The sequence below is a fragment of the Diabrotica virgifera genome, chromosome 5, assembly GCF_917563875.1.
Source record: "Diabrotica virgifera virgifera chromosome 5, PGI_DIABVI_V3a".
Taxonomy (NCBI): domain Eukaryota; kingdom Metazoa; phylum Arthropoda; class Insecta; order Coleoptera; family Chrysomelidae; genus Diabrotica; species Diabrotica virgifera.
In genome coordinates, this window is record NC_065447.1 from 195,595,804 (window position 1) to 195,884,161 (window position 288,358).

At 32.8% G+C, this 288,358-nt stretch overlaps 1 protein-coding gene across 1 annotated transcript; it reads left to right on the forward strand.

Moving 5' to 3' along the window:
- The first annotated feature begins 4,935 nt into the window (after positions 1-4,935).
- Positions 4,936-203,266, forward strand: LOC114324956 (potassium voltage-gated channel protein eag). The gene is made up of 9 exons (XM_028272911.2): positions 4,936-5,331; positions 91,179-91,336; positions 99,448-99,713; positions 110,930-111,129; positions 125,486-125,738; positions 149,204-149,704; positions 158,322-158,743; positions 200,399-200,662; positions 202,647-203,266. Exons 1-9 carry the CDS (start codon positions 4,936-4,938, stop codon positions 202,773-202,775), a joined length of 2,589 nt encoding a protein of 862 aa, XP_028128712.2. The 3' UTR covers positions 202,776-203,266.
- The last annotated feature ends 85,092 nt before the right edge of the window (positions 203,267-288,358 follow it).

A 288,358-nucleotide genomic window follows, 5' to 3' on the forward strand; every position in this document is an offset into this window, starting at 1 on the left:
TGAATGCCGAAAACCCTCGAAACTCTAGAAGATGACGTCCGTTGAAAGTCAAGGCCAAAGTAAAGGTCGCCATTGGATAGCCAGGAAAAAATTATAGACTACTAGTACTTTTCCTTGATCCAAACTTCTACATATTGCCAAATAACCAGTAACTCACGGAATTGGAATACCCCGTAAATCTTATAATTTTCCGAGTTTGGGCCTCTATATCTTGAAAACCCTTCGTACGATTGGGTTGTGCCCATGATAACTTTTTCTCATGATGCTTCAAAGTGTATTTTTCCAAAGTATGAACGAAATCCACTGGGACCTATTTTTCATAAGGTTTGTGCCGGGTCCTTTTTCCTTATGGATTTTATATAAGGTTTTTCCATTTTAAAGTAAAGAAAATATGCTTTATTTTTTATCGCACAATGTATATACCTAAATGAACAAGAAAAAAAGTTATAATAAGAAATTTTAAAAGTAATCGTAAAAATATCAAAAATCATTAAAAGTATAAAACTTTAAAAGACCGTAATTTGCTTAAAAGTAGTCGTAAAACCTTATACAATTAAGTAGCAGTAGACCATTTTAAAACGTTTTTATATACTTGGCTTGGTCGGTGTCACGGACTCCGCAAATTTTGTAATCCATTTTAAAAATACTTCTAGGCTAACTAGGTACTTGAAATTTTCAGAATGTCTCAGAGATGACTAACAATGCAATATTTAATTGCTAATTTATGGATAAATGGATTTTTTTAAATGTCAAACAACTATTTTAAAAATGTGACTAATGCTATAACATTTGAATTCCATTTTAACGTTAGTTAAGACATCAAGAGCTCGTAGCTCAGTGGTAGAGCGTTAGACCGGAGATCGAGAGGTCCTGATTCCGAAACCTTCCTGTCGCTTATCTTGCTTGAAATTTTCAGAATGTCTCAGAGATGACTAACAATGCAATATTTAATTGCTAATTTATGGATAAATGGATTTTTTTTAAATGTCAAACAACTATTTTAAAAATGTGACTAATGCTATAACATTTGAATTCCATTTTAACGTTAGTTAAGACATCAAGAGCTCGTAGCTCAGTGGTAGAGCGTTAGACCGGAGATCGAGAGGTCCTGATTCCGAAACCTTCCTGTCGCTTATCTTTTTTATTTTTTAATACATAATTAAAAGTTAAAAAACTTAAAATTCATATTTTATCAGTTAATTATTATATATGCCATTTTAAACAACCGTGATAATATAAAAAGTACTTTTTTATAATAGTGTAATTTTTGGAATTATAATCTGGACCTCGGAGGTAAACTACACTATGCTATTTCGAGTAAATGTGTTTAGCGTGTGTTTGCAATAAAGTTAAGAGCACTTAAGATGTTAATAATAATCTGATATATCCCACAATTGGTTGAAAGACCATTATCTGCTATTGTATGGATAAATGGATTTTTTTTTAATTTCAAACTAGGTATTTTAAAAATTTGACTAATGCTAGGTATGACATTTGAATTTCATTTTAACGTAAGTTATGATATCGAGAGATGGTAGCTCATTGGTAGAGCGTTAGACCGGAGATCGAGAGGTCCTGAGTTTGAAACCTGCCTGTCGTATACCTTTTTTTAATTTTTGTTAAACCTAATTAAAAGCCATCATTGTTACATTTTAAACAAGCGTGTTATTATAAAAAGTACTTTTTTATACTAGTGTAATTTTTGGAATTAAAATCTGGACCTCAGAGGTAAACTACACTAGTTATTTCGAGTAACTGTGTTTAGTGTGAGTTTGCAACTAATTTAAGAGCACTTATTATTTTAGTCTGAAAGTCTGAAGTCGATGAAGCCATACAACACCTTAAAAGAAATAAATCACCTGGTTGCGATGACATCACGGCAGAACTTTTACAGAACATGGGCGAACATGGTCTCCAATTAATGTGGAGACTGTGCAATCATGTATGGAGAATCGGCAAATGGCCCAGTGATTGGTGTACCGCACTATTTACTCCCATTCATAAGAAAGGCGTAACCACAAAATGTAGTAACTACCGAACCATTTCACTAATTTAACACTCAAGTAAAATTATGTTGAGAATCATCAAGTGTCGCATGTAGACATACCTGGATAGACAAATACCACAAGAACAGGCAGGCTTCGTGAAGGATAAAGGCACAAGGGAGCCAATTCTTAATATGCGACAACTCATTGAGAAAGCACGAGAATTCAAAATTCCGATGATCATCTGCTTTCTGGATTATCAAGACGCATTTGACTCTGTAAACTGGATAGTTTTGTGAAAAGTTCTACATGAGACGGGAGTTCCTGATCATCTGTCAGCTCTGGTGAAAAGCCTATATGAGAACAGTGAAACCAGAATAAGTATTGAAAACCATAAGTCCGATCCTTTTAAAATAGGTAGAGGAGTCCGACAAGGATGTATTCTATCTCCAAGTCTTTTTAATTTCTATGGGGAATATATAATGAGAAAAGCACTCGACAAATGGAATGGCGGTATTTCTATCGCAGGAAAGAAGATCTCAAATCTCAGATATGCAGATGATACAACATTAATAACTGCATCCGAAGAAGAAATGTCCAGCCTGCTGCAGCTAGTGGAAGCCGAAAGCAGTAGATGTGGTCTCAAGATCAATAAAAAAAAAACAAAAATTATGATAGTAGATTATTCAAATTCACTTCAGACAACAGGAGCCTTGGACCAGTTTGAAGTGGTTAACGAGTTCAATTATCTAGGATCCTACATCAGTAATACAGGATCTTGTGAAACAGAAATACGTAGGAGAATAGGCATGGCCAAAAACGCTATGAGTAGATTATCGAAAATCTGGAAAGATCGCTCCTTATCGAAGAACACCAAAATAAGATTAGTACGTGCCCTAATTTTTCCCATATTTAATTACGGATCCGAAACATGGACAATGAAATCGGACGACAGAAAAAGGATTGACGCCTTTGAAATGTGGTGCTGGATAAGAATACTTCGGATCTCATGGACGGAACACAGAACAAATCACTCAATCCTCCAAGAGCTTAATATTCAGACTCGACTTTCCTCTATTTGCGTCTCCACCGTCTTAAAATTTTTCGGCCATATTGCAAGAAGGAGTGATGATAATCTTGAGAGACTTATAATTTCGGGAAACGTTGAAAGGCGCAGAAGTAGAGGTCGCTCACCTACTCGATGGACGGATCAAGTACAGAAAGCCAGTGGAAAAACATTCCCTGAATCCATGAGGGAAGCTCAGGACAGAAGCAGATGGAAAGAGATAGTTGCTCGTATTATAGGGAATCACGACACTCAACAATGAGGAAACGACTGAGGAGGAGGATTATGTTAATAAAAATCTGATATATGCCATAATTGGTTGAAAGACCATAATATTACAACGACAGAAAACGCAGCCGGCTGCGTTAATAAAATAATGCAGAATTAACTATCGTTTCGAGATATCGTCGCAGCACACCAATGTGTTGGTTCTCGTTATATCGCCGTGGCTTTATACAAAAGATGACGCATTAGATGATCAGTGCATTAATAATTAATTTTTATTTACAAGGTACATACAATTGTTTACCCTTTAATAACATAACCTCAGTCTTAATTTTTCTTCTTATAACTTTTTTGGGCTGTGGTCTTGACAATTATCCAGCAACCACGACTAATGCAATTGGCCAATACAATTAAAAGTGCGAAAAAAGTTGCTGAGCTATGAAACCAGGTGTCGCTTTTGCGAACTTGCACGGTCCCAATATTTAAATTTTCATTGATGTTTGGTAACACCTCGTCTAAGATTTTCATGTAATTAGCTCTAGCAATTTTAGATATTAGCGCAGTGTTAATTTCTGTGGATTTTATGCTGTGACCTTTTTTGCGTTAAATATGCGCGTTCTGAGCTTTAATTTAATAAGGCAGTGGATCGGAGTTTTCTTTGATTTATATGAGTTTAAAGTCGATTACAAAATTCTTTATGTGACATAGAAATTGAAACAACAAAATAATTTTATATTGGGTCCCATAAATAAAAAAAAAACTTATTTATTATCAAAAGTTCTTTTTTAAAAAAGTGTAATTATTAATGGTAATTGACTTCTCCTCCTTCAAAATGTACCACAGCATATACCTAGATATGTGTAGAAAAAAGTTACAGAACAATGTTTGCGAAATATTTATGAGAATGGCCCAAAAATGCTGTGAGCGGTAAACTTTGAAAAATCATATTTGGAAAATTATAAATCCTAGACACTTCTATCAAACGTAATTTTAAATATACTTCGTCCAATTTACTTACCGTTGGTGTATTTCGTGTTGGTATCATGTTACAAGCTATGACGCGGATGACGTGCAACGGTAAGTAAATTGGACGAAGTATAGGAGACATGGAGGTTTTTTTCTGTAAAGCAATGCCTATATTTATCCCCGTGAAAATAAGTTAATGGGCAAAAACAAAATTGCTTTATATGTTGGTACCAAAAGTGCATAGCTCACCCTAATTCGCCCTGTGCCTAGGGACTAATTCACCCCTTTCTCAAAAACGCACCTCTTTAAATGATAGCACTCCACGGCTTTTTCATATTTAGAGGTCCATTGGCCATATGAAACAATAAAATGAACATAATCAATAGCCTATTAACTCACTACGCTATAATACGCCTGTTAGCAAAATGCTCAAAAAAGACGATTTATTTTGACAAGAGACAGACTAGTTTGACCTACGAGTCTACTGTATATGATTTTGGGGAGGAATACGCGACTCTTCTTTTATACGAAGAATATAATTATTTTAAAAATTTCTGGATTTTCAACAAGTTGCCGGGCATGTGTGTAATGACGTGTTAATCAACAGTTTTATATTATTTACTAATGACATAAATCTCAAAAGTCCGTTTATTTATTAACTTATTCAATGTAATTGAAATTTTTTTATTACAGATGATGAGTTTAAGTGCCGATATAATGCCCCAGTATCGTCAAGAAGCTCCCAAGACCCCTCCACACATTCTCCTTCACTACTGCGCTTTCAAGGCCATTTGGGATTGGATCATTCTTTGTTTAACTTTTTATACGGCCATTATGGTTCCTTACAACGTAGCCTTTAAGAACAAGACATCGGAAGATGTATCTCTTCTGGTTGTGGACTCAATTGTTGATGTGATATTCTTTATCGACATAGTATTAAATTTTCACACGACCTTCGTTGGACCAGGCGGTGAGGTTGTTTCTGATCCGAAGGTTATCAGAATGAATTATCTGAAGAGTTGGTTTATCATAGATTTATTAAGTTGTTTGCCGTACGACGTCTTCAACGCCTTCGATCATGACGAAGATGTAAGTAAACTATATTTTATTTTACTCAAATATACGCAAATCTAGATATTAAAGAAATAACCTACAGTAAAAAAAATTACCAAGCACAAAAATAAATACGAGTACCAAATTACGTAACCAGTTTCGAAATTGATATTCACGGGATTAGAAGGAATTTTTCGTGACGGGCCGAAGGCGACTCACATATCACATAAATAAAATTTTCAAAATTGATTTTAAACTTAATATAGTAATTTATGTATCAAGGACATTAAATAGATGTTGATACCCTAAGAACGACAAGCTTATAAACTCGAGGGCCACTGGCCCGAGAGTTTATATGTCGCCTGAGGGTATAAATATCAAATAATGCACGTGGTGCATAATAGTTATTTAACCAACAAATGTATTAATAAGGGCGATTAACAATTGAGATATTTTAACGCGTGAGCAGATCGAGCGCGTTAATGTTCGAGATTGTAAATCGCCATTTTAATTCACGAGTTCGTTACAAAACTTTTCCGTCGACCGTTCTTTTCAGAAATAAAGATATATCATCTTTTGATTTTTCAAATATACAGAATTTTAAACAATAAAGTAAATAATGGCATACAATGACAGATAGTACTGACAGCGGCTACTTGATTTAAAATTTTTTAGTGGGAATATAAAAAGGTATATGTTTGGTTGCCTACACCACAGGCCACTGCCAATCACAGAGCGTTTAATTAATTTATGCAACCAATGTATGTTGTGTTGCCTATAATGAAATCGTTCATTAATAGAATATCATTCATTAATAGGGGTCATTAATCAATGATTTTGAGGGTGTTAAAATTGATCATAAATGGACGGTCGACGGAAATAGTACATTATGCAACGAGCATTTAATGATGGTCATTATGAAGCGAGTATGAGGGATATGAAACGAGCCGCCTAGCGGCGACTTTCGTATAGAGTACGAGCTTCATAATGATAATTAAATGTAAGTTGTATACACGCTTTTTTCGATGATCATTCACAACAAAAAATATATTTAAATTTATTAATTCTGTAACGCAAACAAATTTAGTAATTTGTCAGTTTGTTTACATATTGAAAAATATCAAAGCGTATGTATATGACTCGCCATTGGTCACTGCGCATGTACCACCTTCATCGAGAATGTCATATCGCGATTCTATTGGTTAAAACTATGTATCAAACTGAAAATCTCTCTGATAATGAAGTTCATTATGATACAGGTAGTGAAATCATAATTGATATAATATTATAGTATAAAAATCGAAAAAAATTTGTCATACCGGTCCATTGCATCAATTAAAGTTTTAATTTTGGTTTTATATTAATTAGTAGTAATAGTGTATCGCAGCAGGTATTTAGTACCGTTGATAGGAAAGTGATGTTGGTAAGCAATTTGTTATTAATGTAAACAAAGTTTTCTATGTGATATTGTCAAAAAAATTCAGAATGCAAGATAAATTCGATATTTCTAAAGAAATAGTTAAAAAACCAAAAAAGCGGCTGAGAATCTGTTACCAAAAAATCCAAAGAAACGTACGACAAGGAATACGCTAAATTTCAATAATGGATGGCAGAAAATAATACTAAATGCGTAAATGTTTGATTTTTGTATTTTCCTATTGCAATACATAATTTCTTTTTGCCCGCGCGGGAATAAAGTATAGTACCACAGGCTGTGGGTGAAAAAACGTGATATAATTCAGGAATTTTTGAAACCTATCACGTGTTGTAAAGGACGATACCAGGAATAACTTCTACTAAAATGTAACCAAAAATATTGTGCGCTTTTTTTATATTGCGATTTTCATTTGTTAAATTTGCAATTTTTTAAGATTTTTAATTTTGCAGCTTAGGATATTGATTTTAGAGAAAAACTTTTTAATATAAAGTTGTAGTAAATTAAAAAACCTACAATTTGAGCTATGGTAAGTTTAATTTCGTTTATTAGTTATTGCAAAACAGCCTGCGAAAGGTCCAAACTGGCCGTTTTTTACAATTGCATTATTTATTGTACAAATCATTTTTTATATTTGTTAAAGCTTTAAAATAAAGATCTTTCAATTACAAACATAAAAAAAAGTTGTAAAGCCAGATTAACGAATTTGTTGCTTAGATATTATAAATTGTTTATCCCAAGAGGTCGACTGTCGAAGGCTATAACTTTTTGAAAAAAAATCGTAGAGAGTTGGTGAAACATCCAATCTCCTTCTAAAGAGTTATGTTTTTATATTCTGATGTAAATAAATGCGTAAAACATTCTTAAGCCTCTAATTTTTAGGTTTGAAAATAAGGGGGCAAATTTCGTTATAAACATTTAGAGCTGAAGCGACTCTGTACATCCTATGAGTTTTTAACTTACAGATTACTGTTGCTGAAGAAAAAACGAAGATTTATAAAAAAATTAAAAATTTCTACGACCAACTGAAGCCGAGATAATTTTTGGGTTTGAAAATAAGGGGGCAAATTTCGTTATAAACATTTAGAGCTGAAGCGACCCTGTGCATCCTATGAGTTTTTAACTTACAGATTAAAGTTGCTGAAAACGAAACGAAGATTTATAAAAAAATAAAAATTTTCTACAACCCACTGAAGCCGAGATAATTGTTTTTTTTTTTTCTTAAATCGTAGTGCCTTTATTTATAACAATTAAGAAATTATTTTACAGTCATTGACTAAAGAAAGACTTATGTTATCTGAAAATAAAAATTATTATAAAATATAATTACATTTAATCATTAAAAATTATTTTTAAAATCGGTGCTTTTGCGAGCGGCCGAATTTTGCAAATCATCCCAGCTCGCTTCGAATCCGCGGGCTCGGAAAATTTTTACGTAACTTTTATTAAATTTTGACAGAAAACAATTTATTAATATTACCATTATAATATACAGTCTGTTTACCACTGTATTTGTTTTTCTTGATAAACTTTTATATGTAAAATCTCATACATATACATATATGAAATATATAACTATAATTTTAATTTTCTCTAATTTTCTAATTTTTTAACGAAAAAGTAAAATATATACTTATATATTTTATATATTATTATATGTATCATTTTTGTAATAATATTTTTCAGAAATGAGATTTCATATATAAAAGTTTATCAAGAAAAACAAATACAGTGGTAAACAGACTGTATATTATAATGGTAATATTGTTAAATTGTTTTCTGTCAAAATTTAATACAAGTTACGTAAACATTTTCCGAGCGCGCGGATTTGAAGAGAGCCGGGCGATTTGCAAAATTCGGCCGCTCGCAAAAGCACCGATTTTAAAAATAATTTTTAATAATTAAAGGTTATTATATTTTATAATAATTTTTATTTTAAGATAATATAAGTCTTTCTTTAGTTAATGACTGTAAAATACTTTCTTAATTGTTATAAATAAAGGCACTACGATTTAAGAAAAAAAAAACAATTATCTCGGCTTCAGTTGGTTGTAATAAATTTTTATTTTTTTATAAATCTTCGTTTCGTCTTCAGCAACTTTAATCTATAAGTTAGAAACTCATAGGATGTACAGGACGCTTCAGCTCTAAATGTTTATAACGAAATTTGCCCCCTTATTTTCAAACCCAAAAATTATCTCGGCTTCAGTAGGTCGTAGAAATTTTTTATTTTTTTATAAATCTTAGTTTCGTCTTCAGCAACAATAATCTGTAAGTTAAAAACTTATAGGATGTACAGGGCCGCTTCAGCTCTAATGTTTATAACGAAATTTGCCCCCTTATTTTCAAACCCAAAAATGAGAGGTTTAAAATGTTTTACGCATTTATTTACATCAGAATATAAAAACATAACTCTTGAGAAGGAGATTGGATGTTTCACCAACTCTCTACGATTTTTTTTTCAAAAAGTTATAGCCTTCGACATTTGACCTCTTGGAATAAACAATTTATAATATATAAACAACAAATTCCTTAATCTGGCTTTACAACTTTTTTTTATGTTTCGAATTGAAAGATCTTTATTTTAAAGCTTTAAAAAATATAAAAAATGATTTGTACAATAAATAATGCAATTGTAAAAAACGGCCATTTTGGACCTTTCGCAGGCTGTTTTGCAATAACTAATAAACGAAATTAAACTTACCATAGCTCAAATTGTAGGTTTTTTAATTTACGACAACTTTATATTAAAAAGTTTTTCTCTAAAATCAATATCCTAAGCTGCAAAATTAAAAATCTTAAAAAATTGCAAATTTAACAAATGAAAATCGCAATATAAAAAAAAGCGCACAATATTTTTGGTTACATTTTAGTAGAAGTTATTCCTGGCATCGTCCTTTACAACACCTGATAGGTTTCAAAAATTCCTGAATTATATCCTGAAATCGACCTACTTTTCACCCACAGCCTGGGGTATAGGTACTATTATGTGGTTCGTAACTAAGTAATAAGCACACAATATTAAACCGCTCTGACATAAAAGTTTTGATTAGCTTTACACAATGTACCTGTTTATGGGCTTGTACATTTTAATCTAAAAATGCAGAAATAATATTAATTTTAATATTTCAATAATATGTAAATTTTAAATTTGTACTAGTACCTTTATTTTATTGTCCCACAACAGGGTAAGTTTTAATATTATCTTTGATAATTCATGTTGCAAATACAAAATAAAATAATGCTACAATATACATAGAAAATTGCTATACAATAATGAAAAATAATATGGTGGTCGCAATGAGGCAATATCTCACGTGAAGCGCACTGACTTAACAATCGGGCCATACTATGTAAGTCAACTGAACCACCATCTGAGCAGACGTGTATAGTGTATATTCGATTGTAGAGGATTTATAATTACGAGAATAGAAGGAACAACAGGATGTGTAATTTACCAGGGAAAAAGTTGTGTGCAATATTATAAAATTGCAAGAGGAAATCTAATATAGCGACCAATGCCAGGTTAAGTCACCTACGTAGATAATCAAATTGGTTCCAAAAGTAAAAAAATCGTTCCAAGAATAAAAAAAATAGCCCCAAAAATAAATGCTTTTGGTAAGATTTGTCTAAAGTGGTTATAGTAGTAGGTTATAGGTTATAGTAGGTGGTAGGTTATAGATCTCAGTAAAATTTTATTAGTTAAATATGTTTTTTTTTTATTTTTTTAAAATATTTTTTTCATATTGCTTGATTTTTAGTTGACATTCTGTATTCCGTCGTAATAGGGGTCTGTGTTTCCTTATTATTTTGGTTTATCCTCATAAATCTCATCGGTCATCCTAATTTAGGATGCATAAATTTTCTGTGGTTGTTGTATTTTCGATTATTCCATGTTTGGCATAAAACTTGTTGAGTCCCAATGTGGCTGCATATGGGTTGAGGCTCTTGAAAAATCCCATTATTAGGCTGGGATAGGTATTTGTGAGATGAGTGCTTTTAAGTTGGTTAATGCTACGAAAGTCTTTGGGGAAAGAAGTTACTTTTTTGATTCGAAAGAAATTACGTTTCGACTTCCAGGTCAAAAATAGTTTGCTTAATTTTTTTTTCTTAAAAGTTTATACAATGACAACGTTTAGGGTGGAATAAATTCATTTTCTCGAGAATGGGTGATTTTCAAGATAAATCCCGAAACAGGTCGATTTTTATTTTTAAATTACGATTTTTTGACTTACCTATATATTTTACTAGTGACGACATCCATCTGAGCGTCATGACTTAATTGATGATTTTTTTAAATAGGAATAGGGGTCGTGTGATAGCTCATTTAAAAGGTTATTTAAGTCTCTGTTCAGTAGTGTAAACATTAACACAATTATTTATAGAGGGTGTGCAAGAAAAATATTTTTGAATTAAATTAATTAATAAAAAAGAAGAATGTATGTAATTTATTAATTTATTAATTAAAAATACATTTTACTGCTGTCAGAAAACAAAAAAAAGTTTATTTGAAAAGTAAATATTGCCTGTTGTTAAATTAAATGTTCAAACTGCCAAGAGGCAGGTGACCAGCAGATTTAACTTGAATTTAAGCGAAAAAAATATTTTATTGTCCAATAAATATTTTTTTCTGTTTTGTGACAGCAGTAAAATGTATTTTGAATTAAATGGATTCTTTTTTTTGTGTCAGTTAATTTAATTCGAGAAAAAAAAATTTTTGAAACCCTGTAAAATTACTTATGATGATGTTTATATTAGTGAATGGAGAATTAAATAACCTTTCAAATGAGCAATTACACGACCCCTACTCTCATTTTAAAAAAATCACCGATTACCTCATCACGTTCAGATGTATTACGTCACTACAGAATGATATAGATGCCAAAAAATCGTAATTTAAAAATAAAAATCGACCTGTTTCGGGATTTACCTCCAAATTCTCCCATTCTCGAGAAAATTAATGTATTCCAACCTAAACGTCCTTACTGTATACATAACCTATAAAACGACATTTTTTGTCATTATTGGGTAAATAGTTAAAAAACAAACAACATGTTTTCTCGTGGTTTTTTCCTCAAACAAACAAATATATTTTTTTGTATTTGAGAATTTTATTTACCGGGTTAAACAGCTTTTGTGATAATACGGTACACCGTACAAGAGACAAAGGCACGAAATAATCATATATCTAGCTAAACTGCAAACTATATTTTATCAGAGGTTCGTTGTCGCCATATTCTTTGCATAGTCGATAGCATCGTTAACGATTTTCTACACTGTAGGTGTGCATATTTTGTTCTGTTTCATATTTTACAAAATAGTCCAGGGCGCATCTGTTTTGAGATGGATGTTGAGAGGTGACTCAAATTTTTTTGCAGAAATTGCTTGAAAATAACTCAAATAATAATATTGTAGTTATCCTCCCACTCAAAATGGTTCGGAACATTGTTTAAATAATCAAAATGTCAAAATATGAAGGAATTGGTTTTTTGATTATAACTTTAAAATTATTCATTTCTGAGAAAAGTTGTACTAACATAAAAGTTGCCTAATTCAATTTCCTACAATTTATGCTGCACTTAGGACCTTCATATTTTACCCAGAAAAACTTTATGATATAGTGAAACAACACTGTAAATTTTATTAAGATCGGTTTAATAGATTTTGCAAAATAAATTTTTCAATCCAGCTTTCGCAAAAAAATTCGTTTTTTAAAAATGTTGCAGGACTGAAAATAAAGCAGATAGCAAGTTGAATTTTTTTTGCTTATAGAAGTGTACTGTACCTTTCATTTGAAATTTGCAAAATTAAAATCGATTAATTACCACGGCGTCAGAAATTTTTTTAAATAAACATTAATTTTTGGTGCTACGCGCAGGACAGCGGTGTTCGATTCACACAAGTTGATTTCCACCAAAATTTCTTCCAATCTTTATCTAATACATATATTATTTTCTTACTCTATATTTTGTTGTATTTTAACATTTTAATTCCACAAAAATCAAACTAATTTTATTATTGTTTGTGAAATATTGTTTAAACAATTGCATATTATTAAAAATAATAAACTTTTTTTCTCTAAGTTAAAATATATGAACAAAGATAATTTTTGCTAAAAAAAGTGTTATTTCAAAGGAGAGAGTATGTGTTTTTATTTTGCAATTAACAAATTTATTTATATATATCGAAATGTAATAAAAATTAAAGTGTGTCAATCATTATCAAAGGTCATTGGAATGCCCAATCAGAGCAAACTGTCCGCTGTCCTGCACGTAGCACCAATGGTAATGTTTATTTAAAAAAATTCCTGACACCGTGGTAGTCAATCGATGCTAATTTTGCAAATTGAAAGGTACAGTCCACTTCTATACGCAAAAAATGTCAACTTGCTTTCTTCTTTATTTTCAGTCCTGTAACATTTTGAAAAAATGAATTTTTTTGCGAAAGCTGGATTACAAAATTTATTTTGCAAAATCTATTAAACCGATCTTAATGAAATTTACAATATTGTTTTACTGTATCATAATGTTTTTTTTTTTTGGTGAAATATGAAGGTCCCAAGTGTAGCATAAATGGTTTGAAAAACGTAAAATACGAATATTTGTTTTTGTATGGTTTCTTCGCAATTATTGCTATTTTGCAAATTTTGCAACAAGGGTGACTATTTTTTTAAATCTTTAACGAATTCTATATTGTAGAAAATTTAATTACGCAACCTTTATGTCAATAAAACTTTTCTCATAAATGAATACTTTTAAAGTTATAATCAAAAAACGAAGAAAAAAGTCGAATTTTTCCTTCATTTTTTGATATTTTGATTATTTAAACAATGTTCCGGGCCTTTTTGAGGAGGATAACTCAAATATTATTATTTGAGTCATTTTCAAGCAATTTCTGCAAAAAAATTTGAGTCACCTCTCAACGTCCAAATGTACTAATATTTTTACAGATGAGCCTTGGTCTAAAAGTCCTTGTGTGCTACTGTACAAGTTGCGAATGAAAAATAATTTTATAAATCTCTTTTGCCTTTTAATATTCTGTAATCTAAACACGCCCACTTTCACACGCGTTCAAAACAAAACTACACGTCCTATTCGGCTTAAATTTTGACATCGGCCGTCTATGATAATTGATAATGTTTTATACGTTAGTAGATTCCGTTTGCGAGATTGACGCCATCAAAAGGTAATAGTAATTGGGCCCACATATAAAATTATTATTTACGACCACACCGTCGAAACTTTTTGTACTTGTTATTTGGGTGGAGTCGGGCAAATTTGGAGCTTGGCGCATTATGGTAGTCGGGCGTTTGTCTGTCGAGCTGTCACGAAGTTGTTAATTTTATGTAAGAGAAAAATTTATAACCACATTGGTCATTTTATTTTAATCAATGGTTTTTATCATATAAACAGCGAAAAAAATTTTGTCGGACCACAATATTGGGCCATATGACGCGTCGGACACGCTAACTATGTCAAATTTATGAAAATAATAAATTTATTACCACATGGCTAATTTCAACAGAATCTACCATAAAACCTTACCATAAATAAAATCTACCATAATCTACCATAATCTACAATAATGTGGTAACCTTGTCAGACAATTTTCACGGGGCTTATGCGCAGTCGGATGCGCCGAAGATGTCTATTTCCTGGATTTTGTTTATTAACAACCATTTTTCCGACAAAAATAGGAGGTTATAAGTAATTATATTCTATATCAAAAATCGTAAGTGTCCGACAAAAATATTTGGGAAATCTAGAGTCAGACAAAAAATTTAATTTTTATTAGTAAACTATACTTTTAAACTATGCTGGGTTCGTGCATCCATTATCTTCCCAACAATTTTTCCGACAAACGTAGTAGGTTGCAAGTAATTATATTCTTAACCCGGCATCCGACAGGTGAATTTTTTTGCCACTAACAGACAGGTGGGGTGTGACAAACCCCAGCAATTGAAAGAGTTAAGGTAACTCAAAAAATATCTTTACGTTAAGTTTTCTGTGATATCTGGAAGGTCAACATCTTGAAGCTGGTCAGGATAGTCACTATTTACACTAACATTGTCTATTTCTTCACTTATTTCCAAATTACTCTTGTCAATACATTCGTCACTGCCTCCTTCATCCTATAAGGCCTGAAGGAATGCTTGTTCTGGTTCGGAATTCATTTTAGCTTAGACTAATAAAAAAGTAGGTTAAACTCTGTAATAAGTATTATTCACTCACCTATAGTTACTTGTTTGTAGGAGTAAAACAAAGTAAAAACAATTCTGCAGAAAGTTCAAAATCCGACTCGTGGAATGTGACCACTTTCAATCCAAATGTACTTGCTAAATCTAAACAGATGACTAAAAATTATGTGTCATCGCATAGATAAATATACAACGGAAAGCTATCTAGCTGCTGCGGCCACTACAGTTCACCAAATATAGCTGAAAGTGTGAAATTCCCATTGCCTGCGCTAACAATGAAGTGAGAACGCACACACAAACGGTCTGGACCGTCAGTGCGAGTGCGAGGTCCGTCGTTTGACGAATGCGCATCATGATCGTCACGCGTTTTCACACTTTCAGCTATATTTGGTGAACTGTACCTGCAAAATTTCCTTATGTTTTAAACGCTTCAGTATTGTTGGGGTGTACTACACACCACGTGTCTGATGCCGGGTTTAACAAAAAAATGCAATTTTCTGACAAAAATGTTGAGCAAACGAACAGAAACCTTAATTCTTTTGGGTTATAGACGTTCTTAAGAGGAGGCATTGTCAAAAAAAAATTTAAAACAGATTTTCTCGAATACTTTTGAATCGATTTAGCTGAAAATTGATACACACACTAAGTACAACATTTAAAAGGGCGGGACGTAGAGTTGTACCCAAAATGTACCCAAATCTTCTTCTTCTTAAGGTGCCTATCCGTTCCGGACGTTGGCGATCAGCATGGCTATCCTAACTTTGCTTGCTGCTATTCTGAATAGTCCGGTTGTCGATGTATTAAACCACATTCTTTTTCCAAATACCTTGCCTTGGAGAATGAGTTGCAACAAGCCATATCTCTGTTCATTCCTCATAACATGCCCAAGATATTCTAGTTTGAGCTCTTTGATTGTGTTAATAATCTCGCATTCCTTGCCTATTCTACGTAGAACCTCAGCATTAGACACACAATCCACCCACGAAATTCTCAAAATGCGCCTGTAACACCACATCTCGAATGCTTCGAGTTTTCTCAAAGAAGCCTCGGAAAGTGTCCAGGCCTCTACTCCGTATAATAACGTAGAAAATACATAGCATCTGATGATAGAGATTTTGGTAGCAAGAGGTAAATCGTGGCTTCTGAAAAGAGACTTCATCATTATGAACGCTGATCTCGATTTTCCTATGTGATGTTTTATTTCACTTAAGAGGAAACAGTAGCGATCAACAGGTAGCGAAAACGCGTTCCAAGATTGCGGCTGTAATTTTGAATATTTTTTCGAGATATTTGGCACACGTATTCGTAATATAATAAAGAATGGCGGTACAGAGCCCAATTTGAAAAATATATGAATATGTGGAAATTACTCTGTAATTAAATACAATATTTAAAAAACGAGCCTGTACCGCCATTAAGAAGAACAAAAAAATACACTTTCTTCAAATGAACTTTTTTATCCGATGCCTAGATTTTGTGTCATTTTGGAACTACTAAAATTTTGTATTTCATTAGTAGTTCCAAAATGACACAAAATCTAGGCATCGGATAAAAAGTTTATTTGAAGAAAGTGTATTTTTTTGTTCTTCTTAATGGCGGTACAGGCTCGTTTTTTTAATATTATATTTAATTACAGAGTAATTTCCACATATTAATATATTTTTCAAATTCGGCTCTGTACCGCCATTCTTTATTATATTACGAATACGTGTGCCAAATATCTCGAAAAAATATTCAAAATTACAGCCGCAATCTTGGAACGCGTTTTGGCTACCTGTTGATCGCTACTGTATCACCTTAAGTGGTCCCACTGGCTGGTTATGTTGGTACCAAGGTATGTGTAGCTGCCGACCCTGTCAATTAGTTCTTGGTTAACCAAAAGCTGTGTATTTAATATTTCGCGCTTACTGACTACCATGTACTTTGTTTTTTTCGTATTGAGATGAAGTCCAGATTCTCTACTTATATCTGATATGCGCGACATAATTCTTTGCTAACCATCTAGACTGTCTGCAAAAACTAGAGCGTCGTCGGCATATCTAATGTTGTTCAGACGCGCTCCGTTGACTAATACGCCTTCCTGTAGTTCTCCCAGCGCTTGCTCGAAGATACATTCAGAGTATATATTAAACAGCACCGGGGACAGGATGCACCCTTGCCTTACTCCTCTATCTATGGAGACTGCCTCTGTCAATTGGTCATCCACTTTAATATTGGCAGTTTGGTTGTAATACAAATTATATATTATGATTCTCAAGTCTCTATCATCTACTCCCGCTTCTTTCAAGATGTTTATGAGTTTATCATGTTTTACTCTATCAAACGCCTTTTTGTAGTCGATAAAACAAATATACACGTCACAGTCAACATCCCTGCATCTTTGCGTAAGCACTTGGACAGCGAATAGAGCCTCTCCGGTGCCTAAGGCATCGCGGAATCCAAACTGCGTCCATGATATCTGTTCTTCGCATTTTTTATATATTCTGCCGTGTATCACTTTCAGAAACGTTTTGAGTAAGTGGCTCATTAGGCTAATTGTTCTGTAGTCTTCACATGTTTTGGCATTTACTTTTTTGGGTAGAGTTACGAAGGTCGACTTTAACCAGCTTTGGGGTATTTTCCAGTTACGTATATTTTGTTGAATACAGTTGTTATCCATTTTATTCCTTGTTCATCCATAAGTTTTAGGAATTCTACATAAAACTGGCCAGGCCCTACAGCTTTACCATCTTTAGTTGTTTTAATAGCTGACGTGACTTCTTCAATGTTAATCGGGGTTCCTGTTTGGCATTCAGTGTCTTCAATGGTATTCTGCCTTTCATCTGCAAAAGTTACTTTCACATATTTCTTCCACGTGTCTAGTTTTTCTTCCACACTTAACAGTGGTTTGCCTTGGTTATGTGCCAAACACCCAACTCTTCTAGGTTTGTATAAGCCTGCAGCCTTCCCAAATAACACGTACAAAAAGTTTCGACGGTGTGGTCATAAATAATAACTTTATATGTGGGCCCAAGGACTATAAGGCTAAGTACTTATGGGACCACCCACGTACACAAGCTTGATATTTAGATCGCTTTATCGACTTACACAGCTGTAGTTATTTTAATTATGTCTGCGATTTCTCTTATTTTTATTTTTTCCTTTCCACGTTATCTCTTTACCATGAGTTTTGAGACCTGGGATTTGAATTTTAAACCAACTTGTATGAATACAAAGACCGTCTTTAATCCTTCGTGAAATGCTTCCCTAAAATTCTTGGCATAAAAGGAGCATTCCACAAATGGTAATTTTCAACGTCGCAGTAAGGGGTGATTCGTCTGTCTCGTAGAAACTTTTGAGCAAAATAACAGTTTTCTGCAAAGAGCGGGTGTTTACTTTTATTACAGTAATTTTAAATTGATCTATTGTACGTTGCAAGAATACATAGTAAAACTTCTATTTTATAATAATCTCGTTAGCCAGTTATATTACAAAATGGAACAGTTTTAGAATTTTTAAATAATGAAAAGGACGTATTTATAAAGCATAACACGGTAAGCTTTTTTTAATTTTGGTTAAAATCAGAACTTGAAAAAGAAAGAGAGATTAATCAGACTTGAAGAAGAAAAGAAGCATAGCACGTTCAATATGCACAAGAAAGTTCGTGAAGTGGCTGGCCTGTATAATAAGAAAACATGAATAGTCCAGTGGCAATACAGGAAGAGTTATTATAGACCAGGACTAATTTGTAAAAAAACGTGTATTTTTGTATGTGAGAGGTGGCATTCGGATTTTTACAGATAAAGGTAGGTGACACCTTCAGTAATATTAATTGACTTATGCTCCTTCTCCAATATGCCCGGAACATTAATAAAAAAAATTAAAGTATTTAAAAATGTCGAAAAACATCGGTTTTTTCTGCTTTCTTTGCTTATACCTTTAAAACTGTTCGTTTTGGAACAAAGTCGTAGAGGAATAAAATAAAGATAAGTGAATTTTGTAGGATATACGACTGGTTAAAAATGTCTTAAGGTATTAACTTTTCTGCAACATAGCAATAAATACAAAATAAGGGGGCAAAATACGCCTGTTGTTATTAAATGTTTCTTAACTACTTTGGTGGCACTTAGAACCTTAGTAATTCGCTTAGAAAATTTCTATAACTTACTTAAATGGTCTGCCAAATTTCATTAAAATCGACCTAATAGATTTTGCACAATAAATTTGCAATATAAATGTTTTTAAAAAAGATCAATTTTTTTAAAATCTTTCTGAACAAAAAGTAGACCATTTAGAAGTTGGCTAATTTTTTACATATAAAGAGGTGCTTTACCTATCTAATACACTTTAGAGCATTAAAATCGGATTATTTAAGGGGCCTCAGCAATGTTTTAAAATTATAAACGATTTTTTGGCTTATAAACAAATATCTTTGTTTAATAATAAAAAAAAAAATTTTAGGAATGCGAATAATTAAAACCGGTATAATTTAACTTAAGCTTTTAAATGCTGTCAGCAGAATTGCTATTTTATTTTTTATTCAAAAGTGATTCTCGTTCAAAAATTGCAATTTTTCGATTTTTTTAATGTTCCACCGCGTTTATCTCGAAAACTATGCATCCTACGAAAAAACTTGTAAGAACATTTTCTGCTTAGAATTTCCCAAAAAATAAAAAAAATGTTTTATTTTGTGAAAAATCGATGTTATGTAATTCCTCAAGTTCTTTGTTTATAACAATCTTATCGACATCCGAAAAAACTGTTACCCAAAAAATTCGTGTTCTACGGGTCAAAATACATAAAAAAACTTGGGTAAGTCCATCTAAATAAAGGAGCCCGTATCATCCCCTCCTGGACAAAGCACTAATTTGTTTATAAGCCAAAAAATTGTTTATAACTTTAAAACATTGCTGAGGCTGCTTAAATAATCCTATTTCAATTCTGACAAGTGCATTAGATAGGTGGAGTGCTTCTTTATATGCAAAAAAAATTGTCAAATCTTTGTAGGTTCTAGTTTTTCTTGTGCAAGATTTTAAAAAATTTTAATTTTTTAAAAAAAGTTTAGATTGCAAAATTATTATGCAAAATCTAGTAAGTCAATTTTAATGAAATTTAGTGCACCGTTTTAGCACATTACAAAAATTGTTTAAACGAATTAGGAAGGTTCCAAGTGTAACCTAAGTGATGGAAAAATATTGAATAAGGACAGGCTTGTTTTGCCCCCTTATTTTATATGTATTGCTATTTTGCAGCAAGGGTGTTAAATTAAGACATTTTTAACCAATCGTATCTGATAGAAAATTTAATTATCTTTGTTTTATTTCTTTACGACTTTGTCCCAAAATGAATCGTTTTAAAGTTATAAGCAAAGAAAGTGGAAAAAAACGAAATTTTTTGAAATTTTTAAATATTTTATTTTTTTATTAATGTTCCGAGCATATTTGAGAAGAAGCATAAGTCAATTATTATTAAAGAAGTTATCCCCTAACTTTATCCGCAGAAATCTGAATGCCAGCTCTCACATCCACCTAAAACCAGATCCTTCCTAGTCTATTATTCCTGTACGAAAAATAATTGAAAGAAGGAGTAATTATATAACTAAATTTTTTCAAGAAATCAGGCCGAATATACAAAGCAATGTGAATCAGGAAGAACCTATAATTTTAAAATCTGAAATTCTTAATACATCAAACATCATTCCAGCCGAACTCATAAAAATGATACATGAAGACTACATATAGGACATCTTTTTAGAGTGGTACAGAATCCTTTAGCTTATCATCAAAGGTAAAATAGAAGCCCGCAGATTAATAGGAAAGAAACAGATGACATGACTCAAGAATATTCGCAATTGGACAGTATACCCTATTCCACGAACATACGCCTGTTTTGGATTACTTCGACAACGAATATTTTACTGTGCAAAATAAGAAGAACGAAAGTAAATTGCAAATTACATTGTTGTTTATTGGAATAATTATTAGCGCCATTTACTTTCGTACTTCTTATGTTGCACAGTAAAATATTCGTTGTCGAAGTAATCCAAAACAGGCGTATGTTCGTGGAATGTCCCATACTACCATTGTTTATCTACACATAGTTAGACAATGCTGTCAGTGTTATTTGACTTTTATTTTGCCGTGAGTTGGCGGCCTCTAGGAATTAATTTCGAAAACTATCACCAGAAATTTAATTGTATACAGATTTCTACTCGGAGCAGATTTCTACTATGTAATTTTTGGTCTAGTTATACAATGGTAGTACGCTGCAGCATTAGTTGAAGACAGTGAACAACTCGTCAATAGGGGGACCTAATATGGCACCCAAAGAACAAAAAGATCAGAATTTTGAGTATGAGTTACTTCACTATGTCATCATCAACCCGTACGCATCCAATGCTGGACATAGGTCTCCGTCAGCTCTTTCCATCTGTCTGTTTTGTGCGGCTTGCATTCAATTACGGATAACATGCTTCAGATCGTCGGTCCTTTGCTCCGTAGTGTTTCTTCTCATGGCCTTCATTCGACAACACGTTTTGTCCATCGCTTTTCTAACATTCTGGCGACGTGTCCTGCCCAATTCCACTTAAGCGACGTGATTTTTTGGACAGCGTCTATTGTTTTTGTTCTACGTCCTATTTCTTCGTTTGGGATTCGGTCTCTCAGGGAGACACCCAACATTTTGGGCTCCATGGCCCTCTGAGTTACCTTATTATTATAGCGGAGTGAAATTCCAGTAGTTTACAAAAACTGAAAACTTGGTTTTTTTCTAGTTCTAAAAACTTAAGATTCTCATTAGAACTAGGGAAAAATTCCCATTTTGACTATCGTTTATTCATTATTTCCTTGCATAACTAATATATACTAACTTTAGATCTTCCCTGCTCTTTTTATTTATCGTACATTTTTCTTAATCTAATTTCCATATTATCTAAGCAATTTCTATGATTATCAGCATCTTGTTATTATTTTAATTTTCCTTCTATTATGTACAGCTTAAGGAATTTTCCTTCTATTATGTAAAGGAAGGATGAAAATTTGGCAATAGGTAGTTGAAATTGTCTATTATTATATAAGAAAAAGTTTTACAATTCTACATCCCCTTCATTTTACAAAATTGGAAAATACGGAGTGAAAAACTTTTTCACAGAAGTGAAAAAATATACGTTCAAAATAAGTCCGGAATTGGATAAAATGACTAATTGTAGGTAACTTTTGTTCTATACAGATTTTTTACTAAGTCAATACTTTTCGAGTTATATACGAGTGAATGTGTTCATTTTTAACCAAAAAAAATGTTTTTGGACGGTTTTTCGGAGATAACTCAAAAAGTAAGTATTTAAGCGAAAAAAATATTCTTAGTAAAAATATAGCTTATAAAAAGCTGAAAAAAATGGTGTATGCCTGACGTCTGCAGACCCAGTAGAAGCAGAGTTGCAGCTAATGAAATGTAGGTTTTTCTTCGTAGAATTCCAAATCGAACATTTCAATGTGAAATAACCAAAAAACGGAGCACTTTTCGGGGAAAATTCATTATAACTTTTTTAAAGCGTTTAAGAAAAGTTTTATTTTTGTTTTATAAAAAAACTTCTACTAAACTAACACTAAAAGTAAGTGAGTTACGCTTAAAATATTGTTGGTCTCTTTTATTTTTTGGTAAAAAAATGGCCAAATCACCCCTTAATTAGCTTCTCAAATAAAATTAATCGTTATCGCGTTACAAGTTATTTTCTTATGTATTGCTTATATTATCTATGAGTTTCATTGGTTCAAAGTGCTCAGTTTTGAAAAAAATTGGGTTTAAAATAAAACTTTTTTTTTATTTTGAGAAAAATCGTAAGTGTTTATGGAATTAACTTAAAAACAATTAGGAATACCAAAAATCTCAAAGAATAATAAAATGTACGTTTTACTTTTGGTGGATATTTTTGATTTTTTGTTTACTTGTTAGACAGAAATTGGTTACGCTATGGCTGTTCAAAATTTGCCTAAACTCGTGATTAGTTACTCGCTCAAGCCATTTTAACTACAGCTTTTTCAAAACGAAGCAATTTGAACCGATGAAACTTACGGATCATATAAATAATACATAGACAAAGTAACTTGTGAAGTGGTAATGTTAAAACGTATATGTGATGCTAATTAGAGGGTGATTTTCGAGATTTTTTTACCAAAAAATAAAAGGGACCAACAATATTTGGAGCGTAATTCACTTACTTTTAATAGTACAAGTTTTTTTTAAACAAAAATAAACCTTTTTTTAAACAGTTTAAAATTTTAATATAAATTTTCCCCTAAAATGCTCCGTTTTTGGGTTATTTCACATTGAAATATTCGATTTGGAATTTGACGAAGAAGAACCTAATTTTCATTAGCTTCAACTCTGCTTCTACTGGGCCTACAGACCTCATATATACTCCATTTTTTTTTCAATTTTTGATGGGCTATATTTTTGCTAAGAATATCTTTTTCGCTAAAATACTTACTTTTTGAGTTATCTCCAAAAAATCGTTCAAAAACATGTTTTATTTTGTTAAACATGAACATATTCACTCGCAAATAGCTCGAAAAGTATTGACTTAGTGACAAAACTCTGTAGAAGAAAAGTTGTTTAGAATTAGTCATTTTATCCAATTTCGGTCTTATTTTGAATGTATTTTTTTCATCTTCGAGAGTGGGGTATTCCCCTCCATTTTTGTAAAATGGAGGGGATGTAGAATTGTAAACTTTTTCTTATACAGTCCCTGCTCAATGCATTAGACTCACCCCAGAAATATCAGTTTTTTTAATTTGAAACACCTTAAAAGTATGTTCAAAGTCATACAGAACTTAAATAATAATTACTTAATAATCGTGCTAGCGAATTAAGTTAAAAATTGTGAAACTTTTGATTAAATTGAGAAAAATTGACAGATGGCAATAGAATTGGTTAAAAGTGTGCAATGACTCGACTTTTTTTAACTGAACTTTTAGTTAAATTAGTAATTGGTAATCAATCTTTAATAAAATAAGTCTGATGAGCCATTCTTTAAAAATATTCCTCAAAGTTCTTCACTACAGAATCTCCACAAAATGCGATAAGGTTATTGGTTGCTCACAATTTGGATTTCGAAAAGGCCTGGGTACCAGGGAAGCACTAGTTGCAACCCAAGTGCTAGCTCAGAACTGCTACGATCAAAGGAAAGATGTAATGATGTGCTTTATAGATTATGAAAAAGCCTTCGATCGAGTACAACATCATAAACTCGTACATATACTGAAACAACTCGACATAGATCAAAAAGACATTCGTTGCATAGAGGCTCTTTACTGGAATCAAACAGCTGTCGTCAAGGTGGACAATGAAACAACGCAAGCTCAAAAAATTCTCAGAGGGGTAAGACAGGGATGCATTCTCTCCCCACTACTGTTCAATCTATATTCAGAAAGTATCTTCCAGGAAGCTCTTGAGGAATGCGAAAGCGGCATCGAAGTGAATGGTACCTGGGTCAATAATATACGATATGCGGATGATTCGGTCTTAATAGCAGACAATATAGAAGACCTCCAAAACCTTCTTAATAAAATTGGAGAACATGGGACTTAGCATCAACATAAAAAAGACAAAGTTCCTTATAATCAGCCGTCAATTATGTCAACATCAAAATGCAAGGCTAGCATATAACAACCAAGATGTAGAGCGCGTAAGAAAGTTCAAGTACCTGGGAACCTGGCTATGTGAAGACTGGATGTCGGATATGGAAATTAAATGCCGGATAGAAAGAGCCAGAAGTGCATTCATGAAATTCAGAAACGTCTTTACGAACTCTGACTTTGACCTAAACCTAAGATTAAGATTCACAAAATGCTATATATGGTCGGTGCTCCTATATGGCATGGAAGGATGGACTTTAAAAATAAACACAATGAATAAGCTAGAGGCATTTGAGATGTGGATCTATCGACGAATCCTTAAAGTTCCCTGGACCGCAAGAATAACAAATGAAGAAATCCTGAGAAGAATTGGTACAGAACGACAACTGATGTGCACAATTAAACAGAGAAAAACGGCATACCTGGGACACATAATTATAAATGAAAGATATCAGTTTCTGCAAACCTTAATTAAAGGAAAGATCGAAGGAAGAAGGGGAGTGGGCAGGAAGAAAATGTCATGGCTCCGTAATGTCAAACAATGGACAGGACTAAAAAACATAGGAGACCTAATACATACTGCAAGGGATAGAGAAAAATGGTCAAACGTGATCGCGAACATCCATTAGTGGATTGCATAAGAAGAAGAAGAAGAATCAATCTTTTGTAAAATTTGCAGTGGTGAGTGTTAATAGTGCTCTATTTTAATGTTAGTTTTTAATTTGTTTTATTTATTTTAAGATATTAATAGAAATACGTTAATTTTTAAAAGATGAATATCTTCAATTAAAATTATCTCATATGGGTGATTGTAAAGATTTTTCTTTTGGGAAAATCTCTTCTGTTACTGCTCTATTAGAAAATATCCCATGTTGTCAAGGAGAAATAGCAAAAAAATGTGATGGATCTTACTGGTCAGTTCAAAGGTTGGATCAAAAACCTAGAGAAAAACAAGCTGTTACATCAATTTGAAATGGTCGATATGCCAGAAAGATTTCAGTCACCTCTAGAGGGCAATGAATTTTAAATAATTCAGTTGTAAAATACAAATGAGTCGTCCATAGCGATATAAGGAATAAATTAGAAGAAGCTGTGTGTTCAGTATCGGAGTCCACTGTACGTCGAAATTGTTACAGTATCGGATTAAAATGACATAGGCTAGAAGGAACCAAAACCATCACCACAAAAACGCTTAGTTTAGGCCAGTGTGCATAAATATATGACTAGAGAGTTTTTATGCAAATTTGCAAAACTAAGCGTTTTTTGAGCATTTATGGTGATCATCGACTGTTTAGTTGGTTCCTTAACTGGCCTCTGATGTTTGAATCCCATACTGTACAGATTTCGGAGTACAGTGGACTCCGATACTGAACACTCAGCTTCTTCCAATTTATTTCTTATATCGCTATGGGTAACTCTTTTGTATTTTACAACTGAATTCTTTAAAATTCGTTGCCCTCTGGAGGTGACTGAAATCTTTCTGCCATACCAACCCCTCCAAATCGATGTAACAGGATGTTTCTGTTTAGGTTTTTGACTCAACCTTCTAACTGATGATTAAGATATAACATATTTTTTGCTATTTCTCTTCAACAGCATGTGATATTGTCTTATAGAGCAGTTACAGAAGAGATTTGCTCAACAGAAAGATCTTTACAATCACCCATATGAAAAAATTCCAATCCAAGATATTGATCTTTTAGAAATTAACATATTTCTATTAATATCTTAAAATAAATAAACAAATTAAAAATTAAAATTAAAATAGAGCAATATTAACACTCACCACTGCAAATGTTACGAAAATTGATCACCAATCACTAATTTAGCTAAAAAAGCAAAGTTAAAAAAAGTCGAGTCATTGCACACTTTTACCCCATTCTATTGCCATCTGTCAATTTTTCACAATTCAGTCAAGAGTTTTACTATTTTTAACTTAATTCGGTAGCACGATTATTAAGTAATTGTTATTTAATCCATTCACCAGTTCTGTATGACTTTAAACATACTTTTAAGGTGTTTCAAATTAAAAAACTGATATTTCTGGGGTGAGTCTAATAAATTGAGCAGGGACTGTATAATAAGAGACAATTTCAACTACCTATCCCCAAATTTTCATCCTTCCTTTATTTTTTTGGGGTCAGATTGTTCTTTGATCGGGCTATATTGTCTGTTTATATTTAAATATTCTGCAATACATATATTGATGTGATCTTGATTATTGATATGAGATAATATTCTTATATGTTACTTAATTTAATCAATGTATTAATACTAATCCAATTAATTAACCAGATCACATATCAATATGTTTTCAATCTCAGGGCGAATTATAAATTAATTACTTACTTCCGTGGCTTCTAAATATTTCTTAATGGTTCCTAATCGGGATAGAAAAGAAAAGAGTAAAAAAAAATACACATATGGGTTACAATTATAATCAAAATATTTTTTATTTTATTTAAAAAGGCAACCAATGCTTAATATTTGCTATTTCTTATTATTCTTAAACATAACATTTACAAATGGGAATCTTATTTCCTTTTGGTTTTCAATTGAAAGTTTTTATTAACATTTAACTATTAGGAGTTATTAGGAACAACTCTATTTAAGTTTGATGAAGCTTTTCTGATATTATTGATTATGTTATTCAATTTTTTATGTGGAATTTAATACGAAAAACCCATACATTCATGTCCAAACAAATGAGACTGACCTTTTCCTGGTGAACTGAAAATGTCCTCACACAAAACCCTTTCCTGCTATCCTTGGCTGCGATCAAACCTCGTCCTGGCTTCCAGTGATGTTCTCCTTTGAAAAACTAGCTCGAATAGCTCTCGTTCCTGCTTTTGTCGTGATGCTGTGTTCTACCTTTTTCGAAACTGCTATCAGCTACCGGGACACTCTTGGCTCAAGGAGGTTCTTTTACTCTCGACCTGGCCTACTTCTCGTTCCACGATAGATACTCCACACTCACGGAACTACATCGGCTTTCTCACTCTCCGTACAACTACCGTCTACTACTCGACTTCACTTCTCGACAGCTCAAAACATTCTGATCTCTATTTGTCATTCATTCCCCTACTTTCTAAATATCCCTTCCAGATTCACAAATCAAACTTCCACCACCAACTCTCATTCGCAGTATTCCTCAAAACCAATTTTTAAACTTTCTAAATATGCTTAATGGATTTCAAAGAAAATAGTTAATTCCCATTCTAAAATTACTTTCTACTATATACAAATTTTAATGACCTATTCTCTATTTCCACTTAGTCTTATTTAGCATCGGCTAATGATCGATCCTTCCGCGAACAACGATAATGACCTATTAACGATTTCACTTGAGTCTTATTTAATCACTTCTTAAAATTAAATATAACAATTTGTTGTATACAGGTTGTTCTAAATTTATATGCCCGTGGTTGAGAAAATTGAAAATATTTTATATTAAATTGACTTCTGTTTATAATTATCAAATTTTAATTTTCATATCAAATAGAAATATAACAAATCCCCGCCTTGTATTCGATAAAATTTATCTGCATTTTTAAATAAATTTTCTCGAGGCAAAACCAACTCCCTGTATATTTCCTTACTTTAATCTACGTCTTATACCCCTTCTTCTTGTATTACTCTAATTAGTCCCACCTGTAGAGTAATTGTTTCCTTATTTTCAGTGTCCTCATCCTGTGTTAGAGTGTCGGCTATTATGTTGTCTTTCCCTTTTTCCCTTCTCCACATATCAATTTTCTGTCTTTTTTCTCAGATTCTTCACACAAGTTTACCGTGCATTCTGCATCCTCGTTTGCATATACCTCCACTTCAAATACCACTGTTTCAATCATATTCTTTTCACTTTCATTTTTTAGCTTTATTTCTTCTTCTCCTGAGCCCGTCTCTTCTTTTGAGGAATCCCAGGTTTCCTTTGTTTCTGATACTCTCAAATTTTCTTCTTCTGGGCTCAACTCTTCTTTTGAGGAGCCACAGGTTTCATTTTCTTTTATCTCTTTCTGACCTTTTCTCCTTTTTCTTCTTTGTCCTTGCTTCGCTGCCAAATTCATTTCCACTGTTTGTTCTTTACCTGATTCGTCCGTATTTTGTTTCTCCTGTTCCTTGTCCTGTTCTTCTTCTTTTTCTTCTGTTAGATTCATCGTATTATTTTTAAAATCTATCACTACATGTTTTTCTGCCAATTCGTCAACTCCTACTATCATGTCATGTGACATGTTTGGCATTATTACACATTGTAGTGCATACATCTTCTTACCCAGTCGTACCATTACTCGTATGCCTTCATTTATAGTTGCCAATGTCCGTTTGTTTGCGCCCACTAAATTTACCCTAGGTATTTTGTAAATTAAATTTGTTAAGTTAACTTCTTCTATTAGTTTTCTGTTGACCAATGTTATTTCAGATCCAGTGTCTATCATAATTTTAATTGGTTTCTCGTTGATAAATCCATCCACAAATTTTAAATTAACTCCATTTTTCTTTTCGTTGTTTCTTGCCAATTTAATAAACTCCTTGGGGTTACAAAAGATTCCAGTTTGATTTTTGGTTTTTAGTGAGCGCCGTCGTGAAAAAACGCCGGTTGCTCATCGTTGTTTATATTTTCGTCATAATGTCTCTCTCCGTCATATCCATCTGTCTGGGTATTATTTACTTCTCTTCTATTTTCTCTTGGTCTGTCGGATCTGTTTCGGTTTTCTTGATATCCCTGTTCATTTTGTCTACCATTATTTCTGTTTTCTTGATTTGAGCGTGTGGTGTTTCTATTCTGGTATTCTCGATTTCTGTCCTCATTCCATTGCCTATTTCTTTGTTCATAATTTCCTCTTCCGTTGTCTCTATTTTCGTTTTCCCTTCTGGGATTAAAATCTCGTCTTGTATAGTCCCTCCTATTTTGATTCCTATCTCTGTAATCCTGTGTTTCTCGGGGCCTGTAATCTTCTCGCGACCTTCTTGATTTTGTTTCTCTTACACGTAATTCTCTTATTTGTAGGAATTGGCATAAACTATCTATGTCTTTGTAGTTTTGCAATGTGATATGGTCTTCCAGCGTTTCTTCGAAATGTCTTGCAATCAGTTCGACTAATTGTTCCGATGAGTAATTATATTGTAAATGTTTTGCGTTATAGTAAATTTGTAATGCATATGTCCTTTCTGATATACCCATCCTATCATTGTATTTCCCATTTTGCAATTCCTTGTTAATTTCCAATTGTTGGACTTTTCCCCAGAAATAATTCAAAAATTTTTGTTCAAATTGTTGCCAACTGTCAAATTCTTCTTCTTTGCAATCGAACCATAGGCTTGCTTCATTTTTGAGATGGTTTCTGATAGTTTCTTTTGCTGTTTCGAAATTTCCGATGTGCTGTATTTTCTTTTTCAGACTATTTATGAACGGCACTGGGTGTAATCTTCTTACATCCCCGCCAAACCTTATCTTCACGTCATCTGTGCCATGTATAACCATTTCTCTTCTTTCTCCGACATTTTGTTGCGTCCGGTTTTCGGTGACTTGTTTTTCTATTTCTGTGATTCTTTTTTCCACTTCTTCTCTGTCTACTTGAATAGCATTTTCCAACTTATTTTCCAAATTTTCTAGTTCCTTTTTCTGGCCATTCGTTAACTCCTTTATTTTATCTTGAATTTTCATTTCATACTTTTCTATGCGTTCCTCCATTTTCTTGTTGTTCTCTTCTATGGCTTGTTTTGTTTCCTTCTGATTTTCTTGCATTATTCTTTTTGTTTCATCCATTTTTTGATCCAATTTTTGTTGTGTTTCATCCATTTTTCGTTGTGTTTCCTCCATTTTTTGATCCACTTTATCCATTTTCTTTGATGTTTCTTCCTGATTTTTCTCCATTGTTTGTTTTGTTTCTCTTTGATTGTCATCCAGTTTTTGTTGTGTTTCATCCATTTTCTGTTCCATTCTTTGTGACTGGAGTTGCATCATTTGTAATAATTTATCTATTCCTGATAATTCTTGCTGTTCTGATGCCATGATTGTCTTGTCTAAAATATCTTCTTGGTCTGAATTATTCTCTTGATTTGAATGTTCTTTTTGTTTTTTGTTGTCTTTGCTTTGGCTTCTTGTCACAGACATTTGTTTTCAAGAAGTACTGTCCCCGCCAAATATGAAATTTTACTAGTATGTTACCAAGACGACTTTTTCTCACCCAAATATTATAAATTGTCAATAAATATATCAAATGTAAATATCGTAAAATAAAATATTAAATCAGTTATGTAAAATTTGTACCTAAAGAGATCTAAAATTTTATGTTATCAAATGTAAGTATCTCACTTTTTACCACAGGCATATAAATTTTCAAATACCGGCTTTACTCTTTCTATCCTTCAAATTTTCCACTAGAAATACTTTACAATGCTTTCCACGTTGGACGACAGTTGATGTGATCTTGATTATTGATATGAGATAATATTCTTATATGTTACTTAATTTAATCAATGTATTAATACTAATCCAATTAATTAACCAGATCACATATCAATATGTTTTCAATCTCAGGGCGAATTATAAATTAATTACTTACTTCCGTGGCTTCTAAATATTTCTTAATGGTTCCTAATCGGGATAGAAAAGAAAAGAGTAAAAAAAAATACACATATGGGTTACAATTATAATCAAAATATTTTTTATTTTATTTAAAAAGGCAACCAATGCTTAATATTTGCTATTTCTTATTATTCTTAAACATAACATTTACAAATGGGAATCTTATTTCCTTTTGGTTTTCAATTGAAAGTTTTTATTAACATTTAACTATTAGGAGTTATTAGGAACAACTCTATTTAAGTTTGATGAAGCTTTTCTGATATTATTGATTATGTTATTCAATTTTTTATGTGGAATTTAATACGAAAAACCCATACATTCATGTCCAAACAAATGAGACTGACCTTTTCCTGGTGAACTGAAAATGTCCTCACACAAAACCCTTTCCTGCTATCCTTGGCTGCGATCAAACCTCGTCCTGGCTTCCAGTGATGTTCTCCTTTGAAAAACTAGCTCGAATAGCTCTCGTTCCTGCTTTTGTCGTGATGCTGTGTTCTACCTTTTTCGAAACTGCTATCAGCTACCGGGACACTCTTGGCTCAAGGAGGTTCTTTTACTCTCGACCTGGCCTACTTCTCGTTCCACGATAGATACTCCACACTCACGGAACTACATCGGCTTTCTCACTCTCCGTACAACTACCGTCTACTACTCGACTTCACTTCTCGACAGCTCAAAACATTCTGATCTCTATTTGTCATTCATTCCCCTACTTTCTAAATATCCCTTCCAGATTCACAAATCAAACTTCCACCACCAACTCTCATTCGCAGTATTCCTCAAAACCAATTTTTAAACTTTCTAAATATGCTTAATGGATTTCAAAGAAAATAGTTAATTCCCATTCTAAAATTACTTTCTACTATATACAAATTTTAATGACCTATTCTCTATTTCCACTTAGTCTTATTTAGCATCGGCTAATGATCGATCCTTCCGCGAACAACGATAATGACCTATTAACGATTTCACTTGAGTCTTATTTAATCACTTCTTAAAATTAAATATAACAATTTGTTGTATACAGGTTGTTCTAAATTTATATGCCCGTGGTTGAGAAAATTGAAAATATTTTATATTAAATTGACTTCTGTTTATAATTATCAAATTTTAATTTTCATATCAAATAGAAATATAACAATATTTATGATTTATTTTCATTATGCTTTCCATACCATGATTTTTATATACTCATTTTACACTCGGCTTTCTTCAGGAATGTAGTTAATTTTAATAATGTTAAGCTTTTTTTCTGTAAATGGGGCATTTTCTAGTTTTTGTATATTTCTATCATATCTTCTTTCTTTTATCCACATTAGGGGATATTATTAATTTTCATTTTTTTATTATTTACTGTCTAAGCCAGAGTTTAGTAATCTTGCGTTTTAGTTGTCTTAGATCTTTTCTCGTGAAACACGAAATCCAGGTCCATATTTTTCTTCTAGTACAACGGATGCTATAGTAGTCGACTGTTTTACGACTATGCATGCCTTTCTTCTATTGATATGGCCAGCCATCATATCAGTCTCGATATTTTAGCATTATTTGCTATTGCTGTTATCCATGCATTCCCAAAACGTCGTTTTTTTTTCCATTTTATCCTCTTCATCCTCAAGAAAAAAATTTTTATTATTTTAATATTTTCTATTTTCTCTTCTCATTTGTGAAAACAATAAACGAAAATCTATAAAAACTATAAAAAATTCTTTGACACATATAATATGACAGGTCCAGCATAATCCATATCAGGACTTAGCTTTCATAGTATAATTTAAGTATGAAACTGAAAAACATTCTGGTTCAGGAGAAATACACATATACATTTTGTATTTTGTACAAAAAAATCTCGTCTTCTTAGTGCATCCAATAGGTTTAGGCAACGCGATAAGAATTTCGATTGCAGACAGAGCATATTGGAGAATGGTCATTACTGGTTTTTCTTATATCTATAAGCGGTAACTGGAAAACTGTAGAATTTTTACATGAGTTATGGGCACTTCATTTTCAGATGTCTCTGGTTATCTTGAAATAGACGCACTAGCTTGTCTCCCACTTACAGGCTTACCACCTAGAGTTAATGACCTTCCAACATACATCTTAAATTCCTGTAAATCCATTTCCTTTGATCAATATCACTATCTTCATTGACTAAAAAAATCGATATCTGTCAAAATAGCCTCAAATTCACGTTCCGTCAATATCCTTTTACTATTTGTAACTAAACTTAAAAACTTGAGTATGGTAACATATTTTGCTAACTAAGTCCCTATGTCCAAAATGCTGGACAAAAAGTTTAGAGGACCCCTGACGTGTCCAGTTGTAATTATTTTCAAATATATATTTAGCTCAAATAGGTCCAATCATCAAGTAACATACATTAAAACAATTAATACTGTAAAGTACAGAAAAACACTATCACTTACTGTATTTTTGTGAAGCCACCATAATAACTTAAAATATTTCACCACATGTAACAACAAACTACCGAGGTAGACGCTGTTGCGAAATGTTTCAAACAAGTAAATTTGACTGATAAATAGAAGTCCAATATGCTGCAATATAGGACTCAGCGATGCCCAACCCGAATAGTCACCCGTGTAATAAATTAGTAAACATTGTCCAGCTGGCTGGACCTATGGACTTAGGAGGTTATACTTAAAAATTAATTTTTTAAGTATTTTTCGTTTCCATCAAACTTCGAATTAATCAAACTTCCAAATTTTTCGATTTCTAATTTTTTGTCAGCTAAACTCCATATTAATTTGTTACTCTGTTTAACTGTTCTTCTTCTTCTGGTTTGTATCCGTTTCAGATGTTGGAAATTATATTGGCAATCATAACCTTGCTCACTGCGACTGAGGTTTTCTTAAACTATGTTCTCAAATTCCGCAGCCATGATATTCCCCTTCTACCGAGTCCTCGCTTACCTTTGACTTTACCTGGCAATATGAACTGCAGCAGAGAGTAACGGTGCTGATTTCTCATAACGTGTCCCAGATAGTGCAGTTTTATGGGTTTGATGGTAAACACCATCTCCGGTTCCTTCTTCATGCTTTCTAGGACTTTCTTGTTAGTGATCCTTGCTGTTCATGATATTCTCAGCATTATTCTAAAAAGCCACATCCCAAATCCTTCAAGATTTTTAATAGCGGTGTCTGTAATCGTCCATACCTCCGCTCCGTACAACAATACAGAGAAAACCGAACATGTCAAATGTCTCATTATACCTATAGATATGTTGTGGCTTTTGAAGCTGGAGCTCATTTTTTTTAAGACCGTTCTTGCATCTCCTGTGTGGCATTTTATTTCCTGTACATTGCTCCATCGGTCATTTATAATAGTTCCCAGGTAGCAATACTAGACCAGGGCGCATCTGTAAAAATATTAGTACATTTGGACGTTGAGAGGTAAAAAAAAGGGTTGAAAAAAATTCGATTTTTTTCTTGGTTTCTTGATTATAATTTTAAAAGTATTCATTACCGAGAAAAGTTGTACTGACATAAAAGTTGCATAATTAAATTTCCTATAATATAGAATTTGTTAAAAATTTAAAAAATAGTCACCCTTGTTGCAAAATAGCAATAATTGCGAAAACACCATACAAAAAGAAGTATTTGCATTTTACGTTTTTCAACCATTTATGCTACACTTAGGACGTTCTTATTTTATGATGAAAAACTTTATGATACAGTAAAATAGTACTGTAAATTTCATTAAGATCGGTTAAATAGATTATACAAAATAAATTTTGCAATCCAGCTTTCGCAAAAAAAATTCATTTTTTCAAAATGTTACAGGACTGAAAATAGAGGAGATAGCAAGTTGAAATTTTTTTGCATATAGAAGTTTACTGTACCTTTTATTTGCAATTTGCAGAATTAAAATGGATTAACTACAACGGCGTCAGGATTTTTTTAAATAAACATTAATTATTGGTGCGACGCGCAGGACAGCGGATAGTTTGCTCTGATTGGTCATTCCCATGACCTTTGATAATGATTACATTTCGATAAAAATAAATAAATTTGTTTATTGCAAAATAAAAACTCATAGTCTATCCTTTGAACTAACACTTTTTTAGCAAAAATTTTTTTTTTCGTATATTTTAACTTAGAGAATAAAAGTTTATTATTTTTAAATATATGCAATTGTTTAAACAATATTTCATAAACAATAATAAAATTAGTTTTATTTTTGTGGAATTAATGGAATTAAAATATTAAAATACTACAAAATATAGAGTAAGAAAATAATATATCAGATAAAGATTGGAAAAAATTTTAGTGGAAATCAACTTGTGTGAATCGAACACCGCTGTCCTGCGCGTAACACCAAAAGAAATTCAACTTGCTATCTGCTTTATTTTCAGTCGTGCAACATTTAAAAAAAATGAATTTATTTTGCAAAATCTATTAAACCGATCTTAATGAAATTTACAGTGTTATTTTACTATATCATAAAGTTTTTCTGGGTAAAATATGAAGGTCCTAAGTGTAGCATAAATGGTTGAAAAACGTAAAATGCGAATACTTATTTTTGTATGTTTTTTTTTCGCAATTATTGCTATTTTGCAACAAGGGTGACGATTTTTTAAATTTTTAACCAATTCTATATTATAGCAAATTTAATTACGCAACTTTTATGTTAGTAAAACTTTTCTCGAAAATAAATAGTTTTAAAGTTATAATCAAAAAACCAATAAAAGAGTCGAATTTTTCCTTCATATTTTGACATTTTGATTATTTAGACAATGTTCCGGACCATTTTGATTGGGAGGATAACTCAAATATTAATATTTGAGTTATTTTCAAGCAATTTCTGCAAAAAAATTGAGCCACCTCTCAACGTCCATCTCAAAACAGATGCGCCCTGGACTATACGGTTTTACGCGCTCTATCTGCGTTCCATTAATGTATCTATAGATGAGCCCCGTTTTATATTCTCCTTGCTGATAATCATTTGTTTCATTTTCTGGATATTAATGTTTAGTCCGTCCTGTTGACTACTCGTTGATTCTATCCATCAGCCTCTGAAGTCCCTTTAAACTATTTGCTATCACCTTGGTGTCGTCGGCATATCTAATATTGTTTACTCTTTCTCCATTTAGAAGGATGCCGTCGTATACTCCGTATAGAGCCTCGTTAAAAATTCTCTCTGAATACATATTAAATATCAACGGTGATAGGATAGATCCCTGTCTAACTCAACGTAGTATTTTTATGTGATCTGTTCCTTCTCCGTTAATTTTCATATATGCGGTCTGATTCCAGTAGAGTTCTGGAATTATTGTGATATCTATATCATGCAAATCTGCTTCTTTTAAAATGCTAATCATCTTTTGGGGTTGAACTCTGTCAAATTAATTTTCATAGTTGATATTAAGAGAAAGCGTAATTAATTATTCTTGCCTAAAAGTTTTAGACGTGTTTGTTGAAGTATTCTAGTTTTCGTATCAACAGTATAATAATTTATTTTCATTCAAATATCTTTAATTTTAATATGAATTTTCTTTTAAATTGTCCTTTCCTATTTTTTGTTTACGACTTAAACTTGCCAGTTGCCATTACAGCTTTTGTATATACCTTTTTAAGTCCTTAAGAAGTTTAGAAGTTTATACAAGAGCTGTTCCGGGATGAAAGAATCGGCATTACGATAAATAATTCTAATGAAAGCTCGAGGTGGAGTGTTTCCAAAAGTCGAGGTGGAATATTTCTAAAAGTCGAGGTGGAATATTCCTTTACACAAGTAAAAACCAACAAGTTCCCTATCCCTAAAGAAGTTTACACAAAAATATTCAAATTGATAGAAGGATACTGGGAAAGTTCTAGAGAAAATTCTAGTCTAGAGAATTTCAAGTACGTATGATTATATGCTTCGGTGACTACCAAAAAGCATTTGATTGTGTAAGCTGGATAAATCTGTGGTCAATTTTAATAGAAATGGGCACACCAATGCACCTGGTGACATTTTCTAAAATAATAGCCTAATTCCAAATTTTTGTATAAATCGATGCTGGACGAAAAAAATGCGAGGTTTTGCCATTTTTTCAGCTTCAATTCCTCGACTATATTAATGATTTCTATTTTCACTGTTTTATTATTTAGGCCAGTAGTAAGCCGATTCATCACTGGCTATTGCAAGAAAACTTTTTTTTTCGGAAAAATGAGAAGATTTTCGCATTTTCAAAAACAGTCTACAATAAAAAAATGGGTGGAAATGCATCCAAAAGTGTATATACACGTGAAAATCAGCATATTAAGGGCCAGATTTTGTTACTCTGGAGTTTTTGGGGTCGCTGGACATGAATATGCCCCCAGAACCGACCCTCGAAGCACATGGTGACCAGGGTTAGATACTTCTTGGGCACGTCATCTGGAGTTTAGAGGGTTTTCAGCCCTAAATTGATACAAGGAGATGACTTGGAGCTTTCTAGTGTTGCCGAACAGGAACACGTCATCAGATATGACCCCCGGATTACCTGGTGCCCAGGGTCACTGCTGAGGCACGTCATCTTTTGGACTTTCGAACGTTTTCGGCACAAAATTGATGCAACTAGATTATTCGGAGGTTTTAGAGTTGATGAATATGCATATGACATCAGAATCGAACTTCGGAGTACCTAGTGTAAAGTGTGACTGCTATGCACATCCCGGGCATTTTATTTTGCATTATCTGTAGCATATTGAACATGGCCAGAACAAATTAGTATTTCATATTCTGTCATAATATTTTTAAATCGAAGGCAAAACAACGAGTAGAAGTGCTCGTTAAGATTTAGATTTAGATCTTTTAGAACTGCATAAGTCCTTATAGACCAAAAGGCAGGGCTGAAAAATCTATTTGAATTTACTAAAGCTAGATTTTTCACAGTTAATTACTGTGAGTGTGTAGAGAAACATACTGCGGTCGGTCAAGCGAAACGTATAACAGGGGTTACTGAGAGGGTATCAAAGTTGCTTTCCTACGAAGGTAATTATTTCCATTTACTAAGGCTGAAAATCGGTACACACATTCTAAATTAAATATAAATAAATGCTATTATAGTCGGTCAGCTGTATGACAGAGCCGGTCGGTCGGCCCCAATAGTCGATTGAGGAAATGAAGCATTTTGGCTCGCAATTTTTTCGTCCAGCATAGATTTACTTGAAATTTTCACAGAAGGTAGGGAATAGTCAAGGATAATTTTCCATATCATGCCGCTATCATACGCTAAAACCTTGGGGGTGGTTGCCACCCCATCTCGGGGGTGGGAATTTTTTATTACATTTTAACCATATAATTAGATGTATGAAGTGATTCTAAGAAAAAAGTGTTTTTCAAATTTTTTTCGTAAAACTAATATTTTTCGAGTTATTCGCGCTTGAAAATAACAGTTTTTCGACGAAAAAATCGACTTTTTTAGAGGGTTTTTTGAGAATACCTCGAAAAATATGCATTTAATCAAAAAACTGTAGATATTGAAATTGTATCGTTTAGTAACACAAACCAAATTTTTTTTCCTATAATATCTTTAAGACCAGTACAAACCGAGATACGGCATGTTAAAGGTTAGCTTTTTTCGTCAAATGCACAATTTGAAATATTCAAAGCCAAATAATGGGAAAAATTTGCATTTTTCGAGGAAAACTTGAATAATCTTTTTTCAAGTATACAATTAGACCTTTCAAAAAATGATAATAAAACGTTTCTAGCATGAAAATTAAGCGACTTACAAAAAAATGTCGGTACCTGCTGTTCTCTACGAAAAAATCAGTGAAAACAACCCCCTAACTACCTTCCTAATTCAAAATTGGTCTTCTCGTTTCTGTAGTTCCTTTTATATTTATATTATCAATACAGTCAAGGAGTTTGACCTATTTAAAATGCCTAATTTTGGAAAAATTGGAGTTTAAAGAAAAATTGATTTTTTGCAATTTGGTATTTTTCACATTTTACTTCAAAATATCTCCGAAAATACTGAAGATATGAAAAATATTTTAAACTACTAAATTGTAGATTTTTTAATGACTAAAATTACCCTGTGCATATATTTTTATTACAGTGAATAGTTAGCCAGATACAGCTGTTTAAAACCTCTAATTACCAGCAAACACCCCCTTATTCGAGCCCTTTAAACCCGCCCCAATTAAAAACTAAGGCATCATACGGAATTTAATATACACAGTCTTATAGCTCTTTAAAAATCCTACAAAATTATTTTCAAGGGGTCTCATTACTGAGAGGGTATCAAAGTTGCTTTCCTACGAAGGTAATTAAATCCACCATTTACTAAGGCTGAAAATTAGTACACAATGAGATATAATATTTTTTGAAAATTAGGCATTTTAAATAGGTTAAACTCCTTGAGTGTATTGATAATATAAATATAAAAGGAACTACAAAAAGGTGAAGACCGATTTTGAATTAGGAAGGTAGTTAGGGGGTTGTTTTCACTGATTTTTTCGTATAGTGCGGCAGATTCGTGCAATATATTATAAGAATTGCACATTTTTTAATGATACAAGCGTATAATTTGGTCCACATATACTGCACAAATAAAGGTTCAAATTTAGATATGAGGCCATCTCAGATTTTGCCTTTTACAAAAATGGCGGTCATTCAAAATGGGCGACTATACATATATGACTAATAGCACGATATCTTTTGAATGAAAAGTCCGATTTCAGCCAAATTTGGTACGTAGGTTCGTTTTGTGATTTACAAGGTCGATGCTATAAACTGGAAGAATCGTTTTACCAGAAGTTTTGTTTTTCTTGGTTTTTTATGTAAAACTATTTTATATTATGTAAATAATTTATTTTCAATTTTTTCACCCTGTATATATTAATTTTTCAAAATGGTAACACCACTATTGAAAAGAGCGTAAGAATATGTTTTAGGAAATATTTTAAATTTTGTAGTTATGTTAATTATAATTACCATTTAATAAATGCATAACGTATCTTCTCATGTACCTATATGTGGCAGATTCGTGCAAATATTATAAGAATTATTGTACATTTAATGGTAGAGTCATATAATTTGGACAACATATACTACACATACAAAAGTTCAAATTTAGATATGAGGCCATCTCAGATTTTGCCTTTTACAAAAATGGCGAGCATTCAAAATGGCGGCTATACATATGTGACTAATAGCACGATAACTTTTGAACGAAAAGTCCGATTTTAGCCAAATTTGGTATCAAGTTTCTTTTTTTGATGAGTAAGATCGAGGTCTTGAACCGGAAGAATCGCTTTTCCAGAAGTTGTGATTTTACTGTTTTTTATGTAAAAATATGTTGTTGTTTTTTCAATTCTTTCACCCTGTATATATTAATTTTTCAAAAAGGTAATACCGCCATTGAAAATAGTGTAAAAATATTTTTTAAGAAAGATTTTGAACTTTTTAGTTATGTTAATTACCATTTGATAAATGCATAACGTATCTTCACATGTATCTATGTGCGGTAGATTCATTTTGAATGCCTGCCATTTTTGTAAAAGACGAAATCTGAGATGGCCTCATATCTAAATTTGAATCTTTGTATGTGTAGTGTGTGTGGTCCAATTTATATGCTTTTACCATTAAATGTACAATAATTCTTATATTATTTGCACGAATGCGCCGCACATAGGTTCATAGGTACATGTTAAGGTAAGTTATGCATTTATTAATTGGTAATTAATATAACTAAAGAGTTCAAAATATTTTCTAGAAAATATTTTTACGCTCGTTTCAACGTCGGTATCAACTTTTTGAAAAATTAATATATACAGGGTGAAAGAATTGGTAAAAAACAACATGTTTTTACATAAAAATCAGGAAAACACAACTTATGGTAAATCGATTCTTCCGGTTCAAGACCTTGGTCTAACGTCTAACACATCAAAATAAGAGTCTATATAACAAATTTGGTTGAAATCGGACTTTTCGTTCAAAAGTTATCGTGCTATAAGTCACATATGTATAGTCGCCATTTTGCATGCCCGCCATTTTTGTATAAGGTAAAATCTGAGATGGCCTTATATCTAAATTTGAACCTTGATGTGTGTAAGTATATGTGGTCCAAATTATATGCTTCTACCATTAAATGCACAATAATTCTTAAAATGTTTGCACGAATTTGCCACACATAGGTACTTGTGATGATACGTTATGCATTTATTAAATGATAATTAACATAACTAAAAAGTTCAAAATATTTTCTACAAAATATTTTTACGCTCTTTTCAATTGCGGTATTACCGTTTTGAAAAATTAATATATACAGAGGGAAAAAATTGAAAAAAAAAACATATTTTTACATAAACAACCAGTAAAAACACAACTTCTGGTAAACCGATTCTTCCGGTTCACCATCTCCCTCTTGTAAATCAAAAAGAAAACCTATATACCAAGAAATAGAAAAGAGTCGCGAGAACAACAAAGACGCACAGCAAGCTATAAAATGACAGAGGAGTAATCCACCTCATCCAAAAATGGATTTTAAACGCCATGGCGTTAGCTATAATCCCTAGGGATTGTAATACTTAATGAATTAATGAATGTAGAGCGTTTGGTTTAAACAGGATGCCAGTCATGAACTGAGCTCTACATGTTCATGCACCCCGTTCGATTTTTATCGGTAAAAACGAAATTTCAAAGCAAAAAACCCAAAAAAACCGCGAAGACTATAGCAACTGAATCTGTTGGGAGTAAGCATCAAATGATGCATACTGTAATTGAACAGTTGAGGTACCTTTTTTCGGCTACTATTGGGTGTTCCGGTAAGTACCAGTTGGTGTATATCTTAAAGTAATATAGTGTTTAAATTGTATATTTTTAAAGTAAACAGTACTTAAAAAATATGTTAGTATGTAATATAAAACCCTTGCCTCATTCCCTACTCACCGGCCACAATGTACCATTTGTACTGCAAAAGAAACAAAGTAGCATTAACAATTTTACTCTATGAGCATTTGACATGTTTTAATACAAAAAATTACAGTAACTAAACGCAAAGATTTATATAATTATTTATACAGGGTGTCAAAAACAAATTTTAATTAAATTATTTGATAAAAAAAGAAGGAAATATGTAATTTATTTAAATTAAAACACATTTTACTGTTACTCTAAAACAAAAAAAAATGTTTATTTCACAAATAAATATTGCTTTTCGATTAAATTCAATGTTCTAGCCAGCTCTCGCCAACCAACTGCCTCTTGGAAGTTTGAACATTTAATTTAAGCAAAAAGCAATGTTCATTAGTCAAATAAACATTTTTTCTGATGCAGTGAAATATATTTTGAATTAAATAAATTACATACATTCTTCAGTTTTTTGTCAAATAATTAAAATTAAAAAGATTGTTTTTGAACACCCAGTATGAATAATTATGTAAATGTTTTTATTACTAAATAGAGAATTAAATAACCTATTATATTATCTAGCACACAACCCCTATTCTCATTTAAAAAATCATTATTTACGTCATCACGCCCAGATGGATGACGTCACTGGAATGCCTAATATGCCAAAATATCTGAATTTAAAAATAAAAATCGATCTTTTTCGGCATTTCCTTAAAATATAATAACTACTGCCAAATATCGAGGTAGACTCTTTTCTTTGGCCCACCCTGTATGTATTATTAAAAATCCACAAAAAAATAGCAACTTATTATACATTTTTTCGTAAAACTATTTAAATGCTTATATGTAGTAAAGGATCCGATATGTGGTAGATCTGCACCGATCTTTTCAATAAATAAAAATTATTGGATATGTAATTTAGTATGTTAACAATTATAAAAAACAAGTGGTGCCTGATCTAATTATGTTCTGACTATAGCTAATTAATAATTAAAAAAATTTATTTATATACAGTATGTCCCTGTAAGTTGTATCCATATGGAAAACTTTTTTATTATTAATTTTACGAAAAAAAGTTATTCTTTATAAAAAGCTCTACATGGTCCAAAACCTAAGATTTAACCATCAAATATCAAATTTTTTGAATATTATACGAGGTATGTCAAAAAGTTTGAATTTCACTCAAGAGTAAAGTAGCTTTATTTTTCGTAATATTGGAAATTGCTATTATGAAAAGTTGTTTGGAATTAAAAACTATATTCTAATATGCAATTACATCCTTCTAATTGAAAAATTTATTTTTTTTGAAAAATTATGGATAACTATCATTTATTCAGTTATTTCAATTCTGATAACTCTTTTATTATTAATTTTACGAAAATAAGTGATTCTTAATAAAAAGTTCTGGATGGTCTAAAACTTAAAATACAACCATCTTATATCAAATTTTATCAATTTTATACGAGGTATGTCAAAAAAGATAAATTTAGATCAAAATTAAACCTTTATAGTTCAGAATATTTCAATTAGAAGGATGTAATTACATACTGAACCATAGTTTTTAATTCTAAATAACTTTTCATAATAACAATTTCCGATATTGTGAAAAATAAACGTATTTTACTATTGAGCGAAATTCATATTTTTTGACATACCTCGTATAAAATTGATAAAATTTGACACAAGATGGTTGTATTTTAGATTTTAGAGCATGCAAAACTTTTTATTAAGAATCACTTTTTTTCGTAAAATTAATAATAAAAGAGTTATCTGAATTAAAATAACTGAAAATAATGTTAGTTATCCATCATTTAAAAAAAAAACATTTTTCAATTAGAAGGATGTAATTGCATACTAGAATACAGTTTTTAATTCCAAACAACTTTTCATAATAGCAATTTTCAATATTGTGAAAAATAAAGCTACTTTACTCTTGAGTAAAATTCAAACTTTTTGACATACCTCGTATAATATTCAAAAAATTTGATATTTGATGGGTAAATCTTAGGTTTTGGACCATGCAGAGCTTTTTATAAAGAATAACTTTTTTTCGTAAAATTAATAATAAAAAGTTTTCCATATGGATACAACTTACAGGGACATACTGTATAAATAAAAAAATTTGACCCACGCAGATATTAATTCAGATTTTTTGCATCGTTCTAAACCAAAAGGGAAGTTTTCTATTAAATTGATCGTTTTCGAGTTATAAACAATTATTATTTAAAACTGAAAAAAGAACGAATAATGACGATTTTCAAGGGTCAAAATCACAAGTAAAAAATATTAAAAAAACATAAAACCTTATCTTGTAAAAGGTATATTTAAAATCCCTGAAAAGAGCTGTATCACAACAAAACGTTTTCGGAATCAATATTCCATCATCAGTGTTATCACAGGTTTACATGCTTTAAGCCACCAAAATGTATGGGTAAAAACCCTTAAATTGATTTTAAACAGTTGGGGTTACATTATATTATCCAATTTTACAGGATGTTAAAAATATTTCCATATTAACCCCTTGCGTCACATGACATCAACCATATTGGTTGGGAAATTGTAGGTAGAACCTTACATGGCAGAGTTTAGGTGACAACTCTAGGTAAACTCTGCCATGTAAGGTTTTACCTACAATTTCGCAACCAATATGGATGACGTCATGTGATGCCAGGGGTTAATCTGGAAATATTTTTAACATCCTTTTAAATCGGATAATACAATGTAACCCCAACTGTTTAAAATCAATTTAAGGGTTTTTACCCATATATGTTGGTGGCTTAAAGCATGTAAACCTGTGATAACACTGATGATGGAATATTGATTCCGAAAACGTTTTGTTGTGATACAGCCCTTTTCAGGGATTTTAAATATACCTTTAACAAGATAAGGTTTTTATTTTTTGTGACTTACGGTATACAGCCAGTATAGGAATTTTTTCCTTGTGATATTTTTAAAAAATATTATTTTTGTATTCATGAAGTACCTAAATTCAAGCTCAAATTTTTTATCAGGTCTCGATAACAAATTTTGACACGTTTTATTCTAAAATATAATTTTTTGATTGTTAATGAGGTAGGTTCCTTATGGGAAAACGGGCGATCAGCCAACTAAACAACGGTGTTCTAAAATCAAATAAGTTAAAAATACTATCAAGAGCTGATAGAATAAGGTTTGAACTTGAATTTAGATACTTCGTGATTTCAAAAATGAAATTGTTAATTTAATATGTTTTGAAGCCTTGAAAATCGTCATCTTTCGTTCTTTTTTTTAAGTTTTAAATTGTTAATAACTCGAAAACAATCAACTCAGAAGAAAATTTAAAAAGACCATTTTGTTTAAATGATCCAAAAAATCTTAAACAATATCTGCCCGGGGCGATTTTTTTTTATTTATAGAAAATTTTTTAATTGAATCTATCATTTCAGAAACAACGTGAGTCAATTTTTGACAATATTGAATTTTCTCCATAAATCTATTTTTATATATCAACTCACCATTCCAAGTAGAGACAACATCAATCTCGACTTGCTGTAATAAACTGCAATGTAAATCAAAAACCTATGCCATTATAAAACCACATGAGTCATCGATTGATGTTGATTCTGCGCGGATGCCAGTGTATGTGGCCTGACGTTTGACTACATGCAAAATCTTCAACTGCCACTTATTTCTGTGCAGAAGACTTTTTACTTACGTCAAATAATCTACATCTTTGGAATTCATAATATGCAAAAAAAAATCAGTGAATGTTTCACACCTACAACGAGAGTCAACCCGAAAGTGTCCCAATGAAGTCGTTTCATTTCTTATGGATTATACAGTATGTCCCTGTAAGTTGTATCCATATGGAAAACTTTTTTATTATTCATTTTACGAAAAAAAGTTATTCTTGATAAAAAGCTCTGCATGTTCCAAAACCTAAGATTGAACCATCAGATATAAAATTTTATGAATATTATACGAGGTATGTCAAAAAGTTTGAATTTCACTCAAGAGTAAAGTAGCTTTATTTTTCACAATATTGAAAATTGCTATTAAAAAAAGTTGTTTGGATTTAAAAACTATATTCTAATATGCAGTTACATCCTTCTAATTGAAAAAATTTTTTTTGAAAAATTATGGATAACTAACATTATTTTCAGTTATTTCAATTCTGATAACTCTTTTATTATTAATTTTACGAAAAAAAGTGATTCTTAATAAAAAGATCTGCATGGTCTGAAACCTAAAATACAACCATCTTATGTCAAATTTTATCAATTTTATACAAGGTATGTCAAAAAATATGAATTTGGCTCAAGAGTAAAATACCTTTATTTTTCACAATATCGAAAATTGTTAGTATGAATAGTTATTAAGAATTAAAAACCATGTTTCAGTATGTAATTACATCCTTTTAATTGAAATATTTTGAACTAAAAAGGTACTTTACTTTTGATCTAAATTTATCTTTTTTGACATACCTCGTATAAAATTGACATAAGATGGTTGTATTTTAGGTTTTAGAGTATTTTAGACCATGCAGAACTTTTTATTAAGAATCACTTTTTTCGTAAAATTAATAATAAAAGAGTTATTAGAATTAAAATTACTGAAAATAATGTTAGTTATCCATAATTTTTCAAAAAAAAAATTTTTTTAATTAGAAGGATGTAATTGCATATTAGAATATAGTTTTTAATTCCAAACAACTTTTCATAATAGCAATTTTCAATATTGTGAAAAATAAAGCTACTTTACTCTTGAGTGAAATTCAAACTTTTTGACATACCTCGTATAATATTTATAAAATTTTATATCTGATGGTTGAATCTTAGGTTTTGGATCATTAGGTTTTGGCTTTTTATGAAGAATAACTTTTTTTCGTAAAATTAATAATAAAAAAGTTTTCCATATGGATACAACTTACAGGGACATACTGTATATCAAGTCTAAAGAATATTTTTAAATTTTGAAAGTGGTGGCCTAAACATAAAAAAAAATGTTTGTCTACAGACTCAATGGGCAGAAAACAAGAAAGGGATAAAAATTCACTTCCCAAAACTACTACCATTTTTTACTATTCAAACCAACCAGGGACTGTGACAGCATCGGAAAATATGAATGGTTTTGTCACTAACAACTTTAAAATTAAAATAATGACAGAATTCCATTTTTACCAACAGTTCGGGCCTATACGAATGGTAAAGTACCAATTAGTAAAAAAATTGAAGATATACGCAAGCTAATCGACTACATACAAGAGGAAATAAATATCATGTTTTGAAGAGATTATGCAGTGGCCTACTACTGATGTAATTAGTGATGGTCAATGATTTTATTGTTGAAAAAGAGAGTAGAATTTCCAAAAAAAAAAAACTATAAAATTCTATTCTGAGACAACATAAGTCACTTTTCTAAAAATCATAATATGACTCAAAAATGTTTACAAAAAAATGTGTTATGCATAATATACAGGATTGTGAAATATTGTAAAAACATTTTTAAAGCGTTTTTCCTACAGCGATTTAAAAACAGTTTTTTGTTATTAACTCAAAACTATAATTTCTGACTCATGTTGTTTCTGAAATGACCGATTCAAATGAAGGGCCAAAGGGAAAACGACGAATGTCAATATTTGGTCATTTTGAGATTCTTGCACAACCTATTAGCTTAGAAAAAGTACCTACTATCAACCTGTGAATGGCCAAAGAGAAATAACGATGAGAATAAGTAAGATAAGGAGACAAATAATTATTCACCTAAATCATTGTTCACAGCAGCTCTAGAGTCAATTTTTAAGAACACTCAATAGCAAGATATGGGCATCCATATAGATGGAGAGAGATTAAATCATCTGGGGTTGGCGATATGTCAGAAAATTGGATGCAAGGGCAAAAAATGAATATGTGACTTTGTTTTTTATTTTACCGAAAATGCTTTCAGATAGACATTCATCATTCTTCCCCCTGACCCTTCAAATCTATTAAATTATAGAAGATAACAAAACTTGATTGCTAAATATTTACCAATGAGCCCGAGGAATAATTATTTTCGAACCTGGAATACAGCTACAGTCTATGGAACTTCATACAAAGAGATGGCATGTTTAGCTTTACGATAATTCATTATCTTCGTTTTCGTCAAATACCACGGTTACGCACACGCACGCATTAAAATAAATAAATTTTAATTATTTTACACTAAAAAAATTCACTGAATGACAAAACTACAAAAAATTACCGACACAAACCGTTATTAATAGTACCAAAAGACCAACCACCGCCGATGGTTAAAACTACACTGACTGAAGAATAAAATCAGGTGATAATAATACTGGTAATTTGGTGTGACAAACATTTTACACAAAGTAAGTAAAACGTGATGAATCATTTGTTTTGATGGGTTTGTATTTTTTATTAGGCCTCTCGAGAATATTTTAATAGATAACATAGACCGGGGCATTTAGCACTAAAAACATAGGAATAAATCGGTTTTTAAAAACAGCACGTAGAGACTTAAAACTTTTTGTATTGTGTTCAGTATGATTTCAGGAAAAAAGTCTACTATGGAAAAATGGGTGGAAATGCATAGTTGCATTTTGAAGTGCATAAAATGCATCCAAAAGTGCATAAACATGTTAAAATAAGCATAGTAAGTGCCCGAGTTTATTACTCGGGGGGTTTTGGGGTTGCTGAATACTAGTACGCCATCAAAACCGACCTCCGGACCACCTGGTGCCTGGGGTCACCAGTAAGGCACGTTATCTGGAGGTTCGAAGATTATCGGCATTAAATTGATGCAAACAGGTTACATGGAGGTTTTTGGAGTCGATAAATACGAATACGCCATCAAAACCGACCTTGGAAGCACCTGGTGCTCGGTGTCACTACTAAGGCACGTCATCTTCTGGAGTTTCGAGCGTATTCAGCATTAAATTAATGCAAATAGATTTCACGGGCGGTTTTTGGGGGTTGCTAAAAACGAATGCGCCATTATAACCGACACCCGAGCACCTGGTGTCTAGAATAACGTCATCTTCTGGAGTTTCGAGGGATTTCGGCACTAAATTGATGCAAACAAATTACATTAGGTGTTTTTTGGGGTATTAAATACGAATACGCCATCAGAATTGATCCCTGGAGCAACTGGTGCCCAAAGTCACTGCTAAAGCACGTCATCTTCTGGAGTTTCGAAGGTTTTCGACCTTGAATGCATGAAAATAGATTACTAGGCGGTTTTTGGGGTCGCTGAATATAAATACACCATCAGAATCGACTATCGCACCACCTGGTGCACAAGGCTACAGCTAAGGCATGTTATCTCCGGGAGTGTGGAGGGTTTTTGGGCACCAGCTACCCCGGAGGGTCGGTTCTGATGGTGTATTCTTGTTCAGCGACCCCAAAAAGCCCCGAGTGATCAGATGACGTTCCTTAGCAGTAAAACTAAGCATTAGGTGCTCTGGTGGTAAGTTTTGATGGTGTATTCGTCTTCATTCTGGTGTATTCTGTGTGTATTCTGCGTGTATTCTAGTGTATTCGACTTCAGAAACCCCATAATAACAAAATCTCTCCCTTAATACGCTTATTTTAAAATATTTATGTACTTTTGGATGCATTATATGCATTTCAAAATGCAACTATGCATTTTCACCCATTTTTTCATAGCAGACTTTTTTCTTGACATTATCTTGGACAAAATGTAAAAAGTTTCAAATCTCTAGGTGCTGTATTTAAAAATCGATTTATTTTGTGCTAAACGCCCTGCTCTAACATTAATGGTCAGTTTTATTAGTTTAGAGATACTGTTATTGAAAGTATAGACTAAATTATATCCCTTTTTAAATGCATTGGTAGGTACAGAGAAAATAAAATATTACCAACTGTTTATATTCAGAGACTACAGTTCATTCTGCAGCTGTGGAAATACCACCACCAACACTCCAAGAAGTAAAGAATGCAATAGCATCTCTTAAAGATCACAAAGCACCAGGAAATGATGGTATAAATGGAGAATTGATAAAAAAAGGAGGAAACGTTTTACATCAAAAATTGTATAACATTATTCTCAGAGTATGGCAACAGCAGAAAATGCCTAGAGAATGGAATGGAAGCGTTATAATACCCATACATAAGAAGGGAAATAAAGAGCAATTCCGAAACTACAGAGGCATATCGCTTATTAGTACAGCGTATAAGATTCTATCAATTATCTTACTAAAGAGACTCACTCCGTATTCGGAAGATATTCTAGGCGACTACCAATGCGGCTTTCGAAGTGGAAGGTCAACAATAGATCAAATATTTACCATCCGACAAATATTAGAAAAAAACTGGGAATTCAACCGAGATGTACACCAAATCTTCGTAGATTTCCAGCAAGCATATGACTCGATAAAAAGAAGCAGACTATTGCTAGCAATGCTAGAAATGGGAATACCAAGAAAATTAGTGCAGCTCACTCAAATGTGCGTGGCAGACTCATATGCACAGGTAAAGATAGGAAACAGAACATCGATGCCATTTAGTATAACATCAGGGCTTAGACAAGGAGACCCTTTATCACCATTGCTATTCAATTTGGCTTTAGAATACGCAATAAGTAAAATATCGTCTGAACTAACAGGGGGATTCGCAAATCGAGGATCAAAACTATTGTTGGCCTTTGCCGATGATCTAGATGCAGTCGCTCATTCTACAAGAGACGTAAGAGAGGTGTTTTCACAGCTTGAGGAGGAAACAGGTAACCTGGGTCTTCGAATAAATGAAGAGAAGACGAAATATATGCTGGTGACCAAAAATCCAAGACCAAGAGTTAGACAGAACGTAACTATTAATGACCACAACTTTGAAGTAGTAAAAGAGTTTAAATATCTGGGAGCAGTAATCACAGAGGACAATCACATAGAAAAAGAGGTCTCAGCAAGAATAGCTGCGGGAAATAGAGCATTATACTCCCTATCATCATTATTAAGATCTAAGCTGCTGAAAAGACAATCTAAATTAAGACTGTACATGTCAATTATTCGCCCAGTTGTTACATATGGGAGTGAAACATGGACTCTACATCAGCGAGAAATAAATAAATTGCTGATATTTGAAAGGAAAGTCCTCAGAATGATATTTGGTCCTCAAAGAGATGAATTGACAGGAGAGTGGAGAAGGCGCCGCAATGCTGAATTGGTGACTCTATATGGTACTGAAAACATCGTCAGACATATAAAAGCTAATCGGATAAGATGGGCAGGTCATGTAGTTAGATCAGAGGAAGACAGAGTGCTAAAGACAGTGTTCTTCGAGAGACCAGACGGTAAAAGATCAGTGGGCCGTCCCAGAAAAAGATGAAAGGATGATGTTGAAAGCGATCTATCTAGGATTGGGGTACAACAATGGCAAATCGAAGCGCAAGATCGCAGACGATGGAGGGCCATAGTGGATGCGGCGAAGACTCACCCCGAGTTGTAAAGCCAGTCAAGAAGAAGAAGAACTGTTTATATTTGACTGTTTTATTCTTTGTTTTTATTCATCAGGTATTTGCTTTTTGTTTTCCACATCTAGTTCTTTTTATTTATCATAATTTTGTAAGTAAATCCTATACTAAATTTAAATTCAAGATGCAGTAGAAATAAACAAACCAAGACATGTTAAATGCTACTAGGAACACTCCCGAATCATAATTTACAATGTATAAACTTTTAAAATCATGATTTGGGATTTACAATGTACATACATTGTAAATTATGATTCGGGAGTGCTCCTAGTAGCATTTAACGTGCCTTGGTTTGTTTATTTCTACTCCACCTTGACTATAAATTTAGTTATGTAGTAGATATTATTAGTCGAGGAAATGAAGCATTTTGGCTCGCATTTTTCATCCAGCATAGATTCACTTGAAATTTTCACAGAAGGCAGGGAATAGTCCAAGGATCATTTTCTATATCATGCCGCTGTACGCTAAAACCTTGGGGGTGGTTGCCACCCCATCTCGGGGCGGAAATTTTTTATTACATTTGAACCATGTAAATCGATGTAAAAAGTATTTCTAAGAAAAAAATGTATTTTACATTTTCTTCCTAAAACTAATATTTTTCGAGTTATTCGCGCTTGAAAGTAACAGTTTTTCGTTGGAAAAATACACATTTTTAGAGGGTTTTTTGAGAATACTTCGAAAAATATGCATTTAATCAAAAAAACTGTGGATATCAAAATTGTATCTTTTAGTAACGCAAACCAAATTATTTTTTTATAATATCTTCAAGACCAAAAAAAACCGAGATACGGCATGTTAAAAGTTAGCTTTCTTCGTCAAATGCAAAATTTTAAATATTCTTTTTTTTAAATTTTAATAAATATACCAATTACATAGAAGTGGTTTTTACTTCATGTTAGAGTTTTTTAACTATATGGTATACCGCCATCCTAGGGAACTTCCCTTTTAATGGTTATAATCTTTATTCTTCTTACCGAAAATGGTGACTCCAGATGTAAAGATTTTAAATGAATGTCTTAGTCTTATGAGCCAAGTACTTAAGATTCTACTAAAAATAGCTCACAAGTACTGATTGTAAGCAAAATGTTAACTGGGATGCGACTATTTGGGATTCAGAGAGTGAATGGAAACGAGAGGTTCTTCTCTCTGCAAGTATTGTTGCAGAAGTGTTACGATCAACAAAATGAGGTTTTCCTATGCTTTGTCGATTAGAAAAGGCTTTTCATCGCGTAGATTATAATAAAATATTAAGTTCTTTAGAGAACAGTACCTTAGATGGTCAATACCTCATATTAATAAGAAACATGTAAGTGCCAAAATTATGTTCGACTATTAAACATCCATAAATATTAATATCAGTCAAGTAGTAAGGCAAGATTGTCCCTTATGCTATTTACCTTTACCCCAATCTGTCATTGAAGTAAGCCTTTGAAAAGCGTTCTTCAGGAATTAACATTAATATAGAACAAATTTCAAATATCAGATAATTATGTAGGTGAAACTCTCTTAGTAATTAACGTAGACATGAGCTTATAGAAACTCTTAGACAAACTTAATGACACTTGTCGAGATTTTGAAATTAACATAAAAACCAACATAATTGTAATTTAAAATAGGCAGAAGGTCCCTTTACCTATAATAATAAATTGGAAGATATTAGCACAGAAAAACTATTATATACAAATAATACCATGAATGATAGATTAGCTGGAGGCTTGATCCAGCACAAGAAGTTAAAGTTAAACACGTGTTGAGGCAATTTGATTATATACTCCATGTGCATTAGAAGAGGTTTTTGCTTATTTGCCGCACCAATTGGGACCTGACTGTTATAATGTTGAGATATAAAAAATACTTAATCTTGTCCAAGTGTACAATAGAGGAATGTACATGTACATATACATATAGTCTAGAGTAATAAGGTTTTTTCCATGACACTCGAGCAGCAAGCCATTTTTATTTATAAACAATTAAGTGTAAACAACTGACATTTTCCCTTTTTTTCAAATCAATGGAAAACAGTGAAACTTATGGTTTTTTAGTACAACTATCTTTAAGATTATGGAAAAAGCTTTCAAATGACGTATTACAAAGATGTATTCATTTATTGTTAATATAATTGCGAAAAAAGGTCGGAATTGCAAAAAAAATTAATTTCACAATAACTATTGTAAAAATTAGTGTACAGCTTTGAAATTTTTGTCATATAAGGATTCTTTTGTGCTTAATATGTGATACAAATTTCAAAGTGATTCATTCAATTGTTTAAATTTTGTTCAAATTGTTTATCCCAGAGAGCATTTTTTTGCAATAACATAAGTCAGAAAAAAATGACGTTAGAACCATTCCACAGGTGTCAAATGAAAGAGCATGAGCTATATTTTTTAACTTGGTTTAATTACCAGCATAGGTGTACTATTATTCAGGTTTGGCTTAAGAATTAAATAATATTGAAAATTAAAATTACTGTAATCATACAGCAAAAAATATAAGATTAATTTTTGCATATGAAAAATTAACCAATAAGAATGGATGCTATGTTCTCCAAATAATGAATGGATTTATCTATCAGCGATGTTGTTATCTAAGTATATCTTTGGTGATTACTTTGAGCTCGAAGGTCTAGGGTTAACATGGACTATCAATACGTGTCTTCATCCCTCTGCAGAATTAGATTTTCATATTTTTTGCGAATCCAAGGAAGATATGTGCCACTTCGACTAATGCCATATCTTATTTTATGTAATTCTTGTGTGAGTTTATCAAGAGTTTTTACACTGCAAATAGACTCCGTTCGTATTCTATCATCTGCGATACAGATAATAATTATTATCTCTAAAATTTGTGATAGGTCATAATATATTATCTCCTAATCATTAAGCTAATATTATTCTAAATAATTTTTCTTTACAATATGTGTCAATTTGAAAAGTTTCCACCCCCTATAATTTGGTTCCTATGGAAAATTTAAAAATATAAAAAACATGTCAAATGTATGTATGAGGGGGACGTTTTGTAGACCAGTTTTTAACTAAATTACATTAACCCTCTAACTGGGCGGACACAAGCCCCAAAATATTTAATGGAAAGGGGGGTTGAATGATACCTTATTTTAAAGACCGTTCGATTACCTTTTCAAAAATACCACATACGTTATATTTATTTTCAGTACTTTTGGAAAAATCAAGTGAAACCATACGGATATATTAAGTATCGAGTTCATAACTCCAAAAAATTTTTTGGAGTATTGAACTCCAAATTGAATTTTTTTGAGTATTGGAGTAGAGTAGTTTTTTGGAGTATTTTTGGAAAATCAAGTAAAACCGTAAAGATCTTAAGTATCGAGTTCAGAACTTCAAAATTTTAGAGTATTTAGTCCAAGATTTTTCCAAAAGTATTAAAAGGTATGTGGTATTTTTGATAAGGTAATTGAATGACCTTTAAAATAAGGTATCACTCAACTATAATTGCTATATGGAATGGAAGCTTGGACATTGAAGAGACAACACATAAGAAGAATAGAAGCGTTCGAAATGTGGTGTTACAGAAGAATATTGAAAATTAAGTGGGTTCAAAGGATTACCAATGTTGAAGTGCTACGACGTTTAAATAAGGAGTTAGAAATTATGAAAAGTATAAAACTAGAAAACTGGAATATTTGGGTCACATTACCAGAGGAGAAAAATATGAGTTGCTGAGAATTATTATGCAAGGAAGGATCCAAGGAATAAGAAGCATAGGAAGAAGACGCATCTCCTGGCTGAGAAACCTTAGAGAATGGTTTAACTGTAGTTCATTACAACTATTCAGAGCAGCAGGGAAGAAAGTGACCATAGCCATTATGATATCCAACCTCCGATATGAGAGGGAACTTTAAGAAGAAGAATCACTCAACTCATCTTTCCGTTAAAGATTTTGGGGGTAGTGTCCGCCTCCGCTAGTGGGTTGATGTAATTTAGTTGAAAACTGGTCTACAAAATGTCCCCCTCACAAATAAATTTGACATTTAGATTTTCTACAGGGACCAAATTACAGGGGGTGGCAACTTTTCAAATTGACACACTGTATAAAGAGAAAGTGTTTGGTCAGTTTCTTATATTTCTAGTATAAAATATAGTCTTTCCTTGTCTAAGAGTGCAGTATATCGCACGCTTATTCCAATACTGTCACTAAACAAAATTTTCGAATTTTGGATTTTACCGCCATTTAGTAGCAAATTGCGCGCTCTACTGTCTAGTAAAATTCGGTAAAGTAATTTACTAACGTGACTCGAGAGATAGCATCAATGTCGTTATGACCTTTATAGCAAGTTGCAAGAGGCGTCAGTACTAAACTGTCTTTAAAACGATAGGTACACTTTAGCTGTGGATAACAGTTCGAACGTTAAGTGGAACAACGTCACCATTTGTTTAAGTGCAGTTTTCCGTTAAAAGTGCAGGTAAGTTAGTAGTGAATAATTGAATACAATAACGACACTTTAGATTTAATGTCAGTTTTCCATACACTCTTTTGTTTAAGGTCACTATAGCCTAAAATAATTACAAACAAATGTTTAATTAACTTGATACAGACCGATCTTTTTCGTTTAATGTCACTTTTCCATTGTTATTATATTGAAAATTAATAAAAATCTTAATAAGACAAGGTATTTTCGGTATAAAGTCGTTGTACTAATAATTTTTCCAACTAAAGTTTTTGAATTAAAAAAAGATTGTGCTACTATATGCGGGTTACCGTCGCGTGTTTACTATAGCTTGCGGTCTACCTAGTAGAAGTGGTGTATACAATAGAAGCTTTATTATATTACAATGCCGACAAAAGAGTCTTTACAAACTGAATAAAACGCGTAAATTATAAGAATAATTATTTTAATTTTACGAACTAATAGGCACTTTTTTATTTATTTAAATTTATGTGTCTCGGCTGCAATGACTATTGACACAAACAATACTGAAAATGCAATAATTAATTAAATGGATAACTAATTATTATTACAGTTAATTCCTAATCCTTAAAAATACTACATAGATAAAAGAGACTTTCTACTATTATAATTAATGACTGAGCTTTAAATAACAGGTAGAGATTAAAAAGACAAAAGATCATAATAATTTGTTTGTTTATTTAATGCCTTTCAAGAAACTAATAGGTAATGCCCGGTTACAGATAAATAAGTAATTTAAAGAGATAGACCAATTGATGTACAAGTGGTACCCAACAAAATATATTAAAAAAATATATAAAGATATATTTTGTTTGGTACCACTTGTACACCAATTGGTCTATCTCTTTAAGTTTCTTATTTATCTGTAACCGGACAATACCTACTTATAATAATAGTAATTTAATATTTCGAAGTAATTTTCTATTTTAAGTTCAGAATAAGACAATTTTGTGGCGTATTTCCAACTAAAATACTAATCAGGGTTTGTTGAATCAGAGAACAGAGGAAAACATGGGCAACAAAAAAACTGGATGTCGCGACTGTAGCTGGTATTAAAGAACACATCGATTCCATTCCGAGAATTCAGAGTCATTACTTACGACAACAGACAACTCGTGAGTTTATCGAAGGAAATAAGAACTTAATGGATATATTCAGAGACTACGAACAAAGCTGTTTAGAAAAAGGACTTGTACCAGCAAAAGTATATTCCTTTAGAAAAATTTTTAATGACGAATATAACATAAGTTTTTTTGTTCCCAAAAAGGACATGTGCGAACTGTGTACATCGTACAAAAATGCCGAGGGTGCTGCAAAAATGCAGATTGAAGAAAAATACAAACAACATTTAAAGGAGAAAGAATTAAGTAGAAAAGAAAAAGAAAGTGACAAACAACGTGTGAACAATAACTTTATAGTAGCTTGTTATGATTTGCAAGCTACGTTGCCCTTACCTAAGGGCGAGATATCTACCTTTTATTATAAATCGAAGATTAATGTAATAAATCTTACAATAACTGAACTAGGAAGAGACACTACTGAATGTTTTGTTTGGAGTGAAGTTGAGGGATTACGTGGATCCAATGAAATTGGCTCTTGTGTGTTGACGTATATAAAGGATAAAGATTTGACTGACGATGATGAAAACTTGGAAATAATATTTTATTCCGATAACTGCTGTGGACAACAGAAAAACCAATTTATGTTTTCCATGTATCTCTATGCTCTTACAAATTATAAAATTAAGAGCATAACTCATAAGTTTCTTGTTGTCGGTCACACTCAAAATAAAAATGATTCAGTTCATGCTAGAATCGAAAAAGAGGTGAAAAAGTTTTTACGATCCGGGCCAATGTATGTGCCGGAACAATACATAACTTTAATCAGAAATGCAAAGAAGAATGGAAACACTTATAAAGTAACGGGAATGTGTTACCCATATTTCTATGACCTAAAAAATCTTGCGGATATGTGTGGTAGTCAATTTGACCAAAATATGACAGGCGACAGATTCTACATTAGCAAGATCAGAGTAATAAGATTTGAAAAAGGTAAAGATGGACAGCTGCAGGTATTATACAAAACCTCGTTTCAACAGAGTTTATGGAGATTAATACTAATCTTCCCTTGCCTAGACCAAGACGAAATAGGCCACAAAAAACTAACAGCAACCGACAGAACTTTGTTCTAAAACCGCTTTATAGTTGCAGACTAAATTTGAGTGAAAGAAAGAAGAAAGACTTGAGAAGTCACTCATCGATGCCTATCTAATTCCACCCTACTACGCTGATTCATTTTATAATACCATTTTGTAATTTTACTTTTAGTTTCCATTTTTTGTTAATTTAATTTAATAAAAATTTACATTTATAGTTTTACATTTTATTTTTTGAGTTTGTGTGGCGAATTTAGCTGTATTTACTACAAAAGTTTGCTACCCCTTTTTTAACAAATAACGAGTTAAACAAAAATCTCTATAATAGTTAATAGGAAAAATGACACTATAGTACTAAAACCAAAAATTACATAATATAATTGCACCTAAATATTTTTTTGTATACAGCATAAAGTCAATATTTCTTATATTAATTAATATCTGTGAAAACAACAAGAATGCTTTAGTTATTTTTCAAAATATTGTCATTTCTATAACAACCTAAATCTTATTTTGCTTCTCCTGTAAAATACACGTTTTAGTTTAGTGACAGTATAGAAATAAGCGTGCGATATCATCAGCCAAATTATAAAAAAATGCACCTACCCTTTTGTAACTATAAACCGTGAAATATTTCCGCTATCATTTTTGTAGCTTTAAATTTCACAAATTAGAGTGGAATTCTCTGCTATAAAATCAAATTAGCGGTTGCAACTTTGGAGCAAAATTCTAGCTTGCGTTTTGCTAATTAATTTTCTTAAAACGGCGGTTACAGTGGAGTAGATAAGGGTTAATTCAGCAGAAGTTATGGCTGTTCTTAAACGCAGACACTCGTTTCGGATTAAAGAAGATAACCTACAATAATCATTATTTCCACTCGTTTCGTATACTTTAGGTATACATTTAAGACGGTCGTTTAAAGACAGAAAGGTTCTAGCAGTTACGGAAAATATTAGATTAATATATACTTGGGATTTTTACAGTGTTTAAGTCTTCTACATATTCCTATTTGTTTTATATTTTGTACATCCACATTCATTGTGTCTATAATAGCTAAAGACTTTTTTTAGTATAAGTATGGAAATGTTCCGTACACCATTATGCTATCAAATCTACAGGGTGAGGAAAATAAAGGGCCTATTAGAAATATCTCCAGAACTAAAGGCAACATAATCATGAAAATTGGAATAAAGGGGTTTTGAAGGATGATCTATTAAATGAAAATATTTTCATCTCTTTGCAACTTCCGGTTATACCGGAAGTTGCTTATAACTTCGTTTTTTAATGGGACACCCTATATATTTTTACATTTTTGGATTCTCTTCGATGTCTTCTTTCTTAAAATATAAGGTTTTGTAACATTATACAGGGTATTTGAAAAGATAATTACGTTTTTTTATTAATTTCGTAGCAAAATTAACACACTGTAGAATTGTAGTAGTGTGACATCTAAAACTCTACTTACGTTCAAATGATTTTTAATATACTCTACTATTGTTTAGAATCATTAGTATAGCCAAATTTTTAATTTTAGTATACAGGGTTGGTCGAAACTCGGAATGAGTATTTTCTGAGTTTTCTTAAATGAAACACCCGGTATTTTAGTATTGTAATGAAATGATATTTTATGGCACTTTTTTATTTCTTAAGCATTCCCTATACCTAACTGCTTTAATTTGTGCTTAATTGTTAATCGCACCAACAATCTTAACTACGTAGGTATTTTGATAGCTAAACCATTATTGGTAATTTTAAGGTCCAGTCTGGATTAACATGTATTTATTTCTGAAAAATTATTTGGGATTGAGTATTTTCACGGCCAACCGAATAAAATTTTACGTATTTTTTGTTGCAATTAATGTTTAGCTTGAATCACAAATAACTCACAAATTAAAGCAGTTAGGTATAGGGAATGCTTAAGAAATAAAAAAGTACTATAAAATATCATTTCACTACAATACAAAAATATAAGGTGTTTTATTTAAGAAACCTCAGAAAATACTCATTCCGAGTTTCGACCAACCCTGTATACTAAAATTAAAAATTTAGCTATACTAATGATTCTTAACAATAGTAGAGTATATTAAAAATAATTTGAACGTAAGTAGAGTTTTAGATGTCAAACTACTACAATTCTACAGGGTGTGAATATTGCTACAAAATTAATAAAAAAACGTAATTATCTTTTAAAATACCCTATATAATATTACAAAACCTCATATTTTAAGAAAGAAGACATCGAAGAGAATCCAAAAATGTAAAAATATACGGGTTGTCCCATTTAAAAAAACGAAATTGTAGGCAACTTACGGTATAACCGGAAGTTGCAAAGAGATGAAAATATTTTCGTTTAATAGATCATCCTTCAAAACCACTTTATTCCAATTTTCATGATTATGTTGCCTTTAGTTCTCGAGATATTTCTAATAGGCCAGTTATCTGCCTCACCCTATATAAGTGTACAGAAATATCTAAAACCGAGAAGGTCACTCAAAAGTAGCAGATCAATGAGAGGGACTTCAGTTGGACGCGTTGGGACAAAGAGTAAACATCCATTTAAAAAATAGAGCACTAAGTGCACAATTCCGTGAAATTACACAAACCTCATTTTGTAAATTATGTGTAGAGTAAGGGAAAAAACCCTTCCTTTATAATATAGTATGTATCCTAAAATGTATATAATTTAAACGTAAGTAGGTCGTTAAGCAGGTGTTGTTTCTGTAATAACTAACAAAGCGAAGGTTGATAATGAAGAAAATTGATGTAGTTTGTTTGGGTAACCTTGCGAATAAGAAGCGTTACTCACGTATAATCTAATTTCAAAGTCCAAGATAAAGGAAGACATAAAAAGCCCAAGGAGGGGTTAAGTAGGGAGTATTATTATAGTTAGCATTGTTCGAGATGGGTGTCTGAACGACCACCCGGTGAAACAACACCTCCTTAAGCCCTACGCTTATGGATGTTGTATCTTTAAATAAAAGTATAGTGTAGATTCTTTGTTTTTCCTAAGTTTGAGAGATGGTCCTTTTCCCGTCCCTTAAGGACCAACACGACATGGCGACCCTGCCCTTTGAACTAAGACAGCTGAGGCGACATGGCGATAGGTGCCCTTTGAACCAGGACAGCTGAAGGAGAAGATATTATGAAGGAATAGATATGGGAAATAACAAGAACAAGGAGAAAGATTCAGTGGATTCAGTGTTTTTCCTAAGTTCGAGAGTTGGCCCTTTTCCCGTCCATTAAGGACCAACACGACATATGCAATTGGTAGCACTAATCGAGAGCCGGGACAAGAAGTAATAAAATTTCTACCATACAATCCTGATTGGAACCCGACTGAAATGATTTAAGCAACTATAAAATTGTATCTAAGTTCCAAAAATGTATATTATTTTACATTTACGTCTATGCAAGAGCTACCATATGATGAATTTTTTGGTACATTTTCCGTACATCAATAGGAAAAAGTAAATGACGAAGTTGTTGAAATTGAACGCGAATTAATCTCTAAAGAGCCACTAACATATGCAGCTATGGGTAATATGATTATTAATTTTTTTTATTTACATAAAGTACCTCGACAACTATGGTCATTGGTACAAGAACACTAAGATTAGATACATAATTAAATAACGAAAACATATAATAATTATATAACTTTAACTAATGTCTGTGATATTAAATCTTCTTATAGAGCTGAGTGGTTTTTAAAAACGATATAGTTTTCATGATCTCTGTAGGGGTGTTGAGCATTTCTTTAACAGTATGTTCCATATCAAGTGATGAATATAGGTTGGTGAACGAGAGACATTCGGTGAGGATGTGTTTCACAGTCAGGAAAACATTGCAATGGAGGCAAGTTGGACGAGTTTCTGAGGACATCAAGAAACCATGAGTAATTTGGGTGTGGTTAATTCGGAGTCTTTTACTAATCGATGCTTCTCTTCTAGTTAGAAAGTCCAAGGAGAAATGACCAACATATGGTTGGAGTTCATGTAGAGTTGTTTTACTCTGTTGCCATAAGTTTTGCCAGGCATCAATTACTGACTTTTTGAAAACGAGTTTGAGATCGCTAGCTAGTTGAATTGTGGTTATTCCGGTATTGAGGTTGGTAGCTTCTCTGGCAAAATTATCTGCTATTTCATTACCAGTAATTCCATTATGAGAAGGTAGCCATATGAGAGAGACTGTTACATCTTGAGTAGAGAGATTTTGGAAGATGTCATGAACGTTTTGAACCAATGGATGGTCAGTAAAAATTGTATTGATTGAATGGATAGATGAAAGGTAATCCGTACAAATGGCAACGTGTCTCTTTTGACGGAAGATGCATTAAAATGCCAGAATACTATATAGTTCACCTGTGTAAACGCTACATGTAGAGGGTAGCCGAGAAGATCTTACAAGTTCATGTTTAGTGTTGATAGCACAGCCAGCACCAGTGGTAGTTTTAGAAGCATCAGTAAATAGAATTAAATCATATGATTTTTTTTGTATAATTTCTAAAAATGCTTTCTTTACAAGACTGTTTGGTGATTCATGTTTGTTAAAGATGTTGAGGGAGATGTCTGTTGAATTATTAATTATTAATTATTAATCTATTATTAATTTAACGATAACTCAACCAGCGAATATTTTCAAAAGAATATTTCGGTTCATAATATAAATGTAAAACACCTATAGAATTTTTATCAATTTTACTGTGAAACAGTAATAAAAAACCGAAAAACATTTAAACTCGATTAATCTGAACTTGGCGACTTTAGATATTTCTTTCGTTTTGGACTAATATGTTTAGATAGGTAATCTGGTTTTTTCTATCCATCTTGTTTTCATTTTATCGTGTTTTCCTCACCCCTGGCGGACCAGATAGCTCAGGCTGTAGATGTCTGACTTCCACGGAGGTAAGCCTTGGATCGAATCCCACCGCGCCGGCGAAAATATCTAGACATTTTTAAAAGTGTCTATAGGCCCCACGTCGACTCAGTCTGAATAAAATAAGTACCTTGCTTGGATCAAACTAGGGCCGTTGAAGCATTAAAACAATGGCCCTGCTAACTTCCTTATATATTATAAGTCCAAAGCTGCTTTAGCGATATAAAACGGGATACTATTATTATGCATTTCCCGACCTATTCAAGATTAGTTCATTAAATAATTATTACTAGTTTCTGCTCTACATTAGTTTAGTTATACTGAAATTCATTATTAGCGCGTCGATCATCATTTTTAATTGGTGCTGTATCATGTGCGTATCTAAAAGAGTTCATATGTCTTTTATACTCGTAATAATTCCCTTGGTTTTCCAGTTCAGTAAAAAAATATTCTCTTGTGCAGCTTTACATATTTTTAGTAAAAATTACACTCAACCAATTGTCTACTCGACAATTATCGCTTGATTAGAGCGACTATTTCATTCATAGGAGATTCTGACCAATAGAAAGCTACAGAAATAAAAATTAAACTTATTATTTTTGATGATTTTAACTTCCAATCGTATAGTAAGATATTTGATCACGTGTTTAATTCTGTCAAATCAGATTAAAATTATACTGAGAATTATCTACTGTAGAAAATTACCGATAGAATTTTTTTTAAATAGATTGTTTCTGTTTAATGGCAACCAGTTTCCTAGTTTTGACAACTGTCACATTTAAGAATATATTCATAATATACATATTAAAAAATAATCTTACGAATATCACACGACAGTAAGAATAAATAAGAAAATAATGCTTCATTTTTTAATGATAACTCGAGCCCTGCGGGCTCTCGTGTCTATTGCCAGAGAACAAATTTTCGAAAAACTGTCGCATTATTTTCAATTTATTCTCACTCTTTTGTGATATTATACCCGATAATTTTTGATAATATCCCGTCGTCAAATATTACGTCAGATGCCCTTAATTACTATGCAAAAATGAACATTCAGTGACATTAATGACAATTATTATTGTTTTACAACTTGTCACAGAAAACACCACGAAACACGTTTAGCATATATTCAGGTAATCAATAAAAAATTAGTTAAAATATTTAAAAAGACAGTTTTATTCGTGAAATAATCTCATCGAATTACCATCGATCTCTAAAATTAATATCGACTTGTTGCCCTCGTGCCACTTTGACATAATTTCACTCCCCTTCGGATCGTGAAATTAAAACTGTCAAAGTGTCGCTCGGAAAACAAATCGATAATTTTAGAGCTCTCGTGCAATTATTGCTGATTATTTCATTTATAAGAGATTCTGACCAATAGAAAGCTACGGAAATATAAATTAAACTGATAATTTTTGATAATATCCCGTCGTCAAGTACCTATATTACGTCAGATGTCCTTCGTTGCTACGCAAAAATACATGCAGTGACATTAATGACAAATGTTTTAAAAATTATAAAAGTGATTACTTTCAACCGTCAAGTACATATTTATAACAACTGTGTGTTTAATTGTACTAAAATTTGTACTTACATAAATAAATTACAATAAAATTTTGGTTTTGAACAGTTTTATTCATGAAATAATCGCAACAAATTTCACTCGATCTCTAAAAATAACATAGAATTTTTGCCCTCGTGACACTTTTTTAAATTAAAACTGTCAAAGTGTCACTCGAGAAAAATTCAATAATTTTAGAGCTCTTGTGCAATTACTACTGATAATTTGTCTTCTAGTTTTACACTGTTCGTAAATATCTAATAATTAAAACGTAGTATGTAAATGTGTGACAAAACTCACATTTACAACTGAAACCAGTTCATCTGCTTTAAGTAAAATGGTTATACTCAAATTTGGTGATATTGCAAGAATCAATTTTGAACACTAAGGCAATTGTTTGCACTGCGTTAAATGTTGATTTTATAATTGGTATGACTCGAACGTTCCACACAGTAAAAGTAAACACGCAGGACTATCACGAATTCAACGTGACAACAATTAATTTTTTTACTGTCCAATCTCAACAGGTCACTTTTTTTATCTTAAAAATACGGTGGATGGGCAAACATATTGAATAAAACCCGACGTACAGTGGGACGCTATGTTGAAAATGTTGCTGAAAAAGTCCTAGAAACAAAATTTTTTTTAGAGATTTTCGATTATTAAGTTGTCTACGAAAATATTGGCACTACTGTTAGTCCAGTCACAGAATCAGCTGGCATTCATTTTTAAGTTACAGGGTAGGTGCAACACTGCATGTTTTCATTAGTCAGGCGTGGGACAAGCTTAGTGTAAAAGGTAGTGCGTCTTTAAACGTTGACCAACTTTGTCTCTACAGTGAGACATCAGATGTAAAACATGGATAATATTTCTCCATGTCTATACTTTGTGTTTTAATCTTTTACGCCTGCAAAAAATATACAGTGTGTCCAGTTAAGTCGGCATCGTATAGGGAACTTTTTTATTCTTAGTTTTATGAAAAAAAGTTATTCTTTATAAAAAGTTGTGCATGGTGTAAAACTTAAAATAAAACCATCAGTTATTAATTTTTTTAAGCCGTATACGAGATTTGTCAATAAATATAAATTTTACTCGAGGGTAAAGTACATAGCTTTATTTTTCACAATTTTGAAAATTGTTATAACGAAAAGTTGTTTGAAATTAAGAACTATATTCCAATATGCAATTTCATCCTTCTAATTGAAAAAAAAAATTGAATTTTTTTTAAATTATGGATAACCAACATTATTTTCAGTTATTACAATTATAGTCCTGTCGCCAGGGGGGGTACAACGGCCTCGTTAATTCAGATGGACTTACCCAAGTTTTTTTTATGTATTTTGACCCGTAGAACACGAATTTTTTGGGTAACAGTTGATCCGGATGTCGATAAGATTGTTATAGACCAAGAACTTGAGGAATCAAATAACAGCGATTTTTGGCAAAACAAAACAATATTTTGTATTTTTTGGGTCATTTTAAGCAAAAAATATTTCTACAAGTTTTTTAGTAGGATGCACAGTTTTCGAGATAAACGCGGTTGAACTTTCAAAAAATCGAAAAACTGCAATTTTTAAACTCGAATAACTTTTGATTAAAAAATAAAATAGCAATTCTGCTTAGCGCCTTTGAAAGTTCAAGTCAAATTATGTCGGTTTTGATTATTTGCATTGCTAAAAATTTATTGTGTTATTGTTAAACAAAGCTACAAACAACTAGTGCGTGAGTGATGTTTCTATGATTTCTCATTTAAAATCGAACGAGTAGTTAGAATAGGTACTAGTGCAATCAAGACTATTTCTACGTTACATGCGTTAAAACGCATGTAAAAGCACGGGAAACCCTACGTGTTTATAGCTTTGTTAAACAATAAAAAAATAAATTTTTACCAATGCAAATAATCAAAACCGATATAATTTGACTTAAACTTTCAAATGCGGTAAGCAGACTTGCTATTTTATTTTTTAATCAAAAGTTATTCGGGTTCAAAAATTGCAATTTTTCGATTTTTTTAAAGTTCAACCGCGTTTATCTCGAAAACTGTGCATCCTACGAAAAAACTTGTAGAAATATTTTTTACTTAAAATGGCCCAAAAAATACAAAATATTGTTTTGTTTTGCCAAAAATCGCTGTTATTTGATTCCTCAAGTTCTTGGTCTATAACAATCTTATCGACATCCGGATCAACTGTTACCCAAAAAATTCGTGTTCTACGGATCAAAATACATAAAAAAAACTTGAGTAAGTCCATCTGAATTAACGAGGCCGTTGTACCCCCCCTGGCGACAGGACTATTATGATATCTCGTTTATTATTAATTTTACGAAAAACAGTTATTCTTTATAAAATGTTCTGCATGATCTAAAACCTAAAATACAACTATCTTATGTTAAATTTTGTCAATCTTATACGAGGTATATAAAAAAATATGAATTCGCTCAACAATACTTAAATAAAATACCGTTATTTTTCACAATATTGAAAATTTTGATTATGTAAAGTTGTTTAGAACGAAAAACCATGTTCCAGTATGTAATTACATCCTTCTTATTGAAATATTCTGAACTACAGGGTGTAACGAAAATGCAGGTCATAAATTTAATCACATATTTTGGGACCAAAAATAGTTTGATTGAACCTAACTTACCTTAGTACAAATGTGTATATAAAAAAAGTTACAACCCTTTGAAGTTACAAAATGAAAATCGATTTTTTCCAATATATCGAAAACTATTAAAGATTTTTTATTGAAAATGGACATATGGCATTCATATGACAGTAGCATCTTAAGAAAAAATTATAGTGAAATTTGGACACCCTATAAAAATTTTATGGGGGTTTAGTTCCTTTAAACCCCCCCAAACTTTTGTGTACGTTCCAATTAAATTATTATTGTAGTACCATTACTTAAACAAAATATTTTTAAAACTTTTTTGGCTCTTAGTACTTTTTCGAAAACTCAGTTTTTATCGAGATATTTTAAATATTTTTCAAATCCACCACATGTTTGTATATGGTTAAGTACGATTATGGAGACTTGGTAATAATATGAAAATTTATGTATAATTTACATTTTTAGGTATATTTTGAACCGTATTAAAAAAGAAGTCATATCTCGATAAAAGTTGCCTTCTCGAAAAAATACAAAGAGGCAAAAAAGTTTTAAAAACATTTTGTTTAACTAATGGTATCGCAGTAATAGTTTGATTGGAGCGTCCACAAACATTTGGGGGGTTTAAAGAACAAAACCCCCATAAAATTTTTATGTAAACATATTAAAAAAGAAACCGCAACTCGATAAAAACTGCCTTATCGAAAAAATACTAAGAGCCAAAAAAGTTTTAAAAATATTGAATTTAACTAATGGTACCACAATAATAATTTAATTGGAACGTACAGAAAAGTTTGGGGGGGGTTTAAGGGAACAAAACCCCCATAAAATTTTTATGGGAAACACAAATTTCACTGTAATTTTTCTTTAAGATGCTCCTGCCATAAGAATGCCACATATCCATTTTCAATAAAAAATCTCTAATAGTTTTCGATATATTCGAAAAAGTCGATTTTCATTTTGTAACTTCAAAGGGCTATAACTTTTTTTGTGTGCATATTTGTACTAAGGTAAGTTAGGTTCATTCGAACTATTTTTGGTCCCAGAATATGTGATTTAATTTATGACCTGTATTTTTGTTACACCCTGTACACCCTGTATTTTTGTTACACCCTGTATTTTTGTTACACCCTGTGTATAAAGATACTTTATTCTTGATCGAAATTCATCTTTTTTGACATACCTCGTATAACATTGATCAAATTTGATATTAGATGGTCGTATTTAAGGTTTTTGACCATGGAGACCATGCAGAATTTAAAAGGAATAACTTTTTTCGAAAAATTAATAAGAAAAGAATTATAATAATTGAAATAACTGAAAATAATGTTGGTTATCCATAATCAAAAAATATTTTTTTTAATTAGAAGGATGAAATTGCATATTAGAATATAGTTCTAAATTCCAAACAACTTTTTATTATAACAATTTTCAATATTATAAAAATAAAGTTACTTTACTCTTGAGTAAAATTCATATTTTTTGACATACCTCGGATACGGATTAAAAAAATGATAACTGATGATTTTATTTTAAGTTTTGGACCATGCACAACTTTTTATAAAGAATATCTTTTTTTCATTAAACTAAGAATAAAAAAGTTTCCCATATGATGTCGAATTAATTGGACACACTGTATAAACAATAAAGATTTAATGCGTTATATGTGTGAGTCCATACTAAGTAAGTAATGAATTAACAGACGTTCTCACAATGCTTTATTCACATAGGACGACAGGTTTTGCTGTCTACAGTTTTTATAGCATCATCAGGTCTCCGGAAAAAGCAAATTACATCAGTGGCGTACTGAGCATGGTTCCGCGGGTTCCGTGGAACCAGGGCCCGGGTCCCGTAGGGGCCTGCTGTAATGCGCTTTTTGCTTCTATTGTTTATAATTTGATGGGGACATTTTGAACTGCACAAGTACATACTAGGAAATGTAGCTGTTTAATAAATTAATTTTAAAATTAATAAAATAAAAACGAAGAATACCGATTCATCAAAAAATTTATTAAGAAACACAGGGAATGCTTTTGTAAGGTTCTGCAAATATGAGTGGCGTTTACAATGACGTTCAAACCAAAATTTCAAAAAGATATCAAAACGCTCCTTATTTTCACTGCGCTTAAAATAGTCTTAGTTTTAAATAATTCAGTCCAAAATATTGAGTCTGTAAAAAATTTGTATGATTTTATTGAAAAGATTTATGTTTTTTTTTAATAGTTTTACATTAAATATAGGGTTAACTTTATCTAACTGACAAATACAACGAAACAATAAATTTAAAAAGATTAATACCCAAAAGATGGACTCCTAGACACGATGCCTTGAAAACGCTAGATATTTTGATGTTGCAATTAGAACAAGCTGAAAATGCGAGCATTATCATAACGAAAACTTTGTTTATATACGTATTTAAATTCATAATATGGACAATTGCTATTACGAAAAGTTAATTAGAATTAAAAATTATGTTTTAATGTGCAAATAAACATTCTAATTTAAATGTTGTGAACTACACTCCGCGTCATAGAAAACGGGCACCCCAAAAATGGGCCATTTTTCATGTCTCTTATCTCGTAAACCTGTGGTCCGCTTTAATTAATTTTTTCAATATCTTATAGCTTTATTCTTCAACAGTATCGCTGTATACAGTAATAATGTTGTTGCTAAACAGGTAAATTTTCATTATATACCTACCGGGTGTATCAATCAAACTGTGTTTTTTCCTTAAAATTTGCAACACTCTGTGAAATATTCTAGTATTTAATATAAAGGAAAAGATTCCTCTCATTGGCTGTATACCATAATAAAAACTTACTAATGAAGTAAAAACCTCACATGTAGGTAGGTGGTATATAATTTATTAAAAAATTTTTTCTAAAAATGATCCAAGATGGATAAAATCACAAACGTTTTCGGACCAATCAGTCCATCATCAGGTGGTAGAAACATAAAATATTGTCTCGTCTTTATCCTAGGGAATTCCGACACAGCTAATTTTCTTCTGTCAAAAATTAATCAACTTCATCCAAACATCAAATTCACTATGGAACTAGAGTCTTCTAATGCCATCAATTTTTTAGATCTGTCCATTACCAGACTTAATAATCAATTCAACTTTGGTATTTATCGCAAGCCTACACAAACAGATCATGTCATTCACGCATCCTCCAATCATCCTCTCTCCCATAAATATTCAGCTTTTAGAAGTTTCATACATAGACTATACACTATTCCTTTATCAACTCATGAATTCAACAAAGAACTCAATATAATTAAACAAATAGCTGTAAACAATGACTACAGTCCTGACATCATTGATAAACTTATCCGTAAGAGAGAGTCCAATCTCCTCCGGCAATCGGCTTACAATTCTAACCCAACCATCCCTCCTTTATATAGATCATTACCATTCCATAACTCATCAATTTCTGAAAAGATTAAACATATACTTAATAGCTCTGACAATATTAATATTTCATTTAAAGTACATAACACTCTTGGTAAAATCCTATCCAACACCAAAGACTCCATCCACTATATGAATCGCAGTGGTGTTTATAAATTGTCATGTTCTGACTGTGATGCTACATACGTGGGCAGAACTTTTAGGTCTCTTACAGTTCGAACTTCTGAACACTCCAAACGTGACAATACTTCTGCTTTTTCCCATCATCTTAGTCAATAAACATCATCTCAAGGTTCCAGAAGGGGTTTCTTTGATCCACAACATTCAAGATAAAAATACACTCAGGTTAGATTTGTATGAGGATTTGTAGATTATCAAGGACATACGTACTAGCCCCAATTGTGTTAATCGTCAAACTTCATTAAACCGTGACTTTACTCCTATACACCGTCAATTATTTCCATAGTTTAGAATTAACCTTGTACACTTAATTCATATTTTTCTAAATACATCTATTTTATTTCCACAGGGTCCATGCTTCACATGATATTTCTCTTCATTTTTATTTTAAGACATACTTATTTTTCAGCTTGATAACTCCGAATCCACATCTTTACCTAACTACATGTTACTTAATATACATTTCACAAACCCTCCATCCATTTACAATATATTTTTCTGAACTATTTACCTTTTATTCTTATACACAGGTTTTTTGGTTGTGGTTCGGTTGCTGGTGGTTATTGGACACCTCTAATATACAATCCTTCAGTTCATCTAAGTTAAATTGTTGATATTAGTGTTTGTGATCATTGGACTGGCAGATATGTGTGTGCCTTTACAGGTCTCTTATCCTTTGTGGAGGTAGGTTTAGGCATGTTTGTCTCTTGTCAGTTTGTTGACCACAAACATTTTCATTTTGCTTTCTATTAGCTTTGTTATATTCAACAAGCAAGACCTTCCTCTACTTTTTACTATACATTTATCACACCATTACCTACAATGTTAATCTGAGAACTATTTTGCCAATTTGTCATGATTATTATGTGATCATTGAGCTGACGGATATGTGTGTGCCTTTGCGTGTCTCCTATCCTTTGTGGAGGTAGGCTTAGGTTTTCATGTCTCTGTTGGTCCAGTAACCACATAAAATGTTCATTTTCTTTTTAACTTTAATTTAATTTCTTTACCTAATTTTATTGTCAATCTCTCTTCAAGTTAGACAACCATTAATTCAAGGCCTACAATTTTTGTTTTATTTTATAATGCATCATTTCTACCTTATTTTCACCCTCGTTTTATTCCCTCTACATTTTTATTTTTAATTTTAATTTTATTTTCACATAATTTTCAAACAATAATTTGGCATCATATCATTATTAACTTCACACCATATTAACTTTCACTTATCGTTTTCTTATTTACAGTTCACAGAATTTTCTCTTAAATAATACATCCATTTAGTACTTTAATCTCAATTCCGTTAAACCATAGTATTTTACTTATCATTAGTTGTGTTTTATTCACCCTATTACATCTACTTGAAATTAGACAACCAGTTATACTGTTACATTATGACTATCAACTATATTACATTTCATTATAGCCAAATTCCAGATTTATTCACTAATTCTTTTACCTTATAATTATTATCTAATAATTTTCTTTTTATTTTATTTTTATTTTTCTTCAGTTTATTTTTCTTTTTGTTCTTCTTTTTACCAAGTGACGTCATTACCTGTTGGCAAAATTTTCGCTTTCACCGCCATGAAATTTTCATAAATAATTTCATGTGACTATTAATTTAAATTGTTTATTCTTACTCATTTATTTAATATCTAATTAAATTCATTCAGTTAAGTAAAAATATTTTTTATATTTTTTGCATTTCTAAAATACAATATAACTACATACACATAAAATTCCCTAGAAGGTCTTGTCAATATCCGTTCAATGTCATACTTTAGTCTGTCAGTTTGAGGCCAAGATGAAGACCACTTTGTAATACCGTTGCAATTTAATTTCTTGTGACATCGACTTATTGTCGACATTTTTGTAGCCTAAATGGCATAATTATTATTACATTAAGGTCTTTTGACCTAAATATGTAGCTAGTTCCAACTACTTTGGATCTGAAGTAAGTAACCACATGTTGTAATTTTCCTAACTTTCAGACAGTCAAATTTCATCTTGGCTTTTTTAATACAGTGGTTTGCTTATTTTAGGTTTCTACCACCTGATGATGGACTGATTGGTCCGAAAACGTTTGTGATTTTATCCATCTTGGATCATTTTTAGAAAAAAAATTTTAATAAATTATATACCACCTACCTACATGTGAGGTTTTTACTTCATTAGTAAGATTCTAGTATTTATAAAACACTGAAATTAAAGCCCTACAATAGCCTCAGGTTTTCTTAACATTCTGTTTCATGATTCATTCGCTTATGTTGGATAGTACAAAAGTTATTAGGTACTTTAATAATTAGACATGGTCTTTATCAGTACAGGGTGTTTCTAAATGCGAGAACCAGTGCGACAAACTTTAAGGGGTAATTCTGCATTAAAAAATAATGACAGTTTGCTCTACAATCGTATGCCCGCAAATGCTTCGTTGCCGAGATAGGGGATGTTGAATTTTTTCTTACAAACTGACGATTTATTTATTGCTTAAAAATTGGTTGAGATATGCAAATAAAATTTGGTGGGTTTCATGACGTAGTTATTGCACATTTTTTGACATACAATTAAAAATTTTATATTCACCATTGGCGTGCATACGTGAATATAAAATTCTTAATTGCATGTCAAAATATGCGCAATAACTATTTCTTAAAATCCACTAAATATCATTTGCATATCTCAACCGGTTTTAATGCAATAAATAAATAGTCGGTTTGTAAGAAAAAATTCAACATCCTGTATCTCAGAGGCGAAGCACTTGCGGAGATATGTTTATAAAGCAAAATGGTCATTATTTTTTCATGCAGATTTACCCCTTAAAGTTTGTCGTAGTTATTTAGAAACACCCTGTACTGATGAAGAACATGGCTTGTTGTTAAAGTACCTAACTTTTGTATTATCCAATATAAGCGAATGTATCAATAAACAGAATTTTAAGAGAACCTGAGGCTATAGTTGTATTTTAATTTCAGTATTTTATAAATGATAGAATATGCCACAGGGTGTTGCAAACTTTGAGGAAAAAACACAGTTTGATTCGTACACCCGGTATACAATCAAAATTTGCGTGTTTAGCAACAATATTATTTCAGCGATATTGTTAAAGAATAAAGCTATAAGATATTGAAAAAATTACTTAAATCGGACGACAGGTTTAGGAGATACTTGACATCAAACATGGCCCATTTTTTGGGGTGCCCGTTTTCTATGACGCGCAGTGTATAAAGATACTTTACTCGAAATTCATATTTTTTATATACCTCGTATAAAATTAATAAAATTTGATTCGTGATAGTTGCATCATAAATCTTTGACCAAGAAGAGCTTTTTATGAAGAATAACTTTTCTTCGTCAAATTAAAAATACAAGATTTATAAATGAAAATGATGTATGGTATCCTTAATTTGAGAAAATTCGTCAAATATTATAATTTTTTATTCCAAACAACATTTTAAGAACAATTTTCAAATATTGTGAAATACATAATATAATACATAAAGATAGTTTTTACTGATGAACTGTAGTAGTAGGTACTTATGGAACAGTCTATTTAACATTAAAGGGGAGGCCGTACACTTACTCGTACAAACCTTTTGAAAGTTATTAAAAATTGTATTTTTATACATTTATTACACATGCTATTTTATATAAAAATTAAATTCACTATAAAATGTCATTTATATTTTATTAATATTAATATTAATACCTAAATAATTTAAAATTTAGTTTGACATTCCCGAAGTGTCAAACTCAAATGTAAATAATAACTATAGTAATGAAACACAGACCTACTCACAATCATTTAATTATACTAACATTTGTAAATAATAACATTTGCTTTGCTTAACAAATTCAAATTAAAAAAGTAGCCTACTTCCTAATCAAAGATTTCAGCTGACGTTTAGTCCCTGGTAGGAAATAACCGGATTGTGACGTCACATTTTAGTTTTTGAGGTCGATTATCTCGAAACGGTTAGAAATATCGAAATGCCGTTTTCAGATTTGGATTCAGAAGACAAAACTACATAAGAATCCATCGATACATCTGCTCTAACTATTGCAGGAGCGGCGACGCAATAACACACAGACTTTTGCAAATTTATAAACGAAAAGTTTTCGTTGAAAATGATACAAGTCCAAGGGTTTTTGTAATATTAATAAAACATTTAAAACTTTAGATAAAGATGTACTACTTAACAGTACAAACAATTAATTATTGGAAATTTCACAAAATTTTTATACCACATATACAAAAATGATGTTACAAAAGCAATTTCTGCTCAAATTATATCTTTTCAACAATGCTTCCGCGGACAACTAGCCAATATTACTTATGTAAAAGATCTTTTATAATGCTTGATAATTTCTCATCAAGCTGTAGTTTTTCCAAAATTATAACAGCATGTACATTGTTTTTTACAATCCCTGTAAAAGTTGCAACAGCAGAGCGAACGTTTTTAAAATTAAAATTAATAAAAAATTATCTGAGAAATACAATTAGTCAGGAACGGCTATCTAGAATAATTTAGCTATTATCTCAATGGAAAATGAGATAGCAAAAAATTTCAGTGTATCCAGTCTTATAACATCTTTTGCTACATCAACAGTAGGAAAAAGATTATTATAAATATGCTAATTTACGATTTTTTCTTTTTTCTCTCTCGATTTTTTGTTTGTTAATTTGTATAAATTTGTTTGTTTTTAAATTTCAAATTTATCCAAAAAAAAATATGTCAGTATGAAAAATGATAGGATAAATAAATATTAATTTATGTTTTAAATGTATAAATATGATATGTGATGATTTATACTTACTATTGATTAAGAACTTGTAATATACAATGTTTGCTTTTTTGGACGGGCCGCAATCCAACTAGAACCAGGGCCCGCTGATATATCAGTAAGCCACTGAACTACATTATACCGGCATCACGCAATTTATTTCTACCGGAGACCTGATTATGTACAAACTGTAGACAGCGACACCGGTTGTCTTCTATAAGTCAATGATTGTGAGAAACTTCTGTTATTTCATTACTTACATATTAGATAACAATAGTTTTTTTATAAACCAGAAGTATTATTCTAAAACTCCCTTTAAGAGAAATAATCATGGACGCCTTGAAATTTATTAATTTTTCATATTCTCGGTCTTTAAGAATAAACTTATTGCAAGAATATTTTGAAGCCAAGTCGTTTTCTTAATTAATTAAAAAATAACTCTTTAGGTCATAAATTACACAAAGAATAACTTCTCATTTGAGCACGTCATTAAACGGTTTAAACAAAAAGCTTTTATATAAGAAATTTATTTTAAAAACTAATTATCTTGATGTTAGGTCAGGAGAAATAAATAAAAATGACTTACAGTCACCTTTGTCTCTCAAAAATCAACTAAAGATAATTCACGTTTAAGACAGTTCATCCCTTAGATAAGAAATGTACCACCTTCAAACTTTTAAAACTAAATATGTGTATTGTGCGTGTTAATTAGTTTCTGTTTTTCCCATATGGGTTTATTTTAATATCTCAATTTTTAATTCTGATATTTCAATTAGATTCTACAACAAAAGACCTAAATCTGATCATTATTTGGTCAACATTCCAGCCAATATATAAGATATACCTTGGATTATTTCAACCATAGAGATTCTGACCATAGAAAGCTACAGAAATAAAAATTACAGCGGTATTTTTTTTTCGATAATTTCCCATCGTCAAGTACCTATTACGTCAGATGCTCTTCGTTGCTACCTAAAAATGCATTCAGTGCCACTAGTGACAATTAATCACAACTTGTCACAGAGAACACCAAGAAACAGGTTTAGCAAATATACAGGCGAAGTTATCAATAAAATATTAGTTAAAATGTTTTAAAAATACAGTTTTAATCATGAAGTAATCTTACCGAATTACTCTCGAGCTGTTACAAATTATCGATTTGTTTTGTCCTCGCGACACTTTGACATAATTTCACTCCCATTCTTATCGTGAAATTAAAACTGTCAATATGTCACTCGGGATACAAATCGATAATTTTAGAGCTCTTGTGTAATTACTACTGATAATTTGATTATCGAGATAAAAATCAAACCTTTATCAAAATATATCTCTTTAGCAAATATAAATAATTTGTAATAATATTTATTATTTTTTGACAAAAAGTTACATCAATAATTTCCTTTTCTAATCCTGGTTGTGAACATTATTATACTTCTATTCAAAAACTTTCCCAATATTGTGTTAATTAGTGCTGTGAAACCGATGATCACTCATGTTCCAGCTAGTCATAACGGAGCCTTTAAGTATGGTTCCACATTATAAGAATATTCCTGGTATCGCATAAACGGCATCATTTAATTTTTCCATACCGGAGACATGAAAGACAGAAATTTATGAAGAAATATAATTAGACAAGCGAACTCTTAGTAATAGAAGTAAAGGGATGATGATATTTGGAAATATCGAAATATTTTTACTGTTTCTGAGTCTCCACTAATTGTCAATAATTCTTACCACCAGTACCTCATCACCACACACACACACATCAGAAAAACTTTCGATTAACTTCTGAGTTTTTTTTTATTTAAAAAAGACAAAGTTGCATCCACCCGAAGGTTATTAGCGACATTTCTGTAACATTTGTAACAATATTAAATCAAAAATTGGTAAAAATTAATTACAATTTGTAGACAATTAAACCTTTGGAGCAATAATTGGATTCCACACATTAACACTTTAGTTTTGAAATGAACTTTTAGATCGCTAGCGACACTCCGACACTCTTTCTGATGCATCATTAGTGATAGCGTTAAACGCACTAGTATCTGCTTGTTCATATTTCCTTCTATGCCTATGTGGGATGGTATCCACAGGAAGTGGATTCTTCTGAAACTTTCTTGAGCTTTCATTAGTTCGGCCTTAGTTCTTTTCTCAATGGGGTGTTTATGGTATATATTTTACATAGCTTTGACTGTGCTAAGAGAGTCGGAAAGGCCTGGACAACAAAGGAGGTTTTTAATATATACATGTTTGATGGTTTGCAACAAACCAAAGAGCTCTGCAGTATAGATGCTGGAATTCGCAGAAAGATTTAGGAGCATACCAAGGCGATGAAAAAATCCATCAATATTCTTTTGAAGTAGAAACTTGAATCTTAATGTTGGCTTAATTGAGATGTGTCACTTTCCCAGTCCGATGCCTCACTGCAAAGATAACTATTGATTTTTTTTATGGACGCGAATTTTCGTTTTATGGATCCTTCCTTTAAATGGGTGTAAATTTGATTGAGCATATGGGACAAAGCTGATAGGTCTATGGTATATTCTTGAATTGTGGTTATAGGATATGTTGATCCCGTGATATTCGTTAGGAGCATGTTAAGTTGATCAAAGTTTAGAGGGAAAGGTAGAGGGTGATTTTCTATGAAGTTTTTAGCAGGGTCAAGTAAGAGAGAAAATGAGCATTCAGAAGTGCTTGCTGAAATAATTTTATCAAAGTTACGTTTTGGTTAATTAATTATGTGACTGTCCTTATTTGATGCATCTGCTTTGTTCGGTATCTCTGGGACATTAGAAATAGACATTTCTTCACACTGAGAATGGTTTGTATCATTGGGTGCTTGCAAAGATATATTTGTTGCGCTGGATACCGATTCTTCATTGCTTTGGTTGGGGTTTAGTTGAGCTAGTGGTTCGGAGCACTGTGATGCAATGTGACCTGACTTCTTGCATCTAAAGCAAACTAAACTCTCTTTAGAAATGAGTATTCTATATGTCGTATTGTCAAAAACAAGAGTAAATGACTCTGGTAGTGTTAGTAGACTGTGAGGACTGATATAGATTTGTCTTTTAAAACTAAGGATGTGATTTTACTCAGGCATAGAAGCACTAATTTTGAGGAATGTTATGGGGGAGACAGGAACTATGCCGATTTTTTGTAACTCATTGATTAGCAAGTCGTGCGGTATTGAAGGACATATGCCGGAGAGCACAAGTCGTTCCGCTGGTGTAACTAACCTTCTTGCTCTGACAATTTCACCTTGTATTTCTATTTGACCATGATTATTCATAAAATCATCCACTATTTGTTTATTGGATAAATACCTATATATGCGATTATTAGATAATCTAGAAGAGAAGATTATATTTTTCGGTTGAATTATATTTCCAAGTGGGAGAAGTTAGTCTTAAAGTTTGGTGTTTTCTAAGGCACTGAAGATAATTGCTTGGGACTTTAAAGGAAATGCACTCTCGACGCTGCCAAACAGCATGACTGTGATGCGTTTATTTGACTTTGATGGTCTTGTACTGTAGAACTGTTGTGTGATTCCATGTTTGAATTCATTTAGATAAACGTTAAGTGAAAAGTCAGTCTGATCCTGTACACCTGCTAAAACAGGTATATCGGTCTTTAATAAAACAGTTTATTTTGCTGGTAAAACTGGATTTGTTTATTGACAACAATAACAAATAATTGCAATTTGCTGACTTTAATGCTAATTTAACTGGATATTATGTAAAGAGTTTGTACACTTACAGTTTATTTCAATATATCACCGAGATTCACAATTTATAACTTATAGTAAACTTTGTTAATATTAAAAATATTCGGAGCCCTCATTGAATACAACATTATAGTTATCGATGCAGGACCGGTCCTATGACTTCTTAGTTTTATTTATTATTAATTGTCGTTTTACTACTTTGATGAAATTGTGAATAATATTTAGTTTAATTGCATTACTACATTATAGCAGTGTATTGAGCTTATGTATGTATGTGCAATGATATTTGATGGCAATATCGATTATTACAATGTAAACAGTAATTAGAGTAGCTTGAAACCACTACTTGGTTACGTTATTATTGCGTTGGCGGTTTTCCGTGATCATGATTCTATTATATGTATACACCCGCTTCTGATATTCTCATATACCAGATACCCTACACGAGATTTTAGTTTATATAATCAATAATATTAATATAAACACTACGTCTATAATACAAAACAGCATTGTACCCCTGTGGGTTGCTTAATTAAAAGTAAATTATTAACTCAGTCGATAGAAGATCTTTACCAGCAGTGAATAAGAAAGGAAAAGGCCTAATAAAATACCTATCAAATAAAGTAATTTAACCCTTAACTACTAACTGACATGGATGTTTCAGGACGTAGACACTGACATGCGGTACGTCATAACGTTCCTATTCTCCTTTGTGTTTAATATGAGTTTGTCTTATATCACTGTATTTGTTTTTTACATCAACTATGGAATAATTCTTCATACTACTGTAAAATAAAATACTGCTCCAAATCAAATAAACTTTATTTTTTCAAGAATATTATGAACGCACGTATAATATTAAAAAAATGGTGGAGGTTCTAAAAAAACCTCTATAAACGGAATTATAAAAAAAACTAGTATTATTAACTAAAAAAATAGTAAAACAATGTTAAAAGTACTTGAAAGTAGAACAACTGGATGAACTTGCTGCCATTCTAATATCCAAAAAATACTGAATGGACTTCTTTTAACTGACATGCGGTACGGGATACCGCCATAAAACTTTACGTCAACGTAGCTGAAAGACTAAACCATACTAAAACTGCAGTAGCTGAAAGGTAATTAGGTACACACCACTTGAAGTTACAGAGATGGTGTTCGAAGGAATCTTTTATAAAACAAGTTTTACACCACAATATATTTTCGGCGACGCATGTCATACCGTATATATATGGTTAAAGGTTAAACGACACTAGAAAACTAGGAACGGACAAAGGAATGAGTGGCAATATTAGTAATGTACAGATCATTTTACACAGCCTAAAAACTAAAACCTTCAACCCGCTAAAAACCAAGTTTTTGGAGTTCTGACGGTGGCGAACCTTACGGAAAATTCAGAAAAAATAGAAATATAGTGTTTGTCATGTCCAAACAAAGTTAGGTATATGCTTTTTTCCACAAAAAATAAGTTTTTTCTGAGGTTATGTGAACTAAACCTACCCGTCTATAAAAATAGACCTGTTTTATAAAAGCTTCAGTTATGCGTATCAATTTTTTTAAATTTTAAATTGATTGCAACCCAGTGGCGGTCTCAGAGTCAGATTTTGGGAGGGACGATGGTCTGTTGAAGGGGGATCTGGGGGTGCAGCCCCCCAGCCGGAAAGAGGGTCCGGAAAATTTTTAAAAATATGGCAAGATTTTGAGAGTTTTAAAGGCATTTTATTCATTTGAACAGTTGATGGACCGAATATGGACTGACTGTCACTTAGTGGTTGTGACGAATGGAGAAAAAGGAAAATCACTTATTATTATTACAATTAGTATGAGTGGAAACAGTTTTACACTATAATAAAAAATAAAAAACTAGCCTCTAAAGCTTGTTGTAAATATTGTTCGGCTAACTTACAAATAAAATATTCAAAATATATTTTGTATTCTTGTGATTGTATCAAAAACCAATTTAGAACTATTGAAAACAACTCAAAGTCTAATAGAAAAGGTTTGTGGGTGATAGTATTTTTCAATGGCAAGCCTCTGAAGCAAGTCTCATCTTTCTAAACCTTTGACGATTTAGGTGGTTTTACTTTATCACGAACAAACGTCAAACTTCAGAGGTTTGGTCTGACAATGTTAGTTTTACGCTTGAATTAAAAGAGCTCAAAACACATTTTACCTTTTAAAATGTTAAAATTTACAATAAATATACAATACAAATTAGTCTATTAGAATGGAAAAAAGGAGGTTCACATTATACATTGCAATAGTTTTATTAGGTTATAAGTAATAAAATAACAAGTTATAAGGTTTTAAAAAGAATGTAATTACAAATCGAATTCAAGTCTTCGATAGCCACTTTTGGCGAATCGTTCTAAAACTTTCGTTGGGTCTACAGGGATGTCTCGATGGGCATAGAGTAGAGCAAGTCCAGTCAACCTGTCTTGACGCATCCGTGTTCTTAGCCACGACTTTATTCTCTTTAGAGATTGAAAGCTACGCTCTGCAGAAGCATTGCTGATGGGAAGTGTAGGCTACGACTAGAAGTAGCTTGCTGACTGTAGGGAACAAATCTCACAAATCTGCGTTAGTTCGATCTCACACTTCGGATTAATATGTATATTAACTTCTCAATTTTTCAGAAAACTAAGATTTCTGGGGGGGGGGGCCATCGCCCCCGTCGCCCCCCCCCACTTGAGACCGCCACTGTTGCAACCCAACTATAAAAACTAATAACAAAAAATGACATTTTTTAAAGTGTGTGAGGGGAAATGGAGACGGTGGGTTAAAGTTGCACTGAGTCTTATTTTTTCATCATATAGAATGTTTTCTTCTTCTTGTGCCACTCCTATCAGAGATTGGAAATCATCAATTCTACCCTGACCTTGTTTACAGCTGACCTAAAAAGTTCATTAGTGGTGCAGCCAGACAACTTTCTCAAATTCCAAAACCATGACATTCTTCTACGGCCTGGATTCCGTTTTCCTTCTATTTTTCCTGGCACTATATTTTGAGGTAATGCGTATTTATGACCTCTCATCAGATGACCCCAATATTCAAGTTTTCTTCATTTTATTGTTAACAAAATCTCACGGTCTTTTCCTATCCTTCGTATGATTTTAAGGTTTGTGATTCTTTCAACCCAACTTATCTTCAGCATTCGACGGTAGCACCACATCTCAAAACTTTCAATATTTTTTATGTTGTTCTGTTTTAGAGTCCAGGCCTCTAAACCGTATAATAACGTGTTAAATACGTAGCCTCTTAACATTCTTAATCGTAAAGGGATGCTTATATCTCTGTCGCAACAGAATTATCTCATATTTATGAAGGTCGCCCTGGCAATTTCGATACGCCTTTTTATTTCATTGTTTTGGTCTCGAGTTTCATTTATTAAAGTTCCCAAGTATTTGTAACTAGATACTTTTTCAATTTTAATGCCGTACATACTAATATGTGTTGGTTGTGTCATGAATTTACTGAAGACCATATACTTGGTTTTTTTTTATATTAACGTTTACGCCATAATTGTTGCAAGCAATATTTATATTTGTAAGTAATCGTTCTGAGTCTCCTACTGTTCTTGCAACTAGAACAGTGTCGTCCGCGTATCGAATATTATTTACAACCTCTCCATTGGTTACGATTCCTTCATTTGCTTGCAAAAAGGCTTCCTGGCAGATGCTTTCACTATATACATTAAAAATATAGTCCGTTCGCTAAACTCAGACACAACTGGCTAGTGATTTTAGTAAGTAATTTTGCCATAAAATTGGTAAAATTGGCAAAAAATTATTACTAAATAGTCAATAATTACTAAATAGTTAGTAATTTTGCCAATTTTTGCAAAATTGTCAAAAAACAAAAAAGTTGCTGACTAAAATCTCTAGCCAGTTTTGTCTGAGTTTAGCGAACCGACTATAGCAGTGATGACAAAATGCATCCCTGTCGTACTCCTCTACGTGTTTCTATTTCTTTTGATATCTCATTTTTTATTTTGATGTTAGCTTTCTGATTCCAATATAAGTTGAGAATTATTCGTAATAATTATACATAATGTAAAAAGATTGAATTCTGGGAGTGGCATTTAGCGTATCTTAACAGGAGTATCCTTTAATTTAGTTATCCAGTCCAATAGAGGAAAGTTTGAAACGCCACAGTCGACGCGTATGCCACCGAAAAGTGATATTTTGATTCTACTACTTGAGTTATAGACCCATGGTGCCTAAAATATTTAGCTTTTACTTAACCCGGCTCCTAGTCTATAATTTGTACATAAATAAATCACAATAAAATTTTTGTTTTGTGTTTTTGAGATAATTCTCTGACTATGATAATAATTATTGTCAGTGGTACCTAATTGATTAAAAAGGCATTTAAGTCAGCGTCGGTTTCAGTCCCAATTAGTACTAATCAGCAAGCTTTTAATTATGTTATTTGTGTTGTCTTTAACATCGGAAGTAGAAATCAACTCGGGAATCAGGCAAGGGGATAGCTTGAGCCCATTGCTTTTTAATTTAGTTCTGGACAAAATCGTAGAAACCATTAAAGGTACTGGAAAAGGATATAAGATGGCGGAAAAACAAATAAAAATCCTCTGTTATGCTGACGACGCAATCTTAATCTCCGATAACCAGGATAACCTACAGCGAATGGAAGAGACTTTCAATACAGTGGCGAAGAACTACAACATGAAAATATCAACAGCCAAGACAAAATCTCTGGTAGTGTCAAGGGAACCCATAAGATGCAAATTAGTAATTAACAACGAAATAATTGAACAAGTCTCGAGATTCCAATATCTGGGAATCGAAATATGTAGTTATGGAGATGCTAAAGAGAGCGTCCAAAAGCAAACAAATAGAGCCATTTACGTGTCAGGATGTCTGAGGGATGTCATCTGGAGAAACAAAGATATGAGGCTGGAAGGGAAAGTACGCATATACAAATCATGTGTAAGACCGATCATGACGTACGCGACAGAAACAAGATGTGACACAGTAGAAACCAAGAGGATACTGAGAACATCAGAAATGAAAACGCTGAGGTTAATAACTGGGAAAACACTGAGAGACATAATACCGAACGACAGAATAAGATATCTCTGTAACATACAAGATATAGTACGGTGGGGAAGACAGAGTGGAATCAGCATGTGACGAGAATGGACAGCAAGAGAATAGCCCGTATAGCCAGGGATTCTAAGCCAACAGGCAAGAGACCAATAGGAAGGCCCTTTAAAAGGTGGCGAGATAGCTGGCAGTCCACATCACAGCTACGAATACAAGCTCAAAATCGGCAAGGAACAGGCCAAGAGGCCTATTATAAGAAGAAGAAAAAGAAGAAGAAGTCTTGTCTTTTGAATGACAAACATAAAACTAAAAAATTAATTCTGATTTAAAATTGGTTCCTTTTTGAAAAGTGAGATCTCTTTTCGTAGTCATACTTTTTAAAATTTGACGTAAGTTAAACATTGCATAGCTCTGAGATGGCTTGGTTAGCCGAAATTGCTTATATAGATAAAAATTAAATGCTTTAAATGATTTTAAAGTACTTTTCTTTTCCATCCATTCATAATTATTTTATTTTATTTGCATTCCACGAATTTGTGGGACTTTTTATAATATTTTGGAATGTTACGGCGCATTGTCTAAATAAAAACAAATACGCTGAGCTTACTTAATCCGAGAAAAAATTTTTCACGCAACCATTTTACAAACACTTCCATAATCACTGTTTTATGTAGACGAAAATATTAAATCAGCTTCTTCTATATTGCCGGTCTTTCCTCCCGGGTGCAAAATTATATGTCGCTTACCTTCTCAAATTTGATATATTTCAAGAGATACTCAATTCTCTTGTGTACAACAAAACTTCCTTCACAAAGTATTTTCTGTTATCCCCTCCTAAATCTAAAATATAATGTTATAAACTTTCCATAAATTTGCTTTGATAATGTTACCAAATTCCCTCTCTCAATTCAAACAGAGTTGTGTCTAAAGCACAATGTTAAAGATTTACACGCATCTGATATATTTATGATATTACGAATTTCAAATTGGCGTCCTTCCATCATATCGTTCTTTTGAGTGACAAGTGAGTTTTGGGGTGATAATTTTCCGTTAGTTCCGACAATTTTCCGGCTCATTTTTTATTGTAGATATTTATTTTGATTACCTAATTCCTAAAGCATCGCACACGCATTGTTGTAAAAATGTTATCGATTTTAAAGGACCACTATCGTTTTTTTTTCTATTATGGAGTACTTATGTAGATTATAAATTAGAGTATTGTAATTTAAAACACGTCTTTGTATTTTCAGTAAAACAACACTAACAGATTTTAACAAAATTCCAAAATAAGATGTTAACAATTCGAAGCAATACACTATTGAAGCACAACTATTGATATACGCTCGCAATTTACGCGCGCCTGAATTCGCTGCGAGCCAATCGTGCGTATTACATACATAGAGCGGGCTATTCAAAGTCGCATATCTTGGTCAAAAAGTAATATAGAAACATTTTACCAAAGCTTAAAATGTTCACTTTGATTTGTACTATAACGTCCACTAGTCAGATTTTAAAATCTTATGTCAGATGTAAAAAACTTTGTTTTATTTAAATCTCTCATAAACAAATAATTATTTTCCTCAAATTTTTAGTGAAATTTTTAATGTTTAATTATTATGTCACATTTTTATTAATTAATACAAAGTAATTTTGCAAAAAGTTTTTTTAAGTTGGGAAAGTCTCCGTTAAAATGAGGATATTCTGAAAATAATTGCACGTGTGGTATCAATATGCTTTATTGTCATGGAAAATTGAACAATTTTATCGACTACTAAATGAGTCGTTGCAATGTAGTAAATAAGTATTGAATATTTTTAAAATAACTATTTGTTCATTAACATTAATAATTTATTATTAAGAGTTAAAAATGCCTGCTTTTTAATCAGAGTTCTTAAAAATTTTAATATAATTTCAAAATTAAAGGCATTGAATTGTCTGCCTCACGCACAAACACGCCTCAAACATATCGGCACACTATCAAATAATTTGAAAACACGTGAAATTTAACAAATAATTTGATCGTTTACAGGGCGCTTTAGTTAGCCTTCTGGCCGCATAAAAAACGCTAGAGGGCCGCATGCGGTCAGCGGGCCGCAGGTTGAGTATCACTGCCTTAAGCTGTCTTTTATGAATGAGTTTGTTTATGATTGGTGGATCGTAACCGTTATTGAAGGCTATTTGACGAAGTATATTTAATTATATATTGGATAATTGTGGATTGTGATAAGGGGATGGTTTCAAGACGATGTATGTAACTGTGAAAGGCAGCAAATTTGTATGACATAAGGTGGTTAGAAGATAATGGTATGACATGGTCGATCTGTGCGGTTTCCTATAGATCCTGAAATCGAAGTGGTCATTTAATCTGGTAATAGTGAGGTCGAGAAAATTTATTGATTGGGATGACTCTAATTCCATGGTGAAATTAATATTGGAGTGGATTTGATTAGAAAGTAATAGATCAGCTGTATTCGAGTTACCTGAGGTGATGAATAAACAATCATCAACATAACGATACCAATAGTGCATTTCAGGATTTTTCATGATAGATACGGGTTCTAAATGATTCATAAAAATGTCAGCTAGGAGAGGAGATAGGCAACTACCCATAGCTAAGCCATCAGGTTGTCTAAAATATTTATTTTTTAATACAAAGAAGTCTTGAACTAGACAAAATTGCAGTAATTGAATAACTGAATTGGTGGTAGATGTGGTAATTGAACTTGCTCTTAGAAGATAATGTATCAGATTATTAGTTTCTTGTTTTGGGACTAAAGTAAAAATATTTCTAAAATCAAATGATAGCATGGTAATGTTTGGACGAAGCTGGATTTGTTGACAAGGTGACTTGTGTTTTTGACTGAGAATTGAGGGGTGAAGTTCGTCATGTTGTTAATAAGATTGAGTATAAACTTTGAAAGAATGAAGACAGGAGTGTCTATGAAGCTAACAACTGGACGAATGGGGATTTCCTTCTTTATGTATCTTAGGTAAACCATACAGTCAGATACATCTTCATATCTTAATTTCCATCTATATACTATCTATGACTATTTTCACCTCATCTATTCAATCTGCCATTACCAAAACATACCACTGGATAACACTCATCCATACTAAAACCAAATCAAAAAGTCTCATCTTTTCTTTCTGGGTCCCGTTTAAGTCCCATCATGTCCCATTCTCATTAATTATCTCATATACATCTTACATGCCATCTTCTCCTCCCCCTACTGTTAGCTACATCTTATGACGGTTTGTTTTCAAACCCTTAGGGTTCCGGGTAACCTGTGGGGTCCTTGGGAATTAGTCGCCTAAGTCTGAGCTTGTTTTATATATCCCTTTAGATTATTGAGACATTTTTACACTTCTATCACCCCTACTGTGATCTTTTCTTGAACTTACACAAACTCCAACAACTACCAACTATTTAAATAAAATCGATAACTTGAAATCAACATAAAATGCTTTTCTAAACCCCAGGTCTAATCACAAGAGGGTTCAATATAGATTTCACAGTTTCGATTTTATGTGTAATGTGGTTTGGCTACCATCTTTATTGACAATATACTTTACTACATTTTCTAACTATAAAATCAAGTTTATCTCCATTTTAAATGATTATTTATCAGAGTGGAGTGATTGCAGTTACTGTTCTCAATTTAACAAGCTTTACACTAGATTCTACATAACTAACAGGGAAATTTTTCAACTTCCTGTGGGACTGTCATTTCGCTCATGTCATAGTTCGGAATTTCCGCTATCACTGCCACTTGCCACTATATAGTCAACATGAGAACAAGTCAATTTCGAGCTCAATGGTACCTAGAGCATAATACATTGAATATTTTATACATCCATGTTCAAGTTCACATAATTTATCTATGTTTCCATGACGGATCAGTTGCAAAGGGTTTTTACCAACACATTTTTGTATTCTGGTGTTTAGCATGTTACAATCAAGTGAGTGTAACCTATAACTTTTTAAAACCGTAGTCAAAATTTTAAAAACGTTGCCCTATCTATTCATTTTTTACGCATTTTAGGTAAGCACTGATGATGATCGGTCATCCGATCGAAAACTAGTTCTGTGGTGTAGCTATTTTTAGGGATTTTAACAAATATACCTTTTATAAAGAATTTTATTCGTTTTTGTAACATATGGTATACAGACAACTACAGGAAAACTTTTTCCTCGTGGATTTGATTCATAGTTTAATACGCTGGTTGACAACCCTTTTATCTTATGCAATAGTCTCCAGGAATTACATGGCACCGGGACCTGGACGCTGAAAGATGATACGATCAACGGCTTAGAAGTCTTTGACATGTGATTTCATTCACGAATGCTCCAAATACCCTGGACAGCAAGGCAGACCAACGGAGCTGTGTTAAATAGAGCAAATGTCATTTTCTTAGGGGAGACCGGTACAGAATCATTCAGCTTATATGAACGATGAAATCGAGGACCGCAGAGGAATTAGAAGAAAGCAGATACCATGTATCTGCTGCCAGTGCTGTACGTGTTGCCAGTTCTGACATAGGGAACCGAAACTTGGGCTTTCAACAACAGCATAGTCCACAAACTTCAAGTGACTCAGAAAGCTATGGAACGGAGAATGCTCAACATTAAGCTCAGTGATCGCAAGTCCAATGAAGAGATGAGAAGGCGATCAAAAGTAACAGATGTGATCCAGAAGGTTGCCATGTTAAAATAGATCTGGGCAGGACACAGAGGAAGAATGGAAGACAACCGCTGGACAAAGCGAATTCTCGAATGGCGACTAACCGCAAGCAAAAGAAGTAGAGGCAGACGTCAAACAAGATGGTCTGATGACATCAAGCGAATGGCTGGCCACGATTGGATGCAAAAAACAGCAAACATATATGAATGGAGACACCTAAGGGAGGCTTACATGCGACGATGGATGGAATAGCTGTTGATGATGATGATGATGATATACCATGGATCACGAACATTCGTGATTGGAGAGTAATACGCAGTGCCGAACAACTATTTCGATTAGCTGGAAACCGGCTACTACTCGCCAGTGAATTGTTAACATTAAGTGGACCTCATATGATACATAAACAAGAAGATAACTGCCGCAATAAAGTCCGGTAGAGTTGGTAAAATATACTTAATATAGGGAGAATAATCATTTTAGTCATTGTTTATAATTATTATTTGTTGTTTCAACCCATTTTCCCGGGTGTCCGGTGCAGTTGGCAAAATATACTTAATATAGGAAGAATAATCATTTTACAGTCACTGTTTATAATTATTTGTTTTGTTTCAACCCATTCTCCCGGGTTTCCCGTTGTTTAAACAAGTCTGGCTAATGGACTCTACCAAAGCCATTTTTCAGGGAAAAATTTTAACAAAATTTATAATTTTCCCTACAACCAGTATTCTCCAAACAAAATCAAACAATCCAATTGAAGAGACTAACTTGTTGGTAAAAGTTTGTTGTGTCGTTAATAAACGAATTTATACACTAATGTCAGGGGTGAAAGCATTCATTAGATACATATATAGAGATTAATGGTTTGAAAAATAAATCCAGTTTAGTATTAGTGCAGTCACTGAAGGTTTTCACCTCCGATTTCGTTGAGCCTCCATCGATTTCCATGAAGATATCTCAAGAAAAAAAGGTGATGTGGTGGCAAGTTGCTCTTTTATCCTGGGGTGGATGCCACCCCCTCTTGGGGGTGAAAATTCTTTTATTAAATATATCCCCAGAAATCGATATAGCGACGAATTTTAACTAAAATGTGTTATATAAAGTTATTAAAATAAATCAATAATTTTTGGAGTTATTAAAGACCAACGATTTTGATTTTTCATAAAAAAAATGCATGTTTTAACACGGTTTTTCGTAAAGAACTCAAAAACAGTAAGATTTTTTAGCAAAGTTGTCATTACTGAAATTGAAGCCACTAAAAAAATAAAAAAGGTTATTATAAAAACCTTTTAGAATATACACAAAGTGAGTTATAGATAATTGAATGCATATTTTTTAGCGACTACTCAAATCTATGTATTCAAGCTTAAACAACAGGAAAACGATGCATTTTGTTAAATATAGCTGCTCAACATTTTTTAGAGTAAATAAAAAAATTTATCAGAAAAGCTATAGCAGAAGTCGATAGCGTTAAAATTAAGCAAGTTATGATGAAAATAATAGAACCTTTTTGAACTTTTTAGGAAAAAATGAAAAATAAAACATACGTCATTTCAACAAAAATTAAAATTTGTAGTAATCCCTATAAAACTTCCTTTATTTTAACATGCAAAATGACCTCAAAAATTGTTCTTGGTTTAGAATGCATGTTTTGAAAAAAAATATGATTTTTCATCTGAGATGAAAAATAATATGAGAGGTACTTTTTCATCTTCTATTGACCATTAATTCGGATGATTAGCTAAACAAATAAATACGTTTTTCTATTCTCATACCACAATATATCAATTATGATGTCACTACCTGTATCATAATGAACTCCATTATGATACAGATTTTCATTAAGATACAGATTTTTAACCAATAGAATCGCGATATGGCATTCGCGACAAATGTGGCACACGAGCAGTGACCAATGGCGAGTCAAATACATACGCTTTGACAGTTCTCAATATGTAAACAAACCGTCAAACTGACAAACTACTGAATTTATTTGTGTTACAAAATAAATAAATTTGAATATATTTTTTGTTGTGAATGATCATAGAAAAAATAGTGTATACAACTTGCATTTAATTATCATTATGAAGCTCGTACTCTATACGAAACTCGCCGCATACGGCTCGTTTCCTAACCCTCATACTCGCTTCATAATGACCATCATTAAATGCTCGTTGCATAATATACTATTTACACACTTTGCTAATAAACGAAAAATACATATTATTATCATTTTGTTTTTCAGGGCATCGGCAGTTTATTTAGCGCCCTTAAAGTCGTCCGCCTACTTCGATTAGGTAGGGTTGTTCGAAAACTTGATAGATATTTAGAATACGGAGCTGCTATGTTGATCCTTCTTCTGTGTTTCTACATGCTGGTTGCTCATTGGTTAGCCTGTGTTTGGTAAGTAGTACATACATTTAATAAAATTTAACGTCTAAATAAACATACTTTATATCACTTCTTCAACTTACGGTAAACTGGTAAGCCGAAAGTTCACTTACAGAATCTAGTGATTTAGACTTGAAATAATGTTCAATGCAATATTTTGTTTTATTTTTATATTGTCCAACAAACCAAGTTACCGAAAATCAAACTCTTCGTTAATCAAGATGAGATATTCTGGGAACTCTTGGAACATTGAACAAGGAACAACATAAACAAAAAAATTTGAAAAATTCTCTTGTCATATACTAAAGGCACAACAGCCAAAATCAGCAGAGTTTTTAGAAAAAACAAAATGGAGATTATATTTAACACCAACAGGAAAATGTTAGCAATATTGTCGTCCGCAAGAACAATAATTTTTCTTCTTCTTCTTCTTCTCCTCCTCCTTTTTGTATAGACATGACTCTGTCTATTTTTTCAATGTGCCTCTAGTAAGTTGTCGTTCCATCGTTTTCGTGGTCTTTCCACTGATGGTCTTCCTATTGGGGAACCGTCTCTCGCTGTCCTGACTACCCTTCTTCTTCTTCTTCAGCCTGTGTTCGTCCACTGCTGGACATAGGCCTCTTTCATTTGCTTCCATCGATTTCTACTCTTGGCAATTCTCATCCACTGCTTGCCCGCGACTTGTTTGATATCATCTGCCCACCTCTTCTGCGGTCTGCCTACTCCTCGCCTGTTCTCTCTTGGTCTCCAGTTTGTTAGTCTCTGTGTCCATTTTTCGGGATTATCTCGGGCAACATGTCCGACCCATTGCCACTTGAGCCTTGCTATACGTTCTGCGACATCAGTAATCTTTGTTATTTCACGAATGTCGATATTTCGAATTTTGTCTCTCAAACTAATCCCTAGCATGGCCCTCTCCATCGCTCTTTGAGTTGTACTGAGCTGTTCTAAGGTTTTCTTTGTAAAGGCCATGGTCTCCAGTCCATATGTAGTTACAGGCAAGATACATTTGTCATAAACTCTACGTTTTAGACACATTGGTATATCTCTATTCTTTAAGATACAGCTTAACTTGCCGAAAGCTACCCAAGACAATTGTATGCGTCTTTTTATTTCGGCTATTTGGATTTCTTTGCCGATATTGATGGTATGTCCAAGATATATATAGTGGTCTACATTTTCAAGACTGACGTTGTCAATAACAAGATTAGTTTGTACATTACTCATTATTTTACCCTACTACCCTATTTGTTGGTATTCAGCTTATGTGGTCATTCCATTCTATTCTTCTGTTTCTTACCAGTTGTTAATGTTATCCACCTTGCATCTCCGTCGTATATCTGTACTTCTAGCTCTGTCCCATAGAGTCTTACCATCGATTTCTCGAAGGGTTTTCATCTCCGCTGTTTCGAACAATCTTTCTGTCCTCTCTATGTCGGGTCGTGTTTCTTCCGCGTATGTCATTATTGGCCTGATGACCCTTTTGTAAATTCCGCCTTTCATTTCTTTTCCAATATCTTTATTTCTCCATATTGTGTCATTCAGGCAAGCTGCGGCTCTGTTTGCTTTATTCACTTGATCTTTCACTTCTGTTTAAAGCCTTCCGTAGCTAGATATTGTGATGCCTAGATATTTAAACTTCATCACTTGGTCTATTATCTGACCTTCCAGCTCCAATTTACGTCTTATTGGATCTGCTGTTATAACCATGCATTTTGAATTTTTTGAGGAAATTAATATGTTAAATTTTCTGGCGGTTATGTTAAATTGGGCAGCATACGTTGTAAACCAACTTCATTTGGAGAGATTAGTATTGCATCGTCCGCATAGCAGATTATTTTAAGTTGTTTTTCTCCCATTTGGTATCCTTTTTTAGTTCTTACTTTTTTTATTATTTCGTCCATGATCAGGTTGAACAATAAAGGACTCAAGGAATCCCCCTATCTTATCCCATTGCCGGCTTCAATTGGGTCAGTTAGTTCATCTTCAAAAAAAAATCAAGGAATATACAAGATTCCTTGTGAAGACTACTGGTGAGGATAAATCCTACTATGGACAGACTAATCGAAGAATACAGGTTAGACAAGAAAAACATCAAAATGACGTCGAAAGAAAAGAACATCCCAAGCACAACATTTTATAAACATAGGACATAAAATAAACTTCAATGAAACTAAGATGAAAATGAGCCAAACGTATGAGCAGGAAAGCAATAGATACTGAAAAACATCAATAAAAATTAAATACTAGCAATTGTGCCCAAAGACTCCCAACTGCATGGAAACCAAGTTTACAGTAAAACAGCAATTAAATTACGGAATAAAACCTCACCCACTCGTATAGGCACAGGATGGATCATAAGAAGCACTGCAAAAAATTTAAGCACAGCATACAGCTCACACACACACAGCCCGGAGAGCGACACAGTGCAGTCACTGAAGGTTTTCACCTCCTATTTCGTTGAACCTCCATCGATTTTCATGAAAATTGGTGAGTTATTAGAGGATACCTCAAGGAATAAAGGTGACATGATGCCAACTTGCGCTGTTACTCTGAGGGGTGGATGACACCCCTTCTCGGGGGTAAAAATTATTTTATTAAAAATAATACCATAAGTCGATAGAGGAACAAATTATAAGCAAAATTTGTTATATAAAGTTATTAAAATAAGTCAACACTTTTTGAGTTATTAAAGACCAAAAATTTGAAGTTTTTCGTAAAACAATGCATGATTTAAATCGGTTTTTCACGTATAAATCAAAAAATTTAAGCTTTTACAAAAAAGGTGTTATTACTGAAATTGAAGATAATAAAAATGAATACATTCCTTACATAAATAATTAAACAAATGTTAGTTCAAAGTGAGTTATTGGCAATTGAATGTGTATTTTTTTCGACGAGTACTCAAATCTAAGTATTCAAGCTAAAATAACGGGAAAACGATGCAATGTATAAAATATTCCTGCTAAACATTTGCCAAAGTACTTCGGAATACCTATCAAGTGAGCTTCAGAACAAGGTGATAGCGTCAAAATTAAGCAAGCTATAATGAAAAGAAAAGAACCGTTTCGAATTTTTTAGGAAAAATGCAAAATTAAACATACGCCAATTCCACAAAAATTAAAATTTATAGTAATCCTTACAAGAACTTCTTTATATTAGCATAAGTAATGTTTTCATATTCTTTTGATAATAACTCCAAAAATACTCAATACACGTAAAAAATTAAATATAACCAAATTTTAGTTTTTCTGTGCCAAATATTTTACCTGTCTTACTATTTCTATATGGTAAAAAATAACCGAGATAGAAACGTTTAAATCTTAAATTTTGCTGTGGGAACCATGCAACCGGGGTCATTTAACCTTTTATTTTTAAAAAAATAAGGGAACTAAAAGATTAAGTTCAACGTGCTTAAATAGCACTTGGGATTAACTTTCAGTTTTTAGATGAACCTGATATCGTAAACACGAACGGAGTTATTAAAAAAAACAATAACATTTTTTGGAAAAATTTTTAAAAGATAAATTTTGAAAAAATTTTGGAGCATAAATTTTAACGCTATGAACATGTTAGGGGGCTCATTTAATAGATATTTTTTAGTACTTTGATAAATGTTTAATAAGTTTGTTATAAGATTCATCAATTTCCCGTTATTTCAGCTTGAATACTTATAGTTTTTTACTCACCGAAAAAAATATACATTCAATTACCCATAACTCACTTTTAGTTAACATTAGCAGGTTTATGTAGTAAGGTGTTTATTTCATTTTTTATTAGCTTAAATTTTGATAATAATAACTTTTTTGTAAAAACTTACACTTTTTGAATTATTGATGAAAAATTGGTTAAAAACATGCATTTTACTCAAGGAAAAATTAAAATTTTTGATCTTTAATAACTCAAAAAGTTTTGATTTATTTTAATAACTTTATATAACAAATTTTGCTTGAAATTTGCCCCTCTATCGAATTATGGGGTTATTTTTAATAAAATAATTTTCACCCGCGAGAAGGAGTGGCATCCACCCCCAGGGTAAAAGCGCAAGTTGGCACCATGTCACCTTTGTTCCTTGAGATATCCTCTAACCAGTCACCAATTTTCATGCAAATCGATGGAGGTTCAACGAAATCGGAGGTAATAGCTCATATCCACCTTCAGTGACCCCACTAACACACGAGTGACTTACTGCACGGAACACATTTTTAGTATACAAATCTGTAATCAGTTAATAAATAAATTCAGTCATTATTAGGTGGTAGAAAAGCTCTTCTAGCTGCTCCTAAATGCAGGTGACTTAACTATATAAAGTAAAACAGAGGATGTCCTCCTACGCAGGGCATCCAAAGTAACGTTCAATACAAAGCCTCCCCAGTCGTTATGTCCTGCGATGGGAAGAGTTGCTGGTATAACTTGGGGGTCAAATAATTGGCCATAATTTTGACAGATATCAATAAAAACAAATGGTTTCCATTAAAATGTGGCGTAATGCAAAATAAATATTCTTCTACAAGTACCATCTCCGCGAAAGAGGTCGGCAATCATCATAGCTGTTCGGACTTTTGAGACGGCTGCTCTGAAAAGTTCATTTGATGTACATCCATACCATTCTCGCAGCCATGATATTATACCTCTCCCTATGCTTCTTTGTCTTTGGATCTTCCCCTACATAATGAGATGGAGCCCCTCCACGTGTAAACTGAACCAAAAAAGTACGTAAACATAATGAAAAAAACATTGATTCAAAAACGGCGAGCATTAATTTTCGTCCAAAGATCAGTATCATTAATCCAATGTAAGTAGATACATTAACTAATGCTCAAAAACATTAACTTCTATGAATTAGTACGTTTATTCAATGTACTTTTTAGTTAAGAATTAATGTACCGATACATTAATCTAATGTACCGATCCATTGATTAAATAAATGTAACCGATACATTGATTCAATGTACCGATACATTGATTCTTAACTAGAAAGTACATTTAATGAACTGAACGTACTAATTCATAAAAATTAATGTTTTTGAGCATTAGTTAATGTATCTACGTACATTGGACCAATGATACTGATTATTGGACGAAAATTAATGCTCCCCGTTTTTGAATCAATGTTTTTTTCATTATATTTACGTACTTTTTTGGTTCAGTGCATTTGAGATACTAATTAGGGGGTGATTTTCAAAATTTTTTTACCAAAAAAAGGGACTAACTTTATTTTGAGGGTAAGTTGTTTACTGTTGATGCTAGAAATTTTTTTATAAGACAAAAATGAAGCATTTTTAAACACTTTAAATAAGTTGTCATAAGTTTTCCCCGAAATGTGCTTCATTTTTGGTTATTTCACGTTAAAGTATTCCATTTGGAATTTGATGAATATAAACCTATTTTTCATTAGCCATAACTCTGCTTCTACTAGATATAGAGACTTGACACCATTTTTTTTTTAATTTTTTACAGGCTATATTCTTGCTAAGAATGTTTTTTCGACAAAATACTTACTATTTGAGTTATTTGCGAAAAACCGTCTAAAAGCATGGTTATTTTGTTGAAAAAATGAACATATTCACTGGCAAATAACTCGAAAAGTATTGACTTAGTGAAAAAACTCAATAGAACAAAAGTTACTTAAAATTAGTCAGTTTATCCATTTCCGTACTTACTTTGGACGGATAATTTTTCACCCCCAAGAGGGGGTGAAAACCACCGCCAGGGCAAAAGCACATATCGGCACAATATCATTTTTTTTTCTTTGAATTGTTAGCTATGTGTATGCCAAATTTCATGCCAATCGCAGCGGTTCTTTAAAATTTAGAGGTTTTGCAAATTTTGCCGTTAAAGAACGTACTAAATACTACGATAAAATAATTAATGTCAACGTAAATATTATTGTGTCAAAGAAAATTGTTTAAAATATATTTTTTCTATTTATATCTTATTCATATACATAATTTTGTTCATTTAAAGGGGGTGTAACGCTAGTTCGCGTCCGCAGGTAATATTGCACGTGGACCCTGGGTAAACTAGAAAACTAGCACAAGAGGCGCCAGTCAATTTTTCTCAAGATCTCCTGGCAGAAGTATATCGCAGTTTTTTTAGACTAATTAAAGATGACACAGTTAATGAATGGACTTTCCAAGGAACAAATAACAAAACAAATTGGACCCACGGGCGCCCATATAAAAATTTTCAGGGTGGGCCAGACGTGAAGATGTTGCACATTATATTTTGTAACTATATATAGTTTACAGCACCCGAAAAGCTAGGAAAGACCACTCTGCCCCCATTTTAGCCCCCCACCCTGCCCATGGCTATGGGCGCCGATGATTGGCCCAATATCAATCAAATATATGAAGAAGGTACAAGTAAAGCAAAATGGCAAATTCTATACAGACTATTAAAAGATAACGATATTGATCTGATTGCAATACAAAAAACGCACACAGAAAACGAATTTCAATTGAATTCAATAGGAAAAATCCCCGGCTATGATCTACTGGGTAACCAACTGGGTAATAATATGTCGGAGGTATTCCGATTTTCTAGTTGTGATTGTATTTAAGACTTCCATTTCTTTTTTATATTTATCTTACTCATAACTTCTTTGATTGTGACGTGTTCTGTTCATGATATTGTCAGAATTCTTCTATAAAACTCGAATGATTCCAGTTTATGTTGATGTCACATTCAGGGTCCAAGCACCCATTCCATAAACCAAGTCGAGAAAATGTAGCACCTAATCAACCTAACTCTTAGCTCTAACTTCTAATCTGTTGTGTGGTCTGCAATCTTCTTAAAATAAGCAAAATAAATGGAAGTGTTTAGTTTTAATAGTATAAAAGCTAAAAATTACCTTAATATTAAGGCCATCGGTACATAATTCGCAAATATTTTACGGCTATCCCTACTTTTTCTGTCTTTACACGGCAAATTACCTGTAGTAGAATTCACACTGGTATGGATATGTAAACATTACTAGAATGTCATTCTACTTGAAAATGTCACCACTAACTTAAAGAGATGGCTTTTGAATGTTCTTGGATAACTGTTATTTGTATAATTACAAATTATTAATTCAGTTAATAAATGTGATAATTTTTTCACTAACTATGTATTCAGTGATTGTAGTAATTTATATGTACAACAAAAATTAATACTCAATCGAGAAAAGAGGAAAAGTGATTTTTTAATAATATATTGTTACTATGGAACGCTTACAATTTTGAACATCTTTAACAACAAAATACTTGGATCACAGAATATATTATCCTGATGTATTCTCTGCTTGGATCTTCCACAAATAATACACAATAAATAACCTTTTTTTTAAGTTCACGTCTTAAATCAATTATTTATCAAATACACTATATATCAATATTATTTAATCAACAACTCAAAATATTCCCGATGCCATGTCAAAATTGTCACTGATTGTCACTGTCTGACTGACAATATGCTGACAATATTCTATTCGACTGAGTGCGTTGTAAGACAAAGACAGATTTGGAAAATATAACCATGGACATTGTGTTCATTTTTTTCGAATCCTGAAAAAAAGCAATAAATATTTTTGAAAAATTTAAACGCAGAATGAAAGACTAAATTATTACCGAGGGCCAAAAGTCCCTTATAATAAATAAAAAGTTTATTTTGAATCAGATATTTGAAATTAAAAGCACACTAAATTTTCTCTTAGTTTTTCACTCCTGTAACTTATTAAAATAAACATTATAGAAGTTTTCAGGAACTTTCTACCCTCGTTAATAACGTAATCTTTCATTCTGCGTTTAAACTTTTCAGAAATACTTATTAGTTTTCTCAGGATCCGAAAAAAATTAATCCCCATTTGAATAGCATTGCAGCCGAAAATACGTACCCATCCCCTTAAGTGTAGTCCATAATTTCCTATACATTGCAATAATATAATTATAAGGAGTTTCAATTGTAAAATCTAATATTTTTACTATTTTTACTGGCCAAGTAAAAGTAAAAAAAATATTAAAAGGCTACAAGACAATAGCTTCATAACATTATCAAATCTAATATTTATCGATTTGGTCAAATAAAATAAATAAAATAATTCATTGAACTATTTATCTGAAACTTAATTATTTTCTTTGCAGGTACTCAATCGGTCGGTCGGATGCCGACAACGGAGTCCAGTACAGCTGGCTGTGGAAACTGGCCAATATCACGCAAAACCCTTATTCCTACGTGTGGCCCAACGATTCCAGTACACCGGAATTAATAAACGGCCCTTCCAGAAAGACGATGTATGTAACCGCTCTATATTTCACCATGACCTGTATGACATCCGTGGGATTTGGTAACGTTGCTGCGGAAACCGACAACGAGAGAATATTTACAATTTGCATGATGATTATAGCAGGTACGATTTATCTTGAGTAACTATTGTTTGTTGTAGTAATTATTTAAATCTTTAAAATGTAATAACAAAAGTAAATAAAAAGAGAATAGAACATGAATCAATTAAAAAAAAACAATAAAATTCTTTATAAAAGGTATATATTTAAAATTACTAAAAAGCGCTACATCACAGAACTAGTTTTCGATTGGTTGACCGATCATCAGCAGTGCTTACGTGATCTAACATGCTAACCACCAAGATATATTATTACAAAAATATGTGGGTAAAAACCCATTAAAAGTAATCCGTCAAGGAAACATCGATTAAAAATGCATGGATTATGCATGGAAAACTTAAGCATGGATGTTTAAAATATTCCATTTAATACGCCCTAGGTAACATCTGAGATATGATTTGACTTGTTCACATGATGACAGTATGGCAGCACTACTGACTTGCTGCCATACTGTCATCATATGAACTAAAAAGTTGAAAATATGTATTTCCTAAAAAGTATTTTTACGTTATTTTCAATGACGGTATTACCTTTTTAAAAAATTAACATATACAGGGTGAAAGAATTAAAAAAAAAATATGTTTACATAAAAAACCAGGAATAACACAACTTCTGGTAAACCGATTTTTCCGGTTCAAGACCTCGATCTTATACATAAAGAAAACTATATATCTACCAAATTTGGTTGAAATTATACTTTTCGTTCAAATGTTATCTTGCTATTAGTCACATATGTATAGTCGCCATTTTGAATTCTCACCATTTTTGTAAAAGGTAAAATCTGAGATGGCCTTATACCTAAATTTGAACCTTTATATGTGTAGTATAGGTGGTTCAAATTATATGCTTCCACCGTTAAATACACAATAATTCTTATTAGGGGAGTGCAATTAGAACGAAAACGTGCATTGTTTCGGAAAAATTCAAACAAGCTTATATTTTTCTAAAACTTTTTTATTAGTTTATATAGTTGTTAAAGTAAAAAGTTCTACTCGCAGATTTGGCTGCTAATTGTTTATTAACTGTTTAAACAAAAACAATTGTTTTGTATAAATAATTTTAAAAATATTGTTAAATTCATCATTTTACTTTGATCAAATATGTTTCAATTTTGTTTTTGATTATGCTGAATCCGAATATGGCATTGCAATTTGAAAATTTTTATACAGAAGCTCTTATACAGTATGTCGGCGTAGCTAGGAACCACATGGAAAACTTTTTAATTATCAATTTTACGAAAAAAAGTTATTCTTCATAAAATGCTCAGGATATTCAAAAATATAAAACTTATCCATCAGATATCAAATTTTATCAATTTTATACGAGTTATGTCAAAAATATGAATTTCGTTAAAGAGTAAAGTACCTTTATATTCCAGAATATCAAAAAATGATATTATGAAAAGTTGTTTGAAATTTAAAACAATGTTTACATATACAATTACATCATTCTAATCGCAAAAAAAAATTTCAATTTTTTCTCAAATTACGGATAGTCATCATCATTTTATTACAATTATGATTACTATTTTATATCACTTTTACGAAAAAAACTTACTCCTAATGAAAAGATCTCCCTGGTCTAAAATCTAAGATACAACCATCAGATATCAAACTTTTTTAATGTTATACGAGGTATGTAAAAAATATTAATATTTCTTAAGAGTTAAGTGCCTTTATTATTCACAATATTTTAATTAGGAGGATGTAATTGAACACTAAAACAAATTTTTTAATTCTAAACAACTTTTCTTAATAAAAATTTTCGATATTGTGAAATGTAAATGTACTTTACTCGAGTCTAATTCATATTTTTTGACATACCTCGTATCAATAAATTAATTTGATATTTGATGATTGCATCTTAGATTATATACGACGCAGAGTATTTTATAAAGAATAACTTTTTTTCGAACGGATAATAAAAAAGTTATCAATAGGTTCCAAGTTACGCAGACATACTGTATAAGAGCTAAAAAAAATTTTTTTGCTGAACATTTATTATTATTGAAGCCTATTTAAATGTATTTTAGGTAAGTTTTACAGAAAAAAGTATAGATCGCTTTGTAAAAACATTTTTTTAGCTGTTAGTTTTCGGTTTTCGTATTACATTTTTGTTATCCTTCTTAATTTTCTCAAAAAGAAATAGATTACTTTACTTTTAAAGCAAAATAATTAAGTGCATTTTAAAGATTACATCCTAAATTTTAGAAAAGCACTTACTAAAAAACTGTAATAGATCTGTTCAAACTTGAGTAATACCGTCATAAATTGGTGGTAATTCAATAAAACTACAAAGATTTCAAAAATTACATTTTTTGAGACGTCATATCAAACATCATTTATCAAGATTCTTGAAAGGTAAGTTGTGCAAAATTGAGAGTTTTATAAGAAAAATTGTATTAGTTACACATGTTTAAATAATTTTTAAACAAAATTCATGTAAGGCTCACTTTCCCATCACACCGTACTTATGCCCATACATTTTATTTCTTTTTATTAAAACCATGAGATAGCTTAATTATTATTCTTTCATGCTCAATTTGCAAAATTTCATTGGATCCATTAGTTAAAGAATTACATTAAAATAACTCAACCGTGCACTTCGCCGTTTTCTAGTTTACAGTGCGCCAATGTTGGTGAGAAGGGTGACTTTAGCTTTATAAATAAAAAATTATAGAAGGTACAGATTTAATTTTAGAAAATTCTTTATAAAAGTTTTTTTTTGTAAAATTTTCTGAATTTTTCAATGGTTAAGTCAGTTTTTTTCCAAAATTGATATTTTCGGAGTTATTTAAAAAAACATCTACTTTCGTAGTTCATTTGTTTAATATAAAATGAAGCACCCACTTCTCGAGTCGAACTTTTTGACAATATGTTGTCTATTAAACATTTCTTAATGAAATTACAAAAAGTTCTATCTTGTTTGATTTTTTCCGAAGTGAAAATCTATATGCACTCCCCTATATAATACTTGCACAAATCTGCTGCACATAAGTACATGTGAAGATACGTTATAGTCCAAGTAATGAAGCTTAAAATAGGACAAAACCTCGCAATTTTTACAGAATGGATCGATTTACTTGAAAATTTAAGAATAAGTAGTGGATTGTCCAAGGATCAAAATCTATATCATGCCGAAAGGCGCTTTTATCATGGGGGTGGTTGCCACTCCATCTCGGGGGTGGAAATATTTTATTATATTTTAATTGCAAAGGTTGGTAAAAACGTTAATTCTAAGTAAAAAACGTTCTATACATTTTTTTGATAAAATTGATAGTTTTCGATTTATTCGCTATCGAACGTGTTAGTTTTATATCGAAAAAATAAATGTTTTTAATAAGTTTTCTGCTAATAACTCCAAAAGTTTTTGTTTTATCAAAACAACTTTACTTAACAAAAATTTAGTCTTTGAAAAAATAAACAAAACCGTTTCTTTAAATATTCTTTAAAACCAATAGTAATCGAGCTATACTTTATTATATGTTGGCTATTCTTCTTCAAATACTAAATATTGTAGTTTCAAAATCACAAAACGAGAAAACTATGCATTTTTCGAGGACAAATTGTTTAAACTAATTTAAAGCAGTTAAAAATATCTATCTCTAGAAATAAAAGAAAAGTCTCTAGCTCAAAAATTAAGTGACTTATAAAGAAAAGAATATCAGTCCCTATTTTTTTCAGCGAAAAAGTGATCGCATGCAACCCCCTAACACCACCCTAATTAAAATTAGTCATTGGCCTTATTTGGTCTTTTTTATTTATGTATTATTAATAGGTTCTAGAAGTTTGACCGGCTTAGAATGATTAGTTTAAAAAAGAAATGGAGTTAAAACGAATAACGAAGTTTTTGTAGTTTAAAAAAAATGGCCCTTTCTTCAGAATAGCAAGATTAGCATCAGAGATACGAAAAAATGTTTAAATATGAAATTGTAGCTTATTTAGTTAACAAGAACTTCGTTTGCAAAAATTTTTTCTACAATAAAAATTGAGTGAGATATTGACAATTAAAACTTGTAATAACATGTAAAAACCACCTTTACCAAGCCTTTCAAAGTCACCTTTTTTTGCGACTGAGGATTTGAAAAAGATTTAATATTAATAGGCTTATAGACCTTGTGAAACTCTACAAAACTATTTTTACCAAACTTTCTAAGATTAAAAATAAAGAAGTTACGGTTAAAAAATCAATATATTTTTTTGAAGAAAAAAGGAAAAATCCAGTTGGAAGCATAATAATGTAAGTTGGCGGTATTTTTAGTCAATGGCCTTATTCATTTTTATTTATTTATGTATTATTAATAGATTCTAGAAGTTTAACTGGCTTAGAATGATTAGTTTTTAAAAAACTGGAGTTAAAAGCGAATAACGAATTTTTGTAGTTTGGTAAAAAATGCCATTTTCTTCAGAATAGAAAGATTAGCATCAGAGATACGAAAAAATGTTTTAATATAAAATTGTAGGTTATTTAATTCCCAAGATCTTAGTTTGAAAAAAATTTTTCTACAGCAAAAATTGAGTTAATCGTAAATGAGTAGGTATATCGAAAAACATTGATTTTTCCTATACAAAACTAACACTTTTGATAGCAAATAAATCGAAATTATTAATTTTATCAAAAAATGTATAAAATATTTTTTGCTTACAATGAATGTTTTTATCAACTTTTGCGGTCAAAATATAATAAAAAATTTCCACCCCCGAGATGGGGTGGCAACCACCCCCATGGTACAAGCGCCTTTCGGAATTATATTGATTTTGATCCTTGGACTATTCACTACTTATTCTCAAATTTTCAAACAAATCGATCCATTCTGTAAAAATTGCAAGGTGAAAAGCTTCAGTTCCTGGCCTATTATGCTTTTATTCAATTGGAATCTGGAAAACCAAGGCGAAGATAGGAAGGAATGGAAGCTGATTCTGGAACAGGTCAAGACCAACCACAGGACTGTAGGACCACAGGGTTGTAGAGCCAATGATGATGATGAATTAACATAACTAATAAGTTCAAAATATTTCCTAAAATTATTTTTACGCTATTTATGTGGTACAAATTATATGCTTCTATCATTAATTGCACAATTGTTTCACATATCGGCTGCACTAACGGAAATCATTCTTGAGCAGACAAAACTTAGACCTAGCCTCGACAAAAACTAGATTCCTAAAAATTTAAATAAAATTATCAAGCCTACAATTTCCACTTAGCGGGCGATTGTATCTCGCTTCACGAATTTTGTCAATGTAAATAAACACATTCATTTTAATAGCAACATTTCTCCATGCAAGTAAATGGTTGGATTTTGTTTATTCTAATCGAAGTGACACTACAGTGTTTTCCTCCGAAGTTATTCGGATGTTTATGACAAACTACCGTTTTGTAAGAATATTTATTTGTAAGGCGCATATTAAAACCTTATAAACAAAGGCCATAAATGTGAAAAATAATATTATATATATTAAAATGTCAAGTATATGCATTTATAGACCAAGCAGCAAAGTAAATGAAGCACTCCTAACAAAGCATGAATTAAAAAAAGCCTGTTGAGCTCTCGATCAATAAAACGAGAAATAGAGTGCATAATAATTATATTTAGAATCTAAGCTTGCAAAGTTAAAATTCAACTTATTTACATTTATGTTGCTTTCATAATCATTTCTACGACTGCTCGTATTGATCTTCCTTCGTGTATTAACCTTGAATTTTAAAATACACCACATAAAATATCTTCGTCTTTCATACTTCAATAACAAAAAGTACCTCGAGTTATACCGCTTGCTTTATTCAGCCGTTCGTGACTGACGATATACATTTTCCCAAATATCTACAGTATCTTGCACACCTTTCGTAATCCTGCAAAAAGATCGTTAATCATTCTTTCGCTGTTATAAATGGCTGGCGAAGTTTATACAAAATTAATAACATAAATAGACGGGTATTTGCGTTGTTATTAAATTATTTCATTTTCGTCTTCCTTGTTGAAAAGAAAGGAACTTTATCCATGATATTATTATTGGACTATGAGATTATTTAGCAGCGTAAAAAAAACTGGTAGAATGAGGATTAGTAGTAGGTGAAAAATCATTTTTCTGAACGAAATTTTATTTTGCAAACAAAATGATAGATCTAAATCAAATCGACCGTTCGTTGCAAGGTGAAAATTTCATCTTAAAGGAAAATGTGACTCTCGAACTTCGAGTAACACGGGAAATGGTGGCATATATTTTTTAGATCTCTTTTGTGGATAGTACAGGGAAATAAGCAACATAAAATTCTGTTAGGGACTGTGACAAATCCACGTATTTGAATTTTTTTTTTAGTTCTGTATCTGTATCTGTAGAGAAGGGGGAGGAGTTGAAACAAAAAAGACGATGGACTACCCCAGCTAGTTGAAATAATATTCGAAAATATTACCTTAATCATCAAAGATAGCCATCGCTACACCCTTAGCTTAGCTCAGTCTCTCATGGTGTGTGTTCGTCTTGCCTAATCTTGGATATGAAATATGAAAATTCAGAATGAAAGCAAACAAAACAGTATTTTTAACTAATCATGTTTATTGTTCGATAACGATATAATAAAAATATGTAGTCTAAGTCTAGACGATTTGGTTGCAGTTTTCAGTCTTGTAGTGATGCATCGCCGGCGGCGGCAATGTTCTTCATTCTCCCGAAAGGAGAAAAGTAGATCTTATCTAAAAACTATAAGATAAAGACACATATCAATCATCAAGAAGAAGAACCAAAAATTTGCCACGTCTGCCATTATTTCAAGAAATAATCACAAATAGTAGCAGATGACAAAGAATAAATAAAATGGAATTAAGTTTGAACATTACTTAGTTAAAATTTGATTACTAAACGTGCATATATGTAAATTAAAAAGATATAGGTATTTAAAACAAAAATATCATAACACATGCTTCAAGATGGGAGGTTAGGTTAGATATAAAAAATATTAGAAGAAATTATTATCAAAAGCTGTATGAAAAACTCACCCCAAGAGAATATTAAGTGCTGATGGAAAATAAAAAATGTAATATTCGAATTACATGCCTATTTAAGAAATAATTCTTCCCCTCCATTTTCAGTTTGTCAGCGGGTAGGGATGAAGTGTCACTTTCATGACAGTGCTACGTAGGCAATGGCAGGTATGTTCCCTATTAAGACAGATACTCATAGAGTAAGAATATACGGGGTACGTTCAGTATAATGATTTAGATTTTAGATTAAAAGAGATATAGTAAATAGAAGATAATAGAAGAGGATAATAAAAGAGGGCTCCAAACAAGTTTTTAACGAAAAAACAAGTTAAAACGAATAGAAGATAATTATTATTGAAATATTAAAGAAAATAGAATAAAATAATTATTTAAAAATAAAATATCAAAGATGCGACGTTTTTAACGTTACAGAGTCTCAAGTCACACAGCACTTAGGCCACAATTGATCCATTGTCCATTGTGCGTCCTCACAGGGGTTGTCGTCCTGAGCTCATTGTCCATACTGCCATTTTCAGGAAGATATGGGCAAATCACCTGGGGACATCTCCCCTATGTCGGCAGATGTACGCCAAGGTAGGCCTCTGGAGATTCACCTAGAACATGCTCGACAGTTTCGTCATCTCGTTCAACTTCCTGCACAAAGGTACGTCTACTAGCCCCAGTGTTTGGAGGTGTTTGCTTAGTTGACAATGGCCAGTTAGAAAACCAATGGTCAAGCGTAGGTTGTACCTAGTCACTCTCAAGTACTTTCGGATGCTGGATTCCCAAGGTTCCTTAGTGTTTCATTGGCAAGTCTACATTCTGGCTTTTCTTCCCATATCTTCGCGGTTTGGGTAATGGGAGCAACATTTGGCAATTTCCGTGATTTTTGTAGTTGACCAGCCAAATAGATCACCGGTACTAAGAATCTTAAACCTGCTGTCTTCCTAGCTACCTGGTCTGCAATGAGGTTGCATTTATTTCCATTGTGCCCTTTAACCCACCTTAGGATGATGTTCATACCATCTGAAGCTTGGGCTAGTGACTCATGACATTCTATTTCTAGCCCTGCTATGACACGTGGTTTGTTCAGGGTTAGTAGCGCTTGTTTGTTCTCTGTGCAGTTTATTATGGTTTTAATGCGTATTTGCCACGTTGGACTCCCTATATTGCCTTGATTCGATTTTGTGGGGTTTGTCGAAGACAAATGTGGATTTAATTGAGTCGCCTCCATGGCTTGCACGTAGCAGGGGTAGTGCCTCCAGCTCACCCCACCAGAAACGACATGTCAATAATTGTCCCTTTCCGACATCACGGTTTGCACCCACAGAGCGCAATCTCATCATCGCCATCAGTGCCACCTCTTTGATATAAATGTCTAGAGGGGTGATGCCAATGAGCAACTCCATTGCAACAGTTCGTGACGTTTTCATGGCACCTGTTATATTTCAGCAAGTCATCCGCTAAATAAGGTTTATTTTGTCGCCTGTAGCACTTTTGGTACCAAAGCAATAGCTATGTAAGTTAGAATTGACCTAATGACCGTAGTATCTATCTAGGCGATCACCTTGGCGAAAGACCTTAGGTGCGTCCAACCGTTCGCCGACAGTGTTCAAAAGCAATATATTATACTCTTTTAGTTCTACTATCTAAGTGAGAGTTCCATGTTAACTATCAGTCAAGGGTAATATCAAGGTATTCAACCGCTTCGGATAAGTTTAGACTGCAGTTTAAAATCCTTGGGAGTATTAAGCATGTGCTCCTTCCTTTTCTGGTGAAGAGGACTATATCTCCATTTATTGGATACAGAAGTAAAAACTTCGTTTGTACAATAGTATAAAAAGTTTATTAAAAAACTATTAAAACATATCATATTCAGTGCGTTCTGCTTAGTAGATGAAACTAGCAATCTTAAACATCGAGAAATATGATTTACATGTTAATAATGTCATAATTGTAGCGACTCCAAGTCGATGTTAAAGGATTATAATAGTTAAGAGTGCTCAAAGGGCAACATGGTTCCCTGCTCGATAAGAACGTGTGGTTCTTGTCAGTTCAATGGACACATACCAACCTTGCCAGTGCAAAGAAAGAAAATAGAAGCACAAGGAAACCGAAATAATAAGACATGAAATTCACTTACACCACTTAGCAATAAATTCAAGAGCATCAACTACATTATTAAAAAAATATTGTAGAGAGCCCAAACAGGGATTTTTGCAGTTATTTGAGCGCACCAGATTATCATATTATATTGACTATAATTCGACAAAGTAAGACATGAACAATTAATGCATGTTCTGGAATCAAGGAAGCTGGACTACAATGACCTCAGGATTATATCGAATTTATACTATAAGCAACGAGCAAAAGTACGTGTTAACGATCAGCTGTCGGAGGAAATTGAAATCAGACGTGGAGTGAGACAGGGATGCGTGTTGTCGCCGGTTCTTTTTAATGCCTACTCGGAAGAGATCTTGAAAAAAGCTCTGGATGGTGAAACAGCTGGAATAAAGGTAAATGAAGTTCCCATTAACAACATTAGATATGCGGATGACACTGTCATCTTAGCTGAAAATATTGGGGATCTTCAGAGGCTGGTGACCAGAATAGCAGAGTTTGGAGAAGAATACGGGCTAACAATGAATGTCAAGAAGACAAAGTTTATGAGAATATCGAAAACTCAAAGAAATAACGAAAATCTCGTCATCAACGGATCCAATATCGAACGAGTCGATCAATATGCATACCTTGGAACAATGATCAACTCCACAGGAGATTACTTACAGGAAATCAAAATCAGGATAGAAAAGGCTAGAGCAAATTTTAACAAAATGAGGAAAGTGCTCTGCACAAGAGATTTGAAGTTGGAGCTAAGAGTTAGGTTGGCTAGGTGCTACGTTTTCTCGACTCTGTTTTATGGAATGGAAGCTTGGACCTTGAATGCTGCATCAATGAAAGAAATAGAATCACTCGAGCTGTGGGTGTACAGAAGAATTCTGAAAATATCGTGGACAGAACACGTTACAAACAAAGAGGTTCTGAGAAGGATTAATAAATAAATGGAAATCCTAAATACCATCAAAACAAGAAAATTGGAATATCTCGGACATATTACACGTGGAGAGAGATACAGCTTGCTCCAATTGATTATGCAGGGAAAGATTCAAGGAAAGAGAAGCATAGGGCGACGCAGAATATCGTGGCTGCGCAACATGTACATCAAATGAACTTTTCAGAGCAGCCATCTCTAAAATACGAATAGCTATGATGATTGCCGACCTCCGCCGCGTAGATGGCACTTAAAGAAGAAGATTATCATATGGGATTATCATATGGGAAAACCTGGTACCCTGCAGATGTACCTCTACCAGATATTGGCTTTTAACATAGTGAAGTTCGTTACGGGGGGCCCAAAAAAGTCTTTCCTTAAAAATACTTGAAATGGTCAGATTAGGATAAGTTAAGTTAAGTATGTGCAAAAGAGTGTATATTTCAAAAATCTGATGATTTGAGTGGGGTGTAAGGAACTGGGTGAGTCAAAAACATTCACAAAAAAAAAGCGAATATTTCGCGAAATGAACGTCAGATCGAAAAACTAAAAAATACGTCTTCAATATTTTTCAAAAACCTATCGAATGGTACTCAACATGACCCCCTCCCACGGAGGGTGGGGGGTAAATTTAAAATTTTAAATACATACAAACCCCGCGATATTTCGCAAAATAAACATCAGATCGAAAAACTGCAAAATACACTTTCAAAATGTTTTTGAAAAATCTATCGATTAGTATCAAACACGACACCCCAGGGAGGTGAGTGGGGGGTTATTTTAAAATCTTAAATGGTACTCCCAAATTTTTACTGCAGATTTTTTTGCAGATTACTATACGAAAATTGAGCAACTTTTATTCGAGACATTTTTTCGAGTTATCGATAGATGGCGCTATAATCTGAATACACGATTGTTGGAAATGAAAAATTTAATTAAAAAGTGGAAATTCCCCACTAAAATGGAAGATTTTACTTAACTTTTTTTGGTTTTAGGACCTAATAATCATTACCAGTATGCTTTGGCATACTTTGCTCCCCTACCTTTATGAAAAAACATTTTATAAAAAAATTGCACTTGCTTTAAGGGTTGGTTAGTATATTTTATGTGGTTGATATTTCTTTCTTATGATAACAATTTAAATAGCCCCGATCATTCCAATACTGACTGATATTAATTTGTTTCAGCGCTTTTGTATGCAACAATATTCGGTCACGTGACTACTATAATTCAACAAATGACATCAGCTACCGCCAAATATCACGATATGCTAAACAATGTAAGGGAGTTCATGAAACTTCACGAAGTTCCCAAAGCTCTTTCAGAGCGAGTGATGGATTATGTAGTATCAACGTGGGCCATGACGAAAGGCTTGGACCAGGACAAAGTAAGTGTCAGATACTTTGCTGTTTGTTTTGTTTAATACTTTATTATACCTGTGATTTATAACCTTCAGGGTCATGCAAAATTCAAGAGACCATGATCTTTGCTCGGAAAGTGGAAAATTGGATTTTAAATAAAATACTAAAAAGTATATTACATTTTGATGAATTAATGATCATATTGTTTTTGCGGTGAATTAATAAAACTTTCATATTTTTGTTTAAAACAGATATGTATAATGTATACAGGGTAAGGCAGATAAAAGTACTATTAGAAATATACCGAGAACTAAAGGCAACAGAATGATGAAAATTGGAATAAGGGGGTTTTGAAGAGTGAATCTATTCAATGAAAATATTTTCATCTATTTGATACTTCCGATTATGCCGAAAGTTGCCTACAACTTCGTTTTTTTTTTAAATGGACACCCTGTATATTTTTACATTTTAGGTTTTGTAATATTATACAGGGTAGGTTAAAAGATAATTACGTTTTTTCTGAATTTCGTAGCAATATTCACACCCTGTAGAAATGTATTAGTTTGACATCGAAAATTCTATTTATGTTTAACTGGTTTTTAATATATGTAGTCTACTATTGTTAGTAATTGTTAGTATAGCTAATTTTTTAATTTTAGTATACAGGGTTGGTAGAAACTCGAAATGAGTCTTTTCTGAGTTTTCTTAAATGGAACACCCTGTATTTTAGTATTGTAATGAAAAGAAATTTTATGGTACCGTTTTATTTCTTAAGCATTCCCTATACCTAACTGCTTTAGTTTGTGAGTTATTGGTGATTTAAGCCAAATATTAACTACAACAAAAAATACGTGAAATTTTATTAGGTTGGCCGTGAAAATATTCAATCACAAATATTTTTTCGAAAATAAATACATATTAATCTAGACTGATCCTTAAAATTAGCAATAATGGTTGATTTATCAAAATACCTACGTAGTTAAAATTGTTGGTTCGATTAACAATTAGACACAAATTAAAGCATTTAGGTATAGGGAATGCTTAAGAAATAAAAAAGCGCCATCAAATATCATTTCACTACAATACTAAAATACAGGGTTTTCCATTTAAGAAAACTCAGAAAATACTCGCTCCAAGTTTCGACCAACCCTGTATACTAAAATTAAAAAATTGGCTATACTGACAATTCTTAACAATAGTAGACTATACTTAAAATAATTTGAACATAAATAATGTTTTTGATGTCAAAGTACTACAATTCTAAAGGGTGTGAATATGGCTAAGAAATTAAGAAAAAACGTAATTATCTTTTAAACTACCCTGTATAATATTACAAAACCTCATATTTTACTAAAGTAGACATCTGGGAGAATCCCAAAATGTAAATAATACAGGGAGTAATTTAAAAAAAAGAATGTGTGTGTACTTTGTACGCACGTAAGAAGTTATACTTCTATTATAATATATAATCTAATTTCATATTATGATTTTAACGAAATAAATATACCTATCTACTTTAAACAGCTTTTTGTATTGTATTTAAATATTAAACTAAATTTAGAAACAACAAAAAAATAGAACAAGAAAATACCAAAATTAAAAAAAAAAGATATGACTTTGTCCGGACTTGAACAGGGACCTCTCGATCCCTAGGCGAATGCTCTACCGATCAGCTACCACCGTTTTTGAAATCAGTCGATCATTTCTCGGACATAATTACAATCACGGTGACAGATACATTAATTGAAAATAAACATTTTCAATAATACTTATTAGCAGGAAGACAAATCCACAGACATAAAAATTATAATAAATATATTTACTAAAAACACTAATACTTAATATATTCTTTTCACTCACACCTTATTTGAGCTACATAACTTAAAAGATGTAGCGACTAATACCATACTGTCGATGTGCGTATGCGCCAGAGAATGTAAAAATTCACCCTCGTGCCTAAAGAAGTATATTTTCAAAAACCGAAGTTATAAGCAACTTCCGGTATAACCGGAAGTAGCAAATGGGTGAAAATATTTTCATTAAATAGACCACTCTTCAAAACCCCTTCATTTCAATTTTCATGATTCTGTTGCCTGTAGTTCTCGATATATTTCTAATAGGCCCTTTATCTGCCTCACCCTATATACTTTTACTCCAAAAGCATATCATTTAGGACCTTAAATATAATACTTCCAACTACATATCTACTATTTAAGGCCAATGCTCTACTCTGAAAATAACAATATATACAATTTAAGAGACAGTTTTTCTGCCTTACGTGAGTAGCTGTCATTTTTGCTGGTCCCAAGCTCAGATAAAGAAAGAGGGCTAGCGGAAATCCAGCAATCTGCCGTTGTAAAAAACATATCCTCCTCTTGGTCTTCAACCTTCTACCTTTATGTATGCTGGGTTTACTTATTTTAATAGCCTCTCTTTTACATGAATCTCTTTCAGAACTGACAGAATGGTTCTATGTTCAGTCCAGAACACGCGCAGAATTCTTCTGTAGGCCCACATATTCAAGGATTCGATCTTACTTATATCAATTAGTTTAGACTCCATCTTTCAGCTGCGTATGTAACAACGGAATAAATAGAGGCATAGACTAACCTTAGCTTAGCATTATTTGTTATTGTTCAGTCTTCCCATATTTTAGTTAATTTGACTGTTGTGGTTTGGACCACTGCTAGTCTATGCTTGATTTCTAACGACTAATTACCTTTGTTGGTTTTTCTTCTTCTTCTTCTTCGTCTAGCCATTCACGTCCACATCTGAACATAAGCCTCTTCAAGTCTTTCTTTCCATTGTTTTTTGTTGTACGCTACTTGTAGCCAATTTTTCCCGGCAGTTCGTTTCAGATCATCTGTCCATCTCATAGGAGGTCTGCCTCTGGGTCTTTTGTGTTCATATGGTCTCCAGGTTAGAATTGTTCTGTGCCATTTGTTAAGATCGCTCCTAGCTACATGTCCAGCGTATTCCCATTTCAATTTTAGTGATTTTTGTACCACATCGGTGACTTTGGTTTTATGTCTTATCCATGTGTTTGTTTTTCTGTCCTTAAGTGATGTGCCAAGCATTGCTCTTTCCATCGCGTGTTGAGTGACTCTGAGTATGTTCATATCCTTTTTTGTGATTGTCCATGTTAGTGCCCCATATGTTAATATCGGAATAATGCATGCATCAAAAACTTTAGATCTAAGATGTAGTTGAATTTTCTGATTTCTGAGTATATAGTTCAGTTTGCCGAATGCTGCCCCTGCTAACTTTCTTCTTCTTTTTAGTTCTTCCGTTTGAAATTCCCTATTTAGTATTATTTTTTGTCCTAAGTATATATATTCTTCAACTTGTTCTATAACTTTGTTGTTTATTATTGTCATCGTTTCTTCGGAGTGCATGACTTTTGTTTTGTTTAAATTCATTTTCAGTCCTATTTTAGAAGATTCTGTGTGTAGTTCTGAAAGCATGGTTTGCAGTTCTTGTAAGTCAGTAGCTATCAGGATCAGGATTATGTCATCCGCAAATCGTAGATTACTGAGGTAGCGACCATTGATGTTTATTCCCTTATATTTCCAATTTAGATTTTTAAAAACGTCCTCCAAAACTAAGGTGAACAGTTTGGGTGATAGAGTCTCTCCCTGTTTGACTCCCCTGTTTAATGGTACAGGATTCGTGTATTCATTTTCATTTAGGTAGTATGTAGCTGTAGCTTGGTTCATAGTTTATTTTATTAAGTTAATATATCTGCCGTCTATTCTACAATTTTACATTGCGTTTATTACGGCCGTGTGTTCTGTAGTGTCCAACCTTTGTTGGTTATCAACCAAATTATACAAATCTTTCTACTACTTCGAACTTGATCACTTGCTTACAGGCATGTGCAGTAGACTATTATTTATCCTGTGTACGATCATTATTTTTATTCTCTGTGTTCTCTGGTTTGTATATAAAGTCCTAATTCTTTGAAGACCCACCTCAGTCATTCAGCGAGGGTAATAATTTCGACTTCATTCGGTGCTAATATAAGTGTGTCATCTGCGTTTCACAGATGAGACAGGTCACTGATTGTTCTTCCTCCTATAGTGATTCCTACATTCCATTCTACATCGTACTATATTCATCATATGGGTATTGAGAATATATTTTGTATACAAATGGCCTTAGTAATGGTGTTAGCCGTTGTGCAATCTACGCAACAAAGTAACATTGGTATATTATATTCCCTCGATTATCTGTTAGCTATCTGGTGTCCAATATCTGCTCAGGTGTTCCTTTTTCTGGTACGAATCCGCATAGTTTTTCGGCTATCTCAGGAAGTAGAAAGTTTTTTAGACGTTCATTGATTACCGTATGTAGTAGGATTTTGCTTGCATGATGAATAAGGGAAATAGTTCTGTAATTGCTGCATATGATTAATGATGCTTTTTGATGGATACGGACAAATGTTTATTCGCTTACTCATCACACCATTCATCTGTCGTCCATATCATTGCACACATATCCACTAATATATATACGTCAATCTCACCCTTTGATTTTAAAGTTTCCGCACAGATTGTTTTGTTTCAAAGTTGATTGAAAGCCTTTTCTACTTCTGCTCGTAAAACTATTGGTTGTGCCTCTCTGATTGTATGTTTCTTATGTTCTAAGAGTGATGCGTGATTAGTGACCTTTTGAAGTGTCTTTGTATAATTCTGAGCAGTTATTTTTCCAGATCTTTGCAATGTCCTCTATGTCCGTTTTTACTTCTCCATTCATAGTGGTTAGCATGTTGCTCTGGTTTTTGATGCACTTTATTTATATGGCTGTTTTTATTCCTGATGCAAATATAATTTATTTTCCTCCTTAGCTTGTGTATTGTTTTCTGTTTTTCTGGTGTATTGTAGCATATCCTTACTTTCTTCAACTAATATATCCACTTTAAATAATTATATTGCTCTATATAACTTTGTATAGAGATCGACAACTAGTACAAAAATTTAATCCATATGCGGTTTTGAACCATAACGGAGTAGAACGTTATGTATATCTGTAGTACAAACGTTTTACATACTAAAGAGAAACAGAAATAACGCTACTCTCATATTATCCGGGGTATTAAGTGACTAGGTTCAACATTTACTCTACACTTATTACATTTTAGACAACTCGCTAGAGCTAAAGTTAATTTTTAACAGGGAAAATTGTGAAGTAGCTAACGTTGTTTGTAGAATTAGCTTAATTTAGTGCTGGTGTGCTGGAAAAGGTCCGTCTATGTAATTCCATTTTAAAATTGTGTGTTTAAAAAAAAGATAATATTTTTCTTTTAAATTCTGTTATTTAAATGTAGTGGAGTCACTACCACTCCCACTCTGACTGCTTGGAGCCTATTTTTTGCGTATTTAGTTATGACGTCGGGTATATTATATAAACCAGACATATAAAGATTTTGTCAGGACACTTGACCAGCCAGGTTTCAAATAGATTTTTTGGGTACTATATACGTAATACATTATAAATACAAAATTGCCCGTCACAGTTCGGACGAGAATTCGGTGAGACTAGGTGTTGATTACCTCAAACATAAAAATTAACCGTCTACGGAACTAGTAGGGGAGTGCAATTAGAACGAAAAGATACAATGTTTCGGAAAAAATCAAACAAGGTTATATTTTTCTAAAACTTTTTTTGTTAGTTTATAAATATGTTAAAGTAAAAAGTTCTACTCACAAATTTCGCCGCTAATTGTTTATTAATTGTTTAAACAATAACAATTTTTTTGTATAAATAATGTTAAGAATATGGGTGAATTCAACATTTTATTTTGATAGAAAATGTTTTTAATTTAGTTTTGATTATGCTGAACCCGAATCTGACATTAAAATTTGCAAATTCAAAATGGCGGATTCAAAATGGCGGATTTTTTTCTAAAAATCCTTAAAAAGTAGTTGTAAAATCTGAATTTTTTTTATAAAACGTGTTTGTTTACATATATGTGGGTATTTTTGAGAGGTTGCTGAACCTGAATCAATTTTTAATTATAAATTATAAAATAGCAGATCCAAAATGGCGGATAACTTAAAAAATAGTTGTAAAATCATAATTTCTTTACAAAATGTATTTATTTCTACATATATATTTATTTTTGAGAGCTTTGATAAACCTAACTTAAATGTTAACATTATAAACTATAAAATGGCGGATCCAAAATGCGGATTTTCTAAAAAGAACATAAAAAAGAACATTTTTCTAAAACATTTATTGTCTTTATTTTTAACAGGTTGTTGAATCTGAATTAAAGATTAAAAATTTAAATTGAAAATGGCGGATCCAAAATGGCGGATATTTAAATGAAAAACAAGTAGAATACAATGAGACAAATATGGAATTTCATTCTTAAAAAAAGATAAACAAATAATTTTCACAATAATATTAAAAATTAAGATGTACTAGAAAGAATATTTAAAAAAAACAAATTTTCGATTAGAAGGATATAATTACATACTGGAACATAGTTTTTAATTACAAACAACTTTCCTTTATAAAATTTTTTGATATTGTGAAATATAAAGGTACTTTACTCTTGAGCGAAATTCATATTTTTTGACATACCTCGTACAAAATTAACAAAATTTGATATTTGATGGTTTCATCTTATGTTATATATGATACAGAGTATTTTATAAAGAATAACTTTTTTTCGTAAAACTAATATTAAAAAAGTTATCAATAGGTTCCAAGTTACGCAGACATACTGTATGAGCTAAAAAAAATTTTTTTTGTTGAACATTTATTATTGTTGAAGCTTATTATTAAATGTATTTTAGGTAAGTTTTACAGAAAAAAGTTTTGATCACTCTGTATATACATTTTTTCAGCTGGTAATTTTCGATTTTTGTATTACATTTTTGTCATCTTTCTTAGTTTTCTCAAAAAGAAATTGTTTATTTCATTTTTAAACTAAAATAATTTAGTGTTTTTTAAAGATTTCATACCAAGCTTTAAAAAAATAGCAAAAAAATTGTATTATATTTATTCAAACTTGAGTAATACCGTCTTAAAATGGTGGGAATTTTGTAAAACTACGAAGTTTTCAAAAATTAAATTTTTTGAGACATCGTATTATTTGAATTAAATTTTTGAGATTTTTTTTGAACAAAACGTCGTTTAGTAAGATGATTAAGAGGTAAATTGTGCAAATTTGAGAGTTTTATAAGTAAAATTGTATTAGTTACACATTTTTAAATCATTTTTAAACAAAATTCATGTAAGGCTCAATTTCCGCCCACACGGTACTTATGTCCATACATTTTATTTCTTTTTATTACAACCATAAGATAGCTTATTTCATCTTCTTTCATGTCCAATTTGTAAAATTTCTTTTGATCAATTAGTTAAAGAATTACATTAAAAAATCTCAACCGTGCACTTCTTTCAACGCTAGTTTACAGTGCGCCAATGTGTGTGAGAAGGGTGACTTTAGCGTTATAAATAAACAATTACAGAAGCTAGAGATTTAGTTTTAGAAAAATCTTTATATAAGGTTTTTTTTGTAAAATTTTCTGAACTTTTCAATGGTCATGTCAGTTTTTTTCAAAAAATTATATTTTCGGAGTTATTTAAAAAAACATCTAACTTCGCTGTTCATTTGTTTAATAAAAAATGAAGCACCCACTTCTCGAGTAGAACTTTTTGATATGTTGTTTATTAAACATTTCTTAATGAAATTACAAAAAGTTTTATCTTGTTTGATTTTTTCCGAAGTGAAAATCTAAATGCACTCCCCTATAGGCCGATTTCTAAATTAGTTAATATAACATTTTGCCACGACTTCAAACGCACATAAATTGTATTCTTTTCGTTTTTTATTACCCTATTAAACAAAATTACTTTGAATTGCTCATAAGTAATAAGGGTCAAAATGGCAGTTTCCTCGTTTAAATCTTACAGGTAAAAACAGGATATTTTTTTAGTTTATTAAATCTCAACTACAAGGTAAATGACACTGGGCCAATTTTGTTACATAAATTTTACATTACATTATCGTTTCCAGTAGAGAGAAAAATAGAAAAGAAACATAAAGTTTTAAAATATAGAATTATTGTTTCTCGAAGAAAGTCAAGAGGGTAATTAAATATCTTATTAAAATTTTGAGTATTCAACTTTTAGTAGATGACCAAAGGTTTAAAATGGCAGTTTCTGAATTTTGGTTTGATCATTTGTTGCTTCGGAAATTGCAAAGTAAGACTAAAATTTCGAAAATCATAGATTTGCTACTTTTGCGAAAATAAATTTAAGGCTATGGGTACATAATTCGCAAATATTTTACGTGTATCCCTACTTTTTCTGTCTTTACACGGCAAATTACGTATAGTAAAATTCACACTGTTATGGATATGCAAACATTACTAGAATGTCATTCTACTTGAAAATGTCATCATTAATTTAAAGAGATGGGTTTTGAATGTTCTTGGATAACTGCTATTTTTATAATTGCAAATTATTAATTCAGTTAATAAATGTGATAATTTTTTCACTAACTATGTATTCAGTGATTGTAATAATTTATTTGTACAACAAAGACTAATACTCAATCGAGAAAAGAGGAAAAGTGTTAAAGTGATTTTTTTAATAATATATTGTTATGGAACGCTTACAATTTTGATCACAGAATATATTTTTCTTTATCCTGATGTATTCTCTGCTTGGATCTTCCACAAATAATAAACAATAAATAGTCCAGAAAGCCACTGCGCATCCGCTAGGAAAAATATTCTAATTCGGATTTTTTGCACAATCTTACTCAAAAAGGACTCCTTTTAACAAATTTGCATGTTGCCAGGACCAAAAGGTGGTCAAAAATTTTTTAAACGTTTTTTTTTTTGTTTTTTTCCTAAGATTATTATTTTTGCATGGAAAAAAGTTTTTTTAGGTTTTTTGGATCATTCCAAACAGAAAAGGTCTTTAGTGACTTTTCTCTAAAAATGATAGTTTTTGACATATAAGCGATTAAAAATTGAAAAATTGCGAAATCGGCCATTTTTAACCCTCAAAAACTATGTGAAAAACTGAAAATTTGAATGTTGCCAAGGTCAGTAGATATTTTTTAAACATCGATTGATGAAATCCCGAAGAGTTTTTGCAATACAATATTCAAAACTCCTTTGCTTTTTAATTGCTAATCAAGCTTGCGCGACACTATATTCCACCGACAGTATGGTGCAAATGAAAGGAATAAATTCGTTATTTCGTAAACTGGCGACTTTAAGGAAAAATCCCGAAACAGGTCGATTTTTATTTTTAAGTTATGATATTGTGGCATATATGGTATACTAGTGACGTCATCTGTCTGGGCGTGATGACGTAATCGATGATTTTTTTAAATGAGAATAGGGGTCGTGTGGTAGCTCATTTGAAAGGTTCTTCAATTCTCTAGTCAGTAATGTAAACATTTACATAATTATTCATACAGGGTGTGCTTCTACTTCTTTTTTTGTCAAATAATTTAATTTAATAAAAGTTTTTTGGACACCCTGTATAAATATTGATGTAAATGTTTATATTACTGAATAGAGAATTGAAGAACCTTTCAAATGAACTAGCACACGACCCCTATTCTTATTTAAAAAAAATCATCGATTACGTCATCACGTCCAGATGGATGACGTCACTAGTATACCATAAATGCCACAATATCACAACTTAAAAATAAAAATCGACCAGTTTCGGGATTTTTTCTTAAAGTCGCCAGTTTACGAAATAACGAATTTATTCCTTTCATTTGCACCATACTGTCGGTGGAAAATATTGTCGCGCACACTTGATTAGCAATTAAAAAACAAAGGAGTTTTGAATATTGTATTGCAAAAAACTCTTCGGGATTTCATCAATCGATGTTTAAAGAATATCTACCTACCTTGGCAACATTCAAATTTTCAGTTTTTCACATAGTTTTTGAGGGTTAAAAATGGCCGATTTCGCAATTTTTTAATTTTTAATCGCTTATATGTCAAAAACTATCACTTTTAGAGAAAAGTCACTGAAGATCTTTTCTATTTGGAATGATCCAAAAAACCTAAAAAAACTTTTTTCCATGTAAAAAAAATAATTTTAGGATAAAAACAAAAAAAAACGTTTAAAAAATTTTTGACCACCTTTTGGTCCTGGCAACATGCAAATTTGTTAAAAGGAGTCCTTTTTGAGTAAGATTGTGCAAAAAATCCGAATTAGAATATTTTTCCTAGCGGATGCGCAGTGGCTTTCTGGACTAAAATAAATTCTTATTAAGTTCACGTCTTAAATCAATTATTTATCAAATACACTATATGTATATCAATAATATTTAATCAATAACTCAACATATTCCCGATGCAATGACAAATATTTAAAATTGTCACTGATTGTCAGTGTCTGACTGACAATATATGCTGACAATATTATATTCGGCTGAGTGCGTTGTAAGACAAAGATAGATTTGGAAAATATTACCACGGCATTGTGTTCATTTTTTTCGAATCCTGAAAAACCAATAAATATTTTTGAAAAATTTAAACGCAGAATGAAAGACTAAACTATTACCGACGGCCGAAAGTCCCTTAGAATAAATTAAGAGTTTATTTTGAATGATATATTTGAAATTAAAAATCACACTAAATTTTTTCTTAGCTTTTCACCCATGTAACTTATTAAAATACACATTATAGAAGTTCTCAGGGACTTTTGGCCCTCGCTAATAACGTAATCTTTCATTCTGCGTTTAAATTTTTCAAAAATACTTATTAGTTTTCTCAGGATTCGAAAAAAATGAATCCCCATTTGAATAGCATTGCAGCCGAAAATACGTACCGATCCTCTTAAGACTTTGACATTGCACAAATAGAGTCAAACAGTTTATATAATACATAAAAAATTACAAGACGATTGGTCAATTAGTTTAAATTTTATTCAATTTGTTTATCCCAAAAAGCTTTTTTTCGCAATGTTATTGTGCAGAAAATAATAATACTCTGGGCTAATTAGCAAAATACAAGAAGTTATTTACCAGCAATTTTATTGCTGCAATTGAATCTTATCATTTTGGCAGTTTAATGAATAATTTCTATGATTTTTTAGAATTTGTTTTTTATATATTTATACCTGTGTTAACTAATTAACAATGATAATACTGTGGGCAAGTTAGCCAAATACAAGGAAAAGATATTTACCCGCAAATTTATTGATGGAATCGAATCTTATTATTCTATATATTAATAATATAGGTATGCAAAGTCCGCAGATAGTGTGCTACTTTTTTTATAAACAAAATGGTGCCCGATAATCGTGCTTTTTTCAATTTTTGCTATATAACTCCAAATATTTTAAATTTACACTAAAAATACTCATATAAAAATTCACCGTAATTAAATTCTGCATAGAGACGTGTTTTTCCTGATTTACTTCGACGTAAATTTTCCACGGAAAATGCGGTGATTTCCAACAAAATCTTTAATTTTCAACTAAAATTTTAGATAAGTAATTGTTTAACAGTAATTAAATAACTCGGTAATATAAAATCTCTTTTCATATAGATTATAATTCCAGAAGCCTATGGAAATTTAATGAACAGTTTAGCAGCAATTGAATTGTTAACTAAACATTTACGGTCGCTATAATAACCACTTTACATACGATACATAAGAATAACTATGATTTTTGTATAAAAATACACTGTACATATCAGTGCACTTTACAGAATTAAAATTGGACTATTTAAGCGGCCTCAGGAATATTTTAAAATTATAAACAATTTTTTGGCTTAAAAACAAATAGAATATCTCGGGAAATGTTAAAATAAATTAAATTATGAAAACGGTATTAGAAAAAAAGCAGCAGGACACTTCTTTTAAAAGAAAAAACCTGTAATTGTGATGAGTGGTTCCTAAGATACAATCGGTCAAAATTGACCGGCATTTACGGCAAAGATATAAACAATAGGATCATAATTTTTGAAACATCACCTTTTTATTTTTGTCCTCTTTCTTCGCACTGATTTTCAAATCTTTAAAGTACTAATAACATATATTATTATAATAAAAACTATCGATATTACGAATGAAAATTGCCAAAAATGGCAAAATTTTAATCAAAAATTAGGTTGGAGAAAATGTACTCTCAAAGTTCAAAATCGGTATACGTTAAAAAAAATGCATTTTCTGGGCTTCCCACGGAGCAATTTTCTTCATTATTTTTTTGTTCCCAAGTAACTGCATTGCGAGAAATTAACAGCGTCTACACCGTGCAATAGTAAAGTATTAGAAGAGATGGAAATACTGCGAAAACTGTAATAGTCGTAAATAATAACTTTGATTTAAGAAATGTATGAAGAAATTACAGAAAATGTACAATGTATGTATCAAAAGTTAAAACAGATGCAAAAAAGGTATCTGTCATATATCTACATCCTTTTCTTAAACATGACGATATATTTTAATGTTTGAAATGTGTAAGACTAAAAAGTAAAAAAGAAAGCAATATGAAAAACATTTTTTTAAGAAACGCTTTTATTTAGTTATGAGTGACTAAAAGGTGAAATATAAAAAAATCGACTAAAAAGCAAAAAATAAAAAAAATCAAACTCGACGGATTATTCGAAAAAAACGTTTGTTTAAAGAAATGAAAAAACCTAACACATTCGTTAAAGAAAAGCGTGGGGCGCATCTTCATCGAATAAACGGTTTTCGCCCCATGCTTTTCTTTAACGAATGTGTTAGATTTTTTAACGAACGTTTTTTTCGAATAATCCGTCGAGTTTGATTTTTTTTATTTTTTCTTTTTAGCTGATTTTTTTTATATTTTAACTTTTAGTCACTCATAACAAAATAAAAGCGTTTCTTAAAAAAAATTTTCAAATTGTTTTATTTTAGATAAACTTATTACAAGTGTAACGTTAAAAACACAAATATTCTTATTTGAAAGCTGTATAATTATTTAAACAATCTTTATTTAAACAAATTAAAATTTTTTGTTATAATAAATAAATTAATTTTTAGGCAAATAATGAAAGGCAAAGTTTTCAACCTAATATAAACGTTAATAATGTTCAGTGGCCAGCTACTCCATTAACGTCAGTTGCAATGCGGGGATAAGCTTTCGTAGTTTTGTCACTTCTAGCAGAGAGCAGCAAGCCTACGCCTCTCCGATGATAACTCCAAAAGAGTCGAAAATCGTCGATTCAGAGTGCTGGATTGCGCTCCCTGTTCGAAGTGAAAAATAAGGCAGTTTTGCCTTCGCATTGCATTTGAATAAAAATGGTATACATTTTTATTTTATTAGTATTACTCCTATTAAGTAACTATGTCCATTTTTCCGTTGGAACTTTACCAAGCTGTAGACGGGGTTGTGAATTGCAACTATTTAGAATTCCTTCTTGTCTTCACTGCAGCATCCATCTGGCTTGCAATTTTTAGAAGCCATGGAGGTGTTACCAGGGAAATGGACCAATAAGTTTTCAATTAAAAATCTTTTTTAATATTTTTAATATTTTTCAATATTATTAATGTTTATATTAGGTTGAAAACTTTGCCTTTAAGACACATATTTTATTGAGAATATCTAAAAGGATCTAGAAAAAAAATTTCGGAGGAAAATATGAGATTTTTTAAATTGAGCGCGCCGCACCGGCAAATAAATCGGATAAACACGCAAATTTAACAATTAAAAAACGGCAGTATAAATTGAGGTTAGACGCGATGACTCATCAGAATCTTGAAGCTGAATGTTTAGTCTTCTATTTAAGTATACGACACCCTCAAAAATACTGATTTAAATATGAGTTTTTAAGCCTCAAAAATGCGTATTTTCGCATTTTTCAGATTTTAAATTGCCTATAACTCGAAAACTATCAACATAAAATCATAAAAAGATACCTTTCTTGTTTAGAATGACACAAAAAACCTAAAAATATATGTTCCAAACAAAAAATGGTGATCTATTTTATTTGTTTAAAAAAATTGTTTAAACAATTTCTGCCCAAAAATTCCGCCCGGCACCCTTCAGATTTGTTTGAAGGGGACATTTTTGAATAGGAATCCACAAAGAAACCGAATCAGAAATTTTTTCAGACGAGAGCGGTCTCACCACATGGACTACATACATGTATTGGCGAATAACTGTCAAGCATAGCTTTCAAACGTCATTTATATATTATTAATTTTATTTATTACATCAATGTTTTTAAACATTGTTTTATATAAACTTTTCATCGAACTATTTTATTTTTTACTTTGATTATGGCTCTGAACTATTTAAATTCTTGTTTGTAACTAAAAAATTATTATATTAATAAAATAATTTTTGTATAACATAATCAAACAAAAATAATATTTTTCAAACTACACTTAAAAAGTAACTCTTTTGTTTCTTTTTCAGGTTCTAAACTTCTGTCCGAAAGACATGAAAGCGGACATCTGCGTTCATCTGAACCGGAAAGTATTTAATGAGCATCCCGCTTTTCGGCTGGCATCCGACGGGTGTCTAAGAGCCCTCGCGATGCACTTCACGATGTCTCATTCCGCCCCAGGAGATCTCCTTTATCACACAGGGGAGTCAATAGATTCTCTGTGTTTCATAGTTACGGGATCTCTAGAGGTCATCCAGGATGATGAAGTCGTTGCTATTTTAGGTAAATATGTACGTGACGTAAATGCTAAGGTGAATGGAACGTTGGGGTTAAGTTTTATCGTTAGAGTTAAGTTGGTAAATACCCTACTAAATATTAGAGTGTGGCGTAAAGATATTCTTAGGTCGCCGGGTGTTCATCAGTTAAACCATAAAAATTAACTGTCTACGAAACTAGGCCGATTTCCTAAATTATTTAGTATTACATTTTGCCATGAGATCTGCTTTGTTCAAAAGCACATAAACTGTGCTCTTTTCGTTTTTTAATAAGCTGTTGAACAAAAATGCTTTGAATTTCTATGATTTATTGAAATTAATGACTTTGGATTGCTTGATTCAATAAACCACGACAAGCTAACTACCCTGAACTGATTGATGTTTATTTCGGATCTGTTCTTTAATCAGTTTTTTATACAAATGGTCCATGTCTATTTCCATCTTCATATAAAGGAAGGCTCTTGGGTGAATTGAAAGTGTACCAGCTATCACCTGTGATGCAGTAGTAGATACTTTTCTGTAAGCAGTGATAAGTACAATCAATGGACTTCTTTGCGATCTTACCAACTTTTCTTTGTATTTACCGATGATTAATCGATTACTTCCTTCTACAGAGTGTGCATAAATTTAAAGGCATTATTTTTCTGTAGGACCTTCGTCTTCCTATAATATTTGCTCGAGATAATCGGATCTACTTATCTTTTGATACTAAACTTGTTCTATTCGGTATGTAACTCTTGACCATGTTTGACAGATATGTAGATGAAAATTTAGAACTATTATCAAGACTCTTCAACAGTATATACAAAACTGGTACAATTTCACAAGATTGGTTAACGTCTACGTTTGGGCCTATAGGGAGCGTTCAAGTATTACCTAACGCAGTTTGGGTGGAAGGGGGGGTTTTGTAAAACGTTACGGCGCGTTACATGGGGGGAGGGTGGTTCGAACAGCGCGTTACGTAACATTCTTTTTTAACTTAAATAAAAAAAAACTACATAACTTCTTTTATGTTTTAAATAGACCCCTGAATTATTGTATTATGATTTGTCTGCTGATTTTTCAGTAGACCTACTCATTTGAACTCCGATCTACTGAAAACTGCATAAAACCTACTGATTTGAACTCCAATCTACTTATCTACTGAAAACTGTATAAAATCAACCGAAAACTCTAAAAAAATTCATTGCTCAAATTTAAACCATTTCTCATTTATATTATACAACCCAAAGCCCAACATCCAACAGCGTATAATCTTCTTTCGTTTCACTTCACCTACATTATATTTGATGGTTTAGCGACATAGGATTTTCAGGGTCAAGTCAAAATGATGTCAAGTGCCTAACCTAAAGGGATTCTTTCGGTGAGAATTGTTTTGTTTTCAAAAGACCATATGTTTCCATTATCCGGAACTGTTCCCTCGGAGTTATTTATGGGTTTATCTGATGAATAGATAGGTAGGTACTTTATATTTTGGTAAAAATAAAATGGGTAATTTAAGTCCATAACATTCAGTATCGTTTTCAGCAGTAGGTAGGTATTCATTAATGCTTTAAATATGTACGCAAATTTTCAAATTATTTAAAAATTATGAATTCCTGAATTATTAATTTCACAGTTTTATGTGATTAACATCTTGACGAAAATTATACATAATTTCAAAATTTCACCTTGTATTATTCATAATAGACCCTACATAATACACATTTTTGAGATGAGGTTGTTAAGCAGCTTCTAAAAACAAAAATATACAAAGTGTTTAATTAAAATTAAAGATAATGGACTACGCTAGGCTTGCATGAATCACCCTGTACATTTAAATTTATGTTTAAAAAGCACATTTTTGGGTGTCCAGAAACTCTACCGACAAACGAAGACAGGAGATTCCTCAGATAATTTTATGACAATTTAACCCAATTAACCTAGCCCGAAAATGCTTCCTAAGGGAGCTAGAGCTCTTTGAAGATGGCGCCATGTAATTAGTTTTTCTTAAATACCTCCAGAACGCTTCTATTTAGAAAAACGAAAATTGGTATACATATTTACTTTCCTCAAATGAATCGATTCCATCCATTGCGAATTTCTAGTACCGGTCATAGGCGTACGTTTTGGGTAGGGCAACGGTTATTTTATCGAAAAACTTTTTTGTCTCCAACTTTTAAGCATTTTTGATACTGGATTATTAAATTGTGAGGTATTCTAGTAGTAAAAGGTACTCTTACTTTAAGTCGATAGGATACACCGTTTTCTAGAAAAATCGATTTGAAAGTTTTTTGTTTTGGGAATTTAAAAAAATAGTTAAAAAAAATTTAAAAAAAAAACGGATGTATTTTACCAACTTAAAGCAAGAGTAACATTTAGTACTCGAATATGTCATAAATGAATAATCTAGTATCAAAAATACTTAAAAATTAAAGACAATAAAGGTATGCTATAAAATAACTGTTGACCTACCCAAAACGGACGCCTATGACCGGTACTAGAAATTCGCCAATAATGAGATCGATTAATCTCTGGAGTATAAATAAATGTACCAGTTTTCATCTTTCTAAACAGTTTTTTTTAATATTTTTTTTTTAAATTCAATGAACGAAAAATTTTCAAATCGATTTTTCTAGAAAACGGTGTATCCTATCGACTTAAACTAAGAGTACCTTTTAGTACTAGAATAACTCACTATTAAATAATTCAGAGTCAAAAATGCTTAAAAATTAAAGACAAAAAAGTTAGGCGATAAAATAACCGTTGCCCTACCCAAAACGGACGCCTATGACCTGTACTAGAAATACGCAATGGATGGAATCGATTTATTTCTGGAAAGTAAATATGTATACCAATTTTCGTTTTTCTAAATAGAAGCGTTCTGGAGGTATTTAAGAAAAACTAATTACATGACGCCATCTTCAAAGAGCTCTAGCTCCCTTAGGAAGCATTTTCGGACTAGGTGAATTGGGTTAAATTATCTTAAAATTATCTGAGGAATCTCCTGTCTTCGTTTTTCGGTAGAGTTTCTGGACACCCTGTATATGAAAATTTAAAACAAGGACAGAAATAATTTTATTCAATAAGTGCCTTCTTATATATATACAAGGTGTTTCAGAAAAGGTAACACGATCTCTAGGATAGGTGAAAAATTAAAAAATAATTGGGGTTTGCTTACTAAATAATTTTGATTTCACGATACAGGGCGTTGAAGAACAAAAAGTTTTACACATTTTTTTCACTATTTTCCCGAAACTACTGGTAACATCGTATATTATTCGTTATACAAAAATTTTTACTAAGCAAAATAAAATGTTGAAATTATAAATATGTTATTTTATTTTAAGCTTTTATTAAACAAGATAAAATAGAAGAATGCATGAGAAGAACAATAAAGAATGAAACCAAAAATGTATGTAAGGATGGGGCCAAGTAGGGAAAATGTAAATGTAAATTAAATGTAAAATTAATAATAAAAGATTATTATTGTAAATTTTGAACATATTTCATGTCATGGGACATGAAATTACGAGTGGCAGGGATAACCAGACACGTGAACTGAATAGAAGAATCGTTCTTGGGTGGGCAGCATTTGGAAAACTGAGAGAAACTTTTAAAAGTGAGTTGCCCACATGCCTAAAGAGAAAGGTATTTTATCAGTGCGTCCTCCCAGTCTTGACGTACGGATCAGAAACACTTACCGTAACTAAAGCCTCGGCTACCAAACTAAGAGTAACGCAGAGAAGAATGGAGCGCTCAATGTTAGGAATAACTCTGCAAGACAAAATCAAAAACGAAGAAATCAGGAGAAGAACAAAGGTGACTGACGTCATCGAAAGGCTAGCCAGGTTGAAGTGGAGATGGGCAGGACACATTGCCAGAATGACAGATGGGAGATGGACAAAAATGTTATTGGAATGGAGGTCAAGCGAAGACAAGAGAAACGTCGGTCGACCGCCTACAAGATGGACTGACGACTTAAGAAAGCTAAATAAAAACTGAATGAGAGCGGCGCAGGATAGACGTGGTTGGAAACGAGGGGAGGAGGCCTATGTTCAGCAGTGGACATTTAAGGCTGAATGATGATTGTAAGTTTTTATGATTACCTTAAATGCCATTAAAATAATAACAAAGTTCTTTTACCGAGTTTCCGGTACTTTTCGCAACCTCGTTTTCCATTTAGGTTCAAATGGCCACTTGGGTGTTACGTAACGTTTAGGTAGGGGAGGGGGTACAGAAAAACGTTACGGTGCGTTACATGGGGGGAGGGGGTCAAAAATCCTCAAAAATTGCGTTACGTAATACTTGAACGCTCCCATACCTAAATTAAACTACGCAAAAAAAAAGTAACGACTTTCGATTAATACGACTCATGCCCCATATTCTGAAGCTATTTCTAAAAATATCACAAGGAAAAATTCCTGTATGTAACTGGCTGTATACCATAAATCACAAAAAATATAAACCTTATCTTGTAAAAGGTATATTTAAAATCCCTAAAAAGGGCTATATCACAACAAAATGTTTTCAGAATCATATTCCATGATCAGTGTTATCACAGGTTTACATGCTTTGAGACACCAAAATATACGGGTAAGTACCCTTGAGTTGTTATTAAACATAATATTTTTTAACATCCTCTAAAATCGAATAATATAATGTAACCTCAACTGTTTAATAACAACGCAAGAGTAGTTACCCGTATATTTTGGTGGCTCAAAGAATGTAAACCTGTGGTAACACTGATGATGGAATATTGATTCCGAAAACGTTTTGTTGTAATATAGCCTTTTTTAGGGATTTTATATATACCTTTTACTAGATAAGATTTTTATTTTTTTCTATTTTTAAAGTAATCCATAACACTCTTCTTCTTCTCAGCCTTCTATCCTCCACGTTTGAACATCCCTCTCCCAACTCCTTCCATCGGTCTCTATCCTGAGCAACATACTTCCAGATTTGTTGATGATATTAAAAGAGTATCCATAACACAATTTACAAAAAGTGCAAAGAAGATATGAGTCCGAAACAATTTGGCGCTCGAAACCGTATGGCAACTCAAGAAACTTTGTTAAGTGTCGGGATTAACAGAAAGATGTCTACTTGTGCTTTATACCTTATGATCAGGCTTTTTACAAAGTCAAATACGATCAGCTAACAGAATGCTTGCAAAGAAAGAACCTAGATCCAAACGACATTAATACAATACGTGAACCCTATTGGAACCAAAACGCCTCCGTCCGAACTCAAATGGATAACACTGAAACCATAAACATCCAAAAGAAGTTGAACAAGGTTGTTAACTATCACCTTTATTATTCAACTTGTACACAGAGGAAAGATTTGCACGAGCTTTAGATACAGCACAAGAAGGAATAAAAATCAATGGAAAAATCGTGAACAACATCACGTACGCCGATGATACAGTACTGATTGCTGGCAATAAAGAAGAACTACAAATTCTGTTAACCAAAGTAGTGCGAGAAGGACAACTAGGTGGCCTTAAGGTAAATGTAAAAAAACTAAAGCAACGGTAATTTCAAAAAAGCACACACCAGTTATAAACATTCTAGTCAACAAAAATCTCGTTGAACAAGTGAAAAAGTTTAAGTACCAAGAATTTTGGATACTTGAAACATTAGACCAAGAACAAGAGGTTAAATGCAGAATAGAACACTCAAGAGATACCTTCTTAAAGATGCGACAGTTACTTACTACCCATAATCTTGATCGGTCTCTACGATACCGCGTGATAAAGTGTAATGTATATAGTGTATGTACTATTACACGGCATGGAAACTTGGAAGTTAATAGTCAGCTCGTTATGACGTATGTAATTATATAACAATATTTGTAATTAATCATTTCGCAGCTTATTCTTTAAAAATCATATTTGTCAAAAATTCATTCTTACTTTATTTTTCATCTTCGATACACCCATAGTGCACTTAATGTAATTTGTGACTTATCCAATAATATAGAAAAATTTCACCATGAAGTTTCTTTACATCCTGTATTCCTTAAAAAAATCGAGTTCTGTTTTTGAAGGATAACTTGTCAACTGATTTATCTTGGATCTTAAGTCTTTTCTCAATATGTAATTTATCATTTTTAAAACCAGAATTATGTAGGTAACTACAGATTTTGTTGTTCAATTCGATTATTCACTTTTCTGAAAACATTTTCTATATTCAGAGAAAAAGTAAAAGCACCTTAACGAACACACCCTGTCTGTATCGACTGTCATTAAAATCCTCCATGCCACCATTCTGCATGCTGACACCGTACACTTCAGACGGTAGGGTTTTTTGACCTTACCATGATCAAATATTCGTAATCTGTAATGTAATTTTTTGTGTGAAAGTCCTTTTTGCTCGTATTTGATGTTTTTAACTTTTCCGGCTACAAACCAACAGCACCATGGAACAATTCTGTTTCCAACAGACAGACAAGGTTTTTTTCCTACCAAAAAAACTGCATAAGAAATAGAAGTCTTTTTATATCGTACATGGGATCCATCTCTCTTCATAGTGGTATTTTGAACTTTTTGAATTCTGCAAGTTAAACTTTTGAAAAATGAATAACCATTCTCAACTTCGTTGCAAAACGAAAATACAGCCGAACCATATTCTAGTCCAATCAGAGAGTGCTGCAAGCACCTCTACCGGTTTCGAAACTTATTAGTCTCTCATCAGGAGGCACATATGCTGCTCTCCTTGACCCAACCAAAACAAACCCCAGCGTGCAGTCCCGGATTGCAACGAACGAAATGGCATAGATGCCTTAGCGGCAACTGCTAGCAAAAAGACTAAGTTTTCACTCTAATGGCATATAAAACAACATAATGCTATTCTGCATCCCACCAGAATGAAAACAATGGGAACCTTCTCTGGTTACACCTCCGAGGCTTCTACAATTTGCAAGCCATACGGATGCTGAGACTAAGGAAGATGAGGGAATTCTACAATTTACAATTCACGTCCCATCTGCTCAGAGCGGTAAAGTTCCAACGAGAATGGTTCCCTTCATACTCCACACAGAGTAAATGTAAATCAAAAATAAATAACCATTCTCAACTTCGTTGCAAAACGAAAATACAGCCGAACCATATTCTAGTCCAATCAGAGGGTGCTGCAAGCACCTCTACCGGTTTCGAAACTTATTAGTCTCTCATCAGGAGGCACATATGCTGCTCTCCCTGATCCAACCAAAACAAACCCCAGCGTGCAGTCCCGGATTGCAACGAACGAAATGGCATAGATGCCTTAGCGGCAACTGCTAGCAAAAAGACTAAGTTTTCACTGGTTTTCATTCTGGTGGGATGTAGAATAGCATTATGTTGTTTTATATGCCATTAGAGTGAAAATTTAGTCTTTTTTAAACTTTTGAATTCTAAGATCAATTATTCATTAGAGATCTTTTTACTGTAGCATAGCACTGAAGATGGCTTTATAAGCCGAAAGCGCTCAGCTAGGAATTATATATTTTACACACTTCAAAAGTACACTTCTTCCTGTTTATCTGTAAATAAATAAAAACCACCAATTTTTCCTGGGGACGTTGACGTTGTTTGCAATATATTTTACCTGGCCTATTGCACATTTACACTTTCTAAATCCGAATTTTGTCTTTTATTTTCTACAGTCGGTAGAGCTTTCTTCCTGATCGACTTTTTGTTAGTGATTTATACAATTTTCTAATGCACTCAAGAAGAAATATTGGCCTATTGGCTCTTTTGTCGTCCGGGGAATTGCCACATCAGGAAAAGATTTTTTTATTAGATCATTGAATATTGACATTACAATGTCTGTTCTCTCTTCTGTTAGTATTTTTATTGCTTATGCAGGGTAATATATGTCCCTAATTTTATACTTTGGTGGCGTATGCTCTGGGTTTAAAAATTTTTAAAAGAAAACAAATATTTTGCAAACGAAGTGAACGCATATTCATGTATGTTAGGAAAATAAGTCCTTTGTTCACAATCCGTTAATCGGTTTTATTATATTGGAAAAGATTGGGCGACTGGTTTCCCTGTTTACAAATTTTACAGCATCTTCAGGCCCATAAGAATCTAAAGATATCAGTAAAAGACTTTACATTGCTTCATGGAATATTGATGGTAAATATTACTTTAAACTTTTCCAATAATATAAAATAAAAATATCAGTTGCAATGCGAAGGCAAAACAATCCTACTTTTCAATTAGAATACGGAGTGCAGTCCAGTCCCTTGAATCGCGATTTTCGGTCCTTATTGGAGCCTTCATCGGAAAGAACGTAGGCAATGTTCTCCATATTTCAACTGATTCGTATCGAGAGGTTTTCCCACCCATTTCAACTGAAGTGATGATAGTAGGTGGCTAGCGCCATCTGGCATTGAAAGACGAAATAGTTTTCAATCCTAATAGTAAATTATTAATATTGAAAATATTAAAAATATTACTAAAAGATTTTTAAATTGAAAACTTATTGGTACACTTTCCTGGTGACACCTCCAAGACTTCTACAATTTGCACATCAAATGGATGCTGCAGTGAAGACGAGAGGGAAGGAATTCTAAACTATGCAATTCACATCCCCCGTCTGCAGCTGGTAAAGTTCCAACAGAAAAATGCACCTAGTTACTCTACGGAGTAATACGACTATAAAATAAAAAAGTATACCATTTTTATTCAGTTGCAATGCGAAGGCAAAACAATCTTACTTTCAATTAGAATACGGAGTGCAGTCCAGTCCCTTGAATCGCGATTTTCGGCTCTTATTGGAGCCTTCATCGGAAAGAACGTAGGCACTATTCTCCATATTTCAACTGATTCGTATCGAGAGGTTTTCCCACCCATTGCAACTGAAGTGATGATAGTAGGTGGCTAGCGCCATCTGGCATTGAAAGACGAAATATATTTCAGTCCTAATAGTAAATTATTAATATTGAAAATATTAAAAATATTACTAAAAGATTTTTAAATTGAAAACTTATTGGTACACTTTCCTGGTGACACCTCCAAGACTTCTACAATTTGCAAGTCAAATGGATGCTGCAGTGAAGACGAGAGGGAAGGAATTCTAAACTATGCAATTCACATCCCCCGTCTGCAGCTGGTAAAGTTCCAACGGAAAAATGCACCTAGTTACTCTACGGAGTAATACGACTATAAAATAAAAATGTATACCATTTTTATTCAGTTGCAATGCGAAGGCAAAACAATCTTACTTTTCAATTAGAATAAGGAGTGCAGTCCAGTCCCATGAATCGCGATTTTCGGCTCTTATTGGAGCCTTCATCGGAAAGAACGTAGGCACTGTTCTCCATATTTCAACTGATTCGTATCGACAGGTTTTCCCACCCATTGCAACTGAAGTGATGATAGTAGGTGGCTAGCGCTATCTGGCATTGAAAGACGAAATAGTTTTCAATCCTAATAGTAAATTATTAATATTGAAAATATTAAAAATATTACTAAAAGATTTGTAAATTGAAAACTTATTGGTACACTTTCCTGGTGACACCTCCAAGACTTCTACAATTTGCAAGTCAAATGGATGCTGCAGTGAAGACGAGAGGGAAGGAATTCTAAACTATGCAATTCACATTCCCCGTCTGCAGTTGGTAAAGTTCCAACGGAAAAATTCACCTAGTTACTCTACGGAGTATTACGACTATAAAATAAAAATGTATACCATTTTTATTCAGTTGCAATGCGAAGGCAAAACAATCTTACTTTTCAATTAGAATACGGAGTGCAGTCCAATCCCTTCAATCGCGATTTTCGGCTCTTATTGGAGCCTTCATCGGAAAGAACGTAGGCACTGTTCTCCATATTTCAACTGATTCGTATCGAGAGATTTTCCCACCCATTCAACTGAAGTGATGATAATAGGTGGCTAGCGCCATCTGGCATTGAAAGAAGAAATAGTTTGCAATACTAATGGTAAATTATTAATATTAAAAATATTAAAAATATTACTACGAGATTTTTAAATTGAAAACTTATTGGTACACTTTCCTGCTGACACCTCCAAGACTTCTACAATTTGCAAGTCAAATGGATGCTGCAGTGAAGACGAGAGGGAAGGAATTCTAAACTATGCAATTCACATCCCCCGTCTGTAGCTGGTAAAGTTCCAACGGAAAAATGCACCTAGTTACTCTACGGAGTAATACGACTATAAAATAAAAATGTATACCATTTTTATTCAGTTGCAATGCGAAGGTAAAACAATCTTACTTTTCAATTAGAATACGGAGTGCAGTCCAGTCCCATGAATCGCGATTTTCGACTCTTATTGGAGCCTTCATCGGAAAGAACGTAGGCACTATTCTCCATATTTCAACTGATTCGTATCGAGAGGTTTTCCCACCCATTGCAACTGAAGTGATGATAGTAGGTGGCTAGCTCCATCTGGCATTGAAAGACGAAATAGTTTTCAATCCTAATAGTAAATTATTAATATTGAAAATATTAAAAATATTACCAAAATATTTTTAAATTGAAAACTTATTGGTACACTTTCCTGGTGACACCTCCAAGACTTCTACAATTTGCAAGTCAAATGGATGCTGCAGTGAAGACGAGAGGGAAGGAATTCTAAACTATGCAATTCACATCCCCCGTCTGCAGCTGGTAAAGTTCCAACGGAAAAATGCACCTAGTTACTCTACGGAGTAATACGACTATAAAATAAAAATGTGTACCATTTTTATTCAGTTGCAATGCGAAGGCAAAACAATCTTACTTTTCAATTAGAACAAGGAGTGCAGTCCAGTCCCTTGAATCGCGATTTTCGGCTCTTATTGGAGCCTTCATCGGAAAGAACGTAGGCACTGTTCTCCATATTTCAACTGATTCGTATCGAGAGGTTTTCCCACCCATTCAACTGAAGTGATGAAAATAGGTGGCTAGCGCCATCTGGCATTGAAAGACGAAATAGTTTGCAATCCTAATGGTAAATTATTAATTTTTAAAATATTAAAAATATTACTAAGAGATTTTTAAATTGAAAACTTATTGGTACACTTTCCTGGTGACACCTCCAAGACTTCTACAATTTGCAAGTCAAATGGATGCTGCAGTGAAGACGAGAGGGAAGGAATTCTAAACTATGCAATTCACATCCCCCGTCTGCAGCTGGTAAAGTTCCAACGGAAAAATGCACCTAGTTACTCTACGGAGTAATACGACTATAAAATAAAAATGTATACCATTTTTATTCAGTTGCAATGCGAAGGCAAAACAATCTTACTTTTCAATTAGAATAAGGAGTGCAGTCCAGTCCCATGAATCGCGATTTTCGGCTCTTATTGGAGCCTTCATCGGAAAGAACGTAGGCACTGTTCTCCATATTTCAACTGATTCGTATCGAGAGGTTTTCCCACCCATTGCAACTGAAGTGATGATAGTAGGTGGCTAGCGCTATCTGGCATTGAAAGACAAAATAGTTTTCAATCCTAATAGTAAATTATTAATATTGAAAATATTAAAAATATCACTAAAAGATTTTTAAATTGAAAACTTATTGGTACACTTTCCTGGTGACACCTCCAAGACTTCTACAATTTGCAGGTCAAATGGATGCTGCAGTGAAGACGAGAGGGAAGGAATTCTAAACTATGCAATTCACATCCCCCGTCTGCAGCTGGTAAAGTTCCAACGGAAAAATGCACCTAGTTACTCTACGGAGTAATACGACTATAAAATAAAAATGTATACCATTTTTATTCAGTTGCAATGCGAACGTAAAACAATCTTACTTTTCAATTAGAATACGGAGTGCAGTCCAGTCCCATGAATCGCGATTTTCGACTCTTATTGGAGCCTTCATCGGAAAGAACGTAGGCACTATTCTCCATATTTCAACTGATTCGTATCGAGAGGTTTTCCCACCCATTGCAACTGAAGTGATGATAGTAGGTGGCTAGCGCCATCTGGCATTGAAAGACGAAATAGTTTTCAATCCTAATAGTAAATTATTAATATTGAAAATATTAAAAATATTACTAAAATATTCTTAAATTGAAAACTTATTGGTACACTTTCCTGGTGACACCTCCAAGACTTCTACAATTTGCAAGTCAAATGGATGCTGCAGTGAAGACGAGAGGGAAGGAATTCTAAACTATGCAATTCACATCCCCTGTCTGCAGCTGGTAAAGTTCCAACGGAAAAATGCACCTAGTTACTCTACGGAGTAGTACGACTATAAAATAAAAATGTATACCATTTTTATTCAGTTGCAATGCGAAGGCAAAACAATCTTACTTTTCAACTGGAATACGGAGTGCAGTCCAGTCCCTTGAATCGCGATTTTCGGCTCTTATTGGAGCCTTCATCGGAAAGAACGTAGGCACTGTTCTCCATATTTCAACTGATTCGTATCGAGAGGTTTTCCCACCCATTCAACTGAAGTGATGATAATAGGTGGCTAGCGCCATCTGGCATTGAAAGACGGAATAGTTTGCAATCCTAATGGTAAATTATTAATATTGAAAATATTAAAAATATTACTAAGAGATTTTTAAATTGAAAACTTATTGGTACACTTTCCTGGTGACACTTCCAAGACTTCTACAATTTGCAAGTCAAATGGATGCTGCAGTGAAGACGAGAGGGAAGGAATTCTAAACTATGCAATTCACATCCCCCGTCTGCAGCTGGTAAAGTTCCAACGGAAAAATGCACCTAGTTACTCTACGGACTAATACGACTATAAAATAAAAATGTATACCATTTTTATTCAGTTGCAATGCGAAGGCAAAACAATCTTACTTTTCAATTAGAATAAGGAGTGCAGTCCAGTCCCATGAATCGCGATTTTCGGCTCTTATTGGAGCCTTCATCGGAAAGAACGTAGGCACTATTCTCCATATTTCAACTGATTCGTATCGAGAGGTTTTCCCACCCATTGCAACTGAAGTGATGATAGTAGGTTGCTAGCGCCATCTGGCATTGAAAGACGAAATATTTTTCAGTCCTAATAGTAAATTATTAATATTGAAAATATTAAAAATATTACTAAAAGGTTTTTTTAATTGAAAATTTATTGGTACACTTTCCTGGTGACACCTCCAAGACTTCTACAATTTGCAAGTCAAATGGATGCTGCAGTGAAGACGAGAGGGAAGGAATTCTAAACTATACAATTCACATCCCCCGTCTGCAGCTGGTAAAGTTCCAACGGAAAAATGCACCTAGTTACTCTACGGAGTAATACGACTATAAAATAAAAATGTATACCATTTTTATTCAGTTGCCATGCGAAGGCAAAACAATCTTACTTTTCAATTAGAATAAGGAGTGCAGTCCAGTTCCATGAATCGCGATTTTCGGCTCTTATTGGAGCCTTCATCGGAAAGAACGTAGGCACTCTTCTCCATATTTCAGCTGATTCGTATCGAGAGGTTTTCCCACCCATTGCAACTGAAGTGATGATAGTAGGTGGCTAGCGCTATCTGGCATTGAAAGACGAAATAGTTTTCAATCCTAATAGTAAATTATTAATATTGAAAATATTAAAAATATTACTAAAAGATTTTTAAATTGAAAACTTATTGGTACACTTTCCTGGTGACACCTCCAAGTCTTCTACAATTTGCAAGTCAAATGGATGCTGCAGTGAAGACGAGAGGGAAGGAATTCTAAACTATGCAATTCACATCCCCTGTCTGCAGCTGGTAAAGTTCCAACGGAGAAATGCACCTAGTTACTCTACGGAGTAATACGACTATAAAATAAATATGTATACCATTTTTATTCAGTTGCAATGCGAAGGCAAAACAATCTTACTTTTCAATTAGAATAAGGAGTGCAGTCCAGTCCCTTGAATCGCGATTTTCGGCTCTTATTGGAGCCTTCATCGGAAAGAACGTAGGCACTGTTCTCCATACTTCAACTGATTCGTATCGAGAGGTTTTCCCACCCATTCAACTGAAGTGATGATAATAGGTGGCTAGCGCCATCTGGCATTGAAAGACGAAATAGTTTGCAATCCTAATGGTAAATTATTAGTATTGAAAATATTAAAAATATTACTAAGAGATTTTTAAGTTGAAAACTTATTGGTACACTTTCCTGGTGACACCTCCAAGACTTCTAAAATTTGCAAGTCAAATGGATGCTGCAGTGAAGACGAGAGGGAAGGAATTCTAAACTATGCAATTCACATCCCCTGTCTGCAGCTGGTAAAGTTCCAACGGAAAAATGCACCTAGTTACTCTACGGAGTAGTACGACTATAAAATAAAGATGTATACCATTTTTATTCAGTTGCAATGCGAAGGCAAAACAATCTTACTTTTCAATTAGAATACGGAGTGCAGTCCAGTCCCATGAATCGCGATTTTCGACTCTTATTGGAGCCTTCATCGGAAAGAACGTAGGCACTATTCTCCATATTTCAACTGATTCGTATCGAGAGGTTTTCCCACCCATTGCAACTGAAGTGATGAGAGTAGGTGGCTAGCGCCATCTGGCATTGAAAGACGAAATAGTTTTCAATCCTAATAGTAAATTATTAATATTGAAAATATTAAAAATATTACCAAAAGATTTTTAAATTGAAAACTTATTGGTACACTTTCCTGGTGACACCTCCAAGACTTCTACAATTTGCAAGTCAAATGGATGCTGCAGTGAAGACGAGAGGGAAAGAATTCTAAACTATGCAATTCACATCCTCCGTCTGCAGCTGGTAAAGTTCCAACGGAAAAATGCACCTAGTTACTCTACGGAGTAATACGACTATAAAATAAAAATGTATACCATTTTTATTCAGTTGCAATGCGAAGGCAAAACAATCTTACTTTTCAATTAGAATACGGAGTGCAGTCCAGTCCCTTGAATCGCCAATTTCCAATAATGTTTACCTTGCCATACGATTGGCAAGAATATTATTGTTCTTCTTCTTCTTAAATCATGCAAGACTTGTTAGTCTCTGACATTTCATTGTATGGCCTTTGTACCACACCATATTTTGTTTTATTTTTTCCTTGGACTCTACTGAGTAATGTGCAGTCAAAGAAGACCAACAATTTATTTATTGGTAGTTTTAGGATCTCTTCTGGTTCAAACCCCAGTTATCCAGTAAAATCCTGCCTCACATCACTTAATACATTGCAATGGCTTAGTCTATACATGGCAGCCTCTTCTTCCATTTCACACTTTCTGTATGGTTCTTTCACCATACCTATTTTGTATAGGTCGCTTCTTAAACCGCATTGTCCAGTCAGTATTTCAACAAACGTTTTGATCTTGACCTTCATCAAATTTCACAGTTTTTCATCAATATTCTTGATTCTTTTTTCGTCTGGATTTACCCTTGAGTGGCTCTCCATTATTATCTGCTGTAGTCCATATGGCAAGGTAAAGTCAAAGGTAACCGAGGACCCGGTAAAAGGAGAATATCAAGGCGGCGGAATTTGAAAACATGGTTTAATAAAACCTCAACGGAACTGTTTCGAGCCGCAGCGAGCAAGGTTATGATTGCCAATATGATTTCCAACATTCGAAACGGATAGAAACTAGTAGAAGAAGAAGGCTCCTCATTTCTATGACAATTCCTTATCAGCCACTTCTGAACATTGTTTTACGCAGCATCTTTAGTGATGCCACAGAAAAGTTCTAGGTCTACAAAGGTTTCGAGTAACGAGCCTTGTTTTGCCAGGAGATCTGATCATTCATTTCCATGTACTTATTGGTGATCTGACATCCATATTAAATACACTTTATTATTTCTTGCCAAATTATCGGGGATATGTTTTCAGCTCCTCAACAGCTTTGATTTTGTGAGTTGGTTCTTTACTGGAAGAAATGCCGCTTGTGTATTTGTGTAAATGTTTATTTTCTTTGTTTTGGGGTCTCAATCTAATGCAGTCTAACAAAGCAAAAATTCAGCCTGGACTACAGTTGTATATTGACCTAGGCTGTAACATTTATTTTTATTGCATGATTGCTCAAATATTCCTGATCCATGCCTGATCCTAGTACCATGGGCAGTTTTAGATCCATCAGTGAACCATATTAAGTCCCATTAATATTTTGGACTTTTTATTCTCTTTTTCTTCATGTGCCGTCTTCTCTAAGAAGATCGGCAACCATCATGGCAATTCGCGCTTTAGATACCGCTGCTCTAAAGAGATCAGCAGAAGTTTAGTTAAACCAAAATCTCAAATTGTTTAACCAGGAGATGCGTATCCTTCCACGACTCCTTCTACCCTGTATTATTCCTTGTATTATCAATCACAACAATAGGTCTGGATCCCGCGTATGAAAAAAAGTTGATTAATAGCAAGCTGAAATTTTTTTATTACCTTAAGTTCGGACAAACTTTGATGTATGAGAACACTGGAACAGGGGAAGTTTTAATTGTGGAACAGGTTAAAAATTTGGAACGTCAGACTACGAAAACGTCCCATGTATTTTGTCGGACAGAACTTCCAATTAATTTGTTACCCTTTCATTAAACTGTCCTCCAAAAATCAGACTGATAATTATCACCAACTGGGAATTTTAATGAGTGGAGCACGTAGAACATGTCAAATGACAGGAATTATGACAGGTGACTAGTACCAGTCTGATTTTTGCATGAGAGTTTAATGAAAGGGTAACAAATCAATTGGAAGTTCTGTCCGACAAAATACATGGGACGTTTTCGTGGTCTGACGTTCCAAATTTTTAACCTGTTTCACAATTAAAACATCCCTTGTTCCAGTGTTCCCATACATCAAAGTTTGTCCGACTAGACACCCTTAAGCTATTAACAAATTTTCAGCTTGATTAATCAACTTTTTTTTCATACGCGGGATCCAGACCTACAAGTTATAAAACTCGCCCGATGTATTCTCTAGACGGTATAATTGTGTTAATCTTCTCAGTGAAGAATATTTCTGGTTTCATCATATCTGAGTTTATCATAAAGATGGATTCCTCTAGTATAGTCCTAGTAGAGGCTGTGTGGCTATTCAATACATAATTCGGCCTTAAAGTATAAATTGCTTTGAGTCTGAGGATGATTATAAAGGCTACCGGCGAAATATATATTTCCAGCCGGGGGATACCTGTGATAGACTTTTCCACCAAAGTCCTGAACCATAAGTAACTATCGGTCGTATCACTGATGTGTATAACCAACAGATCATCTTTGGTTTTAACCCTCAAGTTTCACCTAAAACTCGTCTGCAGTTCCAGAAGAGTCGCTTAGCCCTGTTGGTTATATTGTTAATGTGAGTGCTCTAATTGAGTTTGGAGTCCTTGATTACCCCTTGATTCTTGACCTCGTTGGTTCTTTCCAGTTCCTCCTTAGATAATTTAAGCTCACCCAGTCCAGTAAGCTTGCTCTTAAGCATCTGATTTGCAACAGTACTGGGAAATGCACCGTTAATTGCCCTCAGGTCCATAAATTTGCACAAGACACACTGAAGTAAAGTAAGCAACTGGAAAAAGATATATGCCACAGTCTTTTACTACTGATCCCTATCTGGGCACAGCATACTAATGTCGAACCTGCTTATTGGAATACTCTTGGTGCTAAACAAAAGTATTCTTATAAACGGGATATTCCAATAACCGATCATTGATGACTAGTAAAAACGTTTCGTGACCTCAAATTTCTATTCCTTTAACCGGGATATTCATATAACCGGTATTCTAATAAGCGGGTTCGACTGTATTGAGATAGTCGAATAAGCAAAATACGATCTAGATTGATCGTTTAAACACAAAAATCTTAATCATAATGATGTGATCAAACTAAAACTTTCAGCTTGTGATTTATAAAAAAATTTATGTTCAGTTTCTTTGCTAAATATAAATCTCCATGGATATATAATTTTCCACTTCTTTTCACATAAATATTGTAGGTATGATAAAACGTCCCTAAAAAATTATGGTATCATCCAAAAGTCTCCTTTATAAACGGTTAACTTTTTGGAGGTTCTCATCTGTGACGGGATTCTTTTTGGGTTGATGTCTATAAAACTTTTCCAATAATTTATACGCTCTGATACGACGGGCGAGAATATTATTGTTTTTTTGGCGTATGTGCAATTTTGCCGATTTGGTGCCATTTTCGTATTGTTTATTTTGCTCGGGGGAAACATAAATATAAATTTTAACTATAAAATGATAAAGTATAGTTTCCTTTGAATGTAAATTTGGTATAGATATATTGTTTTGAAACCATATGATGAAATTTCTTATCTATATGGAATATTGTAAAATGATTAAGTCCGGAAAAGCAAATAAATCAACTTTTAATACTTTTTCAGGTGTCTTGCTCTGGACAGATATAGGATATCATTGATATTACTCACTTTTAGGCTGTGACAAAAAGAAAGATGGTAAATAAGATGATAAGATGATAAGATGGCAAATTTTTGCAACATTCACTTTACTACTACTGTCATTTTGTTATATAATTTATTTTTGTTTAGGTATATACAGAGTGAGTCTGTAATTTGGAATAAATTCAATAGTTTAAATACTGATTGTTTTTTGAAAATTGCTTAGATTTGGCGATTAGTATTTCAAATCGAAATATTTACATGCAATAATAATGTATACAGGGTGTCTCAATTTAGAGATATGACGTCATCGTTGATTTTCTTAAATGGCACCACTGTTATTTTGACAGCTATTTTAATAGGGTGTGTAAAAATCTACATAACTACAAAATATCAAATTTTTATTTCCTAAGATTTACAAGATAATAAAAGATAACCAAGTTATGAAAAACAAGAGGCTGTATTTTAAAAAAATTCAATGGTTCTAATTGTTTTTCTGAAAAACGCTCAGATTTCTCGATTAGTATTTCAAATAGAAATTTTTTATATACAATAATAATGTATACAGGGTGTCTCAATTTGGAGATATGAGGTCATCGTTAATTTTCTAAAATGGCCACACTGTCATTTTAATAACCATTTTGATAGGGTGTGTAAGTTATATGTACATAACTGCAAAATATCAAATTTTTATTCCCTACCATTTACAAGATAATAAAAAAACGAAGTTATTAAAAACAAGTAATCAAATAATTAAATTTAATTATTTCCATTAAGGCTATGGGTACATAATTCGCAAATATTTTACGGCTATCCCTACCTTTTCTGTCTTTACATGGCAAATTACGTGTAGTAAAATTCACACTGGTATGGATATGTACATATTACTAGAATGTCATTCTACTTGACAATGTCATAACTAGCTTAAAGAGATGGCTTTTGAATGTTCTTGGATAACTGTAATTTTTTGTATAATTGCAAATTATTAATTCAGTTAATAAATGTGATAATTTTTTCACTAGTTATGTATTCAGTGATTGTAATGATTTATATGTACCTACAACAAAAACTAATACTCAATCGAGAAAAGAGGAAAAGTGTTGAAGTGATTTTTTAATAATATATTTTTACTATGGAACGATAACAATTTTGAACATCTTTAACAACAAAATACTTGGATCACAGAATATATCTTGATGTATTCTCTGCTTCTATCTTCCATAAATAATACACAATAAATAACTTTTTATAAAGTTCACCCCTTAAATAAATTATTTTTCAAATACACTATTTATCAATATTATTTAATCAACAACTAAAAATATTCCCGATTCATGTCAAATAATTATTTAAAATTGTCACTGACTGTCAGTGTCTGACTGACAATATTCTATTCGACTAAGTGCGTTGTATGACAAAGATAGATTTGGAAAATATTATCACGGACATTGTGTTAATTTTTTTCGAATCCTGAAAAAACCAAAAATATTTTTGAAAAATCTAAACGCAGAATGATAGACTAAATTATTACCGAGGGCCGAAAGTCCCTTAGAATAAATAAAAAGTTTATTTTGAATGAGATATTTGAAATTAAAAATAACACTAAATTTTCTCTTAGTTTTTCACCCCTGTAACTTATTAAAATAAACATTATAGAAGTTTTCAGGACTTTCGGCCCTCGCTAATAACGTAGTTTTTCATTTTGCGTTTAAATTTTTTAAAAATACTTATAGTCCTGTCGCCAGGGGGGGTACAACGGCCTCGTTAATTCAGATGGACTTACCCAAGTTTTTTTTATGTATTTTGACCCGTAGAACACGAATTTTTTGGGTAACAGTTGATCCGGATGTCGATAAGATTTTTATAGACCAAGAACTTGAGGAATCAAATAACAGCGATTTTTGGCAAAACAAAACAATATTTTGTATTTTTTGGGTCATTTTAAGCAAAAAATATTTCTACAAGTTTTTTAGTAGGATGCACAGTTTTCGAGATAAACGCGGTTGAACTTTGAAAAAATCGAAAAACTGCAATTTTTAAACCCGAATAACTTTTGATTAAAAAATAAAATAGCAATTCTGCTTAGCGCCTTTGAAAGTTCAAGTCAAATTATGTCGGTTTTGATTATTTGCATTGCTAAAAATTTATTGTGTTATTGTTAAACAAAGCTACAAACAACTAGTGCGTGAGTGATGTTTCTATGATTTCTCATTTAAAATCGAACGAGTAGGTAGAATAGGTACTAGTGCAATCAAGACTATTTCTACGTTACATGCGTTAAAACGCATGTAAAAGCACGGGAAACCCTACGTGTTTATAGCTTTGTTAAACAATAAAAAAATAAATTTTTACCAATGCAAATAATCAAAACCGATATAATTTGACTTAAACTTTCAAATGCGGTAAGCAGACTTGCTATTTTATTTTTTAATCAAAAGTTATTCGGGTTCAAAAATTGCAATTTTTCGATTTTTTTAAAGTTCAACCGCGTTTATCTCGAAAACTGTGCATCCTACGAAAAAACTTGTAGAAATATTTTTTACTTAAAATGGCCCAAAAAATACAAAATATTGTTTTGTTTTGCCAAAAATCGCTGTTATTTGATTCCTCAAGTTCTTGGTCTATAACAATCTTATCGACATTCGGATCAACTGTTACCCAAAAAATTCGTGTTCTACGGGTCAAAATACATAAAAAAAACTTGAGTAAGTCCATCTGAATTAACGAGGCCGTTGTACCCCCCTGGCGACAGGACTATTATTAGTTTTCTCAGGATTCGAAAAAATGGATCCCCATATGAATAGCATTGCAGCCGAAAAAACGTACCGATCCTCTTAAGCAAATGCTCATAATGTTCAAAACGAATTTCGATCGCGTTTAGGATATTGTCAAATAGTCAATGGCATTAGTTATGAGCATTTGCTTAATTGAAATAATTAAATTCAATTATTTGATTACTTGTTTTTTATAACTTTGTTATTTTTTATTATATTGTAAATGGTACGGAATAAAAATTTGATATTTTGCAGTTAGGTATAACTTTACACACCCTGTGAAAATAGCTATTAAAAAGACAGTGTTGTATAAATTATTATTGCATGAAAAAAATTTCGATTTGAAATACTAATCGACATATCTGAGGATTTTTCAAAAAAAAAATAGTATTTGAACCATTGAATTTATTCCAAATTACAGAATCTTGTTTTTCATAACTTTGTTAATTTCTATTATTTTGTAAATAGTAGAGAATAAAAGTTTGATATTTTTCAGTTATGTATAACTTTACACACCCTATCAAAATGCCTATCAAAATGACAGTGTTGTCATTAAAAAAAATCAACGATGACGTCATATCTCTAAATTGGGACACCCTGTATACATTATTATTGTATGAAAAAATTTCGATTTGAAATACTAATCGACGTGTCTGAGCATTTTTCAAAAAACAATTAGTATTTGAACTATTGAATTTATTCCAAATTACAGATTCACTCTGTATAAATAACGTTCAAAACGTATTTTTTTTTATTAATAGATTCTAATTATGTTTAGTCTTCTCAACAATCTTCTGCGATGCGCTTTTTTAAGTATCATATATGTATTATCTGAAAGATTATATGTCTGGTGATCTTTATGTTCCCAGTGTCGCGATCTTTATTTTATGGTACGTAGTTTAGTACTGACATTTAACATATATATATTCCATGTACTAGACATGTCTAGACTCTAACGCTTGCTAAATAATTCGTCTTATTAATGAAATACTGTAATCATATATTCTTCTTATTTGCGTCTCATCTCAGAATTTTCCGACGTTGGCATCACTGTTGCAAAGGCTGCTTGATCTTCAGCAAACTGAATAATTGTACTACTCTTAATATTTGTACCAGAAAAGACCATATCCTGTGAGTGATATCTCGATCTAGTGTTAAATTTTCCGTTATGTAGAAGCCAAGGTATTTTATGTTCCCAACGATTTTCCCAACCACATTATCATCCGTTTCCAATCTCTTAACCTTAAGTATTTCTCTGTCAGTAGCCCTTCTGCAACTTTTCTTCTTTGCACCCAACACATGTTTGCTATCCTCTATTAACACGAGATCATCAGCAAAGAGCATTGATAAAGGAGCCTCCTCTCTTACTTTCTCTGTCAGTGCATCTATAACTAGATTAACTTTCCGCAACTAACATAGGTTTTTTGAACATTAAAGCTAACATCGGGTCTCAGACACCGAGATAAAACAAATGTTTCCAGTGACACACTTTCAAGTGTAGGATTGTGTTTACTCCCTGATGGAGTATGATACCTATTTTTAAATTATTAAACCTCTTTAACATTAGCAAAGTACAAAAGAAAATAAAACAATCACATAACATCCGATTTGTCAAAAACGACCTCAATATTTCCATTGCTGTTTTCTTGTACCTAGGTTCAGTTTTTACTCCTGGCAATTGGGTTACTAAATTATCAGCACTTGTTTGCACGGTCTTTCGTTAATATAAATATTATTTTCATCGAGTAGATCACCGGTCCAACATGGGTCTCTGAGACAAGATTTTCTGATAATTGCATAATTATTTGACACTGAAGACTCAAACCTCAACACTAAAAAGAGGCATCTAAATCAGGCAGCTACTGATGGTGGCGAAGATTCATAACGAACGATTTGAATATAATCGTAAAAACTCTAACTGGTCGGTCTCACAGACCCAATGTTAGTCACGGAAGGTTAAAGAGGTAGGGACTAAGTTAAGTGCATCGATGCAAACCAACTGCCACTGGAAAATTTTCGGTCAATCCGGTACAAGTTACTGCAGTGTACATCCCTCTTATATGTCTTTCGCGACCCTTATATACTTCTCAGGAACGCATTTCTCTCTCGTACATATCCATGGCTTTTGTCAAGGATCTGTATCATAGCTACTTATTCTCAAATATGTTAAAGTAAGAACTACCAGGTAATATTAAAAAAAATACACTAAATAATAGATTCAAAAATTAAAGTGGGTTAAAATAGAAATAAAATATATTAGGAAGGCACACGTGCCAAACTAAATAAGTAATACAGTAAAGTATGTTGTGTATTTGTTTAATATTATTAATATAATAACAATATATTTAACTTATAAGTTATAAAGGAAATCTGCATTTAACATACATATGAAAACGCCTTTAACTTTTGGTGATTCTGCATTATATTATGCTTTATTTTTGCAGGCAAAGGTGACGTGTTTGGTGACTCCTTCTGGAAGGACAATGCAGTGGGCCAATCTGCTGCGAACGTGCGTGCTTTAACTTACTGTGATCTACATACGATAAAACGGGACAAACTACTAGAAGTGTTAGATTTCTATCAAGCTTTTGCTAATAGTTTCGCGCGAAACCTAATCCTTACCTATAACCTCCGCCATCGTCTAATCTTCCGAAAAGTCGCGGACGTGAAACGAGAAAAAGAACTAGCCGAGCGTCGGAAAAACGAACCTCAACTGGATCAAAACCAGGATCATTTAGTTAGGAAGATATTTTCTAAATTTCGAAGAGACCGAAGCCAACATGCAGCTGCGCCGCCGGCTACGCCTTCTGACGTCGAAAAAGGGGACGAAGCCAATGACAAAAACATGTCGAGGGTGATGTCGACGACAAAGTTATCTGCTGTAGCTGAGAAAGATGATAGCAGCGGAGGAGGTGTTAAAACTACGGTGGCGAGACCAGCAACAGGTGAGCTAATTTATATTATTTTTTATAAAATCATCATCATCATCATCAATAGCTATTCCATCCATCGTCGGATGTAAGCCTCCCTTAGGTGTGTCCATTCATATCTGTTTGCAGTTTTTTGGATCCATTCGTGGCCAGCCATTCGTTTGATGTCATCAGTCCATTTTTTTAGGTCTACCTCTACTTCTTTTGCTTGCCCTTGGTCGCCACTCAAGAATTCGCTTTGTCCAGCGATTGTCTTCCGTTCTTCCTATGTGTCTTGTCCAGTTCCATTTTAACATGGCAACCTTCTGGAGCACATCTGTTACTTTTGATCGCCTTCTTATCTCTTCATTGGACTTGCGATCACTGAGCTTAATGTTGAGCATTCTCCGTTCCATAGCTCTCTGAGTCACTTGAAGTTTGTGGACTCTGCTGTTGTTAAAAGCTCAAGTTTAGGTTTTAAATGTCAGAATTGGCAACATGTACTGATCGAACGTTTTTGCCTTTAACCCCTTGGTGCCGGATCGTCATTCGGCAAGTCGGCTCCTATATACGGATTCGAACGCTTACCGGGTGGCTTCGCGCGGTCGGTTAAAATACAGTATCACACTACAACTAATTAAAGTTAATAGAATAATAACACTAATTTTTAAAATAGAACTATTTTTATTAAATTTATTATTCTACATAGTATGTGAGTTAAATTAAATTTTATCCATAAAATGCCATTTAAAAAAAAAAGATTAAAAAAGATAAATAAGATAATTCGGATGAAATTCCTCAGAGTATTTTGTGCTTGATATCGCCCCAGTCTCCTAATCTGGAAAATTCCATCCGAATTATCTTGCAAGGGATAGTAAGGTAAGTTGTAAACATCAGCACAGTAACTTCACCTCCCACGCAATCCCATCAGTCAAACATCCAAACAACCTTATCACTTTATCAACAATCAAATTAACTAAATCTAATCTCCTTCTGGACATCACCCACTTTTGGGCGTGGTTTTTCCCCACTTTTAGATTTGAATAAGGTAGTTCGGACGGAACAAAAATACCTGAAATATGATTCAGATGGTGTACCCGCCATATATGGCGAACGAAAACTCATGTTGCACCCGTGTGCATTACCGTACTGAGCGGACAATCAAGCATGATGCACACGGGTGCATCACCGTACCGAAGGGGTTAAAGTGTTTGGCAAGTTTGATTTAAATACTGTTTGTAATCGACCAAAAGCTGCCCATGCTAAGGAACATCTCCTATTTAAACTGCCTTTAGGTTAACTTTTGACAGTTCTATTTTTTGTCCCAAGTTTATTTACGACTCAACTTTTTCTATATTATTGTTGTCCAGAGTTATATTTCCATTCATATCTAAAGATTCGTTAGTTAGATGTTTAGTTTTTGCTTGATTTATTCTGAATCATATTTCTTTTGATTTGGAATTTAAAGCAATAGCATTTCCTTCAATTCTTCTCTGTATTTTGCTATTAGCGTAACAACATCGTCAAATCTCAGATGGTTTAGGTTTTCGCCGTCTTTCGTCACTCCTTTTTTGCCCATTTTAAAGTTCGAAACATATCTTCTAGAGCTAAGGTAAATAGTTTGAGTGAGATAGAATCTCCTTGTCTAACTCCTCTTCGCAGTTTTATCTTTTCTGTTTTTTCTTCCGTTTTTATTTGCGATATTGCATTGTCATTATTATACGATTTTTGAATATCGGTGATTTTTGACCGATATTCAAAATACACTTTTTGCGATTTTTGAATATCGGTGATTTTTGACCGATATTCAAATATTTTATAAAATACGAATTTTTATTTTTTTTTTCTGTATTTAGAAATTGCGAGTAAATTGAAATTTCTGTAATTAGAAATTGCGAGTTTCCTATTTTTACCATTTTCATCTTTAGTTTGGCAATCCTTTATGACTTGGCTTGGTCCAAGATTATTTGCCATTCCCTTCGGCTTGTGGCGACCTGTTGCTCTTGGTCGTTTGTAGCTCCAAATATTTCGCAAGATATTTACAATCGAATATTCCTAAAATTCTTTCATCCTTCTGTGTTATAGTCCATATTTCTCTACCATACGTGAGGATCGGCTCGGCAGTGTATGAATAAAATAATTTTAGTTTTCTAATGTTTCTTGAGTTTCTTCTTCAATGTTTCCGTCAACATTGTTTTCTTGTGGAGCTCACTGCAAAATTGAATATTTTATGGTGATTTGTCATTCTGAAGCTTTTTATTTGCTTGGGCAATATCCCCAATGGTAGGTCATCTTTCCTTTCTTTTTCTTCTTACGGTGCCGAATCCTTAAAAACGTTGGGCATTTTACATTTGCCCATTTAATCCTATTTGCACCCACCCTGAATAGTTCTATGGAGGTCACATTCGTCCATTGTCGTAGGTTTTTAAGCAGTAAAGAGTTATGTATCTTCCTGGTCCATTTTTGCTATTGTGTTTTCCCTTCTTTTATTCTAAGCCTAAGCTCCCTTTTCTTGTTCATCCTCCGCAAGACTTCCTCATTTGTCGTATGGCTCATGTTGAATATTCTGAGAATTTTACGGTAGCATCAGAGTTCGAATGCATGGATTCTTTTTGTGTGGTTTCTGTCATTGTCCAGGCTTCAACACTATAGAGAAAGGTGGAGAAAATATAGCACTTAAGCATTCTAGTTCTCAATGAGATATCCAGCTGGCGGTTGCATAGAACTTTTTACATTGTTTAAAAGACTGTACCTACCTTTTCCAGACGTGTTCTGATCTCTGGTGAGTGGTCCCAAGTTACATCAAGGTTACTTCCAAGATACGTTATTCTTGTTGCTCCTTCCAGATCTGTTCCGTCAACATTGAAGTTTACCCTTCTATTTTGGTGTTTGCTGATGACCATCGTTTTTGTTTTCTTTGTGTTTAACTTCATTCCAAATTCTCTACAGGCTGTCGTCACTCGGTCCATTGGGCTTTGATTTAGATCCATCTTTTTTTTGGATCCCATAGATTTCAATCACTTCGATTTTCTATGGTTTTATTTGCTTTTTTGATATTATGGCCATTAAATTTTCCCTCAAAAAATTCAACTTCTCGTTTAAAAACTGAGTTCGGATAATTTAGGATATTTCTGTAGACCTTTCGAGTATCTTTTTGATTTCTTAGCCCCCTTAGCTTTTTTTCAATGTAATCTTTTTGTCCTCTTCTTATGGTCCGGTATTCCTTCTTTATTATGAGTTCTGCTTGATTTGATATACTTTTTTGTTATCTGTTGATTCTTCACGCTCCTTGCCAAACCATCCGTTTTCTTTAACAGATTTGGTTTTACTAAATATTTCTTCTCAATTACTATTCATTACATTACTATACATTTTTCCCCATCTCCAGAGTATTCACTTTCTCATCCATTTGTTTTCTACACTCTCTCACAACGGTTTGAATGGGCATATTATCCGAAGTTGAAAGCAAAACGTCAAAACAAACTTATTTTAAAGTAAAATTCTGCTTTATTCCCAATAAAAATAGTAAACCATCATCGTTTGACTCTTCATGTAATCCCATAACTGTCCTAGTTTCCTTTATAATATTAATAGTACATTCTTTCACGGTTTTTGCTCTAAATTTTAAAGAACCGCTTGGATTGACATGAAATTTGGCATACGTATAGCTTACATGTCAAAGAAAAAAAAGTGATATTGTGCCGATGTGTGCTTTTGCCCTGGGGGTGACTCTCACCCCCTCTTGGGGGTGAAAAAATATATGTCCAAAATAAGTCCGGAAATGGGTAAACTGACTAATTTTAAGTAACTTTTGTTCTATAGAGCTTTTTCGCCAAGTCAACACTTTTCGAGTTATTTGCCAGTGAATATGTTCATTTTTCAACAAAATAACCACATTTTTAGACGGTTTTTAGCAAATAACTCAAAAAGTAAGTATTTTGTCGAAAAAAACGTTCTTAGCAAAATATAGCCTATAAAAAAGTAAAAAAAAATAGTGTACGCCTTAGGTCTCTGGATCTCGTAGAACCAGCATTATAGCCAATGAAAAATAGATTCATATTCACCAAATTTCAAATAGAATATTTCGACGTGAAATATCCAAAAAATTAAGCACTTTTTGGGGAAATCCTCTTATAATTTTATTAAATTGTTTTAAAAAGGCTTTATTTCTGTTTTTACAATAAGTTTCTAGCATTGAATTTAAGCAAGTTACGCTCAAAATAAAGTTGGTCCCTTTTGTTTTCCAAAAAAAAAATCGGGAAGGCTACCCCCTAATTAGCAACTTAAATGAAATTAATCGTTACCGCTCCACAAATTATTTTACTTATGTTGTGTTTATATGATCTGTAAGTTTCATTGATTCAAAGTGCTTATTTTTGAAAAAATTTGGTTTCAAAGTAAAATTTTTAAGTTTTAGTTTTGAAAAATATGCTTTTTTAAAATAACTTAAAAATTGTTAGAGATACCAAAAATTTCGAAAAACGAAAAAAGTCAGCATTGCTTTTCTGAATATCATGTATTTTTTTGTTTTTCTGTAAGACAAAAGTTGATTAGGGTTTGGTGTTTCTAAATTTGCATACATTCGTGATCAGTGACTCATTCAACCTCTTTTAACTACAGCCTTTTCAATAATAAGGACTTTGAGCCGATGAAACTTACAGATCATATAAACAATACATACACGAGTCAAGAAACTTGTGAACTCGTAACGATTAGGTTCATTTAAGATACTAATTAGGGGGTGATTTTCTCAAATTTTTTACCAAAACAAAAAGGGACTAACTTTATTTTGAGCGTAACTTATTTACTTTTGATGCTAGAAATTTTTTTTATAAAACAAAAATGAAGCTTTTTTTAAAAACTTTAAATAAGTTTTAATGTGTTTTCCCCGAAATTTGCTTCATTTTTGGTTATTTCACGTTAAAGTATTCCATTTGCAATTTGATGAATATGAACCTATTTTTCATTAGCTATAACTCTGCTTCTGCTAGGTATAAAGACGTGATATATACACCATTTTTTAAAATTTTTTACAAGCTATATTTTTACTATGAATGTTTTTCGACCAAATACTTACTATTTGAGTTATTTGCGAAAAACCGGCTAAAAGCGTGGTTATTTTGTTGAAAAAATGAACATATTCACTGCCAAATAACTCGAAAATTATTGACTTAGTGAAAAAACTCTATAGAACAAAAGTTACTTAAAATTAGCCAGTTTATCCATTTCCTGACTTACTTTAGACGAATATTTTTTCACCGCCAAGAGGGGGTGAAAACCACCCCCAAGGCAAAAGCACATATCGGCAAATTATCACTTTTTTTCTTTGACATGTTAGCTATGTGTGTGCTAAATTTCATGTCAATCTAAGCGGTTCTTTAAAATTTAGAGGTTTTGCTATATTTTACCGTTAAAGAACGGACTATAAAGGGTAACTGAATTTTAAATCAATGCCGATTTTAGTTCATGTTTTGGTATTTGATAAATCTAGTACAATTATTATTTTCTTAAGTTCTTGTAGGTTACAGATGCAAAGAAATCGTTTGGCTTCATTGACCATACTACGACTTTAAGAATCTTTATGTATGTGTATGTGAAAAAGAAGATGGTTTGGAAGCAGCTCCTTTAGCCACAGATTTTGATTTTTATTTTCTACCAATAGTTATTAGTTTTGTTACATCTATTATGGTTTCATTTAAGTGACAATGTTTGTTTCTTTTAAATAGTCCATCAGTAAGTTAATTATTCTCTTATCATGGAAACTTAGTAAATCATCATCATTATCATCATATTTGGCTCAATAATTCTTTTTTGAATCCTGTCCTGCTTAAAGATTTGTCGCCATTCTGTTCGGTTTCTGGCAACCTGTTGCCATCTTCTGAATTTTAATATCCCTAAGTAGGCCTCAACTCCATCTAACCACCTAATTCGCGGTCGGCCTCTGCTAAACTTAGTAAATACACTATACTAACTGGAAAACACACTTGTTCTTGTATATTGTATTATACTCGGTCTATATATCTCCCGCTAATTTTGCATTCCAGCGAGATATGATTCAGATCTCTAATAGAAACATTGTCACAAAGTATACTGGTAAATTCCCTATTCACAATGTATTAACATGTGCTGCATATTTTCCGTGTTGACGTTTTAGTTTCAGAAGAAAAGAAGGTGGCAAAGGAAGTTGATGCAAAGAAAAATAAAAAAAATTTAACGTTCTTGAAATATTGTCCCATTGACTTTCCCATATTTTATGTATTGTTTAATTATTTATCTATATGATGTGTAGTATGTACTCGTACTATAAATCTATGATTTAGCCCAAAAGCTCTAAGATTCTAAAAACGCTTATATTAGCTTCAGGGTATATTTTAGTTCATGTGCAACTTAAAGTTGTTATCAATCAAAATGAAGTCAATTTAATTCCTAACAATTCTGTCTTCTCTGTCTGCAGGTGACTGCTAAGTGTATAGCGTCATAGGATGCTGTTTGAAGAAGGTGTTAGCTTTAAGAGGTTGTTCTCTAGGCAGAATTGTACAAGTCAATCTCTCCTACTGTTTCTGGTGCCCATATTATCTCCTTTAGCTCCACGACAAATTTTAGCCTTAAAGTCACCCATGATCATCGCTATTTTGACTCTTTTTGTCAACTATTATAAAAACATATGTATTTACATATCATATAAATATTTCTTGACAACAGTAGTAATATTGGTCTGCCTTAGGTATTTATTTGTAATTTTCAGATAATGATTAGATATATATTTTTTCGACCATGAATTTTATCTGTTTTTTATTTATTAATAGTAATTAATAGGGCACTCATTGAGGGTATTTAGCTCCGAATTCCATCCTACTACATCGATTTACTTGATATTTTTACAGTAAGTAGGGAATAGCTCAAGAAACAAAGTCTATCCTATGACGATGTGCACTTTTATCTTGGGGGTGGTTCCCACCCCTTCTCGGGGGTGAAAAACGTTTTGGTTAAAATAGCCACGGAAGAGACTAGATAATCTAATTTGAAGCAAAAACTGTTCTATAATTATTTTTTAAAAACTCAATACTTTTTGAGTTATTCGTGGTTGAAAATTTTCCATTTTCATTGAAAAATGACACCTTTTCGGACGGATTTTTCCGAATACCTTAAAAACTATGCATCTAACAATAAAACTATATAAAATATTTCTGTAGGTTATAAAAAAACAAAGAGATTCTTTCCTTCATAAATCTTCTAGTTAAAACACAAAGATAGATATGGTAGGTAATAGGTAAGAAGAGTTTGTTTTTTTGCTGCATGCTCAAATCGGTGTAGTCAACTTGAAATAACAGAGAAACTGTCGATTTTAGGTGTATAATGATACTAATAACTTTTGTAGTGCTTGAAAAGATTATTAAAAATGAGCAAAACTAAATGTCTATTTCATTCAAACTAAGCGAGATATTCTGCAAAAATATTGATGACTAATGTATTTTAAGAAGAAATGAGAAGTATATTTAACCCCTCATCCATCAAAATTTAAATACATCGTTTTCCTTCTACAATACTTTTACTATAGTGTTATTTCTATGTTCAAAAAGTTGGACTGTATTAAAATGAATGGTTTTTGAAAAAAATAAGATCAAATTATAGAGCGCATTTTTAAATTTTCTTAAAAATCTTCCTTTCCTCCATGTAACTCGAAAAAAATAAGAGATACGAAAAAATATACCACACAAAAATGTAGGTCATTTTCAGATAAAAATTTTCTTTTTATTTTTCACTACTGTATCTCTCATTTTCAAGTTACATGGAGAAAAAGAAGATTTTTAAGAAAATTTAAAAATGCGCTCTATAATTTGATCTTTTTTTCAAAAACCATTCATTTTAAACCCTTCCAAATTTTTGAACATAGAAATGACACTATAATAAAAGGTATTGTGGAAGGAAAGCGATATATTTACATTTTGGTGGATGGGGGTTAAAATTACTTCTCATTTTTTCTTAAAATACATTAGTTATCAATTTTGTTTGCAGCATATCTCGCTTAATTTTAACGTAATGGACCTCTTATATAGCTTAGTTTAAAGGTTTGTTTAAGCACTACAAAAGGTAATAGTAGCATTATACACCTAAAATCGACGGTTTCTCTGTTATTTTAAGTTGAATACACCAATTTGAGAATGTACCAAAAAACAAACTATTTTCACCTACCATATCTCTTTTTGTATTATTACTAAAAGATTTATGAAGACACGTGTGTCTCTTTCTTTTTTTTATAAACTACAAAAATATTTAATATAGTTTTTTCAGTTAGATGCATAGTTTTTAAGGTATTCGCAAAAAACCGTTCAAAGAGGTATTATGTTTCAATGAAAATGGCCAATTTTTAACCACGAATATCTCAAAAAGTGTTGAGTTTTCAAAAAAAAACTATAGAACAGTTTTTGCTTAGAATTGGGTTCTCTAGAGAATTCCGTGGTTATTTTTGACCGAAAATTTTTCACCCCTAAGAAGGGGTGGGAACCACCCCCAAGATAAAGGAGACTTTGAATTAGGAGACAAGTAGAGGCTAGGCCCAAAATTTCATTAAAATCCATGCAGTAGGATATAATTCGGAGGTAATATCCTCCGAGAAATACATATTTGGTACTAATTCAATTCTTATATTTAGCAAGAGGCAGTAAATGGGGTAGATTGCTTGGATCAGCAAGTCTCGATTCCGGATCTGAAACTTCAACTGTACCCCAAGCGTTCACCCGAAGTCTGAGCGCCAAAGACCCCAAAGAACGTCCAAGCTCATCGTCGTCTGGAAGTTCAGGAAGTCAGCTAACTCCCGGTTCTGGCAATAAGATATTTCCCAAATTACAAAAAGTGTCCGCGACTTCCAGTCCTGGTATCACTAGGCAGGACACCATCGACGAGATGGGAGAAGTGGAACCACCGCATTCGAGAAACCTATCGTTAAGGAAAATGCAGAGTTACGATTGTGGGTTGAGAGACCCGTCGACTGCTTCAATGTATCAAACAGCCGTCCCTGATGCTATAGCGCCCATAGAGTATAAGGAACTCATGACTAATCTCATGGACTTTAAGGTAAGATATACAAATGTTACTAATACTCTTTCTTGTGATATATTACATATCTCCAGATTGTACTGTAGCGAGTTAACAGTTAAAATAAAACTCTCAGTTGGTTTATACGAATTTATTTATACCAGTTACAGACAAATTTATTTTACAGACTGACCAACTGTAACACCGTTTTTCGCTTTTATAAGAAATAACTGATTCTCGAAAAATCCAAATTCGCCATCTCTCGTTTTCGCTTGATCTTCCACGTACCGCTCGTCCCTCTCTCCACCACTTTCAGTACATGTCGCGCTGACTCTGGAACATTCCAACATGTTCGAGGTGGGAACTGTTACACGGGGGTCGGTTAAGAGTACTCTTTTGTTACAGTATTGTTATATTTATCACACTTTACAGAACTCAATTTTAATATAAAAATATTTACTTTTTAATTAATTAAATTATTCATTAATAATAATTAATAATTTTTAACTATATGGGTTACCTTTTTCTAAATCCGATCATGCAATTCTTCAGTTTCAAATGCAGTTAATTCTTGTTACTGATCCAAAAAACTATACCCATCAAGATATTTCATTGATTATAGAGATATTAATCATGATGTGTCATTGGTTAACTGGGCTTCGGTTCTGTCGTTACCAAATTTACAGGAAAACTGGAATATTTTTCATGAACAATGTAACATCATAAAAAAGAATACAAGCTCAAGACTTATAACTACATTTCCTTCTAAACCCTGGATTAATTGGAATATTCAAAGAATGATTAAGAGAAAGAAAGCTCTTTGGCAAAAGTATCAAAGATCACGTTTAGAGAATGATTTTGTTACGCATAGGAATGTTGCCAATCTACTGAAAACAAAAATTTACAATATTAGGACAGACTATAAAAAAAATATTATAGACAGCAATAAGCCAAAGAAGTTTTATAAGTATATTAGAACTTCCATAAACACAAAAGTTTTTGTTCCTCAATTAAAAACAGACTCAGGTGATATTACAAATGATGATTTGAAAGTGGCTACAACTTTTGCTAAGAGCTTTTACGGATCTTTTACTTTAGAACCTGATGGTCCGCTCCCAGACTTGCATTATGAACCCGTAAATCATAGTTCTATTACCTCAGTAGAATTTTCCTGGTGATATTTTTAAAAAACTTAAAGAACTTGACACCAACAAATCTCCAGGACCAGATAATCTTTCTCCTACTTTCTTGAAATCATGTGCGAATGCTCTAAAATATCCACTCCATTTGCTTATGGAACAATCATTCCACTCTGCTACTCTGCCACTTATTTGGAAAGAAGCACAGGTGAAACCAATTTTTAAGAAAGGAGATAAACTTGACCCCAAAAATTATAGGCCTGTTAATCTCACTCCAGTTATATCCAAAGTTATGGAATCAATTATTGTGGATACATATTTTTGAACCAGCACCAAATAATCCCGAACGAACAACATAGCTTCACCAGTGCAAGATCGATTGTTACCAACTTATTGTGTTGCCTAAATGACTGGACTACCGAAATAGATATGGGACAGGATATTGATATTATCTACTTAGATTTTAGCAAGGCTTTCGATTAAGTTCCAAGAGAAAGGCTTTTGAAAAAATTAAACAGGATTGGAATTCGTGAGCAACTGTTAAACTGGATTTTAGCCTTGTTAAGTGAAAGAAAATTTTCAGTAAGAATACAGTCTTCAAATAGCCCCCTATATGATGTAATAAGTGGAGTCTCCCAAGGATCTGTTTTAGGGCCACTACTGTTTAATATATTTACATCGGAGCTAAAATACATCATTTTATCAAAGTTCTCGGTTTATGCGGATGACACAAAGCTGTACAACAATCCTAAAATAAACTCTCAGTGTTTGCAAAAAGACTTGGACAGCATTTCTCGATGATGTACTGACTGGTTGCTATTGCTTAATGTAGAAAAATGTGTCGTTCTTCATGTCGGCAAAAATAACCCTCGGTTAAATTATTTTATTAATGGCACCGTTTTGAGAAAACCGATTGTCACTCTGATCTCGGCGTCTTAATAGACTCACAATTGTCCTGGACTCCTCAAACATTACAACAGTGTAATAAAGCCAATCGTATGGTATACCTTATTAGTAAAGTGTTTTCGTCATGTGACAGTCAAACCTTGGCAAAATTGTATAAAACTTATGTGAGACCTACATTAGAATTTGCTAATTCAGTGTGGTGCCCGGTTCTTTAGCGTGGCGTAAATATGCTCGAAAATGTACAGCGACGAGTAACACGGATCCCGTTTCATTGGTGCGTCCCTCATATGAAGATCGTTTAAGGATCATGGATTTAGTTCCGTTATCCGCCCGCAGACTTAGAGGCGACTTAATTACAACATTCAATTCATTATATTACGAAACTTCTTCACTCAGAAATTTCTTTACAATAAACACAGATGAGCGGTTAAGAGGCCCTCCCAGAAAGCTAAGAAGAGAACTCTGCAGAACCAACATCAGGTTAAACTTTTTATCAAATAGGGTTTTTCATGCTTGCAATTCATTACCGGCTTATGTCGCTATGGCTCCTAGTATAAATAGTTTGAAGAATAGACTCGATAATAATTAATTGTATTTTTAATTTAATTATATGTAATTCAGCTTTAGTGTAAAACAGCTAAGTACCAAAATTTGTTTAGCTTTTAGAGTATAATAGGATTCTAATCCTCTACTCTATTGAATGTTAATAATAATAATAATAATCTAGATTGGATAATAACAATAATAATAAGCTTTACTACTCGCGACGGCCAGATGCATACGAAAATTTCTGGGAGAAACTCCAGCATACCAAGTCACCTAGGTCTCGATAACACGAAAAGAGTCCCACCAGAGCTCAATCCTTTTGATACCGTAGGTATCTGGGATGAGTCAATTTTCTCCTTAGAGGGAGTGTGAGCCGCATGGCTAATCTAGGATTAATAGGTCTTTGGCATTTAAAATTTCTTAAAAATGAATACGTACTTGATATGTACTGCTTATCAAGGTTAAACCATAAACTTACGTTGGTTCTTTTGTAGTCAGCTTGAGTCCAAAAATATTATCCACACTCTTGCGCGAACGTTTGCAGCCCTAAAGAGCATTCTTAAAGAAGTTTGAATAGTAAAATTAGTTCGCTCGTTCTCCATTTTTCCGGTATTTTATTGTGTTTTATGATTTTGTTGATTAATGTTATTATATGTTCGGTTTTGTTACAAAAATCCCCATGAACAAATTATACCCAGCATAAAAATAAATGGTATTACTCTTTAGAGTTCCCAAAGCTTCATATACCTGGTCAGAAAACAAATTAATAGTCAACTAGACCACTCAAAAGAAATTAGAAAACGCATTGAAATAGCAAGGTCTGGTCTCATGAACATGCCTAAAATGCTCTGTAACCCCAAGCTATCAGTCACAATAAAATTGAGAACGCTAAAGTATTGTGTGGTCTCTATTACTATATGGCTGTGACACCTAGACATGACGTCTATGTATGACATGACTATAACGCAATATGACGTCAACAAATTGAATTCATTCGAAATGTGGATGTACCGTCGAATGTGAAGAATAAGCTGGATCAGCAGAACCACGAATGAAGGAGTAGTGAAAATAATGAACAAGCGTCCTCAGCTAGTCAATACTATCAAAATTAGAAAGACGTCATATCTAGGACATATAATGTGCCATATGGAATTTGAGAAGCTCCAGGTAGTGTTAGAAGGCATGATCGATGTAACACGGGCATAGGCATGCATCCTTTTTCCGTTGTTATTTAATAACTACTGAGATATAATTTTTAAATTAGACAAGACTAAAATGGCGGGTTCGTTGGAAAAATATTCACATGAGATTTTTTTGCATAATCACATTCGTGAGACACCCCAGAATAGGGTTCACCCACGCGAATTGTTGTCCAATTTTTTTTAACAGTTTTATTTTACATAAAAAATTTTAAACATAAAATTACTTACGTTAAGAATCATAAAATTACCAGAGAACGGCAGTTCTCGCCAGTTGCGCACATTAACACCCCCCTACACGCGACACTATATATACACGAAATTTTCGATTTTCTAAATCTGACTGATTTGAAAGATATGCCAAGCCCCATCTTAAAGTTCAGGAAATGACTCACCCATTCATATGACAACCACCCATTTTAGTCCAAGGGTGTGAATTTTACGGCCCTTTCTATTTAGGGTATGTTTTTCGTTCTCGTCCACAAAACTCCCAAAAACTTAAAAATTTATGTCCGCCTTTGCGGCTACTCATTACCTTTCCAATGAATGTCTAATTTTGAAAATCGGTTATACCATTCAAAGGTTACGGAGCTGAGAATATGACTCAATTTTTATTTAAAAAAGGGAAAATGTTTGAGGATATGTATGTATGTATGTGTGTTTAAAAGTTAAACCGATTTGAATTTTTTTCTGCGCTTGAAGAGGGCGTCTTAGCTGATTCAGAACTGGTGTAGTTTGTGACTTTTGACCACCCATAAGTCAGCTAGAGGACTTGGTAGGTACAAAACGGCATATTTTTTGAGGGTATATATCTTCGGATCAAGAAGAGACAGGAGAATCTCAAATGCACCAAATCAATAGTGTTGAGTTAAGCTTTAAAATGGTGTTTAAGCCGTCAGGATCAGACATACACACGGCTCAATATAGCCGAAAAACTGAAAAACTATACTTTGAAAATTTTGATTTTTCGACAATTACTCAAAATTTCAACCTACGAATTGCGCCAATAACTGAGCGTTTGTAGAAGGACTGTAGATGAATCTAACGGTGTATACGTCATATCCGGGAAAATTTGAATTTTTAAGTTATAGGCTTCATAAATATGATCAAATCTATTTCCTACGGGAAAAACGGTTTCTCAAGCTGAATAATTCCTGTAATAGCTTCAGTTATCATACTTGACCTTAGATCCATCAGATACTACTGGTAAATACGTTTCAAACTCATGTTTACTGATCAAAATCGGTTAAGCCTTTTAGAAGCTATTAAGCTACAAAGTATAATCCAATTAACTATTATTCCCGAAATGGTTTATGTAGTTGTAGTGATTACGACGCTAAATTTGATCTGGCAACGGGCAATCTGAGTTCATTTACCGGTCATCTCAATATTTTTTTTCAATCTATTTCGAATAGAAAAAATCTAGTGTACATTCGATGGACACTAGATCATTTGGAAGATAAAGCAACAAAGGTGACCATTTATAAAGCTTAACGAGTAATAGAGGAACAATGCATTCAACTTCATACATTTAATTTATAAATAACTTTGAAAAACTCCTGATACAAAAATAAAACCGCTAAACGCCTTAAAAATGAGTGGCGCATACAATATTCCAGCTACAAAAGATCTGATATGAAGATTACGTGTCCCGAAAATGTATTTTCATTTTGATGTAAAACTAAATTCTTGTTTTATTTTAAAAAATTTTTCCATAATATTTGCTAAATTTGAAGTAAACGCGCCACAAAAGAGTTTCAAAATTCAAACTGTATCAAAGTTACTCTTTTGTGGCGCGTTTACTTCAAATTTAGCAAATATTATGGAAAAATCTGATTAAAACTAGAATTTTGTTTTACATCAAAATGAAAATACATTTTCGCGCCACGTAATATTCATATCAGATCTTTTGTAGCTGGAATATTGTATGCGCCACTCATTTTGAGGCGTTTAGCGGTTTTTTATTCTTGTATATTTAGACAGTGATCTTTTATGGCTCGAATATCTGGAAATCCGATACGGTCAATCGCCTAGAAGCGTTTGAGATGTGGTTGCATAAAAGAATGCTCAGAATAAACTGGATGAATGGATGAATAAAGCTGTAATAAAAAGAGCAAATTCAGTTTGTGAGTTATTGCAAACTATTAAAATAAGGAGAATTTCATCCTTGGGATGAAATTTTTCTGTACTGGTCTCATCTTAAAACAGACTAACTAAAAGACACACTAAAAGTGCGCTCGTTGTGTAGTACAGGAAAAAACATTTGCTTGTTCATTTTCCACCATATTATTAAACAATCAACGTCATTTACCACACGTTTTTCCGCTGAGTGTTCTGTGGCTGTTTTACAAATTAAAATATAGATAGGATTTTGACAAGTAACAAGAGGCATGTCATCTTCTTCATCACTCGTATCCGTTAGTAAACTCATTATTTTATCTCAAGAGATCTCTAGCAAACAAATAGCAGTCATAACTTTCTAACAAAAAAGAAAGAATAGATAAATAAAATGAGTTATACAAATCTAATATAAGTAAAACCCGTCTAATATAGACGATGCTATAAAACCACACAGTAAAGTAGAAAGCTGAAAAAATCCATGGGCATACTTCATAACAAGAAACAGCTCCAAAGAACAAGAAAACAGGAGAAACTAACCCTATACAGCACTCGCACTTCGACCATCTGTTATTCTTTCCCCATCCGAGAGACAAACCGAATAAACACAAACGTCTTGACGGAAAAAGCTTACTTTTTACACAAAACTCTGTCTAAACATATAGATAATGGTGAATGTTTTTTGTGTCGAGTCTACGAACTTTCAATTTCCCTTCAAAAAAGCAAAACTTTCACTTTAACATAGAGAATTTTACGTTGATTTATGCAGCTTTCTATACAATTTCCATCCCGCGGTTTTTTGCAGAGATATTTTTAGGAAACCTTATTAATAGAGTCCGGATTTGTAAGCATAAGGCTTATGGTAAATAATACATGCAGGACTATTCTCTTTTTAAATATGAACGAAATATGCAAAAATAAGTCATTTTGACACCACTTTTTTATGCCTTTTTTGCTTTTTTCTTCATTTTTATGCCTTGAATTTCTTCTTTTTGAATTTCTGTGCTTATTTGGTGCTTTTTTAAATACTATTATCATTTTTGCATTTGCGAACAGCAGCAATTTAATTTTGATCTATGCAGTGCAATGGTGGACTTTGATCTTCCACTAAATTAATTTCAAAATGAAAGTTTTAAATCATTTTTGGAAAAGTACTATCAAAGACATGTGCCGGATGAAAGTACTCTGCGAAAAAATATGTTACAAGAAAACCAGAAAAAAAGTGGAAACGAAGAAATCTTGACGAAGAGTTATTTAGTGTGCTTAAAGGAACGAGAAGCAACAAATAACAATACAGCTTCAAAATTCGTAAATGAAGCTTTAACAAATTTTTATCTTCCCGAGGCTGTGCCCACCAACAAAATAGTATTCTAATACTATTCTAATGCTTTCCCACGCTGAACCAGATATGATCAAAACAGCATCAAATCTTAAAGTGTTTTATCCAAATCCAAATTAATTTGAAACAAGAAACTATAAAATATTTGGAGAAACAGCAAATGTCATTAGTTGAGTCGATCCAAAAAATAAACAATTAAAAAAAAAGATCCCTGAAAAATTTTTTCAGATAGTATTAACAAAAGTCAAAGATGTATTAACAAAAAACGAAGGGTTTCAAAAGATTAAGAAAATATTTTCAGCATAAATATGGATCCGACAGTAGTGGGAAAGTATAAATATGTACCTAGTATGCACCGATAACCAGTGTGGACGTTGAAAGAAGCTTTTCGATATACAAAAATGTTTTGAGTGATAGGCCCCGAAACTATTATATATATTTTTTCTTATATATATATATTTTCTTAAAAAAATGGTTTGTCAAAATTTATATGCTTATTTTCATGCTTTTTTTGTATAATAAAATGCCTTTCTTCATAAAATCGTTATGCTTTTTAAGCGCTTTTTTTGGGTTTCTTTATGCTTTTAATTCCGAACTCTACTTATTAAATTTTAGATATATCTATTAGTTTTAAATTGTATACATCAATGTATATCATATACACTGTGTTCCAAACGAAAATTTGACCCCCAGAAACTCTTGGTTTCTTCAAAATTTAAAAAAATATGTTAATTTATACTGGGAGGGGATGAAATTTTATTCAAAATTCATGCCCTCAAATGTAACCCCCTACTACCCCACGTCAACCCCCAGTTTTTTTAAATAGCAAGTGTGGTCGAGTTTCATCATTTAAAAGGTATTTTTTCTACACGACACTCAATTTTTTAAATTTTCTGAATAACTTTAAAGATAATTTTGGATTTAACTAATTTAGTGGTTGAACATCATTAATAACAAAAAAACATAAAATTTAGAAAAATGTTCGGAATAACCTCCTCTGTACATACAATAATACAGTCTATTTTCAAAGCCTCTTCGTATATTTGCAAATATCTCAATATTGTAATATGAGATTGAAGTAGAGTGTGGGCCGGTTGGGCGTGGGAAAATTTTGACAGCGTGGGAAAATTTTTATCTGCCACGCCCCCACGCCACGCCCACCACAAAGCCAAGCCCACCACAAAGCCACGCCCACCACAAAGCCACGCCCACCACAAAGCCACGCCCGCCGGGCCAATGAGTAATTAGCCCCGCCCACCGACCAATGAGAAGGAAGCCTCGCCCACCCACAGCATCGCCCATAGACCAATGAGATCAAAGTCCAGCGACCAATGAGAACTTAGCCCCAATCACCGACCAATGATCAGGCACCGACCAATGGGAACACAGCCAGGCCCACCTACGTCACAAACCCTCGCCTTCCAAGATGGCCTCCTCTTTATTTCGTTTATCGCAAAATATACAGGGTGTAGTCAGAAAGCCAAATAAGACACTTATCCATGAAGCACCTATCTGCCATCTGCGCTGTTATTGGTTCGTTTATTACATGTAAGACATTAAACGAAAGAGGAGCAATCACAAAGACATTAGCAAAAGAGCATTAGAGCATGTCTCCGACCTGACTGATCATATATTGTTGGAAAGAGGAAGGCATGTTACCATATAAACAAAGATGTCAGCAATGACAAAACGGCACTATATCATATCTTCGTGTCTATTGATCCAATTCGTGTGAATATGGTCTCGTTGGGAAAAAGAGGGGATATTGAATATGTTAACATAAAAACAAAGATGTCAGCAATGCCAAAACGACACTAGATCTTCGTTGCTATTGATTTTAGCGTAACAGCCGTTGAAGGAAAGGAGAAACATGGCAACACTGCCAAAACTGTAATATATTTGTTGCTATTGGAGATATTTTGACCTGTCAACTTAATGGGGATTCCACGTCTATCACAGTTCTCTAATCATGCCACCTGTCGGCTGCAACATGTAACTATGCCCAAGCCATCTAGAAGAACGTATACCATTCTTACAGTATGACCATCAAACATCCTATCACAGTTCTTCATCTTATCATGCCACCTGTCGGCTGCAACACGTAACTAATTGACATTGCCAAAACGGCATTACAACATATCTTCTTTGCTAATGATCCGATTTTGACGTATGGGATATCAAATGAAAGCGGTGGCGACACAGATGGCAACTGTCAATTCTTCTTCTGTCAACGTTCAACATTAATTGCCAATTCTTCTTCTTCTTTTCCGTATAGTGCCTAACAGAACGTGACAGTGCCTAACAGAACGTGACGTGCATAACGTCACGTGAATCACGCGACGTAAATAACGTGACCTGATGGTTTCTAATGGCCTCTAATGGTCTCTGCTACACTCTATTCCCTAATGGTATAGACTATTTATCTTTAAACCATCCTAACAGTGTACCTCTTTAACGTGATATTTTACCGTGAATGACGTAACGTGAATGACGTGACGTGAATAAGACATTGCCAAAACGGCACTATATCGTATCTTCGTTTCAATCATACATTCCTACAATGAACATATACCATTCTTACAGTATGACCAACAAACATCCTCGATCTCCCTCCAAGCATACATTCCTACAATGAACATATACCATTCTTACGCTGTGACCAAACCAGCAAACATCTCATGTACAAGTCTTTTCAGAAAAATGTGTATTATTTTTATGTAATTTACTGAATAGTTGCATACAATATTTTATCTACGGCAAGTGGGTAGTATTAATTTTACAGTTTGATATTAAAGATCTGTGATAAGAATATATGAGGGCCATAGACGGTTCTTTAATAGCCATCAGGCAACAATTTCCCCTGATCATGTTTATAAAACATACGGAATGCACTGTATATACTAACCCAAGCTGACAACATACTTTGCAGATATGGATTACGATCAGCTTATAGGTTTATGTACAATTCCCTTCGTAAAGGTACATAGGCGTGCATCCGTGCGGGTTAAAAGTCGACCGTCCTTTTTATACTCCAAAAGGAGGACCATATTTAAAGGTATTATGTATCAGATATATTGAGAAAAAAATTATATACACTTAGAGTATACCTAGGTAGAAAAAAAACTTTTGTTAATGTATAAAGACATATCTAACAGTATTGTCGTAAAGAAAAAGCATGTCGTAAAGGTCGTCACGTTAAAGCTAACATAGCTCGTGCTGATTTTTTTTTTTTCAAGGATAATCTGAAACAAAGGTTACTCGTGTTGATTTCCAAGGCACCCATGAGGTACAACACATACCTCGTTGGTGTTTTATCGTGGACACCATCCCCTAGAGGCCTACAACCACCAAACTTCCTCAGAGGAATCAAATGTGATTCAATATATATATATATTTGTGATAGCATAGAACAAGCGATTGTTGCCCCACCTTCTAGTAAGTAACGAGCAAAGCTGTAATGATGTTACAAAATCACAAAGTGGTTCATAGCCGAAAACTGTTTATTGTATTTTAAAATACCGGAAATGGTTCAGCAGGTATCTTTTTATTAACATTATTTATAGTACATTTTTATAACGAATATCTTTTAGTGACCTTAACTGAACATCTTTTTTTAAACATACAGGAAATGGTTCAGCAGACATCTTTTTATCGACATATCAGGCAAATAATATAAGATAGAGGGTCAAAAAGGCGTTATATGTGACATGTTGTTAAAACCGACATCACAACGTAATTTGTCATTCAAAACCCTGTAATTTGAGGTGCTACATGATAAGATTCGACATATCAGGCAAATAATAAACGATAATGTGTCAAAAAGGCGTTATACATGACATGTTGTTAAAACCGACATCACAACGTAATTTGTCATTCAAAACCCTGTAATTTGAGGTGCTACATGATAAGATTCGACATATCAGGCAAATAATAAACGATAATGTGTCCAGAGGCGTTATACATGACATGGCGTTAAAACAGACACCGCAACGTAATTCATCATTCAAAATCCTTTAATTTGATGGGTCACACATTGATTTCTGATTATCCGTTCCGAAGATACATGGTACATTGCCATAACGGCCTAAGGGATAACTTGGTTGAGCTGTAAATGCTTATTTATTGTTATTGACGTTAAAACAAAGCCATTAGCATAGAAAAATCTCGTATCGCAGTTTGATCTCTAGCAAATCCTAATTCGCTCAATTTTGCACCAAGTGCTCCGTGCAATATATCATTAGAAAGGTCTTTTCATACATATTAAGAAAATCACTGACCAAGTGTGTTACGGTCATTATTTATGGCTGAAAACGACAAAAAACTACAAATTCTCAATGTACTATATTGACACAAAATGTACTTATATGGTACAAAAAAAAGGCCTTATACAGAACATTGTGTTAAAACAGACATCACAACGTAATTCGTCATTCAAAATCCTTTAATTTGATGGGTCATACATTGATTTCTGATTATCCGTTCCAAAGATACAAATATTTGTACAAAATTATGAAAAATCGAATAATTTGAAATATTTACAAAAATATTTTAAGTTGTTTGTTAACATGCCGGGTGTGTATGGTTGATAAGAAAAGAGTGCAGACGTTATTTTTGTTAATATTAACCTCCAAAGATATGACAAGCCACAATGCTAAAAGTCCGGATGTAGTCGGATGATAACATGTAACCGCAGTTGTTATTTGTGTAAATGTTATCACATATTTTTAAAACTATAAGGTCTTGTTTTTGCAAAACACATTCAATTTCATTTGATCACGTTCATGCTGTGTGAATTTCGCCTATAAATACTGAAATAAACGAGCATATACCACAGTCGACATCTGACAGTTTCTACAGTATAGTTACAGTGTTCAGTGGAAAAATATTCAATTAAGGTAAGAGATTTTGCTGTTTATTTTACATATGGTTTTTATGAATTTATTGGTTTGCTATTTTTGTTAAATAATTTGGATGTACATGTGTTTCCTTTCATCTATGGGTAATACTGGTTTTAATTCTCTCTTCCCAACTTGTTTGCAGGTCTTCTAGGTATCTATATATACTTCTCTTAAAATAAAATGTGTGTACTATAGGTGATTTTATTCTTATATTCAATGTGATTTATTATAAGTAATTTTATTACTTGTTTTTATCATATCGTAGGATGTATCTGTCGCTAATATTTTTAACTGATTTTACGTTTTATCCCTAAAATAATAATAGCTGTTTATGACTCATTTCTACTGTACTTTTTCATCTTTTAATATTTCCTTGTTACATAAATAAATGAGGTAGGTTTTTACATTAAGATAATCATATTTTACTATTTAGTTCTAATACTTTCATGGTCTAGAATCCGCATATGGCCCAGAATCGGTATGCCGATACGTGGCCACTTTCATGCACCAAAATCGCCATGTGGTCCCAAATCGGTGGTATGCCGACTCCCGGACACTCAAGAATAGTAACTTTTTATGATACATTTAGCGCGGTACTCCGTCTTCTTTTAGCACATTTTTCTTGTTATCTGCATTAGGATAATAGTATTTTACCGTTTAGTTCTTATTTTCTAATTTGATTTATAAATTTGTTTTATTTCATGTTTTTCAGGCATGTATGATGCAACACCTGTCCGTATATTTCTGAACAATTTTATGATTTATTTCAGTATCTTTTTATGCCGCATTCTACCGTACTTTTGTTTTTCAACAATATACAATGAAGCGTAGCTGTCATTTATATTTTATATACGACCAAGCGTAGCTGGTATTTATTTTTAACAGTGTGATAATAATCGTGTTGCATTTTCTATTTTATGTACGACCCAACTTATTTTTATTTTTAAAAATATATTGACACTCTTTGTAATGCATTGGGTTAGTAAATAAGAGACAATATGAGTCATTTTATTATTTTATTTAAATTTTTTTTATGCTAGTACATTATTACAGTTTTTAATTAAAAACTAAATGCCCTAGTCGATTTATTTTAACATTTTTATCCAGAGGTCCAACGACATAATGGTTAAACGATGATGTCTCGTAATCTATGCTTGTGCGCTGTTTAAATTGTCGGTCAGAGCGTTCAACACTCTTACGATGTTTTTTCTCAGTTTTCCGAACATTTTCACAGGGGCTTCGACGCATGTTTGAGTTATTTTTAAACAAAGGTTTTATGATCTTATTAAATTTATCCGGGAATGCTTGATGCCTCAAATATCCTAGGGAATCTCTATGAACACCTGTGACTTCTAATATTTTTTTTTTTATAGTTTAGGCTATCATTTGGTGTAAAGTCTTGAGGATACATATAAAATTATAACAGTATATAGCCCACAAGTAGCCTTGTACTTGCTATCGTTAATCAGTATATTCTTAGGAGCAAATTTGATTTCCATATCACCCATTAGCCATTTATCAGTTTTCCAAACATAGTGTGGACCATAAGCTCTATCAAGGTCTGGTGAATGATGCCAATATTTTTGAAGGTGTTCATCTTCTTCTTCATCTGTGCTTTCTTCATCCTTCTGGCGCATATTTCTCAAACGATTGTTTTGGTGTCCGCTGGTCTCTTCATGCTTCTCTGTCTGATGTGAAGTTTTCAGATAATTGTTTAGTTCTCCAAGAGGTTCAGTACTAGGTGTTAAAACTGTTTTGAGTTGTTGTTCACGTTGCATTATTATTTTGAGTGAATTATACTTTTTTTAATAACTTAGCAAGCTGCTTGACACGATGTTCACCGTTAATTTTCTTGTATCTGAATGCCGTTTCTCTAGTTAACACCTTTATCTATATCCGCTAACTCGCATCTGACATATAGCTAACATGCATCTGGCATACATCTGACTTGCATCTGACTAGCATCTGACTTGCATCTGACTTGGCGCTAACCGTTAAATTATCGCTGTATAACCTCAGACATAACGCTGAATCATAGTTTACTTCATGCAGTAATCACGTGACACAGAACGTCACAGTAACTAACAGAACGTGACAGTAACTAACAGAGCGTTACGTGAATGACGTAAATCACGTGACAGTACTCAACAGAACGTGACAGAACGTGACAGAACGTGACGTAAAATAACGTGACAGAACGTGTCAGCACCTAACAGAACGTGACAGAACGTGTCAGCACCTAACTCTCTCTATCTCTCTCTCTCTTTCTCTGCTATCACACTTTCTTTGCGCTCAACAACCTTTTTGCTACAAGCATCAATGACGTACTTCCTATTAACAAGTGATATATTGTTTGTAACAATATAACCTAATTCTTTAATTATTTGTTTTATAGCTAAGTAGGTCATTGTCAATAACTGAGTTGTATATAAAAAACAATTACTTCAAAAATTTATTTATTTTTTCCTAAGTATCTTTGCTACAGTAATAAAAATATTTTTTCGTATTTCCAGCAGACCTGCAGGAGCCTCTTTAAAATAGGCAGTCGTCGATTTGCTTTTCTGAAAATCATAATAAATATTCTACATTTTTTTATGTCTTCGCCGCTTTTACACATAACATTCCTTTTTTCATCGTAAATTCTATTTGATGAGGTAGATGATGTTTTGTAATTGCATCTGTTGGGCCGTATACTAGTTCGTATGTTCATTCCAGAAATGGGGCGTAATTACAATTCCATTTGAGTAGAACTTTGCACCTACTACCCCCTCTGTCTTTATCCCATACTGGCTGGCAACTTCATGAAATATTAAACTAGCCGGTAAACACGCGCCTGCGTAGCTGGTTCGGATAAATTCTTGCTCGATACATGTCTTAATCAAGTTTAACTGAATGTACTGTTTCATACTGGAGCAACTGCTGTGCCTGCTTTGACGGTTATTCGAAGAATGAAAACTTATTGTGTTATCGAGTGTGTTAGTGATGAAAGTGGCGGGAGTTTTCTCGCCGAAATGTTATGCAAATCTAACTGAACAGTTTTCAATGTCGTGTTTATTCATCATATCTCGATATATGTATATCGGTTCTCTTCATACATTTTCCACATCTTTCGCTAAGTAGCTGACATCTATCATAATTATGTTGCCCATTTTTCAAATATTTTCGTAACTAGACCAGGAAGAAGAATTATATGAAACCCACTTTCAATTCCTAACCATGAATCCTTCTTGTGATAGAATAATGAAGAATTAACTATGAATGAGTCGACTTATAATTTTATGTGCCTGCTCCAATCTAATCATCACAAAGTATCTTTTACTTTCTGGTAATATTTGTTCTAAGTTGGCCGTACTGCTTCTTTTTATGTTGGTAGTACTGATACTTCCTTGAAAAATGTATCCAAGTTTAATAAATGTCTTAAATGCAGCACTTTTACATTGATTCTTATGGAAGAACAAGCACAAATCTACACTTTGCAGGGGCCTTTTGAGCATAACATAATAACATTTAGTTTTCCGTCCGACTAGAAGTATATTTAATACCTTACATTACGGCATTTTCTTCATTCTGTTTCAGATATTCCTAGCGTTCAGACGTGTGCTCTGGTGAGTTTTATATCGTTCAGAAGTGTGCTCTGTTGAGTGGCAAACTTTGAATATTTTTTGATTTTGTCGAAAACAATTTTTTTTTTTTTTTGAAATTTTTAAAACATATTTAGTGTTTGGGTTCTAATTTTTTTGAATTCTAAGTTTTGAATATTTATTATTATGTTATTACTTAGTGTTGTTTGATTTGGTCAGTTTTTTTTTAATAACGAAAACATGAACAAATTCTTAGTCACTAAAGATACATTTAAGAAAATTCGTATTTCTCATCCTTTAATAACGAAAACATGAACAAATTCTTAGTCACTAAAGATACATTTAAGAAAATTCGTAAATTTGGCCTCCAGGGACGAACTCTGGAATTTAAAATCAGGGATGTGCCGCAGAGTGAGGAACCTGTGGGATGGGTAAAAAAGGCCATCGAGGGGATTGTACTTAAGGGAACAGAAGGTTTGGAACCAACCGATCAGGTCGGTTTCACTTTTTGCTCGAAAGACTTTGCCAGAGGTCAGGGTTGGATGAGGTTCAAACCTGCCTCTGAAGTGACCGTTGATGATATATGGAATAAGATTAGTTCCATATATCAGAGTAATAGCACCGGCCTCAATACCGAGACATTTTGTTTGGGTATTACGACGGTAAAACTGCCCGCGGGAAAAGGTGGTCCGAGAGGAAGAGCTTATAACTCCTTTAACGAGGAGTGTTTGAAAAGGCGAGGAACTGTTGTTATTAAAAACAAGGATAATCTTTGTTTACCTCGTGCTCTTGTGGTTGCAAAAGCTCACGTAGATAAGGACCAAGAATGGAAGAAGGTACGTCAAGATGTTGGAAAAATACAAGGACAAAGAGCCCATCAACTGATTGAAGCCGCTAATGTAACAATTCCTGTCGGAGGGGCCGGAATACCCGAACTACAACAGTTTCAGGGACACCTCACAGATTACAAAATTGTGGTGTATAGTTATGGTAGCAAGGGTCGTGACGTTATGTTCTGTGGTAACACTAATGGTCCAGCGTTAAATCTTTTGTATCATGAAGGACACTTTAACGTGATCACTTCTTTGACAGCTGCTTTTTGCTGTCGATATTATTGTGAGGAGTGCCACCAGCCGTTTAACAACAAAAACGACCACAGATGTGGTGGTACATGTTTTGCTTGTCGTCGTTCACCAGCTTGTTCCAAAGATTGCGTGAAAATACCCTGCGATCAATGTGGTCGAAACTTCTACGGTAAGGCATGTTTCAATGCTCATGTTGGTTCGGTATGCGATAAAATCAAAAGGTGTAAGACCTGTTACAAGATCTACACCAAAAGTCATGTCTGTGGTGAGGTCTTCTGTAAAACTTGTAAGAAAAATTGTCCGTCAGATCATCTTTGTTACATACAGCCCGATTCTGGTCTTCCTCCATCAAGCGATTTTCTATTTATATTTTATGATTTGGAAACTAGTCAGGAAAAGATATTGGCTGATGGTTCGCTTCTTCAAGAACCAAATCTCTGTGTATTTAATCAACGTTGTTACAAATGTCTCCCTGAGATGAAATTAGTTTTCTGTCAATCTTGTGGATTTCGCCAAAAGATTTTGAGGGGTCTTGACGTAATAAGTCTTTTTATGAATCATATTTTGCAAATTAGAAAAAAATTCAAGAATGTTGTCGTGTTAGCTCACAATGGAGGAGGCTTCGACCATCAATTTATTTTAAATTATATTTTAACAAAGACTGATTTAACCCCTGATCTCATTATGCGTGGTACGAAACTAGTGTCAATGGCTGTTGGTAACGTTCGTTTTCTCGATAGTCTTAATTACTTTCCAATGGCGTTGTCTGCTCTACCTAAAGCTTTTGGGTTGACAGAGTTGAAAAAGGGATATTTTCCACATTTGTTTAACAGAGAGGAAAATCAATCTTATGTTGGACCTATGCCTGATCTTAAATTTTACGATCCCGATAATTTAAAAGATGATGCACGTGACAAGCTGATCGCGTGGCACGCTGAAAGAGTAGATGAGGGATACGTTTTTGATTTTCAAAAGGAAATTGTTGAATATTGTATTAGTGATGTTGAGATTTTGACTAAGGCTTGTCTCACTTTCAGAAAACAGTTGATGGATACTTCAAATGTCTGTCCGTTTTTCGAGGCAACAACTGTTGCATCGACTTGCAACAAGGTATTCAGGCGTAATTTCTTACAACCAAACACAATAGGCCTTATTCCAAAAGGTGGCTATCGATTCAAAGATAATCAGTCGAAAATAGCTTTGCAGTGGTTATTGTGGGAAGAGAAGCAACGCTGTATTAAAATTCAGCATGCCGCCAGGGGACCTGAAGCTCTTATTGGAAATTGTAGAGTGGACGGTCTTTACGAAAAGACCGTCTTTGAATTTCAAGGTTGTTATTATCACGGTTGTCCTACTTGTTACCCTACAGATAGAACTGCACCCCTTCATGACGATCCTTCAGATTGTATGGAAAATCGTCATGATAAAACAATTGCTAAAGTTAAGCATCTCAGATCAATAGGATATGAGGTGGTTGAAATGTGGGAATGTCAATTCCGTAAAATGCTGACGGCCGAGATAAAGGCATATACCGAGGGGCATCCTCTTATGGCTAGTTTACCTTTGAATCCTAGAGATGCTTTATATGGTGGTCGTACAGGCAATACTGTAGAGTATTACAAGTGTAAAGATGGTGAAAAAATTAAATACGTTGATGTTTGTTCGCTTTATCCGTGGGTATGCAAGTACGGAAAGTTCCCAATCGGACATCCAAAGAAAATATATATTGGACAGGAATGCACTGCTGTAGACATTACTGAGTTATCTGGATTAATAAAGTGTAAAGTGCTTCCTCCTACAAACCTCTATCATCCTGTTCTTCCTACCAAGATGAACAGTAAATGTATGTTCGTTTTATGCCGAAAGTGTGGAGAGGACTTTGCGGAAGAAGAGTGTGAGCATTCGAATGATGAACGGGCTCTAACAGGTACTTGGGTGATTGAGGAGGTAGTGAAAGCTTTATCAAAGGGTTATAAAATACTTGAGACCTATGAGATATGGTCCTATGATACTTTACAGTTATCGAAATCTCAGAAAGGTCTTTTTTCCGATATGATGAACAAATTTATCAAAGTGAAACAACAAGCTTCAGGGTGGCCGCGAGGATGTGTATCGGATGAGGAAAAGAGCCGGTACATCGAGGAGTTTCTTCAGAGGGAGGATGTCAGGCTGGAGTTTTCCGACATAACGGAGAACCCTGGTCTGAGGTCGTTGGCTAAGCTTATGCTCAATTCTTTCTGGGGTAAGTTCGCTCAGCGAGAGAACCTCCCTAAAACATCCATAATAAACAAGCCTGGAGAATTTTTTGCTATGTTGATTAATCCATCCATTCAGGTTAATACGGTGATCCCTGTAAATGAGGACACACTGGTTGTTACGTGGGAGTATGTGAAGGAGGCGTACTCAATGTCGTCAGCAGTTAATGTTGTTCTGGCATCATACGTTACGGCTCTGGCTCGTCTCAAATTGTACTCTTATCTGGAGATTATTGGGTCTCGGGCAAAATATTACGACACAGATTCGTCTATTTACCTTTCCAAGGCTGGCTTACCTGATCTCCCAATAGGTGAGTGTATAGGTGACTTAACTGATGAGTTGGGTGGGGGGTATATTTCAGAGTTCGTTTCTGGAGGGCCTAAAAATTACGCATATAAATACACTTTGCCTAACGGTGAAGAAAAAATTTGTTGTAAGGTTAAAGGTATTTGTCTAAATTATGAGGCATCTAAATTAGTTAATTTCGATACCATTAAGAAGATGGTACTTATGAAGTCTGACCCTGTTTCTGTGGTGACTAAACAAATACAAAGGACACAGGATCATTGTGTTATCACAAAAACCCTTGAAAAAAAATATAGACCAAACTCAGCAAAAAGAAAATTTTTTGAAGATTTTACATCCGTACCTTATGGTTATAAAAAACTTAAAATTTAAACTATAGCCCAGACTCAGCTTTTTTATTTTTTTAACACTATACCTGTTTAACACTCACAATCAACATTTTTAATTAGTAAGTTATATATTAATAGATTACTTTTTGTTTTGTCAACAGTGGATGCTTTTTCCTCTGCGATACAACCGATCGTCTGTCACACTGAAAAGTGGGTTACTAAAAAGTTGTAGTGAGTTGTCGTTTGTCCTACATGATTAAACATCTTTAAAAGATGTTCAGTTAAGACCATTAAAAGATATCTGATATATAGCCCACTGGCAAATTAATGAGCCGTTCTGGTTAACTCTAGAACCGTTGCTCGTGTAGCCGCTCATTATAAAAGATGGCAATCAGATCATAAAAAGATGTCTGCTGAACCATTTCCTGTATGTTTAAAAAAGATGTTCAGTTAAGGTCACTAAAAGATATTCGTTATAAAAATGTACTATAAATAATGTTAATAAAAAGATACCTGCTGAACCATTTCCGGTATTTTAAAATACAATAAACAGTTTTCGGCTATGAACCACTTTGTGATTTTGTAACATCATTACAGCTTTGCTCGTTACTTACTAGAAGGTGGGGCAACAATCGCTTGTTCTATGCTATCACAAATATATATATATATTGAATCACATTTGATTCCTCTGAGGAAGTTTGGTGGTTGTAGGCCTCTAGGGGATGGTGTCCACGATAAAACACCAACGAGGTATGTGTTGTACCTCATGGGTGCCTTGGAAATCAACACGAGTAACCTTTGTTTCAGATTATCCTTGAAAAAAAAAAAATCAGCACGAGCTATGTTAGCTTTAACGTGACGACCTTTACGACATGCTTTTTCTTTACGACAATACTGTTAGATATGTCTTTATACATTAACAAAAGTTTTTTTTCTACCTAGGTATACTCTAAGTGTATATAATTTTTTTCTCAATATATCTGATACATAATACCTTTAAATATGGTCCTCCTTTTGGAGTATAAAAAGGACGGTCGACTTTTAACCCGCACGGATGCACGCCTATGTACCTTTACGAAGGGAATTGTACATAAACCTATAAGCTGATCGTAATCCATATCTGCAAAGTATGTTGTCAGCTTGGGTTAGTATATACAGTGCATTCCGTATGTTTTATAAACATGATCAGGGGAAATTGTTGCCTGATGGCTATTAAAGAACCGTCTATGGCCCTCATATATTCTTATCACAGATCTTTAATATCAAACTGTAAAATTAATACTACCCACTTGCCGTAGATAAAATATTGTATGCAACTATTCAGTAAATTACATAAAAATAATACACATTTTTCTGAAAAGACTTGTACATGAGATGTTTGCTGGTTTGGTCACAGCGTAAGAATGGTATATGTTCATTGTAGGAATGTATGCTTGGAGGGAGATCGAGGATGTTTGTTGGTCATACTGTAAGAATGGTATATGTTCATTGTAGGAATGTATGATTGAAACGAAGATACGATATAGTGCCGTTTTGGCAATGTCTTATTCACGTCACGTCATTCACGTTACGTCATTCACGGTAAAATATCACGTTAAAGAGGTACACTGTTAGGATGGTTTAAAGATAAATAGTCTATACCATTAGGGAATAGAGTGTAGCAGAGACCATTAGAGGCCATTAGAAACCATCAGGTCACGTTATTTACGTCGCGTGATTCACGTGACGTTATGCACGTCACGTTCTGTTAGGCACTGTCACGTTCTGTTAGGCACTATACGGAAAAGAAGAAGAAGAATTGGCAATTAATGTTGAACGTTGACAGAAGAAGAATTGACAGTTGCCATCTGTGTCGCCACCGCTTTCATTTGATATCCCATACGTCAAAATCGGATCATTAGCAAAGAAGATATGTTGTAATGCCGTTTTGGCAATGTCAATTAGTTACGTGTTGCAGCCGACAGGTGGCATGATAAGATGAAGAACTGTGATAGGATGTTTGATGGTCATACTGTAAGAATGGTATACGTTCTTCTAGATGGCTTGGGCATAGTTACATGTTGCAGCCGACAGGTGGCATGATTAGAGAACTGTGATAGACGTGGAATCCCCATTAAGTTGACAGGTCAAAATATCTCCAATAGCAACAAATATATTACAGTTTTGGCAGTGTTGCCATGTTTCTCCTTTCCTTCAACGGCTGTTACGCTAAAATCAATAGCAACGAAGATCTAGTGTCGTTTTGGCATTGCTGACATCTTTGTTTTTATGTTAACATATTCAATATCCCCTCTTTTTCCCAACGAGACCATATTCACACGAATTGGATCAATAGACACGAAGATATGATATAGTGCCGTTTTGTCATTGCTGACATCTTTGTTTATATGGTAACATGCCTTCCTCTTTCCAACAATATATGATCAGTCAGGTCGGAGACATGCTCTAATGCTCTTTTGCTAATGTCTTTGTGATTGCTCCTCTTTCGTTTAATGTCTTACATGTAATAAACGAACCAATAACAGCGCAGATGGCAGATAGGTGCTTCATGGATAAGTGTCTTATTTGGCTTTCTGACTACACCCTGTATATTTTGCGATAAACGAAATAAAGAGGAGGCCATCTTGGAAGGCGAGGGTTTGTGACGTAGGTGGGCCTGGCTGTGTTCCCATTGGTCGGTGCCTGATCATTGGTCGGTGATTGGGGCTAAGTTCTCATTGGTCGCTGGACTTTGATCTCATTGGTCTATGGGCGATGCTGTGGGTGGGCGAGGCTTCCTTCTCATTGGTCGGTGGGCGGGGCTAATTACTCATTGGCCCGGCGGGCGTGGCTTTGTGGTGGGCGTGGCTTTGTGGTGGGCGTGGCTTTGTGGTGGGCTTGGCTTTGTGGTGGGCGTGGCGTGGGGGCGTGGCAGATAAAAATTTTCCCACGCTGTCAAAATTTTCCCACGCCCAACCGGCCCACACTCTACTGATTGAATACCTACTTAACCAATTAGTCGAGGAAATGAAGCTGAAAAAATGGCAAAACCTCGCAATTTTTTGCCCAGCATCTATTTTTACAAAAATTTGGGATTAGGCTCATTTCACCCTCTAGTTCATTTTCTATATTGAGCCGTTGTACGCTTTTGGTTTTTTAAGGGTGAAAACTACCCCTAATTGTAAAAAATTATAAAATAAAATTTTAAACTTTAATATTGTCAACATTTCATTCTTATTATTTACATAATGATTGTTTTATGCTTTAAGATATAATATCATAATATTTCAACCGTTACAACCACCCTTGTTCGAGCTATACAGGGTGAGGCAGATAAAGGGCCTATTAGAAATATCTTGAGAAATAAAGGCAAAAGACCTATGAAAATTGGCATGAAGGGGTTTTGAATAGTGATCTATTTAATGAAAATATTTTCATCCATTTGCTACTTCCGGTTATACCGGAACTTGCTTATAACTTTGTTTTTTTAAATGGGACACCCTGTATATTTTTACATTTTTGGATTCTACCCGAAGTCTTATTTCTTAAAATATGAGGTTTTGTATGGTTATACATACAGGGTAGTTTAAAAGATAATTACGTTTTTTTATTAATTTCCTAGCAAATTTCACACCCTGTAGAATTGGAGTAGTTTGACATCAAAAACTTTATTTATGTTCAAATGATTTTTAATATAGTCTACTATTGTCAGAAATTATTAGTATAGCCAATTGTTAAATTTTAGTATACAGGGTTGGTCGAAATTCAGAATGAGTATTTTCTGAGTTTTCTTATATGGAACACCCTGTATTTTAGTGTTGAAATGAAATGATATTTATGTTACTTTTTTTATTTCTTAGACATTCCCTATACCTAACTGCTTTAATTTGTGCTTAATTGTTAATCGCACCAACAACCTTAACTACGCAAGTATTTTGATATCTCAACCAATATTGGGAATTTTAACGATCAGTCTAGATTTTAATATGTATTTATTTCCGAAAAATTATTTGTGACTGAATATTTTCAAGGCCAACCTAATAAAATTTCACGTATTTTTTGTTGCAATTAATGTTTGGCTTGAATTACCAATAACTCACAAATTAAAGCAGTTAGGTATAGGGAATGCTTATAAAATAAAAAAGTACTATAAAATATCATTTCATTACAATACTAAAATACAGGGTGTTCTATTTTAGAAAACTCAGAATATATTCATTCCGTGTTTTGACCAATCCTGTATACTAAACTTCAATATATGGCTATACTAATAATGTTTAACAATAATAGACTATAATGAAAATCATCTGAACGTAAATAGAGTTTTTGATGTCAAAGTACTTTAATTCTAGAGGGTGTGAAAGTTGCTACGAAATTAATAAAAACACGTAAGTGTCTTTTAAACTACCATGTATAATAATATAAAACCTCATATATTAAGAAAGGAGACATCGAGGAAAATCCAAAAATTTAAAAATATACAGGGTGTCCTATTTAAAAAAACGAAGTTATAAGCAACTTCCGGTATAACCGGAAGTACAAAATTGATGAAAATATTTTCATTAAATAGATCTCTCTTCAAAACCTCTTCATTCCAATTTTCATGATTCTGTTGCCTTTAGTTCTCGACATATTTCTAATAGGCCCTTTATCTGCCTCACCATATACATATATAAAAAAATTGACTTATCCTAAACTAAAAATTTCGGCTTGCATCGATTTACACAAAAATTTGAGATTAGGATCATCTCACACTGTACTTCATATTACATATATATCATGCTCAAGTGCGTAGATTATTTTTAGGGGTGTAAACTACCCCTTATTGTCAAAAATTATATAAAATTATTGTAAACTTCAAAAATTATATAAAATTATTGTAAACTTTAATATGAGCAAAATTTAGTTTTGATTGGTTAAATAATGATTGTTTTATGCTGCAGGATATAATATCATATTTCAACCCTTAAAAACCACCCTTAATAACATTGAAATTTTTACAAGTAGATAATTTAATAGATCTATACAGAAAAAAAGCAGAATAAAAGAATTACAAAAACATTTATTTACACAAAAATACGAATTTACAAATATGTACAAATACAAATACAAATAGTTTTTTAGTCACCTTCCAGTATAGGAACTAGTTCTGTGGTATTATACAGGGTGTTAGTAAATAAGTATGAAAAATTTTAAGGGCTAATTCTACATGAAAAATTAATACCAGTTTGTTCTATAAACATATGTCCGCAAATGCATAGTTTCGGAGATACGGGGTGTTGAAATTATTATTTCAAACTGCCAGTTTATTTATTGCTCTAAGACCAGTAGAGCTATGAGAATTAAATTTGATGAGTTTTAGGAGGCAGTTATTACAAATTTTTTGACATACAATTTAGAATTTTGTATTCATCTTTGGCACGTCTACGGGCAATGGTCTGAATTTTTTTAAAGAAAAAAATAGTACGCCACTGAGATATTTCGAACTAAAAATTATTTTTAAATTCCACGTCTAATTTATGATAAAAAATCTTTCTTGCCTTTTTTTCATATGATGCACCGTTTTTATGCAGAAAAATAAAACATATTGGCGCGTATTTTTCATTTCTTAATACATCATCAAGAACTATCCAATATAATAATACTAAACCAGAACAATAACAGAAAATATTACTAATAAGATTTCAACTAGGTGCAAAGCTTCAAGAAATGTTTCAAATGATCTCCTTTACAGATAACAGAAGAACTTTATATTCATCATTGGCGCGCGTACGGGTAATGGTCTGAATTTTTTGAAGAAAAAAATAGTACGCAACTGAGATATGTCAAACTAAAAATCATTTTTGAATTCCTCGTTCAATTTACGACAAAAAATCTTTCTTTCCTTTTTTTCATACGAGGCGCCGTTTTTATAAAGAAAAATAAAACATCTTAACGCTTACCAAGTATTTGAGGTAGTTTTCATATGCATAGAAACTTAGTTCAAATACTTTGTAAACGTTAAGATATTTTATTTTTTTGCATAAAAACGGCGCCGCATATGAAAAAAAGGCAAGAAAGAATTTTTTGTCGTCAATTGAACGAGGAATTTAAAAATGATTTTTAGTTTGACATACCTGAACAAAATTCTGACCATTACCCGTACGCGCGACAATGATGAATATAACATTCTTCTGTTACCTGTAAAGGAGATCATTTTAAACATTTCTTGCAGCTTTGCACCTAGTTGAAACGGTATTAGTAATATTTTCTGTTATTGTTCTAGTTTAGTATTATTATATTGGATAGTTCTTGATGATGTATTAAGAAATGAAAAATATGTGCCAAGGTGTTTTAGTTTTCTGCATAAAAAGGGTGCATCATATGAAAAAAAGGGAAACAGTTTTTTTATCGTAAATTAGACGTGGAATTTAAAAATAATTTCTAATTCGAAATATCTCAGTGGCGTACTATTTTTTTCTTTAAAATAATTCAGACCATTGCCCATAGGCGCGCTAATGATGAATACAAAATTCTTAATTGTATGTCATAAAATTCGTAATAATTACCTCCTAAATCTCACCAAATTTCATTTTTATATCTCAACTCGTCTTAGAGCAATAAATAAATTGGCAGTTTGAAATAAAAATTTCAACACCCCGTATCACCGAAACTAAGCATTTGCGGACATATGTTTATAGAGAAAACTGGCATTAATTTTTCATGTAGAATTAGCCCTTATAATTTTTCCTAGTTATTTACTAACACCCTGTATACATTGAAAATGCACTATAAGCGGACTATTCGAATTTTTCGAAAAAAAATTCGTTTTATAATCATAGCTCCTTTATTTTTGGCGGTAAAAAGTTTTTCAAAAATGATTTTGTAGTATTTTTGAAGAGCTATAAGACTGTGCAAATTAAATTCCGTGAGATCCCTTAGTTTTTAATTGGGGGGGGGGGTTTAAAGGGCTCGATAAGGGAGTGTTTGCTCGTAAATAGAGATTTTAAATAGCTATATCTCGCTCTCTATTCACTGTAATGAAAATCTATGAACAAGAAAATTTTAGCTATGAAAATAGCTGCAATTTAGTACTGTACCATTTTTTTCGTATCTCTAGTATTTTCGGAGATATTTTGAAGAAAATGGTGAAAAATACGAAATTGCAAAAACTCAATTTTCCTTTAAACTCCAATTTTTCTAAAATTATGCCTTTTAAATGGGTCAAACTTCTTGGGTGTTTTGATAATACAAATATAAAAGGAATTTCAAAAAGGTGAAGACAAATTTTTAATTAGGAGGGTAGTTAGGGGGTTTTATTCACTGATTTTTTCATAAAGAAAAGCAGGTACCGACCTTTTTTTATCGCAAGTCACTCAATTTTTATGCTATCAACTTTTTGCTACTCAACTTTTTGTTTTTTTTTTCTTTTGAAAGTTCTAATTGTATCCTTGAGAAAAGGTTATCTAAGTTTTCCTCGAAAAATGCAAAGTTTTCCCGTTATTTGGATATTTGAATATTTCAATTTCTTGAATATTTCAAGAAAAAAGCTAACCTTTAAACATGCTGTATCTCGGTTTTTATTTGTCGAAAAAATATTGTAGTAAAATAATTTTGTTTGTATTACTAAAAGATATAATTTCGATAGCTACAGTTTTTTAGATTAAATGCATATTTTCCTAGTTATTCTCAAAAACTCTCTAAAAAAGTGGATTTTTTCGTCGAAAAACTGTTACTTTCAACTGCGAATAACTCGAAAAATATTAGTTTTACGAAAAAAATGTTAAACACATTTTTTGCTTAGAATTACGTTTTACACCGATTAACATTATTAAAATTTAATAAAAAATTGCCACCCCCAAGGTTTTAGCGTACAGTGGTATGATATAAAAAATGATCCTTGGACTATTCCATACTTTCTCTGAAAATTTCAAGTAAACCCATGCTGGACCAAAAATTGCGAGCCAAAATGATTCATTTCCTCGACTAAATAAATTAGTAAAATCCAAAATTATCTTCAAAGTTATTACGTAAATTAAATTACGAAAATAAAAAAAAAATAGAGTGTCGTGTAGAGAAAAAAATTACCTTTCAAATGATGTGCCACTCGATCACACTTGCTATTTAAAAAAAGTGGGGTTGATGCAGAGCACAAGGGGGTTACATTTGAGGGCATAAATTTTACATGAAAATTCGTCCCTCTCCCAGTATAAATTTATGTGTTTTTTAAATTTTGATGAAACTCTTGTTTTCTGAGTTTCTCAGGGGATCAAATTTTCGTTGGAATATAGTGTATATGCTAAATATACAGGGTGTAACAAAAAGATAGGTAATAAATTAAACCACATATTCTGGGACCAAAAATAGTTCGATTGAACCCAATTTACATTAGTACAAATGTACACATAAAAAAGTTACAGCCCTTTGAAGTTACAAAATGAAAATGGATTTTTTGCAATATATCAAAACTGTTAGAAGATTTTATATTGAAAATGGACATTTGGCATTCTTTTGGCAGAAACATCTTAAAGAGTTATTAACAGTAAAGTTTTTATACCCATAAAAATTTTATGGGGGTGTTTTTCCATTAACCCCCCCCCCCATTTATTAATTCAGCGTATGGCTTTCTCACAGTCTTTGTGTATAAATAAAGGCAATACATTTTAAATAATAATAATTCATTTTTACAAACAAAAATTTAGTTTAAAAATATATACAATCGACTCCTTGGTCGCCGCTAAAAAATCGAATGGATTGCCATTGTAGGATAATAATAATAAATACTGAAAATAATATTCTACAATATTAATTAATCATTTACAAATATGTGGTGAATTTTACAAATGTTCAAAATATCTTGATAAAAACTGGCTTTTCTAAAAAGGGGCAAGAGGCAAAGATCTTGATAAAAACTGGCTTTTCTAAAGAGAGACTAAATTCAACAATTTCTAGAAATAATTTAAAACGATATAAAAGAAAAAATCTGATAACTACACACCAGCCCAGTTAGAAAAAATTCCTAGATGTTGCCGTGCATTGAGACGTATGCATTTTTCTGGTAAAATTCTCATTATGGATGATGAAAAGTATTTTTCCACCTACCTCTACCGAAAGTATACTTTTCCGGACCTAATTGTAGCGAGCAAAGTTGCACTTTTCCTCCCTAGAGAGGAAAATATTTTTCCTCCCTAGGGAGGAAAGTAAAAGTGACGTCATGGTATTTCATTTATGAAATATAACTTTTTGACGCCCTGTACAATATCTAATTTCTATTACGTAAGTCTCTATACATTTTAACGTTTATTTATAAAACACCCTTTATTTTGCAGAATGGTAAAAAACAGTAAATTGTTATTTTGATTTAACAATGTTTACATTAATAATTTGACTTATATTTGACAGTTGACAGTTATATTGTACCTACTTGTTAGTTTTAGTTCTAATAAATTTTGTTGGTTAGTTACAAAAATAAATTAAGTAAAAATGAAAAAATGACTTGTTATTTGAGGAAGGGTGAAAAACCATATGTATAACATGGGAGTAAAGTGCCTTTTCCTCCCTTGAATGAATACTGCCCTCCGCTACGAGTCGGGCAGTAAACTTCATTCTCGGGAGGAAAAGTAGCACTTTCCCCCCTTGTTATACAAATAGCTATTTCCACCTACCTCTACCGAAAGTATACTTTTCCGGACCTGATTGTAGGGAGCAAAGTTGTACTTTTCCTCCCTAGGGAGGAAAAGTAAAAGTGACGTCATGGTATTTCATTCATGAAATATAACTTATTGACGTCCTGTACAATATCTATTTTCCATTACGTAAGTATCTATTCATTTTAACGTTTATTTATAAAACATTTATTTTGCAGAATGGTAAAAAACAGTAAATTGTTATTTTGATTTAACAATGTGTACATTAATAATTTTACTTATATTTGACAGTTGACAGTTATATTTTACCTACTTGTTAGTTTTAGTTTTAATAAATTTTGTTGGTTAGTTACATAAATAAATTAAGTAAAAATGAAAAATGACTTGTTATTAATTTGAGGAAGGTGGAAAAACCATATGTATAACATGGGAGTAAAGTGCCTTTTCCTCCCTTGGATGAATACTGCCCTGCGCTACGCGTCGGGCAGTAAACTTCATTCTCGGGAGGAAAAGTAGCACTTTCCTCCCTTGTTATACAAATAGCTATTACTTAATCCAATTCCGAAATGAAGGGCAACGACGGATTTTATACACGCAATGTACAAAATGCACCGGACGAAATTAAGTTTAAGGGAAAAGTGAAATTTGCCGATAAAATTTTGGTATGGTGTTCCATCTCAGAAGCTGGTGTTTCACAGCCGTTTGTTGGGCATGTTCGCGGTGAAGCTCTGAATGCTGACATTTATTACGTTGACAGGTATCTTATAAAGCTTATTTATAAATACTCATCATCCCAATGATTTTGGCCCGACCTAGCGTCATGCGATTACGCCAGGAGAACGACAGATTGGTTAACTGATCAAAATACCAATTTTGTTACCAAGCGCGACAACCCTCCAAATGTACGTCAGGCTAGGCCCATGGAAGAGTTTTGGGCTACTTTGAGTCGAATGGTGTATAATAATGGCTAGGAAGCCCAAAATAAAGATCAGCTAAGGCAAGGAATTTTGCAAAAATTTCGTAAGATCGATTTAGAAACAGTCCACAGGCTTATTGCACATGCAAGTCCAAATTTACGTGCCATCAAAGATCACGGACTTCTTTCTCTTCTATAAAAATACATTATAATCCTTAATAATGTAGACTTAAGAGTAGCGATCAACAGGTAGCAACAAACGCTTTCCAAGATTGCGGCTCTAATTTTGAATATTTTGTCGAGATATTTGGTACACAAATTCGTAATATAATAAAGAATGGCGGTACAGAGCCCAATTTTAAAAATAATATTTCTGAAATTGGGCTCTGTACCGGCATTCTTTATTATATTACGAATTTGTGTGCCAAATATCCATACTAACATATTATATTAGTATGTGGAAATTAATCCATAACTAAATAAAATATTGAAAAAAGGAGCCTGTACCGCCATTAATAAAGACAAAAAAATACACTTTCTTCAAATAAACTTTTTTATGCCGTGCCTAGATTTTGTGTCACATTGGAACTACTAAAAATCGAGTTTTTTATCACAAGAAATCGAACGTCACTGACTTGGCAACATTTCGTGTCTATGTGTATAAAAATTATTGTTTTTGATAGTTTAAACGTCACAGTCAGTGTCGAATTACCGACGCACTGTTGCCTCACTTTTGAAAGTTCGCAGAACTTTCGCAATCTTGGACCGCGTTTGTTGCTCCCTATTGATCGCTACTGTGTGCTTTTAATTTCTTGTATTTAGTTAATAAAATAAATTTAATTTACCACTAGAAAATACATATTTATTTTTCCGAAAACTTTATAGGCAATTGATTATGTATTTTAGAAAGAAACTACCATTTAAAGGCGTACGTTCTTGAGAAAGGGGTGAATTAGTCTCTAGGCACAGGCCGGAGTAGGGTGAGTTCTATGTATTTATGGTACAAACACGTCTACAGGAAAATTGTTTCAAGTTAAATTTACTATCGAAGTATCACATTTTAAAGTAAAAATATTTTTTGTTACAAAAAAATATTCAAGAAAAAAACAAGAAAAAAACACGAAAGATAGCAATTTTGTTATTTGCTCCATAACTTTTTCCACGAGGATATAGATATATGTGTTGCTTTACAAAAAAAAATACTTCCATCACTCCTCTTTAATATGACGTTCAGTAGAAGACTCTGTGATTTATAGTTTCCAAAATATGATTTTTCAAAATGCGCCACTCACAGCGATTTTGGGTCCTTTTCCTTGTTACTTCGCAAACATTGTTCTGTAATTTTTTCCGAAACTTTTTTCTACGCGGCTTTAAGTATAGGCAATGTTACATTTAATAGGAAGAAAAGCCAATTATCTTTAAAATAGTCGATTGTAGAAGACCGTGTGATTATTTTTAACCAAGATATGGTTTTTATTATTTTTAAATTTCTCATTATAACTTTTTTAATTGTTGAAATAGATATTTACGTTGTAAAACAGAAAAAAATCTTATTTTCTTTACTTTAAAATGGTGTATTGTAAAAAATTCTAGGACTATTTTTAAACAAGATATTTATGCTTTTCAAAATGTGACATATACATATGCAATAGGTCCCACTAAGTTGGAACCATATGGAAAAAATTTTTATTAATAATTTTATGAAAAAAAATTCTTTATAAAATGCTCTGCATAGTCTAAAACCTAAGATGCAAGTATCATATATAAAATTTTAATAATAATGTACGAGGTATGTTAAAAAATATGAATTTCGCTTAAGAGTAAAATACCTTTATATTTCACAATATAGGAAAGTGGTATTAAGAAAAGTTATTTGAAATTAAGAATTATGTTACAATAAGCAAGTATATTTTTCTAATTGAAAAAAATTAAAATTTTTAAAATTGGTCTTAAATTACGGATACCCTTGGATATCCTAAGGATATCTTGTTTAAAAATAGTCCTAGAATTTTTTGCGATACACCATTTTAAAGTAAAGAAAATAAGCTTTCTTTATTCCACAATGTTTATACCTAAATGTACAAGAAAAATAGTCATAATGAAAAATTTAAAAAATAATCATAAAAAATATCAAAAGTCATTAAAATATAAAACCTTGAAAAAGCATAACTTGCTTAAAAATAGTCGAACAACCCTATACAATACACAATTTTAAAGGCAATTGACTTCTGTTTCTACTAAATGTACCATATAGGTCTGGATCCCGCGTATGAAAAAAAAGTTGATTAATAGCAAGCTGAAAATTTGTTAATATCTTAAGGGTGTCTAGTCGGATAAACTTTGATATATGAGAACACTGGAACAGGGGCAGTTTTAATTGTGGTACAGGTTAAAAATTTGAAACGGTCACACCACGAAAACAGCAATTTTATTTTTTCCGACAGAACAGACTTAAACTCTTCGAACAGAGATTAAACTCTCATGCAAAAATCAGACTGCTATTTATCACCAAATGGGCGTTTTAATAAGTGGAACATGTAGAATATGTCAAATGACAGGAATTATGACAGGTGATAAATAGCAGTCTGATTTTTGCATGAAAGTTTAATCTCTGTTCGGAGAGTTTAAGTCTGTTCTGTCGGACAAAATAAATGTGCGGTTTTCGTGGTGTGACCGTTCCAAATTTTTAACCTGTTCCACAATTAAAACTGCCCCTGTTCCAGTGTTCCCATATATCAAAGTTTATCCGACTAGACACCCTTAAGCTATTAACAAATTTTCAGCTTGCTATTAATCAACCTTTTTTCATACGCGGGATCCAGACCTAATAGCATATACCTAGAAATGCGTAGAAAAAAGTTACAGTACAATGTTTGCAAAATAATGGGGAAAATGGCCCAAAAATGCTGTGAGCGTCGAACTTTTAAAAATCCTATTTCAAAAACTGTAAACTCTAAAGACTTCTACTAAACGACATTTTTAAAAGAAAGGATGGAAATTATTTTTCGCTGAATCAATGCCTATACCTATATCCCGGTGGAAAAAGTTATGAGGCAAATAACAAAATTGCTTTCTTTCGTGTTTCTTTCTTGCTTTTCTTTTGAATATACTTTTGTAAAAAAAAATTTTTGACTTTAAAATATGATATTTCGATAGTAAATTTTACTTGGAATAATCTTCCTGTAGACGTGTTTGTACCAAAAGTTCATAGAACTCGCCCTAATTCACCTTTTGCCTAGGGAATAATTCACCCCTTTCTTAAAAACGCACCAATTTAAATGGTAGCACTCCGCGGTTTTATCGAATTTAGAGGTCCATTGACCATATAAGACAATAAAATCCCGTTAACGTTGTAGTTCCTTTTAGCTGTCTTATAATGAACATAATCAACAGCCTATTAGGGACATACGTTATTAACCTCTTCAGTATATAAAAAAATTCCTGTAACATGTCATATCTGCTTGGTTTTTACCAGATATTGTCTTACCTTTATCATATGAAAATATAACCTACAATACACGATTTATTTGTTTTGTAGTACAATAAATATCTTTACAACCAACGCTATGTTTAAAAGATTACTGAGATTATCGATTGGTGTGTAAACAGTAATCTGAGTTTTGGGCTGCTGCCAAACATCAGCCGTACTCACAATCCATCATATCCTTTGTTGGATGTTTTAGGGTTTAATTCCACCGACCTGCTACGGCCAATTTCACCTTTTTAAATTAATGATTGGGGTTAATCAGGAACTCTGGATGAAATGATGTAAACGAAAATTCAGTTTGCTGTACAATTGGCGATTGTGTTTATTTTATTCAAACCTATATATTTTTTTAGTATGGGGCTGAAATTATTTTTGATTAACTATTTATATGGGAAATAAGCCAAAATTAAATTGATAAAATAACTTTATTATACTACTAAATTAAACAAAAATGTTGTTGCTAAGTAAAAAATTCTTCTAATAATTTATTTAATCTGACTCATTTATATTGGCAATTCAGACATATATTATACATTTTAAAGTAGAAGACTTTAAAATGATATTGCCAATATTTATGAGTTGCAGTCCTGGGACGACTTTACTGAAAGATAGTTCATTCGATTACATGAAATCAACCCCAACTCAAGAATGTCCGTCACGAGGTCTTTTCCTGGTTTTCCCTTGTGATTTTCTATGGAATCTCTAACGCGAGAATTTTACTGTCATTGTTGCATTTGGTTGTCTTTTTAAAGACAGATCACGTGCTATGATTATTTTTTTTGTGACGGATATTCTTGAGTTTGGGTTGATTTCTATCTTTCTGAACAATCTTTCAGTAAAGTCGTCACAGGAACGCAACTCATAAATATTGGCAATATCATTTTAAAATCTTTTACTTTAAAATGTATAATAGGTATATGTCTGAATTGCCAATATAAATGAGTCAGATTAAATAAATTATTAGAAGAATTTTTTACTTAGCAACAACATTTTTGTTTAATTTATTAGTATTTTGTATTTTTACAACGACACCCTATTTGGGCATCGAAACGTTAATGAAATTATTTTTTCAATTTAATTGTGGCTTATTTTCCATATAAATAGTTAATCATAAAAATGCCACAAGAAAATAGCTTCAGAACGAAATTATTTTTGGTATAATATTTGAAAATCTTTCTCAAAATTCACATTAAATTATTTTGTTTTGTTAGTTGGAAATAGAAATAATTTACTGTTCATAATAAAAAGTATGACAGATGTAAAGATATAATAGAAACGGAATTCGTTCATAATGCGCAAAAAAGTGGCGGTATTAATATTCGGCAGGTATAAATGTTTCAGAAATTCGAGTTGCCGCTTTAAAGATAAGCACTTGTCGGTATGTTAACATCGCATTAATCATTGTAAATTAGTCATTTTAGAACTTACAGGAAACACTTTCATATTAGTACAGTTAAAATTATTAGACGATAAATTTAAGCAAGAAAAATTAAACTTTTTTTTACTGTTAAGGACAAAAAAGCAAGTTCAGTAGCGGAACCGAATTTAAAATTATTCTGGACATAATATATTATAAAACATTATTTGGTTAAAACAGCTTATTTTTGTTGGTAAATAAATATATTAATAAAATATATTGCTAGGGTTCTGTTGGTTCTGTTAATATCCAAGAAGACTGGGTCTTCACCCATTTACATACACCCATTTACATAAGTAATTATACAGGGTGTTCAAAAAATTTTATTAAATAAAATATTTGACAAAAAATAGAAGAATGGATATAATTTATTTAATTCAAAATTCATTATACTGCTGTCAGAAATAATAAAATAATGTTTATTTTAAAATAAACATTTATTTTCGCTTAAATTAAATGTTCTTCTGAAGCAGGTGGCTGGCGGGAGCTGGCTTGGACATTTAATTTAATCGAAAAGCAATGTTTATTTGTAATACAAACTTTTTTTCTGTTTTCAGGCAACAGTGAAATGTATTTTGAATGAAATATATTACATATTATTCTTCTTTTTTGTTTGTAAAATAATTTAATTTAAAAAAGATTTTTGGACACCCTGTACAAATCATTATGTAAATCTTTATATTACTAAATAGAGAATTCAATAACCTTTCAAATGAGTTAACACACAACCCCAATTCCTATTTAAAAAATCGTCGATCGCGTCATCACACAAAGATCGATGACGTCACTAGTATGACATATATGCCAAAATATCATAATTTAAAAATAAAAATCGACCTATTTTGGGATTTTTCCTTATCTTCGACGGTTTACGAAATTACGAATTTATTCCTATCATTAGCGACACATTGCACTGTATGCATACACATAATATAAAATATATACCTACAGAATTTATTTAGGTGAACGATGACGGTCGCGAATTCAATGCTTTTTCCATATCCAAAAAGTGCACAACGTCGCTAAAGAAGTTTTCACTTGAAAAACTGATATGTCGTTTCGCTAATCTTACACACAACTGTCTACACTACAATCACAATAAAAATGCACTATACAGAAATAAACAAACCAAGACATGTTGAATGTTCGAGTAGCACTCCGAAATCATGATTTGGGAGTGCTCCTCGTGCTTGTTTATTTCTAGTGCATCTTTATTGCGATTGTGTTGTAGACAATTGTGTCTCAGATTAGCGATCGACATTCAGCGTGTTATTAAGATAAGTATAAATGGCTGTAGATCCAGAGCACGGATAGGTAACAAACTCTCAGAATCGTATGAAATAAGCAGTGACCTGAAACAAGGTGACACGCTGTCACCGCTCCTTTTTAATATAATCGTGGAGAAAGTAGTAAGAAAGATCAAATTAGAACAGAACTACTAACAGTAAATGGACCAAAATTTATCCTACTAGCATACGCGGATGACACTGACATTGTGGGAAACACAGTAACCAATGTGAAGGGGACTGTCAATAAATTAGAGATAGAGGCAAAAATGGGTTTAAATCTAAATGAAAAAAAAAAACAGCAAAAAAAAAGAAAAAAAAACGCACGTAAGTTATACTTCTATTATAATATAATTTCAACGAAATAAATATACCTACTTAACAGTTACAATACAAAAAATTAACAATAATTAACAAAAAGGAACCAAAATTTTACAATGCCAAATATTAAAAAAAAAAGAAAAAAATATGAATGGTCCGGGATTTGAACACGTAATCTCGCGATTTTTTGATCTCTGGTCCAATGCTCTACCAACAAGGCCATCAAGCCGCATGCTACTTACCTTTCAGATATACATAATTATACATCACGGTGACAAGTGAAATATAAAAATAGATGTTTTATTATTTTACGCCCAAGGAAGACAAATCCAAAAACACAAAATTATAATAAAAAACCTTTTAAACCACCTTTTTCAAATTGCGCAAGTTGTATTATTAATATTAATGTTAATAAATGAAATATAAATATTTTGACGTTTCACAATTTGACAATTCACTTTTAACTGCAGTGCCTTAAAAATTTTAAAGCACTAGTGCCTTAAAGTAGCATTTTAACGCTCCTATGGAGTCCTAAAAATTGCATTTTTAACACGTTTGTAGAAAAATATATTTAAAAACACTAATATATTATTTCCACACCTTTTCTGGACTGATACATACATAAATTAAAACATTTTGAAGTATAACTTCAAAAATATAATATGAAAACTATTTAAAAAGGCATTATAACTATTAACTAACCTTTGTTGTTTCTCTTCCCACAAATTTTAAAGCGCAACAACCATACATAACCAAACCGTCAACCGTCCAAACCACAGCTGCGCTACAGCTGCCATATTGGATAATTTTTGACATGTCATTTGAACATCCAATCAGAACAAAGTTATAATGCGCATGCGCCAGGATCGTAGGTTTTAACATATAAAAATTCAGCCTCATATCGCGCGTAAAGAAGTATAACTTCAAAAATTAATTTGTACAAAAAAATATTTACAACCAAAACAGTGTATTATTTAGATAATAATTGTAATATGTTAGTTTGTTATGTATTTAGAGTTAGAAATACAGAAAAAATTTCTCTGATTGAAAAAACAGATTTGTTTGTTTTTAAAATAACAAAATATCTGGCTAATTGGCTCGGCCAAGGCCATCAAATTCACAAAAAAAAAATCTAAATGAAAAAGAAAACGAAATATATGTGCATTAACAGACAAAAGAGACAAGATAAAATATGGCAAAATGCTACAATAGACCCATAAAACTTTGGAAATGTTTAAATATCTCAGAGCGACAATAACCGCAGATAAGAATACCACGGAGGAGATAAAAGGGAGAATTCAGGCAACAAATAGATGTACGTATAGCCTCCACAACACTATTAAATCTAAGAGTCTAACACGAACATCAAAAATCAGAATTTACAAAACAGACGTGAGACCTCGTGAGACGTGAACGCTGACAAAAGCAATTGAAAAAAACTTGTTTTGAGAGAAAAATTTTCGGAAGAATATTTGGACATTATCACGACCCGAATAGAAACCAATACCGAATGAAAACAAATTCCGAAGTCAAAATATATGTATAAAGCTAGCGACATAGTCCAAGAGATTAAATTCCAATGTCTAAGATCAATAGACTCCCTAATAACCGCCTTGCCAAGTTAATCTGGGAGGAAGCCCCGACAGGAAAAAGGCCCTTATAATGTTCACGAATTCGATGTAGTGATAATATATGCTCAGATTTTAGAACGATGGGGCTACCTACCGGCCCAACTATCATCCGAGATGGAAGCGAGTTCTACAGTCAGCCAAGACCCATTCCGAGTTGAAGTGCTACGAGAAGAAGAATAGTGCTGACCATACCCGTTTCATTTATTTACATTTGATATTTTTGCTTTTAATTTTATATCTACCGAGAAGTGGTCTGAATCTATATGAGCCCCATTAGATTAGAGAAAAAAAGTTTCTATTAGGATGTGAAATATTAGATTTTTCGATATAATTTAATCAGGCGGAATCCACGTTTCTTCCTGGATATTCTTGTGAGGAGAGTAGGAACGACCATACCCTTGGAAGCTGCAAGTCCTATGATTATATTTCCATTACCATTGGTAACATCATGAACACTACATTTTCCAATGTATAGTCTATATATTAGTCCAAGTAATGAAGCTTAAAATAGGACAAAACCTCGCAATTTTTACAGAATGGATCGATTGGCTTGAAAATTTAAAAATAAGTAGTGGATAGTCCAAGGATTAAAATCTATATGATGCCGAAAGACGCTTTTACCATGGGGGAGGTTGCTACCCCATCTCGGGGGTGGAAATTTTTTATTATATTTTCACCGCAAAGGTGGTAAAAACATTCATTCTAAGCAAAAAACGTCCCATACATTTTTTTGATAAAATTAATAGTTTTCGATTTATTCGCTATCGAAAGTGTTAGTTTTATATCGAAAAAATCAATGTTTTTAATGCAAAGTTTTCTGCTAATAACTCCAAAAGTTGTCGTTTTATCAAAATAACTTTACTTAATAAAAATGAACCTTTTAAAAAAATAAACAAAACCGTTTTTTTAAATATTCTTTAGGACCAATAGTAATCGAGCTACATTTTATTATATGTTAGCACTTCTTCGTCAAATGCTAAATATTGTAGTTTCAAAGTCAAAAGCCGGGAAAACTATGCATTTTTCGATGGTAACTTGTTTCACCTAATTTAAAGTATTTAAAAATATCCATCTCAAGGAATAAAAAAAGTCTCTAGCTCAAAAATTAAGTGACTTATAATGAAAAGAATGTCAGTACCTATTTTTTTCAGTGAAAACGTGATCGGAAGCAACTTTCTAATCACCACCCTTATTTAAATTTGGTGATTGACATTATTTGGTCTTCTTTATTTATGTAATATTAATAGGTTCCAGAAGTTTGACCGGCTTAAAATGATTAGTTGAAAAAAAAACGGAGTTGAATGCGAATTTAATTCCCAAAAACCTCGTTTGCAAAAAATTTTTCTACGGCAAAATTGGGTGTGCTATTGACAATTAAAACTTGTAATAACATGCAAAAACCACCTTTACCAATTTTCAAAGTTACCTCTTTTTGCGAATGAGCATTTTAAAAATATTCAATATTAACAGGCTTATAGATCTTCTAAAAACCTACAAAATTCTTTTTTAGCAAATATTCTGAGATAAAAAATTAAATAGTTACGATTAAAAAATCAATATTTTTTTTTGAAAAAAAAAGGAGAAATCCAATAAGAAGCATAATAATGTTAGTTAACAATATTTTTAGTCATTGGCCTTATTCATTATTCTTTATTTATGTATTATTAATAGATGCTAGAAGTTTTACTGGCTTAGAATGATTAGTTTTTTAAAAAACTGGAGTTAAAAGCTAATAACTAATTTTTGTAGTTTGGTAAAAAATGCCATTTTCTTCAGAATAGAAAGATTATCTTCAGAGATAGGAAAAAATGTTTAAATATGAAATTGTAGGTTATTTAATTCTCAAGAACATGGTTTGAAAAAATTTTCTCTACGGCAAAAATTGAGTGAATCGTAAGTGAGTATTATCGAAAGACATTGATTTTTTCGATATAAAATTAACACTTTCGATAGCGAATAAATCGAAAACTATTAATTTTCTCAAGAAAATGTATAGAATATTTTTTGCTTAGAATGAATATTTTTATCAACTTTTGCGGTCAAAATATAATAAAAAATTTCCACCCTCGAGATGGGGTGGCAACCACCCCCATGGTAAAAGCGCCTTTCGGCATCATATAGATTTTTATCCTTGGACTATCCATTACTTATTCTCAAATTTTCAAGCAAATCGATCCATTCTGTAAAAATTGCGAGGTGAAAAGCTTCGGTTCCTGGACTATATACAGAGAGGATCTAAATTATGGAATAAATTCATTTTCTCTAAAATGGACGACTTAAGAGAAGAATTTTAAAACTGGTCGATTTATATTTTAAATTACAATTTTTTGACATATATTTTATACTAGTGACGTCATAAATCTGAGCGTGGTGACGTAATCGATGTTTTTTTAAATGGGAATAGGGGTCGTGTGGCACCTCATTTGAAAGGGTATTCAATTCTGTATACAGTAATTTAAACACCAATATCATTATTTATACAGGCTGGTCAAAATGATCATTTTTGAATTAAATTGATTCACAAAAAAATAAGAAGGTACGCAATTTATTTAAGTCAAATACATTCTATCGCGGTCAGAAAATAGAAAAAAAATGTTGGCAAATAAACATTGCTTTTCGTTTAAATTAAATGTTCAAACTGCCAAGAGGTAGGTGGGAGGCTGTTTGTGAATTTAAGCGAAAAGAAATGTTTATTTGTGAAATAAACATTTTTTCTATTTACTGACAGCAGTACAATGTATTTTGACTTAAATAAATTACATATATTCTTCTTTTGGCGTCAATTAATTTAATTCAAAAATAATTTTTTGTTCCCCTTGTATAAATAATGATATTATCGTTTATATTACTGAATAGAGAATTGAACACACTTTCAAATCAGGTGCCACACTACCCCTATTCCTATTTTAAAAAAATCATTGATTACGTCATCACGCTCAGATGAATGACGTCACTAGTATGAAATATAATATGCCAAACAGTTGTAATTTAAAAATAAAAATCGACCAGTTTCAGGATTTTTCTCCAAAGTCGTCCACTTTTGAATTTATTTCATAATTTATGTCTTCTCTGTATTTTCTTTCCCTATACAAAAACACGTAAATCAAAAAATATAACAGAAATATGTGAAAATCGATAGAAATTTTCTACAACTTTCTGTTTTGTTAGTTGTAATGAATAGTTAGTGTATGAATGTGGAACGTTTTTACCAATGTTTATAACTTAACATAAAGTTTGGATCTAAATGTTATATTTAAAAAATCATATTCTTCATTATTTTTAGGTATTATTTTAGATTTTGTTGTATAATTCTATATTAATTTTTGTAGGTGGATGTGAAACTAGAAATTCAAAAGTTAAACCAGAAGCTGAACCACGTAGAAGAAATGATGTTCGAACTCCTGAAGAGATTGGGACCAGAGAGCGGCTCGAGTTCCCAATCACCGAATGAGACCGAGTCCAAAAAGTCTTCCAATACGCCACCAGAAAGGCCTACCGACCTTCTGCCCCGATCAACGGAAGGAACTGGTTTAGGCTCTGTTATACTTAAAAAACGTAGGTCTAAAACGAGAATCAAGGGATCTGCCCCTCAGGTTAGTTACCAATAAAAATCTTGTATTTTCTACGTTAATATTTTCTTTGCTCAAATTTAAGAAGAACGCTGCAACAGAATCACTTAGCGAGAGAAAAGTAGCGAATACTCACATATTAAAGAAGAAAACCCCGTGGTTTAGTTAGAGAGGAAGTTAAGATAAAATGTGAAGAAAAGAAGAAAGTCCTTTTACAATACAGAACGAAACAAACACAACAGGCATACAACCACTACAAACGAATCAGAAACGAAACGAATACTTTAGTGAGGCAAATAAAAAGGGAGCAGTGGCAGAGTTTCTCAAAACAGATGGAACACGACTTCTACGGAACACAAAAAGAAGTATGAAGAATGATCAGAGGGCAAGGAAAGGAGATGAACGAATTATTAAAAACGAAACACATTCAGAAGGAAACATGGGCAGATTACTTCCGATCTCTATTTGCTAAAGGCGACGATAATGAACCACCAACACCTGAAGTTACAACTAACGAAGAAATAAACATCGAGGAGGGAGAGGTAAAGGAAGCATTAAGAAAATTAAAAAATAGAAAATCTCCAGGAGGAGAAAAAATATCGAACGAACTCCTAAAGTACGGAGGACAAGATCTAACTAAACAACTACTAAAACTAATACAAAAAATAATAGAACAAAACAGAATACCACAAGAATGAAGATCAAGCATCTTAATACCTCTCTTTTAAAAAGGTGACCAATCAGACCCGGAGAATTACAGAGGAATTAACTTATTAAACACAACATTAAAATTAACAACCAAAGTGATAACAAACAAATAGAATGAAATTATAACATTAACAGAAGAACAACAAGGTTTTAGGTCGGGAGAGTCATGCACTGACGCTATATTTATAATGAGGCAAGTTCAAGAGAAATCGTTGGAATACAACAAACCGGCATAATTATGTTTCGTGGACCTTAAGAAAGCATTTGACAGGGTCACATTAAAGGACGTTATTCATTTGTTATACTGAGAAAGGTACCTCTAGGAATAATTAAAACGATCGAAAACATCTACCAGAACAACACAATAAAAGTAAAAGTGGAAGCCGAACTAACTCAACCAATTGAAGCCAGCAATGGGATAAGACAGAGCGATTCCTTGAGTCCTTTATTGTTTAACCTGATCATGGAGGAAATAATAAAAAAAGTAAGAACTAAAAAAGGATACCAAATGGGAGAAAAACAACTTAAAATATCTGCTAAGCGGACGATGCAATACTAATCTCTCAAAGTGAAAATGATTTACAACGTATGCTGCACCAATTCAACATAATCGCCAGAAAATTTAACATGTAAATTTTCTCACAAAAGACAAAATGCATGGTTATAACAGCAGATCCTGTAAGATGTAAATTTGAGCTGGAAGGTCAAATCATAGAACAAGTGATGGAATTTAAATACCTAGGCACACTATCTAGCTACGGAAGGGTCGAAACAGAAGTGGAAAAACTGTTGATTTATTAAAATAACTTGATATAATAAATGTTGCTTAAAATTTGTCCCTCTCTCGATATATGGCATTATTTTTAATAAAATAATTTTCACCCCGAGAAGGGGTGGTATCCAACCCCAGGGTGAAAGCGCAAGTTGGCACCATGCCACTTTTGTTTGTTTGGGTATCTAACTAGTTACCAATTTTCATGCAAATACATGAAGATTCAACGAAATCGGAGGTGAAAACCTTCAGTCACTACATTTTGCCCTTTCACCCCTTATTGCTATTTCCTGTATCGACTGAGGTGTCAGCCTGCAAGGGATCATATTTTACATACTCCATATTACTTATGACGATGATTTTTGACCTCCGGGCCTTCATGTATAATGTTTTAAAGAGCATAAAGACATCTGTTGCGGTTTGTATTTATTATAACACATAAATTCGTTTTTTAATTATTTACATAATATTGTATAGTAGAGAGGTCTTGTTTGTTTGCTAAACTAAATTTACTATTCTTCATTTTAGGTTCCCACGCCTTCAAGTGGAAAGGTAACCTCACCAGACAGCGCGGCAACGAGTCCAACCGAAACAACCAAAATGTTGGACGAACCCGTGCAAACCCCGTCCTCTCGCAAACCCAAGGACTTTCTTTAACAGTAATAATAATTTTTTTTAGGATTTTCATTGAAGCTAGAATTAGTAAAAGCCTATCGTAATTTTTCTAAAGGAGTAAAAACACACGTCGCGTTGAAATGCTCTTAGCATGTACAACAATGAAAGTACAACTCTTATAAGTAGTACTACATTAATCCAAGTGTTCTTATGAAAAAGAGGAGCAAACAAGGAAAGGCTGCTTGATGTCTATCTAGGACTGTACAAATTGTGTCACGGTTCGCAAGGAAGCTAAATGTGCTGAAGAGACAGTTTTCGTAGGTACTGAATCAATTTATTATAGAACAATTCTTTAGATGAAATTATAAAAATGTTGAAAGGAAACACTTATTTCACTAGGTACATTTTCAAAATACAAACATAAAAAATTCTCTGGCTAACGGCATTAAGGTGATACAGTAGCGATCAACAGGTAGCCAAAACGCGTTCCAAAATTGCGGCTGTAATTTTGAATATTTTTTCGAGATATTTGGTACACGTGTTCTTAATATAATAAAGAATGGCGGTACAGAGCCCAATTTAAAAAATATATTAATATGTGGAAATTGCTCTGTAATTAAATACAATATTAAAAAAACGAGCCTGTACCGCCATTAAGAAGAACAAAAAAATACACTTTCTTCAAATAAACTTTTTTATACGATGCCTAGATTTTGTGTCATTTTGGAACTACTAATGAAATAAAAAATTTTAGTAGTTCCAAAATGACACAAAATCTAGTAATCGGATAAAAAAGTTTATTTAAAGAAAGTGTATTTTTTTGTTCTTCTTAATGGCGGTACAGCCTTGTTTTTTTAATATTGTATTTAGTTACAGAGTAATTTCCACATATTAATATATTTTTCAAATTGGGCTCTGTACCGCCATTCTTTATTATATTACGAATACGTGTGCCAAATATATCGAAAAAATATTTAAAATTACAGCCGGAATCTTCGACCGCGTTTTCGCTACCTGTTGATGCTACTGTTTCCTCTTAAGCGTTATTTGTTAGTAAAACTTGATTTTTATGAACTTGTAATATTTTCTAATATATTACATAAGGTATATAGAATCATAACAAAATATTTTTTTTATTATGCTGTTTAATTTTTTATCAACTGATTGCTTTTCTATCGCCTGTTCTATATCGATGTAAAATCATGAAATAAAAGAATTGAAAAATAGCAGCAATGTTAGATGGATTCCTTCTAAGAGATCTAATTACCGTATATTTATGATCGCCATTAAAGCAACTATCAAAAAAGAAGTATCACGTGGGTAACTGAAGAAATACATACTGGAATGGAAACCCAACCTAGAGAAACTCTACCAAGAAGTCCAAGAGAGTGGTGATCCTGAAACTTGGGATCAAATTCTTAATAATTTAGATGTTAAAACCGCAAAACTAGAAAGAAACGGAGAAAGGTAAATACTTCAAAAGATCAAGGAGTAAAGCATTGAAACTCCTTAAGAAATTAGGCAGCTCCAACTCTCCGACTAAGAAAGTTAGGAACTAACAGCTGACGAAAAACTGTAGGGGTTGTAAAACGCTCTAAAGCCCCAGAAGTTAAAAAACACCATGCGGCAATTAAAAAAACTTCGCCGAACAATCGGAGCCTCGCAAAAACACTACAAACTCTTTGAAATAGAGGAGGTAAGTAAGGTATTGAACGATACCAAATCTGAAAAAGTACCATGATTTGACGGAAACCACCTAAAATGTGACTAAGTAAATCCTACTCTAATCTCCTCACAACGGAATATGTGCCAGCGGATTTTGAAAAAGCAAAAACAATTGCAGTGCTTGAACACATTCAACCAGAGAACGTGGTAGAAACCTACCGCCCGATTGCATTGTTGAGTCATGTTATTTGGGAGGCTACTAGTGAACAGACTCAGCTACGTAATTCTGTAGTGCGTACCAATACAACAGATCAACTCTTACCGCACATATACAGTCTGTTCCAACGAAAATTTGACCCCCTCAGAAACTCAGAAACCAAGAGCTTCTTCAAAATTTAAAAAACACGTCAAATTTTAATGGAAGGGGGACGAATTTCCATGCAAAATTCATGCCCTCAAATGTAACGCCCTACTGCCCCGGATCGACCACCACTTTTTTTAGCAAGTGCCACTCGACTACACATGCTATTTAAAAAAAACTGAGGGGCAGGGAAAGAGGGACGAATTTTGCATGCAAATTCATCCCCTCCCTCAATACAAATTGATATGTTTTTTTTTTTAATTCTGAAAAAACTCTTGGTTTGTGAGTTACTGGGGTGGGGGTCAAATTTTCGTTGGAACGCTCTGTATAAGCCGGTTTTCACCGATGGTTAAAAACTACGTTAGCTTACATTGATCTAACTGCTGCTTACGACATCGTTTGGAAAGACGTACTTTCAATACTATACCGTGTAACCGAGTTGCTAGCCTACTAAACAATATGCTGTTTTTAAAAAATAATTGGCGGTAGTAAGAGCATGGAAAAAATAGGCTTCTTCTTGGATCGGTGCTTGTCAATCCTCTTCAGTCTGTGTATATCTCACCTCCCTCCAATGATGGCAAATCAATATCCATATGCTGATGACTTAGCATTAACCAACGGCCACAACACAAGAAACGGTGCAAGCAAGATATTGACAGAAGAGTTGATAGGAATAAAACGGAGGTTGCCTACTTCCATCTGAATAACAAGCAAGCAAACAAAGAGTGAAGTATATTTTTTCAATAATAACCCGCTACGTCTTAACCTATACCCGAAATATCTTCTTTTTTTTTAATTGAGGTGGAACGGGCACTAGGGACACCTTCCCAGTCTTATCAGACTAGGGAAGGTGTCCCTAGTAGTACTGTTGGACTCGAACAGCAGAGGAAAACACGCTGGTGCCCATAGACCAGAGTATGGTTCATGCGTCTCGCGTGCCCTTCATTACCAGCCGCCTACCAACTAAAACCACCCCTCTTCCGACCCGGAACATCCCTTGACGTGTTCATTAGTGAACGACACATGGGGATATTCCGCGCGGTATGTAAGTGTCTCAAAACGATTTGCTAAGCCCTGTTGTGCTATCCTAACCTTCCTAAAAGCGGAAAGGAGGATATGATCTTTGAGTAACGTGACTTATGATGAAAAGGGCTGCATTCCCCTCCCGTACCATACTCGTCCACATAAATATCTCGAAATACCCGAAATATCTGGATATAACAATGGTTAGAAAGCTGCCATTCAAAAACTTCTAGAAAACACTGCCGTCAAAATGAACACTCGAAATAATAGCATCCACGAATTATGCGAAACATCTTGGGGATCTCAGAATATTAGCTCTAAGTCTGGTTAACTCACTAGAACTGAATACTGAGCTCCAGTGTGGCTAAAGAATAGTCATGTAGTAAAAATCGACATCAAACGCAATCAATCCATGTTTATAATAAAAGTACCCCTAAGCCATGACTCCGAGTCATATTACACCTCCAGACATCCGTAGACAAGAGAGTCTGCTAAGGGAATATAAAAACATAATTGCAAACCCCCACCCAACGATACGTATACAATATCCGATATATCGGGCTGAAGTCACTTAAATCTAGCTCGATCCCGTTCCTTACGACCTCACCCTCATCTTGAATTACGAAGATTTCAGAGACCACGTGAAATTTAAGAAATTCTGGGAGAATGTAGCCCCAATACAGTCATTATATTACAAAGCATCATCATCATTCTCTTTGCCTTATCCCTATGTGGGTCGGCTTCCCTAATTGCATTTCTCCACACAATTCTATCCTGGGTAATAACAATATTAATCCCCTTTACCAACATGTCCTGCCTAATCGTCTCCCCCCACATCTTCTTTGGTCTTCCTCTCCTACTCCTTCCAGGAATCTGCACTTCAGCTACTCTTTGTATTGGATGATTAACGGCTCGACGTTGAACATGACCAAACCATCTCAACCTATGCTCTCTTATTTTGGCATCGATTGGTGCCACATCTAGACTTCCCCTAATATACTCATTTTTAATTTTATGTTTTGTTGTCACTCCACTCATCCATCTAAGCATTCCCATCTCCGCCACATGCATTCGTTGTTCCTCTTTCTTTTTCACTGCCCAACATTCAGTTCCGTACATCATAGCCGGTCTTATGGCTGTTTTATAGAATTTTCCTTTCAGCTTCATTGGAACTTTTCTGTCACACAACACACCACTCGCTGCCTTCCCGCCTTCCACTTCATCCATCCAGTCCTAATTCTACTGCATGCATCTCCATCTATTTCTCAATTATTCTGTAATACCGATCCCAGGTACTTAAAACTATTGCTTTTTACAATCAGTTCACCATCCAAAAATACCATTTTATTTGTAGTAACTCCATCTTTAAATGAACATTACAAATACTCTGTCTTTGTCATTATATTACAAATGATAATGTTAATAATAATGTTTAAAGTTGAAATGTTGAAATTGATGTTGAAACTCCCACAGGAAATCTGGATGTTGAAAGTTGTACCCAATGAAATATGATGTGAATATCATACAGAATTTTAGTAAATACTTAACCGCATGGGCCTTGTTTCAAAAAAATTTATTTCTGATTCTGGTACACTTAAATCGAGTATAAATTAATATCATACCAAAATTTATCTAAAATTTATTTAAATAATAACTTTACTATATTTAAAAAATATGTCTGATCTATTATAATCCAGGTTAATTTTTTGGGGACCCTCAAAAATTATAACTTTGACTTTTTATTATATTTTTGCTATTTTCTTGTTATTGTAACTCCTACATGAAGTATATTTGGTACTTTTATTAAAAATATTATAATATATAGATATAACTCTACATGCCATGGCACTTGAATAATTGGATATAATTTAAATTATTTTCTGCGTTGCCAAGATGTTACAACAATTTTGCAGAAGTTATTATATACATATATGAATCTGTTTTAATCTACCATTAGCTTATCAAAAATTTCTTCGATTTACATAATATAATCAATAGGCACTTTATTTCTTTTAAGCAGTTTTATACTATGCTACATACAGTATTTTACAATAAAAAACAAAACAATTTTGAAAGCATTTCCTACCTTTCGACTTAAATATCGTAAGAAGCTTAAAAACGTTATTTTTCTTGTCCCTTTTTTGTATTATTTGCTTTTTTGTGCAAATTTTTTTACTAATTACTCGATCTAATGTGTACTTATTATAGAATATATTTATAAATAAAGAATATTTAGTTATTATCAGACGTTTGGAAACGCATATATATTACGTTATCTATGTTTTCAGATTTATTTAATATGTTATATTATAGAAATGTTATTTATTTTGTAATTATTTATTTACGTATTTTGAGAACACTCTGTAAATAAAAATATATCTGGTATCTGTATTAAGGTTCGTTCTAACGTCAATAGGTGCAACTAGATTTGAGTTTGTCGAAGGAATAAAAAATATAAATTTAATTTTTTATTTTATAACTATATTATAATAATAGAATCTTTATAATTTAATGAATGATATATTTATAGTTTTACAAATAATACCAAAAAAGCTTTCGCATTTTGCTTTTATTTTTAGGTTTCAACGAAATAAGTAAATGTAACCCAAAAGTAAATATTCCATTTTACAGGAAAAGTAACATTATAATAACAAAAAACAGTGTTAATAAAAAAAAGTCCATACAGAAAATCTTCTTCTTCTTTACGTGCCATCTCCGCGAGACGAAAGTTGGCAATCATAATTGCTATTCTCACTTTTGACACTACATCCCGAAAGAGTTCAGTTGAGCTGCATCCAAACCGTCCTCTGAGATTTCTCAGCCATGACATTTTTCTCCTACCTATGCTGCGCCTTCCTTGAATCTTTACCTGCATAATTAATTTTAGGAGTTCATATCTGTCACCACATGTTATATGACAGTATTGAAGTTTTCTTATTTTGATGGAATCCAGTATCTCCCTGCTATTCTGTATTCTCCTTAATACAGAAAATCTTCTTCTCTTCTTCAGGTGCCATCCTCATTCCGAAGTTTAGCTATCATCAAGGCTATGCGTATTCTTGATACCGTAGATCTAAATAATTGGCAGCTGCTGCACTTGTACCAATCTCTTAAATTCTTCAACCATGAATGTTTTCTTCTGCCAATGGATCTTTTACCTATTATTTTTCCCTGAATAATTAATTGTAGTAGCTGGTACTTTTGTCCCCTCATTATGTGTCCCAAGTATTGCAGTTTGCGCTTTTTAATAGTAAGTAAGTAAGTAAGTAATACAGAAAACACTGGTCATCAAATTCGGTCAGCACATTTCCTGGAGCATGCAGGAATTTTTATCTGAATTATGTGCAATAATTGCAATAATTCATTTTAATTGGACCGGGTATTGGGTCCTCTTGGAAAAGAATCCCAGCGCATTTTGTAGCTGTTTATGCATTATTATAACTCATCTAAAGTCATCTCCAGCAGATGCCACACTAATATTAGCAGCGAATGAATGAAATTAATAAAGTCGAAATGATTACCATCACCGAACTGAGAAATTCAGGCTTCAGTTTAACACCGAAAAAACAAAGACAATGATGGAGACAGATAAAATAATAATAATAATAATAATAAAGACATATTTACAGAGGAGAAAAATACATGTTTCTACTACTCATAATGGAAAGTTAAAGGAAAGTCCAGGAAGGTGAAGATGCTCCTGGTTAAAGAATGTAAGAGACTGGACAGACATGGACACATATTTTGTTCTTAAGAACAGCTCAAGGTAAAGAGCAATTTGTTGTACAAATTTGATGTTATAGCTAACTTTCAGTAACAAAGAAGGCACCTTAAGAAGAAGAATTTAATCAAGTTCTTTCTGGTATTTCCATTAATGTTTACTTTTGATTGGAGAAAAGTATTTTCATTATTTGTTAAAAATTATAAATATTTAAAATTCATTAAAAAATTCATTAAATTTAAAGTGTTCATTTATAACTAATAATTATTTCTTGCTTGCAAAAGACTGATGTAAATAATTTATAAAACAATTAGGGACTGTAGGTAGTTGTGAACACTCCTAGTTTGCGATATAGATTTAGAGAAAAAATTACTATTAAATAAGAATAATATATGTTAGAAAATTTGACTCAGTAGAAGCTTTTGATACGACACACACTTAGAATGGATTAGAAAAATAAGGAATTGTTAAAGTTAAAATCTTCAATATTAATGTTTATTTTAAAAATTTTATGTAAATGTTAAAAGAGCTATAATGATTTTAGATTTTATGCCTTGTTGACTAGATATTTTAAATAATTTTTACTTGATGGTGAAATAAATTTTTCAATTTCAGTTTATCCAAATTAAGAGATAAGTAAACCAATAAAATGTTCTTCGCTTTTTGTCTCAACAATTTTGATAATTCTGACCAAATGTATATTGTTAAGTATGTTATATACGATCTTAGATTTTCTTCTAAGAATAATATATGAATCAAAAGCAATAATATTTTATTAATATATGACTTAAAGGTATTGTACACTTGCCTGTTTCGTTCCATAAATCTAAGTGTGGTGAAACTCATCTTTTAATAATTAGAATGACAGATAAGCTGTTATAATTTATTGACATCTTAACCTTAAACAAACCATACAACTTCCATACGTGTTCATAAATTCTATACAAAGAAAGAAAATACTGATAGGAATTCAATCTAATATCTTTAATAGCATTTTTTGTTTTCTTTAGTTATAAGTACCTAGATTGTAAGTGTATAAATAAATAACTTCTTTAAAATAATTAGTTTTTGTTACAATTCAAAACGGCAAAAGGTGTATGTTTTAAAAAAACTGATAGTGTGTAAAATATTTATTAAAAATCAGCTAAGTACTTTCAGTATATCAAAATTCCATCATCAGAATTTCGTCTGATAGGTATAAGCACCTCATAGAAGAGTAATAATTATTATTGACCAACATATTACATTTGAAATTTATTCAGGGCTAAGCCTTTAATCATGTGTAAAAACCCTTAAAAATATATAATATCACATCGATGTGAGTAATTCACAATATGGCTACCACATATTACATTGAAGAATGTTCAATGTCCATTGTTCAATGTAATATGTGGTAGCCATATTGTGAATGGCTCATATCGATGTGATATTATATATATTTTTAAGGGTTTTCACACATGATGAGAGGCTTAGCCCTGCATCAATTTTAAGTGTAATATGTTGGTCAACAATTACTCTTCTTCTTCTTAACGTGCCCTATCAAGTCCCCTTGACGTTGGCGATTAACATGGCGAAACTGTCTCTGTCTCGAGCTATTCTAAATAGGTGTTCTGCTTTCTTTATTCCTGTCCACTCCCGGATATTCTTCAACCAAGAGGCCTGCTTTCTACCAATTCCTCTGCGTCCTTCGATTTTACCCATCATAATAAGTTGAAGAATATTATACCGGTCTCCCCTTACTACGTGTCCAAAATAGGCCATCTTTCTATATTTGATGTTATCAAGCAGCTCGCGGGTAGCATTTGCTCTCTTAAGGACTGCCACATTTGTCAGCATAGCCGTCCATGGTATTTTCAGAATACGTCTGTGCAGCCACATTTCAAAGGCCTCCAAACGGTTAATGGTGGATATTTTTAATGTCCATGCTTCGACACCATACAAGAGGACTGACCAAATGTAGCATTTAATCATGCGCTTTCGAAGTTGAAGTTGCAAGGTATCATTACAGAAGAATGACCTCATTTTTAAAAATGTGGTGCGGGCTCCACATTTACAATTACTCTTCTATGAGGTGTTTATACCTATAAGACGAAGCTTTGATAATGGCATTTTGATATGCTGAAAATACTTAGCTGATTTTTAATAAATGTTTTTCACACTATCAGTTTTTGAAAACAGACAACTGTTGCCGTTTCGACTTATATAAAAGTGTGTACAAGTCATACAATCTTTTTCTATTTTTTTCTATTTATTTGTTACAAGTGTCCATTTTTAAGCTTCTTTGTTGACAGTTGCCATGGAATTCTTGGAATTCTATGGAATTCTTTTTATATTTTTTGTACAATGAGTTTGTAGTATCTAACTTTAATTCCCACTTTTTTCTCTCTTTTTACATTAAGTCTAAGAGATTGCAGTTTTCCTTTTTGGCATTGTTGACCCTTCTTGCTGCATTTTTTGTATTTTTTAAGCTTTATGTACCTGGTACCTCGTCTTTATAGATTAGCATATAGCATATACCAATGTGTTACGGAGATAATGTTTCTTTTATTGCTTAAACAGATAGATTCGATGAGGTAGGATTTGGCCTATTCCACTGCAACCTTTTCAGATCTATTGTAGTCCTCGAACCCTAAATTATATTCCCTAGCCTGACCCTTTTTAAAAGGTGTAAGGATATCGAGACTGAACGTTCGATGCAGCTCTTTTTCGGTGGTTTTTCTTTCGTCGAATTTAAAGAACCAGATATTTGCCAGGCTGTCACACTAACACAAAATGTGCTCTGATATTTTTTCCTCTAGATGACAGAATCCTCATAGGTCATCATCATCCTCGTATGCCAATCCCATCAGCTTAACTGCTTACTCAGTTTACAGTTCCCTGTTAGAAGATCTACTGTAGATTTGACCTCCTTTGCTTATAAGGTATGCCATATATTTTGGAGAATATTCTTTAATGAACTGTTTCGCCTCTCTTTGTCCTGGTCAATTTCTGGTGAAGATTTGTGAGCTACTCACTTTCTTGAAGCTGTTGTTATTACTGCCTTCTCAAGGCCGAAGAAAGTTTCCAGTCCAATGAATGGCCTGCATGAGCCTTGTTTGGCTATTTCATCTTCTTTTTCATTACCCCTATGACCCTAGTGCCCCGGTGCCCAGGCTACCCGTAACCCAGGCTGCCCGATTTCCTAGTTTATTTAGCACTTGTTTTGTTATTTTCATTGTATACCGTAGGCCAAAGAGATAGCAGAATGCCTTTCTATAATCCTGAAGGCGCACTAGCTAAACTAAAGGAAAACTTTATATCTGTCTTTATTTAATTTTCTTGCTTTATACAATAGTTATGAGAAACAAGCCTTAATTAAAAATTCATCTGGATTTTGGTACACAATTGATAATAAATAATTAAGATTTCTGTTTGCAGATTGTTGTTTCTTTTTAGTGCTTTTATTTTCAGTTACTGACCTATGAACGAAACAGACAATTATACACAAAATTATTTTAAAAATTGATAATGTATATTTTATTCATTTTTGCCATCGTTTGTCGCATCTCGTTATAATGACATTGTTAAATACATGATTATATTACTAATACATTAATATTTAAAAACTCTAATCTAGTTATGAAGCATCTTTATCTTTGATAGGATCAGATGGTACACATGTATGAAAATGGATGTCATTTAGTTTACTTAATTTTCTGATTTATTGTTATTTTTCATAATTTTTGCAACTAGTTCAAATTCTTCTTTTTATTTAGAATGTAAAAAATTAAAATCAAACAATTATTGTGTGACTGATTAGAAATAGATAATTACATGTGTTTTGCTTTATAACAGATTTTCTACGCCTTCCGCCACCTCTCCGTCTCCAGTTTCTATGCTCTTCTGTCATATGTTGAGCCTCTTCTAGGTTTCTTGCTGTTAATTTTTATTGATATCGTCATGTCAACTTCCTCCCTTTCTTTCAAACCTTGATATAGTGTAGGAAACAAAGGTTGAACCTTGCAAAATGGACACAAGTCCGGTTTTATTTTTTTCTGGTATATCAAGGGGTGCTTATTATAAGACTAACTTTTTCTGAAAAAATTTCGCCGCGGAACCCCCCTTTTCACCCCTTTAAATGGGGTAATTTGTGGTTTTTGCGGAACGTAGCCCTTCCTGTAGCTTTTACAAAAAATTTCTTTTATAGCAATATGAAGATATATTTTCTACGATTTATTTCCCGACAGCATCTGTCTATCATCCACCGTTTAGCGGGGGTGACGTCCCAAAGTTGACAAGTTTTTAAAAAAGATGTTTTTAAAAAAATATATATTTTTCCCTAACTGTAACGGAAATTAAGAAGAAATCCTGCGTCAATTATTCACAAATAATTGATTGATTTTTTGGTATAGGTTTCACTTAAGGGTAATTGCCTTTTTTTTAATTACAGGGTTTTACATTTTAAAAAACCCCTTTTTATACCATCTGAACCGTTTATGCTAGAGTAAAAATACTTTCAGGGATTACCCAGATTCTGGTGCTATTTACAAATTTGTCTAATTCACCCCCATTTTTTCTCCGGAACCACCCAAAAAAAAAGAAGAATTAATAAATAAAGTGGTTTTCTTAGAACCCTTCATACACAATGCCCTTTATTAATATGCTTCATATATCATTTTATGCACGTTATTATTACCCATGCATGGACACCAAAAGCGATTTCCTAGTGCAACCCCTGTAGCCAAAAAAAAAATAAATAAAATGGGGGGTTGAAATTTTTTTTTGTTTTTTGCTTTTTGATCCATATGGGCATATGCTTCATCAATAGTGCTTTTCAAAAATATATATGGTTATTGCAACATCCCTGCGGAAACCACCCCTATCCTTGAAAATATACTGCAGAAACTACCCCTATCCCTTTTCGAGCATGTTTTTACGATTTTCTCATTACCTATATATTCTTTTTAAACAAAACTTATACAAGGTTAAAGACCACTATTTACTATAAAAATTAGATCCTATTCATTTTTTTGTATAAGCAACCGTTACGGCACAGTGGCGCCGTAAACTTCATATATGCTTTGGCGGGCTCCAGTTTTTGTTTTTTTTTTTTTCGTCATCTGTTCGTTTTATTGATAAAGTACTTATATAAAATAAAACAACAGAGTGTCACCTACAAATTATGACTTATGCACATTTTACAACCTTTGCGCCCCAAAGCCACAGTGGTGGCCCAAAATCAATTTTTGCATATTTTCGCCACCTACATGCATTTTATTTCATTAATGCTACCTTAATAGCACAATATTTAGCCTTAGGTGGTCGCTAAGCAGTGGCGGATCCAGGGAGGGGTGATGGGGGTGATCACCTCCCCCCCCTCTCAAACCAAGTGATATTATATTCAAAGATTATAAAAATATTCATTTATTTTTATAGAAATTTAGCCAATTGGCACCCCCTCTTAACGATGCTGGATCCGCCACTGTCGCTAAAGCATAAAAAGCCATTCTTATAAAAATAATATTATATAAGTATTTCTATAAAAATAAATGAATATTTTTATAATCTTTAAATATAATATCACTTGGTTTGAAAGGGGTGGGGATGATCGCCCCCATCACCCCTCCCTGGATCCGCCACTGCTTAGCGACCACTTAGGGGTCAATATTGTGCTATTAAGGTAGCATTAATGCAATAAAATGCGTGTAGGTAGCGAAAATATGCAAAAATTGATTTTGGGCCACCAGTGTGGCTTTGGGGAGCAAAGAATGTAAAATGTGCATAGGTCATAATTTGTAGGTTACACTGTGTTGTTTTATTTTACATAAGTACTTTATCAATGAAACGAACAGATGACGAAAAAATAAACAAAAACTGGAGCCAGCCAAAGCATATATGAGGTTTACGGCGCCACTGTGCCGTAACGGTTGCTTATACGAAAAAAATGAATACGACCTAATTTTTAGAGTAAATAGTGGTCTTTAGCCTTGTATAAGTTTTGTTTAAAAATAATGCATAGGTAATGAGAAAATCGTAAAAACATCCTCGCCAATGGATAGGGGTAGTTTCTGCAGTATATTTTCAAGGATAGGGGTGGTTTCCGCAGGTATCTTGCAATAACCATATATATTTTTGAAAAGCACTATTGATCAAGCATATGCCCATATGAATCAAAAAGCAAAAATTAAAAAAAAAATTTCAACCCCCCATTTTATTTATTTTTTTTTTTTTTGGCTACAGGGGTTGCACTAGGAAATTGCTTTTAGTGTCCATATATGGGTAATAATTACGTGCACAAAATGATATATGAATGATATTAATAAAGGGCATTGTGTGTGAATGATTCCAAGAAAGTCAGTTTATTTATTAATTCTTCTTTTTTTTGGGGTAGTTCCGGGGAAAAATGGGGGTGCATTATACAAATTTGTAAATAGCACCAGTACATGGGTAATCGGTGAAAGTCTTTTTACTCTAGCATAAACGGTTCAGATGGTATAAAAAGGGGTTTTTTAACATGTAACACCCTGTAATTAAAAATAGGGCAATTGAGTCGTCTAGTTTCAAAACCCGACAAATCCACTTTTTATGAATTTTAAGGTATACATGTCAAAAGATTTGTAATCTTGCCCTCTACAAGTTTATAGTAAATTTCCGATGCAAAACCCTCCTAATGTAATCTTAATTTGAATTTGAAATATTGGGTTGGTTTCAAAATCCAGCAAATCTAAGCACATGTTAAAATCAAATGCCAGCAAATCCGAGGCAACCAATCACAGTCAGGTAAGAAAGTGACGTCAATGAAAATGTTTGTTAGTGTTGTTAAAACCGCTAAAACGTTTGGTTGTAATAGAAGTTTGCATTTAAAAAAATTGTGTTGTTTGAATAAAATCAAAATAGTTTTATAGCTAAAATTAGTTCTTAAAACGTTTTAAAATCAAAAAAGTTATGGAAAATTTCATGGGGCAGAGTCCAAAACCAGTACTCCAGGAGTCGAAAACGTGTTTCACAGCCAGCTACTTAGAAAAGAACGGCTAAAAAAAATGAAAGGTAAACCAGAAGAGTTCATTGAAATTTTTAAAGACCATGGAACTCTCTATATCTTGGGTCAAGATGTGACTGTACGATTGGAAAAAGGATTGCCAAACTGCACTTAAACCTCCTACACAGTGGCACTTTCGATTTAATATGAGCAAAAGATTTCTATTGAGACGTGGAAAAAGCAAAGTTGTAACTATTAGAGGGGAACAGTCTTATAAATGTGATCGGGAGAATATAAGTCTGTATTTAAAAAAGGAAAATCCGTTAAAAGTATGTTCCAATCTACAGTTACAGGTGGTGTACGACCTAAAAAAGAAAAACTTGAGGACGTAAAGAGCTTATTGGAAAAGCATTGGGGAGAAAATTGGCAACAACTTGAAACTCTAAAATACTTTGATGATATTTACAAAAAATATGATAATATTGAAGACAACGAGATTCCAGAAATAACCAACAATGACCATTTGTGTCCGGAAGTTCCGGATTTAATAGTTTAATTTAATGTTTTTTGTCAAAATAAAACCAAATTCTATAATTAAGAAACAATGTTTGTTTTTGTGTTTCACTAGATATAATTCAAACTTTGACAACTCCATACTCGTTTGTTTCAAAACCCAACAAATCCGTAAGTAAAAATCAAAACTCAACAAGTCCATTTTTGTTTTTTAAATTTTATTTAAAATTACGTATTTCCAGAATTATTACAAATGGTTTTTAATTCAGAAACATATCTTTTAACTAATAAAAAAATATGAATACCCATAAGCTTAACTTTCATACCAAAACCGTTTTTTTGAATTTCCCAACATTTGACCTCACTGGATTTGTCGGATTTTGATACTAGACGACTCAATTACCCTTAAGTGAAACCTATACCAAAAAATCAGTCACTTATTTGTGAATAATTGTCGCAGAATTTCTTCTCAATTTCCGTTACAGTGAGGGAAAAATATATTTTTTTTAAACATCTTTTTTAAAAACTTGTCAACTTTGGGGCGCCACCCCCGCTAAACGGTGGATGATAGACATATGCTGTCAGGAAATATATCGTAGAAAATATAATCCTCTTCATATTTCCATAAAAAAAATTTTTTTTAAAGGTACAGGAAGGGGTACGTTCCGCAAAAACCACAAATTACCCCCTTTAAAGGGGTGAAAAGGGGAGTTCCGGGGCGAAGTTTTTTCAGAAAAAGTTAGTCTTATAATAAGCACCCCTTGAAATAACAGAAAAAAAATAAAACCGGACTTGTGTCCATTTTGCAAGGTTCAACCTCTGTTGAACATTCTCTTCTCAAACCTTCAGTTATTTTAAACGAAGAAATGATTTATGTTCCTATTTTAATTCTTTAGAGGCATCCTCGTAATAGTTTGAAGTAGTCTTAATAACAACTGGATTGACTGTCAAATTCAACATTTTCTTCCATAGCTGTGAAACCAGCAGGCTATCATAATATGCTTTTTCCGAGTTTATTTAAGCTATGTGAGTTTCTCTATTTGTCTGTAATCTTTTTTTACGGTAATTTACAATGTAAATAGATTATCTAGAGTGATTCGTTCAGCTCTGACACCTGCTTATTCTTTAGGTTAGTTCTCTAATGTATATTTCTAATAGGTTTTCTAATAGTTATTGTTTTATTTTATTTAATATTATTATATATTACTGTTTCGTATAATCTGCCTACTACTGGTATTACTACGCTACTCTGAAGAGTTAGTCCCTTAAAATTAATCCGTTAAATTATTCAACCAGCACACTCTTCTTCTTCCTTTACTCCTTCCTCCTTTTATCTTTTCCTGCATTATCAGTCTTAGCATTTCATATCGCTGTCCCCTCATTACGTGTCACACATATTGTAACTTTTCATATTTTTATTATGTTTATTATTTCTGTATTACTACTATTCCTCTATAATTTGGTAGATCAGTTTCTGTGACTTTCAGGTATATCGGAGGGGTGTTGCACTGCTTCCATTCTTCTGAAACTATTTTGTGATTTTAACACCTTTCATATAATTTGCAAGGCATATCAAATAGTTTCTGTAAACCTTTAAACCATATTTTATTACCTCTGACTGCATTCCACCTGGACATAGAGAATGTTTAATTTCATCCCCTTTACTGCATCTCTCACTGGTTTAATTTTTAAATCTATACTTTCTTCAGCTTTTATTTCTTCATTTGATTGTAGGAAGTTTTTTTTCCTACCATCACATCCCAGAGAAGCTTTATTCGTGTTTTGTCTAATACCATACTTAATCTAATATTGTTTGTTTTTATTAGTGTTCTAACAGTTTGTACCACTCTTGATGCTTCTGAACTCTTTGTGCCTCCTAGATAGTTGTTTATATATTCGCACTTTTTTCCAATGTCAATGTTTTTATTACTTCCCATTTTATCTCTCTTTTTCTCCTTTTGATGCCTATTCGTTTCGATTATTGGCAATCATTCTGGCTAGAATTATTTTATTACCTGAAGCTTTAAAATTATTTTATCTCTTTTTCCATCTCTTTATATTGTATTTTGAGTGCCCGTTCCTTTTTGCAATATTTTTATACAGTTTCTTCTTTTTCTTGATATTCTTCTCGATTTTCTGGCCCTACTAATAAGATTTTTTTTTCTTAGATTATGTTTTTCTAAAAATTCTTCCTTCTGCCTCTTTTATAGCGCTTTTTTAGGTATATTAGTTTTTTATGTATTTGAGCTACACTCTGCTCCTCTGTTTATGTTATATCTTACACAGTAATACGTTTTCTTATTATTATTATGGAGTTTCTTTTGACGTATAATATCAACTTAAGATAAACAATTATTAATAAATCATCGTAAAATATAACTAACTGTCCTAAAAAGCCTTATTTATATAGTAATTTAGAATATGTCGATATACATATAATAAAATCTGGATATACAGTTTTTCTTCTTAGAAAAAAAGCTTACGAAGAATCTGTGTACCTACTGGAGGTTCAACCAGGATATTGTTATTTGACTCTTAAGTCAAACAAAAAAAAATACTTAAAACAAAATATAGTTAGGCTCTTAGTAAATTTCTTCGGTACGACGAAAACTAAGACGATATATCACAAAATTTAGAAAAACTAACATCGATATTTTCTATACTTTGTCTGGTCCTTCTTGTAAAATACCAAAGAGTTCATTGCCTTGAGTGAGATAACAAATATTGTAAATACATTAGATTTCAAGTCTAACGTAGAAGTACAAAAGCTGGATATTTTTTCAAGAAATCTGCTTAGTACTGCTCTGAATTTCTTGAAAGCAGCTTCTAGAAAAGTCACAGAGAAGATAGTGCTCCATATTATTCTATCACCGATTGTTAAGCCACAGAATATTGTAAACTTCTAAAATTCAAATATATTTAGAACTATTTTATACATTGTGGGAGCAACATTGATTCTTTTATAATTACTAATATTTTCTAATAAATTAGCTACTAGACATAGCTACAAAATCATGCTACTTAAAAAATGATCTCCTAGCTATACGCGAACATAACCTGTTGTTGGATATTTCTACATAAAAGGGCGACTATAGCAATCAATTAACCAAAATTCAGACATTCTTATAAAAGTTCTACTATATATGCACTAATTTACAATTATTGTGATATCTGGCAAATCGCAGAAAGTTATTTTACCAGTATTTTTCACAACCTTCTTCTTCTTGTAGTGCCTATCCGTTTCGAATGTTGGCGACCATCATGGCAATCCGCACTTTGCACACTGCTGCTCTGAAAAGATTTATAGTGGTTGTGTTGAACCAAGTACGTAGATTTTTCAGCCACGAAATCCTTCGCCTTCCTGGTCCTCGCTTTCCCTCTACTTTTCCCTGTAAGGCCAGTTGCAGCAGTTTCACAACCACTTTTTACAAATTATGTGTCAAAATATTGTGGCAGAATATATTTTTCTCCGCATAGTCTTCACAATAACACCAATTCGAATAGCAACCACGTAGTCTATTTTGCAGACGCTAAGAATATAGACGAAGGTAGTAAAAATATTTTCCACACACAAATATACATATTGTGATGATTTCAACCTCAGCCAATGTCTTAACAAATAACCAAATGGATTATGTGCTGATAGCTGCTAGACACTTCTCCAACCTAATGAATGTCCGCACAAACCGAAGCCATAACATTGATTCAGACCACTTTCTAGTTGGCACAAAGTTTCTAGCTAGAAGCGCAAATGATCAGAAGAAAGGAAGCACCAAAACAACCCGCCACGATAGTAATCACTACAAATCCTCAAATAATAGAATGGTTTCGAAACTATAATATCGAAACTAAAAACGATAAAATTCTTTATAAAACGTATATTTGTTAAAATCCCTAAAAAGGGCTACATCACAGACCTAGTTTTCGATCGGATGACCGATCATCCTCAGTGTTTAGATGATGCAAAATATTTAAAATTTTGACTACGATTTTAAAAAGTTATAGGTTATACTCACGTGAATCTAACATGCTAACCAACAAATAAAAAAAGATGTGGGTGCAAACCTTTACAATTGATCCGTCATAGGAACATAGATGAAAAATGTGAAATTAAACACGGATGTCTAAAATATCCAATGTTTTATGCTTTAGATACCATTGAGCTCGAATTTGACTTGTTCACATCATGACTATGGTAGCAAGTGGCAGTGACAGAGGAAATTCCGAACGATGACATGACAGAAATGACAGTTCCACAGGAAGTTGAAAATTTCACTGTTAGTTATGTGAAACCTCTTGTAAAGCTTGTTAAATTGAGAACAGTGACAACAATCACTCCACTGCGATAAGTAGTCAATTAAAGTGAAAATAAACTTGATGTTATAGTTAGAATGTTTGCAATGAAGGTGGTATTCAAAACACATTACAGATTAAATCGAAACTGTGAGAAAACGATATTAAGCCCACGAGTTTACACCTGGGGTTTGGAAAAGCAATTTTATGTTGATTTCAAGTTATCGATTTTATTTGAATAGTTGGTAGTTGTTGGAGTATATGTAAGTTTATTCAAATAAAACCGATAACTTGAAATCAACATAAAATTGCTTTTACAAAACCAGGTGTAAACACAGGTGGGCTTAATATCGTTTACTCACAGTTTCGATTTAATCTGTAATGTGGTTTGAATTCCACCTTCATTGCAAATATTCTAACTATAACATCAAACTAATTTTCATTTTAATTGATTATTTATCACAATGGAGTGATTGTGGTCACTGTTCTCAACTTAACAAGCTTTACAATAGATTTCTCATAACTAGCAGGGAAATTTTTACCTTCCTGTGGAACTATCATTTCTGTCATGTCATCGTTCGGAATTTCCGCTGTCACTGCCACTTGCTACCATATAGTGATGATATGAACAAGTCAAATTCGAGCTCAACGGTACCTAGAGCATAAAACATTGTCTATTTTAGACATCCATGTTTAATTTCATATTTTTCATCTATATTCCTATGACGGATCAATTGTAAAGGCATATTTTTTTATTTTGGTGGCTAACATGTTAGATTCACGCAAGTATAACCTATAACTTTTTAAAACCGTAGTCAAAATTTTAAATATTTTGTATTATCTTATTAGGTTATACACATTTTAGGTAAACACTGATGAGAATGGGTCATCCGATCGAAAACTTGTTCTGTGATGTAGCCCTTTTTAGGGATTTTAACAAATATACCTTTTATAAATGATTTTATCGTTTTTGTAATATATGGTAGAGCCAACTACAGGAAAACTTTTTCCTCGTGGATTGAAACTAAAAACATATTTAATGAGAATGTAGCATCTAGTGAAGAGTGGGACACGTTCAAGAATAATATTAACGACACTGCAGATAATAGTTCAGGAGTCGGAGAAAAAATGATGTATATAAAATTATGAAACAAAGAAGAACTTGAGAAAAGCAACAAAATTACAATGATCTTAAAATGCAAGGTAACTATTTACAAAGATAGAAAAAGCGGGCTATTGAAAATGGGATATTGGAAGAACTTTAGACGTTAAAAAGACAAAACCAAACCAGAAAATTCTAGAAATCTTTGAATAATGCTAGAGGATATATGAGGCCATGAGAGCCAGGGTGGCTAACTGATTTTAACATTACTTTACATAATCAAAGAAAATGATCAGAAACTATCAATGTCCGATTGATTAAGTAGTTTTGTGTTGACCAAGAATCATTATTGGTCAACATACAATTACTAAAACAATCAGACATTCATAGCTTCTGATCATTTTCTTTGATTATGTAAAGTAATGTTAAAATCAGTTAGGTCATTCTGGCTCTCATGGCCTCATATACTCCATAAAAAAAGAAGATGTATTAAATATATACGTAGGCGGAACAATATGAAGAGCTTCTTTACGCTGAAGCTGAAGATAAAAATCCACCAACTCCAGCATTAAGAAACAATACACCATTAAACCCTGTGGCGTATGCCTACAGAATTTTTAAATGTGGGAATGTGAAGATAGTCTTGCTAGGCAGATACAGTCGGAAAAATGAAAGAATACCCATGAACAATCACATCCATCACTTATTTTGTATTTGCTGTCTTTTTCTATAAATAACAAATGTTTGTTTTAGAAAAAGATAGAAAATAAAAAATATCTGATTCATGTGATCGTTTATGGGTATTCTTTAATTTTTCCGACTGTACCTACATAAAAAAATCGTAGGAGCTTGGAATAAGAGACAAAACTGAGAAGAGTGGTGTACCGAAATTGTTTGTTCATTATAAAAAAGGGTGGTAAATTTGAAATACAGAAACTATAAAGGTACACCATTCTCAAAAAAGTATAAAAAATATTTTTGAGTATCCTATATGGTCATCTAAAAGCATATTCAAAGGAGCTTCTTGGTCATATCAAAGTGGTTTTAGGTCTGATCGATCAACAATGCACCCATTTTTTTGCTGGGGCAGATACTAGAAAAAATCAACGAATTCAATATCGATGCCTACTACCTTTTCATTGATTTTAAATCAGCCAATAATGGTGTGCTACGAATGAAGCCATGAACGAATTCTACATTTCGGATAAACTAATATGACCTGGTATATAAGATGAGCAATCGGTACTGAATCCACTGTTAATAACTCATATGTCTTTGTAGTGGTGGCCAAATTGAGATGCATAGGCTACCTGGTGATCCATTTCGTAACGGAAGAAATCAAATGGATAATAATTCTAGCAAAAAAGTGTTATTTTAGGTTGCGTACACACATGAAAACTAGAAACTTACACTTAAAATGGAAAACGTGGACCATCTCCAAGACAGATGAAAACATTTTAATAATATCGTGGCTGTTTGTCTGACTCTTCTCCCCATTAATATTACGTTGGTTTTTACGGTTTTAGTTATTTTAACTTTAAATGTTGCTTTGCAGTAGATGGATTAATTGAAAGTGTGTACAAAACATATCAATATTTTTCAATATCCTGTAAATGTTTCGTAAAATATTTTAATATCAAGGGTCTATAATACGTTATTCAATGCATAAAATATTATCCATTGTTCTATAGAATTGAACTTGATAATAATCAACAAATGACAACGAAAGTGGAATTTTATATTACTTAATGTATAATTCAGCAAAAGTCAGTTGATTGGCTTCAGGAGAAGATAAATACACAAGAATATACCAAAACTTCCGGTATATGTTTTTAAATTTTGTACGTTGTAAATTTGAATGAAAATGCAAATGTGAATCAAGAGACTATAAATTCTTACATAATTCAAATATAGCACACATCACGAAATATAGTGTTTGAAACAAAAAATTTACCCAGAAATTATTAAATATCTAGTAAATTGCGAAAATAAAGTTGAGTTTATTTATTCGCATACGTAGTAAAACTTTCTAGACTTCTAGAATATGTTCTAAATATATTTGACTTTTAGCACACTCGGCTCATTGCCTTTTAAATATATAAATATAGTTAAATAATATATTTACTTTTTGTTATTCTATGATGAAAATTTATTTATGACAGTTATAATTATTATTTGTACAGTTCAGAGTCTACAGGTTCTATATTATAAAATAAAAATTGTTTGCATGTACTAAGTGAGGATCGGTTATATTGTCTATTTTTTTTTTATTTTTTAAATAATTTAAGTATAAAGTTATGAAATTGTAAAATTAAGAATTCTTATATCTAGAACTCTGCAACTTTTTACCTTTTTAGTGCAGTATATCAGCATTAAAATTCTTTAAAATGGTATTTAAAAATTTACATGCAGAAAATTTAAAAAGCGCATCCACCATTTTTGACATTTGTGGTTAGTAATATCGGGCGTAGCCACCATTTATTAGAATATGTACATGTAGCAACCTTATTTGCTAAGCCAGTGGTCGGCAAAGTGCGGCTCCGGAGCCGCATGTGGTTCTTTGGCTCCTTAAGTGCGGCTCTGGCACAAATATCCACGAAAGCGCAATATTTTCATTTAAAAAATACTTGGTAGGAAAAACATTACCTACAACTAATTCTGATGATTAGCTTTTAACAAACTTACAAATTTTAGCATTTGTCAAAATTCCTCTTAATGCTACGATAACTTCTTCTTCTCTTCTTCTACGGCACTACAGCCCAAATTGAGCCTTGGCCTCCTTTATTTTTTGCCTCCAACCTTGCCTGTCTGTGGCTGCTCTTCTCCATACACGGACTCCTAAAAGGGCTTGTGCGTCGCTGTTTACTGTGTCTTCCCAGCGTTTTCGTGGCTTCCCAACCGGTCTCTTTCCCTGCATTCTAGCATTCAGTGCTCGTTTTGGTAGCCTATCCTCTCCCATTCTTATCACATGTCCGGCCCACTGCAATCTTTGTATTCTAATGAAGTCTGACAGGGGCGTTTCCTTATAAAGTTGATAAAGCTCATAGTTGTATCGACTTCTGAAGATTCCGTTTTCCCTCACAGGTCCTAGTATTCTCCTATGTACTTTCCTTTCGAATGTGTCGAGTTTGTTTTTGGATGTTTCTTTCAGGACCCAGGCTTCACTGCCATAGCATGTTATTGGTCGAATTAAGGTTTTATAGATTCTCATCTTTGTATTTCGGTGGACACTTTTAGACTGAAATATATGGGAGAGGGCAAAATAAGCTCTGTTTGCCTGCGTTATTCTCTTCCGTATTTCTCCATCTTCTGATCCGTCGGTCGGCATATATTTCTACTCCCAAGTATGTAAACTTTTCAACCGTTTCAATGTCATCTTCATGTTTAATGTTTTCTGGGACTATATTTCTTCTCGTCTGAGTCATTATCTTTGTTTTTCTGTGTTAATTTCCAGACCTAGCATTTTTGTTTGTGTTTTTAACTCTGCATATGTTTCCTGTGCTCCTGTTGATGTTCTACTCATAATATCAATATCATCAGCATAAGCGCTTAGTTGCACCGTTCGGTTGGTCAGTAGATTTCCTCGTCCAGTTTGCATTTGCCTAACCGCATACTCCAGTGCCAGGTTAAACAATGTTGGGGCCAGCCCATCTCCCTGCTTTAGTCCCTGCGAAATGTTGAAAAAGTCTGTCCGGTGGTTTTGTATTCGTACACATGCTTGAGTTTCATCCATTGTGGCTTTAATGAGTCTTATTAGCTTATGTGGTATTGCCAATTCAGCCAATATATATAGTTTGTTCCTTTTGCTGTATGCTGTATGCTGTATGTCAATATAGTTTGTTCCTTTTGACTGAGTTGTATGCCTATTTGAAGTCTACAAACACGTTGTGGACATCAACATCGTGTTCCCATGCTTTGCTCAAGATCTGTTTGACTGTAAATATTTGATCCAGTGTCGATCTTCCCCGTCGGAAGCCCGTCTGATACTCTCCAATAATATTTTCTGCTAGTGGTTGGAGCCGCTGGTTTATAATATACGTGAGGACTTTATATGCTGTACATAGTAGAGAGATTCCACGGTAGTTTTTGCATTGGAGTTTGTCTCCTTTTTTATAGATCGGACATATTATACTTTTCTTCCAGTCGTCGGGTATTTTCTCTTCTTGCCATACGTCTTTGATGAGCGCGTGGATGTGACTTGCTAGGTGGTCGCCATCTACCTTATATAGTTCTGCTGGTATTTCGTCAACTCCCGGAGCTCTATTGTTTTTCTGGGCCTTAATGGCTTCGAGAACTTCCTCTATGGTTGGAGCTTCTACTCCATTCTCTTCTACGTAGATCATACCCATTTCATCTTCCATGTCTACTTGAGTTCCAAGTAGTATCTGAAAATAATGCTTCCAGGTTTCTGTGACTTTCTGTTGGTCACTGATTATTTGCCCACTTTCATCTTTACATAGACTTGTTTGAGGTTTATACCCACTTTTTATCTTTTTTAGGTTTTCGTAAGCCCCTCTAATTTCGTTGTTTTTGAAATTTTCTTCCATTTTTTCTATTTGTCCATTTTCATAGGCTCTCTTTTTATTTCTACATGTCTTGTCTGCTTTCCGTCTTGCGACTTAGAATAATGTTGGTCTTTCCCGTGTTCTTCTTGTTATGAGTCTACATTTTGTGTGCTTCACTTCTTTCCTCTATTGCTTGTCTGCACTCGTCATCAAACCATGCTGCTCTTCTCTCCTTTTTCTTGTTTCCCAGGGTGGACGCTGCTGCTGTCAGTACTGCTGTTTTGATATTAGTCCATTTGCCCTCTATGAAGTGCAGTTCTAGCGTCCTTAACTCATTTGCGACTTCTTGTTCGAACTTCTCTTTACATTCCTGAATCTTCAGTTTTTCCAGGTCCAGTTTGTTTGTTCTGTGTTGTCTTTCGTTTCTTTCCTTGTTAATTCTGCATCTAAATTTGGTTTGTACTAAAAGGTGGTCTGATCCACAGCATGCTCCTCGTCGTGTTCTTACATCGGAGGTACTACTAGCTGCCCTTTTGTCTATCAGCACATGGCCAATTTGATTAGTTTTGGTTCCATCTGGTGAAATCCATGTCATTTTGTGTATGTCTTTATGTGGGGAGCATGTGGAACTTATTACCATGTTTTTACTGGTGGCAAAATTTATCAAAAACTCCCCATTCTCGCTTGTTTCATTGTGCAGAGAGTGTTTTCCTATTGTGCCATAGAACTGCGGCTCCTTGTCTATTTTAGCATTCATATCACCCATTATAATCTTGATGTCATTTTTTGGCGAATTATCATATACTATCCCCAGCTGTTGGTAAAAGCTTTCCTTTGTATGTTGCTCTTGATCTTCTGTTGGACAGTGAATGTTTATCATTGTTATGTTACGATACTTATGTTCCTTAATGCTACGATAACAGAGTTTAAATTTTCTTCTTTTAACATTTGCATTAATAGCTTTGAAATATGTATTTAAAAACAAGAAGGTATGGCGCTCTAAATTCGAAAGTCTTCGTGTTGAATTGGAAATATTGGAGAAGAAAAAAATGTTCACAACAAAAGTAGTCTGCTTTGAATGACCTGGAGAAGGAAGACACGATCATTTTCAACGCTTGGAATAGCATTCCTGATTCTTTTGATCAGCTGAAAAAGCTCACGTTTGCCGTTCTTTCCCTTTTTGGTTCTGACCAAAACCTTACAAAACGAAAGAAAACAGAAGTTTCTACGATGATTGGAAAAGAAAATATCGCCAAAAAACGAAAAAAACACGTTTTAATTTTTCGGTGGTTATGGATGGGACTAGGTACTAGGACTTTAGTTTTATTTCGTGTAATAAAAGTTTGCTGAACAAACATATTTGGCTACCATTTTTTTTAAATTGTTGTAATGTTCATATTTGGCTCTTTGGCTAAAAAGATTGCCGACCACTGAGCTAAGCCAAGTCATGCATTTGTCAAGATTTTTGTATAATACAATATGTCTCTAGACAAAACTCTATACTTGATTTGCAGTGAGTTAGGTGTAGTTTGTAGTAATTATTACGTACAGGTCGAGAAATTATATCTCTTAACAGCAAAAAGTACAATTTAAAACAATGCGTTTTTTGAATATTTATTTACTTCAAATTATTGATTATTTATTTTTAATAAATAACCAATATTGGTACTTTGTGGAAAAGTTAATTGAATGTTGTAAAAATTCTGGGCAATTATTTATAGTACAAAATTTTAGTCAAATTATTTATTTATCTTGGATGGTTTTCTTTTCATAAAATAAATTCAAAGTTGCTGTTTTATATTTGGCATGAATTTGAAGTTAACATCTATTCATTCTGCAATTCGAGATTGATAAATACATTGCTAACTGTAAACTGTAACTTTAAACTGTAACTGTAGCTTTAAACTGTAACTAATTAGTCAGTATTCGCGGGAGTAGTAGTATTCAATAGGTACATTCAATATTTCTTTTCCTGTTTCCAAAACTGCTGCGTTACTGTAACCGTTACGTCCAATTTATCGTAGTAAGTGTTCCATATTCGCCAAGTATGTTCAATGGGAACTCAAAAAGGTAACAGGGGCGTTTTAAGACATTATGTCCAAAACTATGTACAATCTCGTCTAGTCAAAATAAGCTTATGAAATCAAAATGAAATATCTCTGTATTGTCGAGAAATATTTTGTCTGCTTATTTAAAATGTCAAAATGGCTTGGGGAATGATTCAAAACAATAACAGATGGTTCATGTAAACTTTTTTAACCAATTTTTTTTATAAAATTCGTTACTTTTTACTGGTGGGGAAAGATGACAAAAGTTTAAATTTTTTGTCCTGCAAATATAAATAAATAAAAATTACAAACTAATGACTGCAAAAATGTATAGGTTTTACCTTAGATGTTCAGAATATTTAAAACACACAACTTGTTATAGTAGGGGAGCAAAGTATGCTAAATGTGCAGTCACTCGAGCGTTATGGAGACCTATTGGGTTGTGAATATTCCACTTTAGTGGGCGCTTGCCATTTTTAATTTAATTTTCCATTTCCAACCATCGTTTTTTCCGATTATAACGCCTACTATCCATCATTCGAAAAATGTTTCGAATAAAAGTTGCTTATTTTTACGTAAAAAATCCAAATCTGCAATAAAATGGGGCTCCTATTTAAGATTTTAAGTAACCCCCCCCCCATCGTGTTTCGAGCTATTCGATAGATTTTTTAAAAATATTGAATAAAGTGTATTTTACAGTTTTTCGATTTGATGTTCATTTCGCGAAATATCGCGGGATTCGTATTTAAAATATTAAATTTACCCCCCATCCCTCTCTGTGGGAAGTCGTGTTTGGTATCATTCGATAGATTTTTAAAAAATATTGAGCACATATTTTTTAGTTTTTCTATCTGTCATTCATTTCACGAAATATTCGCTTTTTTCTTGTGAATCTTTCGGACTCACCCATTTCCTTACGCCCGGCCCAAATCGTCGGATTTTTGAAATATATACTTTCTTGTATATACTTAACTTACCTTATCTTAATCTGACAATTTCGAGTTTTTTTAAGGATAATTTTTTTTTCGGGCCCCCCTTACGAACTCCCCTGTGCTGAGAGCCACTATATGGTAGAGGTACATCTTCAGGGTACCAGGTTTCTTTTCATATGATAATCTGAAGTGCTCGAGTAACTGCAAAAATCACCGCTCCAACTGTTTTTTATGTTTAAAACAGTTTTAATTTAATCTCTCTAGTGTTCGGTCACAAAATCTTTTTGATAACATGGACATCACGGCAAAAAACTCTCATGAGAACTGCATTTCCTATGTTCCTTATACTGTAAAGTCAAGGTGGGCAGACTATAGTTATTATATCTATGCTATTGCTCTTTTCATGAGCATTTTTCAGTGCGTAACAAATGATAGGAAAAAGGGTAAGTCCGTGATAATACACATTTATGACATTTATTCTAACATGACATTTTAGTTAAATCTGACAGTTGTCACATTTTATTTTCAATTTGGAATAAAAACAAATCAAATGTGTTTCTTGCATTTATAAAATGATATTTTCTTTGATTTGTATAGTCTTATAAATTATACAGATTATATTGGTAATATTATTATCTAATTAAAAAAAATTATTTTTTTTATTACGGCGCCATTTATCGACAACTAGAATAGCTAGAATAACTAGAATAAATGTTGTAAATGTCTGTAATTAAGGACGTGCCTTTTTTCTGTCACATACAGTTTAATGCGTTAGAAAGAAATCGAAAAACTGTGACGCACTGAAAGATGATCATGAGGAAAAGAATAATAATTATTGTTTTTGATAGTATAATGTCACTGTCACTGTCGTACTGCCGACGCACTGTTGCCGCACTCTTGAAAGTTCGCAGTAGTTTCGAAAAATAAAAATATTGATAACTCGCTAATGTTGCCTCTTAATTAAGGCTTACTTATGACTTCAGTATTAAATAATCGGTAAAAAAATACATATACAAACTTTTAATCGCTTCATACCTTCAGTTAACGTAAATAAATAAAATTCTCACTCTGTACATGTTTTCTACTGTTTTTTCTGTAAAATGATTAAATATTGTTAAATATTCCACAAACATTCTATACAATGTTGTCAAATTAATTATAGACAGGAGAAAATGTACTTGACAGAATATTTCTTTCACAACTTTTAGTCTTCTTTCTATATAAACATAAATAGATTTTGTAAATGCTTTACGCCAGTATCTTACTTCAGTAATGAGAGCACGCAAAATAGAATTCTATTTTAGTGACGTCACGTTGCCTAGCAACCGTCGATTCTCCCATTATGAAATTCTATCTTGTGACGTCAGCAAAATAGGATTCTATTTTGCGTACTCTGTGCTCAGGGTAACTTTTCTCCTATGTCTGTATCGATAAAACTATATAATCTAAGATACTAATGAATATTTTATTACGCTCTAACAGACACATCATTCCATTAGTTTTGATAATTAATTGTAATTGGACCAATAATTAATGTGGTTTTATTATTTTATCAAGTACTTATACAAATATCTATATGTACAATAGGTGTGCTAAAAAATTTACGATTTCTGCTTTTCAAAAAAGATTTAAAAACAAAATTAAAAATTTTCAGGCAAAACAGCTTTAGATTTAATTCGATTCGGGAGCCATCACCATCGGCTGACCCAGGTTTCTACTTTTCAGAGTCTTCAGAGCCACCTGTGGTGTATCCCGAAGCGAACAGAAACTATGCATATTAATAAAATATTAAATGCGTACGGACGCGTTAGCGACATTCATATAGAGACAGAGAAAATTCTCTATATGTCGGAATGCAGATTCATTGGTGACTATCTATTGCCTGAGTTTTTACAAATTTATAAAGCATACAAGCCGATAAATAGCGGATATACCGATTTATTTATACATAAATACTTTAAGCTGCCAGCATGTCATTCATAAATACTTACACGCATAATATAACGTATACGTTACGGGTAATGTTAGGTTAACGGGTAAACCTAGGAGTACCCGGGTAAAGTGCGAAGGACCCTCGAAGTATTGGTAAAATAAATACAAATGTAAAGCTGCTGGAAATATTTGTAACTCCAAATGCCACAGCAGCTTGTCTTCTGTTAACAAGTAGATTATAATTTTTATTTCTGCAGTATTTATAGTTTTATTTTCCTTACCTTTTAAAATGCGTTTTTTTCTTAAATTTAAGATATATTTTATACAGTTAAGGCCTTGTCTTTACTAGTATACCCAATTAAGCATTTAACCAAGTGGCAGCAAGTAGAATGTATTTTACCCGAGTAAAGCACGAAATTTGAATTATTTAAATTATATTTCTGACTTACTATCGGTTATTAATGATACCTCGCGGGCAAGTACCTAATACGCACTTTACCCGGGTAATCCTAGCTTTACCCAGTAATCTAACTTTACCCATAACGATACATATACGTAAATATTTTATTCTAATAGATGTTTTATAAAAATATTCTGCCATAATATCTTTAAGATTGGGAGGTCTTTCGAAAAGTCACGCGAAAATCAGATTTGATATTCTCTATGCTTACTTTTAAAATGTTGTATTTACAATAGCACGGAAAATAAACCACCAACGGATTAAGATTTGACAAACCAATAAAATTCTTTTATTCCCAAATAAAGTATATCTCATCATAGATTTTTACCAAGTAGATCATCGTTCTCGGTTTATTAAAGCGGTTAGGTTGAAGCCTCCCTTCCATATTAGATTTTCATTTTCTGCCCACGATTGTATAGTAGTCGCTTCTCAGTACCGTGTTTTACATGGACATGCTTCTTTCTTCATTCCATAGTGCCATCTTAAGTTTGGACGCTGTCTTCGTCTCTTTACGCCTCCTAGATTACACAGTGTAATTCAATTGTCAGTTCTATTTTCAGAATTTCAGAACTGTTCACAGTCCTATGTCAGTAATCAATTGTCAGCTTTTCTCGCTAAATGTCCCGCGCAGTTCCATTTTAGATATTTGATTCTGGTAGATCAAATCAGTGTCCTGGATTTCTGTCTGATCTATGTTGTTACTTTGTGGTCTTTCTTTGTAATTTCTTGCATGAATCGCTCCATTGACCTTTAAGTGACTTTTAGTTTCACTATTTCTTCCTTAAGGGTACGCAGCCGTATGCTATGGTTGGTTATGGTTGGTAGTATACACTGATCAAATGCTTTTTCTTTACATGGAGTGACATTCTGGATTTGAATAATACTGTATTTTTAGCAGTAGATGACCAAGTAAATTTTATTTTCCAACTTTGTGTTATAATTGTTCCAGGTATACATACTCGTCTACTCTATGGAGTGCAGTGTTGTTTATTATTATTTTTAGATAACTGAGGTGTTTCATCAATACATATGTTCTGGCAGTTCATTTTGCTACATATACTTCCTAAGGTTGACGTGAAGAGCTTAGGAGATATTGCGTCTCCTTGTCGGACGGCTTTGTTAGTAGGAAATTTTGGAGTGTTTAGATGTCTATGTATGGTTTGTCAATACTTTAGTTGACCAAATATTTTACTCCTTTCTTCTGCTCAAAGCCTATGAAGGTTAGAGCTAAAGGTGTTTTATGTTCTTTTTTGCTCTACTCATTAATTCTTCAAGCATATTTTTCTAGGTACTGAATCCATTTCTGAAACCAGCTTGCTCTTTTGCGTCTACAACATCAAATGCGTTTGTTGTGTTTATGATGATCTTTGTGAACATCTTGTATATTATTGGTAGTAGACTAACAATTGTTAAGCTACAGCTAACACATCAAACGCAAAGAAATAACAGCAGTTATACGAAAAGAGGTTCAAATTCAGGCAATCAAGAAACACACTGCTAAAATATGGAATAAATACAATAAAATAAATTGAATAATAAGGATAATGAAAATAATGAAAATAAAACATATCAATGATGGAAAAACAAAGAACTAGAAGTGGTGAAAAGATAAGCAAATATAAAAATCATAAAAGACAGGAGGAGATACTGGTATATATGTTGGAATGTTAAATGTACAAATAATTAAACAAAATGCTATCAATAATGATAATGTTCAAACCTTCCATAAAAAAGAAAACGAAACTGACTACAATAAGAAATTATTTCTTAAAAGAAAATAATTTAAATTTTTACAAATACATGTTAATTTTTGGTCCGTTATATCGATTAATAAGCAACATGAACTTTCTTCATTTCTTCACCAACACTTGCAGATACACATGTACTTATGATTATCATAGAATTTATATAAGTAGCAATAATAATATACCAATATTACATAATGTATATAAATATGATTTTTTTAAATTGTGATATTTCTTTATCCGAACTGTGATTGGTTATTTGTATTTTTGTCACAGATAATTCCAATCACAATCTGGAGTTATACTCGCTAAAATAATTGCTGCATAATGAAGATTGCAGCACAGTGTTAATTTTGTTTGAACTAAATAAAGCTTTCGAAGCATACATGTTTAGTTTTAATTTCGGGAAAACTCATTAGAGCAGTCCCTGAAGGTTTTCACCTCCCATTTTGTTGAACCTCCATCAATTCTCATGAAAATTGGTGAGTAGTTTTAAAATACCTTACAAAAACAAAAGTGACATGTGCGCTTTTACCCTGGGGGTGGATTCCACCCCTTCTCGTGGATGAAAATTATTTTATTAAAAATAACCCCATAAATCGATAGAGGTATAAATTCAAAGCAAGATTGGTTATATCAATTTATAAAAATAAATACATACTTTTTGAGTTATTCCATATCAAAGATTTTAATTTTTCGGGAAAAAATGCATGGTTTAAAGCGGTTTTTCATAAGCTTTCTTGTCTTTAAACATTTTCTTGTTTAATATTAATTGAAAGTAAGTTACAGGTTATTGAATGTATATTTTTTTTCAACGGGTACTCAAATCTTTGTAATTAAGCTTAAATACCTGGAAGAGTATGCATTTATAAAATATACTATGTCTCTAAACCCCTGTCAAAACACTCAAGAATACCTATCAAATGAGCATCAAATCAGAAGAAATGAAAGCAACCAAATTAAGCAAGTTATGATGAAAATAAGATCACCATTTCGAATTTTTAAGGAAAAAATAAAAAATAAAATATACGCGATTTCCGAAAAATTAAAATTTATAGTTATCCATAGAAGATTTCTTTATTTTAGGATAAGTAATGCCGATCCTAATAGTATATCGGAACGGTGTATTTATTTTTGACTCTTCAAAATAGTTCAAATTAAATGAGAATAAGTTTTTAAAGTTTAACCACTCGTAGTGAAGTTACTAGTGATTAACTGAATATCGACTTTCCTAATTTGTAAGTACAGTTTTACCGTAAATTCCACCGAAAATATTTAATTAGTATTTAACATCATTGTAAATTTTCATATCGAAATCTGCTTGGCGTTAAACAAAGACATTTAATCACCATCGACCTGTCCCTCCATCCGGTCTTTTTTCTACCGGTGGGCAGGTCCAGATCTAGAAATGTTTAAACATCAACGAAGATGTCACAAAACGATAAAATAAATTTACCAGCCTATTCTCAAATGGATAATTCTACACCAAGAAGTTACTCTGCCGCATTTACTTTTGCTTTTTTCCTCATAAAGCCAGGCTATCATTTTTAATTCCATTGAAGCCATTGAAGATGCGAAAATACAAGATTATTTCCTCCCTCTGGGAAAAATCATCCATCCAAAAAATATACTATTTTGCTCTAAATTATCAAATAATAGAATATGTTTGTATTTTATCATCTGAAAATATCGTTGAAAAATTCATGAATGAAAATAACGGCAACATTGAAGTTAATCATCAGATTATACAAGCTCGACGGTATGTAACTCCCCCAGAAAAAATTATTCTATCTAAAGTTTACCCAACCATTCCTCATGATGTATTAATTAAAGAACTTGAAAATATGTGACTTGTTATTCTATCTACAATGTTGTTTTTAAAAATCGGTGCACCGTTACCTGAATTTAGTCATACGTATATACTGAGCTTTAGAAGGCAAATCTTTATCAGCCCAACAGATCTCACAATTCCAGAATGGTTTGTAATCAACTACGATAATACAGAATCTTCTTATCATGTGGCAACCTACAGTTACAACTGTAAAAAAATGGGCATACGGTAACTAACTGCAAAAACCTTATTAATCTAAACCCAAATTCTGTCGCTCCGACCACAGCAGAAAAAATGCCAACATTTACTCATCCAGATATATCAACAAGCACACCAGCACCTATCAATCCAAACCCAAATCCTATTGCTCCAACCACAGCAGAAATAAACCCAATATTTACTCCTCTAGAAATATCAGACATCACACCAGCACCTACTTCAATTCAAACAGCTTCCCCAACTACAAATAATCAACTGATCCCCAAACAAACTGAGAGCGAATCAACTACCTTATATATAAAAATCGAGTCTTCACAAAACAGTTCAAAAAGAACGATTGACGATACCATTAGTCCTTTCCCGCCTTCTAATGATACTACTAATGAAACAAAGTTTAAAAATCCAGCAGAAAAAGCACTTAATCCTAAAAAAAATAAAAAACAAAATAAAGGAAAATTTCTGGAAACATTCATAAACCAGCAGTCACCACAAGTTTTTGACAGAAGAGGGCCGCTAGGACAACGACCAAGAGGAAGATCGCAACTTAGGTACGAAGACAACTTAGAGAATGATTTAAAATCTATTGGGATTATAGCATGGAGAAGAGTTGCCAGAGACAGGGGCGAATGGATGATTGTTCTGAAGAAGTCTTTGGTTCATAAAGAGCTGTGACGCCACTGATGATGATGATGACAGATAAAGTAACTAAAAGTAGTAAGAATGTGTAAGAAAGTAAGAAAACCTGCGCATTCAAATGCCCTTCACTTGACATTACTGGCATTAGCGATAATATCAGTGAGGTCAAAAGTTAATTTGGACCAGCTGATATAAACAATAATAGAAATTATGTATCTAACAGGAAAAAATGTTAAATGTTACGGCATCCACGATGCTGTAAATCAACAAAAATTTCTGCTGTATATTTTCTGTGGATCTGACCAAATGGATAGCAGAGGAGCAGAACAGAAGAAGATGGAAATATCTGGAGGAGGCCTATGTTCGACAATGGACAAATCAGGGCTGACTGATGATGATGATATTTTCTGTGAAGTCCGATGTATGGTACACAAATCAAAAATGTAAGAAGCGTACCTATAGTTCTATGAAGCTCACTATTAAAAAAACAAGAAGACCTAAGGAGAGCCTTGGGTGCAAATTAGATACTTAAGGAGATGGGTCTGTATTTTCGGCTGCAATGCTATTCAAATGGGGATTCATTTTTTTCGAGTCCTGAGAAAACTAAAAAGAATTTTTGAAAAATTTAAACGCAGAATGAAATATTACGTTCTTACCGAGGGCCGAAAGCCTCCGAGAACTTCTATAATGTTTATTTTAATAAATTACAGGGGTGAAAAACTAAGAGAAAATATAGTTTGATTTTTAATTTCAAATATCTCATTCAAAAGAACCTGTTTATTTATTCTAAGGGACTTTCGGGCCTCGATAATAATTTAGTCTTTCATTCTGCGTTTAATTTTTTTAAAAATAATTATTAGTTTTTTCAGTATTCGAAAAAAATGGACACCATGTCCGTGGTGACATTTTCCAAATCGAACATTCGCTATCTTTGTCATACAACGAACTGAGTCAAAGAAAATATTATGACAAGACAGTGACAGTTTTAAATATTTTACATGGCGTGGGGAATATTTTGAGTTGTTGATTAAATAGTATTGATAGAGTATTTGATAAATAATTAAGACGTGAACCTTTATTGTTTATTATTTATGGAAGATCCAAGCAGAGAATACATCAGAATAAATTCTGTGATCCAAGTATTTTTTTGTTAAAGATGTTTAAAATTGTAAGCGTTCCATAGTAACAATATATTAATAAAAAATCACTTTAACACTTTTCCTCTTTTCTCGATTGAGTATTAGTTTTTGTTACAAGTTGAGTAGTACATATAAATTATTACAATCACTGAATATATAGTTAGTGGAAAAATTATCACATTTATTAACTGAATTCATAATTTGCAATTATACAAATAACAGTTATCCAAAAACATTCAAAACAACTCTTTTCTTGATTTTGAAGTAGGTTTCTCATTCGTGTTTTAGCTCATATAAATATTTAAATTAAATTTAAACTTAACAAATAAAAAATTAAAACTCACAAATAATTTTGATTTACTTTACGTTCATTGGGGTTTCAATAAGTTTGATTTAAAAAGCTTAGAGGACTGTCGCATTTCTTCTAGGAGGAAGGTTGGCGCCAGGGGCGTCATTTGGGCGTCCAGGGGGGCATTTGCCCCCCCCCCTGGCCCTAAAAAATGACTGAAATTTACAAAAAATACATCAATAGTCATCATAACATCATATATAATGTATAATATATATAGTGCTTGCCCCCCAAACAAAATTTCAAATGACGCTCCTGGTTGGCGCCTTTTTGAGCCAGTCCAACCCTCGTATATACCCAAGACTAATTTAAATTTCCCTTTTTAAATAATAATCAATTTAAGTGGTCAATTGTAAATGAAGTAGAGCTACAATGCAGTGTCATTTCAGAAATTAAAAACAGAATTTTAAACGAAGATCACACAAGAATAATAATTATAAAAAATAAAACATACTATGTGAATATAATCAATAGACACCGAAATCGGATTTGTTAGCACCATCTACTTGTGTAGATTTGTAGTTTGATGCGCAGTGTTCTAGATATCTGTACCGAAAATTTACTAAAGAGAAAACTATTTTATCATCTGGACATTATTACAAGACTTTGAAGATTCAACTGAAGATGCCAAGAGCAACACTATTATATAATCTAATTCTTTATGTTTTGCCTTTAATTTACATTTAATTGATAATGCACAATCTAGTGGGATAAATAATGCATTACACTAATATATTATTCAATATTGTAATCTATATCTACCAAAAACAAAGACAAAACAAATGCTTTGAGTGTGCTGTAATGTGGCTTTATGTTGACAATATTCCATATCGCAGTCCATAATATACAGGGTGGAAATCACTTGTGAAATAAAATAGTTATTGTTTGTGATCACTTGTGGAACAAAATTATAAAAAACGATGGAAGCCGTCAACTTTTAAATTTAAACATACGCTTTTTAAACATAAATTTAAATATATAGGGAGATACAAGCAAGTCTAGCGTAGTCCATCGTCTTGAATTTTAATGAAACACCCTGTAGATATTTATGTTTTTAAATGCTCGTTAACAATAGGTCTTGATCCCGCGTACCAAAAAAAAAGTTGATTAATAGCAAGATGAAACTTTGTTAATAGCTTAACGGTGTCTAGTAGTAAAAATTTTGATACACGGGAACACTGGAACAGGGGAAGTTTTAATTGTGGAACAGGTTACAGGTTTCAAACGTCAGACTACGAAAACGTTCCATGTGTTTTGTCGGACAGAACTTCCTATTGATTTGTTACCTTTTCATTAAACTCTCATGCAAAAATCAGACTGCTATTATTTACCATTAACATAATTCCTGTCATTTGACATGTTCTACGTGTCGGACTTAAAATACCCAACATATCTGTCGGACAAACATTTTTTCATATATTATATAAAGTCTGCTATTGAATAAACTTAAAAACCACCTGCTAAGTTTTACAATCATAAACTTGTCAGAATAGACTTGGATGCCGCGTACAAAAAAAAATTGATTAATAGCAAGCTAAAAATTTGTCAGTAGCTTAACGGTGTCTAGGTGAAAAAACTTTGATGTATGGGAACACTGGAACAGTGGAAGTTTTAATTGTGGAACAGGTTACAAATTTGGAATGTCAGACTACGAAAACGTTCCATGTATTTTGTCGGACTGAACTTCCAATTCATTTGTTACCATTTCATTAAACTCACATGCAAAAATCAGACTGGCGTTTATCACCAACTGGGCATTTTAACGAGAGGAACACGAAGAACATGTCAAATAACAGGAATCAGGTCGGTTAGTAATAGCGGTCTGATTTTTGCATGAGAGTTTAATGAAGGGTTAACAAATCAATAATTGGATGTCCTGTCTGACAAAATACATGGGACGTTTTCGTAAGACGTTCCAAATTTTTAAACTGTTCCACAATTAAAACTTTCCCTGTTCCAGTGTTCCACGACATCAAAGTTGGTCCGACTAGACACCGTTAAGCTTTTAACACATTTTCAGCTTGCTATTAATCAACTTCTTTTTGGTACGCGACATCCAGTCCTACAAATTCATCTCAAAGAACTATATTGTGTAGGGTGTATTACGACGTTCCTTGACATCTCGTAACGCGACAGTTCGTAACCGGACAGTTGGTAACGGACAATTCGTAACAGCGACAGTTCGTAACGGCGACAGCTCGTAACTATACAAATTCGTAACGGACAATTCGTAACGTCCAAATTGAATTATTCTGTTTATTGTTGTTAACATAGAAATTAACTGTTATTACAGTTATAAATAAAACTATGTTTACCAATTTAACGAATCAGTATCAGGATAAACATTTTTAAGGCATTTCATATTTCGTGTTTCAGAATATAATAAAAGTATTTAAACCAAGTATTAAAGTAATAAAAGCCATCCTTCTCATTAGTACATTCTTTCACGGTTTTTGCTGTAAATTTTAAAGAACCGCTTGGATTGACATGATATTTGGCATACGAATAGCTAACATGTCAAAGAAAAAAAGTGATATGGTGCCGATGTGTGCTTTTGCCCTGGGGGTGAGTTTCACCCCATCTCGGGGGTGAAAAAATATATGTCCAAGATAGGTACCGAAATAGATAAACTGACTAATTTTAAGCAACTTTTGTTCAATAGAGTTTTTTTACCAAATCAATACTTTTTGAGTTATTTGCAAGTGAATATATTCATTTTTCAACAAAATAATTAAGTTTTTAGAGGGTTTTTCGCAAATAACTCAAAACGTAAGCATTTTGTCGAAAAAAATATTTTTAGCAAAACTATAGCCTATAAAAAAGTGACAAAAACGGTGTATATATTACGTCTCTATACCTAGCAAAAGCAGAGTTATAGCTAATGAAAAATAGGTTCATATTCGAAAAATTCCAAATAGAATAATTCAATGTGGAATATTCAAATAATGAAACACTCTTGGGGAAAACACATGACAACTTTTTTAAAGCGTTTAAAAAAGCTTTATTTTTGTTTATATAAAAAAAATTTCTAACATCAAATGTAAGCAAGTCACGCTCAAAATAAAGTAGGTCCCTTTTGTTTTGGCAAAAAAACTATTAGGAAGATCACCCCCCAATTAGCAATTTAAATGAAATTAATCGTTACCGCTTCACAAGTTACTTTACTTATGTTGTGTTTATATGATCTGTAAGTTTAATCGACTGATAGTGCTTATTTTTGAAAAAATTTGGTTTCAAAGTAAAATTTTTAAAAATTGTAATTTTGAAAAAAATGCTTTTTTTTCATAATAACTTAAAAATTGTTAGAGATACCAAAAATTTTAAACAATAAAAAAAATCACCTTACTTTTGTAAATATTTTGAATTTTCTTGTTTTTCTGTAAGACAAAAATTGGTTAAGATTCTGTGTTTCTAAATTTGCATACACTCGTGATAAGTGACTCGTTCAAGCTTTCTTAACTAGAGCTCTTTCAAAAATAAGGACTTTGAACCGATGTAACTTACAGATCATATGATCAATACATATGCGAGTAAAAAACTTGTGAAGTGGTAACAATTTAGTTCATTTGAAATGCTAATTAGGGGGTGATTTTCCCGATTTCTTACCAAAAAATAGGGACTAACTTTATTTTGAGCGTAACTTGCTTACTTTTGATGATAAAAATTTTTTGTTGATTGGGTGGTAACATAAATTAAATATTTGTTCAACAAAAATTTATTTTTGTAATAAAAGTGAATTTTTTTTAAATCTATGGTTCACTTTACCAAACTTTTAATTATTATTCATAGTCAAATTTGATTTTTTTATAAAAAAATAAGTAATCATGTGGGGAAAAAATAAATATGCCATTTTGATAGTCTGTTTGTCTAACTTGTGAAATTCATATTAGAGTTTTCAAAAAGCGTACACAGGGTGAAATTTTTTCTAAGAACCAAACGAACTAATTTTTTAAAGCCCGACCTGATTTTTTTCTAGTTTGAATAAATCAGTTGATTGGGTGGTAACATAAATCAAATATTTGTTAAAAAAAATTAATTTTTGTAATGAATGTTAATTTTTTTAAATCTATGGTTTACTTTACCAAACTTTTAATTCAGTCAAATTTGATTTTTTTATAAAAAATTAAGTAATCGTGTGGGGAAAAAAATAAGTACGCCATTTTAATTGCCTATTTGTCTAATTTGTAAAATTCATACTGGAGTTTCTAAAAAGCGTATACAGGGTGAAATTTTTTCTAAGACACAAACGAACTAAATTTTTAAAGCCGGGCCTGATTTTGTTCTAGTTTGAATAAATCAGTTGAGTAGGTGGTAATAGTGTAACGATTGACCAAAATAAGAGACACATCCATCTGTCCGTTCAAAAATTATGACGAATATAAATTTCTGTCAAATTCGAAACTCGCCCTGTATATTATTAAGCAAGGGGAGCAGACACTTTTTAATGGTCATTTGTTATTCCCCATAGGAGCCTCTATACCACTAGGCCCGTGAGGCACCTGCCTCGGGCCCGCAATATTTGAAAAAGTTGTTCCAAATAGGTACTAGTTCCGCATTTTTAGTTTTTTCTTAAAACTTAAAATTGGTTGGTCCGAGATGCATCTCGGGATATCTGAGATGAATTTTAGGCTCCTGAGTTCCTTACTACAAATATGTATTGAAAAAAACTAAAAGTGCGAATTTTGTCATGGTATGTGGGGTTAGAATGAGATTGGGAAGTATAACGATACCTCTCACGCGAAGCAAAACATAGAAAATTTTTCTAGAAAAATAGACAAGACGAAAACGGCGGGTTCGTTGGAAAAAATATTCCCATGAGATTTTTTGCATAATCACATTCGTGAGACATAACAGAATAAGGCTCAAGAAGTCGCCCACGTGAAAAGTGGTCCAAATTTTTTTAATAATTTTTGTTTAATCAAATTGCAAAAATCGATATTTTTGGCCCGGACAATTTTTTTGCAATTTTTTTGTAAGTTTTTTGGAACATTCTGGATAAAATAGTTCTCTTATAATTTTTCTCTAAAGTTGTTCGTTTTCGAGTTATAAGCAAATTAAAATTTAAAAAAAAACGAAAAATGGCGATTTTTAAGGCTTAATAAGTCGGTTAAAATTTATTATTATGAAAGTCAGAAGGTGACTAAATCAAAGTTTAAAGCCCCCCCTACAAGATCCTGAAGAAATTGTTGTCATTGTTTTATTACTAAGCTGTTATTTTTAAGTAATAATAATGAGCGCCATGCACGTGTTAGGCGGCCGTAAATGCTGAGTGCGAGAGAGATGCCATTCCGGCAGTCCAATTGTGCATCTTACTTGCACTCACATTTACAGCCGCGTCAATACGATCTAACTGCCCATTGTTGTTAATTAAAAATAACAGCTTAGTAATAAATTTATAACACAGATTTCTTCAGGATCATGTAGCGGAGGCTTTAAATTTTGATTTAGTCACTTTCCAACTTTCATAATAATAATTTTTAACCGAGTTATTAAGTCTTAAAAAGGGTCATTTTGGCGTTTTTCAAATTTTAAATTGATTATAACTCGAAAAAGATCAACTTTAGAGAAAAATTATAAGGGACCTTTTTTGTCCAGAATGGTCCAAAAAACCTAAAAAAAAATTGTCAAAGCCTAAAATATTGATTTTTGCAATTTGATTAAAAAAAATTGTTAAAAAAAATTGAACCACTTTTCACGTGGGCGACTTCTTGAACCTTATTCTGGGATGTACAAAACTTCAAATCTGTATTTATTTTGATAGCCGAAATATAGGGCTGTCTTCATCTTAAATGCAACACACTGTATTTAAACATTTTTTAATTGTTTAAATATAAATTTTGTGTATTGTTAATAAAAATTTAAATTTCTGGTGCCACTATATTTCTATTAAATAACTTTTTCTTCTTCTTCAAGTGCCCTGTCCGTTGCGAACGTTGTCTATCAACATGGCAATTCTGATTTTGCTTGCTTTTTGCTTCTTGAATTACTAATTCATTTAAACAAGTTATTATTATTATTAAATCATACTTAGGGGCCCGAAAATTGTGTAGTACCTCGAGCCTGATTTGAAGTAAAATAGGCTCTGTATACGAGGTAGGAGTATGTACAGTTCCTCATGACTCACTCTGTATATATAATATCGGTTTTATAGCGTTCTACGCCTTTCCGTTCCTAATCGCCACTCTTTGCTATTGTGGCAGTCTTTCTATCTTAAATTTCTTTCCGACATCTTTATTCATGTAGTTGCTGGTCTTCCGTTTCGTTTTCCTGTGGGAGCGCATTTTAACACTTTTTTGGGGAATCTCCTTTCATCCATTCGTCTTACGTGTCCGTACCATACTAGCTGTTATCTTTCGATGTCATTTATGATTGTTCTTTATATTTTCATTTGTTGTCTAATGTCGTCGTTTTTTATGTGTTCTAGTCTAGATCTTCTTGCTGACCTCCAAAAATCCATCTCAGTGGCTAGTAATTTATCTTTGTACTTGTTGGTTAATTGCCAGTCTTCAGCTCCATAGGTTAACACTGGTTTTAATGTTGTGTCGTAAATTTGTTTTTTATTTTATGTTCTTACATTTTTTGCCACAGTCCCGAATTCAGGGCTGCTATCACCTGTTTTTCGTTTACTATCCTTTCATTAATATTTTCTTCGTTTCGTCCTGTACTATTTAGTTTTATTCCCAGATAAATGTGTTCATTGTAGCTTGTAATTTTCTCCTATTCCAGTTTCAGGTTCTCCGTTTCTTCCCTTCCTACGCATAGATATTGTATTTTTTTGGTATTCACCTCCAGGCCCCATTTTCTATATTCCTATATTAGTTTCCTTGCAATATATTCAAGATCTTCCTTGTACTATGAAATTACGATTTGGTCATCTGCATAGTACAGTGTGTAGAGTTGTAGAGTATCGCATCTCCTATCGGTCGTCCTATTCCATTGCACTCCTTCTTCCATTGTCTAAGGGCTTCATCAGTATATATAAGTATTGAATAATACTGGCGATATACAGCATCCTTGCCTTAGCCCTTTAGTGGCCAGGAAATCTTTTGATATTTTATTCTTCGAATATTGCGCGATCATTTTGACCATCGTCGTATTTCGCGTGGCAATGATTTTCCATACTCATCTCACTCACCAGACCTAACGCCACTTAATATTTACACATAGAGAATGCTGAAAGAGACATAACGGTCCACCGTCTGACATTTCGGAATTGTGGATTAGAACTATAGTTATTTTCCTAACTAGTGCGGAAAGTGATACTTTCACGCACGAGACTGCAGTTGACCCGAACGACGCGATAGCGGAGTTCGGGCAAGCAGTCGAGTGCGGGGAACACACTTTCCGCATGAGTTAGGAACAATATTTTTTCTATGGCCGTACGTTTGGAAAAAAGCCACAAAAAATAGAGTTATATCAATTTTTATTCAGAAGTGAAAATACACAAAATAATTCTTTGCGAAAACCAAAAACCACGATTACGATATTGGTTTCCATGACGTCGATTCAAAACCATTGTAATTGTCTACTGATCTGACTTTTAAATATTATGTCAAAGTAATTTTATTTCATCGAATTATCAGTAGTAATTGCACAAGAGCTTTAAAATTATCGAATTTTTCTCGAGTGACACTTTGACAGTTTTAATTTCACGACCCGAAGGGGCAGTGAAATTATGTCAAAGTGTCACGAGGGCAATAATTAGATAATACCTTTAGAGATCGACTGCAATTTGTTGTGATTATTTTATGAATAAAACTGTTCAATACCAAAATTTATTTTAATTTATTTATGTAAGTACAAATTAGTGCAATAATTATAGGTCTGGATCCCGCGTATGAAAAAAAAGTTAATTAATAGCAAGCTGAAAATTTGTTAATAGCTTAAGGGGGTCTAGTCGGATAAACTTTGATATATGGGAACACTGGAACAGAGGCAGTTTTAATTGTGGAACAGGTTAAAAATTTGGAACGGTCGGACCACGAAAACGGCACATTTATTTTGTCCGACAGAATAGACTTAAACTCTCCGAACACAGATTAAACTCTTATGCAAAAATCAGACTGCTATTTATCACCTGTCTTAATTCCTGTCATTTGACATATTCTACATGTTCCACTCAATAAAACGCCCATTTGGTGATAACTAGCAGTCTGATTTTTGCATGAGAGTTTAATTTCTGTTCGGAGAGTTGAAGTCTGTTCTGTCGGACAAAATACATGTGCCGTTTTCGTGGCCTGACCGTTCCAAATTTTTAACCTGTTCCACAAATAAAACTGCCCCTGATCCAGTGTTATCATATATCAAAGTTTATCCGACTGGACACCCTTAAGCTATTAACAAATTTTCAGCTTGCTATTAATCAACTTTTTTTTCATACGCGGGATCCAGACCTATTAGACACACAGTTGTTATAAAATGTTTAACGGTTGAAAGTCATCACTTTTATAATTTTTAAAACATTAATTGTCATTAATGCCACTGAATGTATTTTTTCGTAGCAACGAAGGGCATCTGACGTAATATACTTGGCGACGGGATATTATCAAAAATTATCAGTTGTAATTGCACAAGAGCTCTAAAAGTATTGAATTTTTCCCGAGTGACACTTTGACAGTTCTAATTTCACGAGCCGAAGGCGAGTAAAATTATGGTAAAGTGTCACGAGGGCAAAAATTCTATATTAATTTTAGAGATCGAGTGCAATTTGTTTCGATTATTTCATGAATAAAACTGTTCAAAACCAAAATTTTATTGTAATTTATTTATGTAAGTACAAATTAGTACTATTAAACACACAGTTGATATAAAATATTTTACGGTTGAAAGTCGTCACTTTTATAACTTTTAAAACATTAATTGTCATTAATGTCACTGAATGTATTTTTTCGTAGCAACGAAGGGCATCTGACGTAATATACTTAACGACGGGATATTATCAAAAATTATCACCTTAATTTGCATTTCTGTAGCTTTCTATTGGTCAGAATCTCCTATGAATGAAATAATCAGTTTAATTTTTATTTCTGTAGCTTTTTATTGGTCAGAATCTCAAATGAATGAAATAATCGCGCTAATTTCATTAAAACATGAACACAACAAGATAAATTTTAAATAAATTAGTACTTTCCCGCACGCTGTGCGGGAAAATTTACTTTCACGCACGCCTTGCTGAGAAGTGCAACTTTCGGAAACGGAATGCGTGCGTGAAAGTGGCTCTTTTAGCACGGCCGTAGAAAAAAGATTTTTTCATGCCACAGGGCACTTTTAACATCTGTTAAATCGAGAACGTCGTCGTGAATAAATGTTTGCAAGACTATAATTATGTATACTAAATAAATAAGTAATCAAAATCATTTCAATATTGATTTCAGTACTGTTTATTTTGCCGCATACTGTATTATCTTACAATAGTATTTCAATTGTCTATGGTAGTCAAATCGTTGCAGATGACATGCTAATATCAAAATTGGTAAAAAATTAATAAACCAAAGGCTAGCAATCAACTGAAGCAACACATTACTAAATGGTACAAAATAAAAAGACTAAATTCAATATAATTGAATAAAATTACAGCCCTTGCACCAGTAAAACCGTCTATACCAATAATTATTTTCCCGGGTATATTTACCTCTATTTTTAAAGGCTCAATTACTAAATCTGTGTTCAAATCAAATTAAATAATTTAACATTCAAATTACTTTTAATAGACCGTTCATGTTGGTCGCTGATTTCCTAGTTCTATTAAATATTTGTCGGCTGTCAGAAGATCGATAGCACAGTTCTGTTATCCCAACTGGCTTATTAGAATTTAACGAACCGAAGAGGTAATTTATATTTGCACAGGCGAGCAACAACACGAATCTTTACAATATTCCACAGTGCATAACAAGGAAGCACTAAAATATTTAGCTTATAGAATAATAATGAAAATAGTTACGAACTATTTGAAAATAAGTTCAGGAAGCTTATATTTACCGCTCTAAAATGTTCAATAAAATTAATAACACGTTATTTACTCGACTCGACTGTTTTTTTCTCGTTAATTCTTGAGTGTTTAAAAAAATAGAGTGCATCTATCTTTTTAAACACTCTAAGATGCTTTTCCTGTTTCAGGGGCCGCTGTTCTTAACTCTTCTGCGTCACTAATTTTAGTCGATCGTGTCTTCTTCTTCTTCTTCTTCTTCTTTAAGTTCCATCTTCTATCGAAGGTTGGAAATCATCATGGCAATGCGGACCCTGTTGACTTCAGCTTTAAATAGCTCTGCACTACTGCATTCGAACCATTCCCTTAAGTTCTTAAGCCAGGATCTTCTTCGTCTTCCCGGATTTTGCCTTGCGTAATAAGTTGTAATAATGAGTATTTTTGTCTTCGCATCACATGTCCCAAGTACTCAAGTTTTCGTCTTTTGATGGTTAATATTATTTTCGGTTTATTTCCTATCCTTCTGGTTACTTTCACGTTTGACATTCTTTGTATCCATGATATTTTTATGATTCTTCTGTAACACCAAAATTCAAAGGCGGTCAACTTATTCAGATAGACTTGTTTTAATCTCCACGCTTCCAAGCCATACAGAAGAGAAGAGAACACGTAACACGAAGCATCCTTAGGCGAAATTCTAACCTTATATCCCGACAACAAAGAAACTTTTTGAGTTTAATGAATGAAGCACGTGCTATTTAAATACGTGTCTTAATTTCTTTGGTTTGGTCTACATTTGATGTTATCCATGTGCCTAAGTATTTGTAGTTATCCACACTCTTAATTACCTAGGTGTCTTCTTCACCTAAACTTTTCTCTCTTAAGTTCTCTACCACACAGTCCAACTATCCTCTCCTCTGTTCTTCTCTACCTCTCCTTGCATAAATTATTAACAGCTCTATTCTTCGTTCCACATTGTTTGCAAAACTGTGTCTAACGTGACAAAATCATTGCTGTATTTGTCCTTGAATCTTTTTGAGGCTGTAGTCACCCAGGCTCTTTCAGTAATCAAGTCATTCCGGATCTTATGCATTCTAGACTTACCCAACCTTAACCGTCTTCTTCTTCTCAGCCTTCTATCGTCCACGTTTGGCCATAGGCCTCTCCCAACTCCTTCCATCGGTCTCTATCCTGAGCAACATATTTCCAATTTGTTCCGGCTACTCTTTTAATATCCTCAGCCCACCTTAGCTGTGGTCTTCCTCTCGGTCGTTTACTTTGGTAAGGTCTGCAATGTTGTACTGTTGCAACGTTGGTCTTTTTGTCTAGCAGTGTGGCCTGCCAAGCTCCATTTAAGTTTGTCAACTTTTGTTGTTATGTCCTCGACTTTTGTTTTTAATCTTACCCAGTCGTTCCTCTTTTTATCTGACAGTCGTATACCTAACATTGCTCTTTCCATTGCTCTTTTTGTTGTGGATCGTTTATTCATAGGGTGTAATGGGGGTGTAATGCTAGTTCGCCTCCATGTGGTGCACCCTGGGTAACGCTAAATGAACTAGCAAAAATTTGGCGGCAGACGAACGAAAAACAAAAAACAATATCCTGCCAACATCACAGATCACAAACAGAAATCTTATCTATACGTAAACATACGATGGGAACAAATAAAGGTTCTTCTCAGAACCAACTGACTAGAGATCTCGGACCGTGTATCCGAGTCTGTCACCTTAACATCGAGGGCATAAGCCAGGCAAAATGCCAAGTGTTGCAAAAAATCCTACACGATAACGACATTGACCTGGTTGCCATACAAGAGACCCATACTGAAGACAAAGTCCAGCTTGATTTAAGGGGAAAGATACCTGGCTACGATTTACTGGGAGTCACCTAAGATAAACATTACGGCGTCGCAACCTACATTCGGTGCAATACAGAAAATGGTTTCCTAATTTCTGCTTCCAATGAAAATAATATACATGAAGTAGTCACCAAGATTGGAGATATTACCGTAGTTAACATATACAAACCTCCAGCCACTACATGGAACCCAGAAGTGCTAAAGACTCATCCACATCCTACTATATACATCGGCGACTTCAACAGCCACCACGAAATGTGGAAGTACACCACGAATGATGAAAATGGGGAGGCACTAGTAGAATGGTCCGAAGAGCAAAACACATATCTAGTTTTTGATGCCAAAGACAGAGGAACATTTAAATCAGCTGCATGGAGAAAAGAATATAACCCAGACCTATGTTTTGTCTCAAAAGATACCAATGACAGACCACTAACAACTGCGAGAAGTGTCCTTGCAGACTTCCCACATACTCAACATCGTCCGGTGCTTATCACCATCGGAATATCAATTACAATAATTAGATCATATCCTCGACCCAGGTGGAATCTTAGAAACGCAAACTGGAAGAAGTTCTCCGAACAACTAGACCGGACCTTGAGCTGGGTCCCTCCAACCAGCAAACATTATGAGAGGTTTGTGGGCGCAGTAATAAGCACTGCCAAGAAAACCATCCCTAGGGGGTATCGCAAAGAATATGTGCCTGGATGGACTGAAACATGTGAAGACTTATACACGAAGTTTCTCGAAAGTGGTGACCGAGAAATAGCCGATGAGCTTTTACACAACATTGATATAGCTAGACGCCAAAAATGGATAAAGACTGTCGAAAACCTTGACTTCAAAAAATCAAGCCGGCAGGCATGGTCCTTGTTGCGGAAAATTGGAGGAGCTAACCAGCTAGAATCCAGAGAGTCTAAAATGTCTCCTAACAAGGTTGCCTCCCATATAGTATCTCTATCCAGAGCTCCACGAGATCGAACACATACTACCAACGTGAAAAGAGACTTAAGGGCATTAAAACAAATGAACAGAACGAACTTCGAATATTCAGCAAGAATACTTATTTCTGAAATCACACATGCGCTGAAAGAAATGAAATCAGGTAAAGCACCTGGCTTTGATGGTATCCATCCAGAGTTCTTGATACACAGTGGTGCATACACGAAACAGTGGCTTGCAATGTTCTTTAATGATATACTTCAGTCAGGTAACATTCCTTTCTCACTTAAGCGAACAAAGATAATTGCAATTCCGAAACCGGGCAAATCAAACGATAAGCCAGAAAACTACCGCCCCATAGCTCTACTCAGCATGGTATATAAACTATTAGAAAAGCTTCTCCTCAACAGAATTAGTCACAGGATACTAGAAAATGTCCCCATTGAACCAGCTGGCTTCCGCCCTCACCGAAGCTGTACGGACCAAGTGCTGTCATTAACAACTTTTATAGAAGCTAGTTTTCAAAAGAAACAAAAGACAGCAACAGTATTTATAGATCTAACAGCAGCATATGATACTGTTTGGAGACAGGGATTAATATATAAACTGGCCCGCATTATCCCCTGCAGAAAGATAATTAACCTCATTGACAACATGCTGACCAACAGAGCCTTCCAGGTTATAATGGGAAAGGAGACGAGTAGACAGATGAAACTTAACAATCGTCTTCCACAGGGTTCTGTCCTTGCCCCTTTACTTTTCAGCCTCTCTATTGCTGACATGCCTGAAACCGAATCTCGAAAGTTTGGATATGCTGACGACTGGACCCTTGCAACAAGCCACCAATCTTTAGAAACTACAGAAATCACTCTCACGAATGACTTATCCATCCTCAGCGAATACCTTAAGAAAGGGAGACTACAGCCAAGTACTACAAAAACTGAAGTATCAGCTTTCCATCTAAACAACAAGTTGGCAAACAGAGAATTGCGAGTGTATTTTAATAACAAGCTGTTAAAACACAATAAATACCCGAAATACCTTGGGGTTACTCTAGACAGAACGCTCACATTCAGAGAACACCTGACGAAAACAGCAGCAAAATTGAAAACACGCAACAATATAATACAGAAACTCTGCGGCACTACATGGGGGTCCACAGCATCAACATTAAGATCCTCTGCTCTTGGCCTGATATATCCGGTGGCAGAATACTGTGCTCCAGTGTGGCTAAATAGGAGACATACCCACCTGGTCGACACCCAACTAAACCGTACTATGCGTATGATAACAGGCACAATTAAGCCCACCCCTACAATGTGGATACCTACCCTTAGTAATATATCACCACCCAACCTACGCCGCAAACATGCATTGGTTAAAGAATATAACAAAATAATGGACAGTCACCAGCTTCTAGTCCACAACGACATCCCCGATATTCTTGGAAACCGTCTCCGATCCAGGTTACCCCCTCTACAATCTGCTCAAGCGCTGCAGCAATCCAACCTTGACTTAAATACCCGATGGAGAGAAGATTGGGAAAGTAGGACAGATCCGCATTACCATAGTCTACCGGACATCATAGGGAAACCTGGCGAATTTGAACGTCCCCGTAAGATTTGGGCAGCCCTTAATCGAATTCGAACAAACTGTGGAAGATGCGCCGACTCCCTCCACAGATGGGGTAAACTCCCCTCGCCTTCTTGTGACTGCGGCGCTGCAAGACAGACGATCAGTCACATTGTTCAGGACTGCCCACGCAGAGCATATACAGGCGACCCTATAGACTTTTTAATGGCAACCGAAGGGTCAATCGAATATATAAAAAAATTGGACATCTGTTTGTGATGCATTGTATAATGCATAAATCTAAATATGTATATTCTGTGATATACTTAAGCCATACGCTAAATAAAAAATAAAATAAATATTCATAGGGTCCAGTTTTGACATCCATATGTCATGATAGGAAGGATGCACTGGTTGAATATTTTGCTCCTCAAGTATTGGGTTATTTTGCGGTTCTTAAGTATGCTAGTCTTGCTCTCCTAGTAATTTCCGCACTTTGGTTCTCTTTGTCAAGTTTCAGGAATTGGCCTAGGTAGATATATTCCTGGACTTTTTCTATCTCACTGCCATTTATAGTTAGACGTCTGGGGTCATCTGTGTTTGTCATTATTTTTGTTTTTCTCATGTTCATGTTCAGGCCGAAGTATTAGGAGCTGCCTGCGATTTCCTCCATTATAATTTGCAGTTCCTCGAATGAGCTCGCTATAATCACAATGTCGTTAGCGAATCTGAGGTGGTTTAGCTTCTTACCATTAACGTTAATGGCATAGGTTGACCAATTTGTCGTTTTGAAGACGTCTTTTAGGGCTAGGTTGAAAAGCTTTGGCGATATTACGTCTCCTTGTCTCACGCCTCTCTTAATGGAGATGGGATTTATATTTTCATCTAGTTGTATTATCATAGCTGCATTTTCATATATATTATGTATTAGCTGTCTATATCTTGAATCTATTCTACAATTATTAATAGCTTGTTCTAGGCCCACATCTCGATACTATCAAACGCCTTTTCATAGTCTACGAAGGCAAGAAATACGGGTACCTAGTTGGTATTCATTTGCCTTCTCTATCAATGTTCTCATTGTCAGCATATGGTCTATATCCTTTGCGGAAGCCAGCCTGTTCCACTGGTTGGTAGTTGTCCATTTTGTAGGTCAACCGGTTGTTAATAATTCTCATAAATAGTTTGTATACTTGACTGAGCAACGATATAAGTCTATAATTCTGTAGGTCACATTTGTCCCCTTTTTTGTGTAAAAGTATTACTAGGCTTTCGATCCAGTCTTTAGGGATCTTGCTGTTATGGAGACATTTATTAAATAGCTCTGTTAGTATAGAGATTGTCACTGTTTTGGTTGTTTTCAAGAGCGCAGCAATTATACCATCGTGTCCTGGAGCTTTATTATTTTTTAGTTCTTTTAAAGCTCTTTTTATTTTGAATCCCTTTATATTTGGTAGTACTTCTGATCCCACGTTTTTTATTTTTCTTTTGACGTTCTCCTTTGTTGATTCACTAGGCTGGCTTTGCGAGCTGTACAAAGTGTTTTAGAAGTATTCGACTAATTTTGTTATTTTATATTTGTCCTTCTCTTCCTTATTATTGGCGTCTTTCATTTTGATGATTTATTGAACGCCCAGTGCGGGTCTTAGACATTTTAAGCCTCTGTTGTTTTAAATGACTCGCTCTATTAAGTTCTCGTTCCATTTTTGTATGTCGCGTTTTAGTTTTTTTCTAATTAGGGGAGTGCAATTAGAACGAAAATATGCATTGTTTCGGAATAATTCAAACAGCTTATATTTTTCTAAAATTTTTTTTGTTAGTTTATGTACATGTTAAAGTATAAAGTTCTATTCGCAGATTTGGCCGCTAATTGTTTATTAATTGTTTAAACAATAACAATTGTTTTGTATAAATAATTTTAAAAATATCGTTGAAATAATCATTTTACTTTGATCAAATATGTTTCTATTTTGTTTCTGGTTATGCTGAATCCGAATATGGCATTACAATTTGAAAACTCTTATACAGAAGCTCTTATAAAGTATGTATGCGTAGCTAGGAACCACATGGAAAACTTTTTTATTGTCAATTTTACGAAAAAAGTTATTCTTCATAAAATACTCTGGATAGTCCAAAATCTAAAACTGAACCATTAGATATAAAATTTTATAAATTTTATACGAGTTATGTCAAAAATATGAATTTTTTTAAAGAGTAAAGTACCTTTTTATTTCAGAATATCAAAAAATGCTATTATGAAAAGTCGTTTGAAATTAAAAACTATGTTTTAATACACAATTACATTATTCTAATCGGAAAAAAATTGCAATTTTTTCTCAAATTACGGATACCCATCATTAGTCTAGGCGCCAGAGGGGTCACCGTGTCATATTCAATTCTGATGGACAAACTCAACGGTGTCTTATGGATTTTTGGCTGCTGATTACGAATTTCAAGGGGGTATTTCGATCCGAGTGGTCAAAAAATTGTTATAAACAATTTAATTGTTTATAAATTGTTTATAAGGCTCTGGCTCATATACTAAAAGAGATAAAAAAAATGTTTCAAATAAAATTTGTTCCTTAATAAAAAACAAAGGAAAAACCGTTTACTAAACTTAAATCTAGCAATTAGAACTCAAGATATTGTAAAATTAGTGCACAATGCAAATTGCAAATTGCAAAATAAGTATTTTTCGAAGCTTTATCGATCGTAACTCGGTTTCTACGCATGCAAATAAGTCTTAGAAGGTGTCGTTATAAAGCTTAATTAACAGGATTTCAAACAAAGTTTATTAAATTACTTAATATTCATTAGTTTTAAAGTAATACCCGTTTGAAGTTACAATTTTCTTAAAAATATTGTACATTCATTTGTTTATAAAGGTTTCAAGCAAATTTGAGCTATAAACATTTATACTTTAATTAACAATAATGATAGAAAAACTCAAAAGAAACAATTTGAGGTTACGAAAATGTTCATAAGTTTATTTTTGGCCAAGATGTCGATATTTTAATGGCGCGCGCTATGAGACGCAAGATCGGCTCACCGCGTAAAGGTTCACGCACTAACTTCTCGATGCAAATTATAATTTCTATGTATACATACGTTATCTTTATTTTTCATTTTTGAAGATCCTAATAAAATTTTATCATATAATTCTTATAATTAAATCATCATACTGTACCTCGTATCACCTTTCATTCTATTTACATTGTCTTCTATTTTTTGCACTGAATGAGAAAAAACAATAAAAACTAATATTTCAGAAGTTTAATTAAAAGGTAAGTTAATATTATTTGTTAATACTATTTTTACAAACATTTTTTTCATGCATCTGCAAATCTGCATAGAGATATACAGGGAATATCAGCTTTTTACATCTGCATAAGTTCTTAGCGAAATTTTAACAGTTACATGGTGGTACAAGTCCGTTCTTGTGGGCAGTAAAACTAAAACTTTTTGAGGCTTCAGAGTCTAATTATCTATATGATATCCATATAAAGTGGATCTAGTTCTTTTGCAGCATCATCAAGGCCCGTCAATTGTGTGTATGCCGCCACATCATAAATGCTCGTTTTATATGCAATGGTGATGCTGCAAAAGAACTCGATCCATTTTTATATGGATATCACATATTGGCTCATTTTAATGCGTAGAAGCCGAGTTACGATCGATAAAGCGTCGAAGAATACATACTTACTTGACTGTGAGCCAATCTTGCGCCTCATAGCGCGCCATTAAAATATCGACATCTTAGCCAAAAATAAACTTACGAACATTTTCGTAAGCTCAAATTGTTCCTTTTGAGTTGTTTTATCATTATTGTTAATTAAAGTATAAATGTTTATAGCTCAAGTTTGCTTGAAACCTTTATAAACAAATTAATGCACAATTTTTTTAAGAAAATTATAACTTCAAACGGGTATAACTTTAAAACAAATGAAGACCAAATAATTTAACAAACTTTGTTTGGAAGCCTCTTAATTAAGCTTTAAAAGGGCACCTTATAAGACTCATTTTCATGCGTAGAAGCCGAGTTACGATCGGTAAAGCTTCGAAAAATACTTATTTTGCAATTTGCAATTTGCATTGTGCACTAATTTTACAATATCTTGAGTTCTAATTGTAGGATTTAAGTTTAGTAAACGGTTGTTTCCTCGTTTTTTATTAGGGAACAAATTTTATTTGAAACATTTTTTTTATCTCTTTTAGTTTATGAGCCAGAGCCTTATAAACAATTTATAAACAACTAAATTATTTATAACAATTTTTTGACCAGTCGGATCGAAATCCCCCCTCGAAATTCGTAATCAGCAGCCCAAAATCTATAAAAAACCGTCGAGTTTGTCCATCAGAATTGAAAATGACACGGTGACCTCTATTTGGCGCCTAGACTACATCATTTTATTACAATTATTGTAACTATTTTATTATCAATTCTACGAAAAAAAGTTGTTCTTCACAAAATGCTCTACCTGGTCTAAAATCTATGATACAACCATCAGATATCAAACTTTTTCAGTTTTATACGAGGTATGTAAAAAATATGAATTTTTCTTAAGAGTATAAGTGCCTTTATTATTCACAATATTTTAATTAGAAGGATGTAGGTGAACTGAAACACATATTTTAATTCCAAACAACTTTTCTTTATAACAATTTTCGATATTGTGGAATATGAAGATACTTTACTCTTAGTCTATATTTTTTGACATACCTCGTATAAAATTAATAAAATTTTATATTTGATGGTTGCATCTTAGATTATATACGATGCAGAGTATTTTATAAAGAATAACTTTTTTTCGTAAGACTGATAATAAAAAATTTATCAATAGGTCCCAAGTTACGCAGACATATTGTATAAGAGCTAAAAAAATTTTTTTTGTTGAACATTTAATATTGTTGAAGCTTATTATTAAATGTATCTTAGATAAGTTTTACAGAAAGATCACTTTGTATAAACATTTTTTTAGCTGGTAATTTTCGGTTTTTTGTATTACATTTTTGTTATCTTTCTTAATTTTCTCAAAAAGAAATAGTTTATTTCATTTTTAAAGTACAATAATTTAGTGCATTTTAAAGACTACGTCCTGAGCTTTAAAAAAACATCTATAAAGCTGTAATAGATCTGTTGAAAATTGAGTACTACGTGAGTAATATGAGAAATGTAAGTATTGAGTAAGTTGATTCAGTTGAGTAAGTTGTGCAAAATTGAGAGTTTTATAAGAAAAATTGTATTAGTTACACATTTTTAAATCATTTTTAAACAAAATTCATGTAAGTCTCCCTTTCAGCCCACACCGTACTTATAGTCTAAGCCCAACCGCACATCAAAGAAACATGAAACGTAAATTACGTTTCATGGAAATAAACCACTGCTAAACAAATAATATACGACCGGCTATTTATGAGACTCTCCGAAAATAAAAATGTGTCATGAGCATGAATCACACTCGTTTCATTGATAGGCGGACTTTGAGATATTTTTAGCAGTGTTTTAGTTTCATGAAACATGTTTTTCGTTTCATGTTTCATGTTTTTCGTTTCATGTTTCTTTGGTGTGCGACTTGGCTAAGAGCTAGAGCCGAAAAATCATCGTCATAAGTAATATGGAGTTTGGCATGTGAAATGTGTTTATTCTATATTGATAATTATGACCCCTTTCAGGCTGACACCTCAGTGGATACAGGAAGTAGCAATAAGGGATGAAAGGGGAAAGTTAGTGTAGTCTTTAAAGGTTTTCACCTCCCATTTTGTTAAATCTTCATCGATTTGCCTGAAAATCGGTGACTAGTTAGAGCATATCCCAAGAAATAAAAATGATTTGGTGCCAACTTGCACTTTTACCCTGGGGGTGGATACCACCTCTTCTCGGGGGTGAAAACTATTTTATTAAAAATAACCCCACAAATCAATAAAGGGACAAATTATGAGTAAAATTTGTTATATCATGTTATTAAAATAAATCAATACTTTTTTAGTTATTAAAGATCAAAGATTTGTCTGTAAGAGCACTTGCGTGAAGTTACGGATGATAAAAAGAACATATTAATTAATTGTAGGTTACTAAAATATTACTTTTATATTATTTCGATATTATAAATTTAGCAAAAGTGTATTCGAATATGTCAAATGTACCCATTATTGGACACTTCCAGTTTCTGGACCTATTCAGTTTATATTGATAGAAAAAATTCAATTAAATATCGAAATAATATGAAAATCATATTATACTAACATACAATTAATTAATATGTTCTTTTTTCACCCGTAACTTCACGCATATGCTCTTAAATAGACAAATTTTTGATCTTTAATAACTCAAAAAGTATTGATTTATTTTAATAACATGATATGACAAATTTTACTTAAAATTTGTCCCTCTATCGATTTGTAGGGTTATTTTTAAAAAGATTGTTTTTACCCTCGGGAAGAGGTGGTATTCACCACCAGGGTAAAAGTGCAAGTTGGCACCAAATCAGTTTTATTTCTTGAGGTATGCTCTAACTAGTCACCAATTTTCATGCAAATTGATGGAGGTTTAACAAAATAGGAGGTGAAAACCTTTAATTACTGCCCCTTCATCCCTTATTGCTACTTCCTGTATCCACTGAGGTGTCAGCCTGAAAGGGGTCATAATTGTCAATATACAATGGACATATTCCACAGGAAAAACTCCATATTACTTATGACGATGACTTTTCGGCTCTAGCTCTCCGTCTATTATGCCCATACATCTTGTTTCTTTTTATTATAACCCTAAGATAGCTGCTTAATTATTTTTCTTTCATGCTCAATTTGTGAAATTTCATTTGATCGATTAGTTAAAGAATTACATTAAAATAACTTAACTGTGCATTTCGCCGTACGCTAGTTTAGAGTGCGCCAATGTTTGTGAGAAGGGTGACGTTAGCGTTATAAATAAAAAATTATAGAAGCTACAGATTAAATTTTAGAAAAATCTTTATATAAGGTTCTTTTTGTAAAATTTTCTGAATTTTTCAATGGCCAAGTCAGTTTTTTTCAAAAATTTATATTTTCGGAGTAATTTAAAAAAACATTTATTTTAGCAGTTCATTTGTTTAATAAAAAATGAAGCACCCACTTCTCTAGTAGAACTTTTTGATATGTTGTTTATTAAACATTTCTTAATGAAATTACAAAAAGTTCTATCTTGTTTGATTTTTTCCGAAGTGAAAATCTATATGCACTCCCCTAAATTGTTTTATTAAGTTCTATGTATTCTTGAGTATGGCGTTTGTTTTGCGCTAGTAGTTGTCTTCTTTCCGTCATTAGTTTTTTAGTTTCGTTGCTTATTTTGTCTTCTTTAGTCCTTGTTTTCTTTGCGACCTGAAGTCCAGCTTCGACAAGGTTCTTATTTATGTTTTTGTTAATTTCGACAATTTGATCTTGATTATGTGAAGGATCATACCCAAACTTATCCGCGTTGTTTTTTTAAATACTCTTTTTTTCTCTTCTTTCATGTTAATATTTATTTTTGCTCTAACTATACGATGGTCACTACCCGTTGTTACGTTGTTTATTTTTGTTACGTTTTCAAATATTCTTTTGTTGTTTGAGAAAAAATAGTATATTTCATTTTTGGTGGTTCCGTAAGGTGCAACCCACCTTAACCGTAACATTTTCATTTCAGCTACTTCCTTATAGTCAATGTGGTGAGACCGCTCCCGTCTGGAAAAATTTCTGATTCGGTTTCTTTGTGGATTCCTATTCAAAAAGTCCCCTTTAAACAAATATAAAGGTTGCCGAGCGGAATTTTTGGGCAGAAATTGGTTAAATAATTATTTTAAACAAATACAAAAGATCACGTTTTTTTTTTGCTTCGGAACAGATATTTTTAAGTGTTGTGGGTCATTTTAAACAAGAAAGGTATTTTGTAAATTTTCTCAAAAATTGAGGGTTTTCGAGTTATAGGCGAATTAAAATCTGAAAAATGTGAAAATAAGCATTTCCGAGGCCTAAAAACTCATATTTAAATTAGTATTTTTGAGGTTGCGAGATACTTAAATTAAAGTTTAAACATTCAGCTTCAAGATTCTGAAGAGTGATTGCGTCTAACCTTAATTTAAATCGTCGTTTTTTAATTGTAAAATATGCTTTAATTATTAAATCGTCCATCCAATTTTTTTGCCGGTGCGGCGCGCTCTATTTCAAAAATCTCCAATTTTCCTCCAAAAGATATTTTTTCTACATTCTTTGGGATATTCTAAATAAAATAAGTTTTCTGATATTTTTCTTAAAAGTTAATAGTTTTAAAGTTATAAGCGATTTAAAATCCGAAAATGCGTTTTTTCAAAAAAACTTTTTTGGCATTTTTCGGATTTAAATCGCGTATAACTTTAAAACTATTAACTTTTAAGAAAAATGTCAAGAAACTTATTTTATTTAGAATATCCCAAAGAATGTAGAAAAACTATTTTTTGGAGAAAAATAGGAGATTTTTGAAATAGAGCGCGCCGCACCGGCAAAACACCGGTAAACACTCATATTTACAATTAAAAACCAACGGTATAAATTAAGGTTTGACGCGATCACTCTTCAGAATCTTGAAGCTGAATGTTTATTCTTCAATTTAAGTATCTGGCAACCTCAAAAATACTAATTTAAATATGAGTTTTTAAGCCTCGAAAATGAGTATTTTCGCATTTTTCAGATTTGAAATCGCCTATAACTCGAAAACTATCAATTTTTAAGAAAAATTAAAGATACCTTTCTTGTTTAGAATGAGCCAAAAAACCTAAAAATATATATTCCAGGGCCAGAAAACGTGATCTTTTGTATTTGTTTAAAATAATTATTTAAACAATTTCTGCCCAAAAATTCCGCCCGGTACCCTAGAGATTTGTTTAAAAGGGACATTTTTGAATAGGAATCCACAAAGAAACCGAATCAGAAATTTTTTTCAGACGGGAGCGGTCTCACCACATGGACTATTAGTTTATTTCCTGAATCTTCTTTAGAGGCCTGACTTCTTACCCAACATGTCCAGATTCCCAGGGAAATAATCAAACTGCTCGACGATAAGGGAAAGTATTATCTTTTAAGACTTTTCAATAAAATATTCGAAACAGTACATATACCAATAGACTGGCGACTGTCAAAAGTTGTAGTGATATCTAAAAAAATAAACGCCAAACAGTGCAGCAATCATCGCACACACAGTCTGATGAGTCATGCACTGAAAATTATCTTAAAAATACCGCACTCGATAATTAACAAAATAGCAGTACAACTATGCAAAACACAGTTTGGTTTCAGGAAAAACCTTGGAACCATAGAAGCATTATTCAGTTTGCAGGTCATGGTTCAAACTTGTAGGGATACAGAACAACACGTATATATGTGTTTTATCGGCTTTGAAAAGGCCTTTGACTGAGTCACCCACGAAAAACTGATAGGTGTCTTGCAACCGGTGACCGGTGGGAATTAATGACCAAGACCTCCAGATTATCAAGAATTTGTATTGGCATTAAAGTGCAAATATACGAATTGGACAAGACACGACAGAAGCAGTGGAAATCTTCAATATTTACTTTCAATAAAAATACTTTTTAATATCTACTCCAAATGTATTTTCAAGGAAGCCTTAAATGAAGAAGCAGGTATTAAAATCAACGGAATTAATGTCAACAACATCAGATACGCAGATGACACGGTACTCATTACTTACAATGAAAAATATTTGTAAAAACTTGTAAACGGGATGACCGAAACATGTGATGAATATGGGTTGAAACTTGATACTTCTAAGATAAAACTTATGGTTGTCAGTAAAACAGACTTACAACTAATGAACATCAGGGCGTATGGAATAAAGTTAAGGATAACTGGGATATAAACAAAGAAATAAGAAGACGCATTGAGAAGGCAAGAGCCGCCTTCCATAAAGTAAAGAAAATTCTTATTAATAGAGATATTACATTAACCCTTAAAATCAGATTAATACGCTGCTACATATTCTCTACATTGCCCTACAGCTTGGAGAGCTGAACTCTTACAGAGACACTAAGAGTGTTGATTGATAAATATAGAGCGGTAAATATAGATCAGTATTTATCAATCAACGCTAATAGTCTAGGCGCCAAATAGAGGTCATCGTGTCCTTTTCAATTCTGATGGACAAACTCAACGGTTTCTTATGGATTTGTGACTGCTGATTACGAATTTCAAGGGTGGATTTCGATCCGGGTGGTTAAAAAATTGTTATAAACAATTTAATTGTTTATAAATTGTTTATAAGGCTCTGGCTCATAAACTAAAATAGATAAAAAACATGTTTTAAATAAAATTTGTTCCTTAATAATGTCCGATTTAAGTGATTTTTTTAACATGTTATAGCCTTAGGTATTCTTGATCAATACCGCCGTAATAATATTGTTGCTAAACAGGTAAATTTTCATTGTATACCGGGTGTACGATTCAAATTATGTTTTTTTCTTAAAGTTTGCATTACCCTGTGGAATATTCTGGCATTTATAAAATACTGAAATTAAAACCAAACTACAGTATCATGTTTTCTATCAACATTCTATTTTTCGATTGGCTTATGTTGGTAAGTCGCATACTGGTAATATAATGGGTCCTATTACCCGTATGCGCGGCAATGGTGAATATTAAATTCTTGATTGTATGTCAAAAAATGTGAAATAACTACTTCTTAAAACACAACAAACATTTGCATATCTTAACCGGTTTTAAAGCAATAAATAAATCGTCAGTTTGTAAGAAAAATTTCAACACCCCCTATCTCGGCAACGGAGCATTTGAGGACATACGATTATAAAGCAAACTGTCATTATTTTTCAAGCACAATTACCCATTAAAGTTTGCCATACTTATTTAAAAACACCCTGTATTGATGAAAAACATGGCTAGTTGTTAAAGTAAATTTTTTAGTGGACCGATTTCTATGCACGCAAGTTTATTATATATGTATCTGAATTGAATAAAATATGAATGAGTCAAATAAAATTACATATTTTTAGAAGAATTGTTTCCAGAATTTTTTAAAGGATTTGCGCGACGAAGGGAATCTATAATGAAGCAATAAAGAAATAATAAAATTTCTTTATTGGATCTAAGAAGATTATTATTTTTTATTTCAATTAACGTATCTCGGCTGCAGCGGCCATTGACGCAAGGAACATTACAATAACAATAAATAATTAAGTTAAATTTACAGTAGGTGGTATACTTTACAATGTTTAAGGAACTCTATCACATTATACAATTTGTTTTTAAAGTTTAAAATAGTACACAAATTTCCGTGGATGCCATATTTGGTCCGTTCTGCTGCGTAGTGGTTGCACTCCACAAGTAAGTGCAGTACTACTTAGTCGAGTGTTGCAGTGTTGGCAGTTTGGAGGTTCTTCAGAAACCATCAAGTATCAATGGGTTAGGCGGGCGTGCCCAATTCTGAGCCTTCTGATGATGGTCTTCGGTTTCCTTTCCATTTTTACCAGTCTAGGTCCTAAAATGCTTGTTTGGATGGACTTTAATTGGGTAGTGCACTTGCTCCACTGAATTTGCCACATTGAGGTAGATAGCTTTTTGATTTCAGTTGTTATGTCTTGAAAAACAACTGGATATTTTCATCTGTAAGATCAGAGCGACGTGCTTCCTTTGCTGCGTGGTCAGCATTCTCGTTTCCTTTGATACCAACATGTGACGGATTCCATATAATCGAAACGGACGTATTTGATTTAACAAGTGCTGTACATTTTTCTAATTGAATGTATGGATGATAATGAGTCTGTGCAGATTGCTAAATTTTTGGTACCCTGCATTGGAACCTCTAGAGCTTTCAGTATGGCGTAGAGTTCAGCTGTGAAAATACTAGTCATCTTGGGTAGTCTACACATGGCTAGTGTATTATTTGTGGAAGTAACAGCACATCTTACTCTTTCTTCATCTTTAGATGCATCTGTGAACATTATGTTATCAAACTTGCCTCTATTAATTATATTGTTAAAAGTTTGTCTCATGAGTATCGTGAAGGCTTTCATTTTTTTATGTCTGCACAAATTTACGTTAAAGGCAGGTAATATTTTTAGCCAAGGTGCAGTATTGGGCTGAATAATGGGGGTGGTGAGATTAAAGCCAATATTTTCTAAGAGTGGCAATAGGAACTGTAGATATGAATTGGAAATAGCTGAACTGTGTGTTCCCGTTAACTGAATATTTTTAATGAGTTGGCAAGATATATTATTAGGATTTGCAGAGACCTTGGCAAATAGTTTAATAGACAATGTCTTCTAATATTTAAAAGGGGTTCACACGATTCGACATATACACTTTCTGTAGGACTAGATCTAAAGGCTCCGAGGAATATTCTTAATGAAGTGTTTTGAAATGTATCTAGTGATTTTAAATAAGTTTTAGGGGCAGTCATATATAATATAGATCCATAGTCTAACTTAGATCTTATTAGGGCTCTGTATACTCTTAACAGTATTTCTTCTTCGGCTTCCCATTGCCGATTGGCTAATGATTTTAAAAGATTTATACTTTTTTCAGCATTGGCTTTGGTTTTTTCTATATGCCTCTTCCATGTTAATGTTTTGTTAAAAATTACCCCTAGAAATTTGTGGTTTTCAAATACTTGTAGTGGATGCCGTTTTAATGTTATGTGTGGAAGAGTTTGCTTATATCTTTGCTAAAGTTAATTACTTTAGTCTTTGTTGGTGAGAAGCTAAAACCAATTTTGTTAGACCAGTGACATATGTTATCAATGGTATTTTGCAAAAGTGTACTAATGGAGCTTGTTACTTTACCCGAACAGTAAATGACTAGATCATCCGTATAGATATTATGTTTAACAGGGGCTTGTATTAAGGAACTAACGTCGTTAAGAAGCAGTAAAAATAAGGTTGTGTTAAGGACTGATCCCTGAGGTACTCCTGTTTCCAGGATATATGAGGGAGATATTTTACCATTAGCAGAGACTTTGAAACTTCTGTTAGTTAAAAAATTCTTAACAAACAGATATATGTTTCCAGATAAATTAGACTCTTGCAGTTTTTCTAGAATTGCCGGCCTTGATGCTGTGTCGAAAGCACTTTCTATATCGAGAGAGACAGTTACAAGGTTATTTCTATTAGAGAATGCCTCTATGATATCGAATTGAAGAGTGATAAGATTATCCATTGTGCAAAGATTCGGACGAAATCCTGATTGGGCAGAATTGATAATGTTATGTGTTTCAAGATACCAAAGTAAGCGTTTGTTGACAATTTTTTCCAGGAGTTTGCAAAGTGTACACGTTAATGACATGGGTCTAAATGACATAGTCTTATTGGTAGAAGTATCATTTTTCTAGAGTGGAATAGTTATAGCTTGTCGCCAAAATGATGAAAATTAGTTACCTAGCCATATGTTGTTGTAGAATTCTAGTAACTTTATTAGGGAATCTTCATGAAGGTGTTTTAGAAATATCGATGGAATATCATCCGGCTCTGTAGCACTATGTTTTAAAGAATTAACAGCTTCGAGTAATTTGTCGATCGTTAGTGGGAGATTGACAGGATGATCATTGGAATAATTTGGATTCTTATGTGCAAAACATTTGTTTGATATATTTATTGTTCCAGACGCGCTGTTATTATGTTTTGTTTTACTTGAGAAGTATTTGGCAAGTGTATTTACAATCTACTGATCATCAGTTATGACAATATTATCTTCTATAACGGCTGGAATTTTATGTGTTGTATATCTACCTTTCATCTGTTTTACTTTTTAGTCCATATTTGACTAGGAGGTGTGTGAGAAGTTATGCTACTGATGTATTTGTTCCATGAGTCCTTTTTGCTTTCTTTGACAATTCGCTTAGATTTAGCTCTTAGTTTTCTAAAATTTATTAGATCCGCTTGGTTTCTAGTTTTACGGAATCGGTTTAATGCTATTTTACAATCTTTTACAGCTAGTTTACACGATTTATACCACCACGGAACACATTTTTTAGAGGGATCGATGTGGTATTTACCGATACATTTTTCAACAGAATTTATAATGCAATCAATCAGCATATTAAGATCTTCATCAGTAAAGTTAATAAAAGACATTTGATCTGTCTGTTCCTTGATACTTAAACTAAATAAATCCCAATCCATGTGAGCAATTTTCCACTTAATTTTGCTTTGTCTTTGTGAGTTATCATTGTTAGAAATTAAAATGGGAAAATGGTTGCTACCATAGAGACTTTCCAGTGTTTTCCATGTAATATGCGTAGATAATTCTGGATTACAGATGCTCAAATCAATGTAAGGAAGTGTACCCATTTGGATATGAAAGTATGTGTTGCTTCCAGTGTTTAGAAAATTAAGGTTGGAATTGATTAAGATATTTTCGATCATTCTCCCTCTACCGAAAGTATCACTGGAGCCCCACATAGTGCTATTTGCATTAAAATCTCCAACTAGGATAATAGGTTCAGGAAGTTGGTTAATTAGGCTTGTAATTTCCAGAGCAGTTAGGGTGTGATGTGGAGGAATATATACGTTACAAATTACAATTTTATTTGGACACCAGGCAGTTACGGCGACGGCTTCTAGAGTTGTTGTTAAGTGGAATTCTTGGTGGAATATATCTGTAGAAATAAATATAGAGCTACCACCACTAGCTCGTTCATGTGATGTTCGTATAAAGTGATAGGAAGCATAATTTTTTTAAGGTATGGGTTATGGTTACTAGTAAAATTGGTTTCTTGCAAACAAATGATAGCTGGTGAAGTATCAGAAACAAGCAGTTGACGATTTTTTAGATGAGGGTAAAACCCATCACAATTCCATTGAATTAAACTGAATGAGATGTATTAAAATGGGAGATTTGTGAGTGCTGTGACCTTTGAGATCGATCGGAAAGGCACTCATCGTCAGATTGTTCGCATGATGAACTTAAGTCTGCTAAACTTGCGGCTTCAGAGCTTTCTCGTTCTAGTTGCTTTTTGATCTTTTTACTTAAACGGGTAAATCGGTTTTTTACGGTTTTATCTAAAAGGGTTGGGTATATAGCATGTAGGTTTAAAAGTAGACTTTTTACATCATCCGTGAGCTTTTTCGCTTCCGAATAAGGATCAGGATGTCCGAAAATGTTTTCAAGGAAGAAAACGAAATTATCTATGGGTATCTTAAAAGTTTGTGGATTTTGTTTGTATGCTTATTGGATTGTTTTCTTGGTGGTTTCGGTTAATACTGATTCTGTTTGAATATCAGCTTTGTGCTTTTTTTCTTTGCTTTGTGTACTTTTTCGGAGAAAGCTGATACAGGAGGAGGCATCTCTAACGATGGTTGAGCTTCTTTTTCAGAAATTTCAGGGCTTGCTTTTTCACTATGAGTTTATATTTCAGAGTGGCCTCGTTTTTGAAAAACTTGTGTTATAGAGATTTGGTCTGATTGTGTAGTGTCAGTGTTGGAGTCCATATTCTCGGGTTGTGGATCTTTGGCATTATGTATAGAGGGACATGAAATTTCTAAAGATGAATTAGGGCTTGCTGGAATAGATTCGGTTGGAATTGTATTATCGGTTGAAGGATTTGGGGAGTTGGAGGCTATATGTCCGGTTTGTTTACAGATAAAACAATGTACTTTATCTGTAGAAAAGGAGATTCTGTGTTCATAATCTTCGAAGGAAATAAGTACTGATGTTTGTAATTCAAAATTTTCGGAGGTAGGGTAAACATAGACTTGGCGTCTGAAACTTAATACATGTGAATATTCGTCCCCAGGAATGTCTGCTCTTAAAAAGGATAAAGGAGATGCGATGCGAGGTACAAGATTTTTAATGCTAATTTCAACTAAGTCATGTGGTATGAACGGTGGAGCCTTAGATATAATTATTCTTTTAGCAGGGGAATTAGTCTTCGGATATTTAAAGAAACATTTCCTATCTGTACTAAGGGATGTGAATCTATAAGCTGGTCGACAAGGTTAGAGCTAGAAAGATAGATACAAATACGATTGTTTGATACCCTAGATGCAAAGGAGACGTGCTTAGGGCCTATAATATCACCTATAACTTTAACGTAATCATGCAATTTCAGGTTGTCTTCGGCATGCATCACAATGGCATCATATTTGCTAGGGAGTGTTGGCTGCGGAATAGCTTCCGCAACTTCTGAATCGGATTGGTTTGATGTTTGAAACTGAGACATATTTTCTGTTAGTGTGTTTGCTACGCCACTTCTCATGTAGTCAAAAGCAATGGCGTTGTTAGCTTGAAATTATAATTTAGCTTCTATGTGTTACGGTAAAAGTTCGGTTTTTCATCCATTTTAAAATAAAAATAGATTGCCGCTTGTAAGGCAATCCTATTTAAATTTTTCTTTTATGTTTTTAACAGTAAAAACAAGAAATAAATCTCAACTAATAATGAATGAATTATACATACATCAACTTGTAGAAAAGGTTCACTAATGACACTGTTTTTTGTACTGCGTTTTTAAAAGCACGATAAACTACAGAACGACCTACTCGTTCAACGACTCGTTGTGGAATGAGGAAGATTATTAAAGTTTTAAAAATACAGAAAACATAAATATTATAATCTTCGCGCTAGTCTACATTACATTACCTACTATACCACTTTTTTGCCAAGGAACACAAACAAAATTTTGTTAATTTTTATAACTGTTTTGTATTTTGTTAACTATTTCAGAAGTGGAAAACGAAACGTTAAATAAACTTATGTTAAGAGCGTAAGAGCAAAATTTCGGACCAATGCTTTTTAAAAAATGCCTTCATTGTTTTCGAATCCTGAGAAAACTAATATTTTTGAAAAATTTAAACGCAGAATGAAGGACTAGATTATTACAGAGGGCCGGCAGTCCCTTGAAATAAACAAAAAGTTTCTTTTCAATGAGATGTTTGAAAATAAAAATCAGTCTAAATTTTCTCTTTTTTTTTCACCCCTGTAACTTATTAAAATACACATTATAGAATCGTAATTATAGAATTTCAGCCCTGGTAATAGTATAATCTTTCAGTCTGCGTTTAATTTTTTCGAAAATACTTAGAAGTCAGGACTAGAAAAAAGAATGCACTTAAAAAGAATTGGCCCGAAATTTTGCGCCTACGAGTATAGACATAGAGTCCGAGGTCTGTAAACCTCGAAAATATTATAAAATCATGTATCTAATCATAGAGATCATGCATCATAGCATTCTAGAACTAGAATTTACATAAATAATTTTTTGACGAGCGCTGCACATGTCTATAAAAACAAAAATGTTTTATAAAAATACTATAAAGTGGCGAACATAAAAGGATAAAGAAAAAGGAACATAACTTTATTTCGTTCCATCTCCGATTCACAACTGCACCTTCTCGGCTGGCGTGTTTATTTATTCATTCTTTCTCTCTGGGAGAGAATTTGATAGGTTAATGGGCTCAAGGTATTTCCGTAGTATTTTCCACACTACACTTTTGCCTTGTCTGTTGTTACTTTTGCGTACAGATTAGGCACGAGTGACGCGTTTATTTTGGGGTAAATGAATCTTCCAGGGAATATAATAAGGAAGGGGAAGAGCCTCAAAGAAGGCGATAGGGGATGGCTTTAATAGAAATAAATGAAAATTAGTTTATGAGATAGTATACGAGGTTTTGCCGCAAATTGGATTTCAGAGTAAGTTTGAATATGTAAATAGTTTTAGATTTAGAGTATAATATAGTAAGATCCGAATAGGAGGTCAAAATGAACCCATCTGCTTGCCAGGTCAAACATTTTTTTTTTTATTAAATTTCTGGCATAGACAAATATTTCTAGCATTGGTTGCCTATCAAAATCGTGTCATAGCTATCCTTAAGAAAGTGTCGAAGAGGTTGAAATCAATATCCCAAACACATTTTTTTTAAAGTATGGTAGAATTATTTTATTTTTAAATTAAATAGGCATATTCAGTACAGTTCATAGATTACTCAAGAAAAAATTCAAGGAAAAATACTGAAAAATAAGCCAACGGAGGCAAATTTTTAAAAGACACCTCAAAATATAATTAATTTTGCGTGGACATCAGAACTCATCATTGAATCATGTTAAACTAAAAATTCAAAAATATTTTATTAGCTTATGAGTTTCTAGAGGTATTGCTGTCAAGTATTTTTAGTTCTATCTAATTTTGACTTTTTGATACCACTCAGAATTCAAAACAACGAATTTTTTTGAAGATATTCTTGTTTAGCGGCGAATCGATTGAGGGTAAAATTATACATAGATCCGCGCGCCTGCGCACACTGGCAGTATGTAGTTCTGACAGTATCACAAACCATACATACTCATAGACGTTTCACGACCATGTTAATCTTTCGGATCGAATTAACGCCATCTCTTGATTGGAATGGGAACTAAATTGACAAATTTTAGTTACGTGAGAATTTCCAATTATAAATTTTGCGGGATTTTTGTTCAAATTTCGCAGGAAATTAAAACAACAGAAAGACAATTCAATGTTTTATTCCATATTTTACTGAAAACTTCAAATATTCCAATTTTTTTTCAAAATGCTAAACACTACTGCCATGTGTCACGTGAAAGCACTGATGTGTAATATTGAGTTGAATGAAAATTTTTGAAAGAATCTTGTAGGATGACTGTTTACGAGTTTAGATAAATATTACCTTATAATCTTTTACAAACTTCCAAAAATATATAGGTTCGAAATGTTGATGACACACTTGTCTATTGGAATACACTGTTTCAGGATCTATTATATTGTTTTTTTTTAATGTCGAGAAACACAACACGGGATGATCAATGTAAACTAAAAATTCTGCTCATAAAAACGGAGAGGAGGTTAATATTGATTAAAATTGTGATTAAATCTAATTAAAAACGTAACACCACTATAATAAAATCATTAAGCCACAAACTGTAAAATAAAAAGTAAATAACAAATTAATTTAATTGTCAACTGTCAGTTGTTAAATATGACAAGAGAATTAACTGACAGCGAAATCTATGGATTGGAATGGTAATTAATTTGCTGTCTTGACCTTGACAATTTACGTGAAACGTCTATGAGTATGTATGGTTTGTGGACAGTATGTAGTTCATTGCTAATCTGGCAAGATAGGTATGTATGTATCTGTAACCGTGCAAATAAGTCATTAAAAGAATATATTAGTGTTTTTAGGAAATGTGTTATTTATTATAATTCTTGTGTTTTTGGATTTGTGTTTCCCTGTAGTAAAATAATAAAATATTATGTAAGCATAACATTTTTACACTATATGTCGCCGTGTTGTGTAATTATATCCGAAACTTACATGTCAATTTCTAGGGCCTCGCTGGAGTAGTGGGAAATGCGTTAGCACTGAGATTGGAAGGTTGCGGGTTTAATTCCTGGGCGATTCATATTTTTTTTTTATTTTTGGTTGTTTTAATAAAAATTTTTTGAAAGTGGTAGATAAGAAAGTTAGTTTGATTTTTAAATAGAATACAAATAACCTTTTAAGTATATTTACTTCATTTAAATTACCTATTATATAATAGAAGAATATCTTCTTACGTGCGTACAAAGTAAACACCCATTCTTTTTTTGTAAAAAAAGGGTGAAAATTAACATATATATTATTGTTAAAAAAAATAAGCATACAACAAAAAATATCCCGACAGCTTTACCTCAAGGAATGTCTGAAGAAAATATATACAAAATTCCATGTGGGTTGGTCAAGTAGTTTTTGAGTTACAATGTCTACAGCTTTTGAAAAAAGAAGTATTGAGGAAAACGCATTTAAAGTATTGTCAACTTTTATTTTCAATTTCTTTTTTGTCTTTCAAATCGTAAAATGATGCGCATCGGAATATCTTTTTGAATCGCGGAGTAATTTACAAAAGAAAATAAAAACAGCTGTTGACCGTTGTTCACTACGTTCAAGCGTGCTGGCGCGAACCTGCTGCAAATCGAGTCGAAGCTAGGGCTATTTAACACTATCTTCCCACCGCCCTACCTTTAACTCGTTTTATAACAACTTCGTTCCAACGCGCTTGAGCGTAGCGAAAAATGGTCAACAGCTGTTCTTATTTTCTTTTGTAAATTATTTTGCGATTTAAAAACATATTTCGGTGTGCATCACTTTACCATTTGACAGACAAAAAAGAAATTGAAAATAAAAGTTGACAATAGTTTAAACTGCTTTTTTCAGGCTGTAGACATTGTAACTCAAAAACTACTTGACCAACTCACCTGCAATTTTGTATATATATTCTATGGACATTCCTTGAGGTAACTCTTTCAAGATATTTTTGTTTTATGCTTATTTTTTGTTTAACAATAATAAATATATGTTGGTTTTCACCTTTTTTGCAAAAAAAATACTTTGTTTAGATTTCTGAGTGATATCAAAAAGTCAAAATTAGATAAAACTAAAAAAACTTGACAGCGTTGCCTCGATAAACTCATAAGCTAAAAAAATCTTTTTGAATTTTTTGTTTACCATGATTCAATGATGAGTTCTGATGTCCACCGCAAAATTCATTATATTTTAAGGTGTCTTTTAAAAATTTCCCACCGTTGGCTTATTTTTCAGTATTTTTCCTTGAATTTTATGAATTGTACTGAATATGCCTGTTTAATTTAAAAATAATATATTTCTACCATACTTTCAAAAAAAATGTGTTTGGAATATTGATTTCAACCCCTTCGGCACCCCCTTAAGGATAGCTATGACACGATTGTGATAGGCAACCCATGCTAGAAATATTTGTCTATGTATGAAATTTAATAAAAAGAAAAAGAATGTGTGTACTTCGTACGCACGTAAGAAGTTATACTTCTACTATATGATTTCAACGAAATCTTCTTCTTCTTGTGCCACTCCTATCGGAGATTGGAAATCATCAAGGCTACCCTGACTTTGTTTACAGCTGACCTAAAAAGTTCATTAGTGGTGCAGCCAAACCACTCTCTCAAATTCCGCATCCACGACATTCTTCTACGGCCTGGATTCCGTTTTCCTTCTATTTTTCCTTGCATTATATTTTGAAGTAATGCGTATTTATGATCTCTCATCAGGTAACCCAAATACTCGAGTTTTCTTCGTTTTATCGTTAATAAAATTTCTGGGTCTCTTCCTATCCTTCGTATTACTTCAAGATTTGTGATTCTTTCAACCCAACTTATCTTCAGCATTCGACGGTAGCACCACATCTCGAAACTTTCAATATTTTTTATGTTGTTCTGTTTGAGAGTCCAGGCCTCTACACCGTATAATAGCGTGTTAAATACGTAACCACCTAGCATTCTTAATCGTAGAGGGATGCTTATATCTCTGTTGCAGAAGAATTTCCTTATCTTTATGAAGGTGGCCCTGGCAATTTCGATACGTCTTTTTATTTCATTGTTTGGTCTCCAGTTTCGTTTATTAAAGTTCCCAAGTATTTATAACTTGATACTTTTTCAATTTGAATGCCGTTTGTACTAATATGTGCTGGTTGTGTCATGATTTTACTGAAGACCATATACTTGGTTTTTTTGATATTAATGTTTATGCCATAATTGTTGCAAGCAATATTTATGTTTGTAAGTATATATATATATATATATATATATATATATATATATATATATATATATATATATATATATATATATATATATATATATATATATATCGGTTTTAAAACGTTCTCCTACGTCTTCCGATGCCTAGTCGCCATTCACTTCGGTCCATCCAAAGGTCTTCATCCAATTCTCTTTCTCTCATTTCTCGATTTATGCCTTCTCTCCAACTCAGGCGGGGTCTTCCTCTTTTTCGTCTACCATGAGGGGTCCACGTTAGGATTTGTTTCGGGAGTCGTTCTTCGGACATTCTTTGTACGTGTCCATACCATCTAAGCTGTTTGGTACTAATGTCATCTACTATTGTGTGTTTCACATTCATTATTTCCCTAATTCTGTTGTTGGTTACCCTTTCTAATCTTGATTTTCCTGCTGAGCGCCTCCAGAAATCCATTTCTGTTGCTTCAAGTTTTCTCTTGTATCTTTCTTTTATTTGCCATACTTCACTGCTGTAAGTGATTATACTCTTAACAATTGTATTGTATATTCTATGTTTGTTGTTGTTTGATATTGACTGGTCCCAGAGGATGCTATTGAGAAGGGTAATTGCTTTTTGTAATGTAATGTTTGTAAGTAATCGTTGTAATTCTTCTATTGTTCTTGCAACTAGTACAGTGTCGTCTGCGTATCGAATATTATTTACAACCTCTCCATTGATTACGATTCCTTTATTTGCTTGCAAAAGGGCTTCCTGACAGATGCTTTCACTATATACATTAAATAGCAGTGGTGACAAAATGCATCCCTGTCTTACTCCTCTACGTATTTCTATTGCTTTTGATATCTCGTTTTCTATTTTGATGTTAGCTTTCTGATTCCAATATAAGTTGAGAATTATTCGCAGATCTTTATTATCTATGTCTTTTCTTTCAAGAATGTCTCTTAGCCTATCGTGGCGTACTCTGTCAAACGCTTTTTCAAAATCGATAAAACACGCATGTACTTCTTGATTAACGTCTAGGCATCTTTGTGTAAGAACATTCAAACCGAAGAGAGCTTCTCGAGTACCTAGTCCTTTTCTGAACCCCATCTGTGTATTACTAATATCTGACTCCAACTTTTGATAAACTCGGTTGTGGATGATTTTTAGAAATATCTTTAGTAGATGGCTCATTAAAGATATTGTTCGATGTTCTGAACATTCTTTTGCATTGGATTTCTTTGGCAGTGTAACGAATGTAGACAGCAGCCACTCTTGAGGTATAATACCAGTATTGTATACTGTGTTTATTATACACAAATAAGTGCAATATTATACCTATTGATTCATCATTCAAGAGCTTTAGTAATTCAGTAGGAACCTCATCGGGTCCATTTTCCTTTCCAGTTTTGGAAATTCTAAGTGCCATTTCTACTTCACATTTTAGGATTTCAGGTCCCGTTTCACCATTTACCTTGTCAATGTTATTTCTGTTCTCAGAAACAAACAATTCTCTTATGTATTCACTCCATCTATTAATTATTTCTGTTAAGTCTACAATAATATTTCCGTCTTTGTCCTTAAGCAAACTTATTTGATGTCTTCTTTGGGCTCCTGTAAGTTCTTTTACTTTTTATGTATATTGAATGTGTCATACTTTCTTTCATAGTCTTCCATTTCTACACATTGTTCTTTAATCCATGATTCTTTGGCCTTCTTTATTATTTGCTTTATGTTCTTATCAACCTCTCTGTATTTTTCTGAATTATTCTTCAATTTGCGTCTTTCATCCATTAGTTCTAGTATGTCTGGTGTCATCCACACCTTATGTTTCTTTGGAGATTTGGTTAGGTGTTTCTTTCCCGTAGTTCTTATTATAGTGTTTATATACTTCAGTTTTTCATCTATGTTGTCTGTTCTGCGGATTTGGTTTTCTGCTACACTGAGGTCGGTGTTGATTTCTTCGCGCACTTTCTTCTTCAACGAAATCAATATACTTTAAACAGTTTCTCTACTACTTTACAAAAAATTTTATTAAAACAATACCAAAAATTAAAAAAATAAAAGAATAAAACACACACAAACACATTGAAAAATGCCACAAATGATTTCTGAACAAAAATTGTTGCCAAAAATTTTAATTAAATACGTATTTTCTGAAAAAAATTATATACTAATATACTTACAATCATAAAATCTATAAAAAAAATAAAAAAAATGATATATAACTTGCATCGGGCTTGAACCTACTTCCCGTGTATCCCGCCGTACGAGAGTCGAGCGATTTCAAACTGCACCACCTTCGCGTATACGTCATGTGGGAATATACACAAACTGAACAACTTTTTGACATTTTGTTTATATGAATTTTTATTAGTTTGATTTTTGTCGAATTAAAATACAACAATATATAGAGTAAGAAAACGATACATTAGATGAAAATTTGTAGAAAGTTTGTTCGTAATCAGATTATGTAAATTAAAGCATTGCCTACTAGGGGTATAGCATAGCAAGTACTAGGTAAGTACATTATTTTTTTTACATTTTCCAAATAGGTATGAAGATAATTTTTTATTGGAATACAACTGAAACATTTAGAATTACGTACCTGTGGCTTTTCAAAACTATTTAAAAAGTCACTATAATTATAAATTTGATTTTATTTCTGTCCTCACAACAATAAAAACTAATATATTATACAACATTTTTGTTTACCGATAACCTCCATATTGAACAATTATTGACAGATCATTTCAACACCCAATCAGAGCCCGTATAAAGACTAATACCAAACTGTCGGTGTGCGCATGCGCGCAGATCAATATAAATTCACCCTCAATCTCAATCGCGCCTAAAGAAGTATAACTTCAAAAAATGTTTCATCCGGCAAGCAGATGGGTTCATTTTGACCTCCTATTCGGATCTCGTACTAATATGTCGTCATAAAACGAGTTCTGGTACTCACATTAAGTCATTAGGAATAAACTATAATGTTTTTTTAACTCCCAATATATTTACAATCTTTCACATATAATACCATAGGACAACAAGTAAATTATCCCATATTTACATTGGACATAATATAGGAAATATTTCCAGTTAATTATTTTAATTAACCTATTAATTGGAAATAATTATTTGTTTGTTATTCCGCGTAATTACACCTGTTTATAAGGTCTGTTGGTTTAAATTTTTTTAAGAGGCTCATTTCTCCTATGAAGTTGAATAGATCACTCGCGAGGGGGTTCACATGCGTAGTCACTCTCTTCATATATTTCTCACTATAACGATTTATTTCAGTTTTGATGGTGGAGCCTTTTAGGTATTTTTCTATTGTTGTATTTGGAGCGTACCAGAGGACATTGAATACTATTATTAGTACCTCTTTCTAGAACCTTTGAAGTATTTCCAAATTTAATTGTGATGTGGTGCCCCATAGCTGGATTCCATATTATGCCAGATTGGTTTTAGAATCGATTTGTATACAAGTATTTCATTTTGAAGTATCAGTTTAGATTTCCTGCTGATAATCCAGTACAGTTGCCGTAGTCTAAGTCCTAGTTGTTTTCGCTTGTTGAATATATGTGTTCGACATACGAGAGGTTTGTCTAGGTGCATGCCAAAGTACTTCACGCTATCTTTTCATGCTAATCTCTTCATCGTGAAAGTGGCGTGTATTAATTCGTTGGCTTTTATTTTCCACTTTTTTAAGTGGGCTTTTAGTAACTCCTGTTTTTTAAAGTTTGTTTGTAGATTTCTTGGAGCTACTGCATGGTTGTGAAGGGTGACTTATATTGCTGTATCATCAGCAAGTGTTGAGACTGTTGTTTGTTCTGCAGTGGGAATGTCTGGCATGTACAATGTACAATAAATATATAATTGGGCCCAAGGCCTGAGTACCCTATGGTACTCCAGATTCTATGTGGTGGATGTTTGTATATTCGGACTGCCGCTGTTTTATTAAGAAAAATCGATTACTTAAAACGGGATAGTTCCCGCGAGTTAGCTGTATAGTTAAATAACTTTTAAGATGAAGTAAAAACTCCTTTATGTAGTTGGTATAAATTTAATCAAGAGTTAAAAATTCTAAAAAATCCAAATGGATTACATTAATCGATCAAAAAGTTTTCGGACTTATTAGTCCACCTTCCATGAACTCATTGCACCCGCTATATAGCCACAAAAACAAACAGGGGTTGGATTAAATGTGTAATTTACAATATAAATTTGTAGAAATTATTTTATTGCATTATTTCTTCTTTACTAACTCAACGGATGAGATCGGTAAATTAATCGCGAAGGTAGAATTTCTAGCGGAACAGTCATGATTAAGTATTGCTGGAGAAAGACATCTAAGTTTTTACGAATAAACAAAATTTTTCTAAAATATATAAAGAAGGAACTGTTCAAATCCCGTGATTTTTGAAATAGCTTCTGCAATGTGTTGCTATTCTGCAGACATTTAATTTTATTTGTTAAAATGTTGATAGAACAAAGAAAATATAAAACCCGAAGAAAAGACAAATGCTAAATATTAAACTAGATAAGTAATAATAAAATAAATAGGTGAATTCGAGAAAAAAATAAAGTAAAAATTGTCGGCAGAGAAATAGCAAAACTGAAATAGCAATTTGTAAGTTACACATCAGGCAGCTAAACTACATAAATATATTTTTTCTACGACCGTTTAATAACATGCTCATAATTCGCTATTTTTTTATAGATAATAGCACCCATTACTGTACCCGTGAGTAATAATTCATTACTTACGGGCTGAAGTTACTCACGGGTCATTACTCACGGGCTGAAGTTAGATTCACGTGGCGCATGCCAGTTTTAATATTAATCGTATATAAATTGCAAATAAAATTAATTAATCTTGTTTATTTAATACAATAATTATTGTAATTTATATCAATAATTAACTTTTTTAAAGGAATTTTTAAAGGAATTTTAACTGTAACAACGTCAGTATATTTTTTACGTTTATATCTTGTTTACTAAAAATTTTGACGTTTATCATTTATTTTAGTGACAGTGACATTAGCGCATTTTGTTTATGTTAATTGGAATTTATAACTAATATTGTGTTTATTTTTCAAGTTATATTGTGTTAAATATGTTATAACGTATTATGTATAGTTATATTATTATATTATATATAGTTGAATGTAAATATACATTATAACTATATATATATATATATATATATATATATATATATATATATATATATATATATATATATATATATGAAATACGTCCACCGACAACAGCCATTTCCTATTTATTAGATTCACTGACAGTAGGTACAAATTTAAGCTTATAATTTTTCGGAAAGAATAGAACTGATGTTGACTATTTCTAGTTGTATTTTTACAATAAATAAGAATTTGGTAATAGTAGGCAACCAATTATTCAGCTACGTACTAGGGGTAAATAGCATTTAGGCATTTTTGTAAATTATTGTAATTTAAATCTCGAGTAGTTGATAATTAAATTGTTACTAATTAAAATAAAGAAAGGTCGTAGAAAAAGTATAGTATTCTACTCGCATGTGGCGAGTGTCGTAATTCATCAGAGTGAGTGAGCCATCAATACATGCTCGTTGAAAAATATACTAATACGCACTGATAAATCGATATAATTTTTATTTTCGGCTAGATTTATTTTAACCGTTCTTTTTTTTATTTTTGTTCTACTAAGATCTTATTACGATCCTGCAACATGGCTGCTTGTTCGATTTCCAGTCAAGCTGCCTTTTTCGAGGGTTTATTAAAGCTTTAGACGTAATAGTAACAAATTCTGAAAGTTTCTGAAACTTTCGTGGTAATTACTTATTGAGTGTGGTAGCACCAACAAATGAGCTTTTTGCTTTAGAAGTGTGTTTCTCCGTTTCACTATGTTAATTAGTACATTCATTTCATCATATTGCGTTTTTAATTATTGAAGATATAATAAATTTAACAAAATTTATTCACTGATTTCCTATGGACGTTTAAATGTCCATAATTTATAATATTATGAATATAGCAGATTTATAAATGGCCAATATTAAGTTATATTAGACTAATTGCAGACCATGTGTATGACGGGTAGCTCTACTGGACACCAGACTCAGTAAAACAAAGGTTTCATCTAAACAAATATATATTCAAGTAAATAATAAAAATAAAATTAACTTCTACATAATATGTATCATAAAAATAAAAAGGCGAATCCTTGTAAATAAAATCGATGGGGCTACGGTTCGACGTTGATATCGGTAAAAAATAGATATTAGCAATACTCGGATGGTGAGGTAAAGGACGATTTTTGATCAATACCCAAAAATCGGGGAATGACTGATCATTATTCGGTATAGACGGGGAAAGGAAGCGATCTATCTCCAGGTATGCCAGAGGACGATCAGTACTCAGAGAGCCGAGGTAGCTCTTACCAGACAATACACCCGATACAGCTCAGCTCGTTGTCGTTATTCACGGCGTTTAAAAACTTTGCCAGGGTCACATTGCTAGCGCGAATCGATGGTAGTGGTAGCTTGTCGCTGGAAGTGCGGGCGTACAGAGAGGGGGTGGTCGGCGGCGAGCGCTGATCGTGTCATCGTTACATGTGATAGTTCCAAAATTTGCGCAAAAGCTTGTTGCAATTCTCTAACAATAAAACACTGAAAACGTTTGTTTTCTATACTTCCACAAAATTTATTATAACTAAGTGACTACAGCTGTTTCGGCGGAGTGCCTTTCTCAAGTGATATAGTTTACAATGTGTTTGCCTTTTTAAGTCTTCAACTGAAGAGGTTGAGGAGTGGGGAGCTGTTTGTCTCGAGTTGGTCATTCAGAATTATATCTGTATTTTTCAGTTTATTAATTTCCATAGATTCTAAAAAAGATAGCTTAAGGCCTTTATTTTGAATATGTAGAATTTTAAACTCTTCATTGAAAGAATGATTATGATCTAGAAGGTGAAGTGCGTATGTAGAAGTGTCTGTTTTTCTATTGTTGAATGCCCTTTTGTGTTCTGCTATCCGTTTGTCAAAAGTTCTGCCAGTTTGACCGATGTACGTTTTCGGACAGTCACCACAAGTTAGTTTGTACACACCACTCTGTAGTTGCTTTCTCTTTCGGCTTTTATTTTTCTTAATATATTTGCTTCAGTTGTTGTTAGTTCTGAAAGCTGGTGTTATTCCTTTCTTTTTTATGTATCTGGCTATCTTTGTTGTTATCTTGCCAGTATATGTGAGAGAGCAGAAGGTACTGGGTTCTTTCTGTGGTGGTGGATACACTAATTTCAGGGCTTTCTTATGGAGTTTTTGGTTTAAAATTTTGTTAACTGTTTGTTCGTTATAGCCGTTGTTTACTGCTATTTGTTTAATGATGTTTAGTTCTATCTCGAAGTTAATTTTTGTCATGGGAATTTCTGTCAGTCTATGTATCATGCTATGGTAGGCTGCTAATTTGTGTTGTGTAGAATGTGATGATGAATTGTATATAGTTGCCTCAGTATGGGTAGGTTTATGATATACGGAGAACTCATGTTTGTTGTGTAGTCTGGAAATCGTTACATCTAGAAAGTTTATGGAGTTATTCTGTTCTGTTTCTATTGTAAACTCAATATTATTATGAAGTGAATTAATATATGATAGAAATTGGTCAAGTTGTCTGTTAGTACCTGTAAAGCATACTAGTATATCATCCACGTATCTCCACCAATATAAGAACTGTTTAAATACGGGATGTTTAGAAATTGTTGTTTCAAGTTGGTTCATAAATATATCTGATAGCAATGGGCTTAGAGGATTACCCATAATAAGTCCTGCACTGTTGTTTGTGTATATTTGATTATTGAATTCAAAATAGTCTTGATTTATGCAAATTTCAAGAAGGTGTAAAATTTCAGATGCAATGATCGGATTTGTACTATTATGGTCTAAAAGATTTTTAACTAAAACAAAAGTTTCTGTAGGAGGAACACTAGGAAAAAGATTTTTTACGTCAAATGAAATTAGTCTGGAGTTGTTGGGCAATTGAAAATGTTGTATTTTATTAACTAGTTCTAGTGTATTTTTTACGGTGAATTTAGGTGAAAATTTAGTGTATTCTGTAATAATATCTGACAGTTTTTTTGAAAGTTTATATGACGGAGCTGTATAAAAAGAAACTACAGGTCTTATTGGGTGGTCAGGTTTGTGTAGTTTAATAAAAGAGTATAATTTAGGAGGTTGTCGGTTCATAATATTAAGGTATTTCTGTTCTGTTGGATTTAGTATTGATTTTGAATTTTCAATGGCTAGTTTAATTTGTTTTCGGTATTTTTCTGTGGGGTCTTTGTTTAGTTTTATACTGTTTTGGTTAGTTAAAAATTCTATTGTTTTGTTATTATAGTCTCGTTTGTCGATAGCAATAGTAGTGTTACCTTTGTCTGCTTTTGTAAATATTATGTCATGTTTTATTGATTTATTTTTAATTGAAACGGCTATTTGGTTTTCTTTGAAACAGGAATTATTAGTTTCACTACATACATCAGTAATAGATTTTGAAATGATGCTTTTTTCTATGTTTTTGGCAGTTTTGTTTAACGCTACTTCACATTCTACACCTAAATATTCTAAATTTTTTTGATTATTATGTTGAGGCAAGTTGTGTTTGAATCCTTTCTCTAAAAGTTCTATTTCACTATTATTGACTTTAGTATCTGTTAAGTTTATAAATCTATTGAAAAAACTATGATTTGAAAAATTTGTTGTATGAGTATTGAGTTTTTTACTATTGCAAATTAGATTATTTAGTTTTTTACATTGTGTATTAAATTTTTTGTCTATTATATTATCTACTTCAGTTCTTACTTTAGAATCTAGGATATCAAATTCTATATTATCTAATCTATAATGTAATTCTGAATGACATACCTTAAGATAAACAGCTATAATATCTCGTTTTCTGTACTGGGTGCAATAACGAACAAACAGTTAACAAAATTTTAAACCAAAAACTCCATAAGAAAGCCCTGAAATTAGTGTATCCACCACCACAGAAAGAACCCAGTACCTTCTGCTCTCTCACATATACTGGCAAGATAACAACAAAGATAGCCAGATACATAAAAAAGAAAGGAATAACACCAGCTTTCAGAACTAACAACAACTTAAGCAAATATATTAAGAACAATAAAAGCCGAAAGAGAAAGCAACTACAGAGTGGTGTGTACAAACTAACTTGTGGTGACTGTCCGAAAACGTACATCGGTCAAACTGGCAGAACTTTTGACAAACGGATAGCAGAACACAAAAGGGCATTCAACAATAGAAAAACAGACACTTCTACATACGCACTTCACCTTCTAGATCATAATCATTCTTTCAATGAAGAGTTTCAAATTCTACATATTCAAAATAAAGGCCTTAAGCTATCTTTTTTAGAATCTATGGAAATTAATAAACTGAAAAATACAGATATAATTCTGAATGACCAACTCGAGACAAACAGCTCCCCACTCCTCAACCTCTTCAGTTGAAGACTTAAAAAGGCAAACACATTGTAAACTATATCACTTGAGAAAGGCACTCCGCCGAAACAGCTGTAGTCACTTAGTTATAATAAATTTTGTGGAAGTATAGAAAACAAACGTTTTCAGTGTTTTATTGTTAGATAAAATGAACTTCCATCAAGTAACGGTCGAATCCATCAACTTGTTGCAATTATTTACAAAAGGTTTAGTCATTTAGAATGTTTTTAAATTGCCTTGTTTGATTAATATTTTTATTATGTAATTTTTAGCTTGGTCTTTAGATATGACTGCTAAGTTTTCCACTGCAAATTATATCATGTATTTTCTTTTTATTTATTTGCAAATATATGTTGCCAACTGACAACGTAATTGATAATCTGTTTTGCTAACAAACAATTTCCAAAATATACATGAATTTTAACTATAATAGCCTTCGGCAGCTCAGCTGTACTTAGAGACTTTAATCTACATCAAGGACCTTATGCAATTGGTAAAACATAACAAAATAACCTTGTTATGAGTGCCAAAACTCCAAGAAATTGCTAATAAGAAGACTGATAATAGTCTTTCTAAAGAAAGCAGATTCCTTTGATATAACTAAATGGATAAATATGCATAAGAAGAAATAAAGATACTTTAGAGGTTATAGAGAGAAACAAAACATATGGGGTATTAGGCGCTTTAACGCAAAACATACAACTTCGTTTTGTTTTGTAATATTATTAAAAACAATGACGTTCAATCAGGCTATTGCCAATTATACAAAACCAGATATTCTGTGGGACATTCTGATCATTTTACCCAGTCTATACGAAGCGGCATAACCTGTTAGTAGGCAAATGATGTCAGCACAACTGTCCAACCAAATTGCAAGTTCGCGAATTATTAATACAAAGATATTTCCATATTAACATAGACGGTAACCGGTCAATAATTGCTCGAACAATTGCTCGAAATCAATTGCTCGAAATCAGTTGCTCGAAAACGACTTGCTCGACATGAAAATTGCTCTAAACACAAATTGCTCAAATAAAAAAGAAAATAAACTAATTTAAATGGGAAATAAGCCACAATTTTACTAAAAAAATGATTTTATTAACGTTTCGACGTCCAAATCGGATGCCGTTTTCAAAATACAAAATATTAATAAATCAAACAAAAGGGTTGTTGCTTAGTAAAAAATTCTTCTAATAATTTATTTAATCTGACTCATTTATATCGGCAATTTAGGCATATATTAGGCATTTGAAAGTAGAAGACTTTAAAATCATATAGCCAATATTTATGAGTAGCGTTCTTGGGACGACTTTACTGAAAGATAGTTCATACGATTACATGAAATCAATCCCAACTCAGGAATATCCGTCACAAAAAAATCATAGCATGTGATCTGTCTTTAAAAAAACAACCACATGCAACGGTGATAGTAAAATTCTGGCGTTAGAGATTCCACAGTAAATCACGAGGGACAACCAGGAAAAAACCTCGTTATACTATCCCGACATCGTAAGTATTAGGTCTTACATTTAGTTTACTCTCAAAACTAATACCAAATTCTGACCTTAATATACATAATTATTATTTAAAAAAGAAAATTTTATATGTAAATATTTACTCATAATAATAAAATATATAGACATAAGAAAGATATTTTAAATATGACAAATTATGTGATATTTTACGTACAGTCGGAAAAATAAAAGATTACCCATGAACGATCACATGAATCACTTATTTTGTATTTGCTGTCTTTTTCTATAAATAACTGACATTTGTTATAGAAAATGACAGCAAATACAAAATAAGTGAATGATGTGATCGTTCATAGGTATTTTTTCATTTTTCCGACTGTATGTAATCGTATATAATTTATGCTGAAAAAATATTTATTACAAATCTAAAATACCATTGAACTTTGGAAATAAAAAGAAAAATAACGATTTTGATTTAGTCTCATTATAATATAGGGATTATGATAATTTCCAGGTATTAGGGAAGGATTAAAATCGTTACCTGAATTTTATCGAAGATTGGCATCGCGGATTCCAAAATGCAAATGAGTGCTGAGAGGTTATTGCATTTAATAAACAATTATGAACAACAAAAAATAATATTTATGTGATTATGTACATGGAATATTACATAATTTGTCATATTAAAAGTATATTTCTTATGTATATTTAGGTATATATTTTGCATTATTGTAAATAAATACTTGGATAAATACAGCTATAATTTTTTACTTTATGCGAGCAATTTGTATTTCGAGCAATTCGTTTTCAAGCAATTGATTTCGAGCAATTGCATTCGAGAAATTAACCTAGAATCAACATAGACAGAGTGTCATGTTGAGCGAAGAGACGACACTATCTTTTTTTGGCTCAGTGCTGTTTCACTCGTATGCATAGTAAAGCTGCGACACTGCGACAGTAGTTCTCCCCTTCCGTACCTCGACCCCCACTTAGTTTCATGTTAGTTTCTCGATACAATGTGCTAGAAAGAGATACTGTAAACCTCTCCAAGAGTTGTTGTCGTCAGAAAGCGCGGAGGGTAGGCTCAGTCTATGTTAATATATACGTCTATGGATATTTTATTAACCGCTATACTAGTTGGCTGTACAGGGAATATTATTGCTACATAAATAGAGCTCAGAGCACGTTAGCACCAAGTGGATCATAAAAACGAATTCGAAAATGAGTCGTACTCGTACGTGTGATGAGAAATCTAAAGCAAAAGAAAGCAGCAGACCCAGACGAAATCACAAACGTGCTAATAAAAAGGTACCTTAAGCTAGCATGGCCACATGAGCAAAACCCAATTTAACCTATGCCATAATTTTTCACCAATTTTTCACTAATTTATTACCGCCCTAATAATTTTTCACCCCTTAACCCCACTTCAGGAGAGATGTCACGCTAGCTTAATATTCAAGCTAGCAAAATTCTCGATAAAACGGCATTGCATGAGCGGAATCCAATTTAACCAATGCAATAATTTTTCACCCATGTTAAACTAATTTATTACCACCCTAATAATTTTTCATCCCTTAACCCCGCTTCAGGAGAGATGTCACGCTAGCTTAACATTCAAGCTAGCAAAATTCTCGATAAAACGGCATTGCATGAGCGGAATCCAATTTAACCTATACTATAATTTTTCGCCCATATTAAACTAATTTATTACCACCCTAATAATTTTTCACCCCTTAGCCCCGCTTCAGGAGAGATGTCACGCTAGCTTAATATTCAAGCTAGCAAAATTCTCGATAAAACGGCATTGCATGAGCGGAATCCAATTTAACCTATGCAATAATTTTTCATCCATGTTAAACTAATTTATTACCACCCTAATAATTTTTCACCCCTTCACCCCGCTTCAGGAGAGATGTCAGGCTAGCTTAATATTCAAGCTAGCAAAATTCTCGATAAAACGGCATTGCATGAGCGGAATCCAATTTAACCTATGCAATAATTTTTCACCCATGTTAAACTAATTTATTACCACCCTAATCATTTTTCACCCATTAGCCCCGCTTCAGGAGAGATGTCACGCTAGCTTAATATTCAAGCTAGCAAAATTCTCGATAAAACGGCATTGCATGAGCGGAATCCAATTTAACCTATGCAATAATTTTTCACCCATGTTAAACTAATTTATTACCACCCTAATAATTTTTCACCCCTTCACCCCGCTTCAGGAGAGATGTCACGCTAGCTTAATATTCAAGCTAGCAAAATTCTCGATAAAACGGCATTGCATAAGCGGAATCCAATTTAACCTATGCAATAATTTTTCACCCATGTTAAACTAATTTATTACCACCCTAATAATTTTTCACCCCTTAACCCCGCTTCAGGAGAGATGTCACGCTAGCTTAATATTCAAGCTAGCAAAATTCTCGATAAAACGGCATTGCATGAGCAGAATCCAATTTAACCTATACAATAATTTTTCACCCATGTTAAACTAATTTATTACCACCCTAATAATTTTTCACCCCCTTAACCCCGCTTCAGAAGAGATGTCAGGCTAGCTTAATATTCAAGCTAGCAAAATTCTCGATAAAACGGCATTGCATGAGCGGAATCCAATTTAACCTATGCAGTAGTTTTTCACCCATGTTAAACTAATTTATTACCACCCTAATAAGTTTTCACCTCTTAACCTTACTCCAGGGGAGATGTTCCGCTAGATTAATATTCAAGCCAGCAGAATTCCAAAAAATGGCACCTCGTGAACGGAATTGTTTATAATAGGTGTTATTACTGATGAAAGAAATTGCCTTTAACAACATTGTGTTTTGTAAATAAAATTTGCTATTTTAGTGGCCGATGGTATGTTAGTGATAAGCCCTTGAAAAACGTCAGCCTCACCACCCAAAATCATCACCTCCACTTTTCACCCTCCTTATTTAACTCCGGAACCGTTGATTTTATAACAATTATGTATAGGACCTTTTTTTTATGGAATTTTGTTAAATTTTATGTAGAACATTTTTGTATAGAACATTGTTTATCCTAAATCACAGATTTAGAAATATTGACGAAAAACGTAAAAAACTACTAATTTACCGACTTCATAATACATACCTACCAGACCTGTCATAATTCCTGTCATTTGACATATTCTACATGTTCCACTCATTAAAACGCCAATTTGGTGATAAATAGCAGTCTGATTTTTGCATGAGAGTTTAATCTCTGTTCGGAGAGTTTAAGTCTGTTCTGTCGGACAAAATACATGTGCCGTTTTCGTGGTCTGACCGTTCCAAATTTTTAACCTGTTCCACAGTTAAAACTTCCCCTGTTCCAGTGTTCCCATATATCAATGTTTATTCGACTAGACACCCTTAAGCTAATAACAAATTTTCAGCTTGCTATTAATCAACTTTT

Coding starts and splice junctions, on each gene's coding strand:
- LOC114324956 (XM_028272911.2), top strand. CDS start 4,936: ATGATGAGTTTAAGTGCCGATATAATGCCCCAGTATCGTCAAGAAGCT. Junction 111,130..125,485: donor AAGGCTTGGACCAGGACAAA/GTAAGTGTCAGA, acceptor TTTCTTTTTCAG/GTTCTAAACTTCTGTCCGAA. Junction 200,663..202,646: donor TCAAGGGATCTGCCCCTCAG/GTTAGTTACCAA, acceptor TCTTCATTTTAG/GTTCCCACGCCTTCAAGTGG.